Genomic DNA, 288,358 nt, shown 5'->3' with positions numbered 1-288,358 from the left:
GCCTGCAGAAAATTCTACACACGCTAAGAGAAACCCTGGTATATGCTGACCATGCCCTTCTAAATATAAACTTTGGTTAGAGAAATGCAGAGGCTTCTTCATGCACTACATTACGTGGACTCCTCTCTGTGACCTCCAGATGTCCTGATTCTCCCTGGCTTACCACATAATAGTCATGTAATACTAACCTTGATGGACTAGATATGAATAAGAGGCTATTTTGAGGTTGTAAGTGCTTCAAATTGTAAGGTTCCCTGCACACTATCCCACAGCTGGCTTGGGAGGAGAATACTTAACTCAATGTAATATGTATGCAGTAGCCTTTGTGAAAGCCCGGGCTGTCCTCGGAGATCATTCTCCCTGAGAAGAGTCTGCCTTGGAAAAAAGCAAAATACTCAGATCATTAGCAATGAGTTCCATAAATGTAGCTGCTAAAGCATTAATGTGTGCCTCCACCAACACCCAGACAGTCCAGTGCCCACCAGAACTGTCCATCTTGAACCACAAGCAAACCCTGCCTGCTCCTCCCAGCCTGGGCTGCCACAGTGGGCCATAAACCCAGTGGGTGTCTCTCCCAGGAAGCCAGGCCATACCCCAGAACTCCCTGAGGCAAGAGGGCTGAAAGCCTTCCACATCCCTGAACGTCAGGAGACTGCAGGAAAGTCAGAACGTGTCAAATGAGCCCTGCTGCTGCTGCTGCAAGGCCAGCAATTCCCAGCCAGGAGTGGATGCTGTTGTTCTCTAAACACCATCTGTTGCAACAGCTGCTGGTGGCTTTCCAACAGCCTCTTTAGCCCAGGTCTAAAACCTGATTGCTCTCAGTCAACCACCCCTTCTTATCTAACACAGATGAGAGAGACTGAAGATCATGGTCACTTTGGCCCTCTACCATAGGGCATGCCACCACAAATGGCAGTGCCACTTAGGGACTGGGAGACAGGTTCACCAGAGCCCTACTGGGAGTGCCTGCATGTGTGGTGTGGTGGGAGCAGGGCAGGGGCAGGTATTCTCTAGCTAAGAAACTCCCTCCCCACCGTTTGCATCTCCAGGGATGCAGCAAACAGTCCAGCATCTGGCCTGTCTCTTCCTCTGAGTGGCCTCATGAGCAGCACCTGAGAGCAGCACCATGAGAAGCCTGACCTCTACCAGGGACTGAGCAGCTTCCAGTGATCCCCAAGAGCTTTTCCTCTCCCTAAATCCCATGCTGCAGAGCCCATGGGGAGCAGGGCCCCTACTCACTCCTGAGGCTCACTGCAGGCAGAGCACTCCCCAAGGCGTGTCCGCTTGATGTGTCCCTGCACTCCAGCAGGCACCCCCTCTAAAACACATGGATATCAGAGCATATTGGGCCTGCTATCTGAAAAATGCCTTTTGTTCAGTATTTTGCTCCTCATGTTGGCTTTTCATGTTCTGCACTGTTCAGTTATATTTATTTTCTTAGCAGGTCTCCTGTGTAATTTTAATGAAGATTATAAGCAGTGTCACCAGTCTGCCCTACTTTTGAATGAAAAATGCATTGAAAATCACTTTCAGCAACACACTTTTGAGACTTTTTTCTGCTAACTTAAAAAAACTTATTTCTGATTGCCTCCTTTTTCAGAAGATTTTTCACATAGTCATGATTCACTATCAAATAGAAGATTTGTAATTAGGCCAGGATGTCCTAATTACACTTGACCTCAGTTTATACCATTTGACCACGTGTGTATCTCTGAATATCACCATATAAAATGTACTTTTGGAAACCGAGAGTTATTCGATGTTTAAGACCATCTGAAAACAAACAGAAAGAAAACACATCGAAGCAGCAAAGAGCAATCCCTTACTCTAGTTCCTACTTGCACCTGCATTAGTGACTTACCTTCTATTTCCTTCAGACGCCTTAAGGAACAGTAACACCCGTACAGCGCTTTCCCCCGTATTTTTATATTCTGGTTATGTAACTGTGGTGCTTGCATAACCGCAACGACAATAAGTGTAGGATTTGTGTAAGGATCAACACACAGCAGCACCTGCCAGCCCATTCCCGAGTCTCCCTCCTCGCCGCCCCGCTCGGAGCGCGCAGATAAGGTGGGTGCCGTGTGTGTCAGTGACGCTCACCCCGGGCAGCCTGGCCGGGAACGTTTAGCCTAAAATAACGTTTGTATTCACTGCATGAGATAGTGTCACCAAAGAAATCAGGTCTCAGCGGCCTTACCGAAGCACACACGACAGACAGCCACCCACCTGCTACCCTGTCCCCTGCCTGGGGGTAGTTCCCTGGTCTGTCCCGCCGCCGGGGATCCCCCAGCCCCGCGGGGTCATCTCCCTTTTCCCGGGGCTCCCGCTCGGCTCCTGCCGCACGGGAGGACACAGCCGCGCTCGGGGCTGGGCGGGCGCCCCGGTGCCCCCTTTGTGCTTTTTACACCAGAACGCCCCCGCGGGCAGGGCCCCGCACCGAGCGATGCCAGTGCCAGCTGACCCTGCGCCCGGGAAAGGGTTCCGCGGGTCCGGCCCGGCCGCACGCCTCGCTGCGGGGGCTCTCACGAGCCCGCCCCCCCGCTGCGGCCGCATCAATCATTAACGGCGGCTCGGGTGTCCAGCGCCTCCCACCCCGGGAAACCCGACCCGGGGCGTCTCTTCCCGCTCCTCGGGAGCGCTGGATGCACCGGTTTCCAGTTACCGCGATGCCGGGCGGCGGGGCGGGAGGAGCCGCGGCAGTGCCGCCACTGCCCCTGCTGCAATGAGTGATGCTGCCGGGGGCGGCGGCGGAGGCGGAGAGGCGCAGAGCTACCGCGGATCCTCCGCCGGCGGCTGCGGGTGCAGCGGCTCTGCCTCGCCCGGTCGGCGGCGAGGCGGCGGGCCCGGGGCCGGCCGGGGCAGCAGCAGCATGCGGGCGGGCGAGGGGGACAAGGAGGAGGCGGCGCCGCCGCCGCCACCGCCTCGCCCTGCCGCCTTGCTGCGGTGGGACGAGGTGCCCGAGGACTTCGTGGAGTGCTTCATCCTCTCGGGCTACCGGCGGCTGCACTGCTCGGCGCAGGAGTGCTTGGCCTCGGTGCTGCAGCCCACCAACGAGACCCTCAACTTCTGGACCCACTTCATCCCACTGCTGCTCTTCCTCAGCCGCTTCGGACGGCTGCTGCTGCTGCGAGGCGCCGGGGACCTGCCCTTCCACCACCCGGCGCTGCTGCCCCTCTGGTGCTACGCCTCGGGGGTGCTGCTCACCTTCGCCATGAGCTGCACGGCCCATCTCTTCAGCTGCCTCTCCCCGCGCCTCCGTGCCACCTTCTTCTACCTGGACTACGCCTCCATCAGCTACTATGGCTTCGCCAGCACCGTGGCCTACTCCTACTACTTGCTGCCAGGGCTGAGCCTGCTGGACGCCGGCGCCATGAGCCGCTACGTGCAGCAGCGGCTGGGCTGGCAGCTGGACTGCAGCCTGCCCATCGCGGCCTACCGCGTGCTCGTGCTGCCCGTGGCGCTGGCGCTGGCCGTGGGCTGCACGGCCGCTTGTTGCCGCAGCCGCGCCGCGTGCTGCGCCTACCCCTTCGCCGTGCGCACCTTCGTGTTCGCCATGCCGCTCAGCATGGCCTGCCCCATCATGCTGGAGAGCCTCCTCTTCGACCTCCGCGCACGCAACCCCACGCTCTTCGTCTACTTCTACCGCCGCTACTTCTGGCTGCTGGTGGCTGCCTTCTTCAACGTCAGCAAAATCCCCGAGCGGATCCAGCCGGGGCTCTTCGACATCGTGGGGCATAGCCACCAGCTTTTCCACATCTTCACCTTCCTCAGCATCTATGACCAGGTACACTACGTGGAGGACGGGCTTGCTGAGTTCCTCAAGGCACCCCTGGCTGTCCCCACCTACCTAGGCACCGTGGGGTATATGCTGCTCCTGACCGTTTGCCTTGCTGTGGTCGTCAGGAGGTTCCTCAACGTAGCAGACCTCTGTAAGCAGGACTGACCAGGCCGATGACTCTCGAGACAGCGAGCACCATGCCAGTGACCCTTGGTCTGGAGACCCTTGGGCCGATGACCTTCAGACTGGTGACCCTCAGACCAGACCCACCATGTCCTGGAGAAGCTGTGAAACCTGGGGAAAACACACCTGTGGAAGAGCCAGGTCCCTTTCATGGAGGTTTGCTGGAGAAAATTACCATGGCAGAACTGCTCGTGCTCTTTAAACTACTAGGTTACCAGGGGAAGCAAGCAAATGCTTACTGGTATGTTGCTGCTTAGAGTATAAGCTGAAATAATTTAGCTCTGCTACTAGGAAGAATGCATGAATGGTGAATGCCACTTACTTATTTCATAACAATTAGGTTTAATCTAGCTCTGTATATATATATATATATATATATATATATAGCTATACATTTATTAGCTACATATATGTATATATATGTATACACCTGAAGACATTTGTGCAATGATTACTCATAGATTTTAATCAACTCCTATGTGAAATTTCCTAGCAGATTATGCACTGACACTTATCTTCCTCTCTGATATTGTAACAGGCCTTTGCAGCCACATACTGGATTTTAAATGCAAACAAATCAATAGCTATCTATAGTTTCTAAGGTCTTGCAGCCTTTTCAGCCAGGGAACAATAGATTTAAGAGCGAGAGGAAAAACAGCTGTGAATTACTACACAATTACCAGTTGATGGAGAGACTTTAATTAGACAGACAGTGAGTGGTTGGTGTAGCCACTCGGATACTAAAATAAAATAGAAGGATATGTAAAATAACTGAACCAGAAAGGGGTCAAACTAGTTTGGAATGGGGGCAGGGGAAGAGGAAGGACACTGCATAATGGAATGGCTCTTCCCTCAGCACGTCAGGAGCATCTGTAGTGCTAAGGGGCCCCTTTATCTTCCCGGGTAAATCACCCCCAAATCAGTCCTCTAGAGTCAAAGTCAGATGCCAGACTTTCTGTAAATCCCTGCCAAGCTCGGTGGGAGTTCTGTGGATGTAAAGAGAGTAACTGATGCATGAGATCTCATTCTGGATCTTTTCAAGAACTGCATGGAACTAGTTTCTACTGCTCTTTAGTTAGACCACTGTCAGATTTACCATCCTAAAATTAGTTGCAGAATAAGGTACTGCTGAATCTGAGTTCAGGACCTAAAATCTGTCTCTACAAGTACTGGATGTGGCACTTTTTCATCATTCCCCACTTTTTCCTATTCTGATTAGTTGTGGCTGCAGCTGGCTGTGTTGAAGTCCCCTTTCAGAAGCTCTGGGGGAGTTCAAAGACAAGAATTAGGAGGTATTTTCCAAAGCAGTATCTTTTCAGAGCAACCCAGGTATTACCCTTGTCACATGACAAAGAGCTAAGTATAGATTGAATTCACTCTCTAGATACATTTTTGTAAACCATGTGCAGATTTTAAGCAGATGCATTTTGATTTTGACTGACAGAACAAGTGCAATAATACTACACAAGGGGCTTACAAATTGAAGTTCAGGTGAGAAACTACTTATGTAAACCATTGTCTAAAGAAGGGTGGTACTTCCTTAGGAAACCCTTGAGTCAGACTGCACAATAGTGTAGAAGCTGTTTTACTCAGCTCCTACTGTTGAAGTGTATTTCTGCTTTGGTCTTTCCCATTTTCATGGACATGGCATTTGAGTCCAGTCCTAGTCTTCTGTAAAACAAAGTCCCCTTTGTTTAAAATAGGAATACAGGAAGGACTGTAGCTAGGGATTATGAAGTCAAATCCTTAACACAGGTCAGCATCATCACAGAAACCAATAACTGATATACTCTGTACCAATGTACCAGCTTTGTGAAAATTTCTCAATGGAAGTGCATAAGCTAAAAGAAAATTACACTCACTTAATTTTATCTTTTATCTCAACCCATTTTAAGTATAATGGTTTGAATCTTTTAGATTCTCAGTCAACAATGAAAATGGCCTAACAAAAATATGTACTCTTTGCCAGCCACAATTCTGCTGTTTTGTCATTTCTGGAAGGGTCAGATGTGGTCTTTCAAGGAGATTGACTAGAATTATCTGAAATAGCAGTTCCCAAACTGTGGCCTCTTGAGTTATCATTGTTGAGCCATAAAAAACTGCATGGCCCTTTATGGGTGGCTGTGTTCAGTTTTCATTTGCCAACCTGCATTAAAAGAAAATGGAAACTACATGAAGTATTTTAAATTTTATGTATTTTCATTAACTTTTGTCATAAGCATAGCATTGCTTTCTTCAGCTGCCAACAAAGCAGAAAATGATCTGGACCACTGGGCGAGGAGGCTGGTTCACAATACTGTTATTCTTTGAAATGTGCTTTAGTGTTGTGAAAACCCTGAAAACTCACAATAGAAAGCCAGTGGATCAAGACCTGCAACATCCTATGAATTTCCACTACTGCAAAAAGAGGCCAAAAATCTTTGAGATGGGCTGTATTCAAGTTAAAATAATAGAGGTATAGTAGTTAGGGCCCAATGACTCATCCAAGTTTCAAAACTAATTATGTAGAAAGGGTTTGCCTGGGAGATGCCACTAGCACATCCAACCAGCAATTAAAAACTAAGAAATAAATCAGAGAGGCCAGGGACAGCAAACCTCAGCACTAGAAGACAGCTCAGAAACAAGCAACAGTAAAAGCCAAATGTAAAGACCAGGCTTTTAGAGCATACTGTATAATGAATTATGTTTGTGCTTGTCAGTCACAGTGTAGAGGACATCTCAAGAGGCAATGTCAAAAATGGCTGTTGCTAACTTGTAAAAATACATTTGATATTTGGAGTTAGGCCACACAGGGTCATCTATATATATCTCAACGACAGATAACAGTATAAAGTTTGGATTGCAACCAGCTGCAATTTTACTGGAATCTTGCTGCTGTTACAAGAGTTGCCTGTGAGCCCCAGTCACACTGGAGATTCGGTACCTGGCTCTGATATTAAGAATATTGCTTCATTCAGAAGTTTCTGTTGGCAGATTGTTGAGGCACGTGTATGGGCCTGAGCACCTCATGGAATTATTTGTAAAAGCTGGTTGCAAGCACTGCTCTCTGAGCCACTGTAAGCAGGCTGCTGAATCCAAATTGAATGGCTACAAGGAGATGTGATTAGAATTTAAGAGTTCTAATTAATGGGTTTTTGTTTGTCTGGTTTTTGTTTAAAAAAATGTGGTTACAAATTAAAAAGGTACCGTAAGTATGGAGACTATCTAGGGAAATGTTACCTGAGTGTCTGTGTTTATTCAGTGAAGGACATGTATGTAGATAATTGTTCCATTTGCTGTGTCTGATGGACAGAACAAATCTGAGATAAAAAGATTAAAATTGGAACAAGATATCTATAATTATAGTGGTTGAATTTGCTCACATAGAAGTGAGTCAGCATTTGTGTGACTTGTAAGGGTGCAGGATAACTTTCTGGTGTGAAAGCACATGACTGAAGAACATGTGTAAGCATGTCCAGAGCTCAGACAAGAGGTCTAACCTGCAGACTAGATGCATAAGAAATCCTAGAAAACTAACATTTTGCAGAAGTACCTGTCATAATGTTTTTATAACCTGCCATAAGGTCTACACTGTGGACTCCACAGCTCATGTTTAAAACCAAAAAGGCTTTTCAGGCCTTTTGCAGTAGAATCTGTATGGGGATGGGAGCCAAGGTGGGGACTGGAGCACAGGAGGGTGGCCTGGAAATGCCTGGGTATCTTTCTGTGTTTGGCCAGCACTGCCCCCCAGACTGACACACCTGTGCTGATGTGAAGTGACTGTTGCTGGGGCCACTTCCCAGAGTGTTGATGGCACAGACACCCCGCCTTGCATTCAGCACGTGCCTAGAACTGCAATCTACATGCTGGCATATATTCAGTAAGCCTGGCTTCTGGGCACTTCTGAGTAGCCTGTCAGCTTCAAGCTCACCTTCGTGTAGGATTGATAAACCTGATCTGTAATCATTACCCTGTTTTCTGTGGTGATACAGTATTTCTTCTGCAGTGTATTCATTTGAATGTCACTATCCAGTATATCCATGAAGCTCTGAGCAGCTTTATTAGCAGGACTGGAATCTACAGTCTGGAAACAAAGGGAAAGGTTTCATCTGCATGCTGCACTTGTAGAAATTTAGCAGTTAAAAGTAGAAATATGTTGGGGTTTTTTTGCTAAAATTATAGTTCTGCTTAGTTGTCCAAGTGTTAATGCTTATTATTTATTTGCTGAATCCAGCTACTTTGTGAGCTTTTTGTCAACAGTGCACCTGCAGAAAATGGCAGTATGAAAGTTTTACTTCATATTCAAGTAAACTCTCTGAGGCAGCACATTCATAGAGCATTATTGCACTAAACTCAGTTGATTACCATCTACATGCCTTACAGAAGCAAGTCATACCTGTAGTAATTGCCCAGATTAAACTGTTTTTCATTGCCTATGAGAGTAAAAATGACCAAGTGGCCAGTAACAAGCTGAGGAGTCGGGCACTCCTGGGTTCTTATCCTTGCTTTGCCACTATCTGTTCTGTAATCTAGGGCAAGTTGTTTAAACTGTGTCCATTCTGAATGAATTTTAATTCATGTGAAACACTGGAATTGTACCAGGGTTGAATTTGACCCTTTGTGTCTCAGTTTCCACATCTGTAAGATGGGGAGAATATACCTTACCTACCTCGCAGGGTTGCTCTGAAGACTAGCAAATGTTTGTAAAGCACTTAAAAATGCAAAGACCCTCCCAGGTGCTAAGAAGAAATATTACTGAACTCCAGTAGAGAGAATGTTATATTTTTCCTCATCTCACAGGGAGAGGAACATGAACGTTTCCAGATCATGAACTCTTGGGACAAACCCTTGTCACTGCCATACTCCTAGGATGTTCATATCCTGTGTCTTTTGGAGCTGATGGCAAAATTTCCACTGGCTTCAAGTGGGGGGCAGTTAAAACCTAGGCAGTATTAAACAGGCTGACTAAATGCTTACAGGTCAGGAGTAAAGAGAAGACATACATGACTTACATACTCTTCTTCAGAAATTCTCACTGGTAACTTGTATTAAGGAGCATTTTAACACTCACATGGGGCCTCCTTGTTCATTTAGCCATGGATTGTATTCCAGTTACTATGAAAAAATGGAGCAGGATTTCCCATCAGTGTCTGTAAGACTATGATTATGTCTCTGTTGCCATTGGAAATTTTGAACTATGTCAAGCTGCTTCTTATCAGAGTAAAAAGACCTGACATAAATGAAGCTTTTAAGTAAAAATACGTAATCATTTGAGAATATAAAACTATATTGACCAAACAACTTTCTCTTTTCCCCTTCTGTTCCCCAAAACCAAAAACATTGAGTTAATCCTATGGTGAAATCTGAACTTGGATCTTTTGACCACATATATGTACTCTGCCAAGGAGCCCTGAATAATCATCCTGCTAACCCACTTTGCCCATCAACTGGAAGGGCTGATATAAAAAGCACCACTGAGAAGAGGACCATGTTTTCAAGAGTTTTTCTAACTGGCAGCAGTAGCCGAGGGGAAAAAAAAAAAGAAGACATCAAAGGGTTTGAGTGGTTTGTTAGTCAAAGCCTGTACGTTTAGAAATTCTCTCAATATCCAAGTATATTCCTAGCTTCTGTTAGACACCTCTGAGTCAGGGCTCTATAACCCACACCCAAGTTACAGCTGAGACTTTACTGTTCTCTCCTCAGATGAGATGCAAGATGGTCACATGCACTGAAAGACACAGACCTCCATTCAAGACATTTAGTGTCTTGGAACTGGGTGTGGAATAAAGTTAAATCATTTTCACATCTTGTTTAGAGAGATGCTGCTTCATTCCACTGAATTCAGTAATAAATTAATGACTAGAGGAAGCAGGCTTTTGCTTGAAGTTGCCTATAAGGAAACACCACCAGCAGACTTCTGCTTTCAGGGCAATTGCTTCCTGGGCCACACTCAGAACATGGAGGATTCTGAAGTAGGGCTTCACTATTTCATGGGAATGCCTTAGGATTTGTGGTTGTAGCTGGGGGTTAGTAGTACAGAGAAACAGTTTATAGCAAGTCAATTCTGCCTGCTAGAGGTTCAAGCACGCTTTAGTAGGAGGTATCACGTTTAAGGGGCTGTGCATGCAATGAACAAAAAGTGTGAATTTTGTGTGGTTCTGCTGGGAGGGTTTGAAAATTTACTTTTTACACTTTTGGATGCTGACTACTGTGTATGTAATGACTATGCATTTTTAGCAAAAAAAAGGGTGTGATCTATAAATAAAGTTGATTCTGAGTTCATTTTTGCAGAAATGCATTTATGGAGGTTTTTTTCATTTCTTAGTGTAAGTTGCTGTGACACCTGCAGGATCAGAAATGTGTTGAATGTAGTTATCTTCAAACATAGATGATGATAGCACGAGTACAAGAACTTTCAATTCTTGTACAGGGGTGTTGGTATTTCTGAAAACACTATACTAGCAAAAGTATCGTTGCCATTCTGTCTTTTATAGTTTAAAGCAATAAAATAGCATTCTTTGCCACTTTAGTTCTCCAATATCTATGCTAATTAATGATAGCCCTCCCTGTTACATTAAGATCATTAATATGTATAAGAAGGTTAGTGTTCAGTCTACAGTGCTCACTGAAAAATCATTAAATTAGTAGCAATAGCAGTGTCAAGAATCACAGCAAAATACTGACTGCAAAATGAAGAGGTCTATTTGGCATCAAGTAAAGTTTCCCATTTGGCAGAGTAGGATGGCAAAATACTGTTTTCAGTTCAAGTCAGGCACCAAAAAGCACTCAGTGAACTGCAATTACATGAAGTATCTGCCTTAAGCCTTTTCTGTCAAAATTCAGCAGGACAGGATGTATCCCAACATAATTGCGGGTACCCCCTGAAACTGTTAGAAGACTGAACACAATGGAAAACTGTAGGATCTTCTAGTTGATGGCTGCAGAATTCCTTCAAAAGTTCTAAAATTATTGAGATTCTTATTTGCAGACTTTGTACATACTCTTTGAAATGTGGTGATGACTTCAAGGATTTGATGATTCCAGCAAAAACATCCATTGCCCTCTTGCAAGCAGATGCTTCAACGGACTACATCCTGCAAATAAACAAATGCTTCACCAGACTGCATCCCCCTGTTAACACCTAAGGGTTTTCATAATGTTATCAGTAAGCTCTGGATCTGACTGCTGGGTGTGAACATGCTGGAGGAAAACCTCACAAAACTGATGAAGCCAGTGAAGATGGCAAAACACTGAGCAGAATGGTAGGCAACAAAAGTTACAGCTGCTGGGACAGGTAGTTTATTGAGGTCAGTACCTCAGCCTTCAGCTGTGGTGGATCCATAGTTATTCTGATAATCTAGTGGAAATCTGAAGGCAATCTACATTTTGTTACCATGACATTACTTCTCTGACAAATGACCCTAAAAGTCAGGACTGTATTTGAGGAGGAGCAAAGGAACATGTGACACACAACAATTACCTTCAGATTTTATTCTCTCACCATAGGATCATGTAAGGTTAGCAGGATCTGCAAGTGGAGATGAAACTCATTAAAAATTAAAAGCTGGTCAAAATGTAGAGCAAATCAGTATTAATGCTAAGGCTAAATCTTGGTTGCAGTGATGAGAGCCTTTGGGGCAGACGCTACAGATGCACTTTCTGCATCAGAAACCCTCTACTACAAGGCAGATATCAAGAGTGGCAGTATGCTTCTGTTAGTTGGGAGCTGGAAATACTTCTCTTGCCAGGGAGCACAGCCTTTGGGTACATGATGCATGCTTTACTGAAGCAAAACAACCATGTCGCACAATCTTTTTGGAGAGTAAGCAATTTTATAGACTTTTCTAATTTGAGTCTCTCCTGCCTCCAAGATCTAATCCTTTCATGTCCCTCCTGACTGATGAAACATGAAAATATAGTTTTCCTTCATTTTTGGTGTTAAGCGTACTTTTCATTATTATCCTCTGTTTGCTAGAAAATGTCTGTTTTCTCTCACTCTGCTGTCCTGAGAAACTGGGCAATGCCACATGCACAAGAAAAAAAACCTTGATTTTTTTTTTCCCCTCTTTATATGCTGGGCTCTCCACATCCACAGTCCTGGGGCTATGGCATTCAATCACTGGCACTCACTAGTGTTCCAAAATCTCAGCTTTTCTTTTTAGCAGCACTTGGAAAGACAACTATGAAATGTCAGTGGGGTGGATAACAAGCAGCAGTATCTGCAGCCCTCAGAAATAATAAAAATAATGAGCAAAAGGTAAACAGGTCCCTGGGGCAGCTTCTCTGATACCTTTGTACACATAGGCAGCATCTCTGATTATCCAAAATTTAGTGAAGCTCATAGGCACATGCTTAACTTTAATAGGATTATGTTTATCTTTGTTCATTGACAGGGGTGAACTTTCCCTTGTGTTTAAGTGTGCTATAGAAGCAGAACCCTAATGAGCAGACAGTGCCAGGGAAACGCTGCCAGCAAGAGTCTGGCACAGCAGATGCTGCCATTCAGCCCTAAGGCAGTGTCCTACTCTCCAACACCCAAGACTCACTTTCCCTCCTCAGCCATAGCACTACTCTCAAAAGCAGTCTCAGGGCATTGTCTGAGAGATTTTAATCAAAACAAAGAGCAAAATACATATGTATAGCTAGAAATGCACGAACTTAGTCATGAAATAAAGCTGCAGACTTTCCATTTGTACCAATTACAATATCAAAACATTGTTTCTTGCAGTGTAGTAGAAAATCATAGCTTGAAGAGATAGTTTGGAACAGTAAGTAACAAGAATCACTGAGCACTAAAAAATATATTCACTAGCCAACATAGTTAAAAAGAGTATTTATTTCTGTATAATAGAGACTCAAAATAGAGAAGCCAAGTATTTGTGAAGAGTACCTTTGTCCCTAGCTAGCAGTAGAGCACATTCCTTCAAACTACAACTATTCTGCCCCAACAGAAGCATGCCATCTCCTTTATTTTAAAGTTCAGATTTTTTTTGACAATTAAAAATTAATTTGACTTAACTGTGTTCAGTAAAACACAGAGAACTAAGGGTATACATGAGTGGCAAACCTGCTCAAAATGCAATATTCAGGCTGTTAAATTAATATTACTTAAAATCCCAGCTAGCTTAGCACTCGGCAGCCCTATCACCTCAGAGGGAATATACAGCCAGTGTATCTTCAGATCTGCTTCTACTGAGATGATCATTATTCCAAAGAATACAGTGAATTGATATAATGAATGGAAAACAGTACATACCTCCATTACAGTTAATCTGTGGTGAGTACATTCTTGTATTCAGACATAAGGCTGAATTACATACATGGTAAATATGTTCAGACATCAACATTTATAAAAAAGTTGGTGGTGCCCTACATACTTTGGTTGAGGTCTCTAGCTGTTACCAAAAAGACATTTTGTAAGTCTTCCTTATCAAAGAAAATAAAAAAAAGATAAAATTAACCTCACAGAGTTTAAAAGATGTATTGATTTTGACCTTGCTGGCAGACTCTTACATGGGTTTGCACAAAGCAAATGAACTGGTGGACTTACAAATATTACCAAGTGAAGTAATCACTGCTTTCTCTTCTGAAAGTCACAGTGACTTTCTCCAAGCAGAGTTACTGAAGACCCACAGTGAATCTGGCCCTCTCCCCTTTAGAGCACTTGTGGCTTGGAGTGCAAGTCCTCTGTGGAAAGTACTAGATGTTCACCTAGCAGTCTCCAACACACTTCATTGCTGCTTTTAAATAACCCCAATGAATGTTATTCATTAGCCAAATATGCACATACAGCTAACAAATAATTATGATTTTCAGGCTCTGGAATTGTCATGATTTCTAGTTTCAGTGTCAAGGCAACACTGCCAGGTATGTCCCAGACATGAGTGACTTCCAACTTACTACTCAACATTCTTTGTTTCAAAAGCCATTTCAGTTCCCCACTAGTGCATGAATGAAAGAATCTGCAACAAACAGGCTGGTAAATGAAGTCTCTAAGGTGACAATTTCCCATCTGCACTGTAATAGGTCAGCAGTAGGGCGGTTCCCTTCACAAGTGATTCCTGAGCTAAATTCACAAACAAGCACCAGACTCAATTCTCTTCCCTTGGCATTTTGCCCAGAAGGCTCAAACAGGCTGCAGAATAATTCTGACTTGTAAAAAGCTCTTTTACCCTCCTATTCCCTTATCACATCCCTGTGTGCAGTACTGGCACAGAGGATGCAGCAGGAATGCAGTGTGGCACAGCACATCTCTGTGCTGCACCAGTCCGTCCGTGGCACACAGCCATATGATCCCACCAGGGCTGCTCCCACACACAAGTCAAAGCAGCCTGAGAAACAGGCAGTGACACCCCTGCCTGCCGTGCCAAGTGAACCTCAGAATAAAGAGATTCAGGCCTGCTGTTCAGAAGAAAGTTTTGCAACATTAGTCTGTGCCCAGCAGACGTGTGAAGGACACTGAGGTCAACCAGCAGGAGTTTCCTAGACAAGATTTGGTCTTACTCAGTTTTCGGAAAACAAGCCTCCATTTTCTGACTCAGCCATCAATGATAAATTATATAGAGAAGAGAAATTTTCAGTTTCCTTGAAATTGCTGGATAGAGCTTAAAGACTAAACGGCAAAAAAAGATAAATGGATGTAAAAATATGAACCCAGGAGGATAAACATGGCTGGACCCAGTGGAGAAACAGGTAAAAAGGACTACAGTGCAAGTCATGTAACAAAGAAGCAACAGCACATGCCCAAAGAAAAAGTTCAAGTAAAAGTCACCTTTAATATCAAAGCATTCAATGAATACAACCACCAGATCCCTTTTATTACTCTCCAGGACCATAAAAGGACTTCCAGTGGGAGGTGGATACATACAAATTAGCTCTAGGAAAGTAATGTTTATGTATTAAATAAGAACCACGTTTTAATGAATATGTATGTTTACGGTGTATCAATACCTTTTTGTAAAGTCTCACAACACACACAGAACAAAAGAAATATCCTCTGTGAGTCCTGCACAGATAAAGAATGCCTGCTTTCTAATGCTTCGAATTGCGTTATAAAGTTTATTCCGGCCGATTTCAGTATCTTCAGTGATCAGAGGTCTGAGTTTGATTGAATCCTCAATTTCAACAGCTTGAAATGAACAAGGCAAAACAAATTATTCACATATGTTCAAAAATATCGGGTAATTAATTGTTTTAATGTGTCCCAGCACATGCACAGGAGTGAACAGGAGCAGAGCGGTGTGTGCGGGGATGAAGTGCGGGGCAGTTACTGCAGGGAGGCTGCAGGAGCTCCGGGAGCCACCGGCCGGCGGCGGGGCTGGGGCCGGGCCCGGTGTGGCGGGGCTGGGGCCGGGCCCGGTGTGGCGGGGCTGGACCCGGTGTGGCGGGGCTGGGGCCGGGCCCGGTGTGGCGGGGCCGGACCCGGTGTGGCGGGGCTGGGGCCGGGCCCGGTGTGGCGAGGCTGGACCCGGTGTGGCGGGGCTGGGGCCGGGCCCGGTGTGGCGGGGCTGGGGCGGGCCCGGTGTGGCGAGGCTGGACCCGGTGTGGCGGGGCCGGAGCCGGGCCCGGTGTGGCGGGGCTGGACCCGGTGTGGCGGGGCCGGCGCCGGGCCGGCGCTCCGGGCCGCCAGGAGGAGCCGCAGAAGCGCTGCCGGCGCGGGCACGGCCGGGGTCGAGGCCGCTGAGCGGCCCGACAGCTCCGGCACGGACACGATTTCTCCACGGCAGCTGGCGCTGCATTTCTCATCTGCAGCGCAGAGCGGGGAGCACGGGAGCCCCCGGCAGGCGCCTCCGCCCAGCGCCCCGCTTGCCCTGGCACAGCCGGTGAAAGTGCTGCCCTTTGCGGCATCTCGACTGGGCATCGCTACTGTCCCCTGGGCTTATTTGGGAGGCATGCCCCATCCATGCAACACTTTTAGGGAGAAGCTGGCCCAGAGAGCCTGACCGTCTGACAGAAATAATGCCTTAGAGGCAGCTGCTTGCTGATACAATCCAATAGGGAAAAAAAACTGTTTTGAAGGGGATGACGCCACCCTCTTAGACATTCCTGGAACTTAAACTGAACATGACTCAGTCAGAGTGAGAGTATGCGTCTTGCCATGTTGACTTTTTATTTAACCATATTGACTAAAATAAGTTCATTTGATCTGTTTCCTTCATCATGTGCATACCACAGCAGATGCAGATTAACATACCTATTAGACTTACATATCAGTTTAAGACCAATGTGACAAGCAAGCAAAGAAACAAAACAGGCAAGTAAAAAAAAATCTGAAAGTATTTTCCTATGCAGGATTTCACATTTCAAATTTGAGCAGTTGAAAATCATCAGTTCAGAAGTGGCTCCTTCCTGGCCGAAAACATTCTGTGAGGATTTCTTAGGGTAAATTCATGGCAAGTGCGATGGACAAGCCCTAGTAAAGCCTGAGTTAGCCATGAGGCACACACCTGGCTGGCACAATGCCATGGCCACCGTGCCACAGCCAACATGTTGCTTATTGGATGTGAACAACTTTTTTACTCTGCTACTCAGTTTTCAGACTGACCCGTGTTCATAGAACCTGCCTACCATATATCCCAGCTGATGTCAAACAATGCACATATATTTCATGCTACAGTTTTCAACACCTAAAGCATTAAAATGTACTTTCTGAAATATTGCAGTCCCCTTTTTGGCTCTAACATTGCAATGTTAATTGGAGTATTGTAACAGTGCTACGATTCAATCCCTGCTTGCTAGTTTACAGCAAGAGCTGTTGGACTGGCTATGCTGTTTGTAGGGCAGAGTTGACATTCATCCTCTCAGTGACAGACACAGACACCAGCTCTTGGCTTGCCATGACCTTCCAGCTCTCCCGGGGAGCTTTGATTCCTTTTGGCCAGTGACACTTCACTCCCAACCTGCAGCCAAAGATCACACAGCACCCCCGAGACAGCCATGCTTTCCTGTCCACTGTTCATCCTTTGAATAAGCCTCTTCTGGGCACAGCCACAATCCAGCCCTGAGGCTGTCAGATGATCTCCACAGCCCTTGTCAAAGTTGGGATATAAGCAAGCCTGGTCCACTCCTTTCTTATTTAACACCAACTTATGGAAAAAAATTTTACAGTATTATGACTTCCTGTGCAAGTTGTCCAGTGATCCCTACATCCTGTGCCAGCACAAGCTGTGAAAGCCAGCAGCCTCCATGTATGGATGCAGAAGTAGCATCTCATCAAAGTGTTTCCGACTCTCTTTACTACTTTCTTAGTTTCATTTATTTCTTCCCACTTTCTGACCCAACTTCACTATCTCATCCATTTCCCTTTACAAATTTCAAGCCTGAATCCAAATTTCTTCAGATCTGACTCCTATGCAAGCTGAGCCCTGACAACTGCCTCAAATGTGAGTGGAAGCTCTCTGAGAGAAAGCAAGGTGAGCAGCCCTGCGTGCCCATGCTGCACACAGGGCACTGCTCCCTGTGTCAGTGACACACACGTGCCCTGCCTGACACTTGTGTAGCGCTATGTAGCTCCAGGTACTGCTGCCACACAGGCAGGACACAAAACTGACTTCCTAACTGCCTGTGGCCTTTCAGTCCTGTCTTACACTGTTGGTTGTATTAGCAATAAAGAGTAAATAACTCTACATCCCACCTGAAATACCGTCAAAATGTGGCAACATGCAATCATGCTTGTACATTCAGTTAAATCCAGTAATAACATATTTTATTCTGACATGCCATTGAAAACTGAATGCATTTATTTCCTCAGACAGTCCAGCTATAGGTAAAGCTTTTCTAGATGTTTCAAATACATTATGTAAACTAAGTCAACACACAACCTGTCTAGATACAAAATACCCTTGAGAGTGAAATTCTGGTCTCTCAGGAATTTGCTCTGGCAATAGCAAGATTTACTGGTTTTGTCATTAGATTATGTTCTTAGGATATCAATCATCATTTCTTTGTCAACAGATTTTGCATATCTCAACATGACTGATTGACTTGCAAGTGCAATCAATGAGAACTCAGAGGCTTCAGCATCTTTTCTGATAACAACTGCTGGGATTTACTCTCAGGAGTATAAGAAATGTTCTGCAGTACGAGTCACATCTTTTATGCTCAATGTCAAATATAACAGGTTTCTAATAATAGAACCACCACAACCTGTCCAGCAATTCCAGTCCTGGATTTGCCACAGGACACATCTTGTTAGGTTATAGCTAGTACAGTAAACAGTGACCCTTCCTAGTGACATGGTAAAAACAGAAAGGCTTCACGTGATGGGGAGTTTTCTCATCTACAACAGTCTTCAGAAGGATTTAGCAGGGCGAGTTTCAGTGATATATTTACAATTCCTCTTACACAAATTCCAACAGAACTCTGGCGGTTTAATATGGCTCTTTATAAGTAGGAAGGACACCCATCTCCAGGGTATACAGATGCTAAATCTTTAATTTCAGACCTGACTTATAATGGTATATTCAAAGATTTTTTTATGATGGGAACATAATAGAAGAAATAGGAATGTAATGGGGGAAATAAAACTTTGCACATTGTCCCTTAACTCAAAGAATTTTCTTGAAAATTCTCATATTCCCTTAATTAATTCCATGAAGAAATCAAGTTGTAGAAGTATCGGCGGCTTTGGGACAACAAAATAAAGTAACACAGTTTTAAGCTGTTGCTCAGCTTGGACTACTGGGGGCAGTAATTCTCTGGTCCAGCTGGTGTTACAGTGCAGTATTCTCACTAATGCTCAGTTAAGAGTTATCTTAAGCCTGCAGAGAATTCATGTGACACCCACAGATTTAATGGGAAGGACAAAAATTAAGCACAAGTGCCAGCCTTCATGGGTCTCTGAGCTACATGCAAAACCCTCATCAACCCATATCCTGCAGCTGCACAGCCACAGCTCCCAAGGGATCCCAGCCTCATGCTTCCTGCTGTGCATTGCTACCATCTCAGCCTTACACCCTCCACCACCAGGAGAGCATGCTGAGGCAAGGAGACAGGTTACACCCAGCATGCCACAGCCCATAGGCAGGAGCAGAGCTGGACAGAGTTATGAAGTCATGAATGAAAACCTAGATCACACACCCAAAGACAGGCAGCTATAAACTAAACTTGCAGAACTGCAGAGAGCGTTACATCTGCACTGCCTCCACATCCTTGGCCAGGAGAGCAGATTGTTTCCTGTGAGGTCTTGGCCGGTGACAGCCTGAAGGACACCCCGGTCTGAAGGACACCTCAGCCTCAGCTAGGCAGTGGCTCACTGCATTCATTCCCCAAGGCTGGGGCACTCATCCCATTAGCCCAGTCTGGTTCCTGGGCTGGGCTGGGTTTTGTGGAAGATGCTGTGGTGAACGCAGCAGAGCAGTGACCAGAACAGAGAAATGCTGCGTCCTACAAAAATGCATGGATCCATGGCACTTGCTCACAGTGTTCCTGTACATATTGTAATGTCTGAACTTAGTTTTGTCCACATGCCAACTGTGCACTATATTCAGAATACATGTACACAATTGTGCCTCCCTTTCTTCCCGGTAACACTGGGTAAATTTTGTGCTCCTGCCTCAAGGCATTGAGTGGAGAGGCATTGGACCATATTTGAAAGATCCAGTTAGAGTTGTGTACCAGTTTCACACTGAATTTCAATAGGAATGTGGTGTTAGCATCCAGCTTTATGACCACTGCCACTGCCTCAGTCCCTCTTTGACAGAATTTCTTCCTAAAGAAAAAGGCCTGAAATGCTGACCTGCACCACATGGGGAAAATGCCAGCAGATTCAAAAATTCTGCGTTTCCTTGCTATGGCTTTAGAAGTACTAAAACTTTTTCATTAGTTATAATAATCTAAGTTTTGTTCATCTTTAACTCAAAATCCAGATGGACATATTGCTGTACTTCACAAGCATCAGCTACATATACTAGATTTGATGCAGTGCTTGCTGCTTGGTCATTCTCTTTTCATCAGCCAGAGCCTATGTAATATTTAAGTCCTTAACTTTTGAGTATTCATCACAATATCACTTGGTGGATTCTTACCTCTTGCTGACAGCTGCCTGTTCTTTATAGCTTTTACATAAGATGCATAGATGCAGAAATCTGCTGTGTCCCATCCATCACTGAGTTTTAAGACAGAGACTCCTCTCCTTTTGCAGCAGCTTTCCTTCAAAATTTTCTTTGGAAATCTTTTATCTGAAAATATGTTTTAAAGGTCACAGGTCACTTATTGCTCTGCAGTCAAGAATTTCTTTCCAGATGTCAGAAACTACTGTGCTTTAATTATACAGTCTTCTGAAAGGCCTGCCACACAATGAATTTTTTTTGTTTTATGAAAGTCTTTTATTGGCAAAACATATGACTAATGAAAGGGATATGACTCTATGCTTACCGTAATATGGATTACTACAACACTGTTTACAGCTGAGCTTTAAAAACAATTTTCAGGCAGCTCTGGTTTTGATGACTAAAGCTTTAAACCTCTCAGGGTTTTTTTACTCTTTTTTTAAATCCAGAGGTGGTGAATTTTTAATTCCTGATGCCATTTTTTGTCAGGCTGGGCATAGGTGTCTGTAGGTCAGGCATATGCACTGGAACTATCTATGCTTTTTTGAGTTCTCTAATGGAAACTCATACAAACTCTAAGAAGATGTTAGAAAATTGTGACACACTGTCTAATTCACAAATTGAGATAAAGTGAGAGCAGCTCTCCTCAGCCTGCACATAGCTTGAAGCTTTCTCCTTCTGCCTTAGTCCTGAATGAGAATTTGTTGCCTGAAACATAGTCTGTGTTTTAGCTGGTCTAGTGAAAACTCATTTGTGCCGAAGAACCGTGCCTTACATGATGCCTTCAGCAAGACTCTGCAAAAACATTACTGCTGGAGCTCCATACAGCCGTGGCTATTCAAGTGGCAGGCAGGTCTCAAGAGTTCTTTATTCCTGTCAGACACAAACCATTATAGACCAGCATTCTCCAAGAGACAGATCTGCTTGTGGGACATATAAATACTGGTTTTCCTTCCATTGATGTCAATAGGAGCAAGGATGCTGGTATGATGTTATGAGATGCTAAGTTCTTAAAATATGTTCTGAATGATTTCTATTTTTAAGAGCTGTTTTGCTTTGGAGGATGAAAGGTCTGTTCACTTAATATGAGGAACAAGGTCTGTCTCAGATATGTGGAAGAACATCTATTCATCCAAAATCTTAGCTATTTCAGGAATAATCTGTAAATTATTTTAAGAGTTTGTTTAAACTGTTGTTAACTATACCTGGCAGATTTCTGGCAAATGCATTATTGTTTCTTTAGACTTCTCCATTCCTGCAAGGAAACTTTTTGGGAGACGGGACTTGTCACTTCTCCTGTTGACACTGTTCTTCTTTGTATAAATAATTACACATTCACTGGGACTGGGACTAACACCTCCACCCTCCCCAGGAGGGTTACTGAACCATCAGACTAGAGCATTGTTTTTTCTCTCACCAGCTGGCTCCATGAATATTTAAGTATACTTTACAGAGTGGGACTGTTCCAGTCAGAGGGGCTGATGGTCAGGTCACTGCGGTGAGGAAGAAACCCAGATTTGCAGAGGAGAGGAGAATTCCTCTCAAACACTGGTAAGAGTTAGATTTTGTGAGGCATGCACTAACTTCTTCAGGAGCACTAATGCGATTCTCACCTTCTCTGTGGGATTTACACATCAATTTGTGTCATTATTTTGACAACCACTTCCATTAAAAAAGCACTTTTAGCATTAAATGGAATAGTTTGCACCAAATGAAATTGAGTTTGGAAACTTGATTTCATTTAGAAATAAAAAAAATCATATTCAGTTCCTGGGTACTGAAATTTTCTCTCCTGTCCAAGTATTCAGTCAATTATTAGCCCATACTAAATTAGAAAGTCTTCCCAAATAATATCTTGTTTACCGGTATGGGCTCCACAAATTTTATGCCTTTTATCTTAGTCTAATCAAAGGTAGGTAATTTCTGCTTTCTACTTTAAAAACTGTGAATTTTATGAATCATACCTTGTTGTCATAGAGTGAAGGGTTTCTGTGAAAGGCAGGGTAACTTGGGAATCCACAGCCTGGAAAAACTTCATTTTCCCCAACTGAAAAACATTCAGTTTAACAAACAGACTTGTATTTTAAGGGTAGTTCAAACACCAAACTAAACCAAAACAGACAAACAGGGATTAGGAGTGGAACAGACTGCTAAACTATCCAAAACTGAACAGCAGATTTAACCCCTGATTCTTTTATTAATACAAAGTAGCTGAAGAATTTGGAAATGGAGGGAAAATTGTCACAATAACCTTTGAACACAAGGATGTGGGAAAATCGAAAGTCCTGTTGTGTTTGGATCAGACCTCTGATCACTTTTTTACAATTAAAACCTTTTGGGTCTAAGACTTGCATTAGACTTTGACTGGAAATATATGCTGGAGTCTTCTTCTGCATTACAGAAAATGCAGAAGTGACACAACAGGTATAAATTCGGAAAATAACAATCCAGGGCAGATCAGAGACACAGTACACTGAGTTTAGAATCTGCTTAGTTGAATTAGATGTACTGGACTTTCACTTACATTTAAAGGAGATAATTTAATAAGGGTACTTAATAGGAGACTCTGGTGTTAATAATGCCAGAAAATTCTTAAAGAATCCACACAGGCCCACTTTTACCTGGGTAAAGCCTGTAACCATGAGAGGGGTTTTAGGGTGGTGTCAAGGCAGAGAGAAGTGTCAGCAGTGTTTAAGGTCCTAAGAACCCAGAGCTTTTAAAACTTAGCTGGAAAGCTGAATACAGAGATGTTATACTGGATAGACAGTGTAATAGTCATGATCTATTGGTTGCACTTACAACTCAAGCTCCATATGAATCAGTTCCTCTCATTCCCTTTCAAGAATCTATACACCTTGCATCACATATCTACATCTGCACCTATTTACAGCAGGAATTTCTTGCTATTTGACACTGCGCAGGATAATTATTATCACTGCACTGCAGTACATCTGGAAAGATGAAGGAATGCTGGCTCAGCATACCTTGGGCAAAGCACTGCACCTCTTAAAGAAGGATGGCTTACATAAAACAGGAGCACAAGAGCTGCATCTGTCTTTCATGCACGCCAAAAGCCAGGCATAATTGCTTTGAAGTGGAACAGTTACAGCAGTACAGCTCTCCAACTGTAGAAGAGGGAACAACAGAAATTTAAATAAATACTTACCAATCCTTGAAATTTCTCTGATTCCTTATTCAAAGATGCTACCCATCCACCAGAAATATTATGTGGTAGAGGCAAGCAGTCTTCATTCCTTTCCTGCTGGGATTAAAATGAAACTTGGCTGTTATCTCAAGAATAAGCCCAAAGATCAGGCTTAGATTCTAGAAAAATTTCTCATCCCGAAATATCCTTTCAGTAAGTGAGTTGAAGGATTTAAACATAGAGACTCTCTCAAAACAGTTGCCTGTGTTCAAGTGTCCATGTCCAAACTAAAGTCAAGTATAGTTTAGGAACAGTGAAATTAAATTGCAGTATTACTTGCTCAGTCTGGCCTTTATTTTGTTTGGTGGATATGAAAAATTTCCTCAGAGACTGTTAAAACAAAAATACTCTGAAGCTCTTGAAAGTAAAACAAGTAACTCCTGGAATACAAAAAGGATAAACTGCTGCTTAATTCTGGCACTGCACTTTTGATTCCTAATGTACTAAAGGACTGTTGTTGAGTTAGAACTGAATACAGGTTCCAAGCATTTTTATACCAAATATATATCTAATTTAGGCATGTTTCTCTAATGCTTTTCCACTGTTTAGCTTACTTTTGTCATACATTTGGTAACCAAAAACACTACTATCTAGAAGTCTCTGGTCCCGGCTCCTGAAATTTCCATGTATGTTCCTTCAATTTTTTATAACTTTTCCCCTTAATACATTAACATTTTAATGACCTGTAATATTTTGCCCATAGGAAGAAGCACTTATATAGTACTCAGATGTGTTCTCTGCAATACCATGCTGAGATTGATATTGACAGTGACATTTCTTTACATATTAAATAACAATGATTCTGTGAAAATCATTACCCAGCAACATAATAGATCACAGATGTGCTTAAAAAGCATAACATTAGGTTAAACTCTGAATTCTGGTCTGGAACGCATGTGTTCATCTCCCAGGGCAGTAATTCAGCACTTAGAAAAAGTAAACTCACTATTGTAATGCACATGGCAAATAGCTGAGTTCCAGCCACCAGTGAAATAATTTGGCCCCAATTTTGCATTCCATGACCCCTGTACTCTGATGGGAAGTAGGCCATAGGGACTGACTGTAATTCCTGTAGTCAGAACTGCCCAGCACTGGTACAATTTATTGTTGCACAGGAACATCAGTGATGCAACACCCACCTTCTTGCCAGGGACACTACGTTGAATAAGGACAACTTGGCTAAATAAGGACAACTGAGGGCATAGCATGAACAACAGGAGGAATCCAGGAAGTCTTTCTGTACCATCAATATGATGCTGTACCTGGCAGAGAATGATTGTATCAAGATATTCCCTCACAATTACTCAGCTCTCTTGTCTTGGCCTAATCTACCTGTTAAAAAAAGGGTATTTTCCCTGTTCTGAATTTTCATCTTTGAGGAAGGAAGTCCTTCAGATGTAGGCTCCCCCAGTTTATCATTCAGATGTAGCTGTTGAGCTGCTTAGTTAAGTTAGGGAGTCCTTTTCAAGCTAAGAGAACAAGTGCAAGAATTATTACAGCTGATGGAAATTTGATTGTATTCTCCCACCTCTTGTTGCACAGGCTGTCATATCATTTGCATATTTGGTAAAATGTTTTTTCCTCATTGTCCCCTTTATGGTAATTTGGAAGCAGATAGTGAATTTTTCCTATCAGTAAAAGTGGAAAAAGAGTATTTTAGTTGGCTGAACTAAAATTGCTCACAACACTTTTCTTCCTAAGAGCATTTGTAGTAAATAAATTAGATCCAATTGCTCTCCTTTTTATGTATAGCCTTATAAATAATGGTAGAGGGAATTCAGGAAAAGCAATGAGAGCATTGGCAGGGAACAGTTTCTCACAGGGCTTAGTTCTGATTTCAAATCTCTGTTGCTAGTAACAGCAAACTAATTACATGTGAAATTGCACCATGAGACTCAGGTCCCAAGTATCACCTGTGCAATAGAGTATGACAGCATAACACATTTGATTCTCCTTAGAAATATCTCTATCCTGCAACTACATCATTCAAAAGACAGAAAATAAAAAAAAAAGGGTGGGGGAGGGAACAGAAACTAGATGCCTTAATACAAACCTACTTATTTATAGTCTATGTAAAACTCTTTCTTGAATTAAAGCAGACACACAAAAAATAGGTACCTTCTTTGCTTGAGGTTCCAGTTTTATTTTTGACAGCATTCTTGCTGAAAGCACACTCTCATCCTGAAATAGACTTCTCTGGAGCATCCTTGATGCCTTTTGCAACTTTTCTTTCCCTACTTCTGCACGGAGACTACCTGACAGCCTCTCACTGCACACACTCCTGAGTGCATTCCCATGTGCCTTTATGCCTCTAGTGTCACTTGCAGCCAGCTCGAAGGGAAGGTGGCTGTGACCACCACCAGTTTGCTAGCACCAGTTGTGCCATGTAACACAGTAGTGGCTTCACACTCACTTTCTTCATTCAGGTCTGAGTTGAGTTTAACAGTGTCTAGTGGAGGTGGTGCTTTTGGAGGGGAAAGGATGCTCTTGTACAGTAGATTGTTCAAAATATCAGCTCTTTTCATTTCTCAGTCTATAAAACAGACTCTGATCTAAGTCTTCAGAAATTTATTCATATACAGATATAAGTGAGTCTTGTCATTAAATGAGAACAATGGCTCCAATGATGATTTATATATATATATATATATATATCCCTCATAAAAATAATTCTATTTTGTACCAAGAAACAGAAAGTCTGTTTTTTCCATTTTAGTGACACGATTTTCTAGCTGCTCTCTTCTTTCTTCAAGCACAATACAATTAATGGTCTCATGTTTCTTTCCCACATCCACCAAAGCTAAGGGAATCTGTTTTGTAGTTTTGTTTTATAATATTATCTACTTGAAGATTTGCTGATTTAGATTACATCAAGACTGGCTAGCTGATCTGTCTTAGCTTTTACAGCTCTCTAGATAAGAATAGCATCCCATGACCCTTGATGATGCCCTGCCCCGTGCTGGAGCTCGGGAGTTGTCCTGCAGAGACTGAGGTGCTTTGCTCCTTTCCTCTCCTCTCTTCTCTGTCTGCTGCTGGAAGATTTGCCCATAGGACTGCCTGATTCACAGGTACCTGTTGGCAATTCAGGGGCTCTGCCTTTTTTTATTTTAGGGCCTTCCACTCCATACTTTATGCTCCTTCTCCTTTTATGTATTGAGTATTTTCCTCAGACTATTGTGTTTCAAACACACTATCAGGGACATAGCACTTGCTTAAAAATATTGGTTTTAGAGTCCATTCTTCTGACTTGTACTTTAGCAATTTCTACACCTGCTGTGTGATATGGTCATTGTAAGTGCCTGCTCTTGGTCAATGGACCCTGGGATGCTTCATTGGAAGTGTTGAAACAATCTTTTAGGAGTCTTGTACTATGAAGAAGTATCTGTTCACAACATTATGAATGTTTCCAGCATCCTGCTTGACAGCAGGCACTCTGGTTAATCATTATTACATCTCTTTGGTTACAGGAATGCTTACAATTTAGCAGTAGTTTTTAAATAATTTTATATTTATAGTTTTTAATATATTTATATAAAAATATATTTAAAATATATTTTTATATATTTATATTTATAATTTTTATATTATGATGTAAAACAGTTCAAGTAATATAAATCAGCAGCATTCTCCTTAATATTTTCTTATGCTGGCAAATAACTTTGAACAATAGAAGATAAAACATTTTTTAAAAAGAGTTACTGGATAGCAGTTTGTATTCCTATAACAAGAGGCAAGTAGAAACTGATATTAGTATTACCCAAACTGACAAATGGAAACACCAGAAGGTAATTTCTGTACTGCTTTTATGATTAATGCATCATGTCCGGTCTCTGCTAAGTGCTAAAATGAAATATGAAGTTTTGCAACTGTATTAAATATGTCATCACTTGAGGTAAAACTAGCAAAGAGACAAAAAAAAAAAGTTAATTAAGGAATGTAAACTTAGTTCCTAATAAGTTCCTAAATTCCTAAGGTGTGGGAATACTGTCAATACTACATTTACATTTGGTACCTCAGTATCAAAAGAAACAGGGGAGGAGAGGTCTATGACTCATCACAGCCATTTTTTGTATAAAGCCAGAAACCACATTGTCATTTGATAAATGAGCCAAGAGCAAAGCTTTACAGAGAAAAAGAGAGAAGAGTGGGAATTCCAGTCTGAGGAAGGGTGGAGGCTCTGCAAGTTTTCCAGTGACAATTCTTGTGTGGTTTTTTATTTCTATAAAGTAGCAGATTCAGTTAAAGGCATAACATGGATAACTCTGTCTTACAGATCTAAGCAAATTTGGGAATCCTAGGAACTGGCTGGGCATATCAGTTTGAAAGAGTCATTTTAGGTGCTTGGATTATCAAGAAAATAAGGATAAATCGTCTCTATTGCACATTGTCCAATGCTATTATGAAAAGGGACAACTTGAAATTTCAGGAAATACCGAAGTTCTTTTGGAAGTGAAAATATCAAGATCTTGGCACTTAAGACTGCACTGAGAGAGTTGGGGTTGTTTAGCCTGGAGAAGGCTCGAGAGCAGCCTTATTGCAGCCTTTCAGTAAGTAAAGGAGACTTAAAAGAAAGATAGGGGAAAGCTTTTTAATAGTACCTGTAGCAACAGGACAAGGAGTAATGGTTTTAAACTAAAAGAGTGTAAACTCAGATAAGACATGAGGAAGAAAATTTTTATTATGACAGTGGCAACACCAAGAGAGGTGGTGGATGTCCCATCCCTGGAAATATTCAAGGTCAGATTGGATGGGGCCCTGAACAACCTGATCATTGCGGGAGTGTTGGACTAGATGAACTTTAAAGGTCCCTGCCAACTCAAACCATTCTATGTTTCATATGAAATAACGGGCAGTTGTTGATAGTATTTATTCCAATTTAAATTAATTTCACAGTGTCAGCTGAACAAGGACCAGTACAGAAACACCAAGAGAGCACTAAGAGGTCTTTTGCTATGGTACAAGGTATTTTGTGCCAGCCACTCTCCACAGAGAAAAGAAGATTTGGTGACAAGCCTGAAAGCTGAAGCATAAACTAAACTTCATTTTCAGTCAGGTCATCAGGCCACTTTGGCTGCTGCACAGCAATATCATGATTAACTTAATCACAGGAAAGATGTCAGGGATACATGGAGCCACAGGCGGTTTGCATCAACATTTACAGAGTCTTTTCAAAGAACATCTCAGGGTTGCATTTCAGGAAGAAGCTTCCACTTTCCACTTCAGTAGTTATCTCATTTTCAGGCAGACAAGGTCTCATTTGCCAGACATTCATTAGGAGATTTGTCTCTTGTTAGCTTTGTGTACAAAATATCTTTCTTCAGTGACTGATAGGGAGAAGCCCTCAGCCCTGGATCACCAGCATCACTAGCTGAGCCCAGGATTGCTGGCAGCAGCTGGTGGGGGAAGAGGGGTCACTCGGGCTGCCCATTTCTGCCAGACTGCTGCAGGAGGCAATGACACACTGGGACAGCAGGCATTTTTTATAATTACTATGGCACTACTCCATAGTTCATATATTAAATATCTGTCACTAAAGATTCATCATGCCTGAAGATACATCACCTCAAGGCATGTGATAGAAAATAGTTTTTATTCTACCTTCAAAAAGAAACTACTGTAGAAAACTTGTGCTGCAATGTCAACTGTCAAACGTTAGACCTTTTTTGTCCATATTAATAAAGACACTTTGCTTATGCAACTCCATACTATTTTTGTCACATAACCTATGCATCATTTATGCAAAGAAGACATACACAAGGCAGCATAATTAAGGTTGCATGAGACTGTAAATCTGCCATCTTTTGGGTTTGAGCCAAAAATTCTATCTGAATTTATATCCACTGCCTACAAACAGTTCCTGACTGTGCATTCCATGGTTTCATCCCAAAAAGACAGGGACTCTAACAGATGCTGATTGAGTAGCTTCCTGACTTCAAAAATGAAATATCATCAGTATATGAAAGGGTTTATTTGGTTTGGTTCCCTGCAAGAGTAGAGGACTGGGCTTGGTGAAGAGGAAAGGTCACTCCTGTTTCTGTGTTCCTAACAGATTTAGCTGAAGATTAATGTCAATGCTAACATGTTTATTTATGGGTAACTACTTACTGGCCTTTTACTTTTCTGTTCCTTCTGCAGCCATTGATGGAAAGCAGCCAGATGCCTCTGGGTTAGCTCGTGGGTGAATTCCGTCTAGCAACATCATTTACATTTGGTAAATGCAGTTTAATTTGAGAGCCTTGTTTATAGTCTCTCATTTACTGCTTGTGGTATTCATAATCTATTTAATAGTGGGGCACTAAAGAAGTACTTGAGCACATTAGATTTAGGGTGTTTAGGGAGCACACATTTAGGGTGTGTTCCCAGACAGGCAGTGACAGGGAGTGATGCTGCTGTTTTCCCGATTGGCAAAGGTGCAGGAGCTTGGCTGCACGGGCTGTGCACGGGCTGGGGGCTTTCCCAGCAGCCTGTTCATCACCTGAATTTGCTCAACAAGCCTGAAATGCCTCATTGCTGCACAGATCTGTAGATATGCTTGGGTGGCAATGCAGAACCTGTTAAGGTGTTAACTGTTCAGAAGTTTAAAACTACCTTTAGATGAGGCAAAAGTCTGCAGCAACCCCATATAAAAGGAGTCCTTGGACATGTAATGCATGGGAACTAACAGCTTTTGTTAGTGGTTTTGCATGGAGCACAGCTCTTCCGTGGATATGAGGCCTGAAATACTCTTTTTATAAAATAGACTGTCTTCTCTAGACTAAAAAAGATTGACAGAAAGCAGCAGCAGGGAATACGTGTCTGTGCTGTGAAGATTACACAACTTTCTGTCATACACATTGACTCCCAGATCTACTAATTTTTATTATCATTATATTACCTTCATGACTATACCAATATGCCAATAAATAAGTTAAGCTTTTAGCTGCTAACCAGCATCTTATTGGTCATGGTGTAAGTAAATGTCTCCTTTTTAGTTTTCTTACTTCCCATTTCTGTCACTTAAAATCAGTTCAAAACACAGCTGCAAACATAATTTCTGCTCTGACAATCTCATCATCTCTGTTTCCACAGCCCCCTTTTTGTGAACGGGACTCCCTGCCCCAATACTCCACCAAGCCTTGCCTAGATGTGTCCTGCTCCTTCCTTCAGTCCCACTAGGGGGGTCTTGGGACAGCCTCTCCTCAGGGCTGCAGGCCAGGCCCTCTCACCTGGCTGCCAACACACCTACACTCCTAAAAAACCTGGGCCTCTGCAAAACCCACACACTCCCCAGCCTCTGCTCTTTCTTGTCTTCCAGTGCCTCTGTGCAAACAAGAACACTGTTGGCACCTCTTACTCACCAACCATCTTGCAGGCTGTCTCCAAAGATCTGGGATATTCCAACAGCAGATGCACCTCTTCTCACACAAAAGTCCTCTTGGGAATTGAGCAAGCATGGATCCCGGTTAGTCTACTGCCTCCTTCACCCAGCACTGCGGAAAGGAGAGTACAGGTATCACATCTGCTAAACTGCAGCATCCACTTTCTGTTTAATCCTCAGAGCATCCTCTCTAATCAACAGCACTTCTTCAAAATCTTGGTAGTGGGACCTTCTTTGTATTTTGCAAGAATAGGCAGGTTAAGTGCTTAATAAATGGGCTAAAAATAAGAGAATAGGTTTATATTCTGCCTTATATGCAGGAGAATTTCCGCTTAGTTTCTCTAGTCTTTGTTCAATTGGCTGTGCCTGAACACTTCTACAGACTTACCTCCTTCTCCTGCAAGAGGCACATATGGGAAGAAGTATTTAAAAACAGTAAGAGGAACTGGCTTTTTTTAAACCAATACTCAGAAGATAAATTACCACTTATTGACATGATAATCTGTATGTCATTGTTCAATAGCACTAACAATGTGAGGGTTTTTAAATACCATGTTCAATAAGAATACTGTGCTCAAAATAAGAATACTGACTTAATTTTTCATTTCTTTTCTCAGTCAAATAACTTTGGCCCAAATCCTATAAAACACCCAAGTATTGAGTTCATCACTGTATGCTCTGCCACAGCCTTTTAAAGAGTATCTTTCACAGCCAGAGTGAAAAGGCTACTAAATGGGTCAGGATTACCCAGTGGTAAACAAAACGAAGCATTTCAAGTTTACTTTAGAATTTAAATAAAGAAGAAATTTCAAAGTAGCATTACTATTTTTCAAGCTTTGGCGAAGCTGCAGACGATTGCACAGCCAGTAACACTGAGTTCATTCATGCCCGGGACAAACACCCGCACTGTGCCACCTGAGGACGGCAGCGGGGCGTCGCGGGGGGCCGCGGGCTCGGGGCGGGGCCGCTGACGGGGGGCGCTGCGCTCGGGCAGCCCCCGCGGGCGCAAAATGCGCGGAGCCGGAGGTGCCCCCGGCCGGGGCCGCAGCCGCAGCCGCCGGGAACCATCGGGGCGGGGCCGGGCACACCCGGGGCAGCGCCCGCGCCCCGCGCAGGGAGAGAGGGCGGCCCTGCCCGGGCCCCTGCCCTGCCCTGGGGGCGGAGGGCCGCGGAAGCCTTTTCCTCCTCCCCCGGCCTCGGCATTCACAGAGGAGCAGGCGGCTGTCGGAGCAGCGGCTCCGCGGCCCCAGCCCTAGCCCTGCCCCAGTCGCCGCTGCCGCCCTGAGATGCCTCCCACCGTCCCGCTGCTGCTGCTGCCGGCTCTGCTGCTGCTGCCGGCGGCTCGTCCCGCCGCCCCCCCGCACAGGTACCGCGCTCCTCTGTCCCCGCACAGGTACCGCGCACACTGCACAGGTACCGCGTCCCGCCGCCCCCCCGCACAGGTACCAGGTCCCGCTGTCCCCGCACAGGTACCGCGCTCCCTCCCCTCCCCTCCCTCTGTCCCCCGCAGTCGCGTTCCCACCGTGCCTCCGTGGGGTGCACGGGTGTTTCACTGCCCGTGAGTGCATCAAGGCAGGAGTGTTTTCCACGGAGCCTGGGACCCTGCGAGAGCAGCCTGGTGCCGTGTAATCTGTAACCTCTCTAACATAACGGTATAATACGGTGTGGCATCCCGGTTTCTAAAGCTCGGCAGGGCGTTCGCTCACCCTCGTGTCCTTAGCAGTAGCAGTGGCTCCACACAGGTTTTCCAGGGCTCCTCGCGTGTCCGTGCGGCGTGTCCGTGCAGTGTGTCCGGAGCCGGCACCGGCACCTGAGCTCACTTGAGCTGAGCCCCGAGCACAGCTCGGCCACAGGGCTCAGCACCAGGAGCGGGGCTCAGTGTGGGGTGGGTTGTGCTACTGAACTACAAAAAAGTACCAGAGACTTCCTTGATTAAAACATAAAAATTCAAAGCATAGAAAGGAATGAGAAGTAATTTTTATATCAGTGCTATTTTAACTAATGTTATATGTGCTATAAAAAGTCATTGCTAATGACTTTTTAATAATTATTTTCATTATAATAGTGATTTGCAATGATGTATCACACTGGCACACGTTTGCTCTTATGAAGTAAAAAAGGAGGGAGGGATAACAGTCTGTGCCAACCCAGAATTAAGGCCCAAGTAGTTAATTTTTTCTACACCTAAGTTCACACATTAAATTGCACATTCTATGTCAATAGTGATATTATGTAAATAATTAAATGTTTCATGTTAGCAATGGTTTTAAGTATTTAAGCTGTTGAGACAGTTCGTGCCTCTTGACTACTATAGAAAGAATAAATGAAATATATTTAAAAATTAAGTACTGTTTTTCCTGTTATTCTCAGGCTTACATTTACATGTGGAGGAGTTGTATCTGGAGAATCAGGGTTTATTGGGAGTGAAGGATTTCCTGGCGTCTACCCACCAAACAGCAAATGTACTTGGAAAATCACAGTAAGAATTTTTAATACCACAAAATCAGGGCTGAAGATAATGGACAGCTATTTGTTGTTAAACTGTGTTTTACATAGGGTAACATATGTGCAGTAATGAACACAGTAACTCAAAGTAGCTCAACTGTCTGGAGCTTTTTAGGGTTGATGTAATATGATAATAGTGGCTGAAATAGAACTGGCCTTGCCTCATGTCGGAAGCAAATTTTCATTGATTTCCCTGATGCACCTCTAATTGTTTTAACTTAACCCACTTACAGGCAAACATCTCCCTTTCCTGCCACTGCAGAAAGCGACAGTGAATTCTATCAAAGAAAAGGTTTGAGGTGGAGATCACGAAAAGCAAAATTTCTTGGCAAGAAGACATGTAAAAAGTTTCAATCAAACCCAAAAAATTCAGGAAGGTTTGCTTGAAGTGTGCTGTTAGCAGTGTTCTGCCAGCCAGGACATCTGGAGTCTGTCATACAGCAGGCCGACAGCAGTAGGGAAGTGTCGTTACATTTATAAATGACTATGTGAAATGGAACCATGTGGTACAATCAATGTTTTGATGCTGAAATGAGACTGTAGGGCAGAGATATCAGATTCACGGACAACAGATTCCATGAAACAACTAGGACTAAATACTCCTGTTCTGGATGTCCTTATACACAGACTCAGAGAAAGGGATGTGAGTGAATGATTACTGTTCCTCACATCTGCACAAATTAAACCCTCTGAAACTGCCCACCAAATTGCCTCTCTTTTTTAGGCACGGTTCACCAAGAAGTCTTCTGACATTTGGGCCTACAGAAAAAATAAATATAAGTATATAAAAAAATAAGTCTTTGTGTTGACAGGATCATTAAAGACAACTTCAGTTCAAAGACTGCATCACAGGCTAAGTGTTGGCAGGAGAATAGGATATCACAGGGTAATTGTTTCCTGCTACTATAGAGATGCTGACGCAAAGCAGGAGACATTGATCTGTTTACAATGTTCAGTTTAAAACAACTCTCGTACCAAATGAGTGATGTGATTTTAATCATTATATATGAAAGATCCCAGTGAAGCTGCAGAGTTGCTTTCTGCACCTTTCTGTTGTGTTATTATTGGGGCCTAGTTAGAGGTTACCTTTGATCCATGTCTGACCTCATCCAGAAGAGTCTGATGTGAAACATGGTATATGCCCATAAACTTGCTTTCTTGCTATCGAGGGGCTAAGGTGACAGCAATCAGCATGGCCCACCTCACAATCTGAAGAGCAGATGCAAGTTGCATTTGGAATCATACACACATGCCTTTAATAAAAGGGAAAAAATGTCCAAAGTTAGGTTACCTATATAACTCAGATGTTCAGAAGTTTAAAATTGAATCTGGAGGGGAAAAAATAATTTTGCTTATAACAGCATTAAGTTTTTACCATTAAAAAACTTGGATAACAAATGGAGGCAGCACTAAAGAAACAATTATTGAATCATGCCATGTATCTGCCCTTCATATGGGGGATAGAGGAAAAGAACAAATGATTGTACTTAGAAAGTCCATACAGAGTGGTTTCATTGCAGACTTTATGTGGCTGTTGCTAACAAGGTGCCAGCATCCCGATTAGTCTGGGCATGGTGAGAAGTACTACTCCAAAGCTGTAGCAGAGCTGTGTCTGCACTTGAGCTTTCTTGACAATGGGAGGAACTCGATGGCTTTTGTCATTTCGTGATCACCCTGACTCCCAGTTTTCTGCTGTGCTGTCATTTGACTGCCTCCTACTTGTCCTCTGTAGTTTGCTCAAAGCCACAGAAGGGCTGCACAACTGGAGTAGTCCAGGTTTGCTTGTGCCCTCATCTCATTTAATCCCTGTTTCATTAAACAATATTGTTCACTAAGCCAAGCTGATTTATTTTCCCCCATCAACTGTAGAACACTCTGTGTCTTTTGGGTGTGCAGGAAGGATGCAGGGAAGGCAAGGACTACAAAACTTTCAAGACTAAGCCTGTACTCTCTTAAAAAAAAAGACAATGGTTTACCAAACTGCAGCAAAGTAGTACACTCAAGGGTATGGTTAGCCTGAATTTAAGCAACAAAATCCTTTCACCAAATTCTGCTGAGGCTCAGAATAGCTTGCAATAGCACCCAAGTAAGAAAGCCAGTTACACTGCCATGAAGAAATACTCTGTAGTTACTGTTAGTCTTCTTTGTTTAGCATCTGCTCTTAGAAAGTGACTAAGACTTTTTGCCTGTCCGTTTTAGCCAAGGGCTGTGAACACCTTCCTGAAAACACTCTGCTAATGCAGGATCTGACAAGTCTGCAAGACTGAAAGAGACGTTGATTCACTTTGTGTCTGGGTCACGAGAAGCACGAAGCTGTTGTTTTCTCAATTATAGGATCTCATCATCTGCACAAGAAATGCACAGAGAGGCAGAATGAGAGCTAATTTATTCTTTAGAGGAAAATAGGTTTAGAAAACATTACAGGTAATACAGATAAAGCAGTGTAGCATTCAGGTATCATCTGAAATCTTTCCAACTGGTTTGCTAAAGCTGGAAGAGTCTCTCTGACTCAGTTCTGTTATTTCAAGAGACTGGGACTTTTTCAGCTGGCTAAAGAAAACAGCTTCTCTATTCTAAGAGCTCTAAGAAGTGTTCAGCACATGCTTGTGGTTCTATTACTACCCTGGCAGACTACCCAGCAGCTTTTCACTGACTTTGCTAAGAAGTCATTTGCAGAGCTATTTCCTTTCCTATAGTAATGTATATAGCTTTATCTAAAATATGTCATATACACTTACTTTTAATACTCTGTAATCCTTCTTGGCCATTACCTCACATAAATGTGTCACATAGTCCAAGAATCTGGACTGCTGTCCTGTGTTTATCTGGCAGACTGCTTAGTTCCCATAAAACTCCAACAACTTTATGTGCTACAATAATACTGAAAACTGTCAGAGTTATGTAAGGTTATGTTTTTATAGGTTCAGGAGCTGCGTTCCAGCAGGTTTGCTGACAGTAAGCAAGGTTTGAAAAATTTACTTATCAGGGCAGTTGGGAATCTGCCCTGAGGGAGCAGAATATTTTAAATAATTTTTTCTATGTTTTAAGCATTCATTTTCCTATATCATTGTAAAACTGCCCTTCCAGTAGAAAATAGATCTTTACACATGGTTGTATTGCCAGAAAAGAAAGAGATGAACAAAATCTAGTGCCCTTGTCAGGAAGAGCAAGCTAATACAAATTTTTAAAATTGGAGCTAGAGAACAAGCAGCTAGGCAGAAATCATGGTTCTTCCCAGGTTGTAACTCCAAATAACTTCCACATTGATTCTCAGTAGAGAGAAATAATACATTTGTCTTGCAGGTAGCTGATGTGTTTTTCAACTCTACCTAGGACTGCTATAGCAAAACATACAATCAGCATTTTGGTATTAAACATATATCAAAATATATTCAAGCCAACACAGGTTTAAAAGTTAGGCAAAATATATTTATGAAAGTTGGCACTTAAGGGGTTCTCTCCCCAAAAAAGATTATTTTCAAAGTAAATAATCTAAACCACATAATTTTGATGAAGAGGGGTTTGTATTGTCAGAACAACAACAGAAAAACAGCTTCACTACTTTAAAGGTAACTGAACTTTGATTAACATTATATGAAATATCTGCAATGAATGATAATGAATGAATGATAACCAAAAACAAGCTAAGGACCTTATTTTGAGGTGTGTTGTATATATGGAGTAATCCTGCCCTTTTGAAGAGGTTAGTAATCTACACAGATGATTTTAGGGAATTAAGCTCTACAAAAACTCCCTCTAAAAATTCCTTTCTCCTTTAATAGGAGTAAGGCATCCTTTGCATGAGTTTAGCATCATAATTTTTGAACCTAAATAAGTTGATAGAGTTAAAATAAGAAGGGAAGCAGAGAGTGAGTATGGGTCAGTTGCCCTCTTCGTGACAAGGAGAGGATGAAGTGCCTCTGTTGTTGAAAGATACCAGCTGGATGGATAAAACAAAAATAAGGCACACCCTGCAGATGAAGCATCACATCATTCTTCCTTTCACTCCTCCCTCTTCTTTTTTTCTTTTCTTTTAAGAGCTGAATTCCTTCCCAGTTCTTCCTCTGAGGTATCACATCTTCTTACTGCATCACGGCTCAGATGTGGCTCAGAGTAAACAATACTGAGTCAGGCGGGCCTTTTCTTGCTCCCCTGTGTTTCTCATGGAACAATATTTTAAATGTCCTGGGATAAACACTGGCAGATTTTAGCACATTAGTTTTCAACATTTAAAAAAGCAAAACGGTAGAAATCAAAGTAAAGTACAGTTTTGCAAAGATGCGTTTATTTAGCACAAGATTTCTTGGCAGTAGCTAGAAACTTGAACAGCTGCTGCTAGAATGTGGAGCCACCATCCTCTGCACTTCTGATTGTCATCTACTCACATCACAATTAACTGATTTACATACTGGAACAAATTTGTTATTTTTGTGAATGACAAATATTTTAATAAGCAAGTATATTTTTTAAATAAAGTAATACCAGTAAGTAGTGACTGTAATTAAGGGCCTGCCACATTTCTTTAAATGACTTACCTCCCCAAATTCAGCTGAATGTGAGCAAGGATTATTCTGACAACTAAAACCTGCAGTAGGCTCTTTGTTAAATGTTCATGACCATGTGGCTGAGTTTTTCCTACACATTTTTTTACAGACTCATGAAACAGAAGTCAGTACATCTATGGGGAACACTCTTGACCAAGTTCAAATAGACTAAACTGACAGAAGCAGAGATTAAAAACTACAATGAAATATAATTAGAAAGTGTAATGTTGTATAGTATAGTATAGCCAGTGGTGGAGAGAGGAGAAGGAAGCACAACACTGCACGGAATGACTTATACCATGAACCAGAAAACCTAAGACTTGAGTGAATGGCTGTCTGCAGTTAGGAGTTTGGCAGCTTTGCCAGTGTCCTCTCCCTCCTGAGCAGGGGTCTGTTCCACATCCTGGTTCCCTCTGTCCCCCGTGGGGCAGCAGAGAGAGCAGAATATCCAGGGGTAGGAGTGAGCACTTTGAGGCTGGTGTGAGTAGAGCAGTGCTGGGTCAGTGCACTCCTGGAACAGAGCTGTCAGTGAGAACCATCAGCATTACTGAGAGGTAACCACTTGGCTAAATCTGAATGCAACTCTACAAGGACAGCAAAAAGACCTTTTCTTACCCCAGAACCAGCTACCTCTCACATTTCCACTTCCTTCTTCAAACTCTGGGAGAGAGCAGGTATATTCAAAGAAGCAATTCAGGCTGAGAAAGTAGGGAAAAAACTCATAAGCATTGATAAAACTGTTTAATCTAATATGCTAGAGCAAATTCTGCTCAGCTTTCGAAAACAGGAAGGAAAAGGGGAAACATATTAAAGATGGGCAAGTTTTAGACAAAGCTGCAAGACACCGTTGTGGAATATGTTAGACAAACTTAACTGTAGGCATGATAGTTTACTTTAAAACATGATGACCTTTAAAGGTCACCCCCTTTGCGTCATGTTGTACCAGTTGTACAAACTTAGGAAAATGACTGTTCCACCCCAAAAGACCATAGGCTATTTTACATACATACTTCTGGAAAAAAGGCTTCTGTAATCTAAATCCCTAAATTTGACTTTTTCTAACTAATTTTAGTGTCAGCATTTCTGAACTGAGTTGTCCAGTCACACAGAGTTTGTAGCATAACCATAAATAATATCCAGGTCTTCTGGCAGGAATACCAAATTCATTTTAGCTCATTTTCTGTTAAAATGACCATGCATCAATGGTCCTTAGTGATTCAGACAAGAAGACAAGTGAATGCAGTAAGAGATTTAGATATGAGAGCAGTGATTCAAGGAATAAATTCAAGATTAGATGAGTTGTGGTTTTGATGTAGTAGTAGCAGCGATGTGTATCAGCACAGGGGACCTGAATGCATTTTTGAGAGAACTTTGAACTTAAAAGGAAAATACTCTGAAACCAGCAGCAGCAACTGCAGTGGAGCTGGTCAGCCAGTGTGCACATGGAACCTGGGCAGCTGAGAACAGCTCAAGCAGAAGTCTGTCCTGCTGCAGGATCAGTATCAACACTGGACATAAAAGCAGCTGCTTTTATGAATGAGTATGAGGGAATGAGTAACCTGAACACACCTACAGCACATTTTTCAGTACATCTAGAACTGCTGCCTCTGTTAGTATCTTCTGTGGGTTAAGCAGTCACTTTCATTTATAGCACTTCCATCTATACTTGACAAGCAATTTTTAACTGTTGAGACTCAATGTTAGAAAAGTTTGACAATTTCATATAGGAACAGTTTAGTTTTAGTTTATTTCAAACCAGTGTTTTAAAATGAGTCGCTGTTAAGGAATGAAAAAAATTCATGAACTCTTAAATAACATGGCTTAAATATGAACTTAATGCAGATATATTAAGTGTGTGTTTAAAGCAGAAAATTATAGTAGTGTCTCAGTAAAGCAGAACAGCTGCAATTATTTTAATAGCTAACCACTCTACCATGATATGGATTGAACGAAGATAATTACACTTGCCTGTCTAGGGTCCCTCTATACTTTAAAATAGTTTCCCTTCTTCTGGTTCTGCTACACAGCGTTAAGTGCTTTATTAGAATAGTTTTCACTTCTCAGTATGCTGCTTTTTCTCTTAAAAGCTTGTAACTGTATCCCAGGAAATGTTCTCCTCTTTGTAAACTATTATGTTCTCTTAATTTACATCCTTCCCTGTACTCGTCTCTTTTGCAATGTCCACAGATGCAGACATGTAAGATTTGCCCTGTCTTATGTTTCCTCAGATGTTTCAGAAAACAAAGCTCTCTTCTATATTGAAGACACCCACTAATGGTTCTTTTGAATTCTCTGTTTATAGTTGTCTTCCCAAATATAATTCTTTCACTGCAGCCACTCCAGTAACTAAATATTAGGGTTGTACAGTTAGCTGTAAAGTTTCCATTTTTATTTATAAATCTGTGTGTCAGTAAATAAAAAACATCCTTCAAACTATGAAACTTGGTAACACAAATCAGAAAGAGATGCCATTTTGTTTGTTTAAAATGGTAAATTGCTTGTTCCATGCTTTTTTCATATTAATCTCATCCTCCTCACCTTACTTGGTGACAGGGAGCTGCATGGCTGATTCCATACTTTCAGCAGAAAATAAGAGAAACACGGCAAGCTGAACTGGTTTATAATTAACTGCATGAGCCTAGAGGATACTCTGGATCAGAAATAAGATAATAGCAAGAGATGGCCAGAGCTTTGTATTTAGGATTGGTCCAAGTTACTTTAAAAACTGCTTTGCCTGGAATATAGTTGACAGACAGAGCTTACCTGAGAGGAAGTGAAGGGTGTGAAAACAGTCATGCAAACAGTAGGATGCAATAGACACGTGGTCACACTTCCAGATGCATCTCTCCATCCTTCCCTCTCTCTGCAGGTCCCAGAGGGAAAAGTGGTGGTTCTTTCTTTTCGATATTTAGACCTGGAAAGTGACAATCTGTGCCGATATGATTTTGTGGATATATACAATGGCCATGCCAATGGACAGCGCATCGGCAGGTTCTGTGGTACTGTGAAACCAGGTGCCCTTGTATCCAGCAGCAATAAAATGTTGGTGCAGATGACTTCAGATGCCAATACTGCTGGAAGTGGATTCATTGCAAAGTTTTCTGCAGCAGAACCACATGAAAGAGGTAATTAACCATTCATTATATGTGCTAAAGACAAATATAACTGTACAGCTCTATGCAGAGCCACATTATTGCTTAAAAAGATATGGTGCCAGAGATATTAAGGATGTGCTATTCAACGTATTTATTAATTACATTGCTTAGCAAAGTGTAACTGTTTAGCCATCGTAGTTAATCAAGCAGTAAAGAGAAAGGCTGACTAGTCTGAGTAGTGGAAGAACTGTGCCTAGTAGTAAACTGGCAATAGCTAGTCATTAAAAGGGCAGATGAAATTCAATATAGATAAATGTTGCAAAAAAGGGGAAAACACCCTAACTTTGTGTACAGTACAGCAGGTTCTGGACTGTTACTGTTTTGGAATGAGATGTTAGGTTTAAAATAGATGATTTATGAAAACAGTAGCTGAGCATCAATCCAGTGCTTAATAGGTATCAAAAAAGAAACAGAAACTTAAAATTTTTACAAAATAAAATAAAGACCAAACAATAACAACAAAAAATTATGCCGTTATAAATCCATAATGCATGTACATCTTGAATAAAGTGTGCCTTTCTGATGTTCCCATCTCAGAACTGAATATGATAAAATTATCAGAAGGAATCAGAGACAACAAGTATGATAGAGTTAAAAGAACATCACATACACAAAGATCAACTGCACAGCATGAACTTCTTCATGCTGGAAAAGAGAAGGTCAAAGGGACTGTAGGAGAGGGCTTTAAAGTCATGACTGGTATGGAGAAGGTGAATGGGGACCACAGTCCATCTCTTCCGATATAAAAACCAGACAAGCAAATGACTGCGAAGGAAAGGAGAGGGAGCTTTTTCTCTGTGGCCCAGAGGTAGAATGCTGTGCCAGGGGATATTGTGGATTGCCCATTTCTACCCTGGTTTAAAAACACTTAAAAAAACATATCAAAGCAAAATTCATCAGGTATTATTAAACATAAAGGCATTGCCTGGTGCTTGGGAAGAGTATGACCAGTGAGAGGCTGGGAGGTCAGAAGGAGGTGGTACTGCCCTAGTTAGTAACTCTTTTTCAAGGTTTTTGCTATTGGATAATATCAGACTAGACAGATTGTTGGACAGACACAGTGCAGGTGATGAGTAATTTATCAGCCCTTCAAGTTGTAACCTTGTATCAATGATTTCTTGAAAGATATATTAAATAACTGTGACCCAATACAGTTAATTTAATCAAGAAGGTTCATAATAATATTGTAAATAAGGATTACATACCTGATGGAGTTCTTTAATTTGGAACCGAGGGCAGGAGAGGAAGAAAAAGACCCTTCTCCATCAGGAACACCACAGGCTGCAGTTCCTTTGGGAATGCCTGTCAGCCCCACCACCGCTGCCCCATGGGCTGCGGGGATGGCTCCTCCAGTACCTCCAGCTTCTCCTCCTCCTCCAGCCCCAGTATTTGCAGGAATGCTCCTCTCCCTTTGTTTTGCTGCCCTTTATTAACTGTGTTTTCCCAGAGGTGCCCCCAGCTGAGCCGGAGGGCTCGGCCGTGTCTGTGGTGGGGCTGTGGCAGCGGCGGCCGGGCTCCCTCAGCGAGGCCCTGCAGCACCTCGGGGCGGCACCAGCTCCCGCTCCCGCCGTGCTCAGGGCAGCGCGCTGTGCTGCATTGCAGGGGACCAGTACTGCGGGGGACGACTGCAGAAGCCGTCGGGCTCCTTTCACACGCCCAACTGGCCAGAGCGGGACTACCCCGCGGGAGTCACCTGTTCCTGGCACATCGTGGCCCCGAAGAACCAGGTAAGGCGCTGCCATCGCCCTACTGGCACAGCTCAGCTTCCAGTGCCTGCAGGGACCAACACCTCAGAGCAGCCGGCTGCCCGCGCTGCCCTGGGATACTGCAATGCCACCTGGCTGATACCAGGCTGGGCAGGGGCAGTGAGCACGGGCACAGCTACGCTCCGACCATCCCACCTTCCTCTCCTGTCTCGTCCCCGTGGCTCCTGTGCTTCCTCAGCAGGGCCACGCTCTAGTATTCTCCCCTAAATGAAACCCATTAAAGCTTCTGTGATTGGTGACGCTTTTAAACCAGGGGGGTTTAAAAGTTTTTTTGCTAATTTAAAAAATACCATGCAAATTAAGTTAGGGCAGGTGATCATCTCAGCACCAAACATGATGATGATCAGTGCTGCATTTAAGTCTAACAACATTTGAGCATTTTTGGTGTTGCTGCAGTTTATTATTGAGGTACCCAGGTAGAGCTGATGAGTTTATTAAAAGCAGTTTGTTTCTTTTTTGTTTTTTGAAGGCTCCACATAACATGCTTGCTTAATTAGCCAGATGCTATGAGAGCATATGTTACCACTTCATTAAGACCTGAGGAGATGTGACAGCAGACTGAGAGGGCTCTTGTGCCATGCATTGCAAACACAAGTGTGTTCCCTACACTGTAGGGCTAATCTCAATCCTAGCTGCACATTTTCTGGTTGCCACTGAGCCATCTGCTCTGTATCCTAGCAGGAGGTCTACAATGATTGAATGTTTTGGTTGACAAGCATGTTTGGTAGGTTGCTTTTCTTGCCACATCCAGCTTTTAAAATTCATTTACATATAAAGACAACTTTCCTCTTCCTCTTCTGCTCATGACTAATCCTTGAAATAAAAAAAGCTGCCCCAGATAAATATATTCTTCTGATCTTTCCTACTTTTCCATTTACCAAGACAGTTCCTCCCTTGAACTGAAGCAGTGTGTCAGCTTAGTCTTTCCTGTAGTCCTTTTTAATCCACATTCCTTGTTTGCTAGATACAGGTCATTTAACAATCCTATAGATAGGCAGTGATTTTTAAACCCGTATCTGTAAACTGCAGATTACTTTGGTTCTTTCCAAATGTCTCTCAATAAGCCTAAGAACTTTTCCTAAGCTCATAGTGAAGATTTAAGAAAGGCTATATAGGCATAAAAATAAGAGCATTATATCCTGTGCCTTTTGATGATTCTATTCCATAAATCTACCTGTTCCCAAATATATATTATTCATGTACTGCAACAATGGTTGTTTGCATGAAAAAAAGGCAGAATTTTGACAGTGACAAAAGCCATTTTCCATGAAGTAGTGAATAAGCATCTCTCTTCAAGTGCCCATAACAAGCTCCCCAGTCTTCCATTTGCCAGAATTTAGGTGCCATTGTCTCTATTTGCCTTTCATAAGCACGTGAGCAATAAAACAAGGCACTCTTATTTTGTTGCTTCAAATACAAACCAATTGCTTCATTTATTACAGAAGATGAAGGAGCTTCACCTGATTATGAGGAGCTTCTATTCTACCATGAAATACTTATTAGTGCAAAGTGCACTTATTGAACAACAGTAAAGTTGTTATTATGGCCTGCTCTTTTGCCTGCTATGGAAAAATTCAGCATTTCCATTCCCAGTTGCATTACTTCTTTCTATACCATCTTTTTTCATCACAAGCATGTTATTCAGATGGGTATTCTATTTAAAGTGCATTTTTTCATCATGATACTGAGGGTTTTGAAACAAGCCTGTTAGTCATCTCTGAAACCAAGTCCCCCAGGGTTACTTATACTTCATGGGAAACAAAATTATGCCTTAAACATCTTAATAGTGGAAAACTATATCCAAGCAAAACTAACACATCAGGTGATAACAGGCTATCATTACTACGTCAGTAAATCAAATTAAGTATATGCCATGTACAAATGACTTCTTTTTCTTTGTACAGTCTTAGAAGATTTAATACCATCTTTCTTTGAGTCAGACCTTTAAAAAGGTTGATCGACAGTCAACACAAATCAGTGTTGTCATTCAACTTATTTGTGCTATTTATGGGAAGGTGATTTAAATACTGTTGTGCTTCATCTAAAGAAGCAACCTAAATGCATATATTACCTCGGTTTCCATGCAGCAGTTAGGCTGTGTTTCCCTTCCTTGCCACATATGACTGACAGAGTCATTCTGCAGGACTTCATTTCAGAGTAGCAGATTCCATTTCTGTTTTCTTGTACATTGTTTTTCTTCCTTAAGTATAAAATTCCATAAATAAAAGTCATTGGAGATAAGCATAAGTACTGGAAATACCAGAGTTATACTAGTTCTCATTTATGACTTGTAAAGCCTCAACAATTATGGAAATCTGACATGGAAACACAATTCTTTTAAGTACTTACTTTCTCTTGATTTTAGTCTTACTATGTGCTAATTTTCTTTTTATCAACATTTTAATTTCTAATGTTTTTAATTCTGCATCACGTATACACAGCATTGGCAACCACAGTGATTCAGGCCGTGCTGTTAATGAAGTCAGTGAAATGGCTCGTATCAACGTTGCCTTTGCTTTTTCTTTAGCATATCTTGAATGATGCAATGACATTAAAAGCCCCTTTTCTGTCATTTACATTTGGCTGTAGTTATTTTAAGAGCATTGTAACACCTAACACCTACTATAATTCACTCAGAAAAATAACTATCAGAAGCTACTTGCATACATTTAAGAAAACATTTTACAGAATATTAGAGTCATATGCTGAACTATTAGTTGGAGAGGCCATGTGGATTAAAATACTTTACAATTAAGTGGATTAAGGAATTTTCCTTTATAGAAAGAAAAATTAAATAGTACTTCATATGAAGATGTCATTTACTACAAGAAGTATTAATAAATTCTGCATGTCAAAACCTTAATGAGTTATTTCCATTTTCCCTTTAGCTAATAGAGTTGAAGTTCGAGAAGTTTGATGTGGAGAGAGACAACTACTGCAGATATGACTATGTTGCAGTGTTTAATGGTGGGGAAATCAATGATGCTAAAAGAATTGGGAAGTACTGTGGAGACAGTCCACCAGCGTAAGTAACTTCCTTTAATTGTGAACTTCACTACCACTATGTGTCATTTTGCTAACAGTTTTGTGTAGGTTAAGGGGGTTCTGGGGTCCAGTCGGGACGGCCGGACGTAGACGGTGACGGATGGAGACGAGAGATCTCTATAGGCAGGTCTTGGGACACAGCCGGTTTATTGTAAAGGGCGTGGGTATTGGGGCACTGCTCAGAGCTGGTAGACTCAGCTCTGAGCAGGCCCAAGAGAGCAAGAGAGTGAACGGGTGAGAGAGAGAGAGAGAGAGAGTAGGAGCAAGAGTAGAAGTGGAAGAGAGGAATGAATAGAAGAGAGAATGAATAGAAGTGAGAATGAGAATGTCTGAAGTCCTGGTTACAATACAATAAATCATCTTCTGCACTGAATATTCTAATTGTCACTAACCAATCTAATACAAGATACAAATCCTATAGCATTTACATACAGCCTATAAGAGTTCTTATATTACCATAGAGTGTTACATCTTAACTTCTAAAAACTACTCTTTGGACCCCTTCTGCTGAGCTAGTAGGGTCTGCTCTGACCCTTGGACCTGCCTGCAAGCAGAGGGTATTGTTCCATCAAGAGGGGATTACTTCAGTGGCCATACCATTGTTTTCCAGTTGTTCAGTAACTAAGACCTGGTATTTCAAAAGTGGCTTTCATTTCGATGTTGCCTGTAGTTTTCATATTCCCAAAATCTTTTGTCAGGCAATCATATTTCCAAGGCTTTCCTGTTTCATCTTCCCCAACAGTTTTGTACTAAGCTTCTAAAAGATTTTATTATTTAAATTAAACATGGCATTTTCTACCTCCAACTGAACATCTAGAAATTGCTTAGTATCTTGTCTCTCTCTACGTTTTCTCTATTCTCTCTCTCCATGACTAACCCTGGCTCCAACCCATGTTGTCTCCTGTCCCATGAGCCTCATCAGACCACTGTCTAACAACACCAATGCTAATCCCAATGCTATTGATAAAGCACCAATAGTAATGGTAGCTGAACATTAACATAATATGTATGTTTTCATTATAGATACTGAAGTACAAGGATCCAGCTGAGCTCTCTAGCCCCTTGGCTCATTCCTCACTTTATCTGACTCATTTTCCTCTCAGCCACTTTTTAAAAAGACAGGATACACAGACTGGGACAGATTTTTCAGATTTGGCCTTATAGTGCTGGTGTTCAGGAAGCAGAACAAAGCTGTTGGCAGCTGATATATCAGTGCCCTCCTATGTCCACAGGCTGTGTCAATACTGCAGCGAGGGAAGTCTAGTCTGGGCAACCACCATGGCAGCTGTAAATCCAGAGAATTCCAGTTAACCAGCCCCTTACTTTTGGTTATGTCAGACTCTGCCATCAGAGTAAACTGATTTCTGAAAATCTGCCAAAAAAATGGGAAATGATGACAAGTTTTTACTTCAAAGACCTCATTAAGTGTTTTGAAGAAGTCCTTAATAATCAAATCCAATCATTAACAAAAAGTGAGCCCACAGAAATAATAACCCAAACCATTTTATTTTTGGTGGGTTTGTCGAAGAGTTGCAGAATCCAATACTGTATGATTTTTCATAGGTCCTTCCAACTGTGCAGTATCTTTTTTATTAAACAAAACCAAATTTTTTAAAAAACCAAACATTTACTTACTTCCCCTGTGTACTGAGGATTTCTTCAATGTATTTTCCTACTTTCCTAATCTGACCACTTCCATTTTATGGAAGTGAAGTCTGCAGTGAATTCACACAGAAGAACTTAACAATACTCATATTGACATAAACTTCAGGAATCAGAGTTTTAGGTGATTCATGGAAATGAGTTTCATCCTCAAAACACCAGTGTGTGACATGCCAGCAAAGAACCACATATCTTTCAGTAGTAGTCTGGAGTATTTTTTGTATTTTTAAAGAATGTTATTTATGCTTTTTGGCTTTGACATCCAAAAGAATGGAAATATTTTCTTTTTCTATTTTAGGCCTATTCTGTCTGAGAAAAATGAGTTGCTTGTTCAGTTTTTATCTGATTTAAGCTTAACAGCTGATGGTTTTATTGGCCATTATAAATTTAGACCAAAAAAGTTACCCACAACTACAGTTCCGCCTACAACCACAACAGTCCCTGCTACCTCAAGTAAGTCTTACTGGCTTTATTTCATTTCTTAGAAAAATTAATTATTCCAGGAGAGAGTTACAGAAATACAAAATAGAAAATATGCTAAAAATCACATGTTTATGGTTTGTTAGTATTTCAAATGTTGAAGGAATTAATTAAAATTAATATACTCAAGGGAGTACCATAATATACTCAAGGGAGAATCTACTTAACATATTGAAATGAAATCTATCCAGGCAAGAGTTCAGTGTAAAAGTAACTTACTCAATCTGAGAAAATTTTCCTGTCTCTTCTCAATTTTGGACAGTTAACTAACACATTCCGTAGAAGAATGGATAAGCAAATTTCATTTGAATAAGAAGTTCCGAATATTTCAGGAAATAGTTTTATTTAAAGGAACTCTTTCTCCTATACAAGTTGATATGTAAAAATCTTACTGTATTTTTCTTCATATAGTTATTAAGATCAAGCAAAATTGGTATGGAAGCCACCTGAACCCTCTTCAGGTTCTGTCAACACCCTGTCAATATGACACTCTCCAAGAATAATTTTTATTTGAAAATATTCAGGGATTGGAACTTACAGAGAAATATGTCTCACTAAAAATAAGTCTCCTTTTATATTTAAGACTAGACAGCATGTATGAAAGATCAGAGTTGGATTTCTCTGAAGGTATCACCAAAAATACCTCATTACTGAGATACTGAGGGGATAAACTCTTAGAATTTCTATAACCTGAATGTGAGAGATTTCAGACACAATTATAGGAGAAAACCAAATTATTTATGATGTTTTTCCAAGACATAACCTGATTTGTACTTAAAACACATCAAAAGTCAGGGCAGCGATGGCTTGTCAGCAGGAAACCAAGAAGCTGTGGTGCTTAAATACTGCTAATGAAGGTATTTAAAATAGATTAAAATAAACATTATAAAAATGAAACCATAATGACCTGTAAATCATTATTATGTGACTCTTACTCTAAATAATTCAGTTCTTTTTCACTCTAAAGCACTTCTTAACGAAGTTGTTGGTTCAAACACTTGGTCTCAAGTAACCCAGGCTGTCAATAACCCTGTGCTGTGTTCAGCCAAGAGAGGTGAACTGTACCAATTAACTCCAAATCAATTTTCGTGACAACATCAGTGTTAGAAAATAAAAACATGCAGATTCATCTGAGAGAGGACAACAGAGGGAAGGTGTTCAAAAAGACTTGTCAGGCAGACGGAAATAAGAAGTCCTTTCAAGGTCTGATCAGTTTTGCACAGGGTAGGCATTTCTGATCTTCAAAACAAACCAAAGCAAACCAAACCTCTACAGTTTAGTTACATTTCTGAGCAATTATTGGCATTCCAAAGTGTCCAGTTCAAATAAACTCAGCTTATTATCTTGCAAATCAGATCTGTTTAAACTTGCACAGAACTCCAGGCATGAATAAAATATTAAACTTTAGTAGGCTCTTTCAAGAATTACGTCAATCTTTATGTAACATAAAAATATTAGTACTTGCAGAAATAAATAAATGCTATAAATACATTTGTAAAAGTAATGAAGATTAATCCAATACCTGTGGTGAGGTAATTGACTTCCTTATATCATTGGATCAAGTCATGCATTTTCCTGTCAGTGTGGCTACATGAGAAGTGGTAGTCAACTGAACTTCTATTTCAGTTCTTCTCCAGTTCACGTTTTGCTAAAGTACCTTACAAACAGAGACAGCCTCTACTGAAAAACCATAGCAAAGTTGGTCACCAAGCAAAATTTATTAAACTAAAAAAAAAAATTTAAAAAAAAGCAGAAGAAAGAAAGAAAAGTGCCCTAAAAGGACCAAACAAATATTTTGTAATGCATAATCCCAATTTTAAATTTAGAAAAATCAGAGCACCTCAATAAATTTTTAGCAGCTACCATGCTGGCATGTGCCTGGAACTCATCTACCTGCTGGATTTCCTACCCTCCTACTATGGACACTAACTTGAAACGCTCAAGGAACATTAAATTCTTAAATTTTGGTGTGCTTTGTGTAGCACTGAGATAGGAAGCACTTGTCGGACCTGTACCATTGACATAGTAACTTGTTCTTTAAAAAGAAACAAGCCAACCCAAAATAAATAAAAAATATGAAGCCCAACCTTTAAACTTTGGATTTGAAAGGCAAAATGATGAACAGTGCAGATCTTCTAACAGTCATGGTCATTGCACTAAAAACAAAGTAATTTTGATATAATTTGGTTCATTCTTAGAAACTTGGAAAATTATATAAAGACTCAATTCAATTAAAAAGAAGTACAAGTATAAAAGTATAAATTACTGATTAAAAATTACTCAGAAGTTCTTTTTCAAAAAATATAGGCTGAATAAAACATTCTCAAAATTCTCCGTTCTAAAATAAAGTAAACTGCAAAAATACTTGTCATAACTAATTCAGTTTTTCTTGGAAATTAGGGCTATATAGGGATCTGTGGGTTTTTTAAAAATCTGTCAGTGTCACCTCCATGTTTCCAACAAATATGTCACTGACCAATTCCAAACAAATTTGAAAAGGACTTAAAAGCCTTAAAGTACTGCATCCCAACATGTTACACAGAATGACACACAGAGATGATGAACATCCACCCAAGCAGGAAAAAGATGCCAAGTGTATTCAGTTGTTTATAAAAAAAGCATTCCATTTCAGAAAGGAAATGTCAAACCCTAATGTTAAATACATACTTCAAACATTGTGTTTCAAATTGTCATGAAGAAAAACTATGCAGCACTACCTGACATGAAGCTATGTGAAAAATTTGGGGAAAAAAGGTCAGGAATTTGAACTCTGATCCCTTTCACCACAGTGCAGTAATTTCCAATAAAAGGCCACCCCCTCCCTCGGAAGCGTTACTGTAATATCATGTTGTGATACTTCAAGTGTTCTACTAGGGCTGTATGGCAACAGCAGTGAGTTACAGATTTAAGATCCCATGCAAATCTTGTGTAACATCCCATTCTCTCAGGTCACTAGAACAGACACAGCTGAGACACCTGAAAAGGGGATGAAATGGAGGTGACAGCAGAGAAAAGGCATATTGCTACTGTGTTCATCCCATGAAATGCCAGGTCTAGTTCATGTATACATCAGGATTATTCATCTTTCTTCTTGTCGTTTTTAAAACATAGTGCTTTGCATTTGTATCAAATGCTTCATTTCAATTTCAATTTACTTTTTGCTCTTCAAAAAGTTGTGAAACCTACAGTTGCCCTGTGCCAGCAGAAGTGTAAAAGGAGTGGGACTCTGGAAAGCAATTATTGTTCAAGCAACTTTGGTAAGGGAGCAAAATTTCTTTTTAATAATTCATTTTCTACTGTGTTTTTAGACTCAAGGAAATTTTACCAGATGTAGTTCTGAGTTAACATTAATATATAGGCTGCATTTTTACACCACCTCATGTATGTATCTGACATTACTATCTGTGTTTCATTCAGTACATTCTTGGTGATACTCTGAAATAGGCACTGCACAGATATCTGAGACAAACATACTTTCTCAATCTGAAAAGCAAATGGCAATGTAAGAGAACTGCAGGATTCATCAATTCAGTTACTGTATTGTCATGTCCATTTTCTGTAACCAGCCAATACATGTTATGCTGCACCTGCTGACTGTTCCACAATTCAGTGTATAGATTTCCAAAATAATTTGACAAGAAATTAGAAGGAATGAAGCTTTTAAGCACTGCTATCTGTACACAGACATAAATCAATCAGGAAAAATGGTGTCTGCTGTGTATTAGGATGGCATTGTCACTGCTGATCTATTCAGTTATGTGTCAGGGTATTTTCCCATATTAATACTGGAAGCTTTTTTTAATCCCCTATAACATGCCTGGAAATTTGATGGGAAAACTCCCTGCCACCACCCTTTGTTTGTTTTAATGTGACTCTGTTACTGCACTGCTAATCCCATGAGATTTGAGGAAATCTGTCTGAGGAATATGAGGGCAGCTTTGCCTGATGTTGCCCAAGCAGCAGTGGAGGGCTGTGGCTGTACCCTGAGTCAGGATGGACTCAGGGCAGCCCCTTCCCACCCTTGACCACCAGCCTCTTTTAATCTGCAACTGGTGCAGGCTGGTCCAACACAAAAAGAAACAGGGAAAAAACCGAAACCATAAATGATCTCCTCTTACTGACCACACCTCAGCTCTTGTGGCTTATGGTAAATGATACTGTATAAAGCTTGTTTCTTTCCTCTAGCATCACAGTAATAAATAATATTCTCTTGTCCCACCTTCTGTCAAATACTTGACATTTTTCAGTCTTTTCCGTGACAGAAGTGAAAGTAAAAATATTTTATATGCTACTGTGAATGCAAGCATATCCTAAAGTAAGAATAAGAAGTCTGTCATTCATAGAATATGATTTATTCTAAGTTTATTTGCAGACTTCGTGATTTTAGAAAATAATAACTATTCCTCTTTCATCATGCATTTCATTTTATTGTTTCTAGAAATATAGCTGCAAAACCCAGCACTTTAACATCCGCAATTCTCTCATGATTGAACATTCTATTTAATTAAAAGGTCTGCATTAAAGGAAGATAATGCAAAAATTTACAAAATCCCAAAATGTGAATTATGAAGTTTTGTAAAATAAATCTGGCTGTACATACTTGGTAATTGAAGATCTAATTTATCCTAGGATGTAATATCTGGTTTAAAAAGATGACCTGAGAAGAAACCAAATTGTTAATACCAATTACTATTTCCTTTTGATAAATAAAGATGGCTTACAAGTTAATTTAGTTATCCTAGGGAAAAGAAAGTATCTTGATTTTCATACTGAGAGGTCTTTGGGAGATAGGATGGTCTAATCGGTAACTACATTCAGATTAAAAAAGCAAGTTTGTATCAGGCTTCAGAGAGATCAAAATCTAGTTCTTAAGGTGTTAACTATTCCCTGCTACTCACCTGGGAGTGTCAGAGAGCTGGGAATTCAGATTTTTGCTATAAGAGTTTCAAATCAACTTCTCCACTATTTGAAAATGACTCATTAAAAGTAGTATCAAATTGTATTGTTTAACTGAAATCAAACTGGGAACTGGGCTTGCAAGAGACTGACACATTGTAGAACAATTTCATATTTGGTGCCACCAAAATTTGACAGTAGTGAGTTAGTTATTAGCAGTGATACTCATATTTTTAGTAAATGTTCCCAGTACTGTTTGTTTTCTTATTAGGGACTAATATACTTAATAAGTTTTTATGATGCCTCAAAATTTATGTGTAAAAATAATAAAAATGTACCAAATACATCAAATGTCTTTTCTTCCAGTAATAACTGGAATGGTAATCACAGCAGTAACGCGGGCTGGCAGTCTGCATGCAACAATATCCATCATTAATGTATATAAGGAGGGAAATTTAGCAATCCAGCAAGCTGGCAAGAATATGAGTGCCAAGATTCTTGTTGTGTGTAAGCAGTGTCCTCTCATCAGAAGAGGTAAGTACACAGTAATAACTGCTTTGTGTGTTTATAAAAGGTAACAGTTATATAAACTACTATTTGAAATATAGCCACAAAAATCAATAGAATTACAGCAGTTTTTTCTATAATCAGCAGTTAGTATTACAATCAATTCAAAATAACCAGGGTTTTATTGCATTTTTCTGTTTTACTGAAAAAGAATTGGGCTCACTTAGATCAAAGGAGTTTGAAAAACATTTTTTCTTTAAAAGCCATGTGATGAAAGGTAAAATCTGATTTGGGTCTCTCAAATGAAGCTGAGATAGACTTTGTTTTTATATGTGTGTATTTTGGAGCTAGTTTTCATACACAGTTATTTAGAAGGGAAAGACAACAGCCTGCTAAACCTAGCAGAGCAGTATCTCACAGGAAATGGCAGAAATCAACAAGTTCCACTGTTGTGTATCTCCTGAAAGCATTAAGCCCACTTTGTATCTGTAAACAGCCAGTACTGCTAAAAGCTACTTTAAATAGTATTATACAGAGACCAACCAACATAAATTCCAGTTAATTGTGGCAAAGGTGTTACAAGAAATACTGCGAGTATTTTTCATTGAAGTAACTAAGTAAAAAATAAAACCATTTTTAGCTCTGCCTCATAAGTAAACAGGTAGAACGTGAGACTATAAATGGAGCTACAGCAGGAAACAGTCAATTTAATAAGCATCAAAAAACCTCTGATATCATTCTAGATACTACCAGTGCTTAAGCATATTAATTCAAAGTGGGCAGTAACAAAGTGAAAAATCATTATCAGAAATTAGCTTTTGCCTTTAGTTATCTGAAAACTACACACTGGGAAACATAGTAATATCCTTGGTGGAACAAACTCTCCTTTTAGGCAGACTTCTGGCTCCAAACCACACACTTCCGTTTCTCATCCTAAATCTCAATGAATTATTTAATAGTTATTACTTAATATCTGAACTTTTCTGTTTATATCCCTTTATATTCCTTCCAACCCAAGACTTGCAAATCCCCAACCCTTCTAAGGCATAAAAATACACAGATCCAATTGAATTCTCCAAAGCCAGGTCTTACCACTCATTAAGTCCACCTTGCCTGAATGCTTCTGTATATATCTAGACAATATTTACATCTTTGGAGAGAGAAAGGGAATGAAAAGATTTAAGTGCATTATCACTTAGGGGCATTAACCCACAAGCTTTCACACTGAGCAAGTGTGAAAATATTCAAAATTATTAAGACACATTCCACTCTGGGTGACAGTGGTTAGGTTACTCAGTGTTTACAGACACTTCTAGTGCCTTTCAGACTCACTTGACAGTCTACATTTAAAAACTATCCCCTATATATTTAATTATGTAGTAGACACTTAGCTGTGTATCTGCTTGATTTTTATGTAACTGTAGTTTGTGGTGTAACAAGCATGGCAAAGATGGGTAGGAAGTACATTCTGCAGGTTGGAAGGAAAAAATGTTAGAAGGCATTGGTAACAAACAGTGCAAATGAACAGAAACCACAGGTAAAGAACTATACTTACGATGCCCCAGATTTCTGTCTCGTAATCCTTTTCTCTCTCTTGTAGGTTTAAACTACATCATCATGGGCCAGGTAGAAGAAGATGGTAGAGGCAAAGTCTTTCCCAACAGCTTTGTCATGAGTTTTAAGACCAAGAACTCAAAGATCCTAAATGCCTTGAAAAATAAAACATGTCAAAATTGAACTCTGCAGCTGCATTCTATCATCTGTTATGAAAAATCATTTTAACTTAGCATAAGTCATGGAAGTGCAACTGACTGCCAACAGTAAGACCACACTGACCCTTCCTTCCCTCCCATCCACCTAAGCACACCTGGCACAAAGTGAAATCCATTACCTGTACAAGATGAGAACAGACCCTCCTAAGTCTGAAAGCTGAAGATCTGCAGCACAGTCATCTGATCTCAAACATACAAATTCCAGTTACTTGGAAGATGTTAATTTATAACTGTCCAATTTTTAAAGGAGTTTTGTACGTAAAGTAAGAATTCCAAGTGCAATATTTATAGCAACTCAGTTTAACTTAGCTTTTTCTAATGTTGTTTTATTACATGGATTTCTGCATTATTATCAGTGCTTAATAAAATATTTTAAGATTAAATCATACACCAACTAGTTATTCATTATTTATAAAGTGGGGAAGCTAAACAAAGAAACTGGTATTTTATCATTTACATGCTTTTGATGGTTTGGGTCTTGCACATTAGAACTGACACTACACTTCCTTGCTGATTAAGGGTCTGATTTTCCTTACACAGAAGTCAGTGAATCATTGATCTGAAAAGGAACTCTTCGAAGAATTAGACAACTGTAAAACAGCACCATGCTTTTCTCCACTGATCACTATCTAGTTAGTAATTGTCCCTACTAAGTTCTGTTTTATTAAGTGGTAAGGCGCATATAGAATCTAAGATCCCTTTAAGTATTTGTTTTCCTTGTATATAAATACCAGGCCAGAGCTCTTTGGATAATCTCTGGCCGTGGGCAGGAAACTAATGAAATACACAGTCACTGGAAGTACTGGAAGTACAGTCACTGGAATACTACTGGAAGTACCCATCACTTATTCCAGCAGTGGAATGCAGATTACTGTTCTCTTCACTGATGGATTCTCACATGCAATGCCAAGAGGCATTGCACAGTGCAGCTCGGCAGCACAGCAGCCTCTCTTCAAAGAGGCTGTGCTGGCAGCTCACATCTAGCAGCTCAGTGCTTCAACCGCACTTCAAAGATTGCATTGCCTGACTGACCAAACCAAACAGCATTTCTCTGTGGAACCAACAGCAACATTTTTTTGCAAAGCAGATGTAGTTTTGTAATTTTAAAACTTTTAAATCGGAATTTTAATTTTCCAGCATTAATTCCTATGCAGATTAAGGGATTTTATGCACAGTGCTCTCTGCATTTCTTGGCAGCAGCCTGGGGAAAAGCAATGTGGAAATCATGCTTGGAGCTGTCTTGAACTACAACCATCTATTTTTATTTATGATGACATGCCCATCTGTCACGCAGTTTTTTTCAGTGAGGCAAGAAAGGTCTGGCAGCTTATTCATCGTCTACCAAATGGAAGGTAGGGAAAGCTCCTGCCTGCTCTTCTCAATGCTCCCTTTAGACCAGTTCCTTTCCCCAGTTCCTTTCCCAGATCAATGCACTGGTAGCAGTAGGCCTGAAACAGGGAACAGAGGAACACGGAGCAGTGCCAGTTTTCTCAAGTAAGAGTTGGTTACAAAGCACAGGTAACAACTGTTACAAGTTTTTAAATGCAGTTTGTAGTGACTGTAAACTTCAAACATTTAAAATCCAACTTGCAACCAAACAACCAACAACACGATTTCTGAAATAATTTCTATTGAAATAACAATCAAGACCATAGTTTAGCAAGAGCATAAAGTAAGTTGATTTCCAGTAATTAGTGATTTGACCTTCCTGCTCCAAATGCAGGTATGAAAATTTTCATCGCAATTTTTCATTTATCAAGGCAAAGTTAGGTCTAAGACAAAACAGACATTAACATGAAAGGGAAGAAAAATCAACCTTTTCCAGTTGTCTCAAAAACTCTACTCAGTCCTTTAATGACTTGCACTAAAATTTGTACAAGGAAGCTCTGAATCCTATAGCCAACTCCAGCTTCTCCAAACTTTTTTTTTAATATGTAAAATTTTGTTTCTGTGCCTGTCCAGAACTATTCTGTGAATGTGCGTAAGGGAGACCTTGGAACAGCCAGTACTAAACTGCCAAATGAGAAAGCAATAGCATGTTTAACATATGTGAACTAGGAAAATCTAGATGATGAGACAAAATTGAGTACAGAGAACAAAGCACTCAGTACTGATTAGTAGCCCAGTAGAGAGGAAGACTACAACGGCTTTCAAATAAAACAGAGATGCAAAGTGTCATATAACTAAGGTAGGGCAGGGAACAAACTTCTCTCTTTCTGTCTCTCTCATTCTACAGGTTTGTGTTTCAGTGACAAGTAAAAACTCCAGAAATCCCAGTTCGAATCCAAGGTCCCCGAGAGCCTTGAAGTACAACAATTCTTCCTAAGGACATCTACACTGTAGTAGAATGCAGTGCCACAAGACAATGAGCAAAGTAGCTCTGAGTGACTCTGCTCAATGTATGAAAAGCACTCAGAAATAGCTCCATTAGCTCCTTCATTCATACTCTCAACACCCCCAGGTTCCCACAACTAACCATCCCAGTGCCAAACAGCTGACAGTGCATCTGGGATCTAACCCAGCTGGTCTGGAACCAGCATCACTTCATGGCACTGCATGAAGCCATTTCAATGAACCGAACAGGAGGGGTCCAGAAGAAAAAAGGCAGTAACACATTAACAACACCTACCTTCCTTAAACTTACTACCTCAGCATGACAAAGAAAATACTTTCGATGTGGTAACTGATATAATGTGTTTGCAATATGACCAACCATACAACCATATTTTTCAAAGAGCTTTTATTTGCTTCCTTTCTTGAATATACACAACATACACAGCACATAGTTTTTATGTTGGTGCATTATTCAAACACGAGATCTCAGTCCAAATACAAAACTCACTGATCCTCTTTGCTTTCAACCAGGACGTTAACTTCCTATTCCCATGAAAAGCCAACACATATCAGAATTCCTCTATACTCTTAACACTTCTAGAAGCAGAGTATTAAAACCTAGTTCAGAAATACATAATTTCATAGTACGGAAAATATATCACCTTTACAAGAAAGAGTTTTATAAGAATTCCTTCAAAAAAGTAAACATTCACGTAAGCACCCACTCTGTCAATCTCCCAAAATCAACTGCAATCAAAGACCTCAATGGCTACCTGCGCCTTCCGGACATACGACCATTTCAGAAGAGCACCATCATAATACTAAAACTGTTAATCAATCCTTTAGCTGTCATGAATATACTTACTTTGTAATTAAAAATAGGGGAATTTCACATTTCTCAATTACAGTTTGTCAGCTTGAATTATATACAAGCATATAAAGCCATATAGGACCCTCTAGCACAGAAAATCCACAAAGCCCTTACTGTCCATTGTAAGCAAAGTCAAATAAACTATTTTCACAAAACACAGTTTTCCTGACACAAAAAAAAATGTCTAGCTTGGCAACAATTCTGCTAAAAAACAGGAAAGAAGAAAAATTTAAATATAGGATATGTAAAATCTGTGTCAAGCAGACCCTTCTAAAGTACATCTCTCCAATGACAAGACTCAATGACCTCAGAGAAAGCAGTGGAGAACGGTTCACAGGAATTGTTCAGCACTGCAACCAATAGCACTCATGTGGCTCCACCGCATTTTCATGAAATCATAGATTTTAATAATTCAAATAATTTATCTAGATTTTAAAAACCCAAGATACTAAACATTTAATGTTCACAGGTTGGTTTTAAAATTCTGTTCTCAATCCTAATATGTATATTAAAATGTACTATTGAGGCACTGCTGAAAAATCCAAGCAGGGTTTGATTGTCTTACACATAATGATAAACATTCAAGAAATGGTCTGTTTTGTGTTCAAAATGTCAATGTTCCCACCAAAGTGAAAAGTCTTGATGATTTGATTTGCTGTATTCTATAAATGTTAGTTTACAGTCAGTGTTAACATACAAAACTAGAACTGCCTCTTTCAGAGCCATACAGTCTTCATGTGCACTGTAACCTACAGTCATACATAATTTCCAACTGTGCTGGAAATTTTCTATTATTCTTTATCTGACTTTTCTATTAAAAATAAACAGGCTGGATTTTTATTTTAAAAAGTCTGTCTTCTCCCACAACTTGAAAAATAAGTATCAAAAAAGAACAAACAGCAAAAATAGAAGAAAGAAACATGTTGTGCTAGTTATGAAGCTCTGACACCTGACAGCCACAGACAGTCTGAGGAACATTTAGAAAACTCCTATATACAAATTTTTATATACACACCAAGATTAAGAGGTTAAGAAAATTAGTGTATCTGTTTTTGCATTCATTTTGACATCTTGGGCACCGAGCTGCAACTCATGCAAACGCATTTTCAAATGTATTTTTGTGCAATAATCTTCTCGTCTATACGATCTGGCAAAAGAATTAGGTCAACACTTCCACCTATGGTATCTAAAAGCACACACCTTTTGTTTAAAAGTTAGGCCTTAGTTTCTTGGATAAAACATAGCATATTTAGAAGTCCGAAAGCCAAGCAGGTCTCTCATTTCATTCCGGAATTTTGACAAGTCCTGCCGCAGTTCATTGAGGTTTTCCACAGTGGCCTGATCTGTACTTTGCATCTTCTGTCTCATGGAAGTCAAGTAACGGTGGACTAAGCAACACATCACCTTCTGGTAATTCTCATCTCTCTTCTGTTTCAGATTTCTCCATTCCTTTAAACAAATATAAGATATTTACTATGCAAGTGATTTTTGAGCCCTAAAGCCTGTATACAATTATACAGAGAAGAAATGTGAACAAAATAACAAAGCAATTTTATAAACACATCCTGATGTGCACATATATACAATGCCTATAAATTGTCCAGAAAATTCAAATTAAATTATAATCTGCTGTACCAACAAAACTGAGAATTTTTATCTACCTGGCTTGGTAATTGTTCTGTGAGCAATTAAGAGTTCCATAACCCTGAATGTCTCTCAGTGCAAATTCCATAAAGTGTTTAAATTTGTTTATTTAATGCTATTTTCATCAGCAAGAAGATGCAAAGTTAGTACGCAAAATTGCAGGGTACAAAAAAAATGTTTATAAAATAAACAAATAAAAAATCCCTTCCCCAACAATGAGAGGCTTCAGTGATCTTTTTTGGTTATTTATTCTGACACTTCTGTAATATGTTTAAAATCAATTACCTTCTCCAAAGAATATTCTAACCTCACCATTTTTGAGATTAGCACATACTTCCTTGAGGTTTTTACGTATTTTCATTCAATCCAAGCATTTTTCCCTGACTGTTTCTGGGGGAATTGGGGGTTGGAGGGAAGCGGGTTGAAATTCCCAAACCAGAAAGTTAATAGAACCTTACTTAAGAAGAAATAGGTAACACTTATTTATCTTGGATGTGACACACATTATTCTGTAGCTCCTATTTATCTTAGTAGCATTCATCTTATGACAGGCAGCTTCATGCAGCAATCTGCTACTTCATTTTAGCAAGCAGCACCTTTCCAGCTGCAGAGCCTAGAGCTTTCCCAATCATTCCTCACCTTTAGGCTGTTCTGACGTTTCACTTTGCCACTTGATGTATGAGAGCAGATCCATTTACTGAGACTGTTGAAAAGGTAACAGATAGTCTTGGGAGAGGGTATAATGTTGAAAGGTGGAGGGAGTGTGCATTTATCATCAAAGTAGCTAAGCCAAAGCTTGGCACGAGCAAACTTCCACTCCTTATCTTCATGATTCTAATACATCAGAAACATTAACAGAGAAAAGAAGCAGAAATATTAACAGGTTATTTTGTAAGTTTAATTTTCTCATACCTGAAAAACTGACTATTATTTAACTTTGGTTATACAGCATTTTAATAGATAGATTACAGAGTATTTTAATAGGTTTGTTTGAATATTCTAATATTAAATACTTAAAATAAGTACATCTTTCTACAATTCACTATATACTCTAGTATAAAATTCAGAAGGTATAACCCCAGATCAAATGCCAAAGCACCACACATACCAAAACCAGCATTTGAACAGCCATTGTATCTAGAAAGTCATCAATTCTCAGTGGGCCAAAGCCCTGCACACATTCAACATGAACATTACAATTTTTTTTTTATCCAAGTAAATAAGCAGCTCTTATTTGAAGGAAAAATATGAGCTCACAGACAGAGCTCATCCATGAGGTCTGTAGATAATAAGTCTACACATCACAGGAAGAAATTTGTGTAAAATCAAAAGATACTGGTAATTGGTAATTAATCAGAAACCACTTACTGCTATCAGCTGAAAACTTTTGTGAAGCATTGCCACAAGGAGTTTAGTTAATACTATCACAACCACCACATTGTAGGTCCCAACAATAACAGCACCCACGAAAGACTGTAATTCTTCACCGTAGCTAAAACGTGTCACAAAGATTGCAACATGTGCCAGGGAGAATATATACCAAAAGAGAGCAAAACATGTACCAATAAACCTACAAAAACAAGAAAAAAAATCTGGTTAGGTAAACCTAACACCAAAAGTGTTTAATGTAAATTCAAGATCAGTGAAAAAATCCAGTCAAATTTGTTTAATTACTAGGGATTAAGGGCTCAAACAATGCAGTTATGTTACAGATATCAAACTCACGAATGGAATGTGTCATTGCTCTGTTGTTCACAGAAAATGCCCGCACAGTCTTTTTCTTCATTTACAGTAAATCCTTTATCATAAAGTTGTGTCAATCCAATTGTGAATGAGAACAAGACAAGAAGAAACATGCCCAGAAATTTTCCAAAATCTTGTAGCATCTGCCCCATTGAAATCTGTGAAATAGATTTATTTCTAATTTTAGTTAAACATGTAGTTATTTTTATTTGTATTGTCTCCTTCAGCCTTTGATCAACAAAAAATCTATTTACATTTTACATATTTAAGTTAAATTTTGATATGCTAAACAGACCTTGAGGTCAGGAGATACCCTTGTACTGTTCTTCAGAGAAAAATTCTAGATATTAAAAAGAAAATGTAAGTAGCTTTAACATCACCTGGAAAAACAGTATCCTCCAAATAACCATAAGCAATATTATGTACACCTTGTTATTTATTTGCAATACGAATGGTAATAAGGAACTCACAGGTCAACAGACAAAAGCAGTAAACGCATTTGAACATAAAATGCCATCATAGAAAGTTAATAAAATACTTAGAAGAACACTGAATTAATCAAAACATTTGGAATCATAATTTATCACTAATAAAAAACCAGCCAGTATACCAAAGCCCATCTGCAGAATACAGACTTAGTTCACTGTACATTTTATATATGATTTCAAATAAACACGTGTGTAGGCACACAGTAATTGAAGAATAAAGCATAGAAGGCATGACAGTAAAGCTGGATCATTAGTTTCTAATTCAAAATATCCTATACAGAACTTTGCAACATTAGAAATACAGCACCTTTAAAAAAAACCTAAACAAACGCTTGTGATTTTTTTCCAAAGGAAAGACTTTGATTTGCTTTTGACATAAGCACAATGTTTTACACAGACCCAGCATAAAGTGTTTACATAATTTAATTAGTCTTCCTACAAACTTCTTCAGAACAATGTACCATTATAAAGAATGCAAATATATGTAAAAAGGGATTGGGTAAATCTAATCTATATAAATCGGTGTGTGGAAAGCCTAGTCTTATATGAATCAAAATTTGTACCAAATCATAGTCCAGAACTGTAACACAATTGCAGGTTTTGCAAGTACAGCTTTTCTGGAGATGAATTCCTGCTCCCTCCTTTGCTGCTGGAAACTCACCCAGTACCTCCTGCAGCACAGCACATTCAGAGTTTGTACAGTCTGTAATGGTCATGGAGACTCTGCAGCTGTGGGCAGAGCTCTGCACCAACTGTGTGCGTGTTTGGTCAGAGGATGACTGTACTCCCCATTGAACTGTTTCATCACATCTAACCCTTTAAGGAAAAAACCCCAACCCAAATCCCAACAACATTCACCTTTTAATTCACACATGGCTCCAGCTAAGAGAGAGACAAAGTAGATGAAACAGGAATGCACAAAAAGTGCAAACTGCCTGAAACTGTTTTGTTTGGCAGAGAGTGTAATAACCCATCCCAAATGCCAGTTGCTTTCTTCATAGGTTTACACTTTCCCTCTCTAAGTATTTACAATTTCTAAGCACTTGAAATCTAATTATCTAATCTAGGGGAGTATTATTCTACTTTCTGTTAACAATAAAAAGCACCACATACAGCCAATTTACAAATCTGGATTATAACAGGTTTTATTAACCAATGAGTCAAGTAACTGAATGCTTAAAAATAACTCTTAAGAGCCAACAGAACAGGGTAGCTGCCTTCCCCCGCCCCCCACTGTTGGGTTTCCATGCCATATTTGATTACCACCATTTGAACTTTGTGACCTACTTTCAGTAAATACTGCAAGAGTTGTTGCACCAGCCCTCGGCCAGCAGTAATAACATAAGCTCCTGTGTGCCTCTGAATGGGGTGACTGTTGACTGTTTTTATTTACTTGGAAAATTTCATAACACAGCCTTCTAATAAAAAACTTGTGAAAGATCTAGTACATAAATAAATATGCACATTCAACAGTGAATCTCTTTAAAATGTGGAGTGACTTCAGTGTTCAATCAATCTGTACAACCCTAATGCTTAATGCAACACCAAGACTTCAATATTTTTTTCGAAGTGTGCAAATACATTTCCATTTAAAATGTATAACAGAAAATTAGGTAATTAAAATGTGGGAGGTTTTACTGTCATCCCTACTCACTGGAAGGCTCCAACAAATTCCGAGTAAGAAGAAACCTGTTCTCCCTTCTTATAACTGCCAATAAATGGGTGACTATTGCAATACTCGAGAGATTTATATTTTTCAAACAAAAGCAATTTGCACAACTCAAGGTGTAGCTTCAATGAGATCACAGACATAAACAGAAAGGCTCTTGATTACTCTTCCTTGCTACACACTTCATTCATCTATCTCTTTAGAGATAAGAAGGCAATTATTTGCATAAAACTTTACAGGAAGAACCTGATCCTTACACTTTTCAACTGTGAAAACTTAGGTGGTATGTTAAGCTTAAAACAGATGAAAACAAAAAGACAGTATAGGTACAGCTATCATGGAAGAATACCTTAACTGAACTACACAAGGTCTTTCACTCTTTTTCTTACCTTTGCCCATCTAAATCAGTATGTTTTACACAACAGATTAATTAAAAAAAAAATCAAACTTCAATGCAGTATCACTTCCTTCTATTTTTCACTTTCTTTCTTTAACATCTTCTTTTCCTATTTTCAGTAAGACTCTTGATAGCAAATTAGGTTTAATACTTTTTCAAGCAGTAATTATATTCACCTGGAGTGGTCCCAGAATGGAGCTGGTTGTGTACATGAAGAAGAGACGCAGGTAACTAAGAACATTTGCAAAGGCAAAAAGACCTTCTGCCACTAGGGTAGGATGGAATGCATCCCAGTCCTTCCTTTCAGCATAATCATGAAACTGCAACATAAAAAGGACAAATTGAGATCACTGACATTATAAATACAGAAATTCACCCATACACCTCTCCCCACTTCTGCTTCCAAAACAGGTAAGAGCATAAATGAAATGAACATATATCACTCATAGATGTCATACCTCTTTCAGACAAAGGCATTTTAAAAGCCATTCCAGAGGGAGCCAGAAATCAGACAATTTAAATTCAACACCTAACTCTGCCACTCACTTGTTCAAACCATTTATTCCTCTGTTCTGCTTTCACTTCTACTCTGTTTTGCATGGTCTATTGAAACAGGGACTTAGGCACTTTATAAACACATACATTGCCTACTACAATAGGCCTCAATCAAAAATAAGATTGAAATGCTACAAAGAAAACCGATGTACACATGCAATTGCAGTGTGGTGACAGCTGATCTTAACCAGTTTTGGAAAGACTTATGACTCGGGGTTCCTTCAACGGATTTTATCAGTGGCTGCAGAGAATGGTAGTCACAAGTAAACTGTTGATTGAAGTATTATCCACTAAGTACTACTATTCAACTTACTCAGGGAATATCCACAGACTGCTAACTTTCAGTTTGGCTCAAACATTCAGCATTTATATTACCAGCTTCTGCTGTCTCAAAATGGACATTTGAAAACTAAGGAACTCACAGCTGCTTTATAATAACTTGCCCAAAAGTCTGCTGCACAAAGATGGCACTAAATAGGGGTAAGTATTTTTTTATACACTGCATTTCATGTGTACAAATCTTTCTGCTACAGAGACTCTTCCTTTATTTCTTACAGTTTCAGTGCCTACAATGGACCTAAGATACAAACTGAACATTTTTATTTGGTTTTCTATATGATTTATAAACTATTAAAATAAATTTTGCCATATAAAAGGGGCAAAACCCTCATTATATGCCTAGTCTATAGGACAGGAGTCATGCATCTTCAAAAAGGTTACAGTTTAAATTGGCAACAATGGGCTCTTATCTCAGCAAAGGAACTAATACTAGAGACATGCTGGTTGCAAAGCAAATGGCTGGGAAGGCAGCCCAATGTGGCATTCTCCCTCTAGTCTTTTTCCAAGAAATGGAGCCTTCCTTTCTAAATGATTACCAGCCTCTGAATCAATGCTAGGATAGGGAAATGAGCCAAACACCAAGTTGGGTAGAACTGAACCAGTTTATTTCCCTCCCAACTGCCAGACAGCTGTCAACTTACAGTTTTCAAGACACAATAACGGTGCTACTGCACTGGCTTGGATTTTGCTGAAATATACACATTCAATTGGCCTGGCAGTTTGCCATGTGCTGTGTGGTTAACAACACATGCAATAGAATGGCAATAATAATTTTCAAAACTCGTATTTTCAATCAAATCCAGATGGCTTTTTATAGAGACAAGGCAAGGCTCCTCTATAGTCTCAGGGCTTTTATCCTTACTACCAAAGAAAACCCCAATCAAAAAAGCCCCACCAAGCAAAAATCAATTAAAAATCCACCACCGCCACTTATGACATTCGAGTATATGTACTCAAAAGCGAAATAAAACTTTCCGCAACAAAAAGGCATCAGGCAATCCAAACACAGAGAATACTATTAGCTTTCTGCAAAGTACTGACCTATGGAATCAGGCAAGCTCAAATGCCAAATCTGATGAGATGCATTTCCCTAAACAAAACTCAAGCCATTTGGAAGACCAGCCAGTTCTTACAAGGAAGACATTAGCTCTGTTTGGGGTTTCCAAGCACTTAGACATGTCTTGATATGTTTTCTAACTGCTATTTGCCTCATCAACTATTCTCTGAAGACCAAGGTGCAGCAAGACCCAAGGTCTTGACAGCTCCATGGCCCATACCACAGAGAGCATTTAAGCCCAAAGCCTACACTGCACCCACACTTTAGGCTATTACTAAAGTTTACACTTAACCACAACACCCTACTACTAACATACCCCATGTAATGTACCTTAACGTATTTTGCAGCAATGTACTAAAATCATATTTGCTCAGCCAGTCCCAGAGGAGCTTTGGATCTATGAAGATTGGTGCTCACCTTGTTATGGGCAACAACTTTGAGGGCAAAAGTTGCCAAATACAAGGAATTCATGACAAAACTAAGCTGATTGCGGGACTCTTCTAAAAAATCTTCTAAACCATCGTACCAGAGCCTCTTGACATCTGACCACACCATTCCTGCAGGCAAAAAAAACAAAAAAAAAAACCAAACAGGGAAGTGAAGCCATTGTACTGAACAGATATTATTTTACATATGATCACCATGTATTTTACACTGAACTTGTTACAGAATCAGTAAAAGGAAATGGAGAAGATGGTATTTACACACACAAGAAGTGGAGTTCTGTTGTTTCATTTTCGCATGGAAGACATTTCTATTCATGATTTTGAAAGTTTATCCAGAACAACACAAAACTTGCTACTAGCCTGAAACATTAGAAATTCTGCTGTGGCCATTCTGACAATGATTTTTAGGGAGTATTTTAATGGGACTATGGAATATAATAATGTAAGTGAATCCTTGATACTTGATTCTTTTCATTCCAGTTGATTTTGTAGAACATTTTCTAAATACCGTCTTTATCAACTTAGAATATTTTTATGGAATCAGTATAATGTCATTATAAAATAAGCATTTAATTATAAATGCAATTACTATTTAAAAACTTGAGATTCAATAATGTGAAAAATAACCTGATTTTAATGATTATGTTGCTTAGATATAATTTTTAAATCCTACTTGAAATCCACATTAGAATATTACATGCAGAAAAAAATACATGTCTATAGCCTTTAATTAAAATTACCAAGACCACCTAATGACATACTTTGTCTACAGCAGACTTGATGGAACAAAAGAATTTATAAAATTATAATATTTAATTTCAAAGCAAAGGAGGAATCTGAATTGTACTCAAAATTTGAAGTTTTCAAGTTTCTTTTAAGACCTGCCTGTACTTGTGTGGGGGATACTAAATATTTCCAAGATCTGCAAGAACTGCTCAACAGTTTTAATACAGCTCAATTGTGAAAGGAACCACTATTACACAAAAAACCCCTCACCCTAAAATATGAAATAAATCACCCACAGAATTACTTAGAAAAAAACTGTGTTGTTTTTCACTCTATCACTGCTTTTTACAAGTCCAATGATACAAATGATACATATCTAATTACCTTACATTAAGAAAGGCAAATTTTAATGTAAAAAAAATTGCATGCCAGACAACCAAAAACAAGGTAAAAAGTTCTATGAATTTTCAACCAAAAGTTCTTGAGAACTCAACAAAAATTATAATTGTGCTCCCTCTGCTGCATCAACCAGAAGTGACATGCAGCCTTTCTGGTACAGTTACGATAATCGGTGACCATGACATACAGAAACATGGAAGACCATAACATGGGAAAAAATACTTGTTTTTGTGTTTCGAAAAAAGCATGAGGTAAATGCACACCTTAAATCTCTTAGACTAAGATGGAACATGAATACATAAACATACACAACATATACTTTTATCTTTAAACCACGTGCCAACACTGCAGCAAGTCCAAGTTTTATTATTAACTACTTCTCCAGTCAAGCATTACAGAACTGCTAATGAAAGACTGAGTTATTACTTACTGCTGATGTACCACTTAATTGGCAATTTTATATATATTCTGTAGTTGTCATCCAATCACTCAAATCATACCTACCAATAAGCCATATTATCAGAAGATAGTCAATTCTCTCCAGGGCTGGTCCCATGGTATTCTTCTTATTCTCATTGTAGACAAGGGAATACAAATTAAGTAATAACAGAAATGTGAAATACGAAGCTCCATGAATAATAAACTTCATAAAAGGAGTGTGAATTATTCGACCTACTCGAGATTTAGGGGCTAACAAGTAACACAGGGACAAAACTGGCCAGAAAATGCCAACCATCAGAACAGTCAGGATCTTCTTGCAGGTGTGCTTGCGCCGATAGCCGGCCATCTGTCCAAACCACACCGTGTTGAGAAACTGCTGGCAGTTGGACTGGGCAACAAACTGGGGGGGAAGGAGGGGGAGAAACAAACAAGGAATCACTCTCAGGTTTCTTAATACACATTACTAAGTCACATCATTAAAATTAATTTTCTAACTATATGTAGCTACCACTTAACAGGAAAAGGCAAGAACATCAACTTGAAATAATTATCTTGTAAGAGACCTAATTGCTATGGACCCACGATGAACATAAACATCCGTTATTTTAATTTCCTTCTAGAGCCAGCAACTAAACGTAAATTATACACACTAGACTTCTAATGGTTTTCAGTTTAAGAATTAGTTTTGATTTTTAATTATTTAGAATCTAGCATATCAATAACATCACACCGCAGAGTTACAAAAGAATGTATCTCATTAGAGAATCGTTTGTCATTTAGTTGAAAAAATACCAACAAAAAGAACCTTGCTGTTACCACATTTTATAATGCATCACAAAAACTGTCTCTACAGTAATCTTGTCAGGACTAAAACAAGTTCTGCAGATACTTTCCTCATACAGCACAAAAAAGTTGTTATTTTCCAAGACCTGTAGTAAAAACAAGCTATGCTCAAACCCAGAGGAACACCAAAATACTTCAGTGTGCTTGATGAATGCGTTCCAGAAATGTGCAATGCTGGTTGTAGGGCAGTCCAGAACTACAGTTTATGACTTTTAAATGCTATGTATTTCAACAGTTTCACAAACAGTTTAAGCCTAGACATGTAGAACAGACAAAATTATATAATTCCTTTTGCAAATGCTAACTAAAAACGGATTTTGCATGAAAAGGAAACTTCCACTCTGTCCTTGATCCTTGTACTAGAATCCCACAAATACCCATTTGCCTTCCAGCACAGAAAACTAGAGTTATAATTTATGAGGGGACAAAAATGACAATAACCTTCTCCATGGAGGAAGTTGCATATTGACGGCATAAAAAGTGCTGCTATTCTGGAACAGAGGGGCTATTCAGTTGTACCAGCACAGGTCCAACCTAATTACTGAACAGCACAGGCAAGGCCTGAGACAAAGCTGAACAGTTAATGACCAGTGAGAAGATGATAAATCATGTCTGGCACCTAAGGATCCATGCCTCTCTAGGCAAGGATTTAATGAGAATCGGAATAAATAATTACCACTACCAGAGCTGTTCATAAAAAAGCAGTAGTCTATACTTCAATACAGAAAATACTGCATTCATCTCCACAATAAACACTGAAGAAACACTCAGTATCTTGCAGCATCCCTGTTTCACATACTGATACCCTGTATATTAACATCTCTTCTACAACTCCTGTAAATTTATTTCCACTTCTGCGTCCAGAGGCAGAACAACAAAGTAATTAATTACTAGCAAAATATGATATGGAAAGTCTATCAAGTTACTGCAAAGACAAACCTCCTTTTGATTATACTTGATTGCAAGTTTTAAACGGCTTAAGTTCATCCTCTCTTCCAACAATCCTCGCTTGTCTACATGTTCATCACTGGAGGTGTGATTCAGAATCACTTCCAGCTCCCGGGAATTCCGCGCCTGTGCAAGTAAATCTTTAGCAAAGGTTTTGCACTGTTGAGCGAGCTCCTCATAATCATTTCTGAAATACACAGAAGCAGTATGTACTATTCCACTGGTTCTGTATTTTCCATTAAATCATGAATGATACATTTTTGGTTGGGATTGTATGATATGTCAAGACAAATTAAAAGAAACCACCCCAGAAGTCCTATATCAAGGTCCAAGCATTCCTAAGACAACTCTGAGTAGTTTTCTCCACATAACATGACAATTACACTTCAGTTTAGTTTGCAAGATCACTAGAGAAAATCTGACAAACAGACTTACAGTATACGAATTCTTATGTCATGATTTCCATACACAGAGTTAAAGCTTAGAGTTATTTCCAGGAGATGAGAAAGTGTAGCAGTCACAAAATATGGCACTGGTAAGTAACCACTTGGACTTTCCTACTGGATGGGAAATTGTTTGAGGTTTTGCTTTATTCCTGTCATCTGAAAACTAGTCTATTCACTAAATATTATGTATTAATATATTAAACACATGAAAAGAAACCACACGATTTCCTTATCTCACCTTGCACACAGTCCATTTTAATACCAAGCTGTATCACAAAAATCCAAAAATTGAACTCTTAATAAGAAAGATAAGCAGCTAAAATCCAGAAAATTCAAATGTTGTTTAGGAAAGTAGAATTTTACTGTATATAAACACTTGCTTTCACATTCTTGGAAAGCTTTTGTGCCGGTAAGTTACAAAATGGTAGAAATCTGCATTGTTTAAACATGAAATTATATTGAGCATTTGTTCATCATATAGAGCATTTTCAGTATGAAGTCTTCTACACACATATGCATATTTTAAATATATACACATATATATGTAACCATACATACACACATACCCTCTTCAAAGTCTTACATTATAAGGAGCAAAATTAAGAAACAAAACCCAAAACAACTCTCAACATGAGTCAGGTCAGTATAAACAAGGTATTGCATATTTCTACCCTGATACAGAAAAAAAGTACAGAGTACTAATGAGATATTGATATGATTAATAGGCGTGTGATTTCCAAATAAGTCAGCATTTAGCATAATTTCTGTTTGTTTTTGCAGAGTAGAGCTGAAATTTGAACTGTTGGTGCAACTACATGCATTGAAATGTCTATACCTAAAAGGATTTAAAGTAATTAAACTGTCAAAATGACTACTAATGAGGCATAAATTATATTATATAACTTATTACATCTAATTATCAGTTTAAACACTTCACTTACAAAAAATTAGGAATAAACATTTTCTAATGCATATGTATTTCTACACCTGTAATTTCATAAAAGTATTCAAATTGATTTGTGTTTTCAATTCCTACCTGAATTCAACCTCAACAAGGCTTAGTTCTTTCAAGTCTGCACTGAGTTCAAAAGCTCGTAGGATTGGATCCTCCTCTGTTAACATTATTAAGGCAGGACTGGCCAAACACCGATAAATGTCCAGACGAAACCTGTGACAAAAGAACAGCAAGCAAAATGAGGATGTTTCATTTCATTAGCAACTTCAAATCAGAACCTGTTCCAAAGGTTTGCCTAAAATAGTCAGCTGAAAGATGAAACAATTTGGATTGTTAAAATCAGACACTACAAACATCAAACGCAGTGTGTCCTGGAAGATACATTATATATTTAGAACCCCTAAGTATCCAAAATCAGCCAAACAGGTTCCCTCTTCTTTTCCTCAGTACTTCCACTGTTATCAGCACATCAGCAGAAGTTCTAGATTAAATAAGAGCTGCTATCTCAAATATTTCTATTGTTTGTCTGCCTGGGATACCCTGACATCTTTACTCATACTCAAGTTAATGGCGTGGTGTATAGGATGGATACCAGAAGGTGGCCTGTACCAGCTCACTACCAAAAACTCAAATACTCTCACTTCTCTTATTTTTTAGTATTTTGGATACAGACTGGAGTAATTATGCAATAATTAATAGTGTATTGTAATTACAGTACAGTTACAATCTTTAAATTCTGTGATTTTTTATCCTCTCACATATTAAATTTATTTAACCCTCAAATACGTTCTCAAGTTAACCACACAAAATATTTCCCAGATTGCTAAATCCCTCTCCTCATTTGAATCTTTATTAAAAAGCTTTCTACTTTCAAAAATACCAAAGAATAAAAGAGAAAAATTGTCTTTAGTTTGCATTCATCAATCCATGCCACATAAACTCTTTTAGGAACAGGATACAGAATTAGCCACCTCCTCATTCCAGTTCACAAACCCCCAAGCATTAACTAACTTGAGAAAAATTTTATTTGTGTAGTCCCTATGGCCTCAAGCCAAAGGTAGCTAGAGTGTTTGAGATACAACTGGTAGAAAGGAAAGGCACTTAGTGACTATGCACAATGACTGAAAGTATAAAACCAAAATTACAAAAAAAGCCACTGCCTCCCACCAGCCTTTTCAGGCACAACCCATCCCCAAGAACCACCATCTCTCACAAAAAGAGTTACAATATACTAAAGGAATCCACTCACAAACTTTACCTTAAAAGAAACAGGAAACATACTGAATCTGACCCAGGCAATACCTGAGAATTAAGAAGCTTTTTATTATGGCCTATGACTGCTAAGTCTTACCTGGAATGTCGCAGACTATCTTTTTTGTTCTTGGCAGTGCACAGTGTGCACTCACAGCCCACAGCATGAGGTTTGGGTAATGATATGTCTTGCTTCAACAGCATGGTGAGAATTTCATAGTTGTTACGATGAGCAGCTAAAATTACTGGTGCCACATCCATGGTTGTTGAGTACTCTGGGTTCTGAATGCGTTCCATTAATTTCTGGAACAAAATGTAGGAAGTATCTAAATTTATTACCTACAGTTCTACTGTATGTAAGGGGGTTTTTGACTGTTCAACCAAGAATTTCTCCTTCAAAATACTTTCCAATGTTTCATAATATGAAAAGAAGGAAAAATATGTAACAACAGTCAGGTAACAACCTGTCAGACAAATACTGAAAAACAGTAACAGATCCAGATATGTTTCTGGTTAATTTACATAGAAATACTGTCTATTTTTCCAACAGATGTATGATATTAAAAACTGTTATTCTGGTCTAGTCCGTGAAAAAAATTACTGTATTTACTATTGAAGTGGAGAAAAAATACCCTGAAAGTGCCATACTCTGTTACACAACACTTTATTCCTTCCCTCCCTCTACCTCTACTTTGTGCTTTCAAAAGTTCTTTGGTACTTAATCATTGACAAGGTAAGTTTCAACTGATTCATTTCAAGGTAAAGGTCTGATGTTTATAGATTTGCTCTAAAAATCTATGAAGCTTCAATACATGAATAAACCCTTTATAAGTCAAGGCTGCTAACCACCCTGCAAACAGACTACTAGAAAAGATTTATAACCACTAGGTTTTTTTCTCTTCTGAACTAGGCATGTGTTTGTCAGGTATAAAGCCACTGGATTCCTTAGGTGATAAAGCAAAATAACGTATTTCATCTTTCAAGACAAAAGAGGCTACAAAAATAATCCCTAGTGTCCAGATTCTATCACTTTACAGATGCAGAATTTAAGAATATTGTTTTAAATATTACAGATACCCAAAAAGCAATAGCCTTCCCAACCAAAAATCAAGGAGTAACAATGCTTAACCACAATGGTTGGTCTGGAGGATCGTTTTGGTCGGTGATTAAGTAGAATGTCAACAGCTCCCACCACTTCTGAGTCAATAGCCACCAAAAGTGCATCCGAGGACTAAGGAAAGAAAACAAAACATATGTGAAAACAGCAGAAACTTAAACAGCATAAAGAGACAAACTCAAGCCAAACTGCATTTTTTTAATATATTTTTTAAATTTATTTTTAAAGTACTAAAATGATGTTCTGTATTATCACCAGACATATGATCAGGATACAAATTCAGGTTGCCATTGCAGGAGTTCACAAAGATTTAGTGACAATTTGTTTAATTGCACAAACAGCAGAAGAATCAATTGCGTAAATTACTTTCCAGCAAAGATGATGCATAAGACTTGCAAAAATCAAGTTTAAAGACACAGTCTACCAGGTTATTAGACACATTAAAAGCAAATGTTTGTGTAACACAGCTTAGGCATACAGGATACTTCAACCCTGGATTTGTAATTGTGGGGTCCAGCTAGGAAAATAAGCTTTTTCCTTCTTGGCTGGTAACCAACCACTTCTGCACCTTCTATTAAGCTGAGATAAGCAGCTTTTCATTTTCCCTACAGATGATATTATTCTTTTTGATTCATTTCCAAAAATTCAGATTTTTGCTCTAAAAAAATAAAAGAAAATTACACAGCTTTTATTACTGCCATTAATTCAGATAGGGAAAAGCTTGTGGTTTTATTCTTGCCCAATATGAAACAATGTAATAAAAGATGCTACTTTCCCCTGTCTTACATATTTAAGCCATCATAGCTTCACCTCTCCCAGCAGCAGCAGAGATGCTGCATACAGTTAAAGAAGTCATGTTGGTAGGAAAGTGCCCTGCCATCAAGCAGAGATCAATTTTAACAAGAAAGCACTGCAGAAATGCATGTTTGCCTTAACTGAAAATCCACTAATATAACATGAATTTTTCTGTGTTACCATTTTTAAAGTTAATATACTCTACAGCCAAAAGGATTTTTGCATTTTACACTTGTTAATATGAGGCACTCATACCATATACCTTTTTTTTTTCTTGAATATAATGCATGCACTATATCAGCAACAGGAGTAACATTTAAAATAAAATGCAAACTTGTTAATATCATAGAAAATGTTACTTACACATTTGCCAATAAAATCCCACTAGAAAAGTCAACTTGTGAGAAGAAACCACTTTCACAATTACTTTTTCCAATTTACTGGAAAAAGAACTGAACTGCCTAAAAGGCAGACTGTATTTATGTCCAAATTCTGACAGATTAACAAAGAAGATATATGACTACACTGAACATTTTTAATAAAGTGTGTTGGATACCTGGCAGCCATAATCCAAAAGCAGCTGTAGTATGTCCAAGTTTTCATTTTCAATGGTTATGGTAACAGCATTTCGTCCAAGCACATCCACACAATTTATGTTCATTCCACCTGAGCTGTTTTCCTCTAAGAGTTTCTTAACCATGTAATAGTCACCTGCACAAGTAAGGCAGGGATATCACTTCATATTATAAAGCAATAAAAGCATGTGAACATTTTAAGTACCACGTAGCATCAAACGACACTATTCCATAGCTGACAACAGACACTGAGAGTATCAGACAAGTAAGAAGTCAAGGTAGATAAGCATTCTATCCTCAGGGAGAAAACTAAAGATGTTTCAGGAGATCCCTTTTCAGGAAAGCACCAGACATGTACTTTAATCCACCCCTTTACTTCCAGTCCTAAAAACAAACACACACAAAAGCACGGGTGGTTTACAAAACTGTCTTTAGGATAACAAATTACTTTGCAACATAGAAGACCATGACCAAGACAGACCTTAGTGTAGAATACTTACAGAATTATATGTAGAATACTCCTACATGCAGTAAAATACATACCGAGCCTGCAAGAGTACTGAACCAGCTGTTATACAGACAAGTGGGTTTTGTTACATTTTTTGTAATGCAGCCTTTCAGTTCTCTGAACCTACGTTTATAGCTAAAGACAGAAATACGTGCCTTCCTCTGATGTTCAGGACAGACTGCACCGGCTATGTAACAGCAAGGCATCCCACCACCGACAGCCCCAGAGCAAAGCTCCCAAGCTCGCTGGCGAATGTCACTGCAGAAGAACCCCTGTGGTTGTGAGCTAACCCAAACTCGGGGCAGGACGCAGCTCCAGCTCCTGCAGCCATGCTTATGCCCCAAGCACGCAGAGCCATGCAGCACACCATTAAAAGCATACCTCGGAGTCTAACGTTTCAGACCTGTGTTAAGGTCAGTTTGATTTAAGGGCACATTTCGACTCAAAGGTAACTAAATATAGACTTAAAGCAAGCAGCATATTTTAGAAAGAAAAATCTCTTCCCATCCGCCACCAATGGCGCAAATCATAAGATACTGGTCTCGCTTATCCTGGGGATGTCTAGATACGACCCGATTTTACAGCAGCTCTCTACTCAGAGACTCTTTGAACAGCGAACACAGCAAATACCTTCCAAATTCATCCGACACAAACGGACTCCCTCACGAACGCAGGAGGAGCCGGCCCCGCGCCTCCCTTCCCGCTCAGGGGCGCGCGGGAGGCGGCGGGCCCGGACGACGCGGTGCCCCAGCAGCAGCCGCACGGCGGGACCCGCACCCCGGGCCGAGGGGAGGGCAGCGCAGGGCTGACACCCGGCCCCGGCTCGGGCCCTCGGAGCGAGCGGCCGAGACCTCAAGGGGGGTCGGGCCGTGCGGCGGGGCCGGTACCTTTGTCGCAGGCCAGTAGGAAAAGCTTCTCGTCCAGCGTGGTCTCCTCCTTCACCTGCCGCACATCCTTCAGCGCCAGCAGCTTGTTGGGTGAGGCCGAGGCGGACGGGTCCGCGCTCTGGTACAGGGCGGCCATGACTCCGCCAGGCCCACGCGAGCGCGGGCGGGGCGGTGTTGCTGCTCCCCCGCTGCCCCTCGGCACCGCGGCCGAGCTGGGCAGCGGCCCCGGCCAGGTCACCCCCGGCGGGCGGGCAGGGCAGGGCCGGGCGGGGCCGGTAGGGCAGGGCAGGGCAGGGCCGGGCGGCCGCTCCCCGCCGCAGTGCGCAAGCTCCGGCCCCGCCGCCAGGGAAGCGCAGGCGAGCGGGCGGAGCGCTGGGGCCGCGGCCCGAAGGCGCCGGCGCTGCTCCGAGGGCAGCCCTGCCCCTCCCCACAGCCGGGCAGGGCACCGCAGGCTACCTGCGAGGGAGGGCGCGTTGGGACACGCAGCGCGCACGCTGCAGCAGCTGCTGGCCCCCCACGGCTGCGTTTGCCCTTAACTGTTTTCTCCCAGCCGCTACAGTAACTGCGGCCCTGCTCACCCCAGCATCAGATGGGTGCCCATGAAAACCCATTTCAGTTTCAGCAAAGCGACGTTAAAGTAAGTCTGGGCACTTACAACAATAGTTTATAAAACAGGAAATACTGGGTTTTATGGAGTAAGCTACCAAATGCCTGGCAGGTGAATACAGTACTTCAGGATTATATAATTTAATAAGAGATCATTTATTCTTAGAGTATAGATATTAAGTAAGCCTCCCTTTAACCTCTCTTGAATGAGGACATGGACTGAATTGTCTCCAGAACTCAAATGCTGTCCGATACTCTGTCATCATCTTGAACTGGGAATAGAAACCAAGTAAATCAAGCGCCTTGTGCAAACAATACAAACCAGTAAGCAGAGGCAAATGGATTCAAATCCAAGCACTTAATTCCCTCCAGTCCCCTTTATCCCACTACATAATGAAAACTGGATGGATGCATCCCTTACTGTTGCTATGTTGTGTGCAAGACAGTGAAGATGTAAAATTTAGTCCAACTGCTCACTTACCAGGATTCTCGGGTTTTGCCACACTTAGGACTGGTTTCAGGAGCTGAGAGAAAGTAGAAGCTTCATACTTAAAAAAATAATCTCATTTTTATTTCGTTTTCTTATTGTTTGGCTTCTGGTAACAATTTTATTAAATGTCCCGCTCCAGCATGATTAGTGAAAATTTACAGCTGATGAAAAAGGAGTACAAATACTTACTTCAAAATTACTAAGAAAAAATTATGGACTTCATCTCACCCAGAAAATGCACCGATCTTTCTACACAAAACCTCTGCACACGCAATACACACTTTAGAAAAATCAAAGGAATCATCTATAAGGAAATGCAGTACAGTAATGTGAAATCCCATACTGGACTAGCCAGCTCTTTATTGTTTTCTTAATACAATATTTTATGAAAAGGTTAAAAAAACTCAACCAACAGCTGTTTAGTCCAACTGCAAAACTTAACACATATGCAGACGTGATAATGACAGGACATTTCTGCTTTCTATTGCTGTTTTTTTCGTACAACATGGTTTGTAAAAGTTTCTGCTAAGTAACAGAACAAAACTACTACATATATTTAAAGATTATTCCCACAAAAAAGTTTCATCAGTTTAATCAGTATTCATTAGTTACCAGATATTATCACAGGCCTTTACTTGCTCTCACTGAAGTCAATGACAAGACCCTTATTGGCTCCAACAGGAGTTAAGCTCTCCAAGAATAAGGCAAGGATGATAACTTCTGTGCAGTTTGGAGTCAAATCCAACAGGATTGGAATGCACCTTGAGACTTGTATGACTACATGTAAGTAACACCCACAAAAATCAAAGTGTTTCATAATTGGTCCTGAAACAACATATGTAAAACAATGCAGATTCTTACAATGCTATGGAAACTAACACAAATGAAGCTTGATTTACATGGGCTTTTCCAAGCAATACAAATCTATGATGTTAATTTGTTAATGAACATGTTCTGAAAACAGTATTAGCCATAAATAATTCATGTGTTATGAAATTGAATAAAATTAACTAATATAAACACATTTTTAAAAGATAATTGATGAGTATATTTGTGCATACAATTTTTCTCATAGTAAGCTTCAGAAGTCTGTAAACTGCGAGGCATTCATCGTGCTTAACATGGCAGAAAGTTATATTACATGTCTTCATTATTTTATTCTGTTCAGTCCTCTTCCCATCAAACATGCAAACACTGTCATCACCATTTTTGGCTTTACTTCAACCAGATCATCTGGGAGAGCATAAATACGAGCACCAATTTTTCGAGCAACTGAAATGGCATACCTTGGAAAACAAGAGAAAATGAATACTGTTATTTTTCTGGCATCTACTAATATGTCATAATTCACAACAACAAAACCAGATTTCAATAGCAGGATAAGCCTGTTTAATCAGTACTTAGGCTCTACTAGAAAATGGACATTACTGTGAAGAAAGCATGTACTGACAACTGTACTGGGAGATGTTTTGCTACTGGTTATCAAAGCATTTATTTTGGTCAAAACCAATATGAGTTATGGCAAACTATTAAGAAACCAATTGCAGTGCAGTGGTGGTAGATCATATCAGCTGTGAATTTGAGTTCGTATTTTAGATACACTAGAAAAATAACCCAATAATATTAGAACTTATATCCTATTCAAAAAAATCAGTTAATATTAGTGTCATCTTTCTCTTAATAAATCAGTAAATCATGCATTACACTGTGAATTCATGCATTTCCTGCATTTCGAGAAAATACGAAGCATTCATTTAAAACTTACTTGGCATTATTCAATTTGTCTTGGTAAGAAAGGTCTTCTCTCTTGACCATTTCTGGACGAACTGCTTTTGGTGCAATGGCATCTATTAAATCTAGGACAGGTAAGCTAGTGCTAATTGATTTGTCCTAAAAGAAAAAGACTCACAAGATTAGTTTAAGCAATCTGCTTTGATTACTCCATCTTCAAATGCAAAAAACCCTGCAGCACATCTTGCATGCATACTGAAAGACAGAAGCCTGTTTTGTTACTTCAGTGTGAAGGTTTTCCTCACCCTTTATGAAATCTAATGTTCTTTTCTGCAATCAGTATTATAATGTTCACTGCGCTGGTATCATTATTGCACAAACAGTTTAAATTTATTTCATCAAACTTCCCTCCTTAAGCCCTAAGGAAGGAAAGGAGTTTTGATAGGAGTTCAAGGACCAGACTTTCAAAACAATAAAAAGATATTTACATTCCCCAATATGTATATTTTCCTTATTTTCTTGCCACAGAACTATTTTCTCCAGTAGTTTATGGCTCACTCTTTTTACAATTTTTCAGCTCAGATGATATTCTGAGCTAGCATGAGCAGTCTGTGTTTTGTATTTAATACACAGACATTCTTAAAAGAGCAAGTGCTGTTGCTGCAATTATTCCTTCCCAACTGTCCAGGCAGAGAAGGAGCTGCTGATGCCAAAGCAAGAACAGACAGTGCCAGCGAGGCTGGCTCAGGCCCTGCAGTGGCTGAGCACAAGCCACAGGACACTGCTGCGTTCATCACCAGGTCAGAACGATGATTTCCAACTCAGGGAAATTCCACAGAGCCATCATACTAATTATACATCTAAAAATACTAATATAATTCTGCTTCAAGACATTAAATGCATGGAGTATATTCCCAAGACACACCTTTATCATTTTTACTGTTTGAACTAATGGCAATACAATAGAATTTGGCTTCCGTAGTCCACAGTGAAATATGAGGCACTTCTGCATTCTCTACGGTCTGCTTGCCATAGTAATCCCAAAATCCAAACAGTGAAAGACAATATTTATGTGAATGTTGTAAAAAATTAGTAGTAAAAAAAAAAAGAATATTGAGTAGTGGCACTTTACATCAGTACCTCCTTATCTTTATTGGTCAACCATCAGCTGAATTATCTTAAAAACACCATTTGAATGACCTTAAAAATGCAACCAGTGTCCCCCCAAAAACACAGGCATACCAAAGGCAAGATATTGGGACAGATTCCTGTCATACTTTCAACTTATTTAATACCACCGTTACAACAATTTATGTAGAAATAAGAAATATTTCTCATAAGAAAATGAAGGCCCAAGTTACCTTCTAGAGTCAAAATGAAGTATTTTTACTTAATTTTTTGATTAATAATGCTTACCTAATTAAAGTTCATAACATAGTGAACTCTCAAATATTTAACTTGCTAGGTTCTTATGTTTGTGTTTTGAACCACAGACATAACTGCTTCAGGTTATACAATGAACCTGTACAAGAATGTTATCTTTGTGTGCAATTATTAACCAGACATTTCTAAAGCAAGAGATTCACGCAGAATAACACACCTGACACACATATGGCTTCTTTCATGTTTAACACTTAAATAATGTGGAAGGAATACTCTCTTCATCAATGTATTCTTCTTTCCTGAATGGGAAAAACTCCTATTTTCCCCCAGCCTGCTGCACATCAGCAGTGCCAAGGAACACACAAGGTGTCGCTGGTTACCGCGGGCTCCCTCTCCCGGCTCCGTCACACCTGAGTACATCCTTTAAACCAGCTCCTAGGAGAAGTGCTCATCTGCCCCCCGTATTTCCAAAATTGTTTTTCACACTTGTACAAGCATGAAGAGTGCCTATATCCAAAAATTTGGAAAATATATGACATGCCATGCCCAAACACTGGTAACTTCAGATGGAAGCCCCTTTGAAAGTTTAAACTTCTTTTTCTTTTTTGGTTGTTGGGGGTTTTGTTCTGTATCTTACTGCAGCTATTATTATTTCTTTTTCTTAATAACAGATTTTAAAAATATTTTTGAAGAGTCACAGACTGTCAGAAATATTTCCTTATACAAATTTGCTAGGTGATGGGAGAGCCACTGTTAAAGCCAAATTGTTAACAGATCAGGTTAAAAATGCCAGGTCTTCTTATATGCGGAAAGAAAAGTAAATAAAATTGATTACCTTGAAACTTATAATTGAAGTTTTCTTATTTGCTTTTGCAAGTGTCTGATTCACCCACTTAATGATAATTTCATCATTTACTTTCTCCCCCTCTCCAAGGTCGGACAGTACATTCAAAGTATACCTTCAATAAAGAGAACAGGAGCCTAAGTTAAAGTGAGTGATAGAATTCAACTCTTCTAACGGTACAAAGCTACAAGCAAAAGTAAAATATTGTAACAATGCCAAGTACTCCTCTTCATAACGTACCCTTACCTTATAAACAACTTAGTACTTGAAATCACTTTTACAAGAATAAAATAATATCCCAAATTTGATAATATTCACTGTAACATCTTCATGCCTTTGTTTTACTCAGTATATCATAATTAATTTTACTTTCTAAGTTTAAACGGCTCCCTACCATCCTAGTCCTTGAAAACTGAATCACAACAGTCTGAGTACAAAAACCATTAAGTGTTTAGAGATAGGTCTCAGAAAAGTATGTGGAAAACATTTGCAATAAAACACTCTTTTTACTGAAACCACTTTATTTTTTCTTGCATAATACAGTAGCAAGATTTTGATTTGATGATACTTATGTAACTATAGATGTGACAGCCTGTAATTTTTTACCCTTTTAACTTCTATAGTATATATCACCATCTACTTGGGTTTTACAAATATTTAAATTACTCTCTACGTACAGAAAGATACATGGAATCAATATGAAATAAGCTCTTTTTACTTGCTGCAAGATTTATAATTTTAATCAGAGTTTCTAGTTTACAAGGTTTTAATTGTCGCTATACATCGTGGTTTCAATCACTACACAGTATGTAAAAGTACAAAACACATATACTAGCTTATCTTTGAGAACAGGGATATTTAGAGATTGCTCTAAGATTTAGAGTTCGGTGACCTGAGCAGCAGCTTTAATTTGCTTTGATGTACAGACACACATGCACATGTGCACAGACACATATATACACATCTATCATACACTGTGCCTAACTTACCTTCTCATCAGCTGCCATACCAAAGCCAAAGTCAGAGTTGGATTACCCTCATTTAGATCGTGTCCAGCAATACCAACCAGTGAGAATTTGGCTTTTGTCTTCCCAAGTTCTACTGCGTAATTGCAATTCTCAATCTAAAAATAAATTTTTTGTGCAAATAATGAAAACACCTTAATATTTCTGCAATATAGACCTATAATCTATGTGTATTTTAAATGACTGGCTTACTGTTACCTATGGTGAGATTCGAAGCTAGAAAAGATTTCCAGTCTAGCTACACTGTGATTAAAATAAGACAGTTTTTACTCTAAATGCAATTATGCTAGATTCCAATGACAATATTTTTCCACATTTGAGAAAACCAAGTTTCCACTAAGGCAGTGAATAAAATATATTTATATCAAAACTATACTTTGAAAGATATTGAAATGTGTTATTCTTAAACAGGCAGTAATTTTTATCCTCTACATTTCAGGCCTCACAACAATCACAAATCTAACTGAAAGCTTGGATTCTGCAAGTCTTGCCTAAATCCTCTAGGCAGCATATAAAAACTGCTCCGGGAGGAAACACCTCATGGTATAAGAGCATCCAGCAACAATAGCCATGTGACTTGAAGCTTTCACTTATATATCCAAATTAGGCTATAAATTAAAAATTGCCAAAAAGTTTAGAAACTAAGATGATACGTGCTATAGCTGCTATTTATTCCTTGGGATAATAACTGAAAAATATTTTTTCCTTTTATTTTCCCCCAGGACTGTCTCAGTAGCACATAAATCTCAACAACACAGACTGCCATCAGCACAATGGGAAGCAGTGAAACTGGACTGCATCCCAGAGCATCCACGCACCTTTTTCATATTGCCACCGAGTAATGAGTAAGGAGGTTTGTTGATGTGGCTCCAGTCAACTGGCACACGCGTCATTTCATACAATTGGAAGATGATTAAAGCATCAGAAAGGTCACTAAACCAGAGCAAAACAATGTTTTTAAGTACAAAAGCTCAGATTGACAATGAAAGTAAGTACTTGAGATTTCTCACAGTGTAATTAAGTTGCTGAAAAATTGCAGACTCTTTAATAAAAATTTGTGCTGTTAGGTAAAGAAACTGGCCTAAAGAAACTGGCCTATATTCTATTGCTTGATTCCTGCAATTATATACATCAAATTCTGCATTTAATTTCATCATTTTCACAAATCTTAGTGAAACAAGCTCAGCCACTGTCTTTACCAGCTTCAGTTAAATACTTACTTTCATAGGGCAGGCACAGACAAAATAGCTGCTAAAAGAGTTTTAATTTATTGATCTAGTTTTAGTTCCCTCAGGAACTTCCCAAATGTTAAATACTCACGCTTTATCTGCAGATGCCTACAGATGTATTTTGCTAATGAATAATCAAAACCAATGTACTTATCTTGCAAAAGAGTAACAGTAGGAAAAGTATTATTTTCTCATTATATGTTGCATTACTGCTAATCCCCATCAGCTACTTACTAAATTAAATTCTCCACATTAAGGTACCTACAAATCACTTCACAGAGGTCAGAAAACAGAAATAATGAAACCTAATAGTAAATATACATACAAGCAGGTATTCCCATTTACTCCCTCAATCCTGTATTTTATTGACAGGATTTGAATCAACTTCTGGCACAATTTGAAAGTGACCAGAAGCATCTAAAAAGCTTGTTATAAAGCCCTTTATCTGCAGGAATACTACACTGCAGAGCTTCTTACAGTCTACTAAGAAAACAAAAATTATGCATCATAAAACACAATTAGCTCAACTTTTAAAAAGATGTAATTCAAAGTACAAGTGAGTGAGATGGAACATTTAAACCTTCTTAGGTTTTCTAGTATTTCTAGATTATGACTACAGTATTCTAGTTAGATACTGCTTAATGTGGTTCTACAGACCAGTTTTGAAGTGGAAACCTGGAAATCACTATTTTAGTAGAAATACAACTTTCCCCTCTTCTTTCCTTCTTTCTTCCCCTGTCACCCAAGGGAAATCAAATCATTGTTTTTAAAAAAAATCTTACCTGTATAAATGATTAACATAAGGGCTTACACCCAGTGAATTCATCCAGTTTCTGAAAGTCCTTTCCTCCTTACTTTCTCCTATGGTGACAAATATAATTCTATGTAAGTTATTGGAGAAAACACTTTAATAAGCAATGTTTAAATCGTTCTCATATCCCTCCCCCCCACAATGAGTTCATTATTTCCCAAACAGTAGTCTATACTATGAGGCAATCCTGTCCAATTCAGATTCACTCAGTTCTGGGCACAGGGACAGGGGCACTACAGGGCCCTGTCTACATTTCGACTACATTTTTCTGAGTAAATACAATTTGATAAAATACAGAAATAATTTTTTATTATATTTCACATAATTAATATATAATGGAGTTGATTAATAATAATTTCCTAAAAATAAAATGAGTGGAAACTGCATTCAACAGTACCATTAAATCTGTTTGAAATGGCATCTTTTAATAAAAAGTCAGTACTAACACACCAGACACTACAACTCCACCCTCTCCTCACAGAAGTTGACAGTATTAATTTGCAAAGGGCCTTCCCAAAGCAACAGATTTCATTTTTTCAGTTTTTAGCACAGAAAACTTAGCAAGGCAGTGTTGTATTGGTTAAATTTGTGAAGTTATTTATATTGCCGAGGGGGCCAGTTATCCCCACAGTTTTAACCAGCAATTCTACTTACAAGAACTGCAGAAAATTCACTAGGAAGTAAACCCCAACCTTCACTTTCCTGACTTAGATCGCTTTTATTATTGCAATCATGAGTTCTAACCTCTCTTTCTCTATAAAGTTACAGCTTGCAATAATTCATTAATTTTCTACATACAACACTACCTAAATTTTAACAATGTCTCTGTGGCCACCTGCATGTGAATTACTGCTGCATAAGCTGTTTTCTCTTGCATCAAAGAGGAGCATTTGAGAAAATATTTAGCCTGAATATGTGAGCTTGGAATAACCTCATCACTTTGTTCCCCCCTGGGTTGATAATCCACAGTTAAGAAAACAGAGAAGACATTGAGGAGGGAGAAAATCTCTCCAAACAGTGAAAGAGAGCAGATTTCTCCAGACTGAAGCACAGATATCTAAGCAAGATTTTTCTTTGCTGTTTTCATTTGCTCCTTAGGGGGTAACAATACAAAGTCTGTCTGATGAGGTTTATACAGCATGAAAACCATCTTGTTTAGTACTGCAATTCTAGACTGACTACAGAATAAGGAATGTTTTTGTAAAATGAAGCTACTGTGTAAACATGTATTTATCATTAGACTAGAAAGAAAATCTCTTTAACATTATCTTTCCACGCCTAGACTTATGACATAACATTGATTTTTAGACAGAAATTACCGTTTTAATCTAGGTCTCTTACCCTTTTATACAAAAAGCTCTGGACTTCAGATATTTCAGCTGTAGTTTACAATTTCTAACAGAATAAATTTTATTTTAAAAGCTTCAGCCACCTTACCAGGTTCTTTCCAATTATTATTAAGTAGTTGATATTCATCTTACTGACACATTTTCTAAATTATGAATTTTTTCATATGTAATTTGAATTAGTGTTTGTTTCAAATATTTACTTGTAAAAATAACCAAGGAGTCACTGATGAAACAGAAGAAACAAAGAAAATACTATTCTGCAAGGTCATCAGAATCAACCTTTGTGACAAAGTTATTAAAAGTATCAGTTTTTCCATTTAAAAAACAATCACAACTCAAGAGTGATATATAATTTAAGTTTATAAAGAATATCTTTGAGATTATAGATTTTTGAAGTGAGTGCCTTATGCTTCTTTTTAATGATTTTATGGTTACTGAGCTTTGAGTTGATTTGCAGTACCTAAAATATTGACTGCAAAGTGCTTTTAGGAACACTTGTCCATTGCAAAAACAGTACCAAGGTTATTCAGTGAACTCTTACTAAACAGCATAGCCACAAAAACAGATACTCAGCAACTGCACTCAGACTGAGAATTTTAAAATGCATGCTTAACATTTTCAGGAGAATTCAAAGTAGCCAAGCAGGAGCAAGAGCATGCAAGTTGGGCAGGACCCTTTTGGAGAGTGGGAATCCAGGAACTAAACCCAGCATACAATATTTAATATGCCACTCTAAACAAATCCCTTTATCATGCAATACATTAAGTGTTCATAAGTTTTCCAGATGGCTGAGAACTGACCAATTTTTTCTCTCTATTCTTTTATTCAAAATATACCTTGTGATCCTATCAGGAGCATATCTTCTGCTGAGTGGTGCAGCAGATAGCCAAAATCATTGGAAAACTGCAGAAAGGGGGCAGAGCTACACAAAAGAGAGAGGAGCATATTTGGTAGTATCCTTTGTATTTATTGCTATCTCTTCTTTGAGATCATTACACTGTGGAACTGAGTGGAGAGTAGCCATAGGGAGGGGGTCAAGAATCCAAAAAGCTCCAAATATATCTAAGATTATCTCTGGAAGACAACAGAGTTCAAGATGCAGTTGCAGCCAAAGTTCAGCCAGCCTGAGTGGGAGTAGTTAACCCTCTCGTGGTGACAGCCATGAAGGCTGCCAGTGATCTAAGCAATAGCACAGGAATCTACACTGGAGGAAATGTGGGTGGACACAAGTTCCTCCTCTTCCTCCCCCCAAGAACTCAGCTTTCTGCATGACTTCGACTCCAAACTGCTGCCTTCCCCAAGAGCAAGAGGCTCCTTGGATCAGCAGCAACATGCAAAGGTCGTGCATTAACTGGGCTCAGGACTGCCCTCTCCACCCCACACAATAGCAAATGTTCATTTTGCTATGTCAGTATTCCTGAGGGATATGCTCTCCATATATCAGTGCACATAACCAGACATATTATCAGGGCAAATGTCAGTTTATGCACAGCATTAATCGTCTTAAACTGAAGAGGACAGCCACACCACACTCTTTGGGTGGGACAGTGCCTGAAAAGATGGAATTTATGCAGGAAAATGAAGACTTTCAGAAAGCTCTACTCACCCACACATGCCTACAGCTTGATGTCTCCGTTCATGGAAAGCCCTTACTGGCTAAACCCCCCAAAATACCTGTATGGCATTTGACTTACTGCAACTCTTGCCCCCACTTTGTATGCTGTGGGGTTTTTCCTTCTCTTTTACTTATGATGGCATATTAAAACAATAGAAAAATGTAAGAACAATGCAAAAAATCAACCAGAAAAAGGACAGAGATGATTAAACAATAGGGGCGAAAAAAAAAGAAAGAAAAATTGCAGAGTAAACACTTTTATGGAGTACAGAAAAGTACTAAATACAGTACCTACATTAGGAGGGGTCAAATCTGCATTTCATGAAGCAAAACAGGAAAGCATTATAAATTATGAATCAGATTTCAACAGACAATCTATGATGAAACTATAAAGAAATTAATGTCATTTTATATCACTAGCTTGAGAAAACATCAGTATAAACAGAGGACTTAATGGAAAATAAACATTAACAGGAAAAAAAACGTTAACATTGTCTTTGGGCTGAAGTAACTATTTTGATGGTTTAGATCTACTTGACACCATGGGAATTATTATTTGAGGGCAAAAAAGAGTCATCTACTTTTCTCTGAACAGGTAACATTGGCATGATTATCCATCTCTAAAATATATACTGCAAATAATAAGTTAAATTTGGCTGGTATTTATCATTACAAAATCATAGCGTAGCATTCAGCTGATTGTAACTTTTTAAACTGGTTTGGCCGAGACTTTGATCTCATCTAAAAGTTTCAGGAAAGTCCAGAAACTAATTCAACTGGTTTTTCCCATGCCAATGAAAATTGTTCCAAATTTAACCAAGTTTTCAGTATTTCAAATCACACCAGCAACTTTATCTTCAGAGCAGAGAAGCTGAATTGAACATATTCCGCCTTCACACAGCTCCTGTATACATTTCCAAGAGCTGACATTTCTAACAAAATTGAAGCAGAGGAAGAGCAGACCTTTCCTTCAATCATTTGTCCTGGCCAGCAGGGACTGCAGTGACTGGGGTTATTCCCCTGAAAAGGGAAGACAACGTCCTGTGCTCTGCAACCTCTATCACATCACAGCTGGCACCCAGCTGAAACTAGAAGTGCAAGAAGCCTGAAATAAGAATGGTCTGAGGGGCACAAGATTTGTGACAAGGGGATGCAGCAGTGCAGACAAATTATGAAAAAACAGGAGCAAAGGAAGATGGACTCACCTAGATGGAAAGGAAACCTGACAGGAAGAGTAAGAGGAAGGCACGAGAAGGCAGTGCAGAGGACTATGTGAACATTGCTGATGATGTCTCCCGAGTGCAGCACCCCTGATTCTCACATTCCTTTGAGATCAGTGAACAACTGTGAAATACACTGGCAGGAGCCATTTCATTATCCTAGATTAGCTGGTCCATGGCAAGGGCAACAGCCAAAGGTTGTGACCAATTATCCCTTTATCTCTAGCATTAGAGATCAGAACTGTACAGTTAAAGGCCAAATTCCCTGAAACCATAGGCTCTATACAGGCTGTTGATGCAACAGATTAATATGGGGGGCTGATACAGAAGCCTTTTTAAAAAAAAAAGTTTCCTACTTTAAAAGGCAGCTAACCAATATACACATATATCTATAAATGCACTATGTGAAAAATACTTTTAAAGACTATTACAGTTGCATAATATAGCACTGCGAAGAAAGGCTAGAATTTGTCTATCAGCTAAACTATAAACAGCATGGAAAGAAGCACAGGAAACTGAAAGGAAAGTAGGAGGACAGTTTTTGCTCCTGCAAATGAATGACAGAAGGTTATTCAGGAATAACCATTTGGTCAGGCTAACACAAGTGAACAATATACATACTAATGGGGGATTTCTACTAAGGCTTATATTGCCTGCTAGTGAGTAAACACAGGCACCAGCACACAGGGATCCTACATCACAACCTAGAAGGAATACCTAAATAGAAATCACTAATATTCTTATCTTCTGTATAGTTAGTAGGTTGAGTACCTTCTAATAAATTGAGATCATAAGATGAATTATCAGGCTTGTGCAGGGCTGGATATGTGTTAAAGAGATTTGCAACAAAAGCCAAATTGAGCTTAGGGTTGCCTGCAACCACATCAGCTGGAGTTACAAACTGTCTGCAGCCCAATTTATCTGCCTGTTGGAGCATGTATTCAGCCCTCCTCAAGTCATTTTTATCCTGAAAAGAAAAACAAACAAAAATTAATTTACAGTTAAGTCTCGTACTAGATTTTACCAAATCTTCAGGTAGGGAAATCTTTAAAAGACCCACGTCAGTTCCTCCCTCATTCTACCAATGCCTGAGTTAGCTCTCACAGCCCATGACAATTCCCCTCTTTCTTCTACTGTCCTTTACTTCTGTGGCTGTCAGCACAGCATTCCTCATGAATCACAGCAACTGCAGCCAGAAGAGCAGTGATTATATTTCCATTTCCAGGCTGTTGATTCCCATATTGCATATTCTTCTACATGTGCCAAAGGTTCATCATCACTGCTTTAAACTGATATTCTCAAGCACAGTAATTACAGATGACAACCAAAACCCTCAGTAAGAGTTTGAATGCTTCAAACTTTCTTTTTTAATATTTTTGCCTCTTAATCACTGTAAGTTGGCAAATTGTGTGTTTTGTTCATTGGTCTTTATTATTAATAAACTGATCATATGAACTGTAGGAAATTACATGGAAAAAACTAACTTCCACTCTTTTTCATTCTCAAAAAAAAAAATCCCAAACAGGAGCAAACAAGGAGTTTAAGAGAACTAAAGCATATAAGCAAACAATCTTGCACATGGGTTTCACAATTGTAACGAATAATGAGATTCTACCTTAGATTCTGATTGATATATAGGTATCTCAGGCACGCAGTTCAACTTTGGATCAAATGCACTCTCAGAATAATCCTTCCAACAAGCAGTATAAAGCAGCTTAGACAATTGTTTTCACATCCATGTCGGCTGGTTTTAGACCCTCTGTCCCTTTACAACTTATAGCTTGATGGATGCTGCACTTTCCTGCTGGTTATTGGATGGGCTCACATGTTATTTCTAAATACTATTTGGTTAAAGGAAGGATCACAAGGTTTGTCTAGTTTACTCTTTTTCCTTGTCTGAATTCCAGACAAGGAGAACTGAGCAGGATGTTGTAATATTCATGTTCGATGACCCAACTGAAAATCAACATACACTACTCCAAGTAAAACATAGCTCCAAACTTTAGACTGCAGGATGCATTATCCTGTTTTCTGCAGCACTTTACAACCTACTCAAGTTTTTGCCCATTTACGCTTTTCTAGCACTGAGGAATCTGGCTGAGTTTTTGCACACCTTAGGGAACAAAAGGGGATTCAGGGACAACCTGGTAACCAGAATGTTGGATACGTATACAGAGGTCTCAGATAATTTCAGTCTATTTTTACATTTCTGGATACTTACATGAAATCCTGTAAAGTCAATTTTAATGGGCAATTGATCAAGGTCATCTCCTTTGGGTGCAATCTGATTTAACAGATGGTAGTATGCTCTTGAATCCTAAAAGAAGCAGCGTAATATTTAAAAAAAAAAAAAAAAGAAGCAGCAAGTATTTAGCCTTTCCTAGACATTTATTGCTCTAATAGTCCAATCCAAAAGCCATAGGAGGCAAAAATACAGCACCCTAATTTCAGTGAATATGGATGAGGTCATACAGCCATTTTACTACCCTGCTTCACATGGAACTTACTCAGCCAGATTGCAGAGAAAGTGAATGTCTCCTAATTATTCTTGACAATGCTAGTTAAAAGTACTCAGCAGAATATTAACTAGACTGTTGTAATTAAGACATTCAGGGCAAATTTATGTGGTTACCCACAAAAAGGATCAATTTTGCAGTAAGAAACTACAAGAAAAAATAAACCCGTACTAGTTCTAAAAGTATTTAATACTTTTCTTAAACACCATATAATATTTTTACCATAGTAGCAGTTTTCATATAAAACCCTAGTTACAGTCTGCTTCAATAACAGCCTTCTAGGTAACATTTGAAAAGATGTAACTTGCAACTAATTGACGTCGTTTTCTCCAATGAAAGGAGGTCTAACCACCTGAGGGAATCTTCCTCCTTTGCTTTTAATTTTAAAAAGTTGCTGCGTTCTCTCATCATCTGGGCTACTAGAATGCTCGGCATGCCTTATGCAGAATGACTGAAGACAGAATTATGCAGTTCTGCCACCTGCCCCAAGGAACCTTTCAGCCCCTGCGTCAGTCAGCTGACACACCAGCAAAGCAGTGACTGGGAGTTATTAGGCAGCTAATAAGGTGGTGCAAATTGTCCTAAACAACTCTAATAGCCATCTTACAACATTAAAACTTCCCTGGATATAAGCTTATTGGAAATGTTCACTTTGCACTGTGATGTGATAATACATGGGATGAGCAACTAAATAGGATAGAAGAGATCAAAATAATGCTCTTTCAGTGTTGAAAAACACAGGATGAACCTACAGCCGAGAAAGCAGATTACTATTATATCTAAATTCTTCTGATCTAATTTTTTTCCATGCACAGTGTGTTTTAATACCATTATGTTTGATTATGAGAGCAAGTAACTACATACCTTAATGTCTTGGCTGAAGTTGCTGATTTTCTGCCACCCTGCATTGGCCAGATGGTAATTCACCCAGCGTAGCAAGAGGTCTTCTGGGGAAAGCTTCATTAATTGATCCAGCTCTTCCCCTTCATTTAGCAAGGCAATAAGAGCTAAAATCAAGTTTGAAAGAAAGGTGAAATCATTGCTATTGTGCTCTGAGCTAATTCCAAGTGGCTGACATTGCTATACCTGGCATTACTCTTACCTTCATTTCTGGAGATCTCAATATCAGCAAAAAGACCAACTTTAATGATCTGCCACAAGAGTCCTAATACCAAGTGTGGTTTTCCTTCTTGCAAATCTTGTGATCCAATATTGACAACCGTACAGCCAATGGCAGATGCTGAGTTCAGAGCCAGGTTTAGGTTTTCCTATTTGGAATATCATCATTTAACAAATTTGTGAGATTGTATTTTTTAGTAAATTTCTCCATATTAAACTTCAGAAGAAATAATGCGTTAGTTCAGTGGCTTCCAATGCAAAACTGCACTCTGGAAGTTTTTTGTGAACTACCTTGCATCTTACCAAAATTTAATGGAAAACATTATTGACAGCGTTTAGTACGGACCCACCAAAAAATTGTGGGCCACCTTCTGCAGCTTGGATTACTGAGGAATACTCTAATCAAAATACTTTTTGCAATTCGTAAGTATCAGTTACAGAAATTAAACAATACTGCTAAAAATATCAGAGGCTTGATCCTGAAAAACGTGTTCATACAGAATTCCTGCACGGAGTCCTGTGAAGGATACTACTGACATCACTGTCATCCCATCTTGAATCTTACACATTTATATAAGCAATAGTTATACTGTAATTGAATGAGAAGCATAAGGAAATCATGGCAATTCAAAACCCTGACACTCAAAGTAAACCTAGTGATTGTCAAAGATATTGACAAAGATTCCAAGAAAAAATAGCTGGCAGCTATCATAAATGTTACTATTTTCTTGTGTCACATTTTAACTATCTACAGAGACAACATAAACACATGCAGCATCATCTTTGCTGACAGATCTTCTTTAAATAAGTAGAGATTACAAAACCCACTTGGAAGATTTAGAACATAGTGTGGTTTAACTTTTCGTATTTTAACATCACAGCCTGAAATAAAACGTCTGCCATTTAACTGAGGTTTTTAATCAGCAGTTTTTTCTCATTGGGCCAGTAACTTATGGATCTATTTCCATTTCGAGACCTGTTTTCTTAAACCCAAACTAAGGTCTTAAAGACTGTTCCTGTCAAGCTTTTTCATGACTTCATACACAATTAAAAATATATCTCATCTTCTGTCCCAGTTGCTCTCCAGTATTGAAAGTGCATCATCCTTCCATAGAGTATACAGCCATGCAGACACTTTCTGCATTGCTAAAATACAACCTGACCATCCACTCAGAAGACTAAAATTATTTTCTTCAGGTACCCAGTAAAGCAAAACAAAAATAACTAATAGGGAAAGAATTAGGGAAAGCATGAAAAATCAAGTTTTTCTGTAAATCATCTAAGAAATAGGAGAATGCAGCAGAGTTTATTAGAAAATACAATCTCATGCTTTGGGATTTTTTTACTACATAGAATTTTAAAAAATTTTTTTCTCCACCAGGAGAACTGTCATTAAAACAGAAAAATATTTTTCTTTTTCATTTGTGGCAAGTTCCTATCCATGCAGTACTTACAGAAATAGTGAAAGGAGTGAGTTTTTTCTTATTAATAGCCCTTTCATCAATTGTATCTGGTTGTGAAAAGTTGATCATTTTGCTAAGGAAGGAAAGTCAAGAGTTTATTCAAACTTCAATTTCTCAGAAAATACATTATTTGACTAAAGTACTAACACTTTAAAACTAGATGTAAATATTTCTGACAAGATTAAAAAAAACCCAACCATCCTCTAACTCTCTTCTCCCCCATTAAATAATTGCACATTCATTCAGAATGCCCCAGATAATATGTTGCATTTGGCTTTTATAATTAATAGATCATATCTGTAACTGTCAAAAAAAGTTCCTGACAAGATTAGAACTGTAAACCAAAGTAATTTAAATGGTCTCTACTGAAAAACTTTGTAGTATAATCAGTGTATTTGTGCACTGCATTTCTGCAGTACCTCGTACCACATGGATCTCAATTCACATCATTACTAATATGCTAATCCCTTGTTACCATGGTGTGTAAGTACTATTAATCTACCTATAACTAACTAGAAAGTTACAGCAGACTAAAGTTAAGGGACCTACTATATGCTCTCTGTTTTGCCATGGCTTTAATTCAGAAGTCTGTTCCTTCTATCCCATGATTTAGTGACTATAATTAATAACTTTAAAAAATATTTTAAGTAGTCAAGTTTTCTAATTATTTCAACTAATGAATTTATGAACTGTTTAACTATCTCCTTTATAAACAGCCTGCACATATGTAGCACGTATAAACATGGGTCTGAAGTGGAAAACTGCTTCTATAACATATGCACAGAGTCACATAAAAAATTTGCTAAAAATCACATTTCTATGGGCAAACAGATTTTCCCCATCTTACACTTTGATTGAAATATTTAAGAGTGGAGTCTTGATGTTAAAGCCTGTCTAAAGTTTTCCAGTTCATGTCACTGTGATCAGCATTTAACTGTTGAGATTAATTTCTTTTCTTTCTCACACCCTTGGACTCACCAAAGAAGGATGCCATCTGCAAGGGATTTAAAAAGACTGGCATCTGATGGGTTCATGGGTAGGAGGTGCTTACAGTCTGGGTCATCTTGTAGAGCCTTATTTATCCAATTAACAAAAGCAACTTTTTCTTCCTCTGAAAAGAAAGCATTAAAATAATAGTTTAACATTTCCATGAACACAGACTACTAACAGCATACTTGAGTCAAAAAGGTTCATCTGCAACAAAAGCCCTTAGTTTCACACGGCTCAGTTATTAAAAAAATCAGACCAATGGGAAAGAACACAAAAAATGGTAAGTACAGATTGAGTTTCTCCCACTGCACCATCTAAGTATCTGGTGATTTTCTGAAGGATAACATAAAAATCATGGGAACATCATAGGGAAGGTATCCTCATGGCTGACTTCAAATTCAGTTTCTCAGCAATTACAAAGAAGAGGGGAAAATTTCTCCTCTGAAATATGCAATAACTCAATCCATGCACTGATGGTTTAAAACGCAGCGTTTCATACAGCCTCCTATTGGACTTCAGAGACTGGCAGACTTTTCAGACTGATCTTGACTGCTGAACTGTCTTTAGCTTTGAGAGACTTAAAAAGTTTAATATCTCAGTTTTAAATTCTCTTTCATATTCAGTGCAGAGTTTATTACTATGTATCTAAGAAAGCTTATTTGGATAACAGTCAATCAAGTCTCAGTATCCAAATTCCCAAAAAGCAGAGGTAGTATTCACCTCACCTCAAGAAGCAGCTGACTCATTACACTTCTTTCATTGTCAGTGGGAAACAACGTGAAATTCTAGAGTACACTTCACCTCATCATAAACGAGATGGTTGGTGAGGCCAGGCCAGGTGAATTGTGCTCTAGTGGGGCTCATTTCTCTCCACCGAAAATAAAACAGCATCTAAAGAATTACCTCTGATGCCCCACAGGCATCCTCTGAGATGGAGCATATGCCCTGCTTTGAGGACGTATCAGGTATAGCTGGTGCTAGAATCCTACGGAAAGAGAGGATATTGCCACCTTTGGCTAATCAAAGTGAATCTTCCTCATATATAGAATCTTAACACAATCTGGAACCACACAGATTCCAGACTTAAGTCAATCAAAAAAGTTGCAATATTGCTGATTGCAATATGATCCTAGAAGGTGGTTCACACTCTCACCAGGAGCTGCAATGCAATTAGGCACAATTACCAACTTAAATTCCATGCAGCATGGGGAGGTAGAAAGAAACAGATCAAATATTAAAAGCAACTTCTTCAGTGTGAGAGAGTCTACGCAAAAACCATGTAGGAGTGAACAATTACATAATGGCAGAGACAGCTGAGGAGACCAGTCCATCCAGAAAGAATATGTGGTGGTTTGTTAGTGGGTTTTTAGTTCATGTTAGTTAACACTGTGGAAATGAAAATAAGGATTCATTTTTTATCTGAATATAGGAATAAGAGCCCATTAGCATGGAATAAAGGCAAAAACTTGACTAGCATTACTAGAAGTATGCCAAAGGGGCCATTTTTCCCCCTTACAAGCTTTCAGCACTTTGTTTTCCTCTTCTGCTCTAACACAGATGCCTAACTTGCCTCCAAGTGCAGCATGAAACTAGAAACAACTGAACAGAGTTAATAAACTATCACCTACACTTACCTTGTCCACCTCCAGCTGCTTTTGCTGTGTTAATTTGCTTTCAGCACCAACATTTTCCAGTTAGGCTCTGTTTTCTCCGTAGTGCAAATTTAAAGAGTCTTCCTCCTTGCAAAATTTGCCTATGTTTAACTATTTCTTACCTGAATAAGAGTGCTGTGTTCCCTCACTAGATATTGCCGATGTTCCTCCAATTGCTGTGATTCCTTGCTTTTTGTTTATTGATTTTCTGAAAGATTTGCTAACATCTTTGCTTTTTAATTCCTGAATTATCTGAAATTAGAAAAATGTAGAGCATTTTGTGATTGATTGTACCTTCAAATAACTGTTAATTCATAGAAGTATTCTAGACTCAATAGTTAACCTGACTTTCTTTGATATTCACATTGACTTCTGTTCAAAAAAAACCCCAACTGTTTGGATATCTATATCTGTACTGGATATCTAACATATTATTTCTCAGTGAACACCTGTATTAAGCCATGCTATCCAAAAAAAGGACATACAAATATCTACCCAATTTTTTCACAGATATTTTGGTAAACTGAAGAACACAACTAAAGATACACACATTTTTGATGATGATAGTATATTTTTCCCACTTATTACCCCACATGCTTTGCAGTAGAAGGTTATGACATGACAGTTAAACATGCCCTTCCTTTATCAAGCTAATACCATTTTTCACCTACCTCTAATGTAAACCACATGGGATATATTGATATGTCCTAGCTCTGCCCAGATACTGCAGGGGTGTCAGACTGACAATGAAGTATAAGTAACAGACACAATTAATATCTGGAAGCAAGTATTTGAATGTTTAGAATTTCAGAAAGAAAGATCAATAACTAATTCAACAAACAACCTACTACAATTAGCAGCAGTACTCTAACTTCAAAGCAAAACATAATCATCCCCAAACACCCACAAACCAACAGCCTGGTAAGTTTTTATTTATTTTAAAATGCACCACTGAGTGATTCTCATTTAGAAAAGTCTAAAACTTTGAAATTTGTTCACTGAAAGGGAAAACTTGTACCTCACTCCCAGTAATAAACAGCCTTTAGTATAGAGATTAAGCATAGTGATAGACTAATGTTTGCACTACTAAGAGCATTCAGAGACTGGTGACTAATTGTCTGTTCTTTTGTCAGAGCAAGGGCTGGCCCAACAGTTCCTACAATATGTAGTCCTTCCCCTCGCCTTGGAGGAAACAGAAAACAAGACTGATTGCAACTACTGTTCTTTCACATGCTGCTCAAATCAGAATTGTTAAATTAAACAGGAGTGTGAAAGACAAAAATTAGAAAATAACTATATAGGATATTCTAAGTTGTCAGAGAAAACTCAAAATAATAGTTATATATAAAAATAGCTGTACCACTTAATTCAGTTTTCTATCCTAATTCTCAGCAGATATCAGACAGTAGATAAACATCCAAAGGGAATGTCTTACAGAGACAAATTCTTCAAAGTTGATTCTCCCATCCTTGTTGCTATCTGTCACTAAAATGATTTTTTCTACAATCTCCCGGACTTTGTATCCAGGCAAAGGCAGACTTGCTTCTTTAAAGAGGTCTTGAAGCTCATAATCACTGACATACCCACTGTTGTCAATATCTGTAGAATGAAAACACAAGTTGTTATACTTAAGTAAACTTATGCATACTCATTTACTATAGTATGGTAACTGTTAAGAATAAATGAAGTGTGATAAATGCAGTTCTCGGAGATTAGTATTTCTTTCTCTGATATAGGTAAGTAAGTATGAAGGAATGCTTGTGGATTAGAGGCACAACTGTCTAGGACTTGTGCCAGCTTGTTACATGCTTTCTCAGGAACTATCTTATGATCCCTTAGCACAGATATAACAATATAGCAAATTTGCAAATAGTGAAGTTTTTTTTAAGACTACCAACAAAATTATCTATAAACCTTCAAGTCAAAGGGAGATCAATTAATATATGTTTACTGCCAATATTAAACCATTTGCAATCAGTAAGCTCAAATCTGATGCATGTTGTTATTAGAAGAGCACTTCCACAAGAAAAACTACTTACACAAGAACTCTGCCTGACTACATTTTATTTCTTATCCCAGTATCTGATAGATATTTTCTGTTCTTCAAAACTTTTGATGTGGTCAGGCTTGCTTGTGAAGAGTAAGTCTGGGATGATCTGTATCTGTTTATTAAAGGTGACCTTCCTTAATCTTTTAACTGGCTCTGTTGGGAGCAATTTGAGCTGCCACCTCCACTTACACTCGGCTCCCAAGAGCATGGCAGGAACGTTCATGTACAGCAAAGTACCAAAATGCTTTTTTTCAACAAAAGGTTTGAAATTGTGGGAAGAAATTAATGGCTGTCTCATATAAAAATAAATTGAGTATAATTTGAATTATTCATGATGAATAATGCAACAGCACAGAAACAATCAAAAATACCCTTTGTACTTTCACCTTTGGCCAATCTCTTTGCAGAAAGCTGTCTTGAATTCATCCTAGTATAATAAACAATCATTTTACACACCCATGTTTTTATCCAAAGTAACACGTAAATGAATCAACCACCTTACCTGTTCCTATTTTTTTAAATCTATGCATATTTCCACATACATGGTTATATATATATTTATACAAGCAGAATTTGAGAATGTGGTTACCTGTCCCTTGGCTACATAATGGAGAGAAGTACTTTTAAAAGCAGAAAAGCTGTAGTTCATACACAATATAGACAAAGTCCAATCAGATACAAGAAATCATATCCTGCCTAAGTAAGACTGGATATAACGCCCATTGTTTTACATATTTAATGCTAATATTTTCCATGTTTGACAACAATTTTCAGTGACTTTCATGATCATATTAAAGCTCCTGAAAAATACTAGTTACTAGTATTTTCCCAGTTCTATGAATGATACATTTGTAAGAAATTTAAGAGAACATCACAATGAGTCAGAAACAGAAGATGATGTGGCCACTTTTCTGACTTGTGAAGGTGCTCCCACCTTTGGGGGTTTTTTTTTCATTTACTAGTTAAAAACATGTCCTCATACTGTGTCTAGTATCAGAACTCAGCCAATAATACCAGAGTGGATGAATGCCTCTCATTACGGAAGGGCAAGCAGAGAAACATATGGCTTTCATCTCAAGCCATAATTAATTGCTATACAGCAATTTTCTTGTAGTCCATACTACACTATGTAGCTTCTGTACAGCTTCATAAGGCAGCCACATTTCACTGCTGACAAAAGGCTAAAAACACAGGGTAAAAAAAAATCATTTTGTGTTTTTGATACTACCAGAAGTTCCCAAATCAAAACACAAACTTTTTATTTGCATATGTATTAATCCATCCACTGGCTTGCAGACATGTAAAACCACACATAATAACAGGGATGGTCTAACCAGCAGAGGACATGTTCATGAGCTCACTCAGATTACCAGCTATTTTATTTCTCTAGGTTCATCTTTCACCGAGGGTAAGTTTCCATGATGACAAGCTGAGAGTTAAATACATGCCTTCTCTCAGTTTACCGATGTAGCTGCAAGCAATTTATCCATAAAGAGATTAGAAATGTAAAAATAAAAAAAATTATAAAATCTAATGATGCTTAATTTTTATGTTTTACAGAAAGCATAAGGAAAAAAATGCTTTTCAGTGAGTAGGAGCAGTACAGACAATGCTTAAAGCAGAAATATGAAAATATGCAGGCAGGAAATGGAGAAAAAGAAGGAATACAGATGGTGAAAACCAAACGTATAGAAAAGCTGTCAGACAACACCAGTGAGTGTTTACCTATGCTAACATCTCTCAGTAAACTGATACATGTATACAGCACTCTTCTCCTTGACCTGTTATGCCAGCACCTGCAGGACATAAACTACTTGAGCTATAGATGTCCTGATGATTGTTTAATAGCAACTCATTAATTATCTTACATGGATGTATCTTACTCCCTTTTAGAATTTCTACTCTTTGTTTGGTCTTAACAACATCCTGAGTCAATGGGTTCATTGTTCCATTATTTATAGTGAAGAAAAGTGGCTTCTTTTTCTTTTTATCTTCCTGACTCTCTACTGGGCATCACGTGGTATCTGTATTGGCAGAACCTCAATAACTGCCTCTTCACTTCTCCATACTCCTCATGGTCTTAAAAATCTCTAGCATACAGCTTCCCAATAGCTTCTTTACCAAGTAAAGACTCCTAATATTTAAGACTTCTTGCCTAAAATGACCCTGTTCCCCCCATTATGACTGATTACAAACATGTTTGTTTCATTTCCTGAGCTGCACATTTACATATCACCCCTCAGAACTGCAGCGAATAAGAAATAAAGCAGACATGAACATTCACAACAGCAGTGCAATCTGGAAAAAAGGGTTAGTTGCTATATAATTTCTTACACTTTCTCTGTGCTCTGATTAATCTGTAAACATCCTGTCAAGCACACAAAACTGTACAGTTATTTATTAACATCAGCTAGATGCAAAAGATCAAAAAATCTCCAAGTTTAGTTTACTTAAAACAAAATCTTATTCAATAAATTAAAAGAGACATTATTAGTTCACCAAAGCATGAAAGTAAAGCAAAAACCAAGTAATCTAACATGAACATATATAACACCTGAAGCTTAATCAAACTTTTTTCAGAATTAAGGAGTTCAAAACACTGGATTTTGAGACCCATGATGTAATATATACAATAACACAAATAATGCAACCAACCCTGCAAGAAAATGTATCTGTTTTCAGTGCTGAAGTTGAAAGAAATTAATACACATAGTTTCCAGTGAAAGTAAGGGGCTCTATGCAAATGTCTTTTTACATTTTTTTTAGATATTACTGGCAATACAGAGGAAAAACACAGCCCTATCAAAACCAAGTGATCCATAAAGATTTCTTCCACAAATCCTAAACAGTTTTGCAGTGTTAATGGCATCCTTATGATTCCCTTATTTAAAGCATACCTATTTTGCCAAATGCTTCTCGTAGCTCCTCAAGCTCCTCCCGAGATATAGTAGTTATGTTGTTTTCCATCTTCAGACAGCAGAAGTGTTGTCCTCAATTGCTTATACCTAATAATAATAAACAGGTAAGATATTATACATATTAGTTACTGATCTATTCAACACAAGGTACCAGACCTGAATGACATGTCCGGGCCTGGCACACTTAAAACATTAAAAACAACATTTTAAAGTACATCAAATACCTAGCAATTCTTTTCACTGTAATAGTGAGTGAAAATTCACAATAGCAGCACCTGTTTACATACATTTGATGTTTTCATTTGCATACAATAAGCACTGGCCAGCAACCTACCTCCATTGCTTAAGTGGTTTTCAAGCATTAAAATCTCCTCAGACTTCAACAAACAATTTTTGGCAACATTAATTTCTAAGTGAGATACAGTATCATTGCCAAGAAGTGGTTAGTGCTGGGATCTAGTCCTGCAAAGCACTGAGCACTCCAACATTTACACAACATAAACCTCAGTGGGACATTTCCAAGTACCTTCCTACAATCTGTGGGTGAACACTGAGGAGCCTTTCCAGAGCTGCTGCAGGAGGAACCACCTCCTGAACCTTACCACTCTTCTGATACCCTGTTGTGTCCTAACACTGTCAAAGAGCTGAATGAAGGCTTTTACTGAGCAAAGATTGGAGTCTCAGTGAGAATCTTTCTCTCCTGACCTCCTTAAAAAAGCGAAACAAAACTGAAGGCACCTTCACAAGGGTTGATAAGCTCCCATGAAAGATCTTTGCCCATTTCCTCTTATCAAAGCTTTACTACAACAGGATGATTCAGATTTATTGGGAGTAATTGCAGCTTTGTAAAGAAGTCACACACAGTTGTCTCAACACACAAGTTTATATTTGTATTTGCCATTTTGCACTGTGCAGTGCCACTGGCACACACAACACAAGGCCAGGGCAGCACCACCTGTCTGCACTAAGCTCTGAGCAGCACCTGGCTGGAGAGAGCACAGTGTGCTACAGGTGGGGCTGTGCCTACCCTAAACATCCAAGTTTCATCTTTGCTTTTACTTTATAAGCCAAAAGTGGCAAAAATACACCTCACATAAATATTTTCATCAAAGTTACTCTAAACTTGCCAAAGTTTTCCTTCTGGTTTAGTGCCTTTGCTTTAGAGAAAGAAAAAATATATTCTTGGAACGACCAAGTTCACAATAAATATATTCAGATCTGCTATATGCAGCTGCTTCTTCCCCAAAAACCAAGCCTACCAACAGAACAGGACTGTTACCCATGGGACAAGACCCTAGAAGAGGAAACCTGATTTCAACAATTGGTTTTACCATTAATCATTCTGGATGCCCTTAGGAAAGACTGTACCTTTGTTTCCCACCTTCTGTGGAAAATTTTTCTTCCCTGATGCTATATAAACAGAGTTCTTAAACAACAGTGGGTTATTTTAAATAGATCTTGTCTACTTTACTTGGGTTAGTATTTTCTGTGTCTTCACTGGGACTGTTCCTGTGGGTCACACAGGATGTGGCCTTGAGTGTGGGTGGCAAGTCTTTTTCCTTCATGTCACTAGATCTTATTTAAGTACTAAAATCCTTCTTACCCATTTTGCTAAGCTTACTAACAGCATGTAGCAGTCTTCATACTCAAAACAAAAAAAAAAATTAAAATATATATTCAGAAAAAAAATAACCCTTCACACAGACATTTCTGGAAGTGCAAGTACCTTCACTGGGAACCTGATGTGGCAATTAAAGAAATAATGAACTGTGGAAAAATTGGTGAAAAAAAATAAAACATTTAAATGCAAATTACTAAGGAAATTTAAAGTACTCCAAATCTAAAAAAAAAAAAAAAAATCAAACAGATGACACTCCTCTGAAATGGCATGACAAAGCATAAGTGAAATATTTAGCTAAGCAAGTATAAGACAACAGCATTTTTGCTGGCACCATTAGTGTTTTTAACTATTTACCATTATCATGACTCAGATCTCACCAATTTCTGCAAAGTTGCATGCAATTAGTTTCACTCCTGCCCTTTTATGATTACTAATTTAGATTTGCCATCATATTCTATTTCATAAAATAGCAGTCTTTGATTTCCAAAGACGTTGATTATTTCAGTTACACAGTAGAAACATCTGTTCTTGAATGAAGCAGATAAATAAAGCTAATAACCGCTCTAAAGAGACAGCCTTAAATAGCCTATGATATCATTACAGGGTAAATTATCTGGTCAATTAAATGGCAAAACTGCTGCAATCATGGTTCGGGCATTCAGGAGAGACAGTCTGAACAGAGACAACACCTTAACTAGTCAGACATTTCAGTAGGGAAACAGGGACCTTCTGTCCAAGCTAATAAATACCATGCACACCCAAGCTCATCACCACCCAAAGATGACTCAGTGCACAGGCAATTCTGACAAGATTTAGCCTCCTTTTTTACCTATGTCTTAGAACTATGACTACCTGTTGAAAGGTATATTCATTTACAGAGAACATTTCTCTGTACTCTGAGGGCATTCATATGACACTTCGATTTTCTGTAGTCTATGCCTACATTAAACCATTTCCCGCTGCTCCAGGACAGGGAAGGTACAAACACTGTTTAATGCTGACGAAGTGCCCTTGATCCTCTTTAGTCCTTGAAAATATGCTTAATGTGAACTGACAATATTTATGTAGTCCCAGCCTGCTTTCTATGCCTGGAAGGCTTTTTCAATCTAAAGACAATTCACAGGCGTCTCCTGGAAATCATCCACATCCAACATAAGACAGATACAAATTACTGTTGGTACGATTGTGGTATTTCTTTGTGTGCAGAGGAGTATCTGTGGCTGAACAACCACAAAAGATGAAGTGAGTAGGTCAAAGAGCAGTTCTCATCACATTTTTGACCTGTTATCAAAGCTGTCAGAAAAAACAGAGCAGTTAATTGGCAATCAGGCCCAATAGTTGTCTCCATCCATGCAGGCAAGTGGCAATTTCTTTTCCAGCTCTTCATTTCAAATTCTATTTGCCTCATTTCCACATGCAGCTGCTACAGCAGTGACAATGGAGTTTAGAATGCTGACTCGAGAGCTTATTTTCTTTTGTTGCTGTTCTTTTTGTCTGGTATCAGGGACACACCTCCTCTCTCCCTGCTGCAAATACTGCCTATTGCTGCATCATTCTTAAAGCTGTTGTGTCTAATGATAGCCAAAGAGCATCATTTGCATATACAGGTTGTGCTTTTATGTCAACAACCAGCTGGTTATTACTATGTATTATCTATAATTACAAACATGAAAATTCTCCTTCTCTTATTTGGCTTTGAATCAAACCTGCTATCGATTTTAATGGAAAAAAAGTCCCCCCAAAATACAGTTTAACCTGAGGTATTCCTGGGTTAGTTATCCAGGACTCCTTAAGTCGATGTGATGAGAACAGGGTAGCTTTCAAGCACTATCAGTGTCTTTTAATCTCTCACCAGAAAAAACTAGGAGTTCCATCCAGTCTTAGTGAGAAAATAATGCATTATAAGGTATAAGACACACAAAAGGAACTCTAAAACAAGAATATGCATTGCATATTCCCTTTAGTCAGTAAGGAAAGAAGAGGAAAGGCTAATTAAAAACTGCTGAAAATATTTGCATACAATAAAGATTTGAGCACTGGAACTAACATACAGAATGTTATCTTGATATGAACACACACACAGAGATTTCTGATGTTTTCCAAGAAGATAAAACTACCCAAGTTTGTTTGTTCTGTTTATTTCTTCATTTTCCCTCCCCAGCTCAGCTTAGACTGAAAGAACTTTTTACTTACAGGACAAGATTATTCTTGTCCTTCAAATATAAAGATGATTAGGGGCCAACTGAATCGATCCTTTAACACTGTGAAAGGACAAATTGTTTAGGTGTTGCACTGGTGGTCTGTAATAAAAGAGCAGTGGAGGTTACCTTAACTTACTGAAGTTTTTATCTTATTGTGGTAAGTCTCAATCTTTATGACAAAATGAATAATCATTAGAGTTCAGCAGTGACTTTATAATTTTATTATTATTGTTTGCCCTTATATAGGATACAGAAAGATAGCTTTTCTTTCCCATATCAGTGATAAGGCTGCAGGAGACATTATTAGGAAAGAAATGCACTGTATGTTATCCAAAGTGAAAGAGGCCTTGATTGTGGAACAGTCACAGAATCACAGAATGCCAGGTTGGGAGGCACCTCAAGGATCAGCCAGTCCAACCTCTCTTGGCAAAAGCACTCTCTAGACAAGATGGTCCAGCAGTCTGCCCAGCCAAATCTTAGAAGTGTCCAATGTTGGGGAACCCACCACTACCCTGGGGAGATTATTCCAATGACTGACAGTTCTCTTTCTGAAAAATTGTCTTCTTACGACCAATTAGAATGTCCCCAGGAGCAACGTGCAGATATTGCCCCTCCTCTTTTCCATGCAACTTCTTGTAAAAGGGAGTAACCCCCCTTTAAATACTGGAACATGGTGATAAGGTCTCCCATAAACCTTCTTTTCTCAGGGCTGAGCAAACCCAGTTCTCTCGGTCTTTCCTCCTATGGCAGCTTCCTGATCATCTTTGTGGCCCTCTTCTGGACCATCTCCAGCCTGTCCACATTTCTTTGTGGCAGGAATCAAAACTGGACGCAGAATCCCAGGTGTGGCCAGCCATCTAATTAGTTCAGAAAGAACTAATCTAATACACCTGTAAAATGATGAGCACTGGGTTTTATAAAGAAAAAAGATAAAAAAATAGATCCACTCCAAATGCAGCAGAGGATGCTTGTTGATCTTAAAAATGGGAGAGCACCAAAAGGTCAAAGTAATTTGCTACATACTTATATATACCTGTGTGTATATATATAAAGATACTGCAAACATGCGGCTAATTTTTGATAGAAGAGACGGGGTATAATTATGGTATTGGTTACAGTTATTAGCAGAGTAGCACGAAGAGCAAAGTTCTTGCAATATCATACAGACAAGCTGAAGCTTCACAACCTGGAACACTCAGACAATGTTTCTCAACCTGGGCTTATAAACATGACTGGATATATTTATGATGATCAAAAGTATTTAATTACTAGAAGTTAGAGGATAACAATGAAGAAATATTATATAAACCAATAATTCATGGAATTTTCCTCAGTCTTTTACGAATGGCATTACATAGTGAACAAGGTACAACTTAAGAGGGAAAACCAGTATTTTTAACTTCGTCCAAAACTGTATGCACTGACCTCTGCTAAAGGAAGGCTAGCAAACCAGCCGCAGTGGCAATGAAATATGTATCTCATGGAAGGACTAGATGTACACTGAAATTAATTACTCACTCCATAGGAATTTATTCGACATAGTACAGTAACTCTGGTGAAAAACAGAATCAACACTTCCATTATGCCTTTAAGATAAACCTGGATGACTTATGAATAAACAGTAAAACAAGCTCAGATATCTAACTGCTAGACTGATCATGGGCCTGGTCAGAGTTCACTTAGTATGCTGTAAGTACAAAACAATTTCATGAGGCTCAGGTCAGGAATGAGAGCAACTCTCTTATAAGGCAGATAAAAGCTTATTTCAGAAAGATACCTTTTCATACAAACACAATGCCTCCAGCTTCCTTTGGCTGCTAAGTGTACGGAATAGCCATGCAAATTTATCAACAGTATCAGTTTCACGCAGTTTCCTTTGCATGCATCATTCAAGAGGATCTCAAACTGCCTGTGCTTTGTATTGGTGCATTCAGCACTCCAAATAAGATATATCAACAGAAACCTTACCTATGCCTACACCACTTGTAGGGAAGTAATTTTGAAAAAAGGATATTGCATGCTGGAAGCATCTTTCATGAAGCGTTCTGCAAACCTAACCTGTTTACAGTCTAGCTACACCAACATTTTGGGCTGAATTTGCCCAAATGGATTATCTCAAATCACGTGACCCATTTTGCTTTGGTTAATTACCTGTTTTTCTAAGAGTTTTACAGGTTTCACCTGCTTCCAACACAGAGCTGTGAGTATTGCCATCAAGAGCAAATCTGAAATAGTGACTTTATCTGTGAAACCGGGACACTGAGCTGACATAAGTCAGTAGCACCAGCCCTCCAGAGCTGTGCACACAAGTTACTACATTCTAATTATATTTTCTGATATTTATAAATACTGTCATTCCTAATACTAGTTCTGGTTAGGTCACTTTTGCAAGTTACAGAACAGCAAAGGAGTTAAATCTGTGTATTTCTGTAATACAGTGTGTCCAGGACTCCCTACCTGACAGCAAACCAGTTCCAGGCAAATATATAAACAAAGCTGCTTCCATGCAACAAGAAGCTTTTCTTTAGGACTTGAAAATACCAGGCAAATCAGTATCAGAAAAACAGAAACAAGATTTTTCTTACAGATCTCTTGATAAGACACAATACTTCTGTTTTTCAGAACACAAGATCAGATTGTCTACAAAAACAATGTACCCCTTAATCTGAAGCAAAATCATCCTACTTTTGAGATGAGATTTATGTTTTATGTGATAAAAATGTCAAAATTCAGTATCTTAACAATCTTCATATTTTATGTAATTTAAATACATTACCTTTCCAATAAATTATGGAGTACAGAATCAAAGTATACAATACAAAATAATAAATGTGTGCCATAATACTACAACAAATTAAGGGACACAAAATTAAAGTTTCCCTACTGACTTTTTAACATGGTTAGATTCAAAAAACTCTGACCCAAAGTAAAAGTTGGATACAGTGAATCTGCTAAAGTGGCACTTGCTCTCACTTTTATTTATGAACAGCCCTTACCTTGGTGAAAGTTGGATAACAGCATGTACATGGTATCCGAATTATGTCAAGAGACGTATAGACACAAGGAAAATGGAAGCATAGTAAGAACTTGAATAGACTCAAGCCATAAATCTTAATTACCTTTTATGCTATCTCAACATCTTTCATGGTTTCCATTCCTCAACACAAATATTTAATCAAGAACACAAAAGGCATAAGAACTTCATTTTTAACATAAACATACCAACTATCCACTAATAAGACTGTTTCCACTAAAAAGTGTTTTCTGAATTCATTGCGAAAAAAAGTAGCTTATGAAATAGAATAAACAAGAATAGAGTTACTACATTCTACAGTAGAAAAGGATGGTCCCGTTATGTCTTTTTAAAGATGTTTGAGCCTATGACTTGGTAGGCAAACAGCTTGGAGACACAAGTGTAAATGCCTGGATGACATCAGAAGCTCGGAAGATGTGCCACCAACCTAAAGCAGTTCAGCTCTAGAACATCCTATCAAGCCTTACAGTTGGCCTAAAGGAGATTAGTTACTTAGGCATTCAGGTACAGGACATCTTCCTTATTACCACAGCAAAGGTACCATGGCCATTAAGAACAAGTTTTTCAGTTGTATTCCAACAGCTTCAACTGGAGCCAGCTGGACTTTCAGCATCTCTAGTAATCATGCCATAAATAAAGTAATGAAAACTTTAGAAACAACTTAAGTGTAATGCAACTGCAATCTCCTTCCAAGAGAGACAGAGGCAGTTCTTGTTTGGGGCTGCTACGGAAATACAAGTGTTAGTGTAAACACTCAAAGTCTCAGTTCCATAGCTCATTACACAGAAAGTCACAGACATACTAATATTTTGATTTTTCCAATAAAAGTCTCGCATCCAGCAATAAAATTTACATGGTATTAATGACACACAACTGCAACACAAAGGAAAACAAAGGAAACAATAGGCAAAAACAGGGTCAGAAGTGGGACTAAGGAATTCTCTTGGGAGACATGAGATCACACAGAAGACCTTCCATTTGTTGAGCAAATCTTGTAATAAGTGTCCCCTCAAGCCCACTGGAAAATGTACAACCCCACCATCTCATCTTTTTATCCAAGAATCTGAAGCTGGAGTTTTGAACATAAATGAAACATTTAAAGGCACTTTTCTTGAAGCAAAACTCCTACTTTTCCATTTCACACATGGCAATGTATTTAAGTAATCCATGACTGCAGAACTATATTCAAACTAATTAGCAGGGAAGTAACAGTTAGAATTAAGGTGAATTGGTAGAAGAAACTTCTTTACATGTGTAAACATCAAAATGTTTACACTGGTGCAGGAACCATTTGACTGAGCCTTGAACAGAAGAAGTTCAATCAACATAATGTATTTTTTCATTTATCTCATATATTCTTATCTCTTCTCACCAGCAATATCATTTGCCTTCTGGATGGATCATTTGATACTCTCCAAAAATCAGTTTATTACACTGAAACCTATGTCCCATGCTGACTCATCATTTGGCTTCCCTGTACATAAATGTGCTAGACCGTCCTTCCTGGAGAACTTGTGCAAGCTCCCATCAAGCATCTTTTTTGCTCTTCCTATTCCAAAGGCTTCCCCTGCCTTACCGACCTTGTTCCCATATGAGTATCTTTGCTCGTGCATCACTTCTGGATGCATCCACCCAGTGGCCTAGAAAATGCCCTGTCTCTGGAGGGCCACAGTTGGCAAGGATCATGCTTTCCAATTAACACTGGAAGCTGGTACCTCAGCTGCTGAGACCAAAAAGCAAGGAAAAAATAGGCTGAACCAACACTACAGCAGCCAAACACAGGAATTGTGGCAAAATGAATTCCTACGAAGGTCAAAGCATCATAGTAGTTTCAGCATGCAAATACATGTTAGATGGGAAAGAGTATCATTAACATAGAAAAAATTTTATGAGAAACTAGGAAACAGTTTGCTCATAAAACCCATTTGATTACCAGTAACTGCTCTGAAGAACAGAATTATTTTTTTAAGTCCAAACTTGGTGTCTCTGTGACATTCCATTAGAGCAAACTACACTAAAATATAAATGGAAAGGCTACACTACTAAAAGCAAGTTCATTCAAGAACTCCCACCTCAAGTCACTCTTTTGTGCCTAGGCTGACACTACATATCAAGTTTATGACAGCAAAAGAGAGTTAAAAGACACACCAGCAAATGATACTTAAGCACTTCCCTTCTCTGTCTAGGTTTAGGACCATGCAGCTTTTGTTAGCATGCAACTACAATGACAAATATAAGATGCATTATTTTTAAAGGAAATTTCAGTAGGAAAACATCCTGAAATTCTTATTGAAATATCTGTATCAATAAAAAACTCAGAGCACATGATGTGTTGACAGGATCCTCATTTGACAGAGAGGCTTTTTGGGGGTCCCAGTACTCTCAAATAAGACTCAAAGGTCAGGGTTTATACTTTAATTATTCTTGTACTTCTTCAATAAACTATAGCATTGCTAGTTAATTACTAAACAGAAAAGCTAACCAGGTCTGGATTACAAACACAACTTTAAAAAAAAAAAAAAATCACAAGTCAGACCCTAAGGAACTAAAAAACCCATGAAATATGGAATAACACCTGTCTTCTGTTTTCAAATACTTCCCATTATTATCAGATTAACTTTTTAAGACCTGCTCTGTAACTGGAAAGACTTGAAATTTGTTTTAGAATTAAACGGATTCCAGTGTATTTTCTCAACCCCACAAATTGTGCCAAATTACAATTTCACAAGTTATGAGCTTCACAGTTTTTGACAGTTTGCTGGATTTTGCATTCCATCTATTCCAATCAAAGTGTACTCACCTTCGACAGTTTAATCTGTTACAATGTCACTGATCTTTTGCAAGGCTGTCAGTACTTGTCCCAAGCCTCTGTTTCTTCCAGGTTCAGTGCCACTTGAGAGGTAGGACATACTGTTACGCTCTATTCTTTGCCGAGGAATAGGCTTTAGCCTTCTATGGCATTCATAACTTCAGAAAAGGATCTTTTTCTTAAGCCAACTAGAACATTATAAACCATTTTTCACTTCTCTGAGCATGAAGAAGACATTTAGTTACCACATAACCTTAAGAGCAGAACTATGAACAAAGCTCTAGGTGAACAAACAGCCTAAGAGGCAGAACAGAAGAGAGTTGTTAAAACAGCACAACGGTGACATTTCAGGAAACTGCCTTTATCCTGCCGTGTGCCTGTTCTTTGGAAGCTGAAGTAGGAAACCTCAGCTTGCTACAAATAGTAAAACTCCAGCAGAGACACACAGGCTAACTCTTACTAATGAACTTAGTTTTAAGGTCACCCCAGAAGTTAATCATGTGAATATCATTAAGAGTAACAATAAAAATGCATTCATTCTGCCCTCAGCAACTGAATTTATAGCCACATATTCTTCATACTCTGGCTAACTGCAATTATAAAATAGTACTGAATAGACGCATGCTGCCAGAGTGTTTTCCAGTTTTCATTAATTATCAGATGGCAGTATGGCCTTCTGACACCCACTAATGCCTCCTTCAGCTCCACATGGTTCAAAAGATTATTAGATTAGACTGATCAGCTACTATACTGCAAGCAAGCCAGGATTTTCTGTCATGGAAAATTCATAGGTTATTTCTGGGTTTCTTTTTTCATTGGTCCAGCTAGAGGTAAAAGGAGGGTCCTCTACAATACATGGCAAAAGCAACTGGCAGCATTTCAAAGCCAGTCTGCAGAGCCCACGGATTCCCAAGTGCTACCTGTTTGCCAGCTCATAGCTTTAAGGAGCTATGTTTGCCCAAGTGCTGAGGATAAAAGGAGCACATTAGTAAATCTGAGTAACTAAAGCTAAATAGAGTATTGTTCATACCTTCTAAACTAGAAAACTATCTGGGGCATGCAGGAAGCTCATTTGCTAGTGCTGTAGTTCTTAATAATTAGGCCAGAATAAAACATCTACAGTTGTTGTTGCCAACTGTCATTTCTAATCATATTTTGTAGATGAAAAAGAACAAAATTTCTGAGCAAATTTTTTTCTAACTAAATTATTTAAAATCGCAGCCTTAGGATTCCTATGATTGGGAGATAACTTTATATTCTTTAATGAAAACAGTTTCTGATGCTTTGGTGAAAATTTTACCATCTTTTTTGCAAACATCAGAAATCAAAATTTTAAAAAATAAACCTATAAAGATCTTGAGTTTAAACAATTTATCTTTTTTGATAGTTTGAGCTCGCAACACAAGCAGATGTCCCTAAGCATTTAAACCATACATTGCAATTATACAACAAAGTCACGAGTTTAAAAAAAAGTCTATACATAAGATACATCCAGGCATTTCTACTAAAACAATGAAAATTTAACATTTTATTCACCTGCTGGAAAACAATGCATAAAAGTGTTCATGATTTTTGTTAATTAGAATTTTTGTTTCCTTTTTATAAGTATCATGAAAACATTCATCTTACAAAATACTGTTAGTTTAATAAAAACCTTTACAAAACAAAAAATGATAGTTTAAAAATTAATTTGCTGCTTTAAAATTAATTACCTAACGTCCCACAAGGTGAGAAAGATACAATTATACAGTTATCTACCATGTACTATCAGGAACAATACAACACAGAAAATACTGTAAACCGGATAACCTTTGTGATGAGTCTCTTTGCTGAAACACTAATTCTGCGTGTTCTTAAATGTAATGTATTTACATTTGTTTTGTGTTAGCCATTTTAAGATGTGCCATGATAAAGTTTGCTCTCACAGCCTGCAGTACATGCTACAGCACTGCAAAGTTGCCAGATTACAGTCCAAAAAATTCCCAAACTGTGACACTTACAAAGGAAAACATTAATATTTCTCACACCACTCCTAGGTCATAACACTTGCTCAGACTTTGAGAGCAAATTTCCATGTTTGGCAAATGAAATATGTAGCTAAAAAGTGACTCCTTGATGATAAAATGATCAACTGCGATCAACAGATGAATCACCTTGTTGGTAAATCAGCTCTTTCACAAAGGACAAAACATGTCTTTGGAGGAGATCATATAAAATAAGTATTTTATTTCACATAATATTTTAACTGGTATGCTTTGGATTTTAAGTTAGCTACAAGTCTGCACCAAAGGAATTACCCTCCTCCTACTGACCTTCACAAAAACTCAGTAGCTCTGTCACATTGTTTACTGTCACTTTACACAGTGACAATTAATGAAAAATAACTCAAATTTCTGAGTCTCCAAAATTAATGCTCTTGAACATTAAACAATACCCTATATTTAAATCCCTGTTTTTAAGTTTCTAAACATGACACAGAAATATTTATTGAGCTGTTACTATCAATCCACAAGTCAGTACCGTGCTTACCTTCCCAAGCTTTCCCACTATTGCTGGGTCTGTTCCTGCTGAGTGAGGAGTCCAGCAGGAAGCAGCACAACTGAAGTGACATCTTAATGAAGCACTTCTTAGGTAGCACACAGACTCTAGTCAATCACTCATCCAACATGTGCTTATTTCGTTGGGGAGGGCTGATATGGATTAATCCTACTGAGTTTAAATGCCTAGATCTTAATTTACTTAGTAAAAAAAAGCAGAAAGGCAGCCTAAAGAATAAACTATATGGCAGAAGAGTCTGTTCCATAGATTTGCCACACCAAAAAAAAAAAAATCAGGAGGGAAAGCATGCAGAAATTTTGGAATGCAACCAAAATATGTGCTTCTATTATTACAGATAATTTCATCATTTCTACTTTCTCCAAAGCAGTGAGTCTATCAGACAAGTTCATTAAAAAACCCAGTGTGGCTGACCCAGTAGCTGTCTTCCACACAGCACAAGGGCTGCCATTTCAGTGTGCAAGCCACCTTATGAAATCAAACACAACAAGAGTGACAGAAGTAGGGATTTGCTCTGGCATGACAAAAAACAAGTCTTGTGTTGCTGCCAAGCTTCTCTGGGGAGCAGCTTTGGTAAGAGGTGACCAAACCACCTTGCCCGTGGTTAAGAGGCCAGTTGGGAGGTTTGAGTTTCAAACAGAATGGTGAAAGACTCTGGATATTTTAAGGAGTGCACACATTAGTTTTAATTACTTTTTTTAATCTCTGGTAATAGCAGAATAATGAAATCCCTTTTGAAAGATCAAAGATATATAAATGTCAATGATTAAGATGAAGAAGATTATCAGCTTTTAGAAAAATTTGTCCAATAGATCTTGAACTAATGAAGTAATACCCCTATATACAACTCCAAGCAAAAACTCTTTTTAAAAAGACGGAGTTATTGATAAGATTTAAAAGATAACTAACTCTCTTTTACAAAAAAAAAGAATTATTGATGTGATCTAAATTTACGCACTCTAACATTTTGTAATTTGGGGTGTGAAAAATATTCTGCCCCATACAATTAAATTCTCAGCTACAATTAAGTGGCTGATAAGGGTGATGATAAGCAAAATGAAATACGTCTTTATATTCAGTTATTTCTCATCTAATACATCATATTACCTGGAAGGGGAGGAGGAAACCCTCACTAGCTTCAATTAAATATATTTTAATTCTATAAATCAAGCTTGGAAGGACTAGAAACATTGCAGAAGTAATATAATAAGCTCAATGGACAATGAAAACTTCATACTACTTTACATCATCCTACCTTCAGGATATGAAAGAAAGAATTTAGTTTCTCTTTGTCATAAGGTGATAAATTAGTGCAAAGAGAAGCAGTAGGACACGTGCAAACACAATGGGAGAAGGGGAGATGCGGAGTTAGAAGAGGAGCTTGATAAATCAGCAAGACAAAAACATTCCAAACTACAAAAATTCTGGAAAAGAAAACATATCAGAGAACACCTGGTTTGAAAGAAAGAGCTAGGTCCTGAATCTTCAACAGAAACATTCTTTCTATCACAATCAAATAAATATAATCTTTCTGGTAACACATGACTTAATATTTCAGCTTTTCTACATGTCAGTGTTTTTAATCAGTCTATTCTAGCACTGATTGTTAATGAGATGAAAGGATGAATACAGTAACTGAATGAAAGTGGGAAATACTGGATCCAGCTTTTTTTTTCTCCCTAGTGCCCATTATTATTAAGGAAACATCTGCCAAGAGAGCCCTGAAAGTGGGTTGATAATCCTTTTCCCACCAAAAGCAGGCATGGAGAAGCACACAATCTGCTTTATGCATAATTTATTTCTGAGGCTTTGCAATACCAGTCTCTCTGATGAGCTATTGTGATGCAGTACCTTAATTCTTCTTGGACACCTGTATGTAATAGCAGTAACAAAGTACACACCTCCACATAAAACCCTAGAAGTTCATCAAGTTACATTTAGAAGTAGCAAAACAAATAATTATGTAAATAATAAGGCCATGGCTTACACTAGCATTCCATGCAGGTGACCAGATGAATCAAAGCTGAAATCATGTAATTAGTAATTTTATCACAGATATAACACACCAGAGAATAGAGAAACCACCTTTACTGTTTCCTTTTCAAGCCCTTTTGGAAAGATTTAGCAACAGCAATGATTAAAAAAACCTTAATAAACGTTTCTTAATAAAGAAACCAGTAATGCAGAAGTGGTTCTGTCAGTAATGTGGAATTCCTGATCCATATTGATGTGACTAATGTCAGTTGTTATTTTCATTGTTAACATTGCTTTAAAAATTACAACACTATCACCAGTTGACTGTTTTCTCCTTGAATGTCAAGGCTGAAAATGAGCTAATAATACAACACCTTCCACAGAAGGTCTTCAAACCTCGACTGTAGGTTGAACAGCAATTGCAGTTGCTCAGCTCAGTATCTTTTCCCGGAACTACATTTACAATTTATTGCTTCCTTAGTATCTGCTACAGTACAGTGGAGCCCTTCCCAGTGATAATTGTATGTTGGACCAGATTCTGTTACTTGCTGATAGTCCTGTCCTCCATTTATTTAAGCTGTTTATATAGACCTGGTGATTTTTGGAGCTTTTATGGCAACAGTTATCATGGATGGAAAGTATTTCAGGCATCATGGTGAATGCTATGAAAGTATTTTATTTAATCAATTACTGCAGTAAGAAGGGTGGAACTAAACATTACACACAGACTTTACATGAAGTCTTACATGTAAGAGTACCCCTAAACTTTTCAGTTTAGAAATTTCCAGACAGCAGTCTGTTAATGTGATATGTATTCTATTGACAAAATCCTCACAGAGTAGTGGAGGCTCTAAGTACTGGGAAAATACTCACCAAGGAACAAAGCAGTAATAAATACTGTTCCAGTGCAAATAGATTTAATTTATTTGCCTTCCAAAAAAAGATGGAAAAAGAACAAAGAACATGAATCCCCCTTCTCCCTCCTCCATTGCACTTATTTCTATAGTAAGTAATACAATGGGTGGGGTAAGTGGACATTTAGCAGAACTTATATCAATATTCCCATACATAAACCCTATCCCAGTTTTTATCAGTATGGAACATAGAACCAGATGGAAAATTATAGCTCCTAATAATAAATCTTTCAGAAAACAACAACTTCTCACTATGAAAACTGGAGCAATGGTAGCTACTACAATTTTTCATTGAAGAAATATTTAAAAAAAAGAACCTACATAATTTCAACACTCAGAATTTTCAAATGTAATTTAAATGACATTTTAAATGCACACTGCACAATTTTCTCTTAGCATGACTAGTACAGAGTTTTACACTTCACTAAGGGATGTTTAAGCATCACTGCGGCTGCAAGTTTTTTTAAAAGAGTAAATTCCAGATTCTGTAAATTTTTATTTAGAAAACTAGATTCCAGGAATTTTAACTCTCATTCAAAAATTATCAACTCAAAAAGTCTTAATGATATACACTGATACTGGTAGTAAAGGCATTTCTGCAAGTTTCTTCCACAGCTACTAGCCTCAAGAATAATACTTTTCTAGAAATACTGGGAAGCAAGAAACAAGTAAGAAAAATATATTTATAGGCAACTATTTTTAAAAGTAGTAATTGCAGAAAAACAAAAAAAAGTAATTGCTGCTATACAAATAATAAAACTAGGTTCCAAAGGAATGCATAGTCTGTCATCTCTCCAAATAACTCGAATATTTTACATTATCAATACTATATTAGTAGGCTTATTCATAGAAAAAAAACACAAATAAGTGCTTTTAGGACTAGGACCTGTCAAGATTACATATAGAAGTCAAATAGATTTTAGTGTTATATGTTTTCTTTCCTCACTTTTTTTTTTCTCATACTTGTTAATTTTTGCTTGGCTGGATGTACATAATACGTTTTTAGGTTTCTGGCTTGCCTGTTGTCCTTACTGCCATTTATTGTTTCCATTTTTTACTTTTTTTTGTTTACTCATCAGACCAATATTCAGGGTGACACATAATTTTAATCTGTGCCACTTCATTCCAGCCCAGTTGACTAAGCAACAGAGGCAGAGATAAAACACACGAGTGCTGAAACCCACATTCTTACTGCGCACAAGAGCAGTGCCCAGTGTCCAAAGGTCAGGCACCTACTCTGACAAGAACTTTCATGACTTCGAGTACTCACAGCCTCTCAGGTGTTATTACAGCAGCCCTGCAGAGGAGGAGCCATAAGCACACCCTGATACAGAGTGAAACTACATGGAGGTTCACAGGACCTCCACGCACCATCTCGGCTGCGCTTCCCCTCACCACCGTTAGCAGCCTGTATGATCTCATCTCACAGTTCCTGACAGCATCCAGGAACACATATGTACACTTACATGTACTCCTTTTGTCTGCCTCCAGGACAGCTGAGATTGAACTGCAGTCATGCTAACCACCTGGGCGAACAGCTCACGTACGTCCACAGAGTACACGAGCCCCAAGAACCGTAATTATAGCTCAAAATTAAACAACAGAGGGAATAAAAGTACAATTAACATGCTCTTGTGCTCTCAGACCTGCTGGCCTAATGCAAAATCACTCAGTGTCTTAAAATAAGTACAATGACCTGCAGAGGCATGTAGTAGAGAAGTAATGAAAGCCAAGGAAGAGAGAGGCTTGAGCGTGGAAGAATCATGCAACTATACAGTGAGAAGATCGCCCAAGTAGGGAAGAGAGCAGGAAAAAAAATGAAAGATTAAAAAAAAGTAACATCAGCTTTGGCAGAAATCTTGATAGTGCTGTATACACTGAATTTCATACATAGTTGTACTTATCTGCATTAATTTCTTCCCCTGACCCCAAGTTCTGCAAGCTGAGTTCTGCACATGTAAGATTCCTTTCACCAATATGAAACAGCTGCATTGAAGGAGAAAACAAAGAATGGTCTCAAGGCACACTATTTTCATTAGCTACTAGTTGCTGTCTTCAAATGCATGATAACATGACTGCTTCTCCTCCTGGGGGCCAAGAGACATAAAAGTGTAATATAATGAGACGAGAAAGAAACAAGGAGATGAACTAAGAGTTTATTGAGGTGCTTATCCGGTGCTTAAGAAAAGCAAGAAATGAAACCAGGTGTTTCAGGTGCTGTTTCCCTGGAGGGTTTATAGAACACTAGGTGCTGTGAGTGAGACTTCTTACATCCTCACAGCCCAATGAAGTTGTTATGGGAATTCTCATGCGGAGTCTTCTAAGACCATGGTAGCTGTGGAAATTTGATGATGTGGTGAGAAGTCAGTAGATGGGGCTTTGCAACTGGGAAGTAAAATTCTCAGTGAAGAATGGGGAGCAGGAGATCTCTCTAGTGAACTGTTAGAAGTACTTATTACAAAAAAGAAAAAAGCCTGAATTACATGCTTAGTAAATGCTCAAAAAAGCTGCACCACAAGTTTATGTAGCATTCTACCTATGACAAATGAAAGCATTTCTACAATACCTATATTGATATGATCTCACTGTTGACTCAAGAGACTTACAAGCAAAAGCACTCTTCTTTATTAGGCACTTGTTGTGCCACACCTATGCTTTACCAGCAAAAACAATCACCTCATGATTCAGTAAATTTAGCTTATTTCTTAGGATAATAGAGTCTTCTTGAACTTCCTAATACACCAGGAGTATCCTGCTAACTCTCTTATGTCCATCAAGGATGTCACGGGAGTTTTAACTCTACATCAACTTGGCAAGCAGCGCAGTTTACACCTTCCTTAGTGTGATTATCATTTCAGTCTTGGAAATTTACACTCAGAATATTGTTTGCACAATAATAGATATTTTAAATTGAAATTGTCCAGAAAATTTTGTGTTCAAAATAACACTGATAACAAAACCCAGATGTATTTGGTCTTCCTGAAATATTGAAGTTCTACTTAACAAACCATAAATAGCTACGTGGTTCCTGCTTTCTCTCTAGGAATGACTCTAGAAAGACTAACATTTTATAAAGTCGGCTTGTAAAAAACATTACAATATATGCTGAAAAACAAACTAAGATAAAACCCAGTTATATTTTGTAAAGTTTCTTGAAGGTCCTTGCCAAGTTACCAGCCTTTAAAAGGCCATCAGAATTTTATTGAAATGACAAACATATATTTTGCAGGACAAAAATAACCATCTCTGAATGAAATATTAGCAATAGGTTCCCGAAAGCATTCACCTGAAACGGTTCAAGGAACTGAAACACACGTGGGCTATTTTACATGCAAGAGACACAGCCCTAGCACAGTGGAAACAGGCAAAAGAATTATCCTCCGAGAGGATTTTATTTCAGCCGAGAAACAACGCTAAGCAAAGTTCATAAACAAATGCAGAAGAGCCAGAACTTCTAATGACAAAAACCTCAGAGTTCAGTGTCCCCTCGCGTACTCTCTCTAGGGTTCACACCTGCCCACAACCCCGTGTTTTATCCTTTTTTCTTTCTCCTGAACGTTTGCTCACTCACTGCCCAAGTGGGGCCACACGCTCCCGCTCAGCACCGGCACCGCCCGCTGCCGCGCAGCGCCCGCCTCACGTCCTTTAGGGGTTCTCATCAACATCTTCCGTACTTTACACATGTAAACGTTTCGCAAAAGAAACATAATATAAAGCAATAAACGCTAAACAAGTAATAATAATAATAATAATAAACAGTAGCTCACGCACGCTGCTCACCGCTACCTGCGCGGAGTAGCAGCGAGCCCGCTCACCTGCCGAACGCGCCCTTCCACCAGCTCCGCGAGCCGCTCGCCCCCGGCCCTCGCTCCCGCCAGACACGGGACACGGGGCACAGCAGCACCCAAGAAGCAGCCCCTGCGCCCCACTCGCTGCCCACCTACCCCGCAGCCACGTCCCGCAGTGCCACCGCCCTGCCGGGTCCCGCCGCCACCTGCTGCCGCGGGGGCCAGCCCAGGCGGGCGGGGCGATGGCGGGGGCGGGGCGATGGCGGGGGCGGGGCGATGGCGGGGGCGGGGCGATGGCGGGGGCGGGGCGATGGCGGGGGCGGGGCGATGGCGGGGGCGGGGCGATGGCGGGGGCGGGGCGATGGCGGGGGCGGGGCGATGGCGGGGGCGGGGCGATGGCGGGGGCGGGGCGATGGCGGGGGCGGGGCGATGGCGGGGGCGGGGCGATGGCGGGGGCGGGGCGATGGCGGGGGCGGGGCGATGGCGGGGCCGGGGCGATGGCGGGGCCGGGGCGATGGCGGGGCCGGGGCGGGTGGCGCTCGGGGCCAGTCTCGGCAGCCGGCGGGGCTGTCCCGCACCTGACACTCAAATGCGCCTCGCCTGCGCGGGGAGCGCTGCCACGGCCGGCCCGGGGAGGCGGCAGGCGGAGAGGGAGCTGCACCGAGCGCTCCCTTGGCACCGAAGTTTCCTCCGCGCCGCCCCTCACAGCGCGGGTAGTCCCCTCCTCGCTTAAGCCACTCTCAACACTGCGGCGCTTCCCTTCTCCCATCCCCTCCCATCCTCCGCTAGACGCCCGCCGGGGCCGGGAGGTCCCTCAGTGCTGCTGCCGGAGCGGCCGAGGCTCGGCGAGGTGCACTCGGCCCCTGCTGGATGTTACCTGTCCGTGCACCGCCTCGCGGAGCAGAGCCCCGCTGGGACGGCGAGGTGCCAGCGGGAACCATCAGGGGCCGACCCTGAGCTGCCGCGGCCGCTCCGTGTGCGGGGACGAAGCGGTTAAACCCGAGCAGCGCGGAGGGAAGAAGTTTGGGCTCTGCCGGCCGCCATCCCGCCGTACCCGCCCCGCGCCTCACCGCCCGATTCAAAGCGGAGCCATGGCGGAGCAGGGCCTGGGCATGGCCTCCATGATCCCCGCGCTGCGGGAGCTCGCCGGGTAGGACGGGCCCGGCGGCCGCCGTGCAGGGCGTGTATGTGCGGGGGCTGTGCTGCGCTGCGCTGGGGGAAGCGCGCCCGGCACCGGTGCGTGGCGGGGAAAGGGAGGTGTGCGAGGTGTCCCGCGGCCGGGCCCGCGCCTTCACCTCAGCTGGTCCCTTCTCCCGCCACCTGCCAGGGTCTGTGCCTCCCGGGTGGCGCTGGCAGATCCTGATGTGAGCGGCGTGGTGGCCTCAGAACACCCGGCGCCCCGGGCTGCCGCTGTGTGTGGTGTGTGCGCTCACTGAGAACCACACGAGCTGGAACATGCCGGGCTCTGGAGTTTTAATGGCAGCACGAGCACCGTAGCTTTGCTTTGTAGTAGGCAGCGAGCTGATACGGAGGTCCAGTTGTATACTGAAGATGTGACCTGACAAGCCCTGACTGCTGAGGGACAGGCCGGTCACTAAAACAAGAAAATAAAAATTAAAACAAAAACCCCACCATACAAAACAACCCCGAACCCCCACACAACACCAAGAAATCAATTTGTATTCATTTTTGAAGACTTCTAGGAGAAAAGTAAATCAGTGTTTAACATTAAGTTGTTGAGATAGACTTCAAATAATTATTTTGTACTTCAAAATTGATAACATCAAAATATCATACTTTTTATTTTAGTGCTAGTCCAGAGGAATACAACACAGTTGTGCAGAAACCAAGACAAATACTCTGCCAGTTCATTGACAGAATTCTTACAGATGTAGATGTTGGTAAGCATTAGTTTCCTATAACTTAAAATTGTCTGCTTTATACGTTAAATAATTCCTGCCAAAAATAAAGCCTACAACTCTCATGTTAAGAAAGATTTAGTTGAATACAATACCATTTTTGAATTATTTTTTAATAAAGTCTGTGATGAAGTATTTTCTGTTGTGATGTGAAGTTCCATATGTAAAAAAAACCATAAACACACACACCCCCCCAAAGAAGGAGGGGGTGAATGCAGTGCAGGGTTGTATGAATACAAATGCTCACAACATTGAAAATCAGGACTATCATGTAATGTAATTTTTTATGAGTAACACGGCTTGCAATTGTTACTATTCAGAATTGAAATATTGTCTGAATCTCAGATAGTTTCCTTCTTGTGCTAACTAACAGTGGATAGGATCTGTATGGGATCTGGATAAATCTGATATGATTCAGAGGCCTGTTTCAATGGAGCAGCATTAGATATGTTTAGTGTTTTGTTAAACTTTCTGCTTCAGTAAACTGAATTTAACATTTAAACCCTTTTATTTCCTGGAGGTTTGAAACAATTCTTAGTGTTGTTTCTCTGGCAAGACTGTAAACCTAATGAAATGTTAAGTATTTGCTATTCTTCACTCATCACACAGTTGGATAGAATTTAAACTGAATGCCAATGCATGTGGGGTTAATAATATTTAATGAGTAATTTATACTTTTCTTCATACAGTTTGGAGTCACATAGAGGGTTTACAATATGCATTAAATTATCTTAATGGATTAAAAACTATACTCCCACTAAATCATTTGGAAGGTTTAATACCATATCGTAGTATTTTATATATATTAAAAAATCTTTTTCATAAGGTGTGAATAAAATTTGATATTGAAATTTGTGATTTAAATATTGTCTTCTTTTTTTTTCAAAGTTGCTTTGGAACTGATTAAGAAATCAGATTCACAGCCAAGTTCTGTGATGTTGCTTGATTTTATTCAACATATCATGAAATCTTCCCCACTTATGTTTGTAAATGTGGATGGAAATCAGGAAGAAACTGAATGCAGTTGCATTGGTGAGTTTGTTGAAAATGTTTATGTTGAAGCTTGGTATTTAAATTTGCAGACAGTGAGATCATCCAAAAGAACAGAAATGGGAAAAAGGCAGATATGTAAGTTCATCATTATAAATTTGTAACTGAATATGATGGTAGAATTTGAATACTGTAAATGGATTAGCATTTGTGATAATGGAAATTTATCAGGAGAGATTTTGACATTATGCATTATCATTGCACAGATATATTACTATATAGTGTTGATGAGATATGTACTCATTGCCTGAGGTTGTTTTTCTGACAGAGGAAAATGTCTGGAAATACCAGTGTAAAATGTGTGTCTTCCATTCCCAACCCCCATATTCTGCCCCCTCTTTTCCTCTTTTTCAGTGGGGGTCTGCTGAATAAATGTCCCAGTGAAGACTCTGTTTACTGAGCCTACCTGCATTTATCTCAAGGAGTTTAGTTTTAGTGATAAGCAATCTGCTCTCAGGGAGATGCTCAATTGGAGATTTTAGTTTTTATCTTAATAATAAAGATTCTCTTTTATTGTCCTAGAATTTAGTAACTGGATCATAACAAGGCTTCTTCGTATTGCTGCTGCTCCAAACTGCAACACATTGCACAAGAACATTTGTGATGTCATCTGCTCTTTACTTTTTCTGTTTAAGATGAAGAGTTGCTCCATTTTTGAAGCACTAACTAAAGACTTGCTACAGGTTTTTCAAGACTTAATCATCTTGCATGAAAGAGATGCACAGAAACATCTCTGGGGAGATGGACTGGTCTGGCCAGTGACTATAAAGAGATTTTCAAGCAGTATAAGTGAGAAAGTGGGATATTTAAGATTGGCACCATTGCAGCTGATGGGTATGCCCAATATAGAATGTTTGGAAGTTGTATTAATGTCTATTCTGACAGATATTGTTGCAGATATATTTTTTGTAAGACAGGATATTATTCTTTGGGGGATAGGCTGCTCCCTGTTAGAGTATGGGAGTCCAAAAGTTAAAACTTTGGCAATGAAGTTTGTGGTGAAGTTAATTCATTTAGGAGGACCTCCGGAACAGCTGGCCAGTGTTTTCTTCACAGTCTTTTTTGAAATTCTACAATCAGCACTTGAAATGGATACTGAGGAATCAGAACTCTTTGGAGAACCACTCTTACTGATGGTGAGGACATTGCTGCCTTTTGAAGCAGATTCTTACAAAAATATTGAACCTGTCTACTTGAATATGCTGCTAGAGAAGCTCTGCTCATTGTTTGAAGGAGATGTGTTTAGGTGTCTTCAGTCTGAAAAGCTGAAAACTGCTTTTTGCCATATACTGCAGTATTTTCTGGAATTTGTTCCAACTGGCTGTGAATCTGCCGTACAAATAAGAAAAGCCCGTATAAGTACCATATGTGGAATTTTTGTGAATGTGCTTGGAACTCAGGAAGAACAAGAGGTAGGTTTATTTTAAAAACTGAATTTATTGTGTGAATAGATCATACACAAAAACCTATACCTATGCAAAGAAGAAAACCTAGGAAATGCTATTTTTAATTGCATGTTTAGGTTGATACAACTTTTTTTCTCAACTGTTTCACATGTTTGTACAGGTCAGAGTTCTTGAATCTGCTGGATGTAGCTGGACTCTTATGTTTTTCAGATCTATTAAACTGTTCATAAGCTATGCAGGCACAACTGTCTGTCCATAATCATAATATAAAATTGGAATAAGGCCCAGAGTACACGCATATGAGGGCAGCTTTGCAAGTAGTTTCCATTCATTTGAGATGCTCTTATTTTCCAACCATATGCTTTTAGTCATGTTTGTTAGGGACAGGTAGACAGAAAGTTTGAATTAAAATAGAATCAGAGGATGGTTTGGGTTGGAGGGGACCTTTAAAGGCCACTTAGTCCAACTCCCTGCAGTTAGCAGGGATAGCTTCAACTAGATTAGGGTTCAGAGCCCCACCCAACCTGACCTTTAGTGCTTTCAGGGATGGCGCATCTACCACCTCTCTGGGGAACATGTGCCAGTGTCACCACCCTAATAATAAAAAATTTCTTTCTGATGTTCAACCTAAATAAACCCTGTTTTAGTTAAAAACCATAACAAGGTGTTGAAAATGAGATGTTGATATGCTGAGTGTTCCCTCTATTCCATACATTCATCTGCATATCCTTCCTGTTTGTTAAACTTTGTGTGTCTGTTTGATGGCTTTGGTAGCAAGGTTTTATGGCAGGAACTGGGAAACAGCTGTACAAGCTGCATCCTCTCTGGTAGCAAGAGAGGAAACTTCATTGCTCTTAAGAGTTTTCATCCTGTAATTAAGTTTTTTGAATGGAAAGGTTTTTAAGAACGTTTTTACCATAATATTTTGCAATTTCATATTTTAAATCAGAGGCAATAATATCACATCTTATAGTGAGGCAGAGCATACATCATGGTACCTCTGTTGTTTGTCCATCCCAGTATCTGGTGAGTCCACTTTATACAGCATTAAAAGCACAAACAGAAGAAATCTTTCAGGAGCTCCATCAGAACCAGCTGGAGAGCTCTGATACTGATGGGTGGAGCAGCAGCAGTGATGAAGTTCCAGAGAAAAGACGACGACTGAGCCTATCCACAAAGCATCCAAAGAAATCACCTCTAATGTATGACACTTACTCAGTAACTACTTTTATAGTAATTTGGCTATTGAATAATACATGACGACTTCTTGAGGCAATTTCTTCATAACAGCCAGGTAGAAAGATCTTCTGGGGAAAAAAACCTAAAGGATATTTTGAGGGATCAAAATCTACTGGTGATTTTTAAGCCAAACTTTATTAAAGAGATTCTGTTTCTAATGTGTTCAGTGAAAATTATTTTCATTTTTTCACACTGAAAACAAAAGCTGAGAGCATCCATAGTGTGACAGAATTGTATGTGGCTGTGCTGTTACACTGGATGTACTTAAAGCAGGTCTAGCTAAGTCAAGTTGTGCTCAGATGAACAAAACCAGTTCTCTCAGCCTCTGCTTGTGCAGTGCTCCCTGATTATCTTGTACTTGTGCCAGCAGTTGATCTCTTTCTTGTCTTTGGGCACTCAAAATTGGCTCAGGCATGCTGCACTCCAGGTGTGGGCTTGTGATCAGCCTTTATGCTTGAGAACAGCCCGGTATGGAGTTCACCTTCTTTGAAACAAGGTCATGCTGCTCTAATATTGCACTTTTACACAAGCCTGCCAGGTCATTTTCTCCAAAGCTGCCTGTTAGTTAGTCAGCTCTCAGTCTATTCTGTTACATCAGGGTTTTTTTGCCAGTTGCAGGACTTGTCATACAGACCTTCATGAAGTTCTTGTCAGCCTAGTTTTCTAGACAATTGAAGTCTTCTGAAAAAGCAGCTCACTTTTCTCCACAGAGCTGCCTGTCTCATTGTAGAAAGGAATTGAGTGTGTGATTCACCTGTGGTAAATACATGTTGGCTGTTTCCAGTCACCTTCTTGTCCCTCATGCAGGTAGAAATGAGTTCAAGGAAGACTTTTTCCATAATCTTGCCAGGGACTGAGGTTAGACTGACAGGCCTATAGTTCCTTGGATCCTCGTTTTTTGCCTTTGTCAAAGATGGGTGTAATGTTTGCCTTTTTATGGTTACCAAGACCTTCCAAGGATTGTAGAGTTATATGTTTATAGCCTTTCAGATCAGTCTGATATGAATCATGCTTAAATTCAGAGTTAGAATCTTTTCCTTCCAAAGAACACATTTAAGCTAAAGCTTCATTTGGTATTTTCCTAATCCTATATTAAATATGGATTACCTCTGGTTTTGCTATGATGATTTTATCTTTTCTGAAAGAAAGTATGTGTTGGAAAATAATTAATATGGTCAAATTACAGACTTAGCCCTGTAAACATGAAACTGAAGAGTGCTCTATGGAATGCCATCACTAAGAAAGCTGCATCCTTAACATCTCTCCTTGAGGAAGAAGTTCTGCCAGTGGATGTTCTTCAGACTGTTGAAGGGATCGCTGTAATTCTGCGATTGGCTGCTCTGTGCATAGTTCATTGTTCTCCCCCAACAAATTCCACCAGGTAAGGGTACCAAGGGGAAACTGTGAGACCAAGAGTTTCTTGTAACTCATTATGATTCGTGTAGGTTACTTTAATGCTTGTCTGTGTAGCAGGATAAGTATTGGATAAGTCCTATATGTTTTGAAGAAGTACATTTTCATAGTAACTTGGCTTACAAGCAGTTAATATTAAATGTTGTTTGTGGCATTTGTTGCATTGATGTGATTTCTGTTTTAACAGTAAAGAGCATGGAGTGTCTCAACTGTGTAACTCTGATACATGTAAGAATACTCCAAGCTCTTCAGATTCAATGGTGAATATACAGTTCAAGTGGATTTCCTCTGATTTTACCACAAGAGTAGTGAAAGTCTGCAGAAACCTGTTAGAGGCTGCTACACAGATTGTCAATCTAGAACAAGTGGTTGACAGAATAGTAAAAATTTTTGATGCTTTGCTGTATGCGCAAGGTAAGAAACCCTTTAAACTAAGATGTCTTGTATTTTGTAAATTAGGAATTCATCTGACTGTTTTAAGTCTGTTTTGGTGGAGGTACTTGAAATTATGAATCTCGTGCTAGTATTCCAACTCTTTTCAAAAAAGGTTAAATTTAAAAAATAGCATTATTTTTTGTTTAGAGACCTTCATTTGCCTTCCTTTTTGAACATTATTTACTTCTTTTTATCTGTACTTCTACTGATTTTTATCTGATCAAGAGAATACATGGGGATAGTGAAAATAAATAAAAAAGGAACAAACTTCCAGCAGCTTTCTTTTAAAGACACACAGAGGCAGCATCCCTTACTATCTTTGTTCCTCTCAATGATTTCAAAGCTTGTGACCAGCTTTAGCAAGCATGGCATGCATGGTACCAAAAACATTGAGTACTTCCATGCTTTTTTAAAAGTAACTAGTAGGATGGAATACAGACTCAGTTACCAAGATTAAAATATTACTATGAGTTCAGCTTACCAGACACCCCAAAGTCCACCTGAGAGTCTTCGCATAAATCCAGAAATACCAAAGTTATATTCATTCTGCTGCTCATGTGTTGCGTTCTGTCATCTGTTTAATGAGATTTTTAGGTTATTCTGATTTAGCACTGCATGATTTATTTTTACATGTCTGAAAAATAGGATATCAACATGTGGGAATAGTGATGCTAATATTTGTTGATAGAAAATGTAACATTTCGTAGCAAATTAGGAACATAAAATGTTTTATAAACCTTACAGAGCTGAAAAAGTATATTTTTGTTGTTGTTTTGCTGGCTTTTTCCCCTAGTGAAAATTCCACTGAGTGATCAGATTCTTGATGACTTATGTGGATTGCTGTCTCTGCCCTGGATTTACAGCCATCTGGATGATTCTTCTTTTAAGCCATCTATTTTGGGGTTTGGTCCTCTAGTTTTGAGTCAAAAAACTGCACAGAGTTTCTGTAAGTATGTTAAAGTTTATGAAGCCTAGTTCCACTTTGGAATGATTGTTCTGAAGTAAAATTATTTTATTAGCCTTCTTATGATGATTGATGGTATTAAAAGTTTAAATCAAGTAATTATTTACTTTGTTTTTTCTCTTTAGCACCCCGAACTCAGTCACACTGTGTGTTCCTTCTATCTCTCTTCCCAAGAAACATTCATCTGGATTGGAGAAAAGCAATTTATCACTGGGCACTACAAAGTCCCCATGAAGTAATTCGGGCTACTTGTGTTAAAGGATTCTCTCTCCTGCTTCATCCACCAAGTGTGCAGACCTGCAGCGTGATTCCCAAAGCTCTTTTGTATGTATTAATGCAGCTTTTCTGCCTTTGTGCAAGAAGAAAAATGGGCAAATAATAAATGTAGTATAAGCACAAAAATAAATGTTCCTCCAAAATTTGCTAGATCTTAATTTCAGAAATCATCAGATATCAACAGGATAGGTGCATATCATGATGTCTGTATGACAGAATAGTGTTCACTTACGATGTCAGTATACAAGTTCCTTTGCTAGCTGAAGACCCCCAAATTAAGGGTCTTTAAATTAGGGGGGGAAAGGAGATACCTTTGTCAGTGAAATTCATGTCGTATTTGTCCATATGTCTCTTGAAATCTTTGCAGTTTCTCTGCTTTTTGTATATGTGTCTTGGTGTCTTCTGTCCTTTTGTGTTAGTATTCACTTTCTTCTTTACAGCATGCTAGCCTCACCATGCCCAGTGCTACTTCAAACATTTAACAGAACTTGAGAGTGATCTGAAAAGGACAAAGATGATTTAGTGAGACATCCTTAAGCTGTCCTGATAGTACTGTCAGTATAGTTAGAGAACTCAGACAGTGTAGAAAAACAATTTTCTAGGTAAATGATCTATTAAAGTGATTTCATTTTTGTTTCCATTTCAGAAATCAAATCAGAGATGAGTCTGACCTAGTCAAGGAGGCTTGTGCTGCTATAGTTGGGAAGTTATCTTGTTGTCTTTCTGGTCCATTCCATGTACGATCTTCCTTAGCAGACTCTGCTATTAAGGATGTTACTCATGATATTTTGTGTAGCAGCCTTACTGTGACTTCTGCTCATGGAAAAACCTCTTCTGTGCAAGCCTGTGTTTTCAAGCCATTTCTCCTTCTCCTTGAAAGCAAAGCACCCAGTTCAGTAAAGCTAGGTATGTGGCTTTATCTTTAGTAACATTTTATGCTTCCATCTGAGGTACTAAGTCACTATTCCTGTACCTTTCTCCATTCCTTTTATTCTGTATTGGGTTTTAATAGTTCTATTGGTGCTCGAAGTTTTGTATTTCAGTTGATATCACTGCTGATATTTAATGTTGTTAGTGATATTCTTTTTAAACTACCCTGGCTTAAATTTGATTTATAGCTATATCTAAAACTATAATACTTGATAAAATCTGAATTTTAAATAGCTTCTCTGATTTCACAATATTTATTCTTTTGGTGAAAAAATATAGTGTGCTTTATTGCTTGTTTGCGTCAGTGTTTTGTGCACTTAGGTAGATTTCGAAAAATAATTAAAAATATGTTTTCTTTTCCTCTTCCAACCATGCCACCCAGCATTTATAGAAAATATACCTCATCTTTGCAAACACCTGGATTTTAATACTGATGAGTCCAGTGTGAAGACTCTCGTTGGGTCTTTATTAAATCTAATGGAAGATCCAGACAAAGATGTACGAGTGGCTTTCAGTGACTGCATAAAGAACATAATAGAATCCTTAGACTCTGAAGAAGGATTCATAAAAGAGGTGAATTCACGTTTATTTTTGAGTTTTATTCCTAACTTACTATGGTTTTTGTTTTACTAGTGTCAAACACTAAAAATATTTTTTTGTTTTCCTGTGTACCAGCTGTTTGTTTCAAGGATGAAAGAAGCCTACACAAATGCCAAAATATCAAGAAATAATGAGCTTAAAGATACCTTGATTCTCACAACAGGAGATATTGGAAGGTATTTTTGAGAGTATCTTGAAAATTGCCGAGTCAGTTTGTGATACAAAGTAACCTTTACTTCAAGTGTAAGATTAAATTACTTTTTTTGAAGTCAGCTTTTGCCCCAAGTCCATTGCAACTGTACAGAGCTGTTGATTCCTATGGAACATTCCTCATTTTCTTCTGCCCTGTCATAGGATGTACAGATAAACCATGCAAATACAACCATGACTCATTTTGCACGATGGCAATAGCATGCTCTTTAATTATTTCATTAATGCAACAATTCAGTTTTCCTTTTTAATTCTTTTTCTTCTGCTTATTTTGTAAGGGCATCCAAAGGAGATTTGGTACCATTTGCCCTCTTGCATTTGTTGCACTGTTTGTTGTCCAAGTCAGCTTCAGTGGCCGGAGCAGCTTACACAGAAATCCGGGCCCTGGCAGCAGCCAAGGCCATAAAACTGCAGGCTTTCTTCAGTCAGTACAAGAAGCCTATCTGTCAGGTAAAAAGAGTTGCTGGTTTAGAAAGTGCATGTATTTGGGTTCTTTGTGTGTATATTGAAAATGGAATTAAAGGTCAAAATTGCAGTATTGCTCAAGGTGAAATAGGATGAGAAAGAAATTATTTTAAGAAAAAAAATGCTACAAACATTCAGGAAGGAATGAGAAATCTTTGACTTTGTCATGATCTCCCCTCAATAGTGTTGCTTCTCTATTTTATTCCCTAGATGCTAGAATTTCTACCCTAGATGCTTCATTCAGAAATAGAAGATCTCTCATTATGTAGTACAATTGCTGCAAGACACTATGTTTTAAGATTGGAATTGAAGTCAGCATTTCACAGGCATAATTATGCTGTGATTGATTGAGGGGTTTTGTTATGGCCACTACCTAAAGACAAAAAGTTCTGTTTAAAAGAAAATTGTCAAAAGCAGACTTTCCTAATTCTGAATATATTTTTAGTAATGAAATATTTGAATCCAGGGTGGCAAAACTGAATGTAATTATTAAGTGGATGATAAGCCAGTTCTGTTGCAAAGTAATAATCATAGATCCATGTGCAATAAATAAGAGATAAAAACAGATGCATAGAAAGACCAGTGAAACTCTTGTGTTTAATTTTAGGGAGTGAACAAGGGCAAAATAATACTAAATACCTATTTCTCCATGCTTAGTTTCTAGTGGAATCCCTGCACTCCAGCCAGATGGTGGTGTTGAGTGCTCCATGCCAAGGCAATGAGCTGCAGAAAGAAACAGCTGCTCACCAGAGAGAAATGGCTCTGGACATGTTATCTGAGATTGCCAGTGTATTTGATTTTCCAGATCTAAATCGCTTTCTCTCAGTAAGTTGGTCAGTCCTTTTGCTATTCTGTGTTTGTGCTTGTGAATTTCAGTTTTAATCCACACTTTCTCTTGGGAATGCTACAACTGAGAGCTGAAATGCAGAGGAGCAGTTTTATCAAGAAGTTAGAGGGATGGCTACAGTGCCAATTCAAGTATGACAGATAAGGAGCTAAAGTTTAGAATACTCATTAAGTATGTCTGTATTAATGATTTAGTGCACTTGGAGGCATCCTTTGTAAGGCGTGATTTTTGCATGGTGTCAGCTTTCTTATTTCAAAAGAAGAAAGCTGCCATTCTGTGGATACAGCTCTGGTTAGATATCTGGTTAGATAACTCTTTCACTGGAAGCCTAAGTAGCTTGAGAATCGTACTTGTGTTTTGTTTGTTGGTAGATGGGAGATGCACAAATGTTAAGTCAGCAGTGCTTTAGCTGAGTCATAGGCTGGGCGAGTGGTGTTGTGTGTGGGAATGTTGGCTTTTTGGTTTGTTTTGGGGTGTTTTTAAGATTTCCTTTTGTGGAGAATCTGGATGGACACAAAAAATGATAGCTCATTTTTTGTTAATGTTTCTTAGTATTGTTTCTTAGATGAAGCAGCTCCTAAAGTAATTAGTTTTATCTTTATTTTTACTAGGTATTTTCATCTTATTAAAGTTTTTCTTTATTCATACCTGTGGTCATACTTATGACCAGACACATGTGTTGTGGTACTGGCACAAGCAGAACTAAGCCTAACCCTGGGGTTTTGGAGGGTTTGTTGGTTTGTTTGTCTTTTCCATTAAGTGTTGTTCTTAATTTACCAGCGGACCCTGCAAGTTTTGCTTCCTGACCTTGCAGCCAAGGCCAGTCCTGCAGCCTCCACACTTATCAGAACCATAGCAAAGCAATTGAATGTGAACCGAAGAGAGATTTTAATCAATAACTTCAAATATATCTTCTCTCATTTGGTCTGTTCCTGCACTAAGGATGAGCTTGAGCGGGCACTTCATTACCTCAAGGTAAATTGGTATTTGCTCTATTACACCTGCAAATTAGGAGCAACAGTTGATGCATAATGAGCTTTCTGCTTTAAGTTAAGATATTGCAAAGCATAGGCTGGGAAATTGTATATGCAGAAGTTTTGTTCTTGTTATTTATAATCAGTTCTGTTGGCTCTGAGGAATGTTCCTAAGATATTTTATGAACTTAGCAAATTCTAAAAACTTTGTTTGTCTGACACTGAGCTGATCAGAAGCTTTTTCTTTGATTCCTATAACAAATCAACCGGAGCCCAGTGCCTCCTGTCTCTCAGTGCTCTAATTACATTGTGATTAAATAAAGACTTTGTGTTTGACTGTAGAATGAGACCGAGATAGAGCTGGGCAGCTTGCTGAGACAGGACTACCAGGGTCTGCATAATGAATTATTGCTGCGGATTGGAGAGCACTATCAGCAAGTCTTCAATGGTTTGTCCATATTGGCTTCATTTGCCTCTCATGATGATCCCTATCAGGGACCTAGGGAAATAACCTCACCAGAACAAATGGTAAGGACATCAAAATATTCATATTCAGTTTTTTCAATAATTTCTTTTTGGCCATTGTGAGAGTGAAGGCAATTTGCAATTCTCTGAACATCACTTATTTCAGGCAAAAAGTGGAAGAAAGGCTGGCATTTCCTATTAAGTGTTCCTGTAATAGGGAGATCCATACCAAATACGCATGAAACCAAATCAAAACAAAAAGTGCCCAAACAAAGCAACAGCGCACACACAAATCCTAAGATCCTACAAAACAGTGTAACCACAGCCTAACAGAGATGTCTGTCATTAACACTGATGTTTCTTAAGTAGCAGTGTATGTATTTGGGATTCTTCTCTTATTTATTTCAGAATTAGCATTTCATACCTGCTTTTTAATTTCTTAGGCTTTGGAATGTGTTAATTGTAAGATCGTTTGGGTTTTTAGCTTTTGTTTTTCCTCTCCACAGGCTGATTATCTGCAACCTAAATTGCTTGGTATCTTGGCTTTTTTTAACATGCAGTTACTGAGTTCCAGTGTTGGCATTGAGGATAAAAAAATGGTGTGTAAACTTAATTCTGAATATTAAAAGAAAAATAAGCAAGGACTGTTTTAATATGCCAGACTTACTTGTGTGATCATGCAACTGTCATGGAAGTCTCAAAGATACTAAGGTTCCAAAATGGTTCTTTAAAACTGATGGTCTCACTGTGGGTAGGACTTCTGTGTAAGCTCAAAAGTTTTTGATATGTTTCTTTAATGGTCAGGTAGTGTATTACATATTTCAGTCAAACGTGGTGTATGCAACAAGTCAGTCAACCAGGAATTATAGGGGAGAAATCCAAGTGTATGATTTTTAATGTGTGAAACAAACAACAGTGGGAGAATGAGGGAATATGGGAGAAAACTGGAATTACTGCATGGGGTTATATAAGGACACCAAAGGGTAAAGGTAAAGAAAAAAAGATGGAAATCCAAGAGAAACTGGATTTCATTAGTTTTGGTTCTCACAGAACAGCTCATTTCAGCTTTGCAGTAGAGAGCATTTAGAGAAATTAGAGCTCACAGCTTGAGACAAACTGAAAATTCTGCTGAGGCAGTGCTTCTAACCACAAGACTGGCCTTTCAGCCACCTCACAGAGAGAGTGTAGATGATTTCTGCAGGAAGTTTTCAGTGCTAGAATGTATATAACCTTTACATTGATAGACTGCATTTTCTCTGGTGTTTTTTTGCTTTTCGTGTTAAAATGTTCTCATTTTCGTAGCCTCATTTCTTCATGCTTTCTGAATTTCTTAATTTGTATAGCATTTCTTTTGCTTCACCTGCTATTGTTTCTATCTTTTCTTCTGGTTTTTTATTCTCGGTGAGTTTCCCCTTGCATGACCTTTTCTCAAGCTCAGGTTTATTCCTGTGTAACAGATCTCTCATGCTGGACATTTTACTACCTTGTTTGGTGTAGTGTTACTGTGACTGAAATATCTCCTGCATCTTAGTATTTCTCTTCTGTCTTTCATTGACAGCTGAGCTATTACGTGTTCCCTGATGCTTGCCAGTCACTTCTGTGAGCAGTTGTATGTCAACTCCGTTGGGGTTTTCTTGGTTTGGTTTTTCTTTTAAATGCAAGTTTTTTTATTTCCTCTATATTTCCTAAGCCTTCTCTTTTCAGCTTGGGATATATAGTTTATCATGTCTTATAACAATCATCTATAATCATTAACTCCTTTGGTGTCCACAGTTCTTCCCTCATCTGTCAACAGCCTAAGTAATGTGGGGTTTTGTTACAATCTTGCCATTAGAGATTCCCTTTCACTCTCTGTTTTCTAAACCCAGATTATTTATTAAAACATCAAACTGATTTTGATGTCTTAGAGTATGATTTCTTAAGCAAGGGTAGCCTGATTTTAATAGAAAATGTGACCTATACATGTTCTCCTGAGTATCTAATACACTAAAATGACTTTCATCTATGTCTAGGCTTTAAATAGCCTGAGGTCTTTAATGACGCTCATGGGTCCCAAACACGTCAGTTCGGTCAGAGTGAAGATGATGACCACGCTGAGAACAGCTCTGAGATACAAGGATGACTTCCCAGAACTGTGTTGCAGGTGAACTGATGGTGTACCCAAACAGTGGCATCCCTGCTATTTCTGTCCTTTAATATATTTTGCTTTGTTCCGGACAGTAATCTAAACCACAGTGCTGAAATAGCTTAAAATGCTTCTCACGACTCACCTGAAATGTTTTCTGCAGAGAAGAATCATTGATTACTCTTGTTTTGTTGTCTTTTCTTGTTTAGAGCCTGGAATTGTTTTGTTCGAAGTCTGGACCATTCCTATCTTGGCTCCTTGCTCAGCCATGTGATAGTAGTGTTATTGCCCCTCATACATATCCAACCCAAGGAAACCACAGCAATATTCCACTTCCTCATAGTGGAGAACAGGTACTGTACAAAATAATTTCAGTTATATGGATTAAATCCTGCAACAGGAATTGGGATAACCCTAAATTCAAGTCATCCAGCAATGAGATGAGAAAACTTGTTTTTCTGCTAAATCGTTGTTATTGTATAAAATTCCCCCTTCTCTAAATTGTGTTGAGATCTTGAAATGTGACAAGTGATAGCCCCATCTGAAAAGGTGTTTTTATATTGTCCTTATAAAAAGATATTATGCTGTGGCCAAGTTGAAACCCATTCAGACACTTAACCCTGCCAGGTTTTCTTGAGTGGTTTTTTTTCTTGCTGGTCTGGAAAATGACTTCCCTCTACAGAATAATGATGATTGTTAACAGTTGCTCTAAGATAGAGAGAAGTGTACACAATTGGAAATGGGAGGAAATGAGTTCTTTGTTTTCTTTAATAATTAGAGGTATAATTATGAAGTACACAGATTATTATGTTGTGTAAGATTTCACGCATTCCCTTCAAATGGTCACACCAACTGAAAACAAAATCAAAGTTTAATACAAAATACTTTTAATTCTCATGACTTAACCTTTTTGAGGATAAGGTTGAGCCATAATTCTTTTTCATCTTATATTTTGTGGCTTGAAAGTATGTTTGGGGTTTTTTTAGGAATGTTGATACTTAATGTCTTGATTACTTCTGTTGCATTTTCATTTTTCTTGCATTATATCATAACAACAGTTTTCAAAATAAAAGGTAGCGGTAGGAATAATAAGACTCTTGTAGAAGGCCATAGTAGCAGTATTGAAAGAGATTTCTTCATTGCTTTCTTTTGATGTGTTTTTAAGGTTTTTCTGATTCAACTAATGTTTGCCATATTCTTTGCAATATTTTTTTGATAACTATTAGGGATGCAGTACGAGACTTTCTACATGAAATATATTTTCTGCCTGACCTTCCTGAACTAAAAGAAGTTCAGGTTGTCCTTCAGGAATATAGAAAGGTACAGCTTCTTTTATTTATTTGGTTGGCTTTAATGCATCAAATGAATTTGATGCATTCCTCCACGGAATTCCACGTGAATTCCTCCACGGCTGAGGAAAACATATAAAGTTTATTGTTAAGTGGAAATAGTATTTATCTGCCTCCACCACAAAACAGGTTTGCAGGAGTAGTTTAAGCAGGTTCTGATTCTTGTTTAGGAATGAAATATACTCATGTTCAACATTCTTGTTTCTGTAGCATCTCCTGAACGCTGGCTTTTCGTCTCTTTTGTGACAGATTATAAGATGAGAAGTCATCAGTTTTAGCTATGGCAATAATTATGTTACAAGAGAAGCTGCTTTCCATTTGATCCCTTTTCCATGTTCACTTTACAGGGAGCAAAGTTTTTCTCTTCTTAAGAGTACCCTATGGTCTATTTCATTTGTTCACCCTCAGAATGATTAGGTAACAGATGGGAAGTAAAAATTATTTTGTAGGAATGAGGCAACAAAAGTAGAAATTAATTTGGTTTTAGATAGACTTAAAACAAAGCATTTTCTTCTGATTTTATAATTTTTATTTATGCCATCATTATGTTTACCTAAAAGTGAAATATAGCACCTTTTTGAGGAAAACATTTTAAAAAATAGGTCAGAAGACAATGGTATGTGGATATAGGTGAGAATGTAGGCAAAAAGATAGTTGTTTCCATGTGTTCTTACCTGTGTTCTTTGACATGCTGTTCAGTCATATTCCTGTTATATTTAACTTGAACTTCTTATGTCATGTTCAGGAATCCTCCAAAAGCACAGACTTGCAGACAGCCCTGCAGCTGTCTATGAGAGCTATTCAGCATGAGAATGTGGATGTTCGTATTCATGCACTTACCAGCTTGAAAGAAACATTGTATAGAAACCAGGTATAGAAAACCACCTTCAGTAGAACTAAAAATAAATTGAATTAGCATCTGGACCAAAAGTCTAAAACTCCTTATTGTTGCAGGGCATTCACTTGAACTGGGTTATTCTCCTCAGTTTATTAAGCTGTTTCTTCATAAAATGGGGAAAATGGATTCTTTTTCATGACACCTCATGTAGGTGGACTTTCAAATCCATCAAATCTTTGTGATGCTGATTCAGCAAGGCTAGTGTACTTTTTTTTTTTCCAACTCTGAGGAAAGATGTATCTAAGAACTCCATTTTAACAATCTGTTTTGTGGGCTACTTGTCTGTTTAGGACATGTATGGCTTTTACATCAGGAATCTAACTCATAAAAGCAAATGCGTGCATGTGTGTGTAATATCTGAAAGAATTAAGATGTGTTTGACCACCTCACACTTCTTTTTTTTTTCCTCTTCCTTCTTTGTCTTCCACCGTCAAAAATTTGAATCCATTGATCATATTCAAATAAATTTTATAGCCATGTACATGCTGAAGACGCTGCTTTACCATTTGTGTTGTTGTTAGCCCAGAGGGTGTATGTGACCCATTAGAAAAAGTAATAAATCTGTGCCTGTAACCTTAGTAGTTACAAGATTGTGGAGCACTCCTTAGCCAGAAATTTAAAAAAAAATCCTAGCTAAAAGAACAAACGATCATTGTGCATATTCCTGGCCAACCAGTTATTCTTGCAGCTCAGGTCAGCAAAATCCTGCCATGTCTTGCTTAGTTAGAAGTTTAGCAAAATAATTGAGGCAAATCAAACTTAATTAGTTCCACAGCTTGTGGAACTATTTGCTCAATGTTGGCTGTGGTTTCAGTTTTCATTAAGCGTAACAACGACAAACATCTTGCTTTTTTTCTGTATTTGGACTAAATGTGAAACTAAGGAATAAAAGCTGAGCCAAAACAAAAAAGAAAGGACATCCAGTTAAAATGATGGGCATTGATCAAAGGACTTGAAACCCTAGGCTTTGTAGGACTTGAGAGTGAAGAAATGTCCAAGAAATGGCAAATAATAAGAATACAAATTGTCGGGAACAAATGGCAGCAAACCCAGAAGGTATGACAACAGCTGCCTGAGAGAAATTGGGAGGAAGTATTGGAACACAAAAGAAAAGGGATAATTAAGTGAAAAAGAAAATGTAGAAGAGAGGTTCTTGGTAAGACAAAGAAAGAAAATTAAGTTAGTAGAGAGGTGTATGATAATGAAATACAATATTGGCCATGACAGCATTATTAACTGAGGCCCAAATCCCTCATTCATTTGTTTAGTCCTTCCTAGGGGGAGAAGCAGATTAGTGCAATTGGACTATAGTTACAACCTGAAGTCATGGCTAAATGAAATTGGAAGTGAGTCACAGACTGAAAATTTCTGAGCTTGTTTACCATAAACATGGTTGTAGAAAACCTCAACTTTGTTGTTGTTATTCAACTTCCTAGGAAAAATTGATCAAGTATGTCACAGACAGTGAAACTGTGGAACCAGTCATCTCCCAGCTGGTAACAGTGCTTCTCATTGGCTGCCAGGATGCAAATTCCCAAGCTCGACTGCTCTGTGGAGAATGTTTAGGTGAACTGGGAGCCATAGATCCTGGCAGGCTCGATTTTTCGACAAGTGAAACTCAAGGAAAACACTTTACATTTGTGGTAAGAAGCATTGCAGTAGTGTTTTGTTTAGCATTGGGTGTCTTCTAAAAGTCTTTGGGTGGAGGGAACCTCTTATCTCTAGACCCTTTGAAAATCGGTACTTGCTGTCTCACCTAAAACAGTTTAAAGTTAAGCTTCCAAATGATTATTTAAAGATCCAGCTATTACTCTGTTTTAATAAAACTGGCATTCTGTTTGTGGTTGAGGCTGGAGTGGAGGATCCAAGTTTTGCCTATGGATTATTAATGGAACTGACCAGAGCATTCCTTGCTTATGCTGATAATGTTCGTGCTCAGGATTCTGCAGCATATGCAATTCAGGTAAGATGCGTAGTTAGCTCCTACTTTTCTTTCACAGATTATTTTCTGTAACACTGAACTTAAAATTGTGCAATATAAACGTTCATTTTGAAGTACATATTTCAAGTATTTGAAACTTCATCCTGTACAGCTTTAAATGACAAGGTACTCTTAAAATTCTGGGGAGCTGTCAAATATAGGTTTGTTTGCTTTTGTGTCGCAATATTTTAGGAGACATTTGATGTTTTAGAGGTAGCTAGCAGTCCATACATAGGGATTCAAGGAGTAATCCTGAGAGTGACTTAGAATTAGTTCAGGTTGCACAAGCAGAAATGAGAAGCAGTGAGTATTCATTCCTAAGGTAGTTTCTGCTTGCACTTTTAAGAAGCAATTGAGAGGGAGCCTACCCTTATTTTCAAACTCTTAAGTCTTTTGTGCTGGCTTGATTTAGTGGATGGGGGGTTTTGGTGTCTTTTTGTTGTTCTTGCTGTTATTGATGTTTAATAACTTTGTGAAAACTTCAGGACAGGTCTTTAATCTAGGAGAAAATAGGTGGCCCTATGTAATCAGTAGGATAAGAATTTTATTAGCATATGCACAAGGTTGTGCACTTCCTGCACAAGGAGGAATTAGACTAAATTATAGTCCTGGTTTATTGGCAGAGATGAAGACTATGATACAATGTGGTCCAAACACCAACTGGAGAATCTGGGGAATCAGCAGTTGAAATCAAAACTGCCTAGTGTAGTAACAGGGGATTAACAATGTTGGATCACAGTTTTGCAGTTACAATTTCTGAATTAAGCATTCCATAACTGCTCTCTCATTACTTATCGTGGAATCATTCAGGTGCAAAAAGACTTCTAAGATCATATACATGGGGTTTTGTACTGTGGTATGAAAATTGTCATGGCTAACTTGGTGATGTTGTAAACCATGCCTTTTCAGGAGTTACTGTCCATCTATGACTGTAGAGAGACTAACACTGACTGCCCTGGCTCCAGGCTTTGGAGGAGGTTTCCTGAGCACGTGCAGGAGATCTTGGAACCTCACTTAAACACACGGTATATGACAGCTTAAGCAATGTCTTTTCATAACATATCTAAATGCTTTTCTCTCCAGGCCAGTATTAACTTCATATGGTTTTGTATTGTCACTCTTCTGGGAAGAGTGATACGCATATATACAAAATTCAAAGAAGGTCTTTCTACAAAAAGCTGAATTAGCACTTACTTGGAAGTAATTCTCTCTAAATCAAACAAGCAAAACTTGGAGCTCATACTTTGCCCAGGTCTGCCTGTTTGTCCCTAGAGCACTGGCTTATATGATGTTTTGAAGCTTTTGTTTGTTTTCTTTCCCCTGTACTCAAGTCTATTAACATTCCATTACTGCTACCTTCTATCAAGTAGGAGGAGCTCAGTGAGTTTTAATTTGACTTCTTCTTCACATTATTTTTATCATTACTTCAACCAAATGAAACTTCAAATTATGTTTGTGTCTTAACTTGAAATATTCAGTTTCCTTTCTATTTCCTCATGAAGACAGTCATGCTCACCTGTGATAAGCTTTACCTTTTTTAGAAAACATACTTTCTGGCCTTTCCAACTGCATTTCTTAAAACTGATACAAATAGCACGTTAAAATATACTTACAAGCAACCTAACAAATTATGAGAATTTTTATTTCATATTTCATTTTAATAAGCTCTAGAATAAAATATGTTGATTACCGAAAGTAGGTTTTTAAATTCTATTTCTAAAGATTCAAAGATGGAACTTAATACTGTTCCAGTGAGGGAATTTAATAACTAACAATGTGCTCTTGTTTATTATATTAAATAAAAAGTTAGTTTTATTAAATGGATATTTTAAAATTACAGGTACAAGAGTTATCAGAAGGCTGTAAATTGGTCTAAGGTGAAGAAGCCAATTTACTTAAGCAAATTAGGTGATAATTTTGCAGAATGGTCAGCAACTTGGGCAGGTTATCTTATAACAAAGGTAAGAGAATAAATCTTTCTTTAATGCTCCTTGCAACACAGTTCTTGAACCTTATTTCAGTTTCTGCAGGTCAGGGATAGATGGGAGAATATGGCTGTTGGCTGCAGGCCTCTTAAAGGACCTCCCTGCTTCTTCAGCAGGATACTGCACTCTCCCTTCTCCAGCACTGGTTCTTGGCTAGGCTTCACAAGCAGTGTTGAAGCTAAAAGCCAAGGAAACTTGCCTTTGTCCAGAGACTCTTGTGAAACTGAGTGCACTGACAAATGCTTGTGAAAAGTATCTGAAATGCTTCTGGATTTACCTTTTCAGTTTCGGAAAGATTTCCCTGTAGCTCCATAATCCCAGCACATAAAAAGTACTTATATCTTCTTTTTCTTTTCCCTTTCCAATATCTAAGTGACCGACCAAAAATGTCACTTCCAAATCAACCAGTGTAAGAAGCGAATTAAATTGCAGTAGCTCAGTAACTACACTGTCCTCTTTCAGACAGAGAAGAGTTTAATGTTTTAATAATTTCCTACTTTCTACAGGCTTTTAAGGGCAGAAGAGAGGCTGAGTGTAGTGGTAGACTCAGCCTTAAGGTTTTTTTCTATGGCCAGTGCAAGTTCACAATGGTGTAAAAAACATGGAAAAGTGGAAATGTAAGCAGTGCTTACCTGTCTTTTGTGCTATCAGCAGTTGCTACATGTAATAGCAGCTACCATCTGGCATCCCTGTTGCAGATTTAAGTCTGATGAACCTTCTGTAGGAGACAAGTATCTTAAAATTACTGGGTGGACTAGAATTTGTGTTCGTCAACAAAAGGAAATCTATTAAGTGTTCAGGCATTTGCACTTTTGTAATGATGCTTTTCCTGGAAATAATATTTTTCTATAGGTACGACATGATCTTGCCAGAAAAGTTTTTGATTGCTGCAGTATTATGATGAAAAATGACTATAAAGTGACAATTTATCTCCTTCCACACATCCTTGTCTATGTTTTGTTGGGATGCAGTCAAGAGGATCAGCAAGAGGTGAGATATATAAGATGGTAATGTTTTTCACAGGAATGGTCAGGAGCTGTTCTTCCTAAGAGCTGCCCAGCTCTGCAGTATTATATAGACCTACATGAATAAATTGTTTAGGTGTTAAACTCTTTTTTGTGTATTAATAATATAAATTTTCTGACAGGATTTTGAATATACTCATACAAGTTTGTGTTGGAACTGCTTTTCTGTGGGTTTCCATCGATTTGTTCAGTTGGGTCTAGGATGAGATATTATGTAGTTAATAATGACTGCAGTAACATCAAGAGCTGGAGTGGTACAAAGAGGAAGTGTGCAACAAAAACAACCAATAAATTGAATTCGTATAATTCCAAGAATTCAGGCTTACATTTTTTTCTTCTCTTTTGCATACAATTACAGTTTCAGTGGATAAACTGTTTAGCTACCAGATTCATGTGGAGCAGGATTCCTAGATGTGTTGTAGCAAAGCAGGAGCGGGAGAGAAGTCGTCTTGCTTTCCTTCAGTTTGCTTGAGCTGTCAGTGCATGTGCCCATGTGCTGCCATTTTTACTGGGAGCAGCACATGTATGTAGAGAGACATGCAAGTTTGCAAGGACTCTTTTGTAAGCATGTCCTGGATGAAACAAAGGAAGTAGAAGATAGTGAAAAGTATAACCTGCATTCCATTAATTTGAAATTTCACAGCTAAAACACCTGTGTTTAAACACTGTGGGTGTGTAGAGGCGTATGATGATTTTTCTTCTGTGAACAAGTACATCCACAATAAGCATCTGTTCTGTATGTTAACTCATATTTTATGGACTAAAACAAACAGAAACAGATATTTTGTCATGTTATTTACCTAAACATAAGCAAAAAAATTCATCTGTGATCTAATAACCAGTAGATAACTTTGTTCATACAAAATCTTGAAGTATTGTGTTTGTAGAAGAGATGCAGTAGCATTTATTGTATCTTGAAACCTAAAGGCTTCCTCCCTGTATGGAACCCCTTGACAACAGCTGCCACTTGGTTTGCCATTTCTTCCTTTTGAGATTATGGGACAACAAGATCATGAAAATAAGCCCCAAATTATTAAAATATACATTTAAAGTGTCTAAAATATACATTTAAAGTATCTGGTATTTTAGTTTGACTTTTGTGTTAATTGCTGTTTCCTACTGTTTTGCTGCTGGTGTGACACTTGTGTCTTTTACCTTTGCGTAGGTTTACATGGAGATCATGGCTGTTCTGAAACACGACGACCAGTCCAGCAGGAGACTTGAAGACAGCACATCTGATCTGAGTCAGCTGAGCACACAGACAGTGTTCTCCATGCTTGATCATCTCACTCAGTGGGCTAGACATAAGTTTCAAATACTCATTGCTGAGAAAAATGCTGGCAAGTGTAGCAAAGACAGAAGTGATCTAAAAAGTGAGTGATGCTTATTTTATTTAAAATGGCATTAACATTATTCAAAGAAGTATTTTATTTATGTTTGCAGCTTTACATTATGACCGTTTACAAATGCTGTATTAGTATAATATGTAATCTGTTTTATGGTTTCTTAATATCATACTGTGATTTCCACCCCAAATGCCTTTTCTGAATGGCTGTTGCAAGAAATACAGATTTAAAATTTGAACAATGAAATGTTAATTTCTTGATAGTTCTCTAAAAATTCAGTTTAACTGAATATTATATGTAATATTATATATAATATATAATATTCTGTGCTGTATTGCAAGATGTACGAAGTTCACCAGAATTGCTTTAAATAAATTGTTGTTGACAGAAGAGAAAACCATGTTCTTAAATTAGTACAGTTATCTCACTAAACTGTTCCATGAGTTAATTGAATTTTGATGCATAAATTATTCTCATAAATGAAACCTCAATTGACAGACTTTTTAATATGTCTTTTTTCAATAGCATCAAGTGAGGACTATGGAGAATATCAAAATGTGACACGTTTTCTAGACCTTATTCCTCAGGATACACTGGCTGTGGCCTCCTTTCGCTCCAAGGCTTACACAAGGGCTGTGATGCACTTTGAATCATTTATCACAGAGAAGAAACAAAATATTCAGGAACATCTTGGATTTCTTCAGGTTCTGAAGTTCTTTTTGGTTTTTGTTTTTATTTTAAAATGAAAATGTATATGATGAATAAAGCTTGGTCAAATTCTTCATTGTGATGGGAAGAAGAAAAGATGGATACAAGCATTTAGTCATCTGTGTTTCAGCATATTTAGTACTTTCTCTTGCTTGGCATGCTTTTTATATGAAAAGGAATGAGTAGCTTTCTAGTGTATAGTAAAATCCCGAAAATAATTAAATGTCAGTTTGTTGATAACATTTATTGCTTTGAAGTTGGCTCTGTGCCTTTTGTCAGAAAATACAGCCAACTATAATAACAAAAAAAAAAAAAGCCAAAGCACATTTGAAGAAATTCCAAGTGGCTTATTCTAAAGTAGAAAAAGAGCCAATGCTAAAGGTGTTTCAAATTATATAAATTAGTTTCGAGAAGTAATTTAACCTCTGGGATAATCCTGTTTGTGGTTCCCAATGGTTTATATACCTCAGTGACATTTCAAATTTAAAAAAACTTAGTATGTTGCTTTTTCACCTAAAGTAATCTTCATCTTTATGCTATCAGGTAATAGTAGGATATTTACTTTGCTCTGCATACAGATGGTTTCAGGTAGCTTCATGTAGTACTCTATAGTATGAGAACGTAAGTATTACTGTATTCCAGGCAAAAGTAGGGCTCAACTTTGGAAGGAGCCCAGCAAAACTGACATCTTCCATGAAAGTTTATTGCTACCAAGTCCTACAGGGTAGTGTGTGCTCCATGTTCAAGAAGTTGTGTGATTTTGCACATTATCTATAAAACAAATTCTTGGTTTTAATGGCCATGTCCAATTCTGTTTGAATAAAGAAGTTGTATGCTGCTATGCACGAGCCAGATGGAGTGGCTGGGGTGAGCGCCATTCGGAAAGCAGAGCCATCTCTCAAAGAACAAATCCTTGAACACGAAAGTATTGGCTTGTTAAGAGATGCAACAGCCTGCTATGATAGGGCTATCCAACTGGAACCTGATCAGGTAAATAGAAAACTTTTTTTTTTCTTTAAATAAATATAATTATTATTTTTAATCTTATTAGCTCACAGAAGACTAAGGCGAGGAAACCTCTTTAGAATATTTAAGTAAACTAGGAATCTAAGTGTTGTAGCAGCTGCTAAATCATTATTGCTGTTGGAAGTATCTTATGAAGTGAAACAAATCTCTTACTGGATTTTTTGAATGTTCATTTAACTTCTGGTGCAATTAGTTATGCTTTTTTGTATTCTAAAAAGCACCCAAATGGGCATATTTCTTCCTTCAGGCTGCGATGAATTTCATTAATGTGTATATGTGGGGTTTTCATTTGTTGTTTTGGTTTTTTCCCTATTTCTAGATTATTCACTATCATGGTGTAGTGAAGTCCATGTTAGGCCTTGGTCAGTTATCTACTGTAATTACTCAGGTCAATGGAGTGCTTGCAAACAGGTACTGTAAACATCTAATACACATTTTATTTGAATAATATGAAGCTCTGGTATAAATCTCTGTCTCAGTAACTACTTCTGCTCATTATCAAACATTTCAGGCTTATTAAATATAATTGAATTAGCAGTGTGAAGCTAGAAAAATTTGAGTGTTTTATCTATAAATTATTTATTTCAAGAAGTCTAGAAATTTTTGTAGATTTTGTCTGCACTCTGAGCAGTGTTGGTATGTGCTTTAATTTCTTAGATAGAATTTTTTCATTGTTTCCCATGTTACTGATGCCATTGGTATTCTGTAGTCTAATAGGTAAATGGATTAAAAGATGGTAGGTTTTGATGTGTACCACAGAAGTGAAATACACTCTTTGGAGATTGCATTTATGGGATCATGTTGTACAACTCTTTTGTTACCAGTGCACATCCTTTGATTTTGCTGACTCTCATTAGAAGCAAGCTTATCTTGCCTCTTTTCAAGTAAGACAAGTTTTATATAAAGAACATTTGCTAATATAATGTAGGATTAACATACTGAGAGGAGACAGCACAAAATTTTATTGCCTTTTCTTTCTTTTAATAGGTCTGAATGGATTTCTGAATTGAACACTTACAGAGTGGAAGCAGCCTGGAAACTGTCACAATGGGATTTACTGGAAAATTATTTGGCTTCAGGTAAGTTATTATTATATAAAAAGTATTAATACTTCATTGCATTTCTGAACAATTGTATGTTTTAGTTTAATCATCTTGAATCCAGGGGCAGCTGTTGTCGTTTGTCTTGGATTTTACTGGTAGGCAGGTTGGTTCTGTCTGTCTTCTGGGTTTTGTAACTGTATTTGATTGTAACCTGGACAGTCTTTGAGCAGAAGTTTGGAGTGCATGTATATTTTGGGTCTGTTTGGCTGGGTGGATTGTGGAGTTGAATTATACAGTGTAACTTAGATCTGAGATAACATTATTTTTCCAGTAGTATGTTAAGACGAATTAGCACATTCAGGTTAAGCTGCTTAAGGAAGCAGAGTCTTCTTTTTCTCCCCAAAGATGCAAAGTCCACTACTTGGAGTGTCAGACTGGGACATTTATTATTATCAGCCAAAAAGAAAAATGAAGCAGCTTTTTATGAGACGCTCAAGGTTGTTCGAGCAGAACAGATTGTGCCCCTTTCAGCAGCGAGCTTCGAAAGAGGATCCTATCAGCGAGGATATGAACACATTATCAGGTTTCTCATTTTCATGTCGCTATTTTAAAATTCAGAAATCACATAATCAAGTATGCAGCAGCAATAATTTTGCATTTCAACAGTACATGGTACTGGTGTGCATTTTTTGTCACCTATTTTTTTTTTCAATTCATCCAACTGAAAACCTTTGATTAATTAGGAATTTATATTTCTCCTCCATGGAAAACTTTCACAATAGTACTATGGGGTATAGTCTTTCAAAATCAGCTAGCAAGCTAATGTAAATGTCAGATAATAAAAATCAGCAATTTAATTCCATGCTTGAAGTAGTACAAATAGGCCAGTAACTCCATTAATTTAAGAGCATTTCTTTTGGTCCATATGGAGACTGAAAAGCGCTCCCTTTTTTATCAAGAAAGAGCAGTAAGAATTAAACCATATCCCTTTTGGTAGTTCTACTTTTCTACTTAGACTTCTAATTTGGCTGTAGTAGACTAAAATGTGAGTAGCCTTTTTGAATAAAAAGACTTAATACTTCTGCACTTTAAGTGCACCCTTTTGGCAAGATGTTGCCTGAAGCCAGTTGAAGTGTGTGTTTTACTTCTTAATTCTATTTTATGTTGGTAATTTCTCCAGTGTTGTTTGGGAAAAGAAGTTTGAGTATTGAGAAAGAAATGTTTCAAAGTAGTTTCCTTTAGCCATTGATCCAGGCTACTTGGAAGCCTTCCAAGAGTCACTGTTTCTCTGTCAGATGTACCCACTACATTTGTACCCACTGCTCTCTGCCAGTGAGAACTGGGGCATTTACAACCACTCAGCTTTCCGTCTTTACAGTGACAGATAATAACAGTAATGGTATTTTTAAATAAATGGAATAACTTCACTTCAAGTAAAAGTACATTGCTTTTAAAATGGGATTTGTTGAAAATACTAGACTTTCTGAAGAATTATTGCTGAAAGTAATGGACAGAAATAGTCTTTCTAAAGATCGACTTCCTGTCCAAGTGATCTACATTGTCTCTGTTCAGCAGCTTGGCAAAGGAATATTAAGGAAATAACTAATCAGTTTACAAATCCTTTATGTTGTGTGCTTGCTTTTGCTGCATTTTTGCTTTTAGAATAAATCTTACTGGATGACATTATTTACAGAGACAGATTTTTAGAAAGTAAATGGCAAAAAACTCTGTAAAATTTGCATGTATCTCAAGACAGCAATCAATTTTCAACACTTTTTTTCCTTTATTTTGCTAACAAAGGTTGCATATGCTGTGTGAGTTGGAACACAGTATTGGGCCAATGTTTCAGCAACCAGATGGTGACCACAGTAGAGATTCCCTGAATTGGTGTGCTCGCATTGAAATGACCCAAAACTCTTACAGAGCAAAAGAACCCATTTTAGCACTGAGAAGGGCTTTGCTTAGTCTCAGTAAAAGGTGAGGATGTGACTGTTTCTTGTCTATTTTGTATTCTCAGTAATACTCTGTGTTTCCATATGTGTAAGAAGAGAGAAGATAAAACTGGAAATTTCTTGTAGACAAAAGTAGTCCTCAAATATTATGTACCTTCAAAATAGAGAGGAAAAGTGGTATCTATAGGAAAGAGAAGCAAGAAACAGGAAGAAGGTGTATTTGTTTCTAGGCCTAAATGGAAACAAGGGTGAAACAAATGTATTAAAATAGTTTTAAATTATTATTATGTAGTATATAGCTTATTAAGAAATTCAACTTGTGTTTCAACACATTGTGATATTTACTTCAGATTTTCTAGCATTTATAATAGAAATGTTTCATTTTCTGCAAAAATGTCTTTGCAGTCAGGATTACAGTGAGCTTGTTGGTCAGTGTTGGCTTCAGAGTGCTAGAGTTGCAAGGAAAGCTGGTCATCACCAGACTGCCTATAATGCTCTGCTGAATGCTGGAGAATCGACGCTCTCAGAACTTTATGTAGAAAGAGCAAAGTGGCTCTGGTCCAAGGTAAGGAAAACAAAAATGGAATTTAATTTCTTTAATGCAAGAAAATAATATTTTTAGTTTTCTTCAAGAAAAAAATGGCACAAAATCAGCATATGTAAAACAAGGTATGTCAGTTGGGACTATGAACACATTGCAGCTGATCCTCCAGCTTCTGGTCAGCCCTTTTCTGTATGCATAGCCCTTTTCTGTATGCACTGACCTTTCTGGCACCTTCATATAAAACTAGTGCATTACCTGCCTCTTTCAAAACAGCCCAGGCAAATTTAAATTGTGTTAATAGTAGACCTCTCCTTAATTTGTTTCCTTTTAACTAATAACAGTAGGCAGCAAACATGAGGGCAATTATTGTGATACACCTAAAGGCGCAACAATGCTGAGATAACAAGGAAATACAAGAAGCATTTGAAGTCAGTAATATTCAGTTACCACGGCCAGAATGGCCTAGAACACACTTGGAGTCATAGCTTTGCCTTAATAACAACTGTAAGAGGGAGGTTTTGCATTTCTCTTATTTAAAGTATATAAGATGTTTTCTGTCTTCCCCTTAGGGTGAGGTTCATGAAGCACTAATTGTTCTCCAGAAGGGGGTGGAGTTATGTTTCCCTGAAAATAAAGCACCCTGCAATAGCAAAAATCAGCTCATCCATGGTCGGGCAATGCTGCTAGTGGGCAGATTTATGGAAGAAACTGCTAACTTTGAAAGCAACGCAGTGATGAAAAAGTATAAGGTAATCTGGAATACTACTGTTAACAAGGCAGGAGCTTTGAATAATAATGTATTCCTTAAGTAAGCTGTCATTCTGCTCCTGATGATGTCAAATATAACATAAATGGGATTAAATAGTGCATCAGTGTGTAGGAGGGAAGCAGTTCCTGTAAAGATTTTACTGTCTTAACCAGGTTTAATGTAACACATCAGTACAGTTCTCATCAGTGACAGCTACAAATACTTCATATAATTGTTTTAAAATAAACAAGTTAAAGAAGCATGGCTTTTTTCTCATGCTTACACAGATTAGAATTCCTCACTAAAATGTGGACTACTCCAAATACACAAAGTTGACTTGGTGATACATTGCACTACTCTTCAGTGTTATTTCTCTCTCTGATAGTGACTTGTAACTGTGCTTTAAATATGCTTCCAGTCTCTGAAGAACTAGGAAAAGGGACAGCTGGTATGTTCTTCTTGAACAATACAGCACTGCATGCTTCATCTTGTGATGCCTGTGAAATACTTTTTGGCATTGATTAATATTGCCTCCTAAAACAGTGGGAGATATACATGTTTATGTTTCCTTAAAAGCAGCATGTCTCCTATCCAAGTTTTGGCATTTGATACTGTTACTGTTACTGCTGTCTTACTAAATAACATACTTTGTAACAGTCACTTAGAGAGATCTGTAAATGTATTAAATCAAATGAAGGTTGAAATAATGAAAACAAATGAAATTTCTGTGGATTTTACGGAAACACTAATGCTCAGAACTCTCTGCTAAGTATTGGCACAGGAAAGAAACCAGTGTTACTAGAGAAGGGATGTGCCTCTCACCAACTTACCTCTTTTCTGATACGTCACACAATTTTTTGTTTTTCTTTTAAACATCATGATGTAGAAGGAGAACAGAAACGTGAAAAATGTGGAATCATAGATTCATTTAGGTCAGAAGGATCATCGGGTCCAACTGTTAACATCCTGCTGTTTCACTTTTCAAAAAGCTCTAAGAAACTCAGTACTGAGTTTATTAGGATCAGGAACCTGATTTTAATGAAAGTGTGATCTTTCCTAGTTCAGGAATCCCATATCATTCTGTCTTGAATTGTCTTGCTGTCTCCAAACCCAAAAGGTATTCAAAGCCAAAAGACTTCTAGTTTGTAGAGGCAATTATCTTGAGGCAAAGTTAGAATTTTTGGAGTTACAGGGTTAAGAATTAATACTTTTTTTTGCATGTACTCTGCACAATGTAACTAATACAAGATGCTTGTTTCTTGAGAATAATTTTTTTATTTTTTATTTTTAAGTTAGCATCCTCTCAAAAGTAATTATCTCATTTTGATTTTGTTGCAGGATGTTACAGTTTTCTTGCCAGAATGGGAAGATGGACATTTTTATCTTGCAAAGTACTATGATAAATTAATGCCGATGGTAACTGACAACAAGATGGAAAAACAAGGAGATCTGATTAGATACATAGTTCATCACTTTGGCAGGTTAGAGGGGAACTTTGCTTAGTTTCTATAGAAGGATGATTATTATACTGGGAAAAAACATTTCTGTAGGAATATATTGTCTTTCACCAATTCAGACTGACTCAAATTTTTATGCAGTATTGTAAAACAAAATACTGCGTGCTTCCTTTTTTTTTTCATACCTAATTAATTTTTTTCACTAAACAATTGTCTGTCTTCTGTCAGACAGTTAATTGTTTCATCTGTGGTTTTGAGTAGTAAAAACAAACCCTTTGTATATTTTTGGTTGTTGCAGATGCATTAAAATGCTGACATAAATTTCTAAAGTTAGAATGGAATGTTAAATATGAATGTAAAATTTTTCTTACTTCTAATATCATCATTAACATACTTTGATTTAAATGTGTAATCACAGGTCTCTACAGTATGGAAACCAATTCATCTATCAGTCAATGCCAAGAATGTTGTCTTTATGGCTGGACTTTGGAGCAAAAGCATATGAATGTGATAAAGGTAGAACATTTTTTCCCAGTACATAGTTTCCATGTCATTCTTTTGAATAGATGATTGAAAGAACAGTGAAGTATAATTGCAGTTCTTTGTTTAGATTTATTGCCTGAGGCTATATGGAAACAAGAAAGTACTACTATTCTTGTTAAATACGGGATGTTAATATGCAGGAGAGTATTAATTATTTTAATTAAATCCTCCAGATTTTAAAAATAATATAATGAGACAGCATTGTTCCTTGGGTAACTGAAGTCATTAAATACATATAGGGAAAATCCTTGCATGCCCTTGGTCACCATTTTTGAGTCGTCTCATGAGTGATGAGTAGTAGTTTTGTATGCACTTGCTACAGTAAAGTGTTAGGCTTTGGGGCTTTTTTTCAATTTGTTTTGGTTCCACTCGGAATTTTACTGAAATTTTACCCCTCATTTTACTGAAATGAAGGGGAAAAAAAAATCTTGTAGGCAGGGAGCAGGAAGGCATGTGAAACTAACACCACAGATGCATTTTGGGTGGGAGATCTTGGTACAAATGAAAATTGCAAACATTGCTTGCAGGTCTGGAGTGAAGCAGACAGTTGTGCTCCTTGATCTTGTCCTCATTCTACACACTTAGGTCAACTGTGTTTGGCTGCAGGCACATCAGGTCCTGCTCTCTGAGGTGCTGCTGTGAAACTCATGCTGGGCCCTCAGGTGCAGGGGTGGAGATCGGAGCAGATGTGCTAATTTCATCCAATGGAAAGACTTTCTTCATTTCCTCTCCACTAAAGAACATTGGAATCCTTTTATCAGGCAAATACATGGAGTGTTTTTAGTTTGTTCTATGCCATTGTATCATTTTAGAGAAGTAATTTTAAGAGTGTAAAGAGAGCTTTTAATTTCCTGGTATTCTGCTTAGTTAAATAGCATATGTATTCAGTCACTGTATGCTGTGTTAAAAAGAACTTTACAGTAGGAGCTTTTTTGTTGCCTTCAGGTTTTTTTGGCTTATGAAAATTGCTATTATTCTATAGGCTTGGTTTAAATGACTTTCCATTTCCAGTGGGGAAAACCAGGAACATAGTCTTTTCCTTTTATTTTTCAGCTGGTCGTTCAGAACGTGTTCAAATGAAAAATGATCTGGCTAAAATAAACAAGGTGATTACAGAGCACACCAATCACCTGGCACCTTACCAGTTCCTGACAGCCTTTTCTCAGCTCATCTCCCGAATCTGCCATTCTCATGATGAAGTCTTTGCAGTTCTGATGGTGATTGTTGCTAAAGTGTTTTTAGCCTATCCACAGCAAGCAATGTGGATGATGACTGCTGTGTCCAAGGTATTTTGATATGTATAGCTACACCTTTATTAAGTTTACAAAACTGCTTTTCTCAGAAATGTAAATATAACCTATTTTACTCTAAGCTGATAAGAAGGAATTGAGAGTTTAAGTGTTGTGATACAGTGTTGTGGAAGAGGATATCAATGCCATCACTGCAAAATATTTTATTGCAGTCTTAATTCAGATATTACAGTTTAAATGTTCCAAATTGGAATGCTAATGTGCATCCAAACTTGTATGGTATATTAGGAAAGGAAATTTGAATAACAAATAGCTGATGAATTGTGTAGTTATGAGCAACAGATTTTGTTTCATTTACTAATTGTGTTACAGTACTTTCAGTTTTATACTCAACTTAGTAGATAGATGTACTACTAAGTATTTGGCAGTAAGGTTATTCCGAAGCAGACTGGGAAGCATGATGAATGCTCTTTCTTTAGTCTGGTGAAATAACATTCAGGATACATTGACATATTCTCGAATATTGGCCTTTATGTTGTGGGACTCCCAAGAATGGTTTCAGAAGTAATAACCCCCACGCACACCCAGTAACAGTACCACAATTGAAGCACATCCTTCTCCAGATATTAAATATGATAAGCAATAAGTAGAGGAAAGAATTAATTACTGGGGGGGGGGTGATTCTTCAACTCATTGTTTAATAAATTTTAACTTTACTTTTTTTTCAGTCCTCTTACCCTATGCGTGTCAATAGATGTAAGGAAATTCTAAACAGAGCTATTCACATGAAGGAATCTTTAGGAAAATTTATTGGAGATGCCACACGCCTTACGGACAAGCTGTTGGAACTCTGCAACAAACCGGTACTTACAAAAATAAATTAATGCGTGTCATAGGATTATTCAAGAATGTAATGCAAAAGCTGCTTCTGATTGCTTTCATTAGCCAATTCATAATATTAATTATATTAATATTAATAGTAATATATTAATGCTTATACATAGATATTAATTATTATTAATAATTATATTACTTTGTAATATTACTGCAGTTCAGCAGAAACTACACTGTGTTGTAAAAGATTTAAAATAGCTCTCAATCGAGCACATTGTAAAATATTTCAGTACATAATGGCTTGTTTCACAGTGCATGGGCTTTACATTGTTTTGTACTTTCACATATTCATGTCCATTAATTTTCAGAGTTTTACTGTAAAAATAGGGTGAGTGTGCTGTTATGAACAAATTAATTTGATAATAAAGGTAAAACTAAATGAATTCTTTCATTTTTCTGTATTTATATTCAAAGTGAAAAATAAGTCTGCCATAACAGCCAGATATATTACTTCTGGATTATTTAATTTGCAATGTAGCTTGCTGGTTTTTTTAATTACAATAAGCATTTATTATTTATTAGTTAATGTGAAACAGCAGTATTATTTTAAGTGTTAATTTTAAATGTTATTGTTAACTTTGATCAACATTTTTTTCAAGGTTGATGGAAACAGCTCAACATTAAGCATGAATATTCATTTCAAAACACTGAAAAGATTAGTAGAAGAGCACACATTCAGTGAAATTCTCATTCCCTTACAATCTGTAATGATACCGACTCTTCCTTCAATTCCTGGTACCCATGCTAACCATGACCCTTTTCCCGGATGCTGGGCCTACATTGCAGGCTTTGATGATGCGGTAAGGCTCTAGTTGGCACATGTTTTTTCACTTCATGTTAAACAAATGTAGCTGCAAATACGTGTTTTCCCTAGAAATGGGAGGAACTAATAGGAGATTCCATAATTACTCTTGTGGCAACTGAGTTGCTTCTGTCACAGCAGCCTGAGGCAGGTGTGGCCTCTTGGCACTTAGATAAAGTTTTGGTCTGAGGTTAATGTGCTGCAGCACCATGGGAATGCTAACACGATTGGTTGCAGTGGTTTATTACAATTACACACTTTATTTCGGATAATCCGATAGAGAAGTTAGTAAAAAACTTCATTTTTCTTTAGGTGGAAATTCTTGCCTCACTTCAAAAGCCAAAAAAGATCACCTTGAAAGGTTCAGATGGGAAATCTTACATTATGATGTGCAAGCCTAAAGATGATCTAAGAAAAGACTGTCGGCTGATGGAATTCAACTCCCTTATTAATAAGGTTTGATGAATGAGACAACCAGATGCATTATACTTATTGACCAGGACAGAACACTGAGCTATTTAACAAAAAAAAGCCAATTTAGCTTGAGATAAAGCTCACTGGAAGAAAACTGGTACAAAATACCTTTTTTCAGTGAAAACTACTAGCAATTGAAAATGTATGACTTGTTACAGACTTGTGGAAACAATAACAAATTACAATATTCTGCCAAAACAATTGCTTATCCCAGCAAAAATAGAGAGGACAGGTTATTTACAGTAAATAAATACCTGTAAACTTTCTGCTGTCATGCTTAATATTTCTTATTTAGTAATTTCTAACATATTTTATAAAAAATAGGTAAATTAATCTTTTCATACTAAAGTGTTGCCATACCTCTTATTTTGGTTGTATTTTCCTCTTAACAATATGCTTAAGGTACCATGTCTTCTATGAGGTTAAAGCAAATGACAGCATCTCTGAAACACTAAAAGATTTATTTCAAATACTGCTTTTAAAGGATTTAAGCCATGTACAAGTTATGCAGTTTGACTATTTTATTGCAAAACCCTCTTTTTTTTTAAATTTACTTTGGAGAACAGATGAACATTTTGCTTGCGTTTGACCTACTGCAGACTGTGAAGCTTAGATTTGTAAATTCCAGATTGTGTGATTGGAAAGTAGTTATAGATAGAATGTAAATGCTATAGATCCATTTTGTTCCTATCTGTGTTATCAGTGAATCTCATTTTTCTTTTGTGAATAGTGCTTAAGAAAAGATGCAGAGTCCCGTAGGCGAGAGCTCCATATTCGCACCTACGCAGTGATTCCATTAAATGATGAATGTGGCATAATTGAGTGGGTGAATAACACTGCTGGTCTAAGAAATATCCTGATAAAACTTTATAAGGAGAAAGGTAAAGAAAAATATTAGACTATAGTAAAAGTTTTTAGATCTTTTTAAAGGGCTTGTATTTTAATAAGTAAATGAAACAAATGGCAAGAATCGGGCTAAATTCTAGGAAGATGTAGTCGCATGTATTTAACTATCTGCAATATATAATCATTCATGTGAGTGGTAGACTTTTGCTCTTAAATGGAAGAGAGTTGGTGCCTGGAATGAACAAGTTCCTTACAAGAACTGATACCACATGCATCTCAATACTTTCTTACATACAGTGACGTAAATTGTTTCAGCAGCAGTGCCAGCAGCATGGGAATGTATGTGCAGCACTGAATAATAAAAAATACTGTGAACTTTTTCTTTAGATTTGATTTGTTATTTTTCATTTCTGTTACATTTAGTGAGATAATTAAAATAATATACAATTGAATCAAGATTAAGAGTACAGCAGCTTTCCAGAGAAAAGATCAGATTTCTTTTGAATTTCTTGTTAACAAAGCAGCTTTCTGGTCAGTGCAATAAAAGTTCAGGGAAAAACTTTCCTGTGTCCCACAATCAACATGGTTTATAGATTATTTTTCATTTGATCATTTATTTCAACTTTATGGAGACATTTATTTTCTCTAAATTACCATATTGTAATAGCACATACAAAGCTTTATGTTTGGGGATTTCTTTTGCCTAAATTAGGAAGTCTGTTGCAGGTATCTATATGACTGGAAAAGAACTGCGGCAGCACATGCTTCCAAAGTCAGCACCTTTGCCTGAAAAGCTGAAAATGTTCAAAGAGGTCCTTCTGCCTCGTCATCCTCCCGTCTTTCATGAATGGTTTCTTAGGACATTTCCTGACCCTACTTCATGGTGAGTGACCAGGATTGGACCGGCTCAAGAACATCTACTTTGTATATTTCCCGAAGAATTAATGGGACTACAGAATAGGGACAGCTCATCCAAGGCAGTGACTCAGACGTGCCTTCTGTATTCCCACAGGTACAACAGCAGGTCAGCCTACTGCCGATCCGTTGCCGTCATGTCCATGGTGGGGTACATCCTGGGGCTGGGAGACCGGCACGGGGAGAACATCTTGTTTGATTCTTTCACTGGGGAGTGTGTGCATGTGGATTTCAACTGCCTTTTCAACAAGGTGAGAAATGCCAATTGCTGAACATGCTCTGTATTTTATATGCATATAAGTTATAAACTTCTACTGTCTTGGGGGTTTTTTCATGTTTTTACTTAAGCCTATCTGCTGTGTTCTTTCTCTTACTTGTCTCTTATTTATACGCAAAAAAGCCTGGGGTATATAAAGAAAATGTGAGCTGCAGAGGATTCTGTATGCTGCATTCAGCGAAAACCAACTTTTTGATTTAGCCAGTATCAGATTATCTGATGTGGATACACTAAAATAGCCCAAATTTTAGACTGTTTATCTTTTGTGATTCTCCTCTCTCCACCATCACCCTCTAAACAAAACTGCAATTGCTACATTCAGAATTCTGCTGTTGTGGAGAGTTTCTTGTTCTTTCTCACACAAATTCAGCAGAAAAAGTCCAACAGTTCTATAAAAATAAACTGCAGAAATTGCCAACCAGATTGGGATTTGGAATTTTGGTGTTTCAGTTGAAAGATGCTTTTGGTGTGGGACTTGTGGCCTTTTTAATTCAGATAAGTGAAGTAGAAATATTGTTGGGTTATTTCTTCTGGTTTCTTTCTAAGTAGTCTAAAGTGTCCTATACAACACTTAATTTAAAAAAAATGTTTTTAAGCAAACTTGCATTTTAGAAAAGTTAGCATTTTGCAATGAGACTAAAGAGCATAAATATGTATTTAAGAACAAAATTTTATACCCTGTATTAGTGTGTTAAAACAGGGAAAAAGAGGTTATTTGGATAATGTTATCCTTTACTCACTGTAATTTCCCCTTATTGGAGTAGGACTTGGATCTGAGCAAGCATCTCTTGCCAGCTAGGAAACTGCCACTGACAAAGATGGGGAAAAAAAACTAAAACCATTGCAAATGTTATTCTTTAATAATGCTTAAAACACCCAGGGCATACCTTTTTTTATCAATGTAAAGGGAGAAACTTTTGAAGTTCCGGAAATCGTTCCTTTCCGGCTCACTCACAACATGGTTAATGGGATGGGTCCGATGGGAACAGAAGGTCTCTTCCGAAGAGCCTGTGAAGTCACCATGAGGCTGATGCGTGATCAAAGGGAGCCTCTGATGAGGTATGGCAACTGCTTTTGCTGCAAACTCCTAAAAGCTGTCTGTAGTCTAAACGCGTGAAACACTAACTGCTGGGGAATATATATGCCAGTTCCCAGCATATGCCTATCCTGCAGCTCACTCTCACCATGACATGGAGCTAAATATAAAGCAGTAGAAATATTCAGCACTAACTACAGACTCCTGTCAGTGTTTGTGTTTTGAAAATTAAATATATTTTATGTATGATATAATTTTCTTAATTTATTTAGTGTCTTAAAGACTTTTCTCCATGATCCTCTTGTGGAATGGAGTAAACCTGTTAAAGGGAATACAAAAGCCCAGGTGAATGAAACTGGAGAAGTTGTCAATGAAAAGGTGAGTTTAAAACAAACACAACCTAAGATATTCAAATGTCAAATGTCCATTATTGTTACGAATTACGTATTTTCTAATTGAAACTTTGTCTTTTTCCTTTCATTTAAAAATTTCTCTGGTTGTTCTTTGTCATCTCTCTGTTCATCATTTTTATCTATAAAGAGTGTAGGACTTTGGGGTTCAGTCTGTACTGACGGTTGGAGACGGACGGAGACGGACGGTGACGAGATCTCTATAGGCAGATCTTGGGACATGGGGTTTATTGCAAAGGGCGTGGGTATAGGGGCACTGCTCAGAGCTGCTGCTGGCAGCTCTGAGCAGGCCCAAGAGAGCAAGAGAGTAAGCGGGTAAGAGAAAGAGAGAGCGAGAGCAAAGAGAGTGAAGAAGAAGTGATGAGAATAGAATGGAATGGTGAAGTCCTGGTTACAATACAATAAATCATCTTCTGTACTGAATATTCGAATTGTCACTAACCAATCTAATACAAGATACAAATCCTATAGCATTTACATACAGCCTATAAGAGTTCTTATATTACCATAGAGTGTTACATCTTAACTTCTAAAAACTACTCTTTGGACCCCTTCTGCTGAGCTAGTAGGGTCTGCTCTGACCCTTGGACCTGCCTGCAAGCAGAGGGTATTGTTCCATCAAGAGGGGATTACCTTCAGTCGGCCATACCATTGTTTTCCAGTTGTTCAGTAACTAAGACTTGGTATTTCAAAAGTGGCTTTCATTTCGATGTCGCCTGTAGTTTTCATATTCTCAAAATCTTTTGTCAGGCAATCATATTTATAAGGCTTTCCTGTTTCATCTTCCCCAACAAAAGAGTAGCCTTTATTTTCAGTGTAGCTGGTATAGACATCTGGATTTTGTATTAAATTATGATTTCAAACATATCCTAACAAATACTGGTTTTATTTTGAGAAGTGGAAGTTCATGAATAGTACCTTTTTTTTTTTTCTTCTTTCCAGGCCAAAACCCATGTCCTTGATATAGAACAACGGCTGCAAGGTGTCATTAAGACTAGAAACAGAATCAAAGGATTACCTTTATCTATTGAAGGACATGTTCATTACCTCATTCAAGAAGCAAGTGATGACAACTTGCTCTGCCAGATGTATATGGGCTGGGCTCCATACATGTGAAATTTGTTCCCTTTGGAATGATACCATCCACAAGTGCTGTAGCTATAATATTTGTTGGGAAGGAATGAATCAGTGGTACCTGGTTACTTCTGTTGATTTCTGGCTGCAAGCAGAAGTCATCTTCTGGTCATCCAAAATCTGTGTAAAATGTACAGTGCCCTTGCAGGAATGCTATGAATGCAGATGTGTAAGGTGTTAGGACTTACCTTTCGCACACATGTAGAAGGCAGTACATAAGAACTGCTTAAAAATTAGCCTATGCAAGTCTCTGCAAGTGTCTTACTCTGACTATAAGAAAAATTTTCATGATGTTGAAAGATGCACTCTATAAAGTACTGTGTATTTTTGTAAACATTTTTCTCATTTAGCTTAGATTAGAAAATATGACAATAAAGTTTAATATTGATATGATGTAGAGTGGTTATTTCAACTTTTCCTACTCGTATTCAGAAGGGCTTTCTAAAAATAGTCTTTCTTTCCAGCAGTAGACTTTTCTTCAGCTTCCTTCCATGTAGCCCGGCTATGTCTAGGAAAGCTTCTGGGATCTTAAATCTTAGCATGAGTAAACTGGTAAAGTGGTACGATGTTCTGAACCCTTGAGTGCAGTGCTCTAAGAAACCCTCCTGAAGGCCACCACACAGAGCTGGGAGCTGGAGAACCCTGGCAGTGCGGCTGTAATGCCAGGACAGTAGGCAGGTGATTGTACCTGTGACTGTAACATCCCTGTAGGCTCGTGAGAGCTCTGCACAGCCCCTCTTCCCTCCCTTAGAAAAAGCACGGCTCCAGGGAGTGTTTTTCAGACTCCATTTCAGAAAAGGCGTTTTAACACAGACAAGAGTAGACTAAATAAATATGGTTGACAAGCAAATACTAACTTACAGTAATGCTTGCTTTCTAGGCATCCAAATTGTAGGGAAATTAGGGGGGGAGATAGGGAAAAATTATACCCTTTTAACCCACAGTAGGCTATCATTAGAATTTTTGTACAGTGGTTTTGTTTCCGCTATTCTGAGAGACAAAAAATGCTGTTAGGTTTTGATCACAGGCTCACACTGTGGTGTAACGCTCGAGTGTTTGTTCTGTTCAGCTGAAATCCAGAGGTTTGGGAGAGTAAAATAATGGTTTTTGAACTGCTTCTAGGGCGTTTGTTTCTCTGTCGATCTAGTGGGTAATCTAGAAGTGTTGTCACTGTCCCATAAACGTGACGAGTTTTCCTAGTAAAATACTTGGAACATACTACGATCTTTTCCAGTGTGGTGTGTGAGTGCTGGCGTTCTGTGGTTTTTCCAGGCTTTACCAGTTTATCGGAGTGCAGAGAGGCGCCCAGGGAGCTGTTGCACCGGGCGTCGCCATCGCACGGGGAGCAGATTTGCTGCCCGGGGCGCGGAGACGGGGGCCCGGGGGGGGGGGGGGGGGGGGGCAGGGTGAGGGGTCGCACGCATTCGCTGCGCTCCCAGGCCCTGCGTGCGGGGGACGGCGGTGACGCGGCCAAGGGGCGGGAGGCGGCCCGGGCCCGCCCCGCTCCCGCCCCGGCGCCAGCCCCGCCCCGGCCGGGCCCGCCCCGCTCCGCCGCCGCTCTGTGCCCGCTCGCTCTCGGTGGTGCGGGCGCTCGGCCGCTGTCAGCGCGGCGCGCCGGAAGGAGGGCGGAGCGCGGCCCGCGGTGTTTGGTTCCGGCGGGGCTGTGAGGGTGGCGGGGAGCTGTGGCCATGGGGGTCCCCAAGTTCTACCGGTGGATCTCGGAGCGGTACCCCTGCCTCAGCCAGGTGCTGAAGGAGCATCAGGTGAGCTGGGGACGGAGCGCCGCTGCCTGACACGGGCCCGCCCCGGGGGGGTGGGGGTCCCGACCGGCCCCTCGGCGGGACGAGGGTGGGGGACGAGCGCGCGGGCCTTGGTCCTGGTCGGCCCTGCGGAACCGAGCCCCAGCCCAGGCCGGGTCGCCGACAGTCGGGGCGGCGCAGGGGGGCGGCTGCAGCTCGGCGGGACCTGCCGCTCGGAACGGCCGAAAGTGGTGGGATGGCGGTGGGCGATCGCTGGGGAGCGGGCGAGGGGTTCGGTGCCCCCTGACAGCCTGACTGTCTGGGCCGAGCCCGCCGCTGGCCGGGAATGGCCAGCCCGCGGCGGCTGCCGGCCCGTGGCGGTGCCCGGCTGCCCCGCTATAACTAGTACAGCCGGGCTCGCTTCCTTGTCTCTGGTTCCCCTCCGCAGCTCCGCGGTGCTGCCTCAGCACCCGGCGGCCTCGCACCCGCGGGGAGCCCAAGGTCGGAGTTTACTCCTTGTTGGGGTCAGGAAAGTTACAGCTGCTGACGGCCAATGGCGCGGTAATGACGAGGGACAGGTTTTACAGCTCTGCTGCGTTTCCTTGTTGTCGCCTGTGTCGGACAGCTTGTGTTAGCAGCTAAACCGGGAAGTATGTTCAAGCCTGGGCAACGGAAGCCGTAAATGATACTTCTGACAGCTGGACAAAGACGTCATATTTTCAGAGATGTCATGTTTGGTACCTGTTGTATACAAGCTTTTCTAATTATCATTTTCAGCTGCTGTCATAGATGTGGTTTCATAGATTGAATAAGGATGTTCTGAGATGGGTTATAATTGAGAGTGTGTTTGAATATTAATACATTGTCCCTAAACACCTGTGATTTTTAAAGATTAAATAGCTGTTATGTCAGTGTAACTAAGATGCCCAGCTCAAGTGATTCCCAGCCTGGATGTTTGGCCTTTCCTGCTAGTTTCAAAGCAGTTTACAAAGCTTAGGTCTTTGCTTATGATTTGTTGGGCTTTACTGAAGTGTTTAATGCTATCTATGTAGCAAGGCGGCAGCGCTGTATGCTGCCTTTCCTGCTGTTTTCTTAGAAGCCTGGGCTGCTCACACATCTTTCAACTTGTGCTGAAGAACTGTGGCAAGCTGAAGAGGCAGCAGTGTCTGCTCTAACCAGGGGGATGGCAGCAGGGGGTGCTACCCCTTGAAAGAGACAGTTAGAGCTCTTAAGATAAACAGTAAACACGACTTAACTCTTCCAGATCATTTGAATGTACAAACTGATATCTAGAGTAGATGCTAAGAGAAAAAAACCAAAAAAACCCACAACCAAATTAAAAGTCCTATCTATGTAAAACAGCATTATTGTTAAATCATATTATACCTGTGCTTCTTGAAGAAAACATAGGACTTTTTATGTATTTTGCCTCCATATAAAAGCTTTAGTTTTTGTCTCTTTAAAATGCTGCCTGTGCACTGCCCAGTTGTCTTATCTGAAAGCACTGAGAGCAGTTTGGTTACTGAATTTAACCATACTAAAGATCATGATGTGCAGCAGAACACTAGTTACAGCACTTGAGTGGGGATCATTCCTGATCCTATTTCTAATTTCTCCTCTTTACTATTTCCTCTTTCTAAAACAGTTACATTTCTCTTGCATCTGGAGGATAAATACAAGCCCAACAATGTGCCTTTCAAATTTAGGTAAAGATGTGTCAGCAGCAGTGCCGCAGAAAATTGTAACAAACTAGTTGGCAATGCCTTTTTCCAGTTGTGATGGAGGATTTTTATGAAGAGTCATACTGGGGGGGGTTAAGGAATAGATTTGTTTAATGCCAGTTGCTCTTGTGGTACATTTTGGTAACACAGAGGTAGTACTGGCCCTTTTGCATCATACATTTAACAGTGTCTGTTCCCTGTATGTTGCTTGTGTACATCTGGGAAGGGTTTTTTTTTTTTTCCTTTAAAAGAAAGTGTGACTGCTACAGATAAGGCTGTTAGGAGAGCAGAGAACTAGAAAGAAAAAGATCTGTTTAGAAAGTCTGGGTAAGAAGTTGATGTTATCGTTGCTAACTCTCTGCTTTTGGTGCTAATTGCCACTCTCTAGACTCAGGTGCTCACAAGCATAGCTGATGAGACAGCATGCAGTGGTCAGGGTAGGAACTGCTGAGCAGGGGGAGAACTCTAAAGCTTCTTAAGCCAGGTTTGCTTGGAAATACTGTTGGAAATGGCATACTCAGTTTTGTAGTTTTTGCTGTTTGTAGTGCAGCTGTGAAAGGTTGAATCGATTAAATGTGCAGGCTTATAAAATGAAAAAAAATCTTCCTGAAAACAGTGATTTTGGTTGTAGAAGATACAACCTGAGCACAGGGACAAAAGTCCTGAGGTTCCAGAAACAGCCAGGATAGGATAGGAATCTGTTCAGCTGACTTGGCTCACTGAAAAAAATAATAGTAACAGATTGCATGTGCAGGCAAACCCATACCCAGTCCAGATATTCTTACTCTGCCTGTTGGTGTGCTGGAAGTTCCACGGAGGTCTTCCCACCTCAGCTCATTTCCAGAGTTCAGTGCTCTCAGCTGTGCCTTGGGCAGTGGTTGCATTCACCAAGTTGGTACTAACTGTGGCATTTGTAGATTCCAGAATTCGACAACTTATACCTGGACATGAATGGCATTATACATCAGTGTTCACATCCAAATGATGATGATGTCCACTTCAGAATCTCAGAAGATAAGATTTTTGCCAATATTTTTCACTATTTGGAAGTACTGTTTCGCATTATTAAACCAAGAAAGGTTTTCTTTATGGCAGTTGATGGAGTAGCTCCAAGAGCAAAAATGAATCAGCAGCGTGGGAGACGTTTTAGGTAAGAAAATCAGTTCTGACTCTGTCTTGAGGATAGTAAACACTTAAAAACCCACTTACTTAAATGTGCCATGAAAAGTAAGAGCTTATGAGTGGTTGTGCCTTTGGCAGTAACTTTAATTGAATGAGGGTAACTACCTGTAAAACGTTAAAATCATGATTCCAAAAGGAAAGTTTGCTTGTTACGTAAATTTTTCTCTGTGCATGTGGTGCATGGTGACAAGGGGAGCTTTTCCTTACAAAATTTTCTGTGAAATCACTCTGCACTGGAGCTTGTGCAGATGTTTCCAGATGCTTCATAACCTGTGAGTCTTTGCTATTTGTGAATGCTAGTTCTAGATATGCCTTTTTGGTAGCTGTAATGGAAGTCATAGAAAAAATCAAGTTTCTAATGAAACTGATTTCCTGTTGATACCAGTTACTAAGCGAGCTCAGATACAGAGCTACAAGTAGATTAAGAATTACAGTAATGTTTTGGGAGACTTGGAAGCTTTTTTAAGATTGCTGTAAGTAATAAAAGCAGTGGTCACACAGTACAGGGATGGTGAGTGAAATTCAGAATAAACAAACAGGGGGAAAGGAACAAGAGAAAATATTTTCAAGCAACTCAATTTTTTGTGTGGTTTAGTTTTTGATGTAATTTTTTCTTTAAGAAATAAAGGAGGTTGAGATGAAGAAGAGATTAAGAGTTCTAAATAGAAAATTGAAGTAGAATTGAGAGCCAGACAAAAACGTAAGACTTTGGTGGTTTCTCTACTTCTGATTCAGAAGTGTTTAAGAAATTCTTGGCCAAGAAAGTCTGGAATGACGTTTGTTAGTGTCTCCATTACTGGGCGTGATAAATTTTTAGTTCACTCGTGACTCCCCTGGAATTCCACACCTGCTGCTTTGTTTAACTATGTTACAATTTTTGTTCTGGGATAGCATTTTCAGATGTTTAGATACCAAATATTCCCACAGTTTCAACATTAATAGCCATTCATTGTGATCAACCATTGTATGATCACCTTGGTAATCTAAATACTAACTGCATCTGAGAAGTGACAGATTGTCATCATTTCTGTGAACAAAGTGCTATTTTTAAGCCACCTTAGTTGTCTCAGAAATAAGTTCAAACTCTATTCAGGAGTTAAATTCTTTCCTTTTTTATTTTTGAAGCACTTTAAAAAATCAACTATATTTATTTTGTCAAAAAGCTGTACTTAGGATATTAACATTTGAATAAGATGATTCATTCTTTACTCTCTCTCCAATGCTGTTTGTTTCAGATCAGCAAAAGAGGCAGAAGAGAAAATAAAAAAAGCATTGGAAAAGGGAGAAACTCTCCCTACAGAAGCCAGATTCGACTCCAACTGTATTACACCAGGTAAGATAACTTGTCAGCTATTTAAATTCAAGTGTTTATGGTTTTGCATTTGTATTTTGTTAGTATTTTCCTATCTTAAGGCATGTTTTTTTAAAAACTAGAAGACGAAATCAATAAAGCCTTAAGTAAGTTTGTAACAAAAGTTTTAGTAACATTCAGTGGGGTTGGAATACTGTCTCATTCTAAAAATTTTTTAGACTTTGATGTAAAAAGTGAAATGTCTTAGGAAAGAAACCAGTCATCCCCTTCATCTCTGGCAGAAGTTTTATTTGTTGGGGTTTTTTTTAATACTTCTGGTATGTAAATGCAAATTAGTGAAAAGCTTTGTTTTTAACTTAGATTTCTGTTTTCAGGAACTGAATTCATGGCCAGATTGAATGAGCATCTTAAATATTTTGTAAATATGAAGATTTCCACAGACAAATCTTGGCAAGGAATAACAGTCTACTTATCAGGGCATGAGGTCATTATGTTTTCTTACTATCCTATTTTAAATAAATTCTTATTTTATAGAATAATACTTACGGCTGAATTTTTTTGGTGACTTTTTTGGGGTTTTTGTTTTGTTTTGTTTTTTTGTGTCCAGACTCCAGGGGAAGGTGAGCACAAAATTATGGAGTTCATCAGATCAGAAAAAGCAAAGCCCCATCATGATCCAAACACAAGACACTGTCTCTATGGCTTAGATGCTGATTTGGTATGTGCAACTAAAATAATACAAACAACAGGAATTTGTCAAGTGTGTGTACATCTTTGATATCTTCCAAAGCTCATAAGGGTTCTAAAATGGTTTGAAACAAGCATGTAATTTTGTGTACCTGCAAACTTTTGAATTTCTAATGAAACAGAACAGAATTTCTTTATACTGCTTGAAAGCTTTAAAAAAAATTTCAAAAGTAAGATCTTTCTTTTATCTCTTTGTAATAGATAATGCTGGGATTAACAAGTCATGAGGCACACTTCGCGCTCTTAAGAGAAGAAGTCAGATTCGGTGGTAAAAAGGCTCAAAGGTGAATAAACTTTGCTCTTATTTTATTTATGATGAAATTAAATCCAAAACATACTGGGTGACTAAAACTGGGTGTGTGTTTGGTGATTTGTTTTTTTTTTTAATTGATTGCATGGTAATTTGATGAAGTCTTAGATTATTCTTTGGGTCAGAAAAGTCATGAAATTAGAGAGATCAGCTTGCTGAATTGTGCATTAGAATTGGTTTACATGAAAAAATGTATGCTGTCAGAACAGCTGATAAAAAAATCCTTAAAGATTTGGTGTGTTGCACTTTTTTCTTCATGTTATTAATGGAGCAGCCTGGGCTGTATTGGCATTGTTTCCATAACTGTGTTATGCAGATACTAACTCTTTAAAATGTATGTATATCTCTGAGGTTTTGTGCATGTAAGTAAATTACTAGAAAAATTACTTAAATAAATTCTCTTAAAATGGCTGAGTAGATGCTCTTATTCAGGGTTTGCTCAATTGAAATAACTTGTGGTCTATAAACAGTCAGAAGAAGGTGACTTGTTCCACAGCCCTGTATGTACATGAAGCTGTTCTGAGATAATACAGTCATTTGTAACTGTTACTGTGGCTGAGTTCCTTCTTTGAAGGACCTCAAGCATATATTTGGTACATAAAGGGAGAAGATGGGATAGACAGAAGTAAACATTTCTGACACTAAAAGGATTTTGGATAACACAGGATTAATTATAAATGTTTAGATAAATGCATAATTTTTGCTAATACAGGAATATTTTATTGCCAAGGACAATATGATGACCATCAGAAATAAGCTTTCTTTTCAGTATTTGCAGTCAATGTTTCACTAATACTCATTGGTAGGTAGTGTTGGCATGCAACCTTATAATATTTTTAAAGACCTTACATCTAATCAAAGTAAAACCTTGGTTTTTACCTTTCTAAAAAATAAAATAATGAAAAATAAGAGTGTAATTACTTTTTGAGAGATTAATTAGTGAAAGTATGAAATCAAAAGGCAAACTGTTATTTATTCCACCTCCCCTCCAAGCATTGTTCCATATTGTAGTTTGTGAATAACTTTGCTCATTACAAGAATTTACTTCTGTAAGTTACAGGAATTGTCTTCTGTCAATATTGTTACTTTTATGGATACTTACAGTTGGAAATTTGAAAATCCTAAAAATATATACAAATTAATATCTCTCTGCAATTTTTTTCATTGAGAGAAATTGCTTGTTTTATCAGGTTTTTCAAGTCCAGTGCAATGAAGAGTAAGGGGCAGAGTGTCTCTAGAGTCTTATAGCATCAACCTGGTTGCCGAGGTTCTTAATAACCAATATGAAAGTTGCATTTAAAATGTGACACAATTGGTTCTGAAGCCCAGTGTAGCTCAGAGTGTGTCTTACATGAGTTTATCTGAAGACTGCTATCACACACATCTTCCTTACAGGATTATTTCTAAAATCTCCTATTTATGTGTGAATACACTAGTATTTATACTGGTTTGTCATTGGAGATGGTCTCAGCTAGTTGTAGTATCTACAAGGTGAAATAGTCCTTTATTAATTTAAAATACATCATTTAGCTCATTAATCTTTTGGTGTAGGTATTAACTGATTTGGGGCTAATGTTGGTTTAGGGTTTTTATGAGTAATTTTTGTGAAGAGAAAAAAGGAAGGCATAATACATGTTGGCTACGCCATAAACAACCAGTAGGTTTGTTATTCTTTTAGTACTGCACTGAAGCCACAAAATAATACATACAGAGCATATTTTCAAGTTGAGCATATTCTTCTCTTACATAAAGCATTTCAAAGGACTACACATGTAACCCAGCTGGTTTAGATGTGAATCTGTATGCTCTGTTCTTTTTCAGACTAGTTAGAAAATACCTTCAAATGTATTTGGCTTGGTGCCAAGTTAGGCTAGTTTCTCTCTTTTTTGAGCAATGGGATAAGGATTTAGGAAATAGTTACTGCAACATGGAACTCCACAAAGCTCTTCTGTAAGTTAGTTCTTCTCCATACAGTCACATCTGGTATTTAGAAGATTCTACTGCAAAATTTTGTAGACCAAACCAGATTAATCCTAAAATAGATTCAGTGAAATGTTTATGCATTATTTCTTCTGTAAAGATACAGTCCTAGTAAAATTCTTGGGTTTAGGTAACCATGGACTTACTAATATTAATGTTGAAAGTGTGTTTATAAATAATTAACTTGGTGATTTGAATAATTTACAGAGTATGTGCACCAGAGGAAACCACATTTCATTTACTGCACTTATCACTGATGAGAGAATATATTGATTATGAATTTTCCCCAGTAAAAGTAAGTTCTAATGGATCTGAGATGGGAAAAAAATGTGTGAATGTGTGAAGTCTTTATGCAAAAATGATAATAAAAATTATACTCCTGTGTGTTTTTCTTTTTTAATTTTTGGGTTTTTTTCACCCCAGGACAAGATTTCTTTTGAATATGATATTGAAAGGATAATAGATGATTGGATCTTAATGGGTTTCCTCGTAGGAAATGATTTTATTCCTCATCTACCTCATTTACACATTAATCATGATGCACTGCCGCTACTTTATAGAACATACATGGCTATCTTGCCAGAACTGGGAGGTGAGAAAACTATGTTCAGCTGTGGAAAGTAGGAGCATTAACATTGCTGCATTTGTATTTATTGACCTTTTTTGCCACATTAGAATGTTTAGCATTTGCTACACTTTCCTTAGAGAGGCAGCAAAATTGCATTTTATTATCTGTGGGGCATTTAAATGCAAATTTTGAAATCGTTGAGTTGTTAGTTAAAAAGCACACTTCATTTTCTCAACAGGTTACATCAATGAAAATGGGCATCTGAATTTAGAACGTTTTGAGAAATATCTCACAAGGTTGTCAGATGTAAGTAACTTTTAAATTGCACTGTACGGAATGGTGTAGAATGTTGAATTTAAACTCAATATTGTATCCTAAAATCCACCATACTGTTGTTTTAATGAACTGTTAAATGACTGTGTTTTACAGGTGGTTTAATCAGCTGTTCTACCATTGAACAGATGGAATCCAATCAGTTGTTGTCTGATCCTATCATAGCATAAGAGGAAAATGATTGAATCATTTGATCTATGCTTTAGCCAGCATCTTTTAGTACTGCAAGTCAAATGAGGATTCACCAGTAGAATCGTGGTGCTCACTTCCCATTGAATAGTGTGTGGCAGTATCGGGCAAAGCTCATTAGAGCAGGGTGCCAGTAATGCTAGGGATGTGGGTTCAATCCCTCTAGAGCAGGGTGCCAGTAATGCTAGGGATGTGGGTTCAGTCCCTCTAGAGCAGGATGCCATTAATGCCAGGGATGTGGGTTCAATCCCTCTAGAGCAGGATGCCATTAATGCCAGGGGTGTGGGTTCAATCCGTCTAGGACCATTCACTTAACAGTTGGACTCAATGATCCTTGTGGGTCCCTCCCAGCTCAGAATTGTTAGTGATTTCTGTGTGTTCTTAAAGCTGGCTGCAGGCAGTGATGTTCTTTGCTTCCCCTGCTGGTAGTTTCCTGTGGGGTAAGCTGTGTCTGAAGATCTTGGATGGGAGAATTGTTTGCAAGGTTTTTATGAAGATCACTAGTAAAGAGCAAGGAGCATCTGTGAGAGACAGGTATCAGTGTTGTTAATGAAACAGCTGGTGTACAGGATGTAATCCTGTTAAGTGCCAGTGCAGTAATCCATCCTAGAGATGAGGTAAGGTATAGGCCATACAGAAATGGAAAGGATTAAACCTTCTGCTGAATTTGTAGAGAGAGAAATCATCTGTTGTCCCTGCTTCAGCCCTGTTTTCTGGTTCTTGGATAAAGCTGTGAAAGTGTGGCACAAGGCTGTGTTACCCAGACCCTATATATGTACTGCTTCTAGAGTTGATAGTGAAGTGTAGGAGTTATTGAGCTCTTGTTTGTTTCCCCTTGCTGCCTTACTGAAAGAAAACAAAAGCTTGGCTGTATGTTACATATTGCTGAGAAACAGGGTTCTTAGTATTAATCTATTTAGCTGTCTCTCTAGGGCAAAATATGTATGTACAGATGACTCTAGATGTAATCTAATGCACGTACTAAAAAGACATTGTTAATCTGGCATTCTAAGTTTGACATCCCTCAAATATTTGCAAACTTACTTTAATCTGCACAGTTTGATCGTGAACACTTCAGTGAAGTCTTTGTTGACCTAAAATGGTTTGAAAGTAAAGTGGGCAATAAATACCTCAACGAGGCAGCTGGGATTGCAGCAGAGGAAGCCAGAAAAAATAAACAAAAGAAACAAAAGGTCAGTGTTTTATATGCACAATTTTGGAAATAAGAATGTAACTTTTTGCAAATCAGTAATTTGATCTTAGACAAATTAAGTGGCATAAACCTCTGTGTCAAGATTTTTTTTTTAAACCAAAAAAGATAGTAAATTGTAACAGTTTGCATTTTGGCTGTATGCATTGGTGGTTGCAAGTGATGAAATGGTAAAGTCAGGGTCAGGTGCTCATGATTTTTAAAGTCTTGTAGAACTGTATTTAATGCTTTGCTGTTCCTCAAAAGCAGCAGAACTTAACTTTTTTGTGAGTTACGGTCAAGCCTGCTATGCTTCAGAATATTACATTTTAAACCATAGCCTGCTGGAAGTATATATTTCAGATACACTATAGAACTTTCATGTATGTCTTGGTATTGGCTAACTATTTGACAACAAATAGAGAAAGAGCAATTTCATTGCTGCGAGCTGTCTCAGATTAGTATTTAACTTGTAATTCTAGATATAACTAATTAATAAGGAACAGCACGTTGTATATATGTGTGTACTACTACAGAACAGTATCTTGTCTCTGCCCCAGTTTCAAGTTCCCCACCACCAATTCCATTGACTGCCATTCACTATATGCCTTTAGCAGGGTGTAGAGTAGCAGGAGAAAATTCCTTTGCATTTAATCTGTCTCTGTATATTGTTATCCTGTTCTTTCTGTACTAAGCAGTTTTGGAAACAGTAGCATTTTGGAACACGAATATTCAGGTATTTTTTTAAAAGTAGTTAACATTTTGAGACTGCTTCTTTTGTCTGATCTGTCCTTTTGGTCTGCTTAAATAATCTTCTGGAAGCAATTTTAAGAGAAGGAAATGGGCTTTATAAGAAATCATAATATTTATACATTTTGATTATAGTATTTTGAGTTGCAGGTTAGATGGTTTTGAATGAGGTCCGTGCATATTAACCTGTATTTTTACATTATCTCAAATCTTAATAGGCTCAGGAAAATTCTATATCTTTGGCTGCTTTAGAAAAAAATGAAGGTGAAGTGACCCCTAAAAGTAAGTGCAAAAAATTTTTCCATACACATATAACAAAAAACCCCCATGTTAATATGTGTATAGATTTCAAAGAAGTGTAAGAATTGCTTGTCAGAGATGGCCTTAATCTGAATGTAAGACTTACGTAGTCAGCAGTTGGGAAGTGGAACTATTTTGGTGAGAGAGCGTGGGGCTAAAGCTTTAGAGGTGCTTCTTCCCTGACCTGTATTTCCATGATGAGTTAAAGGAATTAATGAAAAAATCTTTGACAATATTATGTGTTTAATAATTTTGTGCATAGGTATTTTCTTATATGGGGGGGGGACAGATAAACAGATTTTTGTATGGCTTTAGGGTTTTTGGTTGTATTTACATTTTTAAACTCGTTCTACTTGTAGGACATGTTTTTTGCTCATGTTTTGAAATTATTTGTCAAGAATGTATAAATATTACTATATGATATTAGATTATGTTGCAGAACATAAGTAAATTTTAAAATTCATTTTAATGTTTTCTCAGATTTTTTTCTGTTGGCTTATATTATCTTCTCTGTTCTTGTAATTGGGCTAAAAAGTGGGTTGCCTGTCTTAAAAATTCCAGAATTTCTCTGGGTAAAGATTTTGTTTGATTGTTTCATGTTACTTTCAGTGCAAGGAAGGTGTGAGCACCTATAGCTTTGAATTGCAGAGTAAAGTTAAGAGATTAAGTCAGAAGTGAGTGTTTTCAAACTTTATTGTAGTAGAGAAATCAATGTTAATCCTCTTTTTTCATGACTGGTTTTCCAGCCACTTTGGAAGATGAACCAGAAGATGATGATCTGTTTGAAACTGAGTTTAGGCAATACAAAAGAACTTACTACATGACAAAAATGGGTGTAGAAGTAGTGTCTGAGTAAGTTTATGCTTCTTTCCCCGCCCCCCCCCTGCCCCCCCCGCCCCAAATGCTGAAGACAAGTCTTTGTAAATATGTATTAGAGACATACATTTGTAAATATGCATTAGAGACTATTTACAAGGGTGTGTAGTGACAGGACAAGGCATAATGGCTTCAAAGTGAAAAGGAGCAGGTTTACGTTAGATATTATGGAAGAAATATTTTACTGTGAGAGTGGTGAGGCACTGGAGCAGGTTGCCCAGAGGAGTTGTGGATGTCCCATCCATGGAAGTGTTCAAGGCCAGGTTGAGTGGGACTTTGAGCAATCTGGTCTATGGAAGGTGTCCCTGCCCATGGCAGAGAGTTGGAACTAGATGATCTGTAAGGTCTGTTCCAATCCCAAACGTACTGTGATTCTAATACAAGACAGAATATTCATCCTATGTTAAAAGTAGAGAATACATGGCAGAGTACTGCAGTGGTGATGATTTTGTCTAATGCAACAGGAGCTGCGAGTCAAGTTTTCTGTAATAAGTATTTGAGGACCAGGAGGAAATGAATCTAGAAAATCATGGTATTATTATGTTCCCAAAATGTTCTATCTTCATTTCTGTGTATAAGGTGCTAAGTACGTTTTATGTACCTGTAAAAATGAGAAAACCAATAAGTATCTTTCCTTTTTCTTTTAAGTGCCTTCTTGGCTGATCAAGCTGAATGTTATGTCCAGGCAATACAGTGGATTTTGCATTATTATTACCATGGAGTTCAATCATGGAGCTGGTAAGAAAAAACATTAAATGAGAAACTGCTGAAAGATAGAGTGATATTTCACTTTGTATGCTGGGAGCATTTAATGTAGTTTGGTTTGTTTCTGATCTGTGAACATTGCTGTGCTGTAATTAAGTCAAGTAACTTAGGGGTTTTTTTAACCTGCAGGTATTACCCTTATCATTATGCACCTTACCTGTCAGATATTCACAACATCAGTGAATTCAAAATCAAATTTGAATTGGGAAAACCTTTCATGCCATTTGAACAGCTTCTTGCTGTACTTCCAGCAGCTAGCAAAGATCTGCTACCTAAATGCTACCAGGTAGGATATAGAATTAAATTGCATTATCTATGTACTGCTTACTCATTGTCTGCTTTATTTTATTTTACTCTTTTAATGATGTTTTTGCATGTCTTGTTAATGATATTCTATCTCTACATTCTAGATGTATGGTTAAATATTCTACTTGTTACTGTATTTAGTACGTTGTAAAGTTAGTAATAAATACAAAATTTTATATTTGCTAAGCAATTTCCAACTAGGGCAGTTAAGTGTTTCATTCCTTTACGGCCTTTAATTGGTTTTAATACCAGCCTTCCTACAATTAATGCTAAATTGCCTTTGATGTAAACTCTATTGTATCTTTCTAGCATTTGATGACTAGTCAAGACTCTCCTATTATAGAATATTATCCACCTGATTTTAAAACTGACCTAAATGGTAAACAGCAGGAATGGGAAGCTGTAGTACTAATCCCGTTTATTGATGAGGTAAGTTCTTTCAGCATCTGCTGTCCATAAAAGCTGCATAACAAGACTACTAAATTTCTCAATTAATTAACAGTAAGACATGCAATTAAGTGCAAGTTTAAATTAACACTTGATAAGATCGCAGAAAAATATAAATGTTTGCTGCTTGGGGAATAAGTCTAGATTAAGTTACCACAAGCAAAGTTAGTTTCAGGTGGCAGAAGTCCTCAGTAAGGGCTGTGGGCTTGGTGTTGTTAAAATTTTTAATCAGCTGTTCAAATATTTTGGTTCAGATTCTTTGAGAAAAATATTCTGTTCCTATGTACATATAAAAATACAGAAGATCTGTTGGTAAAATAAAAGAAAGACTTGGAAAAAAGAAAGTATTTTTGCAGGAAATCTTTTCACTTGAACACCAGTAATAAGAAAGCATTAATGGAGAGAAAAAAAATAGTACTTTCCTTTTGCATATAGGATAACAGTATTAGGTAAGGCTACCCTTTGGAAATAGGCTTTCAGAAAGGTGATCTTTATTCTCCAAAGCCATTCCATGGTAATTGTTCAGAGAGCACTTTTGTCAGGGACATGAGGAAGGGTGAGGCTGCAACTGGAAAATGAGCACATTGGGTATCTGGACTTCCCAGGTTACTTTCTCAGTGTAAATGTTTCCATGCTAATTTTTGTTGCCAGTTTCACATGTGCTAATTTCTCCAAAATTTAGAAGCGACTGCTGCAGGCCATGGAATCCTGTAATAAGGGCCTAAAAGAAGAGGAGAAACGAAGAAACACTCACAGTGCTTGCTTAATGTACTGGTATGACAAAGATGCTGAGTTCCAGTACCTCTCACCATGGCCCGAGAAATTCCCTGCAATAGAACGATGTCACACGAGGTAACACTGGCATAACTATTTTAAAGTAAGCTAAAAGTAGTTGGAGGACTTTTATTAACATTTTAACCAAACCTTGCATATGCCAGTCTATACATTGAGAAATGAAAGATACTGAATTAGATGTTGCCTGCTTTGGATGGCACAGTAAAAGTATTGTCCCTTCAGATGTTACTTTGCAAAACAGATGAACCAATGCTAAGTCGTCAAGAACAATCTAGGATATTACTAAACTTTGTGTGACAGAGGATGAAAGACTGGTACAAATATCTGATAAACAGTGATCATTTATTGGCATGCTAATTCCAGAGTATTTTTTTTTTTTCAAATGTAAACATTTGGATCCAGTGCAGAGTTTAACCCAAGTTTGTTTTTCACCACCTTCTCAACGAAAGTAGCCAGCTTGATTTCACACAGACTGAAGATGAAATGGAAACATAACCTTAATAGTAGTCAAAGCAGAGTAGAGGAGGAATGCCTGTTGCTGGATTACAGTCAGTAAAGAATGGATAGTTGTGAAGATGGATGATACCATATGGAACCATTGCTAGTTAGAATTTGGTAATAACAATTACTTAAATAAAATAGTGAGTTTGGCATATATGCTAAAGTTTTGTCTTTTTCCTAATGAGTAGGCTCTTTGCAGCAGTTGTATGGGGCTTTTTGTAGTCCTTTCTATATATTCCAAGTGACATAAATTAGTTGCCGGAAAGCAAAGGTTTTGTCAATTAATGAGTGTTTGAATGAGTAGTGAGATTTTCTAGAGCTGAAGGTCAATCAACATGAGCAAATGTTGTGCAACTTATTTTTTAGGTATAAAACAATACCTTTGGATGCTTGGCATGTAGAGATAACCCACAATAAGATAACTAAAATCAACAAGAGTGCATTATATTTTTGTGGATTTCCTACTTTAAAGCACATTAAACATAAGGTAAAAGATTTTCCTCTTCCAACATTTCAATTGTATTTAACAGCTAACTATGTAAGAACTCAACTTTTATGTGATGTTTTGTTTTTACCCAGTTCTATCTTAAAAAAAGTGGTGTACAAGTGTTTCAGCAAAGCAGCCATGGAGAGAACATGATATTAGAAATCATAGTTGATGAGAACTCAAAAGACCAGGTAAGCATTCAGCTCCTAACGAAAGACCAAAACCTAACAAAAACCAAGACAAAAAAAACCCCCACAGCTGGACCAAAACTTATTAAAAAGACTGAATTTGTTAAATAGTCAGATTTGAAGTGTTAAAATGCTAAATTTATGTGAGAAACAGTCTAGAATTTTGTGTATCTGCTAAAAGGCTTACATTTTTCCAGACTTCACAATATGAAATGTCAGTCTCCTTCATTGAGTTTCTGGCCTGTCTCTGTGGTAGCATTTAGATGTTCTTGGGTAAGGAGCTGGTGGCTAACTAATGGTATAAATGCAAGGAGTGGTCTCCAGACCAGTGTTGTTTGCCTTTTGTGTAACTAAATAGATGACCACTTAAAAAGAAAAAGTGCTTCCTTTTTATCAACAAAGCTGACTTAACACCTTCCACTCTAATGAGGGTGTTTGATAGAGAGAGGAGTCAAAGTGGCAAATGACAAGTGCAGAAAAGAAAAAAGTTTCAGAGAAAAATAAGTAAAAGCAGGAAAGGGGAGAGGAGGAAGATGATACGATGTGATATGATACGATGCAATAGATACAATTTTACAGTAGAGAGATAGGAAGAGTGCATATTCAAGATACATGGCAAGAAAAACTAAATAAGCCCAAATAATATTAAAAAATAGCAGAAACTCATTAGAAAAACGGAACATAATGTGAGACTAAAATTACAGATGCTAGCAAAGTCATAGACATACATGTTGTTCCTTTTTTTCAGTGAGATAAATAAATAAAATATATGGTACAAAATATTTCAGTAATCTCAAATTGTCATTTTGTTCATTGTGTCCCAGAGACACAAGTAGTTCTATGTGATTTAACAAAATAAGTACTCAGGAAGCTTATATCAGACACATAAATCAGCCCAGGTCTTCCAAGAAGCACATGCAACATGTTAAGAGCCACACTTTTAGTCAGGGATTATGTAATCTGTATCAAATATATTTTAATAAGATAAAATAAGATTTTTATTGTGCAACAAAACCCATTATTTAACTACTGTAGTTTTTATTGCAAAACTAGTTTGAAAATACTATTTAAAAATCTTTTAATATGTTAAACCATTAGTAATAAAACTTCTGGGTTTTTTCCAGATGGTAGAAAATGTTGCCAGTTTGATACTTGGAAAGAGGGTTTTTGTTAACTGGCCCCACCTTGAAGAAGCCAGAGTTGTTGCAGTGTCAGATGGAGAAACTAAGTAAGAGTTACCTGATACATAGTTCTTTGTTGTTTTACTGGTTTTTCTCAAATTAAGTTCCTTGGACTGCACAGAAATTTTGGTTTTATTGTAAAAGTAACAACAAATTAGTCCAGATATAACAAAGGCTGCTTGGTGAAGAATGTTTAACATTGTTCTGAGATTTGGTTGCCTCTGTAGCGGTCTAGTCTTTCACTCTTTTGCTATAGATGTAGATGCTTGGGAGAGTTCCTTCTTAGTTTTGAGGGAAAAATGGATGCACAGAAATCCACATGTGAACATTCCTTTAAAATCCTCCTTTCAGCACATGTACTGGTATTTTTTATTAAATCCATGCTATGTGGCCTGTTGTGGAAGGGATGGAGAAAACGGTGCTGCAAGTCTTCCACATCTTTAACAAGTCATTTCTAACAATTTTAAGTTTTGCTCACAATTGGTTATGTCTAGGTTAATCTTATTTGGTTAAATTTCCTACCTGTCGTAATATTCTCAAGGTTTTATTTGGAAGAACCACATGGCACACAGAAGCTTTACATGGGAAATGCAGTGCCCCCAACTAAAGTGGCTTACGTTGGAGATAAGGAACAAAGCATGTGGATAAAAGAAGTTCAAGGCATTTCAGAGCAGTAAGTAATTTCAAAAGTTAAAGTGTAGCTTTGCATTTTATGTCTTAGCTGTGTTTTGTTCCTGTATTACAGACCTAAGTAGCACAGAAGAGCTGCTGCATACTTGATGATAAAGGTTAATCAAGTCTGCTTAAATTTAAAACAACAACATAAAAGAGCTTATATTGAAATTTCAGAATATATGGAGTCAGTCCTGAGGTAACTAAAGTTAGATGCTGTTACAAAAGAACTCTCAAATGAATGAGTTTCAGTATTTATTCTCCCTCTCAATTTTCTGTTCTGGTGTTAGCAATCTTCAGTTGTAGGAAGTTTGTAGAATGAAGTAATACAGTATCAACTTACAACTCAAATGGCTTAGCATTGTTAAATTTGAATACAGCTCTTGCTCTTCTAAAGTGTGGGTCTCAGTAGACTATAACTGAGTTACAGTAGTTTTGATGCCTTTTTGCTGGTCTTAAAATCACGAGCCAGACACAGGTGATAAAAAGGGGTTACCTTTGTAAGGATGCTTAGGTGGCACAGCACGCTAGATGGAAAATGACTGAAGATGCACCTATAACTTAAAGCACATACAATTTTTATATGTGTAGCAAATTAGCATAACTGACAAGAACCTTCAATTAGAGATATAAGTGATGAAGTAATTCCCTCCCCCAGTTCAACCCTTTCTGAAATCCCCCTTAGATAGGAGCTAAACTTTGTTTATGAAAATGTGTCTTGGAGAGCTGGTTTCAACCTTGGCTTCCCAGAGAATCTAACCTTGGACCCCCAGCTTGGAGCCGCTGGGGAATTTATTTTGTCTTTCTGTCTTAACAGAGTAGGTAAAACGCTAGCTACGAATACTGTAATAGACTACAGAGCTACACATGTATATGTAAAGAATATAGAGAAGATATAAAAGCAAAAAGGCAAAAATCAATTCAGCATCAGTTTGGCATTTCATTATCTATCATTCGAGTAACCTGATTTAATTACCCCTAACCCTTCCACTGTAAAGACTAAATGTGCTTAAATTAATACTCTGAGCTTTGTAGTGATGGCTGTGCAACAGTGGGTAAGCAGTTGGTTAAGACATTTATTCTGGATATTTTTTGTAAAATAAGAAGAAAACCATTAGAATCCTTCTTTAAAGAGGTTTTTTTACTTTATTTATTTTTACTTCAATAAATTTATTCTACCCTCTTGGTTCAGTTCTGTTTATTGTAATCAAGCTAAATGTTCTGCTTTGCATTCAGGTACCAGAGAAGGAAAGGAATATTTATCCATGAAACATCAGTAGTTGTATATGCTCAGTTACTCACTGGTAATAGATATCAACTAAACCAAAATGGAGAAGTTTATTTGGAGAAGCAGTGGTCTAAACAAGTTCTTCCTTTTGTGTACCAAACAGTTGTCAAGGTAAATATACAAGTTCAGTATCTTCTCTGAATTATATCAAACTCAGACTATGTTTTAAACTGTCTATTTAATACAAACTTTTTAATTATTCTGTTGGACCTGAATGATATTTAAGATTATCAATATTGTCTTTTTCATGTAGGATATCAAAGCCTTTGACTCTCGTTTTTCAAACATCAGAACTCTGGATGATTTGTTTCCTCCTGGAAGTACAGCCTTCATGCTGGGATCTCCTTACTACGGCTGCATGGGAGAAGTTAGTTCCAGTAATTTCATAATTTTTCCCTGCAGATTTTTTTTTTTTTTTTTGCAAACCTAAAATAATCTAAGATGTTGTGTGACAGTAGCAGCCATTTGCTGGCTAAAATTTTAAATCTAGGATTCCCTGGTGGTTTAGTCTGAGAGAGAGAGGGATCTTCTGTTTTCCCTGTCCTTGTTATTTATAAACTTGAATGCTGGATTATTTTGATTAGTTATTTGGGATAATACATAAATTTCCCATTTTTTGCTATTTTCAGTCATGAATTCCTTTGATTTAATACTGAATGATTGGCTCTATGAGGAAGCAATGTACAGGTCAAGGCAGGGTGATGAATCCCAAAGTATCTCTGTGCTTACTGCAGCAAAATTGTTGATAAAGTAGACCATGAGGTTTGTTATCCAAAGACTGCTGTTTTTAAATACCATTTCTACAGCATTTTTAATGGATTGTCTTTCTCTCCAAGGTTCACGATTCACATGATGTGATTCCAGAAGGTAGAATCCGGGTAGTTTTTAATATTCCGTGTGAACCCCAGCTTGATACTTTAATACAGAACCAGCATGTGAGTGCTTCTGCTTTTCTAGTAAAAGCTTAAACAATGTATGAAATAGATTTTGCAGTGGTAAATGTCTCTAAGGGATGTTTCCATATCATTCATTTGCCCTTTGTATAAAAATCCTTATCCTTTAGGCATTGCCAATATGTTTTGTTTGTTTGTTTTAAAGAAATATTCTGTGAAATACAATCCTGCATATATTTTGGCCAGCCGTCTTGGAGTAAGTGGATATCTTGTCTCCAGATTTACAGGGAGTATCTTTATTGGAAGAGGATCAAAGAAGAAGTAAGTTCTCTTTGTGAATTTTTACTGTAGGGACACTTCTAAATTCTGCTATAACTCTACAAAATTTTTGCTGTGCTTAAGTCCTGTTTTTATCAAGTGTACTCTATTTTGTGATGTGAAGCTTTCTTTGAAGTATATTTGCTGTAAACTAAGTTGATATGCATTGCTTTTTCTCTATCAGAAACATGTTTTAAATTTTTGTTTACTGGACAGGTCTGTTGACTTTCATATTGTAGCTAGACATAAAATTGACTTTCCTGGTTAGCTATTAGCAAAATTGAATTAGGAGTTTAAACTGACTTTGCCACACTGAGAATAAAAAAGTGGAATTGGGATCTAATTTCATTGTACTTACTACTGCTATATAAAGGGAGATTAATTGTACCTGTAGCTTCTCTTAAGAACTAGTTAAGACCCCTTAAAATCCATAAGGGAGGCAATCCATGTAGTCTTGTGAATGTAAAAATTGTGGTTCCTCTCTAAAAATATGGTCGATGCCTGAGCATCTTCTTGTGATCTAATGTGTACATTTGTTCTGGATGGATTGTTCAAGGACATCCTCCTGCAGCTTGGTAAATGCCAGGTTGATTGTGGTTGATTAGATCTCAATTAAGGAAGAAAGGTAAAATATTGCCTACCCTTCTTTGCAATGAAGTATAGGCGCACAGGTGGACAGCTACCATAGCACTTCTGGCCTGTGACATTTACAGCTGACACAATGTTAACAAGTAAACAATACAATGAATTTAATTCTTCTATGGTTTAAGGCCGAGAATGTATGTTTACGAGGGGTTTTTTTTAATGTATGTGCACATTCACACATATTATTGCAAGTTAATGAACTTTTTCTTATTTTCAGTCCTCATGGTGATCACAAAGCAAATGTGGGGCTAAACCTGAAGTTCAATAAGAAAAATGAAGAAGTTCCTGGCTATACTAAGAAAGTTGGAAACGAATGGATGTATTCTTCTGCTGTAGAGCAACTACTTGCTGAGTATTTAGAAAGGTAAATTATTACATATGAGTTTCATCCAAATTACCCACCTTTGTATCAATTGTTGGAATTTGTCCTCTGGTCACAGATCTTCTAAGAACCGATGAGTTTGTTTCTTTACTTCCAGTGTTCTACTTTGGGATATTGTAAATTTGTTAACAGCTTGCCTATGAAAAATTAACAGTATGATGCTAAATTAAGTAAAAAATAACCCATCTGGGCTCCACAAATTTTGAAGCCCATCAGCCTTGATTTTGATGGGGCTTTTTTGTGGTCTATGCTGATGTGAAACTGAAGTTATCTTCCATATATTCGGGGGTTTTTAGGGTGCCTGAACTATTTAATTATGTAGCCAAGAACAGCCAGGAAGATATCTGCTATGAAGATGATATTTGGCCTGGAGAGGATGAGAATGGGTAAGCCATGGTCCTTATCTCTTTTCTGCAATAAGGAGAATAAAAACTGGCAATGGTGAAATTGGTAGTGATCGTGTAGTGGCTGCTGTGTAACTGAAACCTTGCTGTTCCTCGAGCAGCCTGATTGTTCAGTGATGGCTGAAAACATTATTTGAATGCTGTACTTTTCAGTCATGGAATCCAAGTTTCTGCCAGACTTCAACCTCAAAAAAACCCAGTATAAATGAGAAATATAATTTTTAGTGGCTACTTCATAATCCTTGCTTTTAAAATAACCTTCAGTAAGCATGGCTATGACTAGTCATAAAGACAATTTTTGAAAAAATAACCAATAATTGTGGCAATTGTATAAAATCACTTCAAATTTGAAAAAGAAGTCTTACAGAGTTGAAAGTACTTTGCACATTTTTAGTCTACGTTTATTCAGTTTCGTGGGAGAAAAATAGCAACCTTAGTTCCAGACACAGCATGGTAACATGAAACAGCTTTAGTTATTAGACAATAAACCCAATTCACAGGCTTCAGTCAGTAAATCTGCAGGACACTGCACTCTGCGGGTCTGTTACCTGGTGATACACCAGTGTGGGACTCTTTGCTTAAAAGAATCTCTGAAACAAGATTTTAGGTTATGGTTTTGAAACAGTATTGTATAATTTAGACTTTTCTTAAATCATACAGAACTCTTAGATTCCACTACTTTATGAATATATACAATCATTTGGTCTGTATGGTAGTACTTGAGTGATTAAATTAGGGAATGTGGTAAAATGCCTGGTATATGCAGTTAAAAGCATTCATGTAATTTTTTATTCAGAGCTGAGAAAGTGCAAGAAATTGTTGCCTGGCTAAAGGCACATCCTGTGTCTGCTTTGTCTCGCTCATCTTGTGACTTGCAAATTTTGGATGCGGCCATTGTTGAGAAAATTGAAGAAGAAGTAGAGAAATGCAAGGTATGCAGCTTGGTATGTGAGCAGGGGTGAACCAAAAAGCAGCTGCTCATTATTTTTGAAGTTCTTGAATGTGAATAAGACAATTGAAGATTACTTGCCATTCCAAAGATAAAGGACGCAGAATATAATGTAAAATATGGATTTGTAATGTGAATTATCCCAGAAATTCAGAAGAGCTCATTATTAATCTTTGTAAGAGATTCAGTCTTTCAGGAGTGATTTATCAGCAGTGGGACATACTCTGAGCTGTGCCTTTCCATGGTTTTGTAAAGGAACAGGTATCTGTATATGTTGAAAAATACTAAAGTGCTCTTTTTACATGCAATCCCGGCTGTTCTTCCCCTGCAGTTTCTCTTTGGTTAGCAGAAAATTAGAAAGTTATTTTCTGAAGGCCACAGATGAAAAAGGTGGCCTAGGAAATTACTTGAGTAAAAAGCTAAGGACAAAGCCATATGAAATAATGGGCTGATTTTTTGAAATAACTTGCAAGCACATCTTAATAAAATTGGTGTGAAATCTGGAATTAGACAACTAATGGCTTGGTAGGAAATCTACCATATTTTAAAAAGAGAGACTTACTCTCAAGACTTCATTAAAGCTGTATACCATTATCTAAAAGAAACTGAAGAATTCTACATGATCTTTTCAGGAGTTTTGTTTTACCTGTTCCAGTGCTGGTTCCTACACTGGTTTGTAAAGGCTTTCTGTTCCTTTCCTTTAGCAGAGAAAGAGCAACAAGAAGGTGCGAGTAACTGTGAAACCCCATTTGCTGTACAGAGTAAGTGATGGAAACAAGTTGGGTGGGGGTTAAGTTGTCCAGATCATATTTATTTTACCTAAGCTTATCAACTTTAGGAAAATGGAATTTTATGACGGTATTGATGAAAGGAAAGATTCTATTATGCCTTCTAGAACATAATTTTGAGAACAGTAGTCTGTCTCTACAAGGAGAGAGAATTTCTTCTAACTGCAGAACTCTGTCATGTAGGACACTGATTTTCAGGTTTTTTCTACTTTCTGTCCTTTATGCTTCTACAGTTCTTATTGTCTCTATAATGAAGGCAAAATAAAACATGTTCCTGCTGTCTATTTGCCCTGTTTTACTTTTTATTCAGTTCTTGACCTAGGACCAACTGCTTATCTTGCCCATGTTACTGATATAGTCAGATTGCACTCAGTGTTTTGGCTCTGTCTGAATTGATCCTCTTGATCAACTAGTGCACAACACTTGTTTTTCAGGCAGCAGCAGTGAGTGAGAGTTGCAAGGGGGGAAAAAAAGAAAGTTTGCTTTGAATCTGGAGAGGGAAGGTTTTTAGTTTTTGGGGGAGGATTTTTCTATGGTTTTGCTTTATAGTGTATCTCAGATATTGTTGTAAATGGATTTTTATTGTAATCCTTATTCTTTTGCATACATTAACACAGTCTTTTGGTTATTGTTAGCCATTAGAACAGCAGAAGGGGGTTGTTCCAGATCAAGATGCAGAGTACAGGCTGTTTGACCGTGTTGTCAATGTCAGAGAGAACTTTTCTGTTCCAGTTGGTCTACGAGGCACCATTATAGGAATTAAAGGAGGTAATATTTTCTTCATGATTACAGCTATATAGCAGCTCAGCTAGCAATGTGAAAGCAGGCTTTAGGGATAGCATTTTGTGTAATGGTTGTGAATGCACTCATTTCTCACTATGAAGCATATGCAACTTGAAGCTGTTAATGACATATTTACTGTTTCGAATTTCATGTGTTACACAGCTGTTCTTTGAATAAGAAATTACTTACTTTATGTTCCTTCCTATATGAATTAGAAATTATTCTTTGTTTCTTCTTAATATGAAGAAGGCAGAGCAGAACAGGAACAAAATGAAGTTATGGGAAAATATGGGCAAAGTTAAGTGAAGTAGGCATAAAACCGAGTCTTAATACTTACATTGAACATAAAACTTTATCAAATATGATTTGTCTTAAATTGTTTTATTTTGAATTTGTCTTTTTATTCTGTGATCTTCCATTTCCATTAATTGGCATGGATTTATACCTTCTTTGACAAGAAAATCAACCATAAATCTATTTCAAGTAAATAAAAGGATTTATCAAGTCCCACAGAGTGTAGCAGTTTGAGATCTAGTATTACAAGTGGTTTTCTTACCTGCCATTTCAGTAGTTGCTTTCTCATTCAGTTTGCATCTAATAGAATCTTGAATAGACAAGACTTGGGTGCAGTTTTTTTAAAGAAATATTATTTTCTCCATAATTATTATATACTAATATAATTCTAAAGGTGTATTAGTCTGTCATTGTGCAAGAAGTTAATATTAAAGCTTTTAGTTTCTGACTGCCTGAATGTAAAAGTGGCTTGCATCTCCTTTCTGACAGTTTCTGACCACTGTGACATACTGCTATAAACTGCAGTTCTATTAATGCACATTGGTAAGGTGTTATGCATGGTACATTTCTGTTGAAACTATATCTTAAAGAGCAGACATATGTGAGACCTTGAGAAGCATTTCCAAATTCCTGTTAATGAAATTACTCAGAAATTAGTTGGGGGATTGTTGTTCATTTACATTCTTTATTGCATAACTAGTATAGATATTTACATAATATAGATGGAAGTAACTAATGTAACCTATATAGGATGACATTTTACTTTGTTTTCTATAGCTGCTAGAGAAACAGATGTCCTCTTTGAAGTTTTGTTTGATGAAGAATTTCTTGGAGGCCTCACTATAAGGTTTGTGTGGGGGAGTTCAGAGTCATTTCCTTCTATTGGTATAAATGGCATGAAATTGCTGACTTTGGTTTGGTTGGATATGTTTAATGCCTCTTCTTCAAACTTTGTTTCTTGGCAGTGTTGGTCAGTTTTAATTTCTTTTGTGTTTCCTTATTCTCTTTGAGTAGTGATAATTTCTATGAAGCATATGTATTGTGGAAATGCTCTTTAGGCTTTTTTTGGTGTATAACTTCTGACTTGTAGAAAGCAAATATGAACCAGCAGAATAATGCACTAGATCCAGATGTCTAAATAAATATGTAGAAAATAGGTTTTTATCAGTATGTATTCAACATGTAGATTAAAAACTAGCCAGAAGGCATCTGTTCCTCTGAAGGAGGGACTCTGAACTATCTATAGTGATACTTAAGCACTAAATTCCAACCACTATTAAAAACCTGAACTGTTCTTCAGGAGGTGGAGGTGCTTTTGTTTTTAAAGTGTGAGAACTCTTCTGTATTTAAATAAACAGCTAAACCTGTAAGTGCTCAAATATACCCAGCAGGCTTCATTTTACTGTTCTTATCTAAATAAAAGTTTTAATGATGGAAGTTAGAGGAGATTCTTACCTACTACCTGCATTTAGCAATCATTGCACAAAGATAGCCCTTGCATGTCCTGTAACACAGATAATACTCACTGTTCAGAAATGCTGCTTAACTTCAATTTGTAATTCTGCTGCTGAACCTGAAACTTCAGTTTTCATTTCTGAAAAATAAAAGAATGTTGTTTTCTGGTTCTTTTACAGAAATATTTACTACAGAACTGTGCTATAACAATTCACTCATCTTAAACATTTCTTTAAGCTCAGCTCTGAAAGGTACATTATAAACTGAGAGTAGTGGTAATTACTGTTTGACAGCCAGAGGGCAAAGGGGAGCCATGGATTTCAGGTTGTCTGCAATGCTACTAGATTTCAATACTGGATAGTTTACAGCCTCTATTGTTCAAACGTGAGTTATTATCTTTTGGCAACAATTAAACTGCATGAAACAACTATGGAATTCACTTTTCTTAAGGTGCTCACCTGCCAGAGGTTATCGCCTGCCCTCAAGTGCCTTAATTAACCTGTCTCATGGTAGTCGGTCAGAAATGGGAAATCAAAAGCTGATGGCCATAGTTAAACCTCAGCCAGCAGTGAATAACTACAACTCATATGCATCTGATCTGTCATCTGTATGCTCACAAAAAGTGCATCTGGGAGGCCTCAACCATTCTCCTCGCTCCCTTTTTGTTCCTACTCAAGTAAGACTTTCCTTGCATTTGTACAAAAATGTTTTTCCCTAGAATCTGAAGTATTGACATGGTTATCTTCATTGGTCCAAAGAAAATGTAGTTTTTATGTCAATATATTAGAAATAGAATAATTCTTATGTTGGAGAAATGAATTAATCTAATAATGAAAAGGATTAAAATTTCCTTATTGACAGTTGTTTTGCTCTGTGTAACTCCAGTTGCTTTTCTGGGAGACAGATACTTAGTTTGGAGCAGTGACACCATATTTGGTGTCAACAAATAAGTGTGTTTGGGCAGAGATGCAATTATTTCCTTAAAGCTTTGATCCAGTTAATGCTTCCTGTAGGCTGTTTGTCCATGCTTAGAAGGGAAAGACATGATTTCCCTCTCAGTTTTGCTTCTTGGTTATGATTTACTTTTAAACTACAATAAAGGAGGAAAAATTACAGGTGAATTCAGGTTCTTGGTGGTTTAATGACGCTTGATTTTTTTTAAAGAGAATTCTTTAAAGCAAGTTACCTTAATTGGTAACTTCATGTTCCTATAAGTGTGTTTGAAAACAGTTGTCTCATGTTTTTCAAGTCTATACAAGAAAAACTGCTTTCCAAAAGAAAATGTAAGACAATGAAACATTTCTGATTTTTTTTTTTCTCTCAATGATTTAGCAACTGAATGGAAGACAGCATTACAATCTCAGGGCTGAAAATCAGGGCAACTCTAACTCACCCCAGAAAGGATCATTTCTGAGTGGCAATCAGAAAAATAAAGTGAGTGTTCGGATTCATTTAGTATTGGACCCAAATGTCTCTGTTTTGGCCCTCTGTTCAGGGTGGCTGTCATTTTCTCATGATTAATAAATTGCTTTGTTTTAGTACATCAGGTGTTTTAGTTCAGATACAGATTGGAGCAGAACTGCTCTCAGTTCTTGAATGAATATAATATCCTGTGTTATCCTTGTTTAGATATTAGATTTTTAAGGGGTGTTTTGCATAGCTGGGCTTCAGTTCTGCAGTAGCATACCTGTAATGTAATGAAGTACTTAAGTCTTATTGGTAAGGCCTTACAAAATAAATCATTGATAATGAAATCTAAGAATACTCCCAGTATGAAAGCATGATTTTGAAACCATTTTGAACTGTTATCTGAGTTTCATTATACTTAATCATCTTTCCTGTACTCGTAACTTCAGTTAATAACACAACAAAGCCACTTGCAAAACAAACGAAGCTCATTTAAGTTTAGTAGTGATTCTTGGTAAAAATTGTAAATGCAATCTACTGCAACAGCTTGTTTTGTAATTAATTACCTGCAACTTGTACTAGTGTTACTATGAAAATATCTGTCATCTCCTCAGATGACTGTTAAACTTGAACCTTACAATTTCCAGAATGTCTTGGTATATACTTAGCTGTTCAAAAGTTGAATTTATCGCTGCTCAGTTTGTTGGGGGTCTTGTTTTTTATTTTGTCAGGCACAGAGTAAGCAAGATGATGAATTCTGCAGCATATGGCAGTCATTGCAGAGTTCTGGGAAGTCTCATCACATTCAACAAAACATGCACGAGAAGGTTTGTATAGAAACATTAAACAGATCCCTGCCTTCGAAATATGAAGGTACTTAATTTCATACATCAGTTCATTGTATCAGAAAACTTCATGTTACCAATAAATCCTCTAGATGAAAGTGGTGTTACATGCAGTATGCATAGCTCTGGAAAGGGGTAATCATAGGGCGCTACTATGTAAATAATAGATACTCAGTTTTCTGGTTAAGCTTTGATGTTTGAAACCCTAGGGTGCAGTTCTACCTCAGGAAATCAAGCTGGGAACTGGCCATCAGTTTTATAAGCCAGGCTTCAATGACGGCAGCTTTAAATGTCAGCAAAGAAAACAGGAGCCTTATAAAAAATGTAAGTACTATAATTAGGAACTTTGTTTAGAAGAACTACTTGCTTTATCTGACCTTCAATGAAATGTCTGATGAGCTTTTTGTAGTTATCGACAGGAAATAATTTATTATATTTTTATCAACACTACATTGCACTGTTTACTGTCAAATAATGGCCCTGATGTGCATATTGGATTGTTCCACCCTTAATCCTGAACCTTTTAGGCAAGTTGTTCTGTGTTCTGTTGACTTGCCACCCATCTAGTATAAAAACCAAATAAAAAAACCACATGTGTCTTTGAAAATCTGCTTGTGATCATATTTGTAGAACAGAAAATTAGATATATTATTGGATATACTTAATTTTATTTTATCCTAGAAGAAAAGCATACACCAAATGACCTATGAAGTAAGAATTAAGCATTTGATAAAACCTTTCAAATTAATGCAACTCTGTGTATTTGTATGGAGTTACTAATTTTTTTGAGTCTTGATTATTACAGTTTTTAAGAGCATTTCAAAAGAATGCATTCTTTTGTAGTTAAAGAAGATTCCAAAGTTACAAGAGGTGAAAGTCAACCACATAATAAAATGTCAAACCAGCAGGTAATTTTGTCTGTACTGAGTAAATCCATTCTTTCATTTTAGTCTGATGTGATTTATAATTTTAAAGATTTGTCTTTAACTGGCCTCTTAGTTGATTCTTTTAATAGGTGAACTTTAAACTTTATTTTGGAGATTTTTTTTTTCATTGGAGGTTTATAGACAGAATATGAGCAAGAGTGCATAAAATGTATGATGATACCGAACAACTTTCCTATTCCTCTTAGACTCTAAAAGCTATGCTGTAATGCAAAAACACAAATGCTAGGTGTTCAGTAAGCTGAAATCCTCTAAGAATATTAGCTTGTGAAAGCTCTTTGCAGATGCATTTCTAATATGATTGTGTTAAAACGAGTAATAAGAGCATTCAATAATAATTGCTGCAATTTCTTTAAGAATTTTGCAGGTGTGAATAAGTACAATGTCAAACTTTTGAAGAGGAATGAAAGTCCCAACATGCCTGTAATTCAGAAGGCTGCAGTTGATGGTCCCTGCACAGGTGGAAAGGTAGGATCTAGAGAGCTGACTTTCTTGTACTCTTTGAGTAACTTCAGTTTCCAGTCCAGTTCAATTGCTCCTGGTTACTTGTGTGCAAATTCATGTTTAAAAAGGACGACAAACCTGTGTGACTTTGATTGTTCTTTAAATCAATTCTCTCTTGGTCAATACTTGCATATTTTAATATGTAGAACTTGATGCAATCTCTGGGTATGTGTTCACACTCTGAACAGACGTGACTGTGACCTGCCCAAGCTGAGAGAAAAAAATCTGAATGAGAATAAAATTAACCTCAAATTCATATACCCTTCCTCTTGCATCTGCTTGTAAATACACTAAGTTGATGTACCTCTTTTCTTCTTTAATTTAAGAAGGACAATGAACTGGAAAGTCTTCTAGCTTCTTTGAAAATTTCCAAAGAAAATGAAGTGCAGACTTATTCCAAGGAAGCGAGAGCTACAAATGAGGAACATCTGTCACCACAGTCATTTGCTATGGTCTGTATGCTGCAGGAATCATTACATTGCAGTTTAGCATCTGCTATCTTAGCATCAATGTTTCTATTTAAAGAAACTCTATGAAACCTCATACTGCTTTCTAAAAAATATTAATGAGTTTTTAATTAGCTGTTATCAAAGAAAATCAGCAAACACATTTGTTTATGCTAAGATGCTGTTATCTTTGCTTGATAAAATATAACTGATAGGAAAATAAAAATTCAGATTCTGTTACCAGTTATGATAATCAGTGTTAAGAAGGTCATGTTATCTGAATGCCAGCATGTTCCTGAGTGGTTTATTTTATTTTTAAAGAAAGGAACACAGATGCTCAAAGAGATTTTGAAGATAGATGGCTCAGATCTGCAAACAAGGAATGAAGTGAAATCACAAATTAATGATGTTCCTGCTCCCTCTAGTAGACAGGATTGCCATGGAGCTGCTGTGCAATACAGACCAACAAAAAAAATGGGTATGTTTAACCATCAGCTCATAATTCAGCTTCACCTTGTAGTGACATTTTAGAACACAGTTTCAGCAGAGTACTGTTTATCAAAATACAGTAATAAAATTTCCATCTTTTTTCAGTTCTACTTCTATACTTGGATCTAAAACTCTCTTCAGACATAGTCTCCTGGGTTTTTTAAAAAAAATATGAAAATACAAGAAAAAAAGTCAAATAAGCTTTTTTTTCTTTTTTTTTTTTTTTTTGCTAATAACCAAGTTGCCATTATTTTAGTGCAGGAAATACTTGTGATACAGCTGCTGTTTTTTTTCCCCTTTTGTCAGCTGCTTATATGAACAAGCATAGCCCTGGAGGCCCCCAGAACACACCAGCAATAGAAACTGGAGGTCACCCTTTCGTTTGTCCACAGCCTGCACTGTCTACTGTTTCTGAACTTTCTCGTATTTGTTCTCTTCTTGGAATGTCACAACCAGATTTCTCTTTCCTGAAAACACCACAGGTAAAGTTTTTTCTGAAAAAGTACAAGCTCTCAGCTCGGTATCAACTGTTACATATTAAATATTTGGACTGACCACTGAAATCTATCTGAAAATAAACCTTAGCTCCCTTTGTTGCCTTCTTTTAAAACAAACAAACAAACAAACAAATGTCTTTTTCTGTCTCACAGTTTGTTAGCAACACAAATTCCCTCAAAAATCTTTTCTCTCTTTTTTCTAGACCATGACAGTTTGCCACATAAAGCTGTCAAATGGTTTATTGGTTCACGGACCACAGTGTCATTCCGAAGCTGAAGCGAAGGAGAAAGCCGCGCTCTTTGCTTTACAGCACTTGGTGAGGATGTAAAAAATCTTTTCAAATCTTTGTCTCTGTTGCACTGCTTCTGTTGGTAAACTTCTGTTTCCTTCTTCATAGAGTTCTGTAGGAGTAAGCTTTGCTTCACCTGCACCTCCGCCTCCACCAGTGTTTCCAAATTATCAACCGCTAGGAGTTCCTGTACCACCTGGATCAATTCCTCCAGTATTTGCACAGCCCCCAGGTAGGTGTTTGATTAGTACACATTTCAAATAATATCATGATATCCTCTAATTGTGGTGGTTCTTTATATGAAAATGAATGCCTTCCAGAAAGCCCCATTTTTTAGTCTTCATGTATGTACTTGTATGTCTAAACAGTTTTGAGAACAGTGCGTGATCCTCTTCTCAACAATGTGCAGATTAATTTAGTATAAAGAATCATCTCTATTAATTATTTCTTTTCCTCAAGAATGTATTTATCCATTCAGTCTTAGGTGCTTTTTCCATTTTATTTCCTTCAAAATAACAGTAGTCATTTCAAAGCAAATAGTCCCAGTCCAGAATTTGTAAGAAATAGCTTCCTTGATGTTTTACATAGATTTTCCCCCCATCCCATATAGTTAATGTTTCTCCATGCATAGTGTTTTTATTTGTCTGTAACCAACTTTCACTGAAGTGAAAGCTACATCACAGTCCTCTTGTACACTGCCAAACATGAGCATGGTAAGTAACCCCCCAAAAACTGGTAAAAGTTCTGGTGATATTTCTGGCTCCTGGCTGTTTTGTATTCTACTGCAGTTCACATTCACAGCTAGGAATTAATGAGTCAGCACCATTGTAGCATTCTAGAAACCCATACAGCAGATGGTACATGTCTTTTTCCATGGGGTTGCTCTGTTGTTGCTGTGTTCCAAAACAACGGCCTAAACTTGCAGCCTTCTGCTAATACAGTTGGCTCAGCTGAGAATGCAGAGATCCCAAATTATGTGCACTCTGGAATGCAGATACCATGACTTTAGTGCTCTTAGTTGTGTTGTCATGTAGGTGTGGTTCTGTTTGTTTGGGGGGTTTTGATAATAAATAAATACTTAGCTATTTTGAAGTAAACATGAAGCATATGAGGCTTTACTGGAAAGATAAACAACATGCAGACAGATGTAGTTGGAGTAGTCCTGGGCTCTTGGGGAGTTCATATCCTTTTTTTGAGGAAAGTGAGCTAAAAGTTTCTTCTTTTCATAGCTAATATGATGCCTCCATCATCTCACATGTTTGGTCCGGTGTCCTGGGGGACTCCAGTGCCTAAGCATTATTATCCTGGCTCCTATCCAGGAAATGTGTCTCTTGCAGGAACTATACCAGTTGGTTCTCACAATCAGTTTATACCTCTGCAGGTAAGAGCAGCAGGTTTGTGTTAATATTGTTTCTTGTAAAAAATGTGCCTACAAGATGAATGCAACAACATCCCCATTGTGAAGTACTATTTAGTATTAGAAAATTATTGTTAAAATATGTATGCATGTTTTCTGAAAGTGGACTATTTTCAGTTTTTTGAGAATGCATTCTGTTAAATAATATTTATTTAATTTAAAGGTAACTAAAAAAAGGGCTGCTAGCAAGAAAAACTTTGAACTCAAGGAGTTTCAGAGTTCCCCTCAAGCTGCACCACTAAAGAATGAACAGCCAATGTCTTCTGACCACATTCAGCAAGATAGTTCTTCAGCCTCTTTAAAATCTCCTCAAGCTGCTCAATCCACTGTTTCATTTCAAGACAATGTGGCTACTCCAAGTGTTCCTCATAACAAATCAACACCAAACACATCCAGCAAGCGAAAGCCAAGAAAACTGGCTGTCAATTTTGGCGCACCAAAATCTTCAGAATAAATCTGGTAGCTAGGTGTATTTTATCTTTAACTCTTTCCCCACTGTTATGTTCTAGCATTTAAAAAAATCAGAAATTTTTATTAAAAAGACCAGCCACTTTAATATAGAAGGAAATACATTTTATTGCTATGATTTTCAGGTTGTCATTAAAACTATAAAAATTACGTTAAAACTTTATTTTATTTTGACTTAAATTAGCAAAAGCCAGGAAATACTGAGTTAGGGTTGCCATGCCATCCCTTGTGCCTAGGTGTTTAAACAGGGGCTTACAGATGATATTGGGTAAGCAGCAATAATAGTGGCAACCTTAACTCAGGTTTGATGTGCTTTTTGGGAGGGATATGGAGCAGTAATAAGTTGGGCATCTAACAGTGTTTAGCATGACATTTTGTACTCTAGCTTCTTTTTAAACAGTGTAATAAGACAGAAAGGAAAAATTATTGAAATGCAGCTTTTATATTAGCTCTCCCAGTCCTTCTGAGTTGAATCAGCGTAACTAAAAGCTGGCTACAAAGAAACTGCTAAGTCCACTCTTAAGTACGAACTGCTGGGTATTGTACTAGAGGGCAACAGCTTTACAGCTTTCAGAACATAGGTGTTATTGTGTGTCTGGTGTTGGAGTGGCAAAAAGTGGTTGCTCTTGCACAGTCTGTTCCAGGAGATTAATTTATAGGATGTGTTGAATAAAAAAATTATATTTGCAAAATAGCGACCCCTTTGCTAAAGTACATTTAATTTTTTTTTATTTACCAATTTAATTGTTTTCCAATGATAAAATAACCAAGTTATCTACTACAGATGTGCATAGCCTCCTAAATGCTTGTGATATCCTGATTTTTTTCTAAACTATAAAAATGGCCAGAGTTTAAAGATGTCCCATTTTGCCGGATGGCTGTCAAACTTATGTTTACTTAGAGTACATTTCTTTCTTCCTCTAATAACCTGTGCCCTGAAACCTTTTCTGTAGTAGGTTATTTTTTGTTACTAGTGACTTTTAATATTTATTTTTTTAATTTTGTGAGAGAATTTCTGTGTTGCAAAATGAAATTATCAGAAAGTGTTGCTATTGGTTCCATAAGACTATTCACACAAAAAGCTGACTTGAATTTTTGGACAGAACTATGTGATTGTTAGCTCATATAGGAAAAAGAGAAGGCTCAATGGTCTTTGTACTGTTTTTAACTCACATGTACCATTCTTATGGACATTAATATAAAATCTTCGGTCTAAGAAGAAATTTGAAACCCTGTTGGTGCTGCATACTGACATTGACTAAATTTTATTTTTCTTCTTTATTCTAATCTGTTCTAGAAAAAAAAAAAATATTTTTCCTTTAAGGCCCAGGAACCAGAAATAAAGCATACCTGAGTGATGTATTTTGTTGCTTCTGAACAGGTTTCATTCTGAGTCTGCAAGTCTGTAGACTTTATTTCATTTGGTTTTTTGCCTCCATTTCTTAGTGTAGTATGAAGTTTCACATTATTACTGTGTTACAGGTTTTTTAATTTTCATTTCTCTGAAACAGCTTTTGGCTCAGCAGTATTTGTAGAATAGCAGCAAGCCCTATAAAAAGGATCACAGAGGTAAAAACAAGGTTAAGAAATTTTATTTTACTTAGTATCACAAAACTTGTGGAATAGTCTACATATAGTCTTAAATTACATTGATTTTGTTGTTCTCTTTATAGTCATCTAGTCTCAAGAGGTTCAAAGCCACATTCTGTGAAAGGAAAGTTGTATTTTTGGGGTTTTATTGTCATTAGCAACACAAGACTGACATGATGCTGCCATGCCAATATTTTAGAAGTCATTATGTGACATTGAGTTAGTACACCATATCTATCTGAATTATCTGATCATAAAGAGAAAATACCTGTTTGAAAATCACCATGACAGAGATGAGGCTATGTTAGACTATTGCATCACAGAATTTTGATGTGCCTGTATAGCAAATTTATGCAGATTTTTGGGAAACAAAGTTATGGAGGATGCTGTACTCATATATATCAGTGAACACAGCAATTTTTAAAAATTATTCTACTTCAGACTAAGATTTTTGCTCCCTCTTCAAGTGGAATTGCTATGTGTAGTATATATAGGTGGTTAAACACTTTATTCTTTAGCTGCTGCATATTGTATTTGTCCCTGATTTTTAGTTTATCTATTCTATGATACTGACTGCCTGGTGCCCAGTTAATTACAGTTTTACATGTCCTGATAGATGTGACATCTGCATTGATCTATGCCATGTCTCCTTTAATTTTTATATTTTAACAAGGTCATTATGTTTAACTCATACAGATATAAATTTAAGCATTTCTTTTTCTCATAGATATAAAGTATTTTGTAAGCACTGGAGTTTTTCATTAGATCTTATACAGAGCAGTATTTTACTAAAAATCCAAAAGGGAAGACTTTTATGTGCGCATTTTTGTAGTTTCTGATTTTTTTAAAATAACTTTTCATTGTTTATTTGCCAAGTGAAATGTTTTAAATTTGCATATGAATGGATACAGAATGTATTTTTTGTGCTGTTTAGTGTTAAGTGTGCATTTGCAGATTTTTAGCATGTAGTTGCACAAAGACTGTGCAAAGATATTTTGGAATATGAATATATGCTACACCGAAGGAAAAACATTCGTAAAACCTAAATGCTATCTAGAACTCTAATGCAATAGAGTAATTTTATAAACTGTGTCTGTGTCTGCTTGGATTAAATATTGAAACAAGAAACATTACCTATTTCCACTGTTTTATTTCCAAATACTACACGGGAACTTGTGTATGCTCCAATCCAGAAGTTTACAGTATAAATTAAATCTCATGAAGCTCAGTTTCTGTGATTCTCAGAAGTATCACCTGACCTTCTGACTGTTTCTTGATGGCTTACAACTTGTAACTGAGCTCAAAATACAAAGTTTTTTTTCAAAAGGCTGTTGGTCACCTTGCAATTAAAAGCATTTAACATGATACTGATCTTCCAAAATTTTTTTGGCCTTGTCACCAATTTGATTAAAAAAACCCAACCCTATAGAAAAGTCAGTAAGATTATTTTCCTATAATCCAATAAGATCAATCCTAGTGATTCTTAACAAGCTGATGGCTGAAAAGCAGAATATTATTTTCTTTCTTACACATTGTAGTGTGAAGTAGCTTGTTTAAAGCAATCAGCATAAAGAATGGAGTACACTCTTAGCATGAGCAGCTGCTGCAACTTTGTGTAACTGTGTATGCAACTTGGTGTTTCTGTATAGAACAAGTCTGGTTGGTGTATACACTCAGGTCATATTGCTCAACTTGAAGATACCAAGATAAAATCTTGCATTTCATAAACTGTCTTCAGATGATTAGTCAATGAACTAACTGCTGTTACCCTGCATAGCGAGTTCTGCCATCTCAATAGATAGCACTAAAGAATATTCAAGCAAATTAAATAAAGGGATAACTTGAAAATAGATCAGTTAGTGCAGAGTAAATCTTGCATGGACACTCCCATTCAAAAACTACAGGACTTTTGTTCAATTTAATTCAGTTGATCTGAACTACTATATAGATAACCCCTGAGGGTGAGGAATCTCAAAGAAGAAATTGTTACTTACAGTAAGGATGTAGTTTTATTCTATTTGCAATGTGATCTCCTTGTATATTCCATAATCAGCCTTCCTTACTGCTTAGAGACAGTTATGTTCTTCTCTTTCTGTATCTGGAAAAGGGTACACAGTGACATCAAGGGCATAAGGGCAGTCTGAATACACACTCTTGGCCAAAAGAATTCATATTCAGGTGCATGAGGACCCATGAATATTGAGACTGTAACTGATAAATGTTTTGAAGAATCTAGGATCATGAGGTAAGTGGCTGTTCTTTATTAAAGAATCCATGGTTCCAACAACAGTTCCTTTTTGCTGTCAATTTTTGAGGGGGTGTTTACTCTTATTTTTCTATAATTTACAAATTTCCTGTTTCATTTCTGCTTTGAAAAGGAATGGTCACAATGCCATCCAGTGCAAACAGTAAACCTGATTCCTATTATTTGAAAGGACAGAAAAAGCATTTTTCATTAAAACTCTTTTCTCTGGTAAAACTTGGTCAGTAAACATCACTGCATTGGCAGTGCTTTATGAAAGTTGATAACCACACTTAGTCCTGTATTTTGTATAATTGCAATTTTTTCTAATGGCTAGGTCTTATTGAAACAATAATTTCATCCCTTTAGCCTCCATTCTTTGGTTCTAATTAAACCTCATTGATGGCCATTTGTCTGTCTTTTTAATATTTTTTTGTTAATTTCTAGATATTTTTTGTTAATTTCTAGACTTGAAATAAATGTTCTTTTAAAGAGCTGTTCAGCCTTGAATTTTCTGGGTGCACATGACCACTCATCATATGTATGTACACACACACATATATACAGGAGCTCAATCACTCATTTTCTTAAATTTGTTCATAGTTATGTCATTTTCAGTCCACACAATAATTCCTTAAGAGACATCCAGAGGATGATAGACATTACCTTGTTAATACACATTGTACTTCTCCAAATGTAGATGTTCCTTAGGCGAAGTAAAAAATAATGGTCAAATAATGAAACATTAACAGAGTAGGTACACCAGTTTTCACTTCACTTACTTTGGTAGATAAATTCTTGGCTTACACTTGATTGTCCTAAACTCCACCTCATTTCCTGTCAAAGTTTACTTGTGTTGCAGAGGTGGCAGAAAGGAAGGACTGCTTGTGCCTCAGGCACAGTGCAAAACCTCATGTGGGCACAGATTGGATGTGCAATTCTCTAGTGAAAATCCTGGCTTAACCAGTCTCTTATTACTTGCTTCCTCTGGGTCATGCCAAACTGTGTTGCCACATTATGAACCTTATCAAGGAATTAATCTGATTGGCACTCTCCCCTGTGTTATTTTTCATAATAGTTCATCATGGAACCCCAAAAACAGCTGGGTTGGTACAGTTTGTAGTGCGAGGGTGGAATGGTTTAGCAAGAATGGAACTCCTTAAGAAACATCCCATGGCTGCCTAAAGCTCAGATTACCCTCAAATCTAACATGATTCATCAGGTGATGTAATTGTATGTGGTTCTGTCTGTTGACTTCGAGGAGCGTGGTAACTTCTGGCAGGAGTGCAGGAGGAACTGATGAGAAAGGGTTATACGGTAAATTATTGCAGCAACATTTGCGTTATGCAAACCATTTTGGTCTGTTTGTTAAGTTTTCAGGTCAGTCTTAATGAATGATGGATGTGGGCTGCACCAGCCAATGGAGCAAGAGAAATTAGTGAGCTCTTTCTTGTTCATGTGTAAACTGACTATGAGCCCCAGGTGAATGCTTTCATAATGTTAAAACTTGTAAAAAAGGTAGAGCTAAGTAAGTGGGTAAAATGGTAACTCACAGTTTGAGGAGGCAGTAGGTAGGGTAGATGTATCTTGACCAAAAAAACAGCTGAGGAAGAGAAGATAAATTTAAAAATCACATGCATTACAAGTTTTGGGTCCTGGTCTACAAGATTTCAGTGTCTGGAATCCTGTTAGCAGTGCCAGCGGCAAGTTTGATTCATACTGGAAGCCTTGGGTGAATGAAGATGCTCCAATGTATCAGTCACACAATAGAAACAGCACTTGAGAATACCTTCATTAAAAAAAAAAAAAAAAGTTAACTATTCAAAATGCAGTTAATTTGGAAATTTTATTTAATAATCTGGTCCTAGAAAATGTCAAGACAGTGTCAAGATTATGGGTTTTTTTCTGAGAATTAGGTCTGCTGGGTCTGTAGCAGTTCCATCTCTCAAGGTCTCTTGCTTGGCATCATCTTCCGAAGTGTATTTCTTGCTTACTGAAACATGCTGACTGTGAGGACATTGCTTAGAAATATTCAATATCAATCACTCATGGTAGGGGTTTTGCTGTCCCTGCTAGCAGTGTAGGATCTTCTTGACCGTAATGTTCTGCCAATTGATTGGTTTTACTTAATAACTCTTTCCTTTGCTACAGCATTGGACAAGTCCCTGGAGTGCCTCCACTCCTTCATTTGGTTTGATAGTCCAGTAAAAAATAAGACCAGCCACGCTTTCCACAGAGCAAAGAAACTGAGGATTTCAGCAGAGAAGATGCAGGAGTACAGACACTGCTGCTGAGGTACTTGGTATGTGACCCCAGGTGTGCCAGCTCCCTGCCTCTGAGCAGTGAGGTGGCAGCCACATGCTCTCACTCAAACAGGAGGGCTCTGGGTGGTGATATAGGTTATGCAGGCTTGTTACCAGGAAAGTGTCCATACATTTTCACTTCAAATTTAATGTTTCTTGCATGTGCCAGGATGAACTTGGGGCTTTTATGCATATTGGCAATAAGATTTTTCTCTGAGGGTGACAGATGTTTTGGATAAACAGAGAGTGCCTGTGTGGGAATGACATTATTTATGACAAAACAATATAAACTAACGCCAGAGAAGTCACGTATGGACATGCTATGCACATCTCAAAGCCCATTGCCTCCTTTATTTTATTGCATTACTTTTATGACATTACAAACAGAACAACAATATAAAATTTGTGTTTCATAAGCTTTTCATAAATTAAGCAATTTTAATACATGCTCTTGATAACTAAGATTACATATGCATTGAAGCTCTGCAAGTTGGTTTGGGTTATCTTTTTCCACAAATTAAGTTCTTTCTTAACATATTAAACAGAATTCAAGATCTGCAAGAAGAAATCAACTTTACATGGTCACTTCTATGCAATCAGAAGGTTATGTATTTGTTACATTAAGAGCTTGTAAAAGAAAAAAGTAACCTGCATCCATTTTGTTTTTGAAGTTTTGCTTAATCTTGCAGTGAGACAGGCCCCACTTGTACTGATACTGTACAAACACAAAGGATATCTAGATGCATTTTTTCTCAAGGGTTCTTAATTTTTGAATGTTTGGAGTGGTTTTAGCCTTTTATACCAGTTACACATGTTGAATCTTATTGAGGGAGCTTTCATCAGAGATTTTAAGTAATTATTATTATGCTCTTAGTTTTGATAAATTAAATTAGTTCAAAGGAAAGTACTCTTAATCAGATACTGAAGTACTTGGTACCTTTCTCTGACATACATCTATTAGCTGGATGTCAAGAAATAGTCAAAGAGAATAAAAAGTCAAAGAAGTTGTGACTTTTTAATGTGTTGTTCCTTCGGGAGGAGAGGTAAAGCAGTCGTTTCTTGGCTTTCTCTTTCATGTGCTTTCACTTCTCTGTGATCCATACCTTTGTCCCAGTGACCTCTGTGACTGCCCGTGTGAGGTGAGAAGCCTCTTCTTAATGTGGCTTTAACTGTCGATAGTATTCCTGGTTTAAAGATCCAGTAATGTCAGACTTATCTCACAAAATACTGTTTTGTTGTTCATAATGCAGTTTTTTATAAGAGAGGCCAAACCAGAAGTGCAAGGGGGAAATATTTTCAATGTTTTTGCTTTTGCTTTTTCTGCTCTAAATGAGTTAAAACTAATTGACTAATTCTTCTGATGAAATTTGGGTTAAAACTAAATTCTACTGGTACTAGTTTGGGGTTGAGCATTCCGAATTTTATTGGTTTACTGTGAATGTTTCTAGTTGTTTCTGTTTAAAAATTACTACCCCATCTAAGGGTAATACGGGAACATTTGTGTCACTAACTCTGTTTCAACAGTAATTTTAGATGCCGTTCGCTCTGTGAAGGCACGAGAGAATTGCTGCAGCTCATGACTTTGTGTAACTATGTGTAATGTGTCCGTTGATGCTCAGTGCCTTCAGTGACAAATCCCGGGGCAAACATACCTCGTTTACTGTAAGGAGGAGTTGAGGTCAGGCGGTCTGATCACGGGGGATCAGCATCGCACCGTGGGCATCTCTCCCAGTGGCGCTCGCTGAATTCAGCCTTTTAGAAAAGCCCTTAACATTTGGTGTTTCACTAAAAGCCTTTTTTTCGTTCATGTGGTAGATTTGTGTTGAGACTGCATAGACGAAACACGGAGCTTTGCTTTCGTGTTCTTGCTCTGTCCGTGGGATCCCGGGGTCGAGGCCCCGACCGCCCCTCCCGGGTGAGGGCGCGGCAAGCGGAGCCGCACCGCCCGCGCTGGTCCCAGGCCGCGGCCTGCCTTGGCCGCCCCCGGCGGCCGCCACCTGCCCGCGCGGCGGCCCCGCTTGCTGCCCGCGCCCATAGGCCGAAGGAGCGCCCGCCCCCGGCGGGCTGTGGCGGGCGCGGCCGCTCGGCCGCCCTCACTCCGCGCTCCGTGCCGGGCCGCACCGGGCGATGCCGTGCGGGCAGCCCGACAGCGGGGCCGCCCCGGCGCGGTACGTGCTGGGGGTGGACGTGGGTAGCACGGTGGTGAAGTGCCACGTCTACGACCGGGCGGCCGCCGTCAGGGGCTTCAACTGCAGGGAGGTGAGTGCGGCCGGGTTGTAGGGCGCGCTCCCGGTCCGTAGCCCGGCCGAGCGGCGAGAGCAGCCGGGGGCGGCACCTGCCTCGGGAGCCGGGCGGGGCCGAACGTGCTCGGTCTGCCGCGAGCGGTGCCTGGGGGCCCCGGTCGGGGATCGGCGTGGCAGGCGTTCGCAGGCGCTCACCCAGCTCGGCTGGTCCCGGTGCGCGGGCGTCCCCTGACAGGAGCGTCTTCCCCTCCCGAGGGGTGAAAGGGAGCCCGCAGCCCCCGACCCGCGCGGGACCGCCGTGGCACTCACCCGTTGCTTCGGTACTCACTCTCTTCCACCTTTCCCGGTTACCTTCGCTTCGGTCGCTTACCGACTAATCCCTCTCTGAACAAAAACACGTTTGTTAGTAGGGCACAGCTGAGATTCGCTTAGGACTTGTGTTTACTCGCGTCCCATCTTGTAACAGCGCCGTGTGAAAAAGAGCCAATTTTGGAACGTTAATTTCAGGCTGCTTTAGGTTTGTACGACTCGAGATTTTAGGATCAGGGCAATCTCCACAATTAACTTTTTTTACTGTTACCTATTGCAATGAAAAGCTTGCAGCGACGAGAATTGTTAGAAATATGATGGATTTTGGAAATGGAAGGGGCTGCTCTCAGTGGAGCTGACCCTCCCTGTCGCTGGAATCTCGTCTGACAGGTGATTCCTGGCCTGCTGTGCTGCCACTGAGAAACTCAGAGGCATCAATGTCTGAGTTCAGCAGTGCAGCAGAAACAGCTTTCTGACACACCTGCTTTTCTGTTTTCAGCTCTGAAAGGGGTTTTACAGGCTCCTTTATTCCAAGGGGTTTGGACTTCTGTATTTCAAGGGGTTTGAGCAGAGGAGGTCTTCTAGAGGTCACACACCCATGTTTAACAATGTTTTAAAAGTTACACTGTTGTTTCTTCTCTTGCAGGAGATTCACAAAATTAAGAAAAAATCAGATTAACCCAAATGTATTTGCTGGTTTCTGTGAACTAGGGATCATAATAATGCTATTTGTGTTTCCTGAACAGGTGGAATCACTTTATCCTCGTCCTGGATGGGTTGAATTAGATCCTGAAGTGCTATGGAGTCAATTTATTGGTGTAATCAAAGAGGCTGTACAAGGTAAGGGCTTAAACTTCAAGAAATTATTTATTTATCAAAATAAGTAAAATTAGTTACTTGGATAATATTTTTAGGTAGTACTGAAAATCGTCACTGGGCACAGGTCTGCAACATGCTTTAAGGCCTATTCAATCATTATGTAAGATAGCGCACGTCAGTTACCTTTCTCCTTTCACTGGGACCAGATTAGGATTGAAGTAGAAGCAGAAGCAATGTGAATACTTGATTTACGCATCAGTGCCAGCACTTTGTTGCTCCAGCTTTTTGTATATGCGTCCTTCCCCAGTGTCTGTTCCTCCAGATGCCTCTGTGCAGGAACAGAGAGTAGGCTTGTTCCCCTTCCAGTGCCCCATTGTTCCACCACCACTTTGTATGTGCAAGTGCGAGTGTGTGAGAGAATGAATTCAGGATGCTGCAGAGCTGTGCTCACTCAATTGCAACCTGATATTCCTGCTTTTCCCATTCAAACTATGAGCAGTTCTTACTGTCATATTCCTGTATTACTGTTCTTTTCTATTTGTACTTTAGCATAAAAATTCCTGGTACTCAGTGCGCTGAATACATACAACTCCCTTTTCTGCCAAACCTCTGATGGGTTTTTTTTCCCCCCTTTTCTGGATGCTGCTCTAACCTAGCTCTTACTCTCTACAACTCTCATAGCTGTCACATTAATCCAGCTCCAGTGTTCTGCCATCCATCCTGGATCACCTTCTGTGCCATGTTGATGCTGTGAACCTGTCAGCTGGACCCCAGCTCACCTGCCCACAGTGCTCCAGCCTCCTTTTCCTGTGTGTGTACATCACACTCTTTCATTCAATTCATTCAGTTCCTCCTATTCAGCCCCTCTTGCTTGGTCTCCAAGTATTGCTCTGCCTTCAAACATGGCTCATGGCAAAACTGCTCCTTCGGAAGGCTGCCTAAGGGAACAGGGAAAGTAAACATCACCAGGTGTAAGCTGAAGGTGATTATTTTGGGCTCTTGGTTTGTTTTGTCCGCAGCCACAACTGTTTGGTCACAAGAACAGCAATGCCACCTCAACCCTCAAAGACCTTACTGTCTTCCTTCATTTCTATTCTGTGGGACAAATCAGGAAGCGAGACTTTTCATCTAGTTTTAAAAGGGGAAGATTTCCTTGTGGCCAAGCTGCACACATTGTCAGCAAGTCATTTTTAAGTGGGTGTGTGAGCATAACTCACAGTGCTGTCAAAAGAAGCAGTGCCACCCTCCTTTTTACAGAGTCGTTTCTAGTCTAGGGCAGCTTCCTGAGTGGAATCGCTGTCCGGTTGTTTATGCCAGCAGAGCTGCACCGATGTTTGTGCTGACGCAAGAGAGGGTGTGGTACCAGGGGCAGGAATGACTGGAAACAGAAGGAACATAGTGACACTTGGGTTTGCAGGGCTTGCGGAGCTAAACATGTGATTCCATGCATGTGTGGATGAGCTGCTGTAGTCAGTACTACCTAAAGGTGGAAACTTCTGGTGCCAACTCTCTTACTGTAGCACTCCATCCAAAAGACAGCTTAACTGAAAAATATTCATGTTTGTCTTTAGGTTTGTTTTCGTCTGTAATGGAAGTTAGCTCCACTTATGTGTATGTCTGGAGAGTATGATAGCTGACACAGGGAAAGTGGTGGGACTGTGCAGGTTGTGGAGATGGGAAGGAGTAACACATGCCAGTAGTCCTTAGTGAGCTATGGAAGTACTTGTATAGCTTTGCCTGAAAAATAAATAGTGCTATTCTCAGGCCACCCACTCCCAGGTCCTCCTCCTGTACACTCCCACTACCAGCAGCACTTGTACAGGCAGGTGGAGCAGGTTACCTTGTGAAAGCACTGGTTTAATTTTCAGCTGATTGAGGAATTGATAGCACTGCTGGCGGGAATGCAAGGACCCAGTGTAAGGGGAGGTGCACAAGCACATGTAGAGTTGGGCAGCACAGGATGTGCCCTTCCTCTGTGAAACTCCTTCTGTAGTTGTCACTGAGAGGGTGCTGGGTGTAGAGTCTGCAGGACATGTTCACACAAATGAGCAGCTTTGCACATGAAAGTTAACATGAGAACACATATGAGCAAGACATACTTAACCTGTGATTGGTTCAAATAGCTGGATTGAGAGCCCTTCAGAGTAACAGTACTTACGACAGGGTCGGTAGTCTGTCATTTGAGTGGAAACTTTTAATGTATATTTTCTTCACGTAATTTTGCTTCTATAAGTATGGCTGGAGGTACTTAGCAAGCTGCCCAGAGTTGCTTTGAAAATAGCTGTAGATATATTTAATTATTTACAGTTATATTAGAAAAAATGTTCTGTAATGGTTATTTGAAGGTAAGGTTTAATAGCAAAATTGGTGTATACCCAAATGTACATTTTTGTACTTCCGACTTTAAAGTATATTTTGTTGCATTGAGTCGTACCTGGTTTAAGCAAATTCGTTCTTAGGAATTTTGAAACATTGCTTAAGAAATATTTAAGGTGAGACATGTCATTATCAAGGTGATGTAAAAAGTCGTGGCATATTCCCATTAATCTATTTACTGCCTGCAGGATCAATCTAGTTTGTTTCTTTATAGAAATTCTTCTGTAAAGGTACTTTTGTTGATGCTTTCATTCACATTCATCTATGTGAAATACACATTTTAATTGATTATGTGGGCATATGTAATCTGGGATTGCTCATGTAAAGTACCAACAGGCCTTTCAGAGGGTGGAAAGGGTCAGTGTGCCACAACTGCTTTTGGAAAATTCATAGGTTTTTTCATCTGCTTTGGAATCAGTTGTCTGACTCAGAGCTCTCTAACATTTCACTGTTCTAAACACTTAGCTGGACAATTTGTAGACATTTATATTCTCATAAACTGTTATTTTCCCAAGTATTCCATAGGTTTTATAGTTGTATTTTGTTTGCTTCTCCAAATAAACACTTTTTTTTGTGATTGTCATTTATTTTCGGTTTTTAGCTGCAGGACTCCACATGAGGCAAATTGCTGGTCTTGGTATCTCCACACAGAGAGGAACTTTCATTACATGGCACAAGTATGTATGTCATGTGTTCTTTAAAATGAATTTGTATTCATTTGTATTCAGAGACTGGATGGAAGCAGGCTGTAGAAATGTTGAACTCAAAAGTAAAAAATGTCAAGTCACTCATGTTCTCTTGTGTTTGCGCAGCAACACCTTAGAGCAGTTCAGAACTATTTGTGAGCGTGTGGTCTTTTTGTTCTTTGTACGTTGGAAGAGATGAATACATATGTATTTTTAAATTCTGCTGAAAAGTCTGACACTTCAAATGTCTGTGGGCTGATTTACTAATTCCTCAGATCCACCAGGAGGATATGCAGTTATTATAGGAACTGACCTAGTGTTTATTGTCCTGACTGGAAATAGTGAATGATGTTGAATGTTTTGGGCAGTCTGTGTTCTCTAGCTTTAAACGTTCAAATACTGTTTTTCAGGAGGACAGGGAAACCCTTTCATAATTTCATAAGTTGGCAAGACTTAAGAAGTGCTGAACTTGTGAATTCCTGGAATAAGTCCCTTCTGCTGAAGGTAAAACTGTGCTAATCTAGATACCGCTTGGATATATTAGAGCTGTTTAACTTTTATGACAAGTAAGGGCAATATATGGAATACTTCAAGTGTCCTGTTCACATGGTGATGTGATGTGCTGTGTCCTAAAAGCATTTAACTGAACAATATTAGCATGGAAGATAGTTCCAAGAAAAAAGTGCGGTACTGGTAGCCTAAAGTAATTATTATGGGAAGAGATACTGGTAGGTCTGATGCTCATTTTGTTACTTTTTAGTCTGTTAAATAAAAATGTTGCATGTTAACACTGCTACAGCATAGATTTTGGATGTAGGTAGGTCTGGGTTTTTGTGGATAGGGCTTTTTGTTTCTTGGCTTGTTTTTTCATGAACCCTTTGCTCAGATTATCTATAGGAGGTACATTTTATGCTGCTTCTGGCTTGTGCTTCATGCCTTTAGAAGAGAAAGATTTTCTGTAAGTGCAAAAACAAAAGTTACTTTTCCTCTAAGTGGAAACTAACCAATACAGTCACAATACAAATTAAATTCTTGGGTTTCTTTTGTGAAAACTCAATTAATGATTAAATTTTGGTAAATCTACTAAATCATGATTGAGCCTGTCAGCTGCAGGAGAATTTCCACTGGAATAATGGTATGTAATGCTGTCAGCCACATCATGCATTGTGCTCATAGAGGTGACCAGTGTTGGAAGTGCAGAGCAGTGTCTGTCAGTGCTCCAGCAGAACTTGCTAAAGCAGCCTTGTTTAGAGCAGCTGCTCTTTCATGTGGTGTGTTGCAGGAAGGCTGTCTGTTGATATGAAGATCCTTACATAATCTGAATCTTATGTCAGCCACTTTCATCTGTGTTGTCATCCTTTAAAGATAATTGATAAGTAACCTTTAAAGGGCAAGATTAAAAATTAAGTAACTGTTTTCTTTTGAAACAGGTAATCCATATTATTTTTACAGTGCTTCATTTCTTGACTGGGAATGATCGATATTTGGCACCCAGTTTTCTTACTTTTTCAACACATCAAACTTCTATGAAGTTGTCATGGGTTTTTAAAAACATACATGAGGTAAGCTGTAAAGGGAAAAACAATAGGTTTCTTAAGTCATAATAGTGGCTTGTGACTTGGGAGTGTTCAGGGCCAGGCTGGATGGGGCTCTGAGTGACCTGGTTTAGTGGAAGGTGTCCCTGCTTGTGGCAGTGGAGTTGTAACTCTTTAAGATCCCTTCCAGTCCAGGCCATTCTATGATTCTGTGACTATTGGCTGTAATTGCTTCAGTTTTGTCTTGCTTGTTCTTCTCAGAAGGACCAGAAAGAATTTTTTCTGTGTTAATGTTCAAAGCCTGTCTAACTAAGTGGTGACTTATAGTCATACAACATTTTTCTCTCATTCTGGAAATGTGCAGTAGTAAAAAGCTTTCTTCATACATAACCAACATAATAAAATCATCTTACTTCACTTGATACATTTATACAGTTAGTGATTGTACTTCGTTTTAAAGCTTTTTGCACTCTAGTTTTGCATGACAATTTTATTTATTTTCAATGGGCCTTCTTATCTTTCCACTCTGCATTAATTCTAGTGTCCTGCAGTTTCACAAATAATACCATACTGTACAGTTCATTTTGCATTTTTGTGAATTGGAAAATGCATGCAGAATAAGTTGTGCTGGATTAATCTAGAGCACTAACGAGCCCTGAGCTGTTTGTTGCTATATTCATTGCTCTAATACTCACCATGCAGGACCTTGTTTTCTTTATCCACCACTCTTTCACCACTGTTATAATTGTGACTGTAAGTTTCTTTTCATAAGGCTATGATGCCCCTACAGTAGAAGACTAATTACTTTTCTTTCCTTAGTAACAGCTGTAAGAAAGTGTTCTTATTTTCTGTTAGGAGCCTGAACTTGTAGGATAATATTAGTTACATAGCCAACTTGGCCTTTTTAGAAGAAAAGTTTACAATCAGGGACTTATTTTCTGAGGACATTCTTATTAACCATGAAGAAAATTATAAAAGGAATCAGTAAGTATGCTTCTCTTATTGTACCCAGTTGTAAATACTTTTTTTTTGCATGTATATTTTTTCCCAGGCTGAAGAAGCTGCCAAAAAAAACAACTGCTGCTTTGGAACAGTTGACACATGGTTACTGTATAGATTGACTAAAGGTGAACATTACAGTTCCTCTTAAATATCAATAAAACACACCGGAATCTAAGAAATTATGTTCATGACTTGTCATTTGTATATCGTAGAATTCAGATGCTTTTTTGGAATTTGTGCTTTTGTATATTCAACAAAAATTGTGATGTATTTACTGTTACGGAAAGAACTTCTGAATTCATTATTCTTTGGGCCTGCCTGGAAAGGAAATACTTATTCAGTGTAATCAGCTTTCTGAGAGTATAAGATTTAAAGAGGACTAACAGAGCTAATTAGTGTTGATTGACGAAAAGTACCTGTAAAACAAAAGAACAAAGAATTGTTATAAATGTGGAAGAATTATAAGTTTCTATCCTGAGGATTAATGCCTGAGGAGTCAGATTATGATTGAGAGTGATGCAGTTGGTGTGGTACTGTTGGCTGTTCTAGACAGGTTCATGAGGGGAAATAAGGTAATTAATGTGTGCATGTTTTAGTGAGCAGCAGGTAGAGTCTCTGTGCTCATTGTATCATTGTGATTTTGCTCATACACGCACTTGGTTTATATTTCATGAGGGCCAATGAGATGTTTAGAGAAAACTCTTTAAGTATTTGGATGTCTAACAATCTTACTTGGTTCTGTTTCTTTTCATGGTAGGTTCGGTGTATGCTACAGATTACTCAAATGCCAGTTCTACAGGCATTTTTGAACCCTTTATGGTATGTGCTGTTCCCAGAAAATGTTGTTGCTATTTATTGTGCTTCTCAGAGGGTTGCTGATGTTTTTGCTTTTTCCCGTTTCATTTCAGAAATGTTGGAATCCCACTTTGTGTAATCTGCTTTCTATTCCAATGTCTGTTTATCCACCAGTGAAAGACACAAGGTAACTATGAAGGCATAATTAAAAGAATACAATAACTGTTAAATTAATTGCTAAATTAATTATGATAATAAATACTAAATACTCTGCACAGGCCAAATAATACACAGGTACACAAAAAAAAAATTATGTACTGTTATACTGTATATAAAAGTCTATAAAGTCCAAAACTTTTTTACTATATTTCTTAAAGTGATAGTTCTAATGTTTGCTTTAAGATAAATCAGTAGCATTACCTTTTATGTGTGATCCAGACCCAGGCTGTATGTACCTAGACTTCATTTTAACAAAAAGGTCATTTTAATGTTGTGATTTGTTTTAAGCTTCAACTTTGGATCAACTGACTCTGAAATATTTGGGGTACCTATTCCAATAATGGCAGTGGTGAGTGAGAGTATTTTCTTAAATCTGTGTGTTTATACTCTCTTTATCTGGCTTTGATTTAGTACTTGCTTGTTTCATAAGTATTCTCTATTCATTCTTTGTGACTTAACTACAGTAGAATTGATTGTTGAATTTTTCTCCAAAAACCCAGTTTGCAACCTTAGAGGGAAGGAGGAGAAAATAACAAGATGGGATTTCTACAGGTTGAGGTTCATTAAGGTTGTGTGACCAAATGATTAAGTACTGAATGTAGGACTCTTAAGCTCTGGTAATGCCGATGTCTAGCTTAAAATCAGGTGTTCTGTATAAAGTTATGCAAGAGTCTATTCTGGCTTGACTTCAGTAAGACTGAACAACTGTAAGAGTATTTGTTAATAGATCCATTTGTGGTGCCTTTTATCTCTTTCTTATTTTTCACTAAAAATAACAAGTAACATGTTCTTTTCTCAGTCGTTAGAATTTGGATAAGAAAACTCAAAGTGATGACTTAGAGCGAAATCTGCTTGAATTCAGCTAAATGAAAAAACTGTCCCCTAGCTAGTACAAATTTCTCTCTCTATAAAGATCTGTGGACTAAATCTAGTAAATCTACTGTTTGACCAAGGCAAAAACATAAGTAAATACATTTAATAACCATCATCATTGTGGAAAAATGGAGCATGGAATAATTTGGTACAGGAGGGGTATCAAGGAAAAACAAAGGCAAGACTCATGACTTCAACTTTCTATTTGGAGAAAGTGGAATTCAGGCCAAGCTCCTCTGTTCTGCTCCCTGGGATTGCAAATGCCCCATTTATCTTTGTTAAATATTAAATCACAAAATACTTCTTTTGTTTCCATAATATTTTTCAGTGTTGCAAGCAGTACTACAGACATTCACGTTGTGTCCAAACCTGGTGTAATTTGATGCCAGTGATAAGTCTGACTGTTGTAATGGCCTGCAGATACTTAAGAAATTGTATATGAGTCCTCTCTGAATGCTCAGTTCCTGAGTGGTTACTTGTATTCAGAACTCTGAACTGTTTACAATGATACTTGCAAACCCAACAGAATTGCAGGTTGGTAGTCAATAGCTAACTTGTCCTATTATTCTTGTTGGATTGACAGGTAGCTGATCAGCAGTCAGCTATGTTTGGAGAATGCTGCTTTCACCCAGGAGATATTAAACTGACAATGGGAACAGGTGGTTTCTGGAATGTGAATACTGGAGAGCATCTCTTTGCATCACGGAGAAGTAAGACAGTGAAGTTTTGGTTTTAGAGGATTTTATTCTTTCAGCTGTTCCTTGATAGCTGTTAATGCTGAGGGTACACAAAGGAATAAAACAGGGCTGTGCTTTTCCTTCTGTCTATACATGTAGAAAAACAGCTTGGGAGTTCTTCAGGAGAAAAGACTGTGGAAAATTTTAATTAGCAATGTAAATTTTGGTTATCCTAAAGTAAGCTTCTCAGGAAGAGAACTTAAGTAGCATTAAGTAGCATCATTAGTAATTATATCTGTTGCCTGCATCCCTACTGTTTTGTTTTTTCCTTCACCTGTTCTTCATAGCAGTATTACACAGTACAGGAATGGAGAAAAAAGGGATTGGTCCTCTGGCTCATCGCATCAAAATGTTGCAGTGGATCACTGCAAGTTCCTCCCCTTGAGCCCTTGCACATTGAAGCACCTGCAATGAAACAATGCAGGATTAGAAGTTATTAAGTTTTTTTAAAATACTAGAAATGTGTTTCCCAATGTGTTTCTAGTGTTTAAAACTTTGTCTTTCTGAACATCTGTGGTCTGTCAAGCTTGTTAATTTGTCAGAGTTAGCTGTTTGTCAAGAGAACAGCACTGAAGATGATACTGAAGTAAGTTTGCCTACACAGTCTCTCTCTGTCTGTCGTATTTTTAAAGAGTTACTAATTTCAGGAGTCTAATGCTTAAAATGGGGCAGGGCTGGGAACGAGGACAGCAGTGTGCTAAAGAGAATTTTACCAGCTCAAGTCTTGAACGACCTTGGCAAATATAAGAGATGTGTCAGAACTGAATAGCATAGACATTGAATTCCCTATGAATGCAAATGCTTTTTTATGCTAATAAATCATGTCATTATGATGACATTTTTTCTTATGAAATCATACATATGTAGTCTGTTAAAATGTAATAGCAAAAACATGCTGTAAGGTTTTTCAATTTAGCTACTGTGTACTGATAGGAGTTAAAATCTTCTAAGGCAGTGCTATGAAACTTCTACTGCTTTAGGCTGTTACTTATGTTAAAATTATTTTCCTTATGTTCTTTGGCTGTCGTGACGTATGGTTAGTGCGACAAGTTAAGTACCTGGCTTTCCCAGTGCCCTGGGCATGAAATGTAGTGTGTTCAATCTTTAAAGTTGACATATGTATTTAAGACTGCAAGATGAATCCCTACAGCATCCTTGTGCAAGATGTTCATTAGCTGCTGTTCTAGTTTCTGGTCTACATTTAGCTCCTACATATAACAGTTAAAAAAAAAAAGAAATAAAGTAGTTCCTTCAATAGTAGCACTTCTCACAATTCAATGATGGAATCATGTTGAATAGATTTAAAAGCTGCCTCTGGTAGTCTGAGGGTTCTTAGTACCTCTGGTCAAGTGTCATGCGGATCCATTCCATAGAGGTAGAATTATGTTACACTACTGGAGACTCTAGTGTGAGCATCTTCAGGAAGGCCACACGATGGGTGGATGTCTTTGTCTCTAATTAGCTGCTCTTCTTTAGGATCTTTGGCTCAATTAATTTTTTGGACCTTTTTATTTGTGGCTGTTTCTTTGGTAAAAAATAAAGATTTCAAGGGACACCTGCACTGATGATCTGGAGTTATGTATATTACATTCCCCTTTCAAGAGACAAACACACAGACTTTAGTCAGTGCTGCTGATTGTTTTGTACGGTAAGCCAGAGTGCCTCCAGCACTAACACAAGTTTCTGCAATTGCACTGGTACTACCATGCAACTCATTTCGACACAGGCAAGCAAACTCGAGATGATTCTGTGAGAAACATACATATCAGCAAAGTCACTTTGAGAAAGCAGAGAGAACCCCTAGATCCTTCTGATGTTTTTCTGGTCCTTGTAAAGGTAAACTGGGACTCATTTACCTGTGTTGCATTACCCATGATCTCTGAATCCTGAGCAGGGTTCCATGAAGTCCGGGTGCATTCTTCACTCCAGCAGTTATTGTGCTTGGCTGGTGTTGTTGTTGCAGTGACCACTACTTGGGTTCTTATCTAGTGACCTGAAAAGCCATTTGCAGGTGAAACTTGTTTTCTTTTTTGCTTTCTATGTGAGGAAGCATTGCATATTAAAAAGGGAATTAAAAATTCCATCACTTTCATCCTCTTCTGTGCCTAAGATCTGTGCTCTAAGTTTGTGTTGCTTTTTTTATGTGTATATGTCTGTTTCAGTTTTGTGTTTCCCATCTGAAAGTCAAGCCTTCATGTTCTATATTTTGGGGAAAAACACTCTTACTTTATAGAAACCCTTGGGGAAAGTTGGATGGACTTAAAACAAATAGAAAAACACTGATAAATTTTTAGGTACGCACAATCTCTTATATAAAAAATAAAAGCAGGCGCAGATAGTTCTTCAAAGGTGGCTTTTTTTGTAATTTGATTGCAATTCTTTTAGGTTAACTTTTGTCTAACAACCTGTTCCTCAATTCTCTTGTAATCCCATCATTAAAGTTTTAAAAACACAGTTAACCTCTATCAGTGACTTTTTTTAGCTTAAATTCTACAAAGGAATTGAATAAAGTCTATTTATTTTTTAGGTGGATTTATTGTGGGGAATTCTTGTATATGTTTTTCTGGAAACATTTTATTTAACTGAGTGTTTTGTTTCATGGAAAATCATTAAGGTCTATATCCACTGATTGGTTGGAAGATTGGGGAAGAAGTTGTTTACTTAACTGAAGGTTCTATATCGGACATTGGCACTGCCATAAAATGGGCTCAGGATATAGGTAAGTTCTTTAATTTTATAGAGGGTGAAATATGTAACTGCTTAAGAAGCTGTTTTATGGGTTCATAGTTATGTTACTGGATTTGATGTTATTATTCATAATTGAAGAAACTAGTCTACATACTTTGGACAGCAGAAATGCATAGCCTTGTTGGTGCTCTGCTGAGTGTGTTTGCTGCAGGGAGTTTGGTTTGCACAATCATCTCCTTTTCAGTCTCTGCCTCAGACCCTCCTGCCTAACTAGGCTTTTATTTTCCTAAAACATTTTACTCCTCACCTGCTTTCTCTTGAGTGTGACAAACCTCCTGATTCCACAAGGACTTGCTGTAATGCTTTTGAGAGGTCTTGAACTATACATCTCAGAACTGATAACAGGTTTGATTTATACGAAAATAACATGAAGAACTTTTCAAGCAACAGTATGTTGTTTCACATGAAAGTAATGTGCCTTTTGGCTGTTGTAACTACTTTGTAATGAAAGGTTTTGCATTCCAGTGTAATGACAGACTAAGAAAATACTACCTCTATAGTAGTTGATGTTCAAACCCACTGATTGTTCATAGGACAACTGTTCTCAGTGTTCTAATTAGGACTTAGAAATTTTCTTGGCTTACTCAGAAATTTAGTACATTTTTACTAGGATGAGAAAAAAGCAATTAGCATCTCAAACTTTGGATTGTCTGGGAAAGGTTTTCCTCATGTGTAGCTCACCACAAAATTCCACATTTCTTGAAGCTGTCAGCTTTAGATGCATAAGTACATACATGTGCTGTGGTATGTGCCCCTGAGGGTTAAGTATGACTCAGATTGGTCCTCACATCTTCATCGCCCAAAATTTGACTAAGCCTAGAGAGTAAAAGCCATTAGGCTTTGGAGGAAATGACTCAGTTCAACCAACACACAGGTCAGTGCTGCAGACTCAAGTGTCAGTGCTACATATATAAGCTTGCTACTTCAGATTCCATAATTAAAATGGAGAGTTATCCATATGGAACTTACTTATACTTAAAATGGATATCATTGGTATATGCAGAAGTATAAAGGATTTTTTGCTAGTCAGTAGTAAAATGGTCATGACCTGTAGGTCATTGCTACCACAGAAAAAGAAAGCGGGGGAAGTTTTAGAAATGGGGCAAATAAAAGGCAAGCTGCTTTAAACTCTGTAACAAGTAAGGCCTTTTTTTTCTGAAAATATTATTGCGAGAAGCAGAATTCAGAAACTTTTATCAGCTTTAGAGAATGGAAAAACTTTAGCTCTTCAGAAGGAATTGGGCCAAAACACAAGGTAAGCTAATGGCCTCAATAACAGCGGTGAGGCTCAACATGGATGAAGAGGAGACATAATAGTGGTAAAAGTTTGGAAATAGTAATTTCTGCAGCAAGGCAGACTTAGTTTAGGGACTTCTTTTAGTGAAGTCATATAACTTCTAAGAATTTTGAAGGAGTAGTATGTGTAATTTCAACATGAAGTCAGTCTTCCTTAATTTTTGATTTTCTGTCCTGGCGTAGAGGTGCTGTATGTATAATTCAGTAACAGCAAAGACAACAAGAAGGAAAAAATGTGATTTAGGTTTATTAGTCTGAGCACAGTAGAATCCATAGTTCTCCCACAAATTTATAAAGGTTACAAAGGTAAATTGAAACTCCTTGTAAGTTACCAAGATGGGTTTTTCAAAGGTAAGTTGAGCTAGATTAACCTAATTTATCTTTAATAGGAGAATTCACTTTTTTAGACAAGAAAAAGCAATAGTTCTCATGTACAGGAGACCTCTAGTCTTCTGTAAAATCATGTTATGTGGCCACATAAGGACATTATTAGTCACAGCTGTGGAAGATGGATGTTAGTACAAGAGTTGTATGTGGGTGAAGAACAAGCTAAAGAGGAATGTCTGTAGAGTTATGAAAGGAGACAACTGGCTGGGCAGAGAATAAAAGCAGTGTCTATCCAAGAGGCATTATTGTGATAAGAGGTGATTACCTTATGTGTCACTTGTAAAGATCCTAAGGGTGCTGATAAAATATGGGTGTTAAGGTCTTTCTCTGTAGTTGTTTCGTGGTTGGGCTGAGAGTAACATCATCTTTGGGGGGAAAAATATGTTATATTTTATGAATCTAAAGTTTTATGCCTTTATCATTTTTAATTCCAATTTATGTCTATTTGGAAAGCTAATGACCTTATACAGGATGTGAAGATTAAAGGGCTACAGTACAACAGATGGGAGAGGATCCTTTTGAGTTTATCCTTCATCTGAAGAGTTAGGGATTATTAATGTGGCTGATGGACATGAAGTAGAGAAGTGATTGTTTCCCTTGGAACATGTAGTTTGAAAATACTACAAAAGGAGTAGTCTGATGATTTTTTTCCCTTAGTGAGACAAGATGAAGAAATTGAAGGAAATAATAACATCATACAACCTATGTATTTTTACAGGACTTTTCACCAACATAGATGAAACAGCAGAAATGGCACAGAGTATTGCTGATTCTCAAGGTGTTTGTTTCATTCCAGGTTTGCAGGTAAAATTATTATTAATAATATAGTCAAGAATATATATTAATAACCCAATTAAAATTAATTTTTACACTTTTAAAGGTAATAATTTACATCTTATCACAGTATTTATTCTGTACTGCTGTGGTGGTTATTGTCTGTTGCTCATCATGCTATGTGAAGACCGTTGTCATATCAGAATGGTTAAATGCCATCTCCCCCTTGAGAAAAACCCTACCAAATAGGAAAATTAGTGTAGGACAGATAAACGAAATTATTTGTTTCCAGTAACACAGGCAATGCCTGCAGAGACACAAACCAATGTCACAGCTTCTCTGCTATGAAGTGCAGAGCTTTCATCAAGACAACTGTTCTAAGCACTGTTCTAAAATAATTCATTTTATTCTGACTTGTTTCAAGGTGTAGGTTGTAATTCATCAGAATATTTTAAAGTACTTAAGTATTAGCAAGATTTCAAGTCCTGGTGTTATGAAAAGCAATGATAACATTTAAGCACTTCTCCTGGGAATGATCAAACTCAGTATAATAGACTTTTATCTTAGAAGTCTTAATAACTATTTGGTTTCAGTGTATACCAGCTCATCTCTCAGTGTGTTTCTAGAAGTTTGAGTTTTTTTCAATCTTCATTTGTCTACCATGCTCAGTTTGATCATTCCCAGGACTAGTGTTTTTTTCTGAAGAAACTCAACATCTTTAACCTTACCTTTGTCTGAGTTCTGTATGCTAAGGAACAAAGCAAAAAAGAATTAAATTTCTTCTCCAGATAGCCCAGTTTCCTTCAGTGTCACTGATAACAGGCTGTTGTATACACCAATAAAAAGTATTATTGGCCTTTTCAGTATTGCTTTTAAAAGTCGATTCATCTTTCTTTCAGTAGTTCAGGAGGGGGCGTGAGTGAAACCTTGTTAGAGAACAGCAATAAGATCAGTAATACCAGTATGCGCTGTCCTAGGCACTTAGTGTACACTTTAAATGTATTTTAAAGGGAAATTATGTGGATTAGTCTTTTTAGTTCGTCTGATTTGGAAGAAGTCACTTAAGCATCTTGCTGTTGAAAGAAGCAATTTAAACCGTTCACTGAGTTAGCTAAAATAACACTATATACCTCTTACATGCTGTTTTCAATTTTCTTCTTTCACTATGCTGCCTGTAATTTTCGTAAGTTATTTTTTTCTTACTCTTTAATTTCTTTCTCAAAAGCCTTCAAATACAATTCACTGAACTCATGGTGACATCTTTTCTCCAGGTTTCTGGGTGTGACCCATATTTAAGTACCTCTTTCATGGGTCTGAAACCTTCCACTAACAGAAACCATCTTGTTCGAGCTATGTTGGAATCTGTAGCTTTCAGGTACTGTTTGCTAAATTATCTGGCTTATATTTTCTTACGTTTGCTTTTATTTAGATCAGCAGTGTTAAATGGATACATGGACTTTGCAGTTTGTACAAAACACTACTGTTACACTGGAAAGGAGTTTTAAAGGCATTTTTTAGCTGCTTCCTTTTTTTTTTAACACTTTGCAAATAAACTTGTGTGTATTTGTTAGTTCAGAGTTTTTGTCGTTAAGTAACCATATAGAGATTCTTAAATTATGTTGTTTTCTGCATGTTCTAAAAGTGTTTTCTGTTTAAAGTTTGTCCTTGCTCTCCTGACAAGAGTTTTGTCAGAAGCTGTAGTTCTCTCTAGCTGTGTTTAAAGTATCCCTGAAGCTGTAAGTTTTATATTAGATTTTGTTTAAAGTTTGAAATTTTGGTGTTTTATAAAACAAAGTAACAGGCCTCTTAAACATCTTCAAAGATATGAATGGACAGCAGCTTCCAGATCTGTGAAGGCTAAAGATACCACTGCTGGTCACTGCTGATACCATATCAGTAGCTCACTGCCTTGCCAATCCCCCATATGCCTCAGATTGGAGTTGAGTATGGATTGAGCCTGGCTCACGCTGCACTGTGGCCGGTTAGGGAGCACTGATGTGGTTCCTTCCATGTAGTCAACAGCTTTGCTTTGGGCATAAAAATCTCCTGCAAAAAGCCCAAAAAGGATGTCTGGAGGAGGGCGGCATTCTGAATTGCTGCAACTGGTTTCTAATGCATCTTCTTTCTGCGCTGTAATTCCTGAACTGACACATGGGTCTCTTGAAAAGGATGTTAAGGGATGTTAAGAATATCATCTCGTTCAAATACTGCTTACAAATAACTAGAAACAAGTAGAGATCCTTTGTGTTTAGATTTTCTCCCGTTAAATGAAATGGCTTCAGGAAAAAGTCAAACATAAAGCCTTCAGATATTCCCCTTACTGAACAGCTGGATAAACTCCAATTAGCACTCAGTTGGCCTACTTTCCTCACTCTAAGCCACTTGTTACATCAACAATTCTATCCCTAGAAACCTATCAGTAACTTTCAGTGGGAAAAATGAACCTTCTACAGTGACTTGCCATAGAATGGACCATGATATAGCCATACTTGTGCCTTTGTAATGAAGACAAAGACCAAAGACCAGTTTCAGTGGGCTTGGGTTTTTAATTTATGCATTCTAGAAACTTTTTAGCTATTTCAGAAGTTCTGACAGAACTGAGGCTTTTCTTGCCTTGCATTTATTTTCTATGTAGATACTGAAAACACTTTGTTTGAATGCTTAATTCAACTAAACATTTTTTTAAAGAAACAAACTGCTTTATGATATAATTGCGAAGAAGGTGCACATTCCTCTTCGAACTATTCGGTAAGTTCCCTGTAACTTTTAAATTTCATGTATGAGAGTTTGATTTTAAATAGGTGTGAGCTTTATTATGCATTTTATCGTACTGTAAGAATTCTGTTGTTTAGAAGTAGATGATTTCCAAGTCAAATGTTAATGTAACTTAAGCAGCAGTAGAGTCTATGCACAGCTATTGGCACTGGTGATTGTTAGCAGGTGAGTAATGAATTGCTCTAATTATTAAAACAATAATTAAAAAGAAGGCGAATCCATGTTTTCAGGTAGCACTAGAGTGCATACAGCTATGCCTACCCCAAAGATCATTCTATCCTTTGTCATCGTTCTTTCATACTGACATTTTATGTGCTAGGTTTTTCACAGACTATTTTTTTAAAACATTGGTTAAAACTGGTTCTGTTTGTGAGGGAAAGAGGGAGAATAGTTTTACAGTTCAATTGTTAAGACATTGGTTTTGCTTTAATCTTTGAAGAGCCATATCAAATACAGTGCAGTAACTGTACTCCCTAGAATATGCTTTCGCGACATTTGGGAAAAATTTAGCTGAATTAAACATTGCTGGAAGACTACATTTCGCATTTTGGTAGAGACTTTCCTTGAGCACACCAGTTGGTCAGACGCTCCAGCCCTCTGAGGCTCAGAAAGCTCTGCAACAAAGTTCCTCCCTCGAGCAGACAGGCCAGCATGACACTGCAGTCAGGAGGAGAGGCAGGCGTTCCCATCCCTCCTGTGCCTCTGCAAAGGAAGAATAGACTGGCAGGCATGCAGGCAGAAATCGGACTCTCAGTGGAAGAAAAGTGAGAGTACAAAGTGGGAGAAGGTAAAAGTTTCTGCTTTCCATCATGTATATGGAAAGACTAGGCAAAGGTGATGGAAACAGCTGGGGTTAGGGGTTTAATGAAGAGGAGAAGATGAAAAGTATCAGAACTTTGATTACTTAGGAAACTTTTTTACACAGAAAATTTCATCCAAGATTTGAAAAATCACATTAAGAGTGCAAACTCTTAAAAACTCTTAAAATATGGGAAGTGTGGAAATACAGCTTAGGGAGCATTAGAATTCTGATTCCATTTACATTGCAATGTAAACTTTAAATTATATGATCATGTTCTTTTTTATTCATTGATATAAAATTGCAGTTTTATATAGTGTCTGTATTACTTAACTAGCATCAGTAGCAATTCAGCTTGTGGATTAAATGTTAAAACATAATGGGACACGCTCAGTGGGGTTCTCAGTAGAGATGTAAGCTGCTCTACCATTCTTACGTCCTCACATCTTTTGCATTTGTCAATTACTTTTGATTTTTTGTTGTTGTTTTTACTCCTTAAATTAATTTATTCCTTTTTTAGCCATTGTCCTGTATTCCTTGTTCCTTCCTGGTCTCTGGGCATTGTTTTTATTAGTCCTCTAGATTTCTATTACTTCTCTTTGCTTGTCTCAACACCGTCAAGGAAAGTCCAGAGAAAGAACTCTCAGCTTTAGTCAACTGTCCTGTAACTAATGAGTTTTATTACCCAACACTTTTCTGTAGCAATAAACAGCAGATGTCTTCTTTGCACCACATTTGATAGAGCAACAGCTCCACACATGGCTGGTATTGGAGTACAAGAACATAATGAGCCTATCTAGGACATTTTGAAGATTGCTTTTTGTTATAGTTATTTTTGTTTGCAAGAGTGATTACTTTTAAATCTCAGACGATTAAAGAACAGCATTGATAAGTTCTAGTTTTCTCCATTAGGTTGGTCTCAGATTAGGAAAACAGACAGATGGAAGCGTCATTCTGAATTTCCTCCTAAAAAGAAGCAACTGTGAAGGCATTTTAGCTAACTAATACAAAGATTTGGTAGTAAAGAAAAAGGTATTTTTCCAGACCTGAGGACACCTGAAAGGGTTTATTTAGTGTAATGGTTTTGACTGTTGTCATATTGTGGTGGTAACTATGTAAAGGTTCTGTTATAAACCCTAACATTTCAGCCAAGATGATGTATAGTTCTAAAAGACAGAGCTTTCAGAGCTTTTGATAGTGTCGTCTGTCCCTGTCTATCATTCCTACCCCAGTTTATAAAGGTGGTTTTGGGTTGTTTTGGTTTGGTTTTGGTGGTTTGGGGTTTTTTTTGGCACCTTGTTCTGGTCTCTAAATTTACCCATAAAGTGGAAATGCATTTGTGCATGAGTGACAGAAGATTTATGCATAAGTGTGAAATACCAAAAGTTGGTATTTTCTGAACATGATTTCTGAAATGTTGGCAATAAGCACTTAACACATTTTTTTTTAACTACTTCTTCCCTTCTCCCTATAGAGCTGATGGAGGTGTCAGTAATAATAGTTTTGTCATGCAGATGACGTCAGATTTAATTAATAAGAAAATAGAAAAACCTGCAAATGCAGACATGTCTAGTCTTGGTGCAGCTTTTCTGGCAGGCCTTGCTTCAGGTATGTAGACATTAAAAAGGCTTTTTTCCCCCCTTTATAATGTGTGTTGTAAATACAATAGAAAAGAGATCAGACAAAAAAAGAGCATAACTTCAAATAATTGTAAAATCCCCCCCAAAGGATAACTTTAGCCATTTTTGTGGGGACCTATGGTAAAGAGTGTTTATGTTTCTCTGTACAGTACAATTAGAAGGATGTATTACTAGAGAAGAAAGGTGAATCCTGTCTTTTCTGCCTGCTGTTCCTTGACCAAGGCACTCCCATGTCCATTCCCATACTGGTGCTGCCTGAGTGGTGCTAGCTGGAGACGGACCATGTGGCCAGGGAGCCACCGCGCTCACCTGCAGCCCTGACATTCCCACTGAAGCTGTGTCCTGTGCTCTGTGAACACAGCCTTTATCCTTTGAGGCTTTCACAGGAATGGAAGTATGAAATAAATTATTGACAGGAAAAACAACTCTACTCACACAGAATTGTTTCATATTGTTAACCAGACTTAAAGCTACAAACTGTTGATGCTTTTGCTTAATGTGCACCTACAAAACATGTTTTTGTTGAAGTGCTTTGATATGTAAATAACATACTTCACAGATGAAGGTAAAAACGATATGCTTGGGTAAGACTTATTCAGCAAGTAAAAGTGTAAGAAAGTTGAGACCCTTGACAGACGAGAATGATTTAATAACATAAATTAATAGGAATTTGTAGCACCAGCTGTTTCTTGCCATTTATACAAATTTTTAAGACAGTAGGAAAGCAGCTAAGTATTGGTTTCTGTGGTCCTTCTTTGTTGAGAAGGACCTGCAACTAAAAGCGCTTTGTGGATGAAACCTAAGGGAACTTCAGTGTACCAGAGCTGTTCCTTGGAAACCGTCCCAGTTAAACAGATGCACTGTTGTCAGGATTCCAAACAAGTGGATCCTATTGGAAAGGATTTTCACAATGTTAAAAATATGCTTCCCTCTGAGAAAGTTGTTGGTAGAGTAAAGAAAGGCTGTCATGATTTCTTACTGTGTTTCTGCTTTGGATCTCTTGGAAATAGATTAAAACAACTCAAAAAGAACATATTTGCAGTTGAACTGGAGAATGAATTTTCTGTTTATAGGATTTTGGACTGACAAAGAGCAACTAAAGAAGCTAAGGCGAATAGAAGCAGTGTTTGAGCCCCAAAAGGATTCAGAGGAATACAAACCTGCTATGGATGCATGGCTACAAGCAATGAAACACTCACCACACTGGTAGAAATTGGCATTTTAATTTTAGAAGAATTAAGACAGTTTAATTCATATTCTGTAACATCTTGACATTAACAGGACAGTAAAAAACCATAACTGAAATTTGTGATGGTGTATTATAAGTTGCGTGGTATTTCAGTTACCCCCCTGCTGCTGGATTACTTACCATACTGTAATGAACCTTCCCATCGTCCCTGTGGCAGCTGTGGTCCAGCTGCAGCATTTGTGTCCCTTCAGTGACCTCCTTTGGGTGGCCCAGCTGCTCAACTCCTACCATGTAATGCACATGGGCTGTTTTAACTGGGATGGGTTTTCTGCTGAGCAACTCGCCTCCCTTCGGATCTTTAAAATCTTCGGTATGTTAATCATCAAGGAAGGGTAAAAGGCACATTTACTCCCCTAGGCATTGCTGGGAAACAAAATGATTGTTGGGGCTGGGTTGTGATGAACTCAATTGTGTACAAAGACATTTTTTTGGTAGTAGCCTGTTACCACCCTTTGGTTGATGCTGCGTGCTGTGATCACATTTTTTGTGCACTAGATTTAGATGAAATACAAAAGTAAGTAGGTTTTCAACACTATATTTAAAAAATCCAGGATTTTTGTAGCTGATACTTTGTAGCCAGCTTGTAGCTCAATTTTTAAAAATTTTATAAAGACCAAACGCAATCTTATCTGGTGTGGCCAGCACAGATACATTAAAACTAGTTCCAGGTATGCTATCTAACTTGTAAAAATCTGTACTATTAGTATTTTCAAGGCCATTCTTAAATCCTATTATTATTAGCTAAAAGGGAGTAAAAAGTCTATTTTTGAAGCCATCAATTACTTTTGTATTTTTTAAGCAAATAAATTATAATTAGAGAAATGTGTAGTTAATTATTCTTATATATTTTCTTATTACTAATATTAAATCACTGTACTTTTCTAAGGATTATGTGTAAATCAGCTTCCAAAATGTAAAATGATTAAACATTTTAATTTCAGAATAATATTAAGTTCAAGCTGTGGGTGATTTGTATTCCACACACATTGGAGATAAGAAATGTTTATACATTTAACATCATTCAAAGAGGGCTGAAGAACTATAATTCACTTTTTCTTGTGCTGAAACACAGAAGGTCAAATCATACACCATTTCCTTCAATCATGTACCCTGAGTTGGAGCATCTACTCTAGCTGTGTTCAGACTCCATCTCATTTACTTGTCAGCCTTATCTTAATGTGCCATTTTTCTTGTTCTTCTGTTACATTCTGTCCTTCAACCTGTGCTACATCTTGGCAATTTTTTTTTTCCTCTGGGTATCTTTCCAATTCTCCTGAACCTTCTTTAATGTGAATCCTTAAATGAAGTGCAGAAGCAAGTCTGTCTGCTGATTTCTAGTAATGTGCCAGGCTGTAGTGCCAAGATTCCAATATAAAGTCCCTCGACGAGATTTCCTCCACTCCTCCTCCTGCTGTAAGGTAAGATCCTGCAGTTACAGGATATGTTAAACAATTGCTTTGCTTTAACGCCTGTATTCAGCTTGTGATTTTTCTCTGTCATCACAAAGTCACTGCTAAAGAAAATGCTCATTAGCAGGAAGGTTCTCTCTCCGAGGCTGGGCAGAAAGGCTTTCAGTCCGGCACTCTGGACAGAAGTTTGTGCCTCAGTCACTGGTATTCTACACTTTGTTCTCACTGAGGGATTTTAGTTTCATCAACATCTGCCTGGGTATAATGTCCACCTATTGCCCTTTTGTTGAAGGCTCCTTGACTTAGGTGCACTTGATAGCCTGGAGGTTTTTGCTGGGCTGAGCGGGCACTGTTGCAGTGCTCCCAGACAGAGCTCTGACAGGACTTAAACCTGATTCTGTTAAAATCACTCTCCTGAAGGTAACTCAGCACCATGTGCCTGATACTGCACCTTTATGTGGTGGTGGTTTTCACCCTGGCAATGGCACACCTAAGAGACAGAAGATACCCAAGACATTATATAGTCCTCTTGCTCCAGGTAGTGTCCTAGAGGACACATTCTGGATAACCATTTTATCACTGTCACTGTTTAATTTGAAGCAGGAATTTAACATGTTCTCTTTTCACTAGCCTCAAATCTACAGGAGAGAAACTTCACTACAAATTAAGGATGCAAAAAGGCCTTGGTATATTTACCAGCTGAACCTTTCAAATGGCCTGCAGAGTTGGGAGTTCTGTTGTGGAGAGGTTCAAAGTAGGGAGTAAGTCTCTGAAACAAACAGGGGTGTCTGAAAGTCTCCCAGGATGGAGTAACTTTGGTGATCGGAGCATTTGCTACAGCTTATGACATGAAGTTGCCCGAAGACTGAACAGACTAATAGACATGTTGAAGAAATTTGGTTACTGATCAAAGCCTCTTTTGCTTATCTTTTACAAGAAAAATTGATTTTATCTTCCCAGGAAATCTTTAATGTGATAATATCTAAAAGTGGTACCTGTTAATTGATAATGGATTTGAAATAAGCTTTAAATACACTTTTACAGGTGCTGTGCTGTCTCAGTTTTTGCTACACAGAAGGGCATTAAGACCATTTTAGAACCTCACTCATACTAACTTTTATTTAAAATATGACAGCTTTTACTGCTGCCCTTTTTTACTTATATTTCATTTGTCTCAAGGTTGTTTTCATCAGTTTGGAAAGTATATGCAATTTTACATTTTCTATCAGCTGAGTTTGATAGTAAAGGTAAAAATACAAAATTACAAATATTAACTAGTTCGTCGTTTTGTCATTTTAAGATACTCAGTTGAGACTGAATATTTTACTTGGGACTGGACAGTAATGCAGCTCATCAGGCATGTGAAGATTTGCAGTTCAGTTGAGATGTGTTAATGATCTCTGGGCATTCTGCCTTCACAGATACACACAGTGCTGATAGTAGGTAATGTCATATCATTTTGGCAGTTGTATCTCTCATAACGTACAGTCCTATTAAGTATGTGAGGACTATGTGGCATGAAAAATAATGTCTTACAATAATCCCTCTATTGTTAGAGGGATCTTGCTACTATTGGATTAATTGTTGTATATCAAGAGAAAGGGCAGATTAAACAGCTGTCAGATAGTTGAAAATATTGAGCAGCTATATAAATTTTGTTACATAGCTAAAAAAAATGAAGCCAGCTATGTTTCAAATCTTAACTGAAATGAACTTGACCAATACTTTTGAGTACTGTTTTCTTTAAGCAGTATTTTCTGCTCTACTATAACAGCTAGTTTTACGTAAAATTAATTCAGTTGCTCTTATCTGTTTTTAACAAGAGCATTTAGACTTACCTTCCTGTCAGGAGAAAGTAAAAAAAGCAAAATACTGAGTTGCTGTTTCAGCCTGCTACCTTCTATTGGCATAACCTCTCTAGCAAGATCCTTCAACTAGTCCCACTATTTCCAGTATCAGGGCACAGCACGAGAGGCTCACCAGTTGAAGGGAAGCCTTGTGGAAAGAGGTAAGAACCATTTCCTGCCAGTAAGTGGGGTTGTATTACTGGTCTGAGCCAAAAAGTACAAAGTTGTGAGCCCCTCTTGAAACAAAGGGTGACAGTCCTGCAGATGAGTCGGGTAATACGGCAGTGCTGTGACTCAGAAGTTGGGCAGTATGTTAGTTTAAGGCTTTATGGGTAGTCAGGGCAAGTTCAGCAGGAGAAAAGGGGTGGTGGTGGAGGGGGAGCCTGTTTTGGGTTAGTGTTTGTGCAGGTTATCACAGCAAGGGCAGGAAAGCGGTAAAACTAGCAAATATTGAAAAGTGATGTATTGTGAAAGGGGAAGAGCTTCCTGCAGGGCAGGCATTACTGGAAGTAGCTGCTAAACCCACACCTTAGCAGGTCTAAAAAACCCAGTTCTGTTTTTCAATGCAGCCCTCATGGGATAAAATTTGGGATTTGTGAAAGTTCTGGAAGATTATGTATTGGTTTAGAATGTTACATCAATAGAGTACTTACACTCATGCAAATTGGTCATTGTTTCACCACCTTCAAACTCAATAGTGTGTGTATAAATATATGTATATATACATATATATAGTTAGTCTGCAATTTGCTATTGAAACAAATGCAAACTACAGCAGTGACCTTTCTTCCGTTTCTCTCCTTGGTGGTTAAAATGGCTATTTTTCATGTTCATAATCAGTTCCAGTATCTGACTTCAGCTCATCAGTGTTTCTTGCAAAAAAGTAAATAAACCAATGAACCAAAAAGAGATATATGAAGCCCAAGTGTCTTTATTGAGGCTGGTTTCAAGTATTTGTTTAGCTGTGGTGACTAATAGTGTGTGTATGATCTGCAGAGATCTAAAGCACATAAATAGTTTGTGTCCCCATAAACCTTGTTTTGCTCAGCTTGCTCAGTGGCAGTAAGCTGAGCTTGTGTTAGAGAAATGTGAAAAACGGGTAACTGCACGCTTTGGATGTCTGCCTGGCTGCACTCGAGAAAGACTTAACAAATGTTGTATCGTTGCTTTGAATGGAACTAGTGCCAAATTTTTTTTTTTTGCTCCCAGGAGTGCTTTCTATTTATATAGTCTCTGTAAGAATACATAACCCTGCTTTGTGGAAACAGTTTTTTAAAGCGGTAAGGAAATGCTGAAAGCAAACACTTCTTAGGGCTTTTCTAAGGCGCCGAGCTGGGCCTGGGTTTGTGGCGGCTGCGGGGAGGGGACCGGGTCTCGCAGGGCGGGGACGGAGGTGCGAGGGCGCGGTCGCTGCTCCCCGGCCGCGCCGCCGCTTTGTTGGCCCGGGAGCTTTTGTTCGCAGGGGGAACGCGGAGCTGGGCCCGGGCAGGGTGCAGAGGCGGCCCTGGCCTCGTTCTGCCGCCGCCTCCTGCGCCGGGGCCGGACGTTCGGCAGCGCCCGCGGCGCTGAGCCCGCGGCGGGACTGAACTTTGCATCCCGACACGCAGCCCCGCCCGCGCCTCGCAGATAAGCGGCACGGCCGGCGGCGGCAGCCAGCGCGGCGCCGTGCGCTTTGTGTAAATACAGGCCTATAAATATTTATATAGTTGTATATTTATACACTTCGTACCACCCGGCAGCACCTGGGCACCACTGGGACAGGTGCGGCCGCCTAGAGCTGTCGCGGGGCTCGAACCCGCGGCCCTGAGCCCTGACAGCGGCCGGCGCGAGCCGCGAGGGAAAGGCGGTGGCCGCTGGTCCCGGCCGGCCACGCCCTTCCGCCCCGCCCCCCTGGCTGCGGCCCCGCGGATTGGCGCGCGGTGTGTGTACACACACGGGCCCGAGCCAATGGCGCGGGGAGGGCGCCTGACGTCACGCGGCGCGGCGGCCAATGGGTGCTCCCGGCCGGCAGACGCCGCCAAGCTTGTGCGGGGGAGCAGGACCGGGCAGCGCTCGGCGCGGGGCGGGCGCGGGGGGGCGGCGGGGCCGGGCCGGGCCGGGGGCGCTGCGGGCGCTGCTGCCGCTGCTGCCGCCACGCACCGGGGGCCGCCGGGGGGTCCTGGCTCCGGGGCCTCCTCGCCAGCGGCGGGTGCGCGGCGCCGGCCCGGCCGAGAGGCGTCGTTGGCGCGGCGCGGCTGGATCGCTCCTTGCCGCGGCGGCTGCCAAGGGACCGTCGCCGTCTCGTCGCCTCAGCGCCGCTGTCTGGGCCCGGCCCGCGCCGCCGCCCGCCTTACCTTTCGTCCGTGGCCGGGCCTGCGGGTGAGCGGGGAGCTGGGAGCGGGTTTGGGGGGCTGTGAGGGGGGAAGGGCAGCGCCTTTCTTGAGCGATCAGCGGCCCCTGTGCCCCAGGCAGAGCGGTCCCGCCGCCCCTGCCGCCCCCTCCCCGGTGCCGCCGGGCAGCGCGGTCTCGCCCCCCTCTCCCCTCGTCCTCCTCGGTGCCTCACGCCGGGCGGGCGCCCTGGGCGGGCGGGAGCCGGTGCCCGACACCTGCGGGCGGGCCCGGGCGACGGTGACAGCCGGGGCGCCTCCTCCATTGTGGGGAGCGCTGGCGCGGCGGGGCTGGGCCGCGCCGGGGCTGTGCGGGTTGCGGAGCGAGCGGTGGCCCGGCCCCGGCCCCGGAGCGGGAAGGCACCGCCCGAGCTCCCGGCCCTGCTCGGTGGTGCTTGAACTTCGTGTCGGGGCGGTTCTGACCCGCGGGTCTTATCGGGAGAGGGTCAGTCCGGCACAACAACAACAAAACTTCCCTGCCTGCCGCTTCCTGGGAGTTACAGGCCTGCCCGGGATTCCAGCTGTAAAGGGCTCAGCGGCAGAGGTGAACCCAGTGTAAACACCGTTTGTTGGAGCTGAGAATACAAACAATAGGAGGAAAATATGGAATAAGCAAACATCCTTGAAATGTGGAAGAAAACCGCAAATGAGAACGTGTTCCCTCATTGAGTAAAGTGGGGATGCCGAGCAGTGTATCACAGCTTGTGCTGTACTCTTCTGGAGAAAGGACTTTGGGTTTCATTTTCTCTGTAAATTCTTGATTTGTCAGAGAAAATGAATAGTTTTAATTGATATGATATAGCATGCTGGGTAAAAAATTTTTACAAATTACTTCTTAGTCAATTTTCATAATTCTAAAAGCAGTTTAATTATTTTTATGACTCTTCATTAATATTGGTCACAGTGACTTTTTTTCCAACTACTATCACGAATGTAGCTTGATTATGTTGAGAGAAGATAGTAAAATGTTGGAGGTCGTATGGTGGTGTAACAAATTGCAACTTGATACAAGCTTTGATTCAAAAATAATGTTATGCTGGTAAAAATGGATGTTGTTAAAAGAGAAATTAATAACTTTTCCCGATTTCTTTACTCTTCCCAAATTAACTTCAGTTCTTTTGATTATATTATATCCTGTCATACACAAAAAAGGATCTGTATAAGTGGGACAAAGACTGAGAGGACCAGTGTTACCGGGCAAATGCAGAACTGTGTTTCACAGCCCACATTTATGCCAATGTTGTGTATACTCAGAGATGGTTTTTATGCAGTGAAGTACTGAATTTCAGGAACTTCTGTTCAAAGTAATGTGTCGGGTGTTAAATATAGAACTTTGAAAAAACCTGGAAGACTAAGGAGAAGCTTGCATTATAGAAAAGACAAGACTTGGCAGGAGAGGTGGTCAAGAGAAAAAAAAAAGGTCAAGTTCTACTTTGAAAAGTTTCTTACTGTGAAGTGTGTCTAGTGCCTCTAGAAGAGGACAGAGTAACAGGTCAAATGATTTAGTTCTATATTAGGGGAAAAAGTGAAAATTATTAAATATTAGTAAGATTGTCTCATGGGTGAATTTAAGAGTGATCTTATATTACTGTCAAATTATTTGGCTTTCTTTTAACCACTTCATCTTTGAACAAAAATCACTATTGCAGCATAGCAAAAAGAATCCATTTGACTTGTAGGATCTTAATGTAATTAATTTTACAGAAAACACACCAGTAAGAGGACTGCTCTTTATTGCTCAGAGGGTTCTGACTGGCAGCCTCACTTTACAAAGTGATCAGGTTCAGTTTTCAGAACAGCATCTTGGCAGCAGTTCTCCAATGTAAAAGGCTTAGGCCAAACAATCCAGCTGGGCAGCAGCAGTGCTGTTTTGCAGGGGATGTCAGTAGTACAGGAGAATTCTTTTATCTCTGTCTACTCTTGTCCATGTTGGACACCACTGTAGAGACCTCTGGTGCATCTGGACACACTTCTTGAACAGTTGTGAGCACCCTCCCAGTAAAGATGTTTCAGTAGCTTTGGCTAAACATGTTATAGGTTTAGTGAAGAAATAGGGACCAAAATTCCAGCTTTACATCCTCTTCAAGGGTTTATGATGTTACTTGGTTTAGATGTGCGGACCTTGTCACTGCGTCTTTGAAAGCTGAGTGTGAAACTCTAAAGGGAATATAAGAATAGTGACTTGCATGGTATGGGAGGGAAGCTGCTGCAGCCCATACTGTGTAGACAGTAATATTTAAATTTCTGCATCCTACTATGGAGCAAAATGAGTTCTAGCTATAGCCAGTCTAATTCAGTTCTTGGAATTCATTTCTTTTAATGTGCTACCTTAAAATAATGTTCTTAGGGCTGTCTTTAATAGGTGATAATTTCTTAAATTGTTTGCTTTTTCATTTTTTGGGTGTAATGATGTAAGACTTTCTCTGCTACCTTTCCAGTTGCATTCACCGTACATGACTCCTAATGAATCAACAGTAAATCTTAAAATAGGGAAAATTACCTGTCTGGTCTGGTGCAAGGAATTACACTTGTGGATTTTTTTGTGTATAAAGCCAAGAAACCACTGGAATCAGATGGGTTTGTCACAAAACTTTAGGTATTAGATGAAAAACAATCCCGATGTCTTGGGGTGGTGATAGTGCACATACCATGTTGGAGCTGAGAGCACAAATGCCTGTGGCAGGATCTGAGGACCCAGGGATATGCAAGGAAATATTGTAAAAGGTGCACGTGTGGTAGGGAGTTAACAGTTTTATAACAGCTTCCTGGATTGATTCTTCATGTGTGTTTTGTAACATCCAGTACTAGAATGAAATGGATTCTTTTCCCCCCTATTATTTGATTTGTAGACTATGACTCTTTTGCAAGAATTTGAGGCAGTAGTAAGTGATCTTACTTTCATCGTCTCATTAAAGGAACTCCTTTGCTCCTTGGTCTGATTTCCGGTGTGCAGTGATAGTTTCCAGTAAAGGTTGTTACCGACTGTTCAACTTTACTTTTATGCTTTTCAATATTTATAGCATAAAAATCAATCTAAGCAAATCAAACTGCAGGCCTACAATAGTTCAGTTTGCAAGACCATTATCTATGTTAATATATTGTCATATACATAAATAGAATTGTAACAAAAGCACAGATTTTTAGAATATCATACTTCTAGTGAAATACAGAACAGTAATTAAATGAAAAGGGATGACGTTTGGAAATAATTCTTGATCCAGCTATTCACTTAGTACTGTTGAAGAAACTCTTTGCCTTTCAGAACATGGTTTGCAAAATCCACAGCCTACTGTGAAGCCATTTTTGAGGATGTTTGTCTTTACTGAAACCTGAAGTAACTTCTAGATTTTTGCAGCACTGACTTGGTTGCAAAATAATGCTTTAGCCAGTTTACGTCCAGTATTGGCTGTCACTATGGAGCCTAGAACCAAGCTGGGAAAAGATGAGTGTTTGCTTTTGTTAGTATGCTTGGTTGTGAACTGCAGCAATTCAGGTGTTGGCAGAGTTTCATTCTTTCTGACTTGATGATAATGTCTAAAAGAGAAGACAACTTGATTTTTGTTAGCTTCCCAGATCACTTAAGCATGAATTCTAGAAGGGGCTCCTTTAGAGGTGTATTTGAAGGCATTATCCGGAATTGTCACAGCACTGGGATCTTCTTGGTTTACAGCCAGGTTTTTCACAAAACTTCTAAATCTGCTGTTAATTAACATAACCTGTAGAAATAAGCCACTTTATAAAGGTGACGTTGTTTTGCGTGGTTTTGTGTTATTTCAGTCAGTGGGATGTGCCCTGACCACCAGGTTTTACACAAACAGTGGTCAGAGAAAGCAGTGATAGTAGCTGAGACTGTACTTCTATTCCTTGATTCTTTCCTAACAGTGAATGGAATGCCTGTATCCAAAACACAGAATTTTTGTTAACATCTATAGACCAAAATCCATTTGTGAATGTAATTCTGGTCTTGCAGCTTAATTTATATTTTCCTGTGGAGCCTAGGACATGCTCCTCTGTTTAGCAAGGCAGGTTTCTCCTGTTTCATCAGGTTCCTGTTGCTGCCAGATTTGTGTTGGTTTGGGTAGGAATAGCAAATGATTCAGTTGTGGCTTACAACCTCTTTAGTACTTTTCAACTGAGTCCCTCACTAACCTCTGTCAGGTGACTATAACATCTGGCTGGGTAGATGGCTGGGTGTATGGGAAGGCTAATTTGATAGGAATTCATAATCCATTTACCCATGGGTGGTGTTAGCAAATGTGTTCTGTGTGAATAAGGGACCATTTTCATTTACTGTTTTGTTATTGCAAATTTCAGGGGGGAAAAAAAAAGGAAAAGTCAGTAAGAAATTAGCAGGTTGCAACAGGTACACACTTGTCTTTAAGGCTGTGAACTTCCAGTTGTATAGAAGAATTCTTCAACTTGGTAGCAGGTATTATAATGACATTTGTGGGAACTAAAATCTTAAAGCCAATGTATCAGTAGTTGCTCATTAAGGCTTGTGAATGGCAATGCATTGACATACTATAAATCACTTGTGAACTCTAATGGTCATCCAAGAATTATGGTGGTAACATGACCAGTAATTATGGATGAGATTAGAAACTGCAAGTGAAAGTAAGCTTATGTCCTCAGAGTGACATAAGAAACCTATGTGTGCATGGGCTCTCCATTTCTTGGAAGGAAGGAGTTAGGTAACTTCCTTTTGTTATAAACTTGACCTTGAGATTTGAGAAATGTGAGAAATATATTTCTGTTCTCTTAAAGGTGCAATCAAATTATTGTAAACTTCAGTTTATTTAAAATTCAACTTAAAATGGCAAACTTTTTTTAGATCAATAAATTCATATATACAACTGATAAAATTTCAAGCTTTGTATTGATTTGGTAACAGAAGGCTTCCACTCTCTGTCAAAGGCAAATTATTCATCCTGCTTCTTGCTGTATAAGAAATTGAGGAAGCTATGATCTGGAGACAAAAATATCCTTTTCCTAATGGAGTTTTGAAGCATGCACACACCCCAGTGAACTCTTCAAAAGCATGCAGTAGTCTTCGTATAAACAAACCATATCCAACTTCTTGTGACATTTCAATCCATAAGTAAATTTTGAGGGATCATAAATGCTTTTTTTCAGAAATGGAATCATGGTGTGGTTCTGGAAACCAGACTGACCTGGTCAATCAGTGGGTCAAATCTGAGGGTTAGTCCTGTCCTGTGCACAGGCCTGGGTGTCCCCTGGAGCTGCAAGTGGGTTGCAGCATATGGAAAACTTTCTTCTACCCCCTTTCAGCCCCACTGTTGGAATTCTGACGGTATTAGAACTGAACTGGCTCGCTGGGGGGATGAGGTAGGAATGGGAGCTGTTGAGAGCATGCAGCATGGGGAAGGAGTGGAAGAAGTGGATAAAAGTGGAAGATCCCTTTTAGCAGTCTTGGCAGGGGTGGGATCTCAGAGCAGTGCAATATATTTCATGGAATTGTGCCCTTCAGGTAATTTTGTGTGCTGTAATCAGTATTTGTGAGCTTGTGAATCACCAAAAAAATCCCTTTTTGCCTTTGTACCAAATTATAATTAAAGAAGTATGAATTTTTTTGTAACCATTAGCCTTTGGTGAATACTGTCATAATCTTCAATCCATGCAAGAGTAGAGTTAAATAATGGCTTTAAAGTAGAGCAAAGCTTCTAGCAAACTATAAGGAAAATTGAAGAAATATCTACCAAGTCTTCATCATCAAGTTTTTTGTCACACTATAACTTGGTGATCTTTAATTAAATGCAAATGTAAAATTATTTTCAGTTCATTGGATGTTGAGATCCTTCCAGCTGTGAGGTGTAGACAAAAGTATATCTCAGCAGTGTAGTTAAACTTTTCCGTATATTGTCAATGCAGCGATAATTCTGGAAATTATAAAATATCAAAATTAAAACTTACAAAACCAGATTAATATCTAGAGCATTCTCTGATGTGCCATGCAGTGTATGAGCTGGTGGTAGCAAGAAGCTGGTGTGAAGTCTCAGTGGTCAAAAAGATGCTTTTTTCAGTTGAGCTTAATTGAAAGAGGAGCCAGTATATTATTGGCAATGCACAGAAACCATCTTACCAAGGTATTTTGCAGTCATCACATAGATCACTATATTTTTTTCAAATGTCAATCCATTGTGAAAATGAAATTTCTTAAGGCAAAAATGTGTTTGTGAAAATACAGTGTGCTGTTTCCTCTGAAAGGAAGTTGTGCCTGCCTCTTTCCACGGCGGCAGCAGACTCCCAAGGTTGTGCCCTGTATAGTAGTCAGCTATGGGCCAGGAGCCTAGTGAGAGAACAAAAAATGAGCTTATAGAATAGATTGTCTGCTTGAAAAGACCTGCAGCTAAATTTCTGTTAATTCTAAATTAATCTTGGTAGTGATGAAAGTTGTCTATAAAACTCAAAAAGACATTTTGATCACGCTGTAAGTGCTGCATGAATGTTACCCGCTGTTCTGATGTCAGGCCCTACGTACTTTATCTTGAATGACAGTAAGCTGGTTTGGGGAATTAAAAGAGCCTGCAAAGGTTCAAGTGCTTGGGAATTATTCCACATTTAATGTAAAGTTCTCCTTATTTGGACAATAAGAGACATACTTCACCTCACTGATTTTGAAATAAGCCATGAGTGCTGCTCCTATTCTGAGACGTGTAGTTTAGTGCTGGTACTGGCATTGAGCGTGTCTAAGAACATGCCTAAGAAACTGAGTCCCTTGAGGGAAGGAGTATCCAGTTCCAGGTTGCTGGAACTGGGGTATCAGCACTGTCAGGACTGGACAAGCAGCAGAACTTGAGGGTCAGCAGTGCAGTTAAGTGAATGGAGATTTTGAGGACTTTCAGCTAGGAGAGAGTTTGGATCCAGCTTTGGATTTTCTGCCCTTGTCATGTGTTCTTCTCATTCAGACCTGTCTTCATCCCTGGGATTCAGGATATTCAGTAGCCTCCATCAATAGTGCTTTTGCTATATATGTACATATGTACATATATATATGTACAACAGGTATAGTCATATAATATGTACATTGATAGTCATATAATAAGTACAACAGTGAGAGTAAATACAGCAAACAGTGGGAGTAATGGGGATGTAGCATTTGGGATTGAGTCTGAGAGTACTGAATGGGATCCAAGCCACTTGTTGCCTCAGTATTTGCTACATGAAGTCCTTAAGGGGACATTTTTCCTGACATGCTTTTAGCAAACCACACAGGTTGGTGATTCTCCCTTACTGAGATGAAGTGCTACAGTTTATACTCATTGAACTTGCACAAAGGCCTCATCTGTTTTTCCTGGTTTTTTGTACTGTGTAAACTTGAGTCATAGTAACTGCTGTTGCCAGGAGGTGTCAGTTAATTTTTTCTGATGATACACTGGCATTTTGCTCAATCATAACTATCAGATGAGATCTTCACTTTCAAATTAGGTTCACGTGGTTTTATCTTTCGTTTGCATCTCAGTTCAAAGCAGTCATCCTCGTTTCCTTTTTGTGTCATACAGTTGGGAGAACTTCTGTGCTTTGGTTTCATAGGCTGCAGCCTTTTAAGTCAAGTAAAGGTGATTAAACAATGACAGTTTTAAACTGACTACTCTTCTCAAATTATTTTATTTTGTTAAAAACTCATAATATCATTCAGTGATCAAGTCACTTAGATTTCCTTTGTTCAGTCTCTCTAATCACCTTGTCTGTTATCTACTAGGACTTTTTTGAAGGCATACAATTGCTCACAGTGAAAGCTGGAAAAATAAGTTGTTATACCTGCCAGACCTTCATCATACACATCATGGTGGGAGTTCCTTTCAAATGCTTCCTTAGAGCTACTTTCTAACGTTATTTTCAAAATAAAAATTACTGTGTGATAGCTGAAGGTGGTGATGTATTTTCCATCCTGTGTGTGTGACTTGTTGAATAAACACCTTGGTTGGCTTTTTTGAAGAGCTTCATTGAGTGACAAGCTGGATGTTATATCGTATTCCTGTCTCTGGAGTGTACAGGCTAAGTTAATTTCTTGTCTACGTACATAAAGGATAAAACTAGGACTAAATCATCTGAAGAAGACTCAGGAAAAAAGTTGACAAATCAATGGAATCTGCTCAGAGGGATGCAAAATCTGTAATTTAAATGTCAGAAATTTGATAAGAAAGTTGTATTTCTGTTTTGTGGGATACCGGGAAATTATTCTGACTAGTACATACAGGTATTTTCACTAAAATTGTTTTTTTTTAATCTCAGTTTATTCTAAAAGGAGTTAGATATTGAAATGGTTTTAGGAACAAGATGGAGAAACACTTCCTGGGAACAGGTGGATTTCTGATAAGTACTTCATAATTTTGAAATTTTACTGGTCTGAAAACTGAGACACACTGAAGGAGCATATGTGTAACAGGTGGTCTAAGCCATGTAGATGCTGTGCATAAATTAGTGGTTTAAAACTGAGCCTGTACAGATTAATAAGGAGTCTTTTTTGTTACTTTTGTCTTTCGAAATCAGTCTTGTAATACCATAGCTTGAAATTTAGTACTATGGAGAGGGGTATGAAGAGTATAAATTACTTTCTTGTGAAAAGGCTGGTGTTATACAGGTTTCTATGTCTTGAAACTGATCACACTTTCCTCTTAGCTGACCCAGTTACCTGGAATAATTTTCACTTTGCAATACTGTTTACCAAGTAAATGAAAAAAAAGCACTCCTTAGTGATGATGAAAATCATTCTAGTATACTAAAATATCTTTTTTTTTTTTTTTCATGCATTCCATAAAGACTTTGCATCATAACAATTTAGGTAATTGTTCCACTAGTTGTCTTCATTTGTAGATGTTTAGTACTGATGTAATACTTAAATAAATGACACTTTCTGTTGGGAACTGGCCTCTGGCACTGAGGAGGATCTTTGCATGGTGTTGATCTATGTGAAGGTGTGATTTTAAGTACTAAAAAAATTTTAGAAGAAAAACCAGGATAAGTTTGGTAAAGCAGAGAACAGACTGTTATGCTGTCTTAGAGGGGTGATTTAAAAAAAAAACTTTGGACAATAGAAAATGAACATAAGAAGGAATGTAATGTTATTCTGCAGGTAACTGTTTCCTGTTTTGCACTGTTTGTTGCACTGGAATTCAGCTTCAGTATCACCAAAACTTTAGAATAGATCTGGCTTTTAACTTGTAGCGAGAATAGGTACAAATAAAACTCCTGGACTGTTTTGCTGTAGCTAGAGCTTGATTACCTGGGCTTTTGTAAATTTAATGCTCAAACTGTCTTTTTAATGTCAGTGGCATAAGTGATTAGGAAATATGTTCTAGAAGAAGCTGCAACTCAGAGTTTACAAAGTGAGACAGTTTGGTTGGCTCCTTGTACTGTATAATATGTGACCAAAAGGCAAAATTATGAGAGTGGGTTATAAACCAAGGCTTAGCTTGTGAAGGGACAAAGATAGTTCAAATACAGCAATCTTCGTGTCTCATGTGCTCTGGGCTCTGAACCTGTCTTTATGCAGCTTCATTTCAGTAGAAGCCAGCTAAAGAACAAAAAAGGTTGAGTTTTATCTTTTTCTATTTGTGTGGTGCAAGCACATGCAGCAATTGGGGATGAAGAGAATCTCCATTTTGAGGCCATCTGTGTCAGTTCTTTTGTCTGAACCTGACAAGAGGTCATGGCAGATGGTGGGGTCACAAAGTCTGGCTTCTCGGGCTTGACAAAATGTGTTCATAAAGCTGGAAGAATACCAACTGTTCATACTGGCTGAAGAACATTGTGGCAAAAGACTGTAAGTTTATGGACAATACCTTCTGGATCACTAAGCTTGACAGCAAATAACTTGTCAAAGATGAACCTAGTTTGCTTATGTGTAAATGAGTTAAAACTGCTTAGCAAATGTGTTCTTAACTACATTTTATTTCAGTAAATTACTTGTAAAGCCTCTTAAAGAAGGAGAGGGAGGTCAGACTACAATATCAATTTTGGCCAGAGCTCCAGATGATGTATTTGGAGAGTTCATCTGGAAGGGTGAGAAATGTGGAAAAAGAACAGGCACAAAGATCATAATTTTCAGATGCATTGCAAGGATTCAGTATTTGCTCTTTGCCATGACCTCTGTAGCTGTTATGACTTCAGGTTTCAAGATTACTACCAGATCCAGTAGCCCCTTTCCCCAGGATGGGAATAGATACCTCTTAGTAGTATCTTCTCTGAAGCCAGAGAAAAATTCTTATTATTTTCTTGGATGTTTTGTGGTGAAACTAAAATGTACAAGTTTTCACAGGAGAATGTCTTAGTAGAATTGTGTGGTGTTCACATGCTGGAGTAACTGCTTAATTATGGCTTAATATGGCAATAAAGGGAGGCACTAAGGAAGATAAGTACAACTCAGTCAACAGGAAGTGGAGGACACCTCTAAGTTGAATAAAATGGTTTTCCTCTAACAGTTTAATTGATATGATATCAGAATAAACCAAGAAATGTATAGAAACAGCCTAGAATTTAAAATTCCCCTGGATTGTCCAAAACTACTAAAGCAGTGATGGGATGTGATGGTAGAGTTCCTCATTAGTTACACACACTACTGAAACAATCCCTGGCACTTTCCTGAAGACATGAAGACATTGGCCATTCTCAAACGTCACATAGGTTAAAATACAGAGGAAATGTCATGAATTGCACCCTGCTTTTGTAGCTGGTGAGTTCTGCTGTAAATGGTCATGAGTCTTATTTGATAAGTAGCTGATGTGTTTTCCTAATTTTACTGAATTTATTTCCACACTTGAAAGTGTGAGCAGTTCTCTCTCTCTTATTCATCCAAATGCAATTCAAATGTCTTTTGTAGTCCATTTTTTAACTGCTAGTAGTACTTAGAAAGTACTTTCACAGTACTTAGAATTTACTTGACAAAATGTTTATCTTTAAAATGGTTTGTGCTGACTGTGTTGATTTGTAACTTTTCTTCTGTTTTCTGTTAGACTTGTGGAAGCTTTCATTTAAAAAATAAGTCACTTTAAAGTATTTTTTCGTATACCAAAATTTTTGTCTTTTCCTGGAATTCTAATATTATAATTCTAACTACACAAGTTTAATTTAAAAGCATGAAAATATTTAAAAGATGAGGTAGAGCTGAATTGTTTTTTTCTTGTGCGTTTCCTAAAAATTCTGAATGTTTTCTGTATGTATACAGTTCATTAAAAGCTTTCTCTGTTGTTGGTGGCTAAAGAGACAGTGGAGAGAAGTAATTCACTTCAATTTTTAAAGCCAATCTGCATTAGATGCAAAAGATTGCATGGTTTTAATTACAAAACTTTAGTAATGATATAACATGGTTTACTAGCACAATAATGTAGCTAGGCCTTGATGTAAGTTGGGCCTTTATATATAGGATTTCATCTCTGCCTGTTCCAAGCAATGTATATTTTTAGTATCTGCAAAACATGAATATTGTGGTAATTATTTTATCAAAAGCTTGGCTTTCAAATAAGATATTTCATTAACTTTCTTACAGGATGTTCATTTTAAAGATTCTGTGAAGATGAAAAGGGATATCTTATGGCTTTATGAAGTATAAAGCAATACTGCCTGACATGACGGCAAAAAATGTAAGTATAACTCTTCAACATGTGTTACTTTTCATATTGGCATTCTGCCTGTCACTTCTGACTTCCAGAATTTTATGGACAAATACAAGAAACTTCTGACTTCCAGAATTTTATGGACAAATACAAGAAATCAAACACAAAGACCTTCAAATTAAAAAATCTTGTGTGATTTTTGTATACCACAAATGTATACCTCATCATCTTTTGTAATATTTTGATAAACTTAGACTGATTAGAAGCTTTTTAAACATGTGGAGTTTACTCAGTTGTGGGTCAGGTCAATAACTGAGGCAATGCTTTATGCTGTTTTCGTATTGATCCTTCCAGGTCCCTTCCAACTTGAGATATTCTGTGAGTCTGTGATTCCTCTCACATTGCTCCAAACTTAGCTGAAAGCTGCTCATCTTGTTTAACCTTCTCACCTTTGCACCTGTGTAAAATCCTTCTACTGAGTCTGAGTCTCAAATCTCAAGAAAGAATAGAAAGACTGCATATTACTTTGCTAATGTTGGTACACTCCTGGTTTCTAGAAGACTGAAGGCCTTCTTGTTTCTTTGCTTGCTCATTAACCATCCTGTAGAGGTGTCTCGGGGCTCTGTATTTGACTCCTCTATCCTGTGTTCTGAGGAAGCTTATGAAATGTCTTAACATCCTGACCTTAATTTTTTGCCTAATTAGCTGTGCTTCCTGAGGTAGACAGTTTGTATAGAGAACAGTTCTGATTAAGCCTGGTGATCAGTGAATTGAGTATGACTTTGGGCCCTGGGCAATTTGCCTTTTGACTGCCTTTGACAGGGCATCCTGCAGTCTAGTTAAATCTGAGCAGGTTTAGGAAACAACACCACCATAGGAGTGCCCCACAGTAAAAGTGCAGGTAGCCTAGGATGGTGCTCTGTTCAGTAGCTGCAAAAGGTTTTGTGCATACTGGGTTAGATTGCTACCAAGGACATAGTTTGGTTAAATTAATTCTCAAGTGTTGGAAATTTCTGTTTGCTTTATTAATAGCTTCATTTGGTGTGTAGTTCCAGGCTTCGAGGTGTCTTATATCTCACTTTTTGATTCAAGCTTACCAAGACACAAAATAAATTGATGTGTATATTCAAAGCCCTTTGCTTATTATTTCATAGGTCATATTCAACTCTAGTACAAATAAGTAATTCTACTGATGTATGCGGGACAGCTGCACAAATCCAGGTCATTTGTGGCTTTGACCTTTTGTTCGATGCAGTCAAAGGATAAATACCAATCCCAGTAAAATCTCTGAAGTGTTGTGTAATAGTCATAGAGTGGCATGGGTTGGAAGGGATTTCAGGAGGCCATCTACTCTGGTGCTTTGTGCAAAGCTCTTTGACACTGGAACCCAGTTGCTTGGTGCTTTGTTCAGAGCTCCATCAGGGCTTTGGGTTTTGAAAATCTCTGAGGACAGTTGTGAGATTCAGTCTGGGTAACCTACTCTTGTGCTGAATATAGAAATATGATTTTGTTGTTTACTTCAGTGCTGTGGTTACTTTAGAGAAGAAATATTTTATTGGTATGCGTGCTTTGAAATTTTGCATATCAAACTCATGCAAACCTAGTCAGATACCTAATAAGTATGGGTTTATTGTAATAAAAATCAGCTACTGTGGTGCAGATGAATGTAGGACTCAGTTTTCATGTTTACCTGTTCATGTGGGGGTCATATGCTTTCTGTCTTTATTGGTAGCACTTCTTTGGGTTTTCCCAACCTTGGTTACACAGAATTGCACACTCAGGGCAATAGTGTCAGCCCTGGTGTTTCCTGATGCTGTTAGAAGGCCATAATGCTTCTGAATTTGCAGAGTTGCAGGGTTTAGTTTCTGTATATATCTGGGGGTTTCTGCAGGTCAAAACCTGTTTCAATGTAAGGTTAGTGTTTGTTACAGTGTCAGAAATGGTTTAGTGATCTGCAGAGTGAGTTGAGGGAGACAGCTTTTTTTGTGAGAGTATTTCCATCTTTTTTCCTATATGTTGAAGGATCAAGTAAAGAAAACTTTAAACTACTGGAATTTGGGCATCTTCCAGGAAACTCTTGAAGGGCACATATCTTCTGTCAAATGTGCACAGCAGGAAGCTGCCATGTCTGCGTTCTGAAATCACTGCCCCTCAGCTGGGCACGTCTGTGCTCCTGCTGCATCACAGGCACGTGCAGCTATGGCTGAAAAGGCTTTTCATCTTGCAAGAAGCTGTGTTGAACAACCTTCTGCCCAAGGAAGCTTGTGCTCCAAGCACGTGCCAGGATGTAGATTGAATGTGTATGCAAGAGGAATAACGTTCCCCATCGCTGTTTTTCCTTCCTGACTTTTTGAGTGTGTGGTAGGAAAATTATCCAGGCTGGGCTCACTGCTCATTTTCTTTAAATGCAGGACCCTTTCTGGTATCTGCTTGTGGAATATTGTTTATGGGTAATTTGACCTTCTTTAGAAAACTAATCCAACCAAAGAAGCTATGAATAATAAAATGTTGAATAAAAGTTACATATTCTCTTGGGAAAGAGGTGTTCATGTGCTTACCATATACATTGTACCCAGATGTAATTCAAATCACCCTGTCGAGTTGGGTTATTTCATTCTTTGCTTATATGATAAAATGTGTTTTTCTTGCCTGTTTTGTATCTCCTTTCCCATCTGTCCTTCAGGTAAGAAGACACCAAAACAGTACTAACAAATGGAGAAAAAAATGAGCAAATTCTCATCGTAAACTTATTTTTAGTTTCGTTTACCCAAACAAATTTTTAGTTTCAGTACTCAAACAAATGATTAACATGACTTAAGCAGATTTTTTGAATGAGACTGTTAGTTTTGATTGTGAAGTTATTTGTCACTGCTTCTCAAAGGGTGGCTGTCTTGCCATAGGTCAGGGCAGTTAAATGGCTGCAATAGTTCTCCTTTCACATGTCAGCATGGAAGAAAGTTTAACTGCTGAGGTTGGTCACAGAGATTTGCCCAGCCGAGCAGTAGAGAAGGCTGGCAAGCTACAAGAGCTGCTCATGGCAGTTGGCCCCATCCAAGACTCTGATTGTGACTCTTTTTCTTCTTTCCCCTCACCCTGTTTGGAAACTTAGTCACCTAATAGGAAAGGCAAACAAACCTCAAAGATAGTTAGGAGTATGCAAAGGCCTGCCAAATCCTTTCTTCATCTTCTGTCATGGCTGGATTCCTCGTGCTGCAGATGGACAGACGCAGCAGTCCAGCTCCTGCCATGCCGAGTAATCCAGACACTCTGGGCCAGTGTTAAAAAGCAGAAATATCACACGAGCAGAACAAAAAGTAACAAATGATACCAGTTAAGCATAGGATTGTTTGCTGGTTTCAGTTTAGGAGTTGTTACGGTACAAGATTCCCAAAAGCAGTGGGTGGTCTGTCTCAGATAACAACATGGCCTGGGATCTCTTGAGGACTGAGATGGAATCCTACAAAGGTCTTGTGGTGCTGCAGTATCGTAATGTTGCATCACACATTGCTGCTTCTGAGGGCTTAGTTGGGATCATTCTTCTGCAAGGCAAACAAATTCCTTTAGATCTGCCACATTTCTCACTTAAGTTCTCATGAAATTCAAGTTGGTTGTCAAGCTCTTCTAAACTTAGATACAAAGATTATAAAATTGAGAAAAGTGCTACTCATTATAAATGTGCTGCTAGGACCATTGTAATGAAAAGAATGTATTTCTGTGCAAACTGAAATTTTGCAATTTTGTGTCATTTGGATCACTGAAGTATGACATACACACAAAAAAAACCCCCTCAAGTACTTTGTTGCATTTCCTTCTAAATCTTTCAAGAGTTAAACGTAAAAGTTAGAATTTTCATTCTGTCACTGCATATGTACATCGTCTTCAGTGTTTGAGTAAAACACTGATCTGACTCAATAGGGAAATGTACGGTTGTAAATCTAGAGCTGAATGTTTAACTGTGAACAAATTTCAGTGCTGTCTTGGAAGATGTTCTTTGTAATTCTTATCCATTCTCTTGGAATGAGTTGAGGCCTGTAAACTAACTTGATCTTTATCCCTGTGGACCCCTGTTCTTTCTCTGAATTTAAAATTTCTCCCATTTGTGTTGTTCTAGTTGCTGCAGAGGCAGGCAGGGGTCCTGGGGAGAAGCTGACACTGTTGTTTGTGTGTTGTGGTGTGATCCAGCAGTGCTGCCTCTTCCCTCCCCTTGGCTGGGTGCTGGAATGGCCTTGCAGTGCTTTACACTGTGCAATTACTAACCTCACCAACCTCTCGGTTAAACATCTCCTTGAGAATACATCTTCAGTGTAAGGAACCACAGTGGGCCCTTACCACACGAGCTTTCCTTGTGCCCAAGCACCCGGGAGGAGGGATCCTAGAATGCTGCTCTTTTCTGTGTGGATCTGCTACCAAGCCGTGCTAGGAGACGTTTTGCGTTTGCTTTCATGTCTTCCTCCCTTCGCCCTGCTCCAATCCGGGCGTTCTCGCTCGGGCGCTCCCCAGCCCCGCTGCATCGCTGCTGCACCGCTGCCACCTGCTGGGAGACAGCCCGGGAATGGAAGGGAAAATGGGACACCTCTCTTTCGACACAGCCTCTGGGGATACACCACAACAGCCCAAGCGTCTGAGAGTGTAGGAGAGTCTAGTTGGGTGTGCCAGGAAAGGCAGGAAAGATCAAGTCTGATACTGACAATGCTTGAGATAAACTGAGGAACTGTACTGAGCATCTCCAAGGGCTTGTTTATAGAAGCACATAACTGAGCTCGTTTGGGCAGTGTTTTACAATCAGAGTACTGCAGAAACAGTTGATCTTCTTACGTGTCTCCTGATGGGGAAAAAACCGTAATAGAAGTATTTTCAAGAGTTTGTCATGATGCTGTGTGTGGATTTTCCCCTACAAAAATTATTTGCTGAATCCAAGGTCTCTAATCAGAATTGAGAGACTGAATGCTTACATTAGGAATTCTTTTGTCCTGCATAGTTTATTTTAGTTATGTTACTACTGTTTAATTGGCCTAAAATTAAATGATGCTCTAAGTTGAGTATATTAAAATTCTTAAAGTGGCCCTAGCATAGGTTCCATTATTGCTACATACATCTGTAAAGTAAAGCAAAATGTTTGATCCTTCATCATATGATTGTCTTCTTTTAACTTGGATACCGGAACCCTTTGTCTCAGTGATTTACAGAAGTACTCAAATTTTATAATATTTTAAAAAGAGGTTTTGCAATATTTAGCTTAATTGCCTACTGCTCCAACGGGGCTCAGTCCCTCAGTGCTTATCACAGCTTGGAAGCAGAACAAGATGCTTTGTTGAACAAAGGTGGTGTGAGTATGAAGTGCTGAAACTGCAAACTGCCTTACCATTACTGCTGTTGCTGTGCCCATTCCCTGTTAGCTGCTGGGACATGAGGGACTTTCCATCTCTTCCCTTCTTTGTCCAGGAGCTGTCATCTTGTATTTTTTTATACAAGCTACACCTTCCTTTGCTTTGTGTGCACGCCACAGTCTGAGTTGCACTATTCTGTATAAGATTTAAGTTTTTCATGTCTCCAGTAACTTACCCTCATTAAATCAGCATATCTGAACACTAGGAAATGTATTTAAAATGCATCAACAGTCACATCTCAGACCTGTAGACTGTGCAGCTTAGTACTGAGGCAACTGGACATGGGCAGATTTCTGTTGTGTTATTGGTGGCAGCGGCTCCCTTTGACTTGGAGGGGACAGTGCCTTACACCATAATAGCCAGAATGGGCTGCTTGGGTCAGGGTGTATTTTAGGTAACAACTTAGTTAAAAGTAGAGTTTGTCTTCATATATACACAGTAAAAGTCCTGGATATCTTGCCTTGAGTCTCATGCTCTTGTTAGACTCTGCTGTCCATGGGATTATGGTGTTTCATAATGCAGAAAGTTGCTTTCATAATATTGTTAGTTGCATATTAGAAAACATAGAAAGGTTTGTCATATTTTAAGACTTCAAAAATGTTTTGTTCAGGTTGGTGTGACTTCCACAAATGGAGACTTGAAAGGATTTATAGATCAGAACCAGAGTCCAACAAAAGGTAAGAGAATTCTATTTGATACATACCTTATGACTTATTTCACTGGATATGGTTGATTCACACTTGGGATACTCAGAATTAAAATGTTTACAATGTATTTCATACATCTCCACTGGTAGTTGTTTATTACTGACATGCAAAGATGGGAAGGTCTTCAGATTTTCAGAGGGGGAAAAAAGGTGCAGTAAAAATAATAAGAGAATAAAATAAGCCCTTTTTTTCATTCCTTGATAGTGAATAATATGCTGAATTTCCTGATTTATACCCCACCCTTAAAGTTCCCTGACTTTGTTGTAGTCAAAATGACAGAGAAGGTTAAGCATGTTGTCATACTTTTAAATGTTCTGCACAATTTACAATAATAATTATATTTTGTCCTATCCTGTTTTGTCTTAGCACTTCAAGATTAGTCACTTTTGACTGAAAAAAAATTTATGATCAGTCGTAACAGCTATGGTGTTCCAGTAAAATAAACCCCTTATCTATACTAGAAAACTCGAGGATTTGCGATTCAGGAAACATTTCAATCAACCTTTCTAAGTAAATACTGATTTGCTGTTATCCACTGCAATAACCCAATGCATGTAAGAGCAGGAAGGATGATTTTTGGCTCATGCCATCAAACCTAAGAGACTGAAAAAATGAGACAGTCTAAACAGAAAATGGCTGGAGCTACAGTATCTTCCTAGTCCTCTGAACTTTGCAGAACATGACAGACTGATTGTAGGCCTTTGAGAATTATTTATTGCACACTGGTGAGATAATTGCACTTTGTGCTTCATTGCTTTGTGATTATTGTGTCATGATGCTAGAGAAAAAGACTAAGTGCAACATTTTCAAATAATTTCTGAAACAAGCAATTGATTTGTGCAGAAAATAACTGAATAACTTTATAAAGCATAGGTCATTACTGTTAGGAATATCCCAATCACCCATATCCCACTCTTTATCAGATTTTGCTTCTGAGATAATGGATGCATTATTACCTCCATTTTTGTATATTTTATAAAATGTTACGATCTAATGATTTAATTTTTTTTTTTAACCTTGAGGTATAATTAAAAATTGTTGACATCTCTATTGAGATATAACATCTTGTTCACAATGGCTTACTCTTAGAGAATCAAATATTCTGTACAAGCTGGGGAAACTGTTATAGATACAGCCAATATCTAAGCTGTCTTTTACTTTCAATCTAAAGTATCCTTTACTTATTTCTTTTGGCATGTTCACTGTTGGACTCTGGAAATTAATGGGTGGGAGGGGAAGAAACTCCAAAAAGGCATTCAGATCCACTATCTCTTAACAGGGCTTTGTGAGCTTCCTAGTGAAGGCAGTTTGTATTTTTTTAATCCATTATTTAAGTTAAATAATTTGCTATAGTAAAAATAAAGGCAATTTATTTCTACATATCTGGGCCTATTTATAATGTGTCTTCATAGTATTCTTAGACTGAAGCATGATGGATTTATAATATGTTCAAGAACAAAGGAGAGACACCATTTGCTCTAATGAGAACCTTCTTGAAAGCATCAGATTTCAAGTTCTAGAAATTTTTGCTTAGAAAAATTGCATTTTTCTGTTCTTTCCAAAAAGGTAATTGTGGTGTGTGTTTATTTGTTACTTGCCTCTAGCACAAACAGTATTGCATTAATGGAACACTTCGGATTCCAGTGCTGAACCTTGAGCACATAGAAAATTCCTTGCAAAATGTCTTCCTTTTTATTAATGAACCCTGATAATTTATTTTTCTGTGAAATCTGTTGGGAAATTCTAGCTTTACTGGGTTTAATTTTGAAAAATGCTGGACTGCTCTAGATAAGCCACTGCCGTGTCCCTTTGCGTGGTAACAGCAGCCTGGGTCTTTGAGGCTGCTGTTTCAAACTGCAGGAGAGTGTCTTGAGACACCGAGTCAGCTGTTGCTGTTTCTGTACTCACACAAATACTGCAGTCTCCTTCCACAGCTTTACCACCACGAGATAATCATTGTGTTGGGGAAACTTTCTGTCTTTGTCTCACTTAAAATGCCTAATCAAAGTAGATGATCACTTGACCCTTACACACCAAAATGGCTTTCTCTGCTTTTCTTCCATTCACAGGCTCAATTTTCAAAATCTCCTTTCTCCACAAGTTTTTCCCCTGAACCATCTGAGGGAGTTACTCTGTTGCTGCCGTTGCACTGTTTGTGTGATTAGGCTCCATTTGTCTTTCCCACCATTACCTTTAGTGTCCTTTACCTTTATGGTCCACACACAGCCTCTGGGTGTTTTCCTGGTTTATTTTGCTACAGGAGAAGTTAATGTTCACAGACTGCTTAGGTATTGCAATCTGATCTGTAAGTCTTAGAGTACTGCTGTGTCACTTTTGCTGATTTTTAAATCGGAATTAATGTTTCTAAATAGGTTGACAGGTTGTTTGGTTTATTTGGGAGTTCAGTTTTCTTATTATTGCTTGTTTCGTGTGTTTGTTAGTGAATATTGTCATCTTCTTGCTGCAGCTTGTTTTGATTCGGGCTTTTTAGAATACTTTCAGTATTTGTGTTTTTATTCCTTCCATAGATGATGTCTAGGGGGAAAAAAACCATTTCTAGTACCCAGTGTATCTAAATGCAATGCAAATTGACTAAGGAATTTGATATTTTAAATGTGATGATTGTAGAATCAAAGCATATACATCCAAATTTGTAATCCTCATAAAAAGACTTGCTGCCTAATTCTGAAGGGAACTAGATTTTCTTCCTACATGTGCCTAGAAGAAATTTCACAGTGCTCAGTAGAGCACTTCGTTTAGTGAACAATTCTAGTTCAACAGACAATTCTCTTCCCTACATTTGTTACCTTTAACTCGTAGGTAACAGGCTCTTTTGGCTAAAAGCTGCTCCATTTGGAGCTTGTTTCTTCTGCTTGAAATGAATACTCATTTCAATCTGAGAGGGAATGCCACATGCAGATGGCTTTTGACTGATGGCCAGGGTACTCACCTACTGGCAGGGACTGCTTGTGCAAGGACCACAATTGAGTAAAATATTTTAGTAGTCCATGCATCACAGTCAGGATATCTCCTTTCTGAAAGTCCTTTTCACCTAGTCTTTGATATAGTAGATTCTTACAGTTACAGTCAAAATTGCTCAGCTGTGGCTGGCTGGGCTGGCCGTGCTTCATTTCCTTACCTGAAATTACTAGCGATTGAAATTATTCCTGTAGGAGAGCTGCATTTTAATTCTCCCAGACAGAAAAAAATGGCTCTGGTTCTCACTGTTTAGTAAATTAATATTCTTGGGTTGCTGCATGGAAAAGAAATTCTTCCTCTCAAGTTTTGGAGAACAGAGATGACTGTTTGTAGCCTTGGGGATAGATCTGTATGAATGTGCCAGGTATTCTCCTAGTTTTCCATCGTGGACTGTGCCTGTTGGTAGAAACTCCTGGGAGGATCCATGCTAACAAGGCTGATGTGCTCCTGGGTGTCAACAGAACTTTGGTGCCCGGTAAGGTTGATTAATAGGAACTGCATCCATCATTCAGTCAAAATCCTGGCTTTTGTGGCAAAATGCCTTTGTGGAGTTGGCTCATTCTGTTAAAATGATTAACTATAATAGTTCAAGTTAGTCCTCAAGCTGGTGTAATTAGATTTGTGAATGAGAAGAATAGTGGCAGCTGTACTGTGGGTTTGGGGTAATTGTTGCAAGCTGTGCTGAATTGAACCAGACATGATGAAGCGTTCATGTTAAAAAGTTGCAAGTGTAACTGGGAGGATTTAAAAGTTAATCTGTTGGGAGACACTCCCAGTCACTAAGTTACATGCTCAGTAATCCGGTTCATATCTATTACAAAAATGGAAAATGAAACAGTTTTTCTGGTGATTCCAAGCAGAGGGCGTGTCTGCGTTATCCTCTGCCCCATAAAACCACCCCCATGCACAGGGATATGTGCAGCTTTCAGGGCTCCCTGGCAGCTTAGAGAGTCCCAAGACTCCCTGATCTGTTGGAATTGCCTGGGTGTGAAATTCTGTGATAAAATCAAGCTTTGCATCAGATATCACTTGAAAACTCATGTTAGTGGTCAATGAGTCGTCATCAGCCCCTGCAGTCTGCGGGCACTGCTGCCGTAGCTGCACAGCAGAGTGGGGATGGCTGGATGGAACAGCCTGGTGATATCTCGGGATACCAGCATGGATGCCAGGGCACACCTGTGCACGGGGCAAGAGGAGGCTGCCCTAGGGCAAGTGGGACTGGGCACATCTTCTGCTGCTGGGGCCTTAGGCACAGGATTCTTATCTTAAAATGTGTAGTGTAGACTCACACAATGGTTTTGAGGAATCCTGCTGTCCTTAGTTAATACTTCTTTGTTACTGTGTCCCCAGTTCCTGTGAGTTTACACGTTGTTCTAAGTTTACTGCTGTGGAGGGAAAAGGGACTCCAGCCATAGAGCACCAATCTTGCAACAGGTTCCATGAGGAAGGAGCCATTAATCATATCATAGCTGCAGAGAGCTTGCTTTGGGTGGAAATCTTCACTTCTAATACAACTGCACAATGAACTTTTGTTTCAATGCATCTTTTTATTACACAGTACCTATCTTTTACTAAGTCCTGACAGGGCTGGTATTTTAAAAACTTAGTGCACAGGGCTGCTGTAATAGAAGTACTTCATTGTATGCTTGAAGAGATCTGCTAAAATGACCAAGACATCAGAAGCAGTTATCCACAGTCCTATGCCTGGTAATTTCAGATTCATAAGCTCTTAACTCCTGTAGATTTGTCTCAAACTGAACAGTAAAAGACAGAATATGTACTACTCAGTGTAAGCCTGAAGTACACTGAAAAACTGTCTGCCCCATTTTATTTTTTTCTTTTCTACAGATCTCTGATTTCATCTATTTCTCGATATGTATGTGCTTCTACAGGCTATGGAATTTTTAAAGTTGTGTTTGTAGCCCAGTAATTTTGTGCAATGAACAAATGAAGAAAATTTACCAAGAAAATACTTGTGTACTAAAAACATGATAAAAATTCAGTTTTTCTATATGCTTTTATAATAGTGATCTTGGAGATCAGTAAATATCTTAGTGTAACAGAGAACCCTGAGGACATATCACATATGGTATTGCAAAATATCCTAATGGACTGCTGATATCTCGCAACTCTGAACTGGGGTTTTTGCCATCACTGTCAAGCTATAGGCTGTATTATTAAAAATGGCTGTTCACTGAGACACTTTAAAAAGGTGGACATTTGTTTAGAATTCTGAATATGAAATCCAAATTACCAACACTTCCCTGGTGTTTTGTTTGAAAATTCAAAGGCTTTTTTTGTTGATGTATGTTTTGTGTGTAACTCCAGCTGGTTGGGCTGTGCTCCCTATCAGCCATGGTCTCCTTCAAACTGGCTGTGACAGAGTCTACAGATTCTCCAGTTGACATTGTTTCTGATTATCTGTGCAGCTAAGCTGCAGACCTAACAGATTTAGTTATACAGGCAAAGAAATCACTAAAATCTCTTTAGCTTCATATTTGTATAGGAGTGCATGTTGTTTATGTGAAATTAAGCTATTTAGGGTGGCACATAATGATTTAAAGTGAGTCTTGTGAGCATGTGAGTAAACATGTACATAAACATGAATAACTTTATCTGTGACTGCTTGAAGTTGAAGATCATTTAAATTGAATTTTTCTTTGTGTGTGCCAGTAAAATTATTGTACAAATGCTAGGAAGAATAATAGTTATGTAGCGACGATGGCTTTCTAAAGTATGAAATAATAGCAACACTGGTTTCTTCTCCCCGAGAAGCAACAATAGTGGTGACTGAAGGATGGGAAAATAATTTAATGTAGAAGCAAAGTGCTTTTGTTTTGAAAGATATATATGTCCACTGGCAGATTTTTATTCTGAATTTGCTTCAGTACCAAGGAGGCTCAGTTTGGGATGGCTTTCTGTGTATTGCAGTTAAAGCCTCTCGATGAGAGTTTTAAGTGAGTTTCTTTCCCATGTGCTTGGTTTTCCATAGGTAAATGGGAATAATGACACTGACCTCCTTTGTGCCTTGAAAGTGCTGCTGAGAAACATTATATAAGAATTGAGGATTATTATACAAATCATTCGAGTTTGATCCATCTGTGCTGACCTTTTCTGTCCGTGCAGTGAGATTACCGTGACTCAAGGCTGATGGGTCTCATTGTGTTCAGCTTATCACTGTACTCACTGCTCTTGTGCCCTGGGACATAAATCAGTGTAATCTTTTTTGTCCCCAAATGATGGGTGTTATTAACACTTGGCATTTATTTAGAATTTGGTCATTTTTAAAGCCTTTACAGTTGCTTTGTGATAGTATATATAGTTACTTTGATGATATTTCTGCTTTCAGTTGAATCTGTTGAATGTTTTGTGGCATCTACTTCCTCCTAAATATAATAATATAATACTACAATGATATAATACTATAATGATATAATAATAATATTTGAAGCAATTGAGATTCAAATGAGTATCTGGACCATGATGCTATTTTGAAAAAAAGAAAATGGTAGGGAGGAATATTTATAATTGATAAAACTTTCTGTTTACTATTTTTTCAGCTGCTGACAAACATATAGAACAACCTCTTACTGTGAAAAATTTGGTTCTTCTTTCTTCCTGGCCATTGTGGATAAGAAATACCTCACTCATAAAAACAAACTGGTTCTTTTCAATCCTATCTATATTTTAAAATCTACACATTCACATATTTATATTTGCTAATGAAGAAATTTAAAAGTAAGAACAAGGGCAGGGAAACATTTCTTTGAAAACTTGGTCAACTCTTAAGGTTGTTTTGACAGTACTGCTGCCAAATGAGGGATTTGTGTAGGGATTAGAAGATGAAAATCTTTTTTATTGACAGTAACTCTAGCCAAAAAGACATTTAAACACACACCATATGTAAGCAACTGTCTTTTTAAAATCAAAATCAAGTCATTTGAATGACCCTTGTATTCACTGAAGTTGCCCCATAGGTGCCCATGTTCTTTTATCCAGGGAGCCATCTAACTGAAGGCACAGTGCAGCAGTAGCTGCTAATTAGTGGTTTATTAGTGGCTTTTCCAGGACTGCTCAGTAAATCTGGTGGGTTTGTGTGGCTTTGGCCATGGGTCTGCCTGTGTGTGTGAGGGAAGTACATCCATACAAATGTTCAAAGCTATTGCAGGTGCAGCTGGATCACATGGATACCAGTCTGTGTAGTGCATGCTGAGAAAGAAACAAGCTGTGCCCAGTGATGGATGTGGTGGCTGTGTGCGTTGGCTGTGCTGCTGTGCTCATTGTCCAGTGCTGTGAGCCCCACATGGCCACTCTGGCACTGTGAAACATGACAGCCCAGTGCCTCTTGCAGGCTGGGAAGTGTAGCTGGAGACAACTCTCTTGTGTAGCCCTGTGGTAAAATAGCTGGGAGCCAAGACTGACATTTCACAATTTTACTGCACTTGGCCATGTGACCTTATGCTGTAGGCACCAGAGAAAGTAATTTATTTCTTTTCCCTGGTAAGAAAAGGGACAAGGAAAAATAGTATAAGAGCTGATCTTGGAGATAATAGGGTCAAAAGTTTCAGTTGCAGCAGAAAAGAGGAAAATTCCTACAGCAGTTCTGGGAAGTGACACGTCATTGATGGCAACAGTCTGGAATGAGGGGAGAGACTAGGTTTTGATGGAATATGCTGGCACAACTTGGGAAATCCTGGGCAAAATCCTCTCACAAAAGTAGAACTGACAAGTGAGAGAACTATTTTGGGCTCAAAATGGGAACACAGTGTATGTAAATCATTAATTACTGTCTTGTGCTCTCTGGCACCACCTTACAAAAGATGTTTCATAACAGAGCAAGGATTTACTGGGGGGGTGGGTTTGCAAGTGTGGGAGATTTATATTTGTTGTTCTAGGTAAGTTACATGACTGAATAATTTATTCATTTTATTGACTAGAGATGCAAGTTGCTTCCAAAGATGTTTTCAGATAAAGATTTGCCTTTTGGAAAATTAATATTAAGTAGTAGTATTACTCCAGATGCCAAAAGAATTTACACAGAACATTAGAACATCCTAGTCTCAGTTTGTTTGTAGTTCTCATATATCTGTTGAATATTTCTTATAAAGGTGACACTTTGCATATATCTACGTCTTTTCTACTGTTGTGCTGTAACTATGGAAGATAAGATCCTTTTTCTCTCAGTTGTGTTGCTTCTGCTTCCTGTTGCAGAGAAGTTACTGTGTTGAATTTAACATTTTTCAGTTACCTCATGGAAAACATAGGTATACTAAAATTGAATGAAAAAAAAAGAGACCATGATTCAGGACAAAGTGAGAAAAGAAAATTGGGCAGTGGAAGTGAACAGGTGATATGAGAAAAGACAGGGGAACAGGGATGTGTAACACCTCTGAGTCAGCTTGGGTCATGTGGGCTAAGCTGAATGTTGGCTGGCTCCTGTGGGAGGAGGGCTGGGTTCTGTGCTGCTCTGAAGGGACCTGTCACCTCAAATGCCTTCAGCTGCTGTCTGTAGTGCCAGAGAACATTAGTAGCTCTCCAGGAACCAATCCTTGTCCTCATGACCCCAGCTAGACCCAGGCTGACTCTGGATTACCAGGCAGTGGCAGCTCTTCCTTATATTTGGTTGTGCCTCAGACGCCCATCCCTCCCCGTGCTGGATCAGGCTGTGTGTAGGGAATGGGGCCGGTGTTTGATCAGTTCCCAGCTCTCCTGCTTTGAAGCTGTCACAGAGAAAGGAGCTGCTGCCACCATGGTATCTGCGGATAAGCCAGTGTGCTCAGGGCTTTGAGAGGCTTGTGCACAACAATATTGAATATTCAAGAAGTAGTGGAGGTGCTGCAACAGTTTTGATTTAAACATTAAGTCCAAATGGCTGCCTGGTGGCAGGCTGTGGTTGACTTACATCAGTGATGTCTGTGGAATGCTCTGGGACAGTCAGATGAGGAATGGTTAAGGCTTTGAAGGTTTATGGATGCATACTTTGTACATGTGATTATAATTAGGATTTGTATGTTGACTTCTATTAGAAGTATTCCCATTAATTTTCACTTCTAATGCTGAGGAGTGTCAGGCTGTACACTCTTTGTCTTAAGCAAGAATAAATTGTTTCTGGAAATAAAATACATGTCATTTTAAAGGTAAAATAGTGAAGGTGTAGTTTTGTGAGGTGTCCTTGTGACATCTGCTGAGAGGTCTGGAGGTTGTTACATGAGGGTGTGTTTGCGGCAAATGAGACAGCAAAGCTAACCTGATTCCAAAGTGTTAAAGTGGTGTGAGAATTTGCCAGTGTTTTTCACAGGTTGCTAAGGAAGTAATTTAAAACTCTCTCTTTACCACTTTTTTTAGGTAATATTTCAGTAATCGCATTGCCAGTTTCCAGCACCAACTCTCCGACTAAGATTTTGCCAAAAACCTTGGGACCAATCAATGTGAATGTTGGACCCCAAATGGTAAGTTTTGCAACCCCAGTAATGCTTGTGTAACTGGCTGTGACTTCCTGATGGTGTAAGACAGGAACATGAGAGGAACTTGCTGCTTCCTGTCTCAGCCACAAAGTGCCTCACCTGGTGGTGACATGGGGGCAGGCACAGCAGGCTTGGCATGCCAGAACTGCCACTCTCAACAATGCTCTTGTATGTGCCCTTAGGGGGTACCTATCTTCCTGGCTTTGAGTGGAAATTGAAACAGCTTTACCAGCTGACATTTTAACTATTACTCAAAAGTGTATTAAGAAAAAACTCCTCATTATTGATACTCTTTGAATGTTTTGAGTCATGTTCTCACCAGTAAATCTCCAGCATTGTCAGGGAGTGTCTTTGATGTGTTGGTAGAAATTCTAAACTTGTTGAAACTACTCTTCTTAAAACTTTCTTTTCCTGTCCATGGTAACTATATATGTATATTGATGTTCCAGGGATTTTGGATCTAGTTATGAGAAAAAATTTGGGTTTTCTGATGGCCAGAGAGCTAAATAGGCAATACTGTGAACAGTTTCTAGTAACCTGATACCTCCTTGCCAAGCACTTAGCATGAGTACAGAACCATTTGATGTGTTTTATAAAAATGGTGTTGGGTCTTTCTCACATGAGCAGTGTCTGATGTTCTTCAGGGGGGTTGTCCCAGCTGGGCAGAGGGGCACACACATCACAGCCACCCCCATGGTACCCCCTGCTCACAGAGCTCTGCCCCCAGCACTGGCCAGGGGCTGCCTGCCAGGAACAGCTCAGTGCGTCAGCGCTGATGCGCATCTTGCTACTGCCTGTGCCCTGTGGCACTGCACTAGAACAGTTCTGCTGCTGAGGATGTGTCCTGGCAGTGAAATAAATAGCCCACAACAGGGAGAACAGTCACTTAATGCAATTCCTACTCTTATGACTGACTTCTCAAGCCCTGCTTTTGGTTTCAGTGAGCCCTGCTTGCAGTTTAGGTTCTATAGCAGGTAGAAGTTGCAAAAGCTACTGTGTGATGTGAGATGCACAATTTTTATTCTTTGTTTTGTTTTGTTTTATTATTTATTCTTTTATTCTGCTGCTTTGCAAGGATAGATCTACATTCAGAAAACATTTTCTTATTAAATAGCCATAATTGCAGGCCTTCTAAGACACTCAGCATACAGCTGTGTTGTGCCAGGCTGTTTAAAAGTGAATGCTCACGAGCTGTCAGTAGTGGCAAAATTAGCACTCCCTCAGCATCTACCTGTGTCAGCAACACGCTGCTTGATTAACTAATTTATTTAGGCTTTATTTAACCACTGTGGGTTCCAGCTCTTGGCGCCGCTCCGGGTCCTTCGAAGCAGCGCGGAGGCTCCGGGTTGCCGTGGGACGGGGCTGTGCCGCGGTGGCCCGTGGCGGTCCGGTGCGGGTGCAGGAGCGGCCGGGTGCCGCTAGATGGCGGCGCGGGCCGGGCTGGCCGCGGGTCACTCACCCCGGGCCCATGGGCGCCTGCCGGCCACACCCGCGCTCATTCCACCGAGCTCCGAAACATGGATCAGCCCTTGACGCCTTTCTGCCTCAGGCCAGAGCAGCAGGCAGGTGACAGAAGTGACACCTTCCCTGTGCCTGCCTGCGATGAGTAAAGCCAGGCGCCATTGGTTCTCCAGTATCAACCAGGAAATAAATACATAACCTGTACCTGTGTTTTGGTTTCTAAAATTCTCTTTTCACTTGGTTCTGTCAATCTGTACATTTGCAAACAATAAGTGAGATAAATTTACGTCTTTAAGACAAAAAAGACATGTATGTAGTCACGATGTGGTACCAGGAGGGATGTGAAATAATGCTCAATGAGCTGAGGAAATGGGGAATTCTTCACTTACAATTTTTCTACTTGTCTAAACTCGTCTATTGATGGATACCAAACGAATGCTGTATACTTATCTGCAGCTTGTATATAGATGTGTGTATATATATATATACACACACACTTGCTGTACATACATATTGGCTGTATACTTACAGCATATAACAGTTAGTTACCAGAGTGCCTTGGGATGCTTACACAGATGTTGGATAAGTTAAATAGTAAAGGAAACTTCAAAGTTTAGTACAGTCAGTACTCAAAATGTCACTAATAAATAGAGTAAAACAAAGTTTTAAAAAATTAGGTAAGGTATAAGAGTAAAAAGCACTGTCCAAGAAGCTTTGGTATGAATCTTACCAAAATGGAATCAAAATAATTAAAAGTGGTTTAAAGATTAACTAATTAATACTGTTTCATTTTTAAATACTATTTAAATTATTCTGGTGACCTACTTCGAAAAATGAACTTGGATGTGATTTAAAAGTCGAGACCAGGTGTCTTGGTGTTAACCAGTGTACATACAATGTCAACAGGTTTGCATAAATGTAAATTCTATCTATACCATAAAGACTTTATGTTAAATCCTGTAGGTACAATTTGTTGCCAGAGTGCCTTGGGATCTTCTAAATGCTAGAAACTGCAGGGAATACTTTGCCTGCCACTGTCTTTTGTACAGACAATTACAGGAGACAAATCCACTGGAAAGAAAGAAGGCCATATTGATTACATTGATCAAGAAGTTGCTTAGATGTACTCGTGAAGGAACAATTGGGTGTGTATAGGTACAGATCCTATCTGCCATACCCAGGAGTTACTTGGAATTATTTGTCTAGTTCTCATCCATATGAATAATATAGTAACATAGTACAATTAATAGAAAACTTAGCAGCACTGCAATGACTTTGCTGTGTGAAGATCTGATGCCATCTATTCTGTATAATATGACTGCTTCTGGTACAAAATTATTATTACTTTTCTTAGTGCAATGCTTAGTATGAATTTTGGGCTGAAGTAACCTCTGTTTTCTTAAGAGAGCTGTGGTTTTTATTGCTAAATTTTACAGATCATAAGCACACCACAAAGACTGACCAGTTCGGGGAATGTTCTGATTGGGAGTCCGTATAACCCAGCTCCAACGATGGTCACACAGACACATATAACAGAAGCTTCTGGCTGGGTCCCAGGGTAAGACTTTTGTCTCATTTAAAGATGTCTGAGCATGTGTTCTGATCTTTTCCATTATTTATACTGTTGAATCTATACGCTGACTTACAGCTTCTACTTCTTGCACTGCTAAAGAGAATATGGTGTGTGCTTTTCAGACTGGGAGGCACTTCTGATGTCTGAAGCATGTGAACATGTTATAAGCACCAGTCACTTCACTGTCAGTTTTAATTGGTTTCTGGCAGTGTCTGTTTCTTGGTGAAAATGGAGAGTCACAACGACTCCTGTTAAAGAAGCCTTTCTTTTTTCCATAGGTTCATGGTATATCCATGTAGTACTGCTACTGAGCACAGCAGCAGGTGCCTACAGGGGGAGAGACTGTCAAAAACACTTCAACAGGCATTTAAGAATAAACTCAAAGAAAAACTTTGAATATGATCAGCGTGGTATTTTTATTACTATTCTACATTAGCAACAAGTTTCATGGGATTCTGAGGTGCTCCAGCCAAACATGACATTCTTTATCTCTTCTAATTAAGTCTGATCTTTACAGTGTTTCTTGGCATTTTGTTTTAATATTAGTACTGCTGATCTTAGCTGTCTCAAAACAGAGGTGTAGTGCTTTGCCTCTGAAAAAGTAATATATTTCTGCATCTAGATTAATTTTTCTAATCAGTGTCAGTATTGCCTTTTCAACATTAGAGGTGGGAAATGGAGCATCTAGGAGAGAGCAGAAATGAGAGTGCAATGTTTTTACCTTGGCTTTCTTCATTTTACTCTGTAAGCAAGGACTGCCATAGGTTGTACTTCCCAATTACTCTATTCCCCCCCATGGAGTCGATAAACTGCAGGCCCAGCTGCGCAGTTTTTAAGCCTAATTTTTTTGCTATGTATTCATTTCCTGAAATACCTTTTGAATGCACTTAGTTCTGATTTTATTTGAAAAAGGAGTCATCAAATACTACTTTTTTAATGCAAATTTTGTGAAATGTAGAGGCCAGGCAGATATTCTTTCGGTACCCAGAAGAGGGACAAACTCTACTGTCTGGTCACAGCTTGCTAAACCAAAGAATCAACAGCCATTACTTTCCTTAGTGTCATCCAAACCCAGTGATGGGGATTCCCAGAGCAGCCTTGTTGCAGTGTATCCACTGCCACCAGCAAGAAGCACCATCCTTCTCTTTGTGTACTGTCCGAGACACAGGTTTCCAATGAGCTTTACTCCTGCTTCACCCATAAAAAGGATCGAGATGACTCCAGACAGACCAGTCAATAGTGATCCATGCAGAAGTCCATGCAATAGGCAGTATTTTCATCTGAGGAACAGAGCTGAGGAAGGATCTGTGGTATTCCTGAACTGAGGTAGTGAGCCCTTGCTGAAGACACTTCAGAAGGCTGCTTGCTTTATCCATTCTTTACTCCACAGACTCCAATTTCCAAAATGAGAAGAGCACGTTCATTGGCAGGGCCTGGCACAAGCTGGGGCAGTCTGGTGTGCCGAGCACAGCACAGCTCTCCCCTCACTGCCATTCCAGGCCCGTGCCCAGGGCAGTGCTGCAGCCCCTGGCCCAGCTGCTTAGCCCCAGTTAAGCACCATGGACAGAAATCCCATTGGTGCTGCTGAGGGAGAGGCCTGGTTCTGCATTCTGGATCACACAACCAAATGTGTGCTGGCTTTCAAGCACAAGTTTTCAAACCCATCATTTTTGTTCAGCCTCCTTCCCAGCAGTGTCAGGTCTTTAGCTGTGCTGTGAGCCCTGCTTTCGAAAGTGCAGGAAATCAACGTTCCCTAGCTCAGCACAGCTCTCAGGCAGTGCCTTGGGTCAGCTGCAGCGAGCAAAGGCAGGGCTGGAAAACAGCTCCTGCAGCCTGCTTGCTGTGGGGAATAAACAGAATGATAAGGAACGGCCAGCGATTGCAGACTGCTAGTCCTATGCAAAATTCATGAAAGCTGCTTCTTCAGAGTCTGTCTTCAGCTCTGTATGCATCAGCTCTAACAGAAAGATGTTCAGTGTTTTACCTTGGGGTTTTGTTAAAAGATTTCTGAACATTCATTGGCTTGAAAATATAGGATATAATTTATGCACTGTTTAAAGACATTTTTCTTCCACATGGAGGAATTTTAAATGGGAATTTTCAAAGGAGCTCAGCTTCTCCTTTTTGAGGGACTTTGGTCATCTAGCTCACACCAGCACTTCCTGTAGTTCCAGGTGAAATTACTTCCCTGAATTCATATGGGCAAAGCACGGTAAAATTTGGAATAGAATTTGTCTGGCAGTGAGCTCCGACAACTTCCTCCACAAGTCCCACCTCAAATTTTGTCAAGCTCTGTGTGTTATTTTTCCCTTTCAGTAAACATGTAAAAACAAACACTAGAACCAGCTAGGCCCCATATACAGTGATTTTAGTGGTCTATAGATATAATGTTATTTTCAACTTAAGTTTGAATTGTCTTGTCTTAGGGAGCGAAAACGGACTCAAGAAATTATAGAGTCAGATTTTTCAGAAAGGTGAGTGTTACTGAACATATATTTTATGTATAGAGTCATACCTGGTTTACTTCAGATTTGCCTTTCAGAAAGACAGCTTCCAGTTCCACTTTCAGCAGTTTTCACTCCTTCACATCAAAGCTGTGTTGGGGTTTCTGTTAGTCTTCTGGTGTTCCTTTTTACTCTTTTTTTTTTTCTTTTATCTGTGTTATGTTTTCTTAAATACATTCACAATTTTGAAAACCATTCATGTTTTTTAATAGTTTCTTTAGCTTTTTACTGCTGACAGGGGACCTTTATCTGTAAAATAACAGCTCTCCCTGGAACACATTATCAAATGAAACCATGAGACTAATTTAAAAAAAAAACAAAAAAAACCCCCCAACAAACCCAGAAATAACACAGCTGAACTTTTTTAAGGCTTCTATTGAATTACACATCCAGATCTAGTTTGTGTGATAAAAACAACCGCTCCTGTTTTTTTCTATTACCATTACCTAAGCTCTTGCTTTTCTGGAAGAAGGTGAATGGAAAATAACCCTGACAATTTTCCAGCTCTTAATTTGGCGTGTTAGAACCCAATGAATATGTACTTACTCTCCACAAAAGGGATTCTTGTATCTATTCTATGATGGACACATCATAGAATAGATGTATGTATATGGATATATTCTAGGGTGGACACACCTTAATTCCCCTAATGACCAAGTTTAGTATCTCCTGCTGTATTTTAAATAGGGATGTCTGAGCCTTTCTATTTTAGGCACACACAAGAGAGATCCCCATAAATCTGGCTTCCAGGCACATAAGCACCCTGGGAGATTTTTCCTCTTTTTTTTGGTTGCTCTTTTGTGAGACTACCTGGAGATGAATTACAAATCCATTTTAAGCGTCTTCCCAGCAGGATGTATTCAAATGCTATCAATGTAGAAAAAGTCAAGGAAGGGGAAGGGGCTCTAGTGCATTTTTTTACCAATTTGTAAGAAACAAGAAACTGATGCAAAAGCTTTTTCATGTAGACAGTCCAAATTTCTGTTGCAAAAGGCCTTTTGCTGTGTAACAAAGTAGCTTATTAACATTCAATGTATTAAAAAAATACTTTTCTCTTTTCAGTAAGAGAAGCAAGAAAGGAGATAAAAATGGAAAGGGTCTGAGGCATTTTTCAATGAAAGTTTGTGAAAAAGTTCAACGTAAAGGAACAACTTCATACAACGAAGTCGCTGATGAGCTTGTATCAGAATTCACAAATTCTAACAGCCACCTAGCAACAGATTCAGTAAGCAAATATGTGTTGAAATTGTTACACCATTACAGATTTGTCTGGTTTATCATGGAATTCTGCTTATGCACTGTCTTGCCACAGCCCATATTCTCCTTCACTTAACTAGTTCTCAAACATAAAGACTTATCCTTTGAAATTTAAAAATACAGAATTTAAATAAAGAATTGAACTCCCTCTAAATTATAAACAAAGTAGAGGAATCTGCCAAAATAACTAACTTTAAGAAAAGGCTACTCTTGTATACATGGTCTTGTCAGGCTTTTGAACAGTGCCAGACTTGCCATGATGGAATTTCCTGCAGAGATGCTTCAGGAAGGCCTGAAGTTTCCATTTACAACCAAGCATGCTTTTGTGGTATCACAGATGAAGGATCATGGTCTAACACTACTCTAACCTGAACTGCCATTTTGGCATTTTATCTTCTCCATGTCTATGAAGGATGTGTTCAATTGCTTTTCCTTTTTTAATTCAATTCTTTCGTTGTAATTAGTGTTGTATTGTTTTCTTAGCAGGCTTATGATCAGAAAAATATTAGACGGAGAGTTTATGATGCCCTCAACGTCCTGATGGCAATGAACATAATTTCAAAGGAGAAGAAGGAAATCCGGTGGATCGGCCTTCCTACAAACTCAGCTCAGGAATGTCAGAATCTAGAGGTAAAGGGAGGTACATGGGAAATTCTGTTTAGTTCACGTTGTGACAATTGAGTTGTTCTTTAGAAGAGGGATTTTTTTCTCAATTTGAACCTGATTGGTTTTGATGCTTGTGCACTATGAAAATACAAATTTTGATATTGGAACAAACTGAAAGAATATGTTTGTGTATGCTTAGTTCCATTTCATTTAGTAGACATTACATTTAGTTTTTTTTAAAAACCAAGCTCTTTACCTTACAAAAATGGACATTGATTAAATCAGGGATTATTTTTAAGGTTAAAGTCTGTAGTACCTTGAATTAACCAGAAGAAAGTCAAAAGAATTTATGGTTCAGTTATGCTCACAAAATGGTTTACATTTAAAAGGAGACCAATTCTCTATTAAAGTCTGTACTTAGAAATATCATTCAATGGAAATTATTTTGAAAAATAATTCCTGCTGGGATGTCAAATACTAGTTATGAACTGCTAGAGAAACTAAAAAGAAGTTTTACTTACTGGTTATTTCCATTATGTTTTCAGCAGGCTAAGAGTTACACTGTTTTTTTGCAGGGATGCCAGAATTTATATGCACAAATGTTGCCTGTCCTTCAGGCCAAATGTGCTATAAATAAAAAGCACAAGTCACTGTATTTACTGCAGATTGCTGTAATGGCTGTCTTCAAATATATCACAGTTTGTGATACTTGGGCCTAATTAGGTATCTTAAAAGGTGGGTGGGTGTCTGTCCAGTACAGAACAGTTCTTTTTGTGCAGGGTCATTTATATCAATTGTTTTTCTAAATGTGGTAAGAGAAAAGCTTTTACTGTCCTTGTCCATTACAGCAACTTGAAAAATACATTCATCGTAGGAGAATGCATGTGTTCCATCATTATGCTTCAGGATGGTTTTTTTAATTCTGGATAAATCTACATTCTGCATGCATTCATGTGAATGCATTGTCTCCAGTATAGGTTATTGTTACAAATATAAAACTTGAATTCCATTGTCTCATCTTCAATAATCATATGCAATCCACTGTTTCAGGCTCTAATTACACATCCACAAAATGGAAGCCAGGCATATTTTTCAAAAACTGTTGCTGCTTCTGACATGATGGAAAAGAATGTAAAACAAAGCTGCATTTTCATGGTGTGAAAATCAGAATTAATTTTGCTTTTATAGCTGTATAAAGTGGCAATTATTCTTACAGTGTAAATCCATAATAAGATTACCAGTACAAAAATCAGTGCATAAGAGCTTGTTATATAGAAACCATGCCTAAATTATATCTGTACTGCTTACTGGTTTTAAGACTCCCAGCACAGAAAGCCATCTACTGTGCTCTGAAAGAAGCATTTTAAACGTTAAAGTGTGTGAGGAGGGAACCGCCACAAAGCAACTTTGTAAATAAGATAGAGGAGTTTGGACCAGCTAAGTTTTAAAAGACCACATCATTTAGTTTCAGTGCTTGAATGAAAAGGTAATTTAAGAGTTTAGTATTTTGGGGAGCCAGTGATACAGTGCTGGCACCAAGAGGATGATGAAGAAAAACCCTTTTCAGCTCCAATGAATATTGTCCAGTTCTTCAGCACTACCCCAGAGGACGCTTCCAAACAGTGCTGTACCTGCAGGGTCAGCAGGCAGCCAGCACTGCGTGTCCCCGCGACAATGGCTTGGCCACGTGAACCGGCAGTAACTAAACTGTTGCAAGAGCTGTGCTTATGTAGAAAATGTTACCTCTACCCCTTTGTGTTGCTGCAATCTTGCCAGTTTAATCAAGTCTCAAACAAAAAGTGGATGTCACTGGAAAGATGTAGGTGATCATAAGCCCAGCCTCCATATATTTATGTCTAGTAGCTTGCAGCTAGGAGAACAGTGGGACATGCACAATTCCAAAAGAGTGGAGGGCAGAAGGAAAGAAAACTGAAAAAACCCCCAAAGCATCCCCTCGAGCAAGTGTTTAATTTGGTGCCAGTTAGCACTCAGTGCTCAAGGCAGAAGAGACAGAATGGGTGGGAAGATAATAGTCTCTTGTAATAATTAAATCCTTACTGGAGTTAAAATCGTTGACAAAGAGAGACATTACAGTCTGCCAGACCTGTTTAATGGAGAAACTCATGTGCCCATTCAATTTGCCCCCTTTTACAAAGAAAGCCTGTTCAGTTTGGCACTAGGGAACAGACAAGGTAACTAAGTATCTTGATGCATTTACATTTATCTTTTAAGATAGAAAAACAGAAGCGGATTGAAAGGATAAAACAGAAGCGAGCCCAGCTGCAAGAACTGCTGCTGCAGGTATATTTAATTTTAATTTTTTTCCCCATAAATGAAGATATCAAGTGCAGATCCAACATGCTAGAACTTCTGAAGTTCTTTCTAGATTTAACTAACAGCTGTGACATACTAAGGAGAAAAGTCTGACCCCTGTGACCTTTCTGGATTCTGGCAGGGGAACCTCTTGCCATCACTTTGTGGTTCAGTTTTGCCTACTGTAAACCAGCATGCTCTGTGTGCCACAAGCTTTCCTAAGTGTTCTGCTTTTGCCAACCTTTGTGGGAATGGGGACAACTCACAAGTCCCCTTTGTTGACTCCAAGTTCCCGCAGAGCTACCCTGAGTCATTCTTCAAAAATTTCTTTTTGATCTCTTTGATCTAAGCTATGGTTCACAACAGAACTTATATAAATGTGTACAGAGTTGTTTTGGGGGATATAGACATTTCTGGATCTTAAGAGTGGAAGGCTGGCAAATCCAACACCTTTACTTTCTGTAATGTACCTTTGAGATGAGGTTTGGCTTTAATTGCTGAAATATATTTGAAATGCATCTTGTTTAAAAAGTAACATTTTATAAATATAGTTATGAGCATTCTTAAGCATTCTAGTCTGTGCAGACTTTTAGTCATTTAAATGCAATCAAACTATTTTATGAGATTACAGGCAATAAGGCTGTATTTTTCCTGGTTCAACTATACTGATACAATTTTCATGTAATTGATATTCACTGAAACTTTCAAATATGTGATGCTTCTCCTTTTTTTGTCACCAAAAGCTTTTTCTCTTCTTAGGCTACAACTGTGATTCCATCTGTCTGACCCAATACATCAGCAGTTCCTCTAAGAGTAACATGGAATTACACTAGTGAAAATAAGGCAACTCAGGCCCTCTCAACTTTTAGTCCAAATATGACCAAGTTGACTCCCTTACTGTCCACAACTGTCATTATTGCCCTGATTGTATTGATTGCCAAAGGGTTTACCAGTCCTTTGAGATTCTGGCTATCCATCTTTTTGCCCTTAATGAAGTATGTAGTGCCTCAAGTGGGTAAATACACTGACTTCCAGTCCCTCAAATCACATTTCCTAAACCCACACGTTTTCATACATGTGCAGTCAGATAAAAGAAACCGGCAGGCAGTGAGTGGTATCACAAACAGCACCTGTTTAATAACTTCCAGAAGAGAATTCCCAAACTAACTCTTTTGAGAGAGAGAAGGTGGTGATGGATGAGAAGGGAAAGAGGATACAAATACAAATTATAGGAATCTTGTTAACTTTTGTTTCAGTGTAACTATCTCCTACCCCAAAGTAATTACACATAAGAAGTACCAGAGAAGACCTCTGACTCCAGAGCCTTTTCAAAGGGATTGGGGAAGCATTCTCCAGCAAGCTTTATTGCTACTTTCTTATTTCTTCTCCAGGGAATGTGAGGGGGGCAGCATCAATAGTATATGTATGCAAAATTTAGGTTTAAATTTGGCTCCTGGTGAACTTCACTAGTGCAAAGAGAAAAGTCAGGCCACAACTCACTTTTTGACAGAAAATTACTCAAGGTATTGAGAAGCGGTAAATAAGACCTATGAGGTTTTTCCAGGTGTTTCCTGGAAACACTGATGTCTGCTCTTTTATTGTCAGTAAACATTTTTTCTTTCTTCTGTTTTACAGCAAATAGCATTTAAAAACTTGGTACAAAGAAATCAGCAAAATGAACAGCAAAATCAAGGCCCTCCATCTTTGAACTCCACAATACAGCTGCCTTTCTTAATAGTCAACACTAGCAAAAGAACAATTATAGACTGCAGCATATCAAGTGATAAGTGAGTGTTTATGGAATTAATTTTTATAGTTTTATTTTCTTTGTGGACTGGAATTTTTCCTCAAACAAGTGAGGGAAGTTTTTCTAGTTTACTAAAAGTAATTATTGTATTTACATTTGCAACTGTCACTTCAGGGGTTTGCTTGTTGTTTTTTTAAATATTTAATGCAACTGCAGTAGTAATATGAATGAGTTTATAAATGCTGCTTTACAATCTCTAGTTAAAACAGGCTGACTTTCACTGTTGTAAAAGGCACTTCAGGCTGACATTTCAAAGAGCATTCACTGCACAGGAGAAATAACTGAATGAAACTATATACTAGGACAGCACTACCTTTTAAAGCAGACGCATGGTTGTGTCTCTGAATTCTTACTCTTAGTATGCCATAAAAATATACCCAGTCAGAAACACAAGATTATCCATGGGGCACAAAAGTAACATACTCCAGGTGATAACAACATCTTTGAAAGTGTTTTTTAACAGCAAAAAGTTGTTCGAAGGAAAAGATACAGAAATTTGTAATACTGTCTTTGTGAGTAAACTGCTACAGTTGCATTCACATTAATCTGAAAATCTACCAGTTACGTAATTGTGGGTGCTTGTGCTCTTCATCCTGTGAAAATATGGCTGAACTATGAGGTGCAGTTACGTTAACTGGTAATCGGCTCACAACCAGTTTATTAGCTGAAAATAGCTGGCTTTGCTCTAATACTGTAGATTACAGATTTTACTCTGTGGTATGCAAGTCCTGTACTGAACTTCAAGTCAATCACACAGCAAAAATAGACAAGCTCTAGTAACTCAAGCACCAGCATGCAAAACAGCAATACTATTAAAAGCTGAATTTTTGTAGAAAATTAGACCGAAGTCCAATATATTCTGTGACAAAACTTGTGGAATACTCTCATCAGCACTGCAGTTCAGCAAGTTGGCAATTTTAGGATCACTTTTGATTTAGCATAATTACACCCTTTTTCTATAGTCACACTACAGGGGCATTCCTGCTCTTTTAAACAGGGCTCTACATTTAGGTTTGAAGCTGTTAAAAAGTTGAACACTTTCATACTAAAACTTCAGAACTGCTGCTTTGAGTTGTTAGAGATTAATCTGGCATTTGGGATCCAGAGCAGTGTAACACACTTCTACACTCACCAACTCTGTGAAAACACTCCTACTAAAAGTGAGCACACCAAAATTATTAAAGTTGTGGATACTTCAATTTATAGAACTCAGCTTTGGTAGTATGTCATCTGGAGGTCATTAAGTGTACGACCCAAATTAAGCCAGCTTTCCACTGTGGTTATTATTTGTGCAACTGATTAGTGGCAGCAGCAGTAGGTAAACAGTGCCAGAAAGTGCTGTGTTTTAACTACTGTTACACTCATCTGCTAAATAAGGCAGTTAGCAAAGGGGGTGACTTGGTCTGGAGAATTCTCAACCTGTAGTTTATTGGAGAGTATAACTGCTCAGCTTGAGTCCTTGCTCTGCACTTGGTTCCAGTCTGAAAGCCACTTTTTAAAGGGCTTCCATTTTCATTTCTTCTCCAAATAACGTTTATATAAAGTACTGATGCTGGTAAGTCCAGCTTAGAAGAGCTAAGCTCACAGCATTAGCTACTCAAAATTGTATCTACAGAGGAACTTCTAAAGGAAATTAATTGCTTGGAAATGTTGTACATATAAGGGTGATTTAGTATCAGAAGGAAAATAGGTTTGTGTTCTCTAAGCTTTTTCCAATGCAAGAACAGCCAAAAGAGAGTGAAATGTCTCACAAATAATAAAAAAAAAAAAAAAAGAGAAATTATTGGGCAAGTTTTGTTTAGCGTTTAAGAAGGTAGATGGGTGCCAAGCAGCATACTGGGAATGGCATTTCTGAAGTTGGAGTAGGAAAAGCAAAGTCTTCAGGTAAAAAGGAAGTAGTTAACTAATTTTAAAGATGAGGCACCTGAATAAGTCCCATTTATACAGGAAAAATGTATTTAGTATATATGGTACTTCTGTATAAATGCTGTTGGTCCTAGGAAAAAGAAAGAAAAAGTAACCAGAATACTTTGTTTTAAACAAGTATTCAGACACAATAGATGTATCAGAAAGTTGGAAAATTAGAACATCTCTTATGGGAAATGCTGAAGATTTTGTCATTGGAGATACAATGCTGTACACTAGACAGACCATGTAGGAAGTGGCTTCTTGTACCCTTACAGAAGGAATTGCCTGTAGCAGTGGAAAATCCATATTAAAATCACTGGTGATCAGATTTGCACTTACCATGGGAAACGGACAGGAAGTGTACCCAATTTTGTATACACAGTATTATTAGCCTCTGGACCTAGCTTGTAGTACTGAATAATAACATGGCAGCCCAGTAGATCATTCTGTGAGAACAAAAGTTGATTTCTCAATAACAGCTGAAATTGTGTTGGGAATTACTAGGAAAAACAGTAAGGACTACAGATGCATATAGTGCTTTATATCTGGAATACTATACACTCTCATGTTCTTGGAAAAAGTATGGCATAACCAGGAGAGACACAGGAGGACAGCAAGAAGAAATGAGGCTTAGGAAAGGCTTTGACAGAAGGAAAGATGGGCTCTTTGGCCTAGAAAAGAGAGGACAGTGGACTCCCAGGTGTCTCAGAAATCACCAGTGAGATGGTGAACATACATAAAGAAATGCTGCACACAGTTGCATATTAAATTAAGAGACATTAAGAGAAGAAACCAGGTGACAAGAATGTTTATGCAAATCATAATTGATTTTATTCATGCCAAAAGTTTACATAAGTTCAGAAAGGGGTAATGTCGAGTGCCTGAAAGAAAATCCTCAAATAGCTGTTAAAAGCAGAGGAAGTATAGGGACTTCCTGTATCAATGACTGCAGGCTGCTAGAAACCAAACTGGAGAAATACTGAAGACTGTAAATGTCTTAGTTCGGAAACTTGCTGGGAAGAGGAAAGAAGTTACCTTCCTTTCTAACATCCAGTATTTGGCCATAGCACATTGGAGAAGAAATGCAGAACTATCAATAAATGCGGCTTTTGATCCTGTGCCATTCAGTTATGAGGCATTAATTACACAGCTTGCTGGTAGTAGCTTGGTATGACACTGAGCTTTGCCAGTTTAGGTAGCAGGAATGTAATTGTACCAGTTAAAATGGCCTTAACACGTCTTATTTTCCCTTTTAATGTGATTATGCTGAAATAAATAAAGGTGCATAAACAATAGGTTTTACAAGTAACATGGTATATGAGCCACAGAAGAAATGCTGTGTGTAAACTGACAATTACACCGAGCACAAAGCATTCGATTACCAATTGAAAATTCTATGTATAAACTCAAGAGCTGTAAAGTTTCCAAGCTTACTGGCTCAGGTGTAAGAAAACAAGTATTAGAAAACAACCTGTCAAGAAAATTGACATGAGCTTGGAGAGATAATGGAAGACCCACCAGTGAGTTACCTTTTAAAGACTGTATCTCAGAGATGGGTTGCTTTTCCAGGGACAAAGGTTTTGCCAGCAGCAAAGGAGGTACTGGGAACTAAGCCTTATTTTACAGACCAGAATACCTGTGATGACAGTGTAAGGCCAGCCTAAATGCCCCTGCTTTTCTTAAAGCTGTCTGAAGTTTATATCTCAATTTCCACTTTTATGTGCAGTTAAAAACATTTTGAGAGTCCTGCAGCAGAAACGGTGGGTTGTGAACACACAGGACTGTGAACAGGCTGCTTTTCTAGCTGCATCCAAAAAAGCAAAATTATAGCAAAGTAAATAGGTCAGTTCACAGGAGGAGTGTTGCACATTAGAACAGAAAGTGAAATGTAAAAGCAGAAAAACAAAATAGTTATTTTGGTGACAGGGCTTCAGGTGACCCGATTGGCTTTAGTGCAAGTGAAGGTTCATGTTTAATAAGGTCTCCCTCTTCCCCTTTGAATCTACTTACTGAGGTAGAAAATTTTAAACTTTGTTCCTGCAGTGGTGAAGTTACTTTTAATTGAGAATGTGCCATTTTAAACCTGTGGCATGCTAGTCACAGAAAAGAGAAAGCATTTCTTGCTCTTCTCTTTCCTTAAGGACCCTTCACAGAAAATCAAGACTCCAGACACTTACTTCAGTGCATACCAAAAACACCAGAGAAAGAACAGGCAAGAAAAGCACAGCTGTGCTCTTTTCAGAATCATCTCACTTTTAATTTTTTATGTGCAGATTTGAATACCTCTTTAATTTCGATAATACTTTTGAGATTCATGATGACAGCGAGGTGCTGAAGAGAATGGGAATGTCCTTTGGACTCGAAGCAGGCAAATGTTCAGCTGAGGACCTAAGAACCGCAAAATCACTGGTGCCAAAAGCTTTAGAAGGCTACATCACAGGTAAGTTAAATATTGGTCCTGATAAAATCCATAACCTTACTTAACTGAAGCAAATTTAATTATATTAACTTATTAAGTCTGTAACATTTGAGGGTTTGTGGGACTTAGTAGGGTGGTACATGACCCAGTTGTTTTACTGTTAATTTTGGAAGGTTTATCTTAGTAGTCATGTTGACTTAATTCACACTGATTTATAACAAAAAACTTCTGTGTGAGCTGCATTATGAAGAATTATTTCTTAAACAGCTAAATTGATACCAAGAACAGGTTTTCATGCGTTAGTATTAATTTTGAGTAACTGGATGTATGGAGGAGCAAACTGGAAGAGGGCAGCTCTTCCCAAGCTGAGGAAAAGGAAAGAAAAAGAGCATCTTGAACTGGTTGGGTGTAATCCCTCAGGAGCCAGCAGGTGCCACCTGAGAACTGAGCTTCTCTAAATAAAGCAAGAGGCTCTAAAGACTTCACGACAGGTGTCCCATGCAGAGGCTTTTACTGCCCTGTTTGAACAGGTCCTGCTTAGACACAAAACTAGGATTCCTTCAGTGTTGCATCACTAGACTAGAGCTGCTAAGACTTGATTTCACTTCCTATAGTTATTATCAGAGTGTGTTCTTCTTGCTGTACCCAGAGCTTAAATTTAGCCCAGCATTTTCTCAAGTTTCTGGAGGGACTTCATCTGTAAAGGAAGTGTTACCCAATTAACTACTGTGTACAGACCTCTGTTTTTGTGGAAAGGGAACAAAGCCCTTGCCCTAATTTTTCTACTGCTATATATAAATTAGAATTCAGTTAACATTCTATAAAATTAGTACATTTTAAGTGGCTTAACATTTCAAACTACATCAAATGTGCATATGTTTATTAACACATATTTGTGTTTTCCTGGTCCTGTTGTCCTGTGGGTTTTAAAACTAAGTTTTCATATTTTATTTTTGGTCAGTTTTGAAATACACTCACAACAAAAAGAGAAGTTGAAAGAAATCTTGATTTGTTCCTCACAGGTTCGGTCAACTCAACATTATTTACCGTGTGATTTATCAGCAATGTAAAAAAGGGGAAAGGAGCAGAACCTAGGTCTTCTAATAGTGTTGCAATGTTGAAGTTATTTAATTGCTTCCATGTGTTGAGGATCAAACTAAAATTTCTTTTTCATTTTAAGCCTGCATTAATTACCTCCAGAAAACAGATTTTCTTTACATTTGCACAAACCCCTGTGTCATTACACTATTTACTGAGTACTTCCCTAGTAGCAAACCAGCAGCCTAGAACCTATATAGAGTTTTAACCATAGGAAATGCATTGATTTAATTTTTTATTGAAATATCCTTAAGGCAAAGTAATGTACTCTTCAGACATGGGTTACATTCAGCTGTTTCAGCCTCTGTAAAAACTAGCTGAGAGGTCTTCTTACTAGTATTTGTATTTTAAAATATATATATACTTTAATTTATATACATACTAGTATATGTATTTATTTTAAAGGTTTATTCTATCTGTTGCTTGTTACTTAATTGTGCTACACAAATCTACAGTTAAGAGTATGAGTTGCATAGTGATGGTTTCTAATTGAAGTAAGCGACCAATAAAGGAAACAGATTTAAATGTTTTGCACAATACTTGAAAAGCCAGCATTTTCCTGATCATATATTTTTGGTGATCTTCCCATTTTAACCTTGGGAGTCTTTAGACATTTTCTTACACAGCAAGAGTAGGGAAATAGAAGGGTCATCACTGGTTTCTAGAATTCATGGTTACTTCTACATTGTCATGATGGCTCTTTCAAGAACAATGGCTTCAGTTACTGCTATACAGGAAAAACTAATCATGGTCTCTTATTTATTCACTGAGTAAATTTATTGCAATCGAGATTCATTACAATCACAGTAGCTGACTCCATGGTCAACTGCTCTAGAAGCCAGTCCTCTTCTAATATGTCCAAGTAGGTGAATCATTTCCTGTACAATGTTAGTTTGACCTTAGCCTGGTCAAACTAACATTGTGCAGGCTTGATAATTCCTGACTTTCAAACACTAACAGTAGTTTGTACTATAATCCTTGCCTGTAGAACTAGAGGAGCAGTTGGAAGAATCCTAAGTCTGAACCAGTTCAATTAAAGAAACTTGACAAAAAATGTTGGACCATCTCTGCTTTGAAAAGCAGTAACTTGGAACTGCTGAGCTGATGATGTGCACATCAAAGCTTTATTGGTGTATTTTCTTTTAAAGAGGATCATATGTTTTAGCCATTCTTCAAGTGCCCAAATTTGATAAAAGTATTGTCTTCTAGGTTTGCTAGTTTCACAGTGTTTTAGCAAATAAATGTATTTCTGTAATACGCATTTTAAATACTATGTTAGTGTGATCCTCAGGTAGGACTGCCATTGAAATCAGCAGAAGCTAAGGCATATTGACCTCATAGAGAAAAATATTCTGTGTATCTTAAATTATTTTTGTAACACACTTTTCTGTTGCTTGACTGTCAAAACTAACAATGTCTAAAACATGATACTTGCACCAGCTTAAGAGGATATCCCGAGGACACAATCCTAATTATACATTCCTGCCCCTTTCTGCATTTTGACCCAGGTGCTTTCCTGTGTGCTCTCCCTGGGCTGGTTCCAGGTACTAAACTGCAGCCTTTGTCTGGCAGAGGAGTTTTCAACAATTAAACAAGTAGAACTATGTAGAAAAGGACTCAAACGAGAATAGCTGAAGTGGAAAGGAGGGAGTGAAGTTGCTGGGTGAGCAGAAATACTTCACTGCCCGGGACAAGCATAAACTCATAGAACAGCAGCCAGAGTAGCATCGCTGCCTTTTGGGCTGTGCACATCCTACAGGCATTTAACACAAAAACAAGTCCTGGCTTTGTTAGTTGAGTCCTGACTACTAGAAATGAGGCTGCAGACTGAAAAAAAGCAGGAAGTAAAAATTCTGAGGCACTAACAGTTGGGGTAACAATGTCTCACCTTATGTATCCCACTAGGGCAGACAAAGTGCTGCAGTTTTGGACTTTTTTTTTCCCCTGTGTGAAGAAGTGCCCTGCTACTTACCTGCATAATAAGCCATGACTGGAAAATGGGCTGGAGTTGGAACTAAAGAGCTAAGAGTACCCACTGACTGAGCGAGTTTGTTCAGCTGTCATCAACACTCTTATGCAGCACTTGTACATTAATAGCTTCAGCAGTTGAGGGTATTGCTTTACAGCCTTCTCAAATAAAATAAATTTCTACTAAGTGTGTCTGCTGCAAGATATACCTAATTCATAACAATGCCACTTTTAGATTGGACTTCAGCACCTTGGGAAGGTTTATTCTAACTGCTTTCCCTGGTTTTAAGTGTATCTATTAGTAATTGATCTACACTGCCAGAACGAGTAAGTCTTTTCATTGTAGGTACACTTCTATTTTGACAGACTTTTCCATTTTCCATTGGAAATGGCTTCAACTCCCCATCATTCACAAACTTCTTATCCCTTGCTACTCAGAGCCCATTGGAAAACTGAATTTAGAAATACAAGGCAATGAAAATACAAGGCAGGGATATGCATTTATGAAGCACCTTTCTGCCATACTTCTATCTTGCTCTTCAAAAAGAAAACTAAGTAGCTATTATCCAGAAATGTTAATAAACCACAAGATTACTAGCAGTGTCTTGTTATTTTTCTGGAATACTAAACATGTACACACAGGTACACTCCTTCAAAATACCAGGAAACAACATCATGGTACACCTCCATTAATCTAAATACAACACAGTAGTTCAAAATGGTTTTTAGCCTCCTCCTGCAAAGATGGGAGGGAGCTGTCAGAACATGTTCTCTGTAACATGAAACCTGCATTTAGTGCAATCTTAATGAAAGACATCCAGCTCCATCCACATTTAACTGTTCTCATCTATTCTGTCCTCACAGATCACTCTAAAACTGCCACTTATTAATGTTTGCTGTCATGTTCCAAAGGCTGCTGCCAGGAACTTGCTAGCCTTGCTTTGTAACATGACATTTAAATACCTTGCTGCTAACAGCTTTCCACAGCACAAACCAAGGTAGCCTGTGGATCCACCCCTCATGTAAAATGGTGAGCCAATTCACATGGCTGTGTCAACCTGCTTAAAACAGTCCCTGTGCTAGGCAGCACTGCCAAATCTCAAGCAACCAAAGCTTGACAACACAGAAGGACAAATGACAATCTGTATGTAACAAACACAGTTATTCCTCTTACCTGCTGTTATAGAACAATTTTAGATAAAATATAAGTAGTACAGTCCCAGTTTACTACCACTATGCTGTCCAAAACAGAGCCTGAGTTAGGCATAGAACTTAACAGTAAGGACTCTAACTCCTGGTTTAATGCATCCAGCTGAAACCACATGCAAGTACCATGGAAAAGAACTAGACAGTCTTGATAACTTTGTTTTGATGTTAACTTTATGTTGAGATGGAATTGGGGTAGGTCAATAGAAATACCTTATCTAAGAAGCAAATTAAAAACACACACGTACCCAAAAAATCTTGTAAATGTAATTGGGTCAGTGGACTTATTTTGCTGATTCTCTTGGCAGAAATGTGTGTAACTGGAAACAACTGACAGGCATTACTTGTTAGGGAATTTGAAAACAAGTACTATGAGGGTTGTAAGTAATCCCACCCCCCCCACCCCCCAGGGGCTTTTAACAAACTACCTCAAGAAACTCGGCATCATTGCCAGACCATTTCAATGGTCTTAACCCTGCCATTTCCTATTCTAGGGAGGAGAGTGCCTTACATGTCTCACATGCAGTGTACACCAGGCTCTCTCTTCCATTCTTGGCACCAGCCCTTTGCCATGGTCTGTGCATGGCCTCTGCAAGTGCCCAGCTCTGGCTGGTGGCAGAGCAGATTAGGAGGCTGCCTCACAGCCAGCCATGAGAGCACCAGGCTGAAACTGCCTTTGGCAACCAGAACACACACAGTGACACAGTGACACGGAGACTGCCTGGGTGGCTTCACTGCACTATCTCAAACCCAGATAAATACAACTCCTTTTGTACCTTCACTGAATGTAGCAGCCAAGGCACTTGGAGCTGTTGGGCCATTTCACAGGGTCAGGCTGTAGCAGTAAGTTTCCATGGACTCCAGAACTCTTATTTCAGATACCTGTGATTGCATACAGCCAGCAGCCAGGCGAATCTTCTTCAGACAGAGGGAAAAGCCGAGTACAAGGTTTAAGTGCATCCACAAACACAGGATATAATTTCATCTTGATTAAACAGGACACATCTACAGTATAAAAATAAACTCGAGCTACTGGTACCTGCTAAACTAAATGAAGAGATCCTAACTGCAAAGAGAATGCAAAGTTTAAAATTGTGAAAGTAAGAAAAAATGTAAGTAACTCTCATAAATACTTATGCTTTCTTCTAGATATGTCTGCAGGATTTTCATGGATAAACCAAGGGTTACTTTCAAGTTCAGCACAAGCAGTTTCCCATTTCGAGGCAGCTGGAGGCACTTACGATGCTAAATCAAGGTAAATAAAATAATTTTTTATTCAAGGATAGTTATATATGCTTGTGGTACTTAAGTAACCTTGCTATTTCATACCATTTGTATGCAGGAATTGAGATATTTTCCTATAATGGTTAATTTTGATTGTGAAAAAGTCTGTAATTCTGTCTTCCTTGATAATTATATTTGTAAGGTTAAGTCAACATGCTTTGAATGTTGAATATACCACCTATTTTGTACCTGTGTTTCTTAAGAATAGAATCAGTTTCAAGCCCCTTTTCCTGATTAACCTTAAATTCCTGCCTGGGCATGGACTACAAATAGGTAATTACATGTGGATAAAAGCCTGGTAATATTTCTGAAGAATGCATAAGAATGTCTGGTGTCTAAATGCACTACTGTTTAAGCTCTCATGAAAGTAGTTTAGTCCACACAGCTTAATAAGAATTTAAAATTAAAAACCAACAACCAAACAAAAAACCACCAATCTAAAATACACCTCGACAGCCAGACTTTGCTTGGAGTTTACCTGTAGCATAAAAAATTGGAAATAGGGATTTTTTTTTTAACAGGCTCTTTCTCATAGCATTTAATAGCTTCATTTTATATTGCAAACATTTCTGTGTATTAATGAAATGGTGATGAATATCTTTTTTTGTTCTTCAGCTTAAGCAATTCTACTAGTTGTTTATGAAAAAAAAAAGTCACCTAGTAATCTTTTTTATGCAACCTTCCAATGTTTTATCAGCTCTCCTAACTAATAGCTGTGTTTACTGTAACACTTAGGGATTTTTCCTTGTTCATAGCATTTCTTCGACTACAGAAGAGCTGAGGCCAAAAAGAAAAAGCTTAAAACCTCAGGAGAAACCCTCTAAATTTCACCCTTTCTGTTGTTTTGCTAGTGAGAATCCAGGGTTGTGTTTGGATGCTGAAGTGGCCTTAGCAACTGGGCAGCTGCTTGCCCCTAGCAGTCAGCAGTCCAGCAGTGCAGCGTCCCGGGGGGAGACGCCCTGCTCCTTCAACGAGGAAGAGGAAGAGGATGAAGATGAGGATTCTTCCTCCCCAGAATGAGGACAGTAGAAAATGGAATATGCAAAATGCTGCTCAAGTATTCTTAATGGGAGTTCCTATTTGGATTTTATTGGTTTCTTGCCTTGGTTTGCACTGTGTTCAGTGAAGCAAAATGGAAGCTTCAAAACAAGTTTATCCATAGCTGAAATTGAAAAATTTTATAACTGAACACAGAGTGACATGCAGAGACAGAGCAAAGTGGGTTTTATCAACTACAAATGAGGAAAAGAACAAAGTCCTTGGAGATTTGGCAAAGTAAACCTTAAGTTCATCTTTTCCATTCTGGGACTCACACCTCTGTCTTCCCCATGTCTTTTTCAGATGGAGAACAGAGTCAGTCAGTCAGTAAAAGCCAATTCTTGCATTGTCTTTTGGCTGTGCTGCCTTTAAAAAAAGGGGGAGAGAGAGCACACGCAAATGCGCCAAAATCGTTATTTAAAATTATCTTGTATGAACGTGGTTATAGGGAAAAGGGGCTGTTCAAATGTTTGCTTTTTTTCTGTTCAACTTGCTGTATAGAAGATTCTTAAAGTAATATAAATTGCAAGTGATTAAATGAATCTTGAAATAGTTTAAATCCACTTTAGATACTCTAAAAGTAACATTAGTATAAAAGGTTCGTATGTTCATTTATATTGCCAGCCTAATTTATTATAAGTGATTATTCTTAGCCATTATTAAAACAGTCAGGAAAAAAACCAGTATTCTCTGCACCAGCCTTTTTCAAGAAAAAGATTAAAGAATTGTATTTCTAGATTACAGTGTATTCAGTGTAGCTTCTCCTTTACTGTTCTAACTATATAAACCCTTTGATGTTAGAGCATGTGTTGTTTTTTTTAAAAAGGCCTCCTACCATGTTAAGGATCTCAGGCAGCATGTTTTCAAGGCAGTCTTTTCAAATTTGGGGCGGGCAGGTCATATAAATTTTAAAGTCATAGGCTGAGGCCCTTAGGGAAAAAAAATAAAATGTCAACAGTACATCATTTCATGTTTTGCATACTGGTCAGCTTGGATTCTGACAGACTTTCTTATCAGTAGCTTCAGTTGCACTCACCTTGATGCACCTTTGAAAATAGTATCAAACCACTTAAAATAATCTATGGCTCAAGTTACATAACATGTATTCCATGTGAACTGTTACATTAGACTTGCAGCAGGAGGCCGTGTTTTCCATAGCTAACATCACATCCAATCATAAACACCTTTTTGAAAAAACACAAAACTTGAATATCAGTGCAAAATACACTGTAGATGTACTCTTTCCATGGTGTTCCAGCATCCAGGACTTTAACTAGTCTCTAAGTTAACTTTTTCATTAGGTAAATCTTTTTCAGTTTTTATACTGTCTGTAGGTAGTTGCCCTGTGTCTCATCTGTCTGAGGCAGCTGTCCTGGCTCTGTTCCTGCACTGGGAGATGAGGCAGTTTGTCCTGTTGCTCACCTGAGCAATGGCAGCAGACTGTCCCTGGGCTGCTGGGAGCATTACTCTCACAGCCTGGGCCATGTCACATCATCTTTTACAGCCAAACCTGCACTCACTCAGGCCAGCGAGATCCAGAAGCACCAAGCCTGAGCTACAGAGAGAAAATGAAGCTCCAGCTCGAGAGCTGCCTAGCCATGTGCAGGAGTTAGCACAGGACTGGCTGCTCACAGGACAGGTAAAACTGTGAGGAGCAGACAAGCACCATGTGCATGTTTACATTACAAACTAAAGCATGCAGACAGAAACTTTTCACAGATAGTTCAAACTCCTGCACGTGAGGAGTACCTGAGGGCAGCCCCAGTAAGTAAGTATGACTCTTGACTGAGCTATCTATTTTACACAAATGAGCTGCAAATGCACAAACTAAAAAACACCATGATATTCAGCCTTAGGGCAAGACTGTTAAGCCAATGTTGTGCTCATGGCTCACAGGCAACAAAAGACTGAGGGCTTTACACCCCCTCACTTCCACCGAATCTGTAACACTACCTCTATACCAAGAAAGCTTTACAGATACAAAACAATGTTCTTGCTGAGAGAGTCAGTGCACTTGAGCAAAGTGCCTCACTTTTGAAATGGGGGGAGAAGGGAACAGGTACTCCAGACATACTACTATGGAATTGTCAGCTTCATGAATGACCTTTCATTTAAACAGATAATCACTTTCATTCTTAAAAACTCATTGCTTTTTCAAAAACTGTCCTGTCAGTCAGCTTTCATTGGAGAGGGCAGATCAAAGATAACTTACATATGCATGATCCTAAGGAATTCTTAAAGAGGGAAATATCTTCCAAAGTAGTTATACCTCCCTCCCCCCCAACAATACATTAGGGACACATTTAACTTCACACTTTCTTCACACTTCCCACTCAAGATTTGTGTAAAAAGAAAAATCAGCAAAACACTAAACAGTTCCTAAAGAGCAGCACTTTGAACTATAAGAACTTGGCAAAAAAAGGCATTCCAGAGAAAAAAATACATTCCAGAAATGGAATGTATTTTATTAGCAGTCAGTGGGCTTTACAGGGGGAAGATCTTCAATGATACCTTTCCTCCATTGATGTCTGTGCCCTTCAAAGCTGCAGCCTGCACAGCTGCTTGCTTTCTGGCAAACATCAAGCTATCAAATTTAAAGATAAAAAATAAAAAATATGGGAGCACATAACATTTATTTGACAGTTGAACCAAGCCTTTACAAGTTACTTTTCCTGGACTAGTTGAATACAAAGGACAAAACAAGTTAGAACATTTAGAAGAGACTTCAAAAGTAAATTCTTTCCTTGGGCTTCTTTGTGCCAAGTACCAGTTGAGGATGAAGTTCAACTAAAGCACTGTGGTCTTGTGGCTACACTAAAGTCTGGGAACTAGGAGAATTTGGGGCCTTATCCAGCCATAGTCACTTGTGTATGATCTCAGGCAAGCCTTTCAATCATTCCTGGTGATCTTAGCTGCCATATTTAAAAAAGAAACAAAACACACACACAAAAACCACAAACCAAAACAGGTAAATGCAAGACCTCACTAAAGGCAGCTGCAATTGTGAGTAACAAGGGGGTTGAGAATATTAACAAACCACAGAGCTCACACTAAGCTCATGGCAGTGCTTGTGCTCAGCTGCTTCAGCACACAGGCCCTCCCTCCTGCTGAGAGGCAGCAGACACTTTCCACAATAAAATGGTCATGACCAAGACTGGTTTTCCCATTTTCTATTCAGCTCCCATCATCTTCTCCTGTCTCATGCAATAGCCCTGACATTCATTGACAGGAATCAAGCAGCAACTGGTACTAGATCATACGTCATATAAGGAAACCTTAACATTTAAATTTCCATGCAACTTATATTTAAGATAAATTTAAGTGATGTTTCTGTGTCTTGGAACACTCTCTCACTTATACATTCAAAAGCCACTTGGCTGCAAGCAATGTAATGCTGCATGTAAATGCTTTTATAGCTATAGTGAAGTAAACAGCTTTATTTCTGGACTGACTTTGTGGTGCTTGAAAGATCTAAATTTGACTTAGAAAAACTTGTCAGCTCCACTAACTAAATGACAAAATACAAATGGGAGACAGCATTTTTCTATTATGTGGAAATCTGACATAATGTTTGTGAATTTTGGTATTTAAAATTGTATTAAAGTGCACCAGTGTTCTCATTTCAACACTGGAATTAATGCCAACAATCCACCTAATCTCAGAAAGTGTGTGTATCTAAGCAAATAAGACAATTTTAACTGAGAGTATGACTTCAACTAACACCATTAAACCCAGTACAAGCCACACTGTAGGTGTTTCCATTTTGGTTAAGGGGTTTTAATTTTTAAACTACAGCTTGCAAATACCCCTAATCCTTTTGAGCAGCTGGAAATTGCTGACAATACAGAATTTCCACAGAAGGGCTTCTGCTGATCCACTATGTCAGCCTGAAGTAACATTATGTAAAAAGGCCTAATAACCAAATTTTAATCCTTTTGTTTTTTTAAAGGAAAATGAGGCCTTCAAGTTCATACATGAAATGATGCTTGAATTTAGAATTCCACAGTTAAGATTTAAAAGCTCAAGTGCTCTTTCTTTTGAACCAATCCACCATTTTAATTCAAGAGCATGGCTGAAACTTAACCACATTTGAACTCTCGGTAATACTCCTTTCTGTAGTAACTGGCCCTTTTCAGCTGAAAATAATCCAGGCAGTTGATTGTAAAGACTTTCCTTTTAGTGAGTTAAAGATGCTTGGGGTTTGGATTCATATAAAAACAAAGCCAGTACCACAGGGTATGGTCTAGAGAAAACAAACCAAAACAAGCTATCTTCTGCCTGAGCCACCTCATTTATATCTTTTCATTGCCAAGAATCTCTCAGGAACATGATGATATTAAATAACCAGATATAATGAGCTGGGGGAAGACTACTAAATTTAAATCACTTTTAATTTGTGACTTTAAAAATTCTAGTAATAGCCATACTTTGGGGTGACATCCTTCTGCTGCAGTTGGGTCACTCGGAGGTCTGGTCTATTTTGTGGCTAAAGGTGTCTCAGCTGTCAGCACTGGGAAGTGGTGCCTCTTGCAGCATTAGTGATGAACAGGGGAGAGAGAGGCCAAGGACCTGTTTATGGAGGTTTTGTTCTTTAAAATGTGCCACTTGTTGAATTCTGGCCTCTGTCTGCAAGCAGTACACCAATGAATCATTTGTTAATTTGTGGACATCACACACCTACCTGAGCATGTGAACAGCTTTAAGTACTTAATTTTCTGCTGGCAGGTATTCACATAACCCAATCCTGATACCATAAAACTTCCTGAACCTCATTCCTTAGACTTAAAAGTTCCCAAATCAGATTATCTCTTTCCTGTTTAGCTGTTAAAATTTTGTCTGGTGAGTGTTTTTAAGAGGCTGTGAGTAACTCTTCTCCCCCGATCCTGTATATTGCCAAAAAAATACTCATAACCAATGTTATTCCCAGTTCTTCATTCCATCTGCAAAGGATTACCATCTTTTCAAGTCACTGTAGAGCTGCATGTACAAGAACCTGCCAGATCTTTCAGTCTGATTGCCTGAGGTGGCATCTATGGATCTCTCCCCAGCTGGCACTGACAGTGAGGGGTGGGAATGCTCATTAAAGCAGTCTGACAGTAACAACTGAAGGGGCTGTTTGTCACAGCTCTTCAGAGATTGTACAGTCACTCTCCACCTTTAATACTACCTTGTCCGGCTACCCCAGAGATCAGCCAAAACCAAACTGTTTTCTTTCTGCTTCCATATTTTTGACAGTACCCTAGAATCCAATATTTAGGATATCCACCTAAACTGCAGGACACCAAAAATCCTTTCCCAGAATTGGACAGAAGTAACATCTGAGATCTAAGCATCCAAATCCCAAAGGAAAGCCTCCTGCTTAGGAACAACATGGAGCAAATAAATACTTCTACATTTATCTAAGGAGAAAAGCAGACTGACCTGGATCAGGTCAGTATCTGTAACAGGGCCATGATAATTCCAAGCAGATACAGGAACCTCCCAGTAGCCCAAACTCACATCTCTACTTAGTCTTCTGTACTGGCTAGAACAAGTGCAGTTACTTAGATCTGACTTCTCTAAATGCCATTCTTAAGTACTCAACACTCTCCAGGCATAGGTACTTTAGATATATGGACACCATGGGGGAGCAGGATACAGCAATGTCAAATTTAAATCCAGCTGTAGATGCAGGTCAAACTCATCTATGCAGAAACTTTTTCCAAGACAAAATGAGTCTTTACTGGTGAGTTGGCTTTAGCCCATTCTCCTTCTGCAGGCTGAGTGAAACACTCGTTCTCACACTGCCTGGTTCTTGTGCTGCCCAGCTGCATGAGCCAGGCAGCCAGAGAGGAAAAAAACACCACATATCCACAGCCCTTCCTGCTGACATTTTACGATCACATACAACTACCCTGAATGGCCACAAAAGTTAAAATGATCAGGAAAGGTGAAGTCCACAAAATCAGTCTCCAGGCGTTTCGGTGGGTTGTTAAATTACTATTGTAACTTTAACAATTAGTACATTTGGTTGTACTCATGCAGGGATTCTCCCAGAATTTCCCCAGGAAAACACAAAATGAATCACAATCCATCATACAAGTTTCTGGCACATTCCCTTGTCTTAAAGGCCATGCTGTATACATGAAAAATACTTCAGAGAAGCATAATGCAAATGTTATGACACTGTATCTCACAAACAGCTACTGTAAAAAAATTAATCCTACTCCGAACAAACCTGTAAGAAGTAGGATGTGAGTCTGTCCTCGTTCATGCCCTGGGACCAAGGCACAGCCTTTGTGTTTGCATATCCTACATGGCATCAGGAGTAACCGGCCAGCAAGCACAGGCAGAGTTTTACACCAGGACATGTTTGTTGGCACCTGGGGAATCATCTGGCAGTAGATGAGTCCTTGGTAATGAGTGAATGCTCATATGCCATCAGCCCGTGTTCTGAAGGTGCTACAACATGCAGCAAGGGGTAGAAAAGTCACGTGTGGCCCTCCATCCCCCCTTACAGTAGCACTTTTTAATATCCACTATATTCTACATGGAAGAAATTGTAGAGACACTTCCTTTTTATATTTAAAATGTAGAAACCACTTGAAAGCCCATTAACTTTTAAATTAAATAAAACTTTTTTTTTAAGAACAAGGCCAGTCATGGACAAAGCTATTTTATGACTTCCAATGCTGAACTCAAAGCAGGGTTTGTAAACATGGTGGGTGGGAAGAGACAAATCCAATTACAAGGATACTAATTATATGGGATTTGAAGTTTTAATTAATTTTTTTAATCTACTTATCTTGCTCTCCCAACATGTGTATTGGCACAAAGCGTCACACAAACACTTTAGTGGAAATTTTTCTCCCTTTTCTTGTGCTAAACTCTTTTATCTTCAGGACAGTCCAAGCTTCCCATTCATCTTCATTTGCTGCATATTTTTGAATTCTCCATAGATTTCTTTCTTTCCAAATACCTATAAATTATAGACTAAAGTTTTATTTTTGCAGAAAGTCTGCTATTAAGCTATGTTGATTTTTTGTTCTGATCAAATAGTGTTAATTTCTACTGCCACATTGCACGTGGCTAGGAGTAGTGTAAAAAAGAATGTGGTAGTATTTTATGTGCTTTAAACACTGAAAAATGTATACAGAAAAGTGCATATACAAAGTCTTACTTTCCTAATAGGAACACTGGCATTAGCAAATAGTATATTTGAACCAATAGGAAATATTACTTTGTAGTAGCAAACACTTTGTAAATAAAAACTTGTTATTTTTTTAATGGAAATTTTATAGAAGCTTTTTCTGTATACTCAATTGATCCCATGTTTACTGAAAATGCTGCAAGTGGGAATTGTACATTGCAAATGGGGGTGGGGAGCAGACAGTCTGACTGAGGTGAAAGCTGTGTATGCTTTGGAGAAGAACATCCAGTTTTCTGTGGACTGGAATGTAAACCTTAACTGTAGAAGAACTGAATAAAAGAATTTCAAGGCAACAGAACAGAGCTTGTCTTTGAGAAAAACATTGCAGAAAAAAGGTCACTCGAGGTTACCACTGCCAGTATGTGCACCTCGTTACAAAAAAAATGAACTGCCCTACTTCACATAGGAAATATGGCATCCTTTGGTTATTGAAAATATCACAGTCTAGCAATGGCATCCTCATTGGCTGATCATTCAGAAAAACTTCTTATGTCATTGTCCAGGGAGAGATGCTGGGCTTCTGAAATGGTTACATTTTGATAACTCACAAAATGTTTAGGGATATTATCATTCCTATCCATTCAAGATACACACCTAACCTATACCTAAGAGAAGGCCCCAGAAACAGGGTGTGTTCCCCCTGTTTCATGCTAGATCCTCTATCCTGTTGAACAGCCTTCAAACACCTATAGATTCTAAACATATATCCTTCCAAACCCCTTCCTTCTATTTTGGTAGCAAGAATCCACATGACAAGAATTTAGGCAGCATTAAATGCAGTCCCTCTTCATCCTCTGTGTTGGTTTTCCAGCTCTGCCAAATACGAAAACACCAAGTAATGTCACGGTGCTTGCTTTTCCCCATGTGCACAGAAGACCCACAACTCACTATTTTTAATCTCAAACCAGCTAAAAGAAGAGGTTAAAGACAATAGCAGAAGACTTGCAAAACTCTGAGTTCATTCTTGTGTAATAAATAGAAACTCTACCACAAATCCCTTTCATCTAAAATGCAACGGCATATTTGGGAAGGCATTTTCACTAACAGATTTGGCTAACAAACAGCTAAAAACTCTTGCAATGTGTTTTCTATGGGCAAGAAACATGACTGCAGAAATGAGAGAGTATAGTCTTTATATCAGCAATAAAGGTATTTAGGGCTTATTTATGCTTGTTTAAAAAGTCTAAAAATCCTTACCTTCTTTTGTGTCAGTGCTCCATAAGCTGCTGTCAGAATGATTCTGAAACTTTAAGCCGATGGTGAACCTGGTTGGAATAAATACTCTCCTCTAAAGAATCCTTCGTTCTTTGTGCTGTTTTCAGCTGGGGATCTCCTCCCCAAGAACCCAACAAAGCAACCAAGAAAATGTGAAAGCATAAAAGCCCATTTCATCTGTTCTAAGAAAGAAATACTCAGCATGGATCTCTAAGAAGTCTGCATGATAATGCTCTCTGAAATTACAAATACTTTTGGTTAGAGTTTCTCTGACTGTCCAACCAGATATCATCATGTAAACTAGTTTATGTATTTCTTCACATAAGTAAATCTGCATGTTTCCTAAAAAAAGGAATCAAGCAATGGTAACTGCTGTAGGATTAAGGTGCTCTGTGCTAATAATGGAAACATTAAGACAACAACAAATACTGTCCTTGGTTAAAAGTAACAGTCTCTAAAACTGTATCTTTTTGAATTCCACACATTCTGTTAGAAAGCAAAAATATCTGAAAACATTCAGGAAAACCAGAAAACCCCCAAATTTGTGTAGGTTTATTATTCATTAAACTCTGTCTCAACCCCCAGTGTAGGACAGGAGATAAATGTGAACAATACTACATTGTCCGAGTGCCATGTCACGAGTGCTGCCCCTGAGTGCGTGTGATCCGTGTAGGTTGCTCCTGAAGGGGGCTCAGCTGTGCTGCAGTGCCCGTCCTTCGCCTGCCGGGGAGGGACCCGGCTGCTCCGGGGGTCCTACATAATACTGAATTCCTTTTCCGGGCCTCTGACTGGAAAACATTCAAAAGGCTGAAAAACCTAATGTCACTGGAACTGTCTCCTTGCTGAAACCACAGTTCAGGGGTAACAAAACAGAAGAAACTGTTCCTATATATGTCACAGAACTTCCCATCTGTCACAAAGGTTAAATCAAGTCTGTCAGACTGAAAATCCCAAGTTGTTGAAGGCACTGCTGCCTACTGGTTCTTACAGCTGCCCCTGGACAACTCACCACAGGCTCGGTTTTGTAACATTTCAAGAATCCCTCACCAGCCACCCAGAGAACTCACAGACCCATTAAAAAACTGAAAACCATTGTCCCAGGCAAAGTTGTGCAGGAAGTGATATAAAAACCTGCAACAATGAGATGACATCA

General features: G+C 38.5%; 8 protein-coding genes and 2 long non-coding RNA genes across 36 annotated transcripts; 7 read left to right on the top strand and 3 right to left on the bottom strand.

The window, feature by feature from the left end:
* The first annotated feature begins 1,983 nt into the window (after nucleotides 1-1,983).
* PAQR9 (progestin and adipoQ receptor family member 9) lies at nucleotides 1,984-3,943 on the top strand. Its single transcript, XM_048314095.1, has one exon. It carries the CDS (start codon nucleotides 2,723-2,725, stop codon nucleotides 3,941-3,943), a length of 1,221 nt encoding a protein of 406 aa, XP_048170052.1. The 5' UTR covers nucleotides 1,984-2,722.
* Nucleotides 3,944-3,951: 8 nt separating this feature from the next.
* PCOLCE2 (procollagen C-endopeptidase enhancer 2) lies at nucleotides 3,952-55,271 on the top strand. 2 transcript variants are annotated; one of them, XM_048314093.1, is made up of 9 exons: nucleotides 3,952-4,202; nucleotides 32,922-33,030; nucleotides 40,470-40,725; nucleotides 42,358-42,482; nucleotides 45,410-45,546; nucleotides 47,527-47,681; nucleotides 50,882-50,965; nucleotides 52,971-53,138; nucleotides 54,712-55,271. In XM_048314093.1, exons 1-9 carry the CDS (start codon nucleotides 3,952-3,954, stop codon nucleotides 54,846-54,848), a joined length of 1,422 nt encoding a protein of 473 aa, XP_048170050.1. In that variant the 3' UTR covers nucleotides 54,849-55,271. The 2 variants fall into 2 exon arrangements, with proteins under 2 accessions (XP_048170050.1, XP_048170051.1); XM_048314094.1 differs by lacking the exon at nucleotides 3,952-4,202 and adding an exon at nucleotides 31,734-31,917.
* Nucleotides 14,691-49,426, bottom strand: LOC125330681. Of its 8 annotated transcripts, none has more exons than XR_007205683.1 (11): nucleotides 49,231-49,426; nucleotides 44,593-44,721; nucleotides 40,364-40,701; nucleotides 38,216-38,298; nucleotides 37,027-38,122; nucleotides 32,258-35,401; nucleotides 30,532-30,663; nucleotides 23,156-23,248; nucleotides 21,954-22,036; nucleotides 19,966-20,118; nucleotides 14,691-15,068 (listed from the first exon to the last, which is right to left on the bottom strand). It is a non-coding gene; the product is annotated as an uncharacterized LOC125330681 (long non-coding RNA). The 8 variants fall into 8 exon arrangements; XR_007205685.1 differs by having other exon boundaries at nucleotides 32,258-34,265; XR_007205681.1 differs by having other exon boundaries at nucleotides 32,258-32,478; nucleotides 34,143-38,122; nucleotides 49,231-49,424.
* Nucleotides 55,272-57,606: 2,335 nt separating the features above from the next.
* On the bottom strand, nucleotides 57,607-76,579 carry TRPC1 (transient receptor potential cation channel subfamily C member 1). Of its 4 annotated transcripts, XM_048314313.1 has the most exons (14): nucleotides 76,318-76,579; nucleotides 74,904-75,058; nucleotides 73,565-73,666; nucleotides 72,536-72,738; nucleotides 71,266-71,397; nucleotides 69,775-69,970; nucleotides 68,228-68,392; nucleotides 68,056-68,122; nucleotides 66,398-66,537; nucleotides 64,206-64,349; nucleotides 61,458-61,633; nucleotides 61,101-61,302; nucleotides 60,372-60,566; nucleotides 57,607-59,537 (listed from the first exon to the last, which is right to left on the bottom strand). In XM_048314313.1, exons 1-14 carry the CDS (start codon nucleotides 76,451-76,453, stop codon nucleotides 59,310-59,312), a joined length of 2,241 nt encoding a protein of 746 aa, XP_048170270.1. In that variant the 5' UTR covers nucleotides 76,454-76,579; the 3' UTR covers nucleotides 57,607-59,309. The 4 variants fall into 4 exon arrangements, with proteins under 4 accessions (XP_048170270.1, XP_048170269.1, XP_048170271.1 ...); XM_048314312.1 differs by having other exon boundaries at nucleotides 68,056-68,392; XM_048314314.1 differs by lacking the exon at nucleotides 76,318-76,579 and adding an exon at nucleotides 76,061-76,294 and having other exon boundaries at nucleotides 68,056-68,392.
* A 91-nt stretch (nucleotides 76,580-76,670) lies between these two features.
* Nucleotides 76,671-83,468, top strand: LOC125330820. The gene is made up of 2 exons (XR_007205712.1): nucleotides 76,671-76,954; nucleotides 83,119-83,468. It is a non-coding gene; the product is annotated as an uncharacterized LOC125330820 (long non-coding RNA).
* PLS1 (plastin 1) lies at nucleotides 77,473-120,458 on the bottom strand. Of its 8 annotated transcripts, none has more exons than XM_048314486.1 (18): nucleotides 113,523-113,636; nucleotides 110,985-111,181; nucleotides 101,308-101,415; nucleotides 97,796-97,959; nucleotides 96,483-96,612; nucleotides 94,697-94,829; nucleotides 93,710-93,791; nucleotides 92,239-92,404; nucleotides 92,001-92,143; nucleotides 90,842-90,937; nucleotides 89,392-89,587; nucleotides 87,692-87,712; nucleotides 84,408-84,486; nucleotides 83,215-83,329; nucleotides 82,361-82,494; nucleotides 81,363-81,486; nucleotides 79,179-79,303; nucleotides 77,473-78,699 (listed from the first exon to the last, which is right to left on the bottom strand). In XM_048314486.1, exons 3-18 carry the CDS (start codon nucleotides 101,375-101,377, stop codon nucleotides 78,564-78,566), a joined length of 1,914 nt encoding a protein of 637 aa, XP_048170443.1. In that variant the 5' UTR covers nucleotides 101,378-101,415; nucleotides 110,985-111,181; nucleotides 113,523-113,636; the 3' UTR covers nucleotides 77,473-78,563. The 8 variants fall into 8 exon arrangements, with proteins under 8 accessions (XP_048170443.1, XP_048170442.1, XP_048170444.1 ...); XM_048314485.1 differs by having other exon boundaries at nucleotides 110,985-111,076; XM_048314487.1 differs by lacking the exon at nucleotides 113,523-113,636 and adding an exon at nucleotides 106,576-106,702 and having other exon boundaries at nucleotides 110,985-111,653.
* A 582-nt stretch (nucleotides 120,459-121,040) lies between these two features.
* On the top strand, nucleotides 121,041-160,579 carry ATR (ATR serine/threonine kinase). 3 transcript variants are annotated; one of them, XM_048314728.1, is made up of 47 exons: nucleotides 121,041-121,375; nucleotides 122,035-122,126; nucleotides 123,033-123,176; nucleotides 123,717-124,606; nucleotides 125,621-125,802; nucleotides 127,026-127,220; nucleotides 127,440-127,666; nucleotides 128,481-128,633; nucleotides 128,777-128,975; nucleotides 129,574-129,833; nucleotides 130,240-130,430; nucleotides 130,533-130,633; nucleotides 130,946-131,117; nucleotides 131,790-131,957; nucleotides 132,760-132,954; nucleotides 133,296-133,481; nucleotides 133,925-134,017; nucleotides 135,431-135,561; nucleotides 135,753-135,896; nucleotides 136,770-136,863; nucleotides 137,638-137,763; nucleotides 139,227-139,433; nucleotides 139,640-139,753; nucleotides 140,681-140,796; nucleotides 141,612-141,732; nucleotides 142,609-142,746; nucleotides 143,947-144,154; nucleotides 144,653-144,831; nucleotides 145,661-145,825; nucleotides 146,181-146,272; nucleotides 146,849-146,940; nucleotides 147,310-147,487; nucleotides 148,705-148,881; nucleotides 149,262-149,421; nucleotides 149,970-150,149; nucleotides 151,487-151,629; nucleotides 152,024-152,121; nucleotides 153,202-153,434; nucleotides 154,127-154,261; nucleotides 154,892-155,092; nucleotides 155,407-155,550; nucleotides 156,299-156,449; nucleotides 157,141-157,297; nucleotides 157,427-157,580; nucleotides 158,514-158,665; nucleotides 158,915-159,020; nucleotides 159,995-160,579. In XM_048314728.1, exons 1-47 carry the CDS (start codon nucleotides 121,317-121,319, stop codon nucleotides 160,166-160,168), a joined length of 7,977 nt encoding a protein of 2,658 aa, XP_048170685.1. In that variant the 5' UTR covers nucleotides 121,041-121,316; the 3' UTR covers nucleotides 160,169-160,579. The 3 variants fall into 3 exon arrangements, with proteins under 3 accessions (XP_048170685.1, XP_048170686.1, XP_048170687.1); XM_048314729.1 differs by lacking the exon at nucleotides 137,638-137,763; XM_048314730.1 differs by lacking the exons at nucleotides 121,041-121,375; nucleotides 122,035-122,126; nucleotides 123,033-123,176; nucleotides 125,621-125,802 and having other exon boundaries at nucleotides 124,487-124,606.
* Nucleotides 160,580-161,769: 1,190 nt separating this feature from the next.
* On the top strand, nucleotides 161,770-203,750 carry XRN1 (5'-3' exoribonuclease 1). 4 transcript variants are annotated; one of them, XR_007205604.1, is made up of 45 exons: nucleotides 161,770-161,949; nucleotides 164,564-164,796; nucleotides 166,064-166,161; nucleotides 166,515-166,624; nucleotides 166,748-166,858; nucleotides 167,089-167,171; nucleotides 169,385-169,472; nucleotides 169,601-169,769; nucleotides 169,984-170,051; nucleotides 171,326-171,460; nucleotides 172,425-172,488; nucleotides 173,253-173,358; nucleotides 174,031-174,120; nucleotides 174,277-174,433; nucleotides 174,763-174,882; nucleotides 175,583-175,752; nucleotides 176,563-176,683; nucleotides 176,776-176,874; nucleotides 177,996-178,099; nucleotides 178,594-178,725; nucleotides 179,961-180,123; nucleotides 180,266-180,379; nucleotides 180,849-180,947; nucleotides 181,111-181,226; nucleotides 182,086-182,232; nucleotides 182,547-182,636; nucleotides 183,451-183,586; nucleotides 184,308-184,364; nucleotides 185,027-185,159; nucleotides 186,246-186,315; nucleotides 187,374-187,599; nucleotides 188,256-188,357; nucleotides 189,062-189,157; nucleotides 189,385-189,499; nucleotides 190,019-190,083; nucleotides 190,477-190,587; nucleotides 190,950-191,075; nucleotides 191,391-191,547; nucleotides 191,865-192,040; nucleotides 192,259-192,372; nucleotides 192,454-192,577; nucleotides 193,575-193,726; nucleotides 197,928-198,065; nucleotides 200,214-200,357; nucleotides 203,664-203,750. XR_007205604.1 is itself a non-coding variant. In XM_048313777.1 (43 exons), exons 1-43 carry the CDS (start codon nucleotides 161,875-161,877, stop codon nucleotides 197,937-197,939), a joined length of 5,034 nt encoding a protein of 1,677 aa, XP_048169734.1. In that variant the 5' UTR covers nucleotides 161,770-161,874; the 3' UTR covers nucleotides 197,940-198,771. The 4 variants fall into 4 exon arrangements, 3 of the variants coding, with proteins under 3 accessions (XP_048169734.1, XP_048169733.1, XP_048169732.1); XM_048313777.1 differs by lacking the exons at nucleotides 200,214-200,357; nucleotides 203,664-203,750 and having other exon boundaries at nucleotides 197,928-198,771; XM_048313776.1 differs by lacking the exons at nucleotides 197,928-198,065; nucleotides 200,214-200,357; nucleotides 203,664-203,750 and adding an exon at nucleotides 193,926-196,953 and having other exon boundaries at nucleotides 161,771-161,949; nucleotides 190,953-191,075.
* Nucleotides 202,447-227,794, top strand: GK5 (glycerol kinase 5). The gene is made up of 16 exons (XM_048313778.1): nucleotides 202,447-202,624; nucleotides 203,664-203,757; nucleotides 206,714-206,789; nucleotides 207,209-207,302; nucleotides 208,229-208,360; nucleotides 209,385-209,460; nucleotides 210,093-210,154; nucleotides 210,244-210,317; nucleotides 210,638-210,698; nucleotides 211,806-211,932; nucleotides 214,574-214,678; nucleotides 217,109-217,194; nucleotides 218,436-218,539; nucleotides 219,853-219,912; nucleotides 222,213-222,346; nucleotides 223,452-227,794. The coding sequence occupies exons 1-16, from the start codon at nucleotides 202,493-202,495 to the stop codon at nucleotides 223,586-223,588; spliced, it is 1,554 nt and encodes a 517-aa protein (XP_048169735.1). The 5' UTR covers nucleotides 202,447-202,492; the 3' UTR covers nucleotides 223,589-227,794.
* A 1,290-nt stretch (nucleotides 227,795-229,084) lies between these two features.
* On the top strand, nucleotides 229,085-286,283 carry TFDP2 (transcription factor Dp-2). 4 transcript variants are annotated; one of them, XM_048314141.1, is made up of 13 exons: nucleotides 229,085-229,241; nucleotides 240,756-240,849; nucleotides 246,820-246,886; nucleotides 256,241-256,344; nucleotides 259,257-259,378; nucleotides 261,820-261,867; nucleotides 262,960-263,122; nucleotides 263,641-263,784; nucleotides 265,993-266,061; nucleotides 267,709-267,860; nucleotides 272,062-272,228; nucleotides 277,629-277,734; nucleotides 278,615-286,283. In XM_048314141.1, exons 2-13 carry the CDS (start codon nucleotides 240,808-240,810, stop codon nucleotides 278,781-278,783), a joined length of 1,353 nt encoding a protein of 450 aa, XP_048170098.1. In that variant the 5' UTR covers nucleotides 229,085-229,241; nucleotides 240,756-240,807; the 3' UTR covers nucleotides 278,784-286,283. The 4 variants fall into 4 exon arrangements, with proteins under 4 accessions (XP_048170098.1, XP_048170100.1, XP_048170097.1 ...); XM_048314140.1 differs by having other exon boundaries at nucleotides 229,086-229,241; nucleotides 263,638-263,784; XM_048314143.1 differs by lacking the exon at nucleotides 246,820-246,886 and having other exon boundaries at nucleotides 263,638-263,784.
* The last annotated feature ends 2,075 nt before the right edge of the window (nucleotides 286,284-288,358 follow it).

Source organism: Corvus hawaiiensis, chromosome 10, assembly GCF_020740725.1.
Source record: "Corvus hawaiiensis isolate bCorHaw1 chromosome 10, bCorHaw1.pri.cur, whole genome shotgun sequence".
NCBI classification, from domain to species: Eukaryota; Metazoa; Chordata; class Aves; order Passeriformes; family Corvidae; genus Corvus; species Corvus hawaiiensis.
Note: the sequence above shows the minus strand (reverse complement) of the source record. Positions and strands in the feature narration are given on the sequence as shown.

Coding starts and splice junctions, on each gene's coding strand:
- ATR (XM_048314728.1), top strand. CDS start 121,317: ATGGCGGAGCAGGGCCTGGGCATGGCCTCCATGATCCCCGCGCTGCGG. Junction 123,177..123,716: donor AACTGAATGCAGTTGCATTG/GTGAGTTTGTTG, acceptor TTATTGTCCTAG/AATTTAGTAACTGGATCATA. Junction 152,122..153,201: donor AGCATATGAATGTGATAAAG/GTAGAACATTTT, acceptor TTTATTTTTCAG/CTGGTCGTTCAGAACGTGTT.
- TFDP2 (XM_048314140.1), top strand. CDS start 240,808: ATGAAGTATAAAGCAATACTGCCTGACATGACGGCAAAAAAT. Junction 246,887..256,240: donor GAACCAGAGTCCAACAAAAG/GTAAGAGAATTC, acceptor CACTTTTTTTAG/GTAATATTTCAGTAATCGCA. Junction 263,785..265,992: donor AGGAATGTCAGAATCTAGAG/GTAAAGGGAGGT, acceptor TTATCTTTTAAG/ATAGAAAAACAGAAGCGGAT.
- XRN1 (XM_048313775.1), top strand. CDS start 161,875: ATGGGGGTCCCCAAGTTCTACCGGTGGATCTCGGAGCGGTACCCCTGC. Junction 164,797..166,063: donor CAGCGTGGGAGACGTTTTAG/GTAAGAAAATCA, acceptor TGTTTGTTTCAG/ATCAGCAAAAGAGGCAGAAG. Junction 166,162..166,514: donor CTCCAACTGTATTACACCAG/GTAAGATAACTT, acceptor TTCTGTTTTCAG/GAACTGAATTCATGGCCAGA.
- PCOLCE2 (XM_048314093.1), top strand. CDS start 3,952: ATGACTCTCGAGACAGCGAGCACCATGCCAGTGACCCTTGGTCTGGAG. Junction 4,203..32,921: donor AAGCAAGCAAATGCTTACTG/GTATGTTGCTGC, acceptor TGTTATTCTCAG/GCTTACATTTACATGTGGAG. Junction 47,682..50,881: donor AACAGTCCCTGCTACCTCAA/GTAAGTCTTACT, acceptor CTCTTCAAAAAG/TTGTGAAACCTACAGTTGCC.
- GK5 (XM_048313778.1), top strand. CDS start 202,493: ATGCCGTGCGGGCAGCCCGACAGCGGGGCCGCCCCGGCGCGGTACGTG. Junction 207,303..208,228: donor ATAAGTCCCTTCTGCTGAAG/GTAAAACTGTGC, acceptor CTTTTGAAACAG/GTAATCCATATTATTTTTAC. Junction 210,699..211,805: donor CTATTCCAATAATGGCAGTG/GTGAGTGAGAGT, acceptor TTGGATTGACAG/GTAGCTGATCAGCAGTCAGC.
- PAQR9 (XM_048314095.1), top strand. CDS start 2,723: ATGAGTGATGCTGCCGGGGGCGGCGGCGGAGGCGGAGAGGCGCAGAGC.
- TRPC1 (XM_048314312.1), bottom strand. CDS start 76,453: ATGGCCGCCCTGTACCAGAGCGCGGACCCGTCCGCCTCGGCCTCACCC. Junction 73,667..74,903: donor TTTTGGATTATGGCTGCCAG/GTATCCAACACA, acceptor TTCTTTCCTTAG/TCCTCGGATGCACTTTTGGT. Junction 71,398..72,535: donor GATAGTCTGCGACATTCCAG/GTAAGACTTAGC, acceptor CTTTTGTCACAG/GTTTCGTCTGGACATTTATC.
- PLS1 (XM_048314490.1), bottom strand. CDS start 101,377: ATGGAAAACAACATAACTACTATATCTCGGGAGGAGCTTGAGGAGCTA. Junction 90,938..92,000: donor ACTTCAGCCAAGACATTAAG/GTATGTAGTTAC, acceptor TGCTTCTTTTAG/GATTCAAGAGCATACTACCA. Junction 79,304..81,362: donor CTTCAATTATAAGTTTCAAG/GTAATCAATTTT, acceptor TTTTTCTTTTAG/GACAAATCAATTAGCACTAG.